This window comes from Lagopus muta, chromosome 2, assembly GCF_023343835.1.
Source record: "Lagopus muta isolate bLagMut1 chromosome 2, bLagMut1 primary, whole genome shotgun sequence".
NCBI lineage: Eukaryota > Metazoa > Chordata > Aves > Galliformes > Phasianidae > Lagopus > Lagopus muta.
The window spans coordinates 89,098,651-89,372,829 of NC_064434.1; the positions used below are offsets into that span (position 1 = coordinate 89,098,651).

The following is a 274,179-nucleotide window of genomic DNA, read 5'->3' on the forward strand; positions in this document are numbered from 1 at the left end:
ACTGTATCTCAACTGCCTCTAGCTTGAGTGAATATTTCACTTCCCCCAGAAAGAAGACTGCACACCAGAAATAAAAATTTACTCAAAGTTAGAGGAAAATTTGGGTGTGGTGTTTTCGGGAGGAATGATCTCATGGCCTGAGGCCAGTTCTAGGAAAACGCTTTTATAACCATAGGGCATAAGTATAGAAGTATCTAGTCAGAAACATTTTTATTTGGTGGAAAGCATAAAGCAGAAAATGGCCTGGCCTTTGAGACACAGGAGGATGCAAGAAAGTTGCTTGAGCTAACATAATCAAAGCACCCAGACTCTGCCAGAAGCCTTGGACATCACCTGTTTTTAACTGTGCAGGCCAGAAGGTCAGATATAAATTGCAATAACTGCTTTCAGAAATGAGAGCAGTAGTGACGTGAACTTCTCATGGAACAGGAGTCTGATTCTGCAGATCATGATGTGGAGATAATGATAAGAAGAAATCCTTTCAAGGCTTTGTGCAGGCACTACCACGGATTCCCCCAGCCACCAGCTCTCTCACTGTTATGCGTTAATTGATTGCTCATCCCTGTTTGGTGGCCCACTTGCAGTGGGATCCTCTCCCACAGACTGTCTTCTCTAACAATCCCACTCCTCTCCCCAGAGGCACCTTCTGAAACCTGCAGCAGACAATAGCTTGCTAGTAATTTCTATAATGATATGCCAGTGGTACTAAGATACTTGCCTTCTTGCTGGAAGCACTTGGATAACTTGTCAGTCTCTGTTATATTACCATGTCATGTCATATTCTATGTGACACTGCCTACAGGGTTGCATATATGGAGTTTCACGAGCCCTTTCCAGTGGTCATGCACAGAAGATTGGAGCAGTAATATTTCTTACAACTTTTGAGGTAATAAAAACCATTCCTGGACTTAAAGTAATAAAACTGACCTAAAAAAAAGGGACTTTGCTGTTGGCCCGACGTGTGGTTCATCACAGAAAGGACACAAACTGTTCCTGCTGTCCTTCATGGCAAACTATCACAAGGATCCAGCAGCCACATACAATTGGATTCTGGCACAGTGATCAACCCATTTGTACTCATCTTTCCTGTCATTTACCTTGTGATCTGCTTAACAATGTCCTCTTGGTGAACCTGACATTGCATCTTAAATCTACAGGTTTTTTGCTGTTTTTTTTTTTTTGCAGCATTACTGCTCTCACAATGCTGCAAACTAAGCACTGATAGTGAAAGTATCAGGTAGGAAAAAAACACATTAATAGCAATTAATAACAATGAGACTTCATCATAAAAAGCAGTAAATTGAAGGAGAATCATTGTAATAGATTTTTTTCCAAGTAGGCAATGTTTTGGATTCACAGTACAGTAGAACAATAGCAACTGCATCTTTCTTCCTGTTGGAGATGGACAGAGAGGAAGAGAGGATGAGAGAGGAAGGAAGGACATCTGAAATTGTTGGCTTTCTATTTTGATGTATCTGGCTGATATATCTTGTTCAAGGAAACCTTAAATACCAATAAGGATCAGAGAGAAACGACCAAAGCTGTGGGAGAGTCTGAGCTGCATTCAAACTCAACATAGAAATCTATAAAATACCTTTCATGGATTGGTATTAGTTTAACTACATTTCTAAGAAAACTAATTACTGTGACATCCTTAGAGATGTGAGGATAACCTAAAATACACTGTCTGTGACAGCAATGAGGGCAAAGATGGAACCAGGGGGCTACAAATCCCAAATCCTAGCTCTGACAAATACTTAATACTTTCCCTCAAATGTGAAGAATGCATTTTCCTGGGTTACACTGCCACTCTAGGCTACATAGGCTTTTAGTGGCCAAAAATGAGGTGTTCAAGCTCTAAGCTAAATAACAGCTAAATAACAATATGCAGAATGGCACACACTAGTGAAAAGTGTAGATATTGTGTACAGTTGTCTGCGATAGCCTCCACTTCCAAAGAAAAATGCTCATTTAAAAAATGATCTTATTATATTACAAAAATAACAGAAAAGGGCTTTCTTAAATGAAGTTGTAAAATGATTTTTACCACATCCTTCCGCATCTCCTTTTTCTATGGATCAGAACGACAGGAACCAGATGCTAAGCCAGAAAGGACATTGTTCCACCTGCAACATCTGGCTCTTTGGCAAGCCATACGGGAAGCTTCAAAGTTGCACCTCTGCCTCTCACATGGTAAGGCTGCTGGTCTATTGCTTTATCTTCCTGGATGTAATTTTCCTTTGATTCACCTATAATTCTGAGGAACTGATGCATTTGTATCCATTTTGAATAAGGTTCTGTACAAATGCCACATTTGATCTCTAGGCAGATCCTTTTATTTCCTTTTATATGTTCTCTACTTTAATTCATGCACTAGCCTTACTGCTGCTCAGCTATATCGCGGCTGATACTTGCACACATGCCGCAGCCTTTTTTCCCTACATGAAGTTAAATATCCAGGCTCTCAGCCATGTAAAACCTAGTCAAAATTAAAATACTTTTCAGAGTGTTTCTCCCTTCTGCAGTGAGGCATTTTTAGAGGCAAGTAGTCTCCTGTTACTTACAAACATTTCTGAATCACTCCTTAACTTCTCTGTCCTCTTCCATCAGATTTTTTTTTCCACCTCTCTGTTTCTTGTAAGCATTAAATCAAGTAAGTTAAACAATAAAGTAACTTTGACATGAACCAGTAAAAGCAAGAAAGCTGTAAGCTAAGACTGGGCACCACCCTCCTCAGAAACAGCTGGTCTAGCAAGGTATCAACGAATTTCAGCTGTTTCCAAGTACTTTGATGTCTAAGCAGCAAAAAGCTCTTATCCATACAAAATAGGGAGATAATTCCATAGTGGAGATAGTGGAGAGCTATACAAACCCTGTATAGCACAACAGTGTTCTTACTAGGCTCTCTAGAGGGTGCCGTGAAACACTGTTAATTAATAGGAGGGGAGTAATCATTCATTAGCATTGATTCTTTTCGGATTTAAATCCTGATTAGAAATGTATCCTGCCCTACAGCTAGCACTATCTTTTTAATTCTGTGCTGGAATCTGTAACAAACAACATGATTTCCCCTTTACTCTGCTATTTTCATCCTCTGCCTGTATTGCCACCAGTCTGACACTCATTTTCCTAAATACAGCATTCCTACTCTGAGGTAGGTAACATGCAGACCAACTTAATGTGGGATAAGGTGTGGCCTAAGAAAATTTTTCCTTAAAGAGCCTTTTTTTTCCAGGTTCTTTGCCTGCAGCCAACCAAACCCAGCAGCTACTTCAGAACAACACAACCATGACAGCAGGGCAAGTTGTCAGTCCACAGAAAGTACTTAGTCCTTTCCAGAAAGTGGTCCAGGATTACTTGCATCATCTATTTGCGTAAAATGTACCACATCAGGCCCAGTTTCTTGATGGAGGAACAGACCTACTTCTTAGCATGCAAATCACAAGGAAGAGAGACTTGCAGATTCTACTATGTCTAATTACCATATTCAAGGGAAAATGTTGCAATCTATGGGCAAAGCCACGAAATTAGTAGAGCTGAAATCACTACGGATCACCAGAGTAGCGGGCAGAAATGCATGACCCACTGCATTCCAGCTGCACAAAAATCTGCAGGCAGAAAGGGGCCCATAGCTTTTCTCTGAATTTTAGAGAGAAGTTGTGTTTCATTCACCCTTCAGCAATTTGTGAAGGTGAAAGTTTCCAGGTGTGGCTACTACATTCACTGGCAAAGGAAGTACTACTGTGTGAGCACTACCTAGGAGTATGTCTCTTATCCAAAGGACCAGCAACAAAACTAGAGAAGACATAAAGAAAATGGCAATGGAAAGAAAAGCATAGAGGTGAAGTGACTTCGTAAGGTTATAGCACAGAGCTAAGAGCAGAATGCAACTCTATTCTTGAGTTCAGTACCCACTGGAAGAGGCCATAGACAACTTTGAGTGTTCTTAGGCAGAACCTCAGTATTTTTTACGCTTCTCTGGATGCCTTCAATTGGTCTATTATGAAAGAAAGAAACAACAACAAAACAGCCCTTGGTCTGTACTGCTCAATATTGCTACAGTGGTTACAACTATAAGCAGCAACAGGTGAGCTTGAGCTCACTCACCGCTTTTATTTCCTTCATTTTGCACATCTCTGTCACTGGCTGTATAGGAATACACATACATGCTGTGTGGGACATGTTTCTCCTGCAGCCTATACAAAGCACTTTCTGCAGCTGACACTACAGCACCCAACACCAAAGGAGCACATGTGGAGAACCACAGCCCTAGGCCAGCATGCTGTCTGGACAATCAGAAGAGACAAGACAAAGCACTGCTCAAATGGTGTCTTGCAGCATGCCAAAATGACTACAGAGTTACCATTTTAATACAGAAATACTGCTGAAATGCCCCAGACAACAGTGATGTAGGGCTGCTGGTAGTTGATTGTCCCTGTTAGGATGCAGCCAAGGACACTTTGTGGAGAAAGTAGTCTGTCAGCAGTGCATACCTGACTCATAAAGAAAAGAAGAGCCAAATGCAATCTGACAGCAGTAGCATTCATGGGAATCTACATTTCTCTCAGCAGCAGAGGAGCCAACCAGAGGTCCAACTTCTCAGACAGATAGGCAAGAGGAACCTGATTCCACTTAGTCATCTAAGAAGAGTCAGTGTTTATATAAACGATTTTATGATTCTTCCAACCTTATGGTGACGTTGTAGTTCTTCAGCAGTCAGAATCCCAGGGCCAGTTTTCAGGTGTCAAGGACCACAAGAAAATTGTCCCATGTGAGGTGAACAGGATCAGTGCATGTGATCAGCACCTCTGCAAATCAGACTCCCTTGTGCCTAGCTATCAAAATGACTGACAGCAGGCATGTTCCTAGACAATGTCATAGAGATAGAAGTATTCCTCCTTCAAAACCTTGTCACTAATTCCAAATCACATTTCTTCAAAACCTTGTCAAAAATATATTAAATTTCTACATAGCCCGTCCAGCTTCTCTACAGGAGAACAATTTGATCCACCCTGTTCAACATGGTTGGCTATTCATATTCTCTATTCAATTAGTCCAGCCCTATTTCTGATCACACAGCACCAGAACAAACATCATTTCTCAGGCGCAGTCTCAGGATGTTCACTTTTTACAGTCTCCACTCAAACTGTTCTATCTTGATGATTTTTCTTCTGTTTCCCAGCCCATTCTTATCACTTTCAAACAATTTCTTTCTATGTTGCCTTTTGAGACTTTCCTCAACCATCTTCTTGAGTGCCTCAGAATTGAGAGGCGATTCCCTTTCTCTTCAGCTATTATCCTTATGTATACATTTGCAAAATCAACTGCATCCTGTTTATGAAGGCAGCTGCACTGTTCTATCATAAACCACTGTTAATATTTCTTTTGTCTCTGTAGTCATTCCCAGAAAAAATGGGATGACATAAGGAGTGCAAACAGTGGTAGGGAAATTCTCCTCATTTCTGTAGTGTGTGCTTACATTGCATGTGTACACCCACACATATGTGTTTTTATAACAAATGTAGTCCATTTAGTAGATGGAGATCAAAGGGGCTGCAGTGCCCTGTCATACATCTACCAAGTACCCGGGAGAAACACTTGGCATTAACCTTCAGTAAATGAATGGATTATATCGCAAATAATAAGATGGCTAAATATAGGCACAGTCTATGAATTAAACATTGCCTAACTTTGCATGATGCTAATTTATTTCGGCATATCTTGATTGTGCTGTGGCTGTGTCCTTCTGAATGCTTTTTAATTGTCCAGTGGTTGCCCTTTACTATCCAGCTGCTAGCTACAGTAAAATGTACAGTAATCCATGTCAACACTACCTATGCAACTGCACACACACAGCACATGCTGGATGTGGATTACGGTTTGTATGGTACAGGTAAGCAGACAAACTTGAGCACCCAAGTGCTCATTAATTTCAATAAAGATATAGTAAAACTCAGTCTACTGGGCTGATTGGAAATACTTTCAGTAGAGTACCTGTGTGTGTATAACAGGTGCAAAAATGAAGTTTTATTTGCATTTCCTAGCAATAAAACACTAATATTCTCTGTACAGAGAAATGCAATCATATTCTCAGGTGTAAATCTCTGTACTTGGCCTTCTGTAAAAACTGGAAGCTTCAGCCAAGATAAAAGCAACATTTATTGAATGCACAACAGAAAAAGAGTAAGCCACTGAAACAGAGGCAGTCTAACCTAGAAAATAAACAGCAACAGGTAGAAAGCAGACGCAGAGAAGACACTTGCCAAAGTCCCAGGCATACAGCTGTTGCCCAGGTTTCTGCCTGAAAACAGAACAGGGTGAACACTCAACAAGCCACAGGACAGCTGTGGGAGAGCCCAAGCACCTTGTTACAGGCTACAGAGCGCCTGAGCTGAGCCAGGGAGACATGCTGAACCACATGGCAGGGACACCCTGACAAGGCACTTGCTGCATAGCAGGGACATCCTGGAGTATGGGGCGCATATTCACCCACATGACTCTTGGCTTTATGAGCACCTTGGTGCATACACAGCACAGCCAGCACTGTATGGCATGTGACTTTGTCCGCACGTGTTCATTTCAAACACAGGCGCACTGTAAGCTCCATGCTACTTTGAGCCAGAAAGGCTGTTTGATCCACAAACATGCTTTTTACTCTTTTACTATTCTTAGAAGGCCATCTATGCCTCAGAACTAATTCTTGAGCGGGACTTCCAAATACTCCAAGGGTGCTCGTTCCTCTCTCTGTTCCCAGAGGCTTACCAACCTGTTCTTCTCCAGATTAAAAAATGCACTTAAGGAAAACGTGCCAACACTTTTCTACCTTTTGCACATCACCAATGTGAAGCCAACTGTTCTGCTAAGACACAAAAATTCAGCATCTCCTGCCCTCCCTGTGTTCTAAATGGACAGTCACCTGGAAGGAATCTGCAAAACCAAGCAAACAACATGTGTACCATTGGTCACTGTTAGAGGACACCAGTACCCAAGCCATAACAGCCTAGGAAACCTACTGGCCCGAACCAAGCACAATATACTCTTGTTTTTTGTGCCTCTCTCTAAATTCATTTTTACAAACCCTGTTCCAGTTTCCCAGGCATGAATATCAATGGATTGAGTCATATAACTCAAAGCCAGAGAGGGGCTTTGGCCCTTCAGTTGAAATCTTTCTTTGGCTCTAACATTATTACTGTGCTTTTCTTGTTATTTTCTTTCCAATTCTAAACATGGAATATGTATCTGCAGGTAAGAAGATTAGCCAGCTTTGGAACACGAAAATGTGTTTTAGTAAACATGATCTCAAACACACAGCCCTGAAAGATGCGCTCGGTAAATGCATACAAATTTCTTTTAATAAAGAGCTTCCTATTGCTCTCTCTAGTGGAAGGCTCATTATAGAAGGCAGTTTCACCGGTTCACCCCCATGTTTACCAAACCTACACACTGAAAGCTCAGAGAAATAAAAAAAGAAACCACTGAAGAGTACAAAATAATAAATATCGTAAATTGTATGTTTAATTCATGCAGCAAATTACCGGAGATTACTCGTACAAGTAGCCTGCAATGTCCTTAAAAATATTCTTTAACTGAGGAAAAGTTTTCTGACCTTTGGAGGAAATGCTTGCTTCTAGCTATGACTAAAAAGAGATTTCCTTCTTTCTCTGTTGTGTTAAGAATCTTTTCTTCTTATAAAGAAGGCACCACAGTGGTTTATAACTGTCATAAAAGCCTGCAATCCTTTTGAGGTTAAGCTACTCAGCTATTCAACTTTTACTACAGAAACTTTGAAATTCAAAAAGAAAAAATAATGTAAGTTTTTGAAGGACATGTGTTGCTGTAGGTGATCCTGTTAATTAAAAGTGATTGCCTGCTAGGAAATCATACTTTAAAAAGTTTCATGAATTTATTAGAACCCTGAAGGTATCTTTGTATGCACAGGGCTTTACATGCCATTTATGCAATTTTGTTTCAGATCTGTTTAAAGCTTCACTGACGCTCCCAGAGCAGGGAACAGCACTGCCAGCATTTGTATGTATTTTGGCTAATTGAATTATGTGAAAATACATACTAATGAAGCTTTACCAGTGATGTTTGCTAGGATAGTTTAAGTCTCATTTTCTTCTATATTAGCAGTATCTTTCTGCTGCAGATTTGCCTTTTTGAAAAGCAGATCCCTACAGCTTTTTGTGCAGAAACTAAGTCCCAATTTTTTGGTAGCGTTAATCAGAAAGTAGTTCTGTGAAATGTGTATGTCAGTGCATGTGAATATATATACAGCTTTTCATAGGGATGAAAAGAAGATAAACAACAAACTACAGCTTGATATTATAGTATAAAAGTTCATTATTAAGAAGGAACAATTTAAAATGCAAAATTAATGAATGAACATCTATTCTAACAATTTATTTTCCTGTTCCTAGATTTACAGATTGTATTTTAATTGGTCATTACTTAATTATCCATTTCTGTGCAAATCCATCTGGCAGTATTCTTATACAGACTTTTCCTCAGCAATGCTTTGCTACCTCTTGACAATGGTGTTAGAGAAATAAATGATTGAGATGGAACAGTTGTTTGTTGTATGTGGGATTTTTTTTTAAAGTTGAACCATGGGGATTATCAAAGCTGAGGTATATGAATCTCTTTGCACTTGAAATGGGCTGGGATCCAAATCCCCACACTCACCAGCTAACTGCAGGTATCTTGAGTTTGTCCCTACTTCACAAAAGCAATCAGCTAATTGCCTAATAAAAATTGCAATCGAGTATTTGCTGCTCAATTTTTCTTTTTCAGGTCACAGACATTAGAAAACTCTTTTTTTTTTCCTCATCTGTCATGTCGTTTTTGTACTTTATAGCATACTGCATAAACTACCCCAACGTGTAGGCAGCACCCTACCTTGGTATACTATCAAATACTGAAACGTTAAAAGGAAAAAAATCCTCTGCATCTCTTACCAGCCAAGAGAAAAAGAGCCGACAGAAGGTAACAAGAGATTTGTGAAAGTTCACTATACACTTTGATGACTGTGAGGGCAGGTACTTTCGCACATGCTTTGGAATATGTTGTCTGTTACGGAGAAATGTAGGCTCCTCAGGCTTGCTTTGGAATGATCAGTGCCAGGGAGCTGCTGAGACTTGATGGGGCACTCAGCAGCATGAGTGCTCACCTGCACCACTGCTCCCCTCTTCTATTTTTTTAATAGAGTGATACAATTTTAAAAAACGTCCAAGTGTAGCTACAGAAAATATGCATAATTTCAAGGAAGAAAAAATGATATATATTCATATCAGGCAGAGAAAGCTATCATTTAGTATAATTTAATATTCTTCTTAACTCATGAGTTCTCTTAAACTCTTGTTCTTTGTTTTGTAAAACTCATTTAATTTTTTCAACCTGGGCTTTCTAGACTATTCATTAAATTTACTAGCAGGCCCTTTGAAAAATTACCTGTTTAGGGTCTGCATGTGTGTATGCATGTCCGTGCACAGAGTCAAAGTTACAGGCCTGAGAGTTCTGACTGTATTTTAATTGTTGAAAGTCAGACACTGCATTGATCTGACACATCTACCAGCTGCAGCCTGAGCAGTTTGTTTTGCAGTGCATGAATAAGAGATGGATGCATTTGTGAATAACAAAACCAAGACTTAATACTTTAGAGAATATAAAGTACAGTAAGAAAAGCAAATACACTATTTTTCACAGCCTTCCACTAATACTGGTACTGTCAATCTAGACTGTAATGTCTTGAAGGATTAAATAAATGTGTCAGTTCATCTGAATGACTGAGTGAATAATGTATTAATGTGCATTTGATGTGCACATTTACAAATCTGTATCTGCCAAGCCCAGTAAAAACATCTCTTTTACAGAGATTCTCTTTTTTTTTTTTTTTTTTTTTGAGAAATGATTCCTCTTGAGGCATTAGAAACAAACAGGGCTTTTCCCTCAAGCTCTTACAGTCCCTCCTCACCCTCCAAAGTAATCAGATAAACATTGTTGACACGACAGTGAATTCATCTTTAAATAATTTCTAACTCCCATCGCTAAAATAGCAAGGTGTTTCAGAGAACTTAAATGAAAGAAGCCTGCAGGTTAAGGAGAAGATTTTGTTCAGTCATGCAAGATATACGTAACGTGGAAGAAAGCATCTGAAAAGACGCCAAGCCTTTTGAAATATCGCTAACATCTGATCAGCTGGAAATAAGCATATTTTACATTTGTCCTATTTATCTGTCACATCTCTCTGCTCAGTGCTTGTATCTTGTAACTGTTTCTACAGCAGGCGTCGTGGCCAGTTCTACTACAAGTTCTCTGCCGCCAGTATGCACTCAAATACTCACCAGCTGTTTTGCTCTGAACAGAAAAAAAAAAAAAAAAAGACAACCTGGTGTTGCTACCAAATGCCAAGACCCTAGTTGAGATGCAGACGATGTCTCCAGGCTCCCATTATGTTGCTTCAGCCCTGAGCTCTGAAGAGTATTGATAAGGGGCACAAAATATAACAGGGAAATCAAGAGACGCTGAGTAATAGACCTTTGAGTCTTTGTTATTGTTAGATTTACAAATAACACAAACTGGTTTGGGTAGGGAAGAAAACCCACTTTGTAATTCAGCATTGGCCTTGATACAATATCATTTCTCATATGAAGGAAAAAGCATATTTGAACACAGAGAGTCATCCTGATACAATGAAAGTGAAATCATGGCTGCTATATTAAAGAATCAGCCTCTCCATAGCCATATAAAAGGGCTAGAAGCATTTGTGCCAAAGTAAAAGTTCTCCACCTGCATGCACTGTGTACATTGAAACATATACATACATATGTATGTTGAAAGAGAATAATTTTAGGTCCTGAGCATAACTATTTTCCATCCTATAAGTTCCTCTTTCCTCTGTATCAGGTATTTTCATCTCTTTGTATTTTGCTTGCAGCCAGTGAAAACTTTTGCTTTTGAACAAAAATGAAGATTTTCATAGAAATTCTGGATTTAGAACAGAAACTCCAGAAGCTGAAAGCCTATTTGTGCGTGCCAGTTTGTGCCTGAGTGCATGCAATTGTTCTGCTTTCTAGAAAGAACGCATAGTTACTTGCTTTAGAAAGTCATCAAAACAACAACAACAACAACAACAAAAATTTAACAAAGCATACCATGATTTAACAAAATGCAAAAAGATTTCGTCCTAAAGGCTTAAAATTGAAATCATTTTGTAGAAGAGATGCCTGGCACTCGTCCAGCTGCACGGCTTGGCAGCCTTTGTCCCTAGGTACTGCCTGTCTCAGAGGCACGTCTGGGATGGCTGTGCCTTTTCCTAAGTCCTTGCTATGTCGCTGCTCTTTGCCCATTCCAGCATAACTGTGGCAGCATGGCAGTCTCACCTCCCTGTCCCGCTGGTACTAGCTACTGTTGTCTCCAGAGCAGCAGGCTTCAAAATGCAAAATAACTGCAATAATCATGCGGTGAGTTTAGGGCAATTGTTAAAGATGGGCTGTAGATTCAGAAGGATATAACTACTTTGTATAGTTTGTATCAAATTTGCAGTATCTCTGTATGATAATGAAAGCTGGAAACAATGCATTCAAGGAAAAGCTGTGGTTTTGCTATCTTTGCATGGTTCTGCAAATACATGGGCTTATTGTGCCACTACTGAACCTCGAACTCAGTCTCCCAAACACATCCTTGGCTTCAGGTAGGGTTTTTATCTTCCTGCTTTCCAATCACACTGCCCAGTTTGGCCGCACATTGACTGATCTGTGCCTGCACATCAGCCCTTTGTCTGAAGTGACTTGGGTTCTGTATTTCCAAGGTAGCAACCCTAGATGGAACAATAAATACTGTGTTCTGGAAATGGTTTTCTCCTTAAGATAGCAGCTTGTAGCCTGTTGTTCTTAAGGTAGTCCACTGAAGAGGATATTGCTTTGAGGCAAAGTCACAAGGAAGCCTGTAGTCTCTACCTATTCTTGGGGTAAAATGCCATAATTTCCCACCAGGCTGATATTGCAGTAAAGATCTAATCCTTTCCCAAAAGATCCACCTTTCTTGAGCATCAGTTCCAACCAGTAAAATAAAAGATAGGTCATCCAGAATTGAGGGGGAGAAAAAAAAAAAAAGAAAGAAATCAGACATGGCTTTTTGCGGCTTGCTGTACTGATATAACAGCCTTCTCAGCCTCTAGGGGATCAGGTAACAATGGGGTTTGATAATACTGACGGAGTTTATTTGAGGGATGTTGACAAGCCTAATTACTTGGCAGCTCTGAGCAGCTGTAGGGCCCCTGGCTGGTCTGGGGGGGGGGCATTAACTCTTGGCTTGCCTGTGGGGTTCCTGTCACAGCTGAAACACAGCATGAGGGAGGGGTCTGTGACGCAGAACTGTGAGAAATGCCTCTTGAAAGCATGCAAGCTCTGAAAATATGGGAAGTAGACAAGATACTGATCGGATGCAATGGTACTGCAAGAATGAATGGTTTTTAAATGGATAGCAGGTCTAGAAATGGTCTTTCTGCATGAGTTCTCTGCACATGTGAAGCAATGTGCAGCACTGTCAGTTCTTGCCATAGGAGATTTCTCCTGTGTTACTCAGATAGCTAGCTGCTTGAAAAGAAAGACCAACCAAGGCAAAAATGCCGTTACAATTCACTTATCTAACAGTGAGTCAGTTTCCATCAGCAGTCTCTCCAGCATTTGTTTCTACTTTTCACTGAATGTCAACTTTTAAAGAAAATGGGGAAAGTATATTTAATATTGTACTGAGAAATGTAAGTGAATGGAGAAATGTATCCTAACACCAGCATTGCAGATTGTGATATAGAACTTTGCAGATGTTAGAATCTGTATCATTTCCACTTTGTGTGTTTCATCCTAGTGGAAATGGGTCATTTGCAAGTCTAACAGCAGGGATATAGCTATAACATAGCAGGGTAGAGCTGCTGTGGGAGTTTCAACTGTGTATTTCTGGATTATTTTAGTGAAAATGAAATCTTCTTTTTGCATTACAACAGCGTTTTTGCAAATAATGTAGTTATCTGTAGCTTTCTGTTGTGGAAAATAAAATACACAACCCTACAATTGTTTTGGAACACGAAAAACCTGCCATTTTCATTACACAGTGATTGCTTAATACAGAGATCCCTGAGTTATCTCTTAAAATTTTTGGTTAGTATTTGGCATTTCACCATTTCATGTCTTGTGCTAGCAGAAGCCTGAGTAGCCATAGTTCTAGTGAAAACTAACCTACAACTCTTCACCACTGCTGCCAAAAGGTCTGCCTTGCTTTTCTGAATTCTGTGCCAGTTGGGAAACAATTTTTAAAATTTGGCATGCAAAGGCAGTTCTAAGACAGCCCACTTAGCACAGCTCTGCCAGGCCCAAAGGATTACTAGGATTGCCATCTCTCAAAGAGACCCCAGCTGTGGCATACAATGTTATGACTGCTCCCTGCTGTGTACATGTGTTATCCACTTTTTTACCTGGCCAAAAACATGCATGTCTTCTTCTGGCTACTGTCAACAGGAAATACATTCCTTTCTGTAACTATGAATCTCTTCTTTTCCCTGACTTTATCCTTGCTTTAGCATTTAGAATAATGTTTCAGACACATTCCTTCACCTTTTCATCATGAAATCGGGAGCTTCAAATCTGCATCATATGTAAGTTCTGCATATAAGATTTTTCTTTACATCTTTTAACTGATATTGGGCCTTTGTTGTAGGGATTTCCAGTGTGTGAACTATGAACCCGAGGGGATCTGGGAGCCTTTTCTAAGGAATGCCTATGAAAAGCAAGATCGTTGCAGATAGTTACATTTCCTTTGCAAGTGCCTAAATGTTCACTGCAAAAATTTTCAAGGGTTACAAATCACAAAAGGTTGAGAGCCTTTCTGTATTCTTTCTGGGAAAGTAATTCAGATGTTCTTGCCCAAAGGATGACTCCCTCAGCTCTGAGAGCACTGAAAGCTTCCTTTGCACAACTCATGTGATTTCTTTGTGTTTGTCATTTGGCTTGGATCAGCGAGTCCCACACAGTGCATCATTTCTGATAGGAATGGCCAGAAGTGCTTATATATCAATCCACACCGTCTGCTATTCAGGGAATATTTTGGCCAGACCTTTGGATTTTCTCTTTTGTGATTTGCAATGCTGACTTCTATTTTCTTGGCAATGCATTAGCACTGAATATGACAGAGCTATTTTTAGCTGTACATCAACACATTAAAAACAAAGAAATTATTACCTATGTATGTGCTAATATACATAGAGAAGATAAAATTTTGGATGGCTAGGAAACTGCTTTTACAGGCTCTCATGGCTGACAAGCTAGCTGGTTGTTCTATACTCAGGAAAGTAAAAAATACCTTCCTATCTGTTTTAAATAGTCCATCCTTTCATCACTTCTGTGAGACAAGAATACTTTGTCTTTGTTTACTAGTGTCTTGTCCTCTTAAAGTGCTGAGAGGATTGATAAAAGCTAATCAGTTCCAGCATTAAGATACAGTAAATGGCACAATTACCATCTGTTTATTAATGTATATCAAGGTGATAAATTTCATTTTCTTCCAGATCAATGAAAAGGAGCACAGTAAGGTAAAAGGGAAATTGGATTCCCAGTGAGTATTTTCTCCCACATCAATATATATATATATATATTTTTTTTTATTTTTTTTTTAACCTGTGCTTTTTTTCTCATTTTGATTAATTTTTTTGAATGCAGCTCTTTATTACAGGTAATTCCACAACACAAGTTACCCAATATCACTTTTATGCCAAGACAGGGGAGGGTCACAAAACTCAATCCACCAACAACGTCCATGTGATTTCTAGCACATAGTGAAAACATAACACTCCTAGGATGCAGATACATACTGCCCACTAAAAGTAATGCCTATTACAAATAAGCGCATGAAACATTTCCAGGTAAATATTTTGCGGCAAAACTAATTTGGAATGTAAGAGATCTGCTCAAGATTATCTGAACACTGCTATAGAAAGAGTCCGCTCATCCCTTTTTCCTTAGGTGACTCAGAATCAGTTATTCCATAGAATGACAGAATCATTTAGGTTGGAAAAGACCTCCAAGATCATCCAGTCCAGCTGTCCACCTTCCACCAATATTTCCCCACTAAACTATGTATCTTAGTGCCAAATCTAAACATTTCTTGAACACTTGCAGGGACAGTGACACCACCACCTTCCTGGGCAGCCTGTTCCAGTGCCTCACCACTCTTCTCTTTCTGAGAAGTTTTTCTTGATAACCAACCTCAGCCTTTCCTGGCACAACTCAAATCCATTCCCTCTCAATCTATTTGCAATTCTTCCTATCAGTAGATCCATCTAAAAGATAGGGATAGTTACAGTAACTCTTGTAAAAGCCAAGGATAACCTTAGATTCCATTTGCTGATGCTTTACGAAGTACTTTAAAGCACAAAAGAACTGGAATTATATTATGTTGTTAACTCACTCATTGGCCATGAGGAAGTTATTCAAGGTCTTTGTCTTTTCATCAAATCGGTCGACACAAGGGGCTTCTGATGGAGGCACTGGCCATGATCATCATGTGAAAACATGGACCCCTTCCACAGCAGTGAGTCTTATAATTTCCATCCGCAAACATGGGAAAAAAGTTAGTGCGTGGACATGGTGAGGCCAAGCAACCCCACAGCTTGCCTGTAATCCTCCCATTCGCCAGTATGAAAAAAAATGGCATAGGTTCTCTTTAAGTATGTTAAATCAATTAAATATTTTAACAGGTTACTTGACATTGCTGGCAAAGGCTGCTCAGAGAAGCTGTGGATGCCCTGTCCCTAAAGGTGTTCAACACCAGGTTGGATGGGGCTCTGACCAGCCTGAGCTGGGGGGTGCAGCCCTGCCCTTGGCAGGGGATTGGGGCTGGGCAGCCTTTAAGATCCCTTCCAACCCAAACCATTTATGATTCTATGATTCTGTGACAAGCTGCCCACAGGCTGCAGCCTAAGGAGGGCTCTCCAAACAATACACCATCAGCCTGAGCTTGATTGACATGCCTCTTTGTGTTCCCACCACTACCACCACCTGCCTTCACTACATATCCTGCACACTCAACTAAGGGTCTTTCCATAAAAAACAGAGCAAAATGAGGAATCTTGCAAATAAAGAGCACCGTGCCCTCTCATGCAGTCGGTACATGCAGCAGTGCATGCCTAGACCTGGTGTGTCTCTACCTGAGAAAGCCTCCCCCAGCCAGGCCTGCTCCTTGTCCCCACTCAGTGGCCCTCTGAAATAATTCATACCGTAGCCAGTAGATGTCAGCAAGCGATAATAAAATGCAGTGCAAGAATCACTGTGCTGCCAGTTTGGACCTGGCCGTCCCCTGTGTGTATGGAGGCCTTGGGGTGCACTACAGGGAGAAGCAGGTCCCCCCTAAACACATAATCAGCACCCATGGAGAAAGGTGCCTCTTAACACAGCATCCCAGTAATCTCCACATACAGGCACTTACATCCTTGCAGCATACTTTCTTGTAGGTTTAGACTTTGTATATCTGCAGGCAGAAGTGGAAACGACATTGCGTTCGACTTAGTAATTTACTGGGTTTTGCAAAATGTCAAAAATATCTGCCAACACTTTTCAGAAACAGTACTTAGCATAAGCAGAAAATTTCTTATCAGGACTTTGTACCTACTGCTGAATACAAGAATAGTTTATTCCTTATTGTGGCTTTCATGCCCCAGGCAGTAAATGTAAGCAGGGTGGGAGGACATCATCCTAGCTGAGATTTGCTGATGGCTAAATCTGTTCTGACCTCACAAGCGGAAAGAAGCAAATTTTAATTCTGTATTTATTGCATTCTGGATGCACAGTTCATCCCATCATCAAGGAAACAGAACCACTTGTGAGAATTAAGAAGGCACATGGAAAATTACTGTACATTTGCTAGGATTTTGAAGACAAGCCTCACAACTAAGCTTTGAGAAATCCATGCTTGTACTGGGCTCTGCAGGACACCAGGAAAGTAAACTAAAATCTAATGAGCTGAAGCCTGCAGCTAACTTTGGTGTAAACCCCTGAGTGAGAGCATCCTGGAGGCAGTGTGTTATCCTGGTATAAAAATTGGAGATTATTAACAGAAAAATTCAGTAACTCTGATTGCCAAGACTGTAGACTGCTATAAGGTTTGAAAGTTGTATATTCTCATATATGTATATATATATATATATATAAACATAAAACATAAATCTTTTCATATATTTTCCTTGCTAACAATAGCACCTCCAATGATTGAGAATCTTAAGAGGGTTTGGTCTAACAACATTAAAATTATCTAGCTTGTTTTCTTCAAACTGGGCTTGCTTTTCAATTATCCACAAAGAAATCTTTCTTGAGTAGCTCACCACTCTGATTCTACCACACCTGTGTGCACAAGCCAGTTTTTGGCTCCAGTTTGAAACTTCCCATTTTAGGTGGTTTGGAATTATCTGCCTCTGAAAATGTGGATTGGAACTTATGCAGAAAAATGGTATTTTTCATATAAGGAAGGCTTTGCCAGTTCCACCCTTGCTGTCCAAATTGTCAGCAACCACAAAAAATATGAGCCCCAAAGGAATCGCTCTCTGACATTTATGGGCTACCAAAGTGAGGTAAGACCCAAACCTTCTGCTCTGCTCCTCTGAGGAAATTGTCCAGGCACTTAATCTGTGCTTAAACAGATAAAGAAGGTGTACATGGATGAAAATAAGGAAAGGAGGTCACCTAGCAATCTCTACTGCACTGTTTAAGTCCATGAAGATTAATAATAAACCCCAAATCTCAGGCAGGGTAAAGAAGCTCTAGAAGAATCTAGAATTTCTGCTGGAGAGTATGTAAAAATACTGTGGAATAAAATTTACAAAATAAAAGCTGGAAATCAATAAGAGTAGGTTTAAATACCAACTTATGGTATTTAAACAATCTCATTTTTTTCACAGTAAATTGTAAATTTTGTAGTAAACTGTGGTACCTGTAAATTAGGCTCCCACATGTCCATGGTACACTAACAAAAAAATTATTTAAAATCACAGAACATCAGTGACATTAACACTTATCTCAGTAAAAAGAGGCAGAGTAGGTTCCCACGGAGGCTGTTACATAACCTGGTGTTTTCTTTTATGAATTATTATTGCTACAGTAACCCCAAGAAAACAAAACCAAGGCTGTTTGCTCAGGTGCAGATGTGTTTGTTGTTGCAGTGCCTTTCCTGAGGCTGCAGGGCCCAGAGGTGCAAGCAGGGAGGGAGAGAGGGGTGGCAAGGCTCACATTTGGCTCCCGTAGCCATACAGACCCCTTCTCTCTTTGACCCTCGCCTTGTTCTGAAAAGAGCTCTGTATGATGCTGGCCTATTTATGACAAAAGTTAGCAGGGGGCTAATTGGCTTCCTTGTTTGGGAGTGAGGTTTCCCATAGGTTTTCCACAGGGCTCATACCTAGTTCTCAGATCCTTGTTCACCCATCCAGCTTGTTTGTTGTAAACCTCAGCATGCACTGGCAGGATTGAAGCAGGTGTTTTCATTGCTTTTAAATCATTTGAAGGACAGAGATCTGGAAAAAACCCAGTTTCTCCTCAGTGTGAAAGAAGAATGCAAAAACTGCATGCAAACTTAGTCACGGAGTTCAGAGAATCACCTTTCTCTCCCTGAAAGGAAATGTAGGGAAGAGGAAAGTGAAAAAAAGAACAAGAAGAAACGAAAAACAAACCCCAAACTCTCCTCTAGCACTTCACTTCTGCTGAAAATGTCCCCAGTTTCCAGAAGAGTTTAATCTGTTTTCCAGTATCCGCCACAATAATAACCTTTCTCAAAACATCAGCACAGATGCACCATCAGACATGATGTTCTGACAAAGCAGGAAACAACATTTACAGCTCAGCAGGAAGGAGGTCAGCTCATCTTGCCCCTCTTTCTGCTTGGAAAACTCAACAATTCTGTAAGAACTCTGCTCAGATGTAAAAATACTCCTTGTTCCACAGCTGCTCTTCTGTTAGCATATGGAGTCGGGCCTACTTCAGCCAGCAAAGCAGAATCCACTGAGCACATGGCATCACATTGCAGAACATCCACTATAATCTTTCTACACATTACATTCTTACCAATCTCCCTTTCTTTTGTCTTAAATGTCATCTTCCTCCCCCTATAATTAAAGATATAACCCCAAACCATCAGTTATTTCTCTAGTCCTGGATGCATTAAATTTCCATTTCTCTTAGTAGTGAGGTGCTTCACAACAAGAAGAGCAGCACTGTTCTCCAAAGGCAGACTGCATTTTACAATTCTTTCTAACTTACTATTCTATGATCACGCTATATAGGTCTTTCAGTGGTAACTTTCTTTGTGCTGTCAGATTTCTATTTGGAAATCTGCTGTTTCATTACTTCTGCTCTCATTTTTCCCCCAAACAAAACAAGGGTACCTCTTATCTATTAATGCACAGATGTTTGCTATATCCAAAAAAGCAGTCATTTTGGCAATCTCTCTTCATTTGTGAAAACATGGTTTTCTCCCGTGGTTTTCTTTGAATTCTTCCAAGGAGTCCCAGAAATCCATCATGGTTTCTATCATTGTCACCTTCTTCTGACCACATTGAGGTCATCTTGAGCCCAAATGTCTGTTCAGGAAGGGTGAACACAGTTCCTTCAGGAATCACCAGCTGACATCAGTTTCCGCCAGTACTCATCAACTACTGTTTGAAAATGACTCTGTATGCCACAAAGCATGAAATATTTTATGATTGAAGGCAAATTTTAGTGGGAATACTCCAGAAATATGAATGGGGAAAGGCTATCTTGGATGCCGTCTTGTAGTAGGCAATGTGACACAGTCTTGTCTTCCATCAGCACTAAATGCTGCATCATTAAAGATCTGCTGTTTCCCTGGGTTTATGCCTCACTTGGGAATGCACAAATGGATGAAGTATTAGGGTTGCTATTTCAGTCTTGACACTATGCAATCCTCTTAAATCATGCTTGAACTAAGCAGCAATCCAAATATCATTTTGGCTACATTTAGGAGGTATACAGATACACATTTTTGCTATAAGAAAACAGTAAGAACAGTAAGAAAAATTGGGCATAGATACCTGTATTCCCAGTGCAAGGGAATGCTTGAGGAATCCTGATATTTAGCAGGAGGATAAGATTTCTAAAGAGCTGGCAATGTGGCAAGATCAAAGCAGGATCAAAGGGTAAAATACTTTCACACTCTTTGAAACACTGAGGCTTATATCCTAAGCCTGAGATAAACTGGAATTTACCTAAAGGTCTGAATAAAACCCAAATAACTCTTAGAGCACATCTGTCTGTACTCTTTATTTCATGTCAAGCCTAGTGAGTTTGGTGATCCCAGAGCAGCTATTTTACCTGAATTTCTGAAAAATCATTGTTTATAATGTTTTTATAACACACTAACATTCAAAATTCTGAAGGAGGGACACATTTTTCAATGATAGTGTTAGTTGAAGAAGCTCAGACAACTTTAAAATGGCCAAAGTTGGAGAGAACCGTAAATAGCTACATCAAGCCATTACCATCTCTAAAGGTTACAAGTTAAGTAGAACACATCCAGAAAAATACAAAAATATGTATTACAGACTCATTCTTGTAGAGAACACTCTCAGCTTCTATAAATTTCATTAAGGGCTTGATTGTGATATTCTTTCGCATGTCAAGTGATATCTTCAATACTTCATTCCAACAGGATAACTCAAAGAATCAGGTATTATTCAACTTGAGAAAGGTATCACAATCTAACCTTAAAAGCTGAGTGCTCTTAATGCACAATAGCACCAGGCTCACTGTGGAAAAAATTAATGTTAGACTTTTTAGGTGAATAATATTCATTGTTTTGCATAAATGATATTTTCTACCGAAATCATCCAGGAAATTACTTAACTTGTATGCTAAATCCTCTCAGGGAAGAGGAAGATAGCTCCAGTTTCACTGCCTAAGTGTCTGTTCCATTTAAAGGATATTAGTAGCCAGATGAAAAATGCATGAATCAATCAGCAACAAGGACCTTGATCTCCAAATGAGACAATGCTGAGCTTTGAGATTTATGGTCTTGCTTCCAGAATTCCATTATTTGGAGGAACAACAACAATAACAATGGGAGATGACATCAGAATAGTGAGTGTTCTTCTTTTTCTTTCTTTTCCTGTTGATCACAAGATGCTGACTTCTGTGTCATTCACCCCTGTCAAATGAGTAAATGTTCAGTGCATGCCCAGTTCAGAATAAAATGAGAATGCCTTGAATAGAAGGGCATTGTCGCTGCTTGCATTTTGCACTGACAATTAGTTTATACACCAAGCAATTACCTATTGCTTACTTTTCTCCTGTATTTGTTCTGCAGGCAGAACTCATTTTGATTTTTGCACAAAGAAAATGTATTGTTGGGAGCCATAATGCACTAATACTGACTAGACAGGGGTTTGTTTCTAACTGCTTGTGATTCTTGTTTCCCATTTCCTTTGCATTATGATCCCCACAGTGTCTGAAGTTCCTTCAGACTATCTACCCCAAAAGACCTGTGTACCAGGCTTAAACTCTTCTGTCACATTGCATGTAACATCACTAGACTTCTGGTTACATGTATATAGACAAATAGATAGGGATAGATACAGGAAGAGTTGATGAAAATACTAAGAGTATGGCAAGTTCAAGATAATTAGTAGCTATATATAGCACTAGATGTAACATTCCTTTCAGTATGTAACCACATGTACAAGTAGGATAAGTAGGCAAAAGTAGCTTACTTTAACAATGTGTCTACATATGAAAATTGTAGGAAACATCAGATGCAAATCTGGCCAAAAAAGTCTCTCTAGATTAGGAGATATTTGGATTTAGGGCTTTTTTTTTCAGTGCTTTGTCTTAATGGAATGGCTCCTGTCTGGGGCTGTGTCTCTTCTGCAAACACCACAGCACAGCTCAGCCAGTGAGGCAGGAGGGAAGGGTAAAGGATATCTCAGAGAAGGTGATATGCTCTTTATTTTTACCCCCTCACTCCCTTACTTCAGCAAGAACAGGCTATCCAAACCCTTGACACAAGCTTAAGAGGCTTCAAGATAAACAGCTAAACCCCTTTCACACGTGACATGGTCCTCATTTGGGATGTCAGTGAGTTTAAGACAGAATAGATTGTTAGAGAAGTGTAGCAAGAAATATACGACTTGAAGCCTCCCACATTTCATGAGTGACTCAGTAATTGGTTATCTGCAATGAAAACGGCACCCAAAGTGAAGCCACAGCTCTGTATATCAAGAGAGCATAGAAAAAAGAAATTCCAAACTGTAAAAAACAGCATCCTCATAGGCACAGAATCTCTTCTCAGCACCTTTCTACCTCTTGTGAATAAATCAGCGCAGAATGCAAGTCATTTATCCTAGCACCATAAGAAAAACATTCCCAGAGAAATTGGTATATAACAGATAAACACACAGTTTCTTTCTTTGGATGCCAAATTTAGTAATGGGAACAAAAAATACCCATAGCTTTTAGACCTGAGAAAAATGTAGCAATAGACCTCTTGATAAATCTGTTACTTCTATGCTACTAGTTTAAATGTTTTTTGTGAAAAATGCTGAAGTGCTGATTACTAACTTGTAGTAGCAATGCTGCTTGGAGCTATGAATATTTACTGAGGTATTGCTTCATCTGCTTGGTGTCCTTAGGAGACAATACAGTGTGCAACAGAGGACACACAGCTTACCACACAGCTCATTGTAAAAAATCCATGTGTCACTGCAGGAACGTGCAGGAACCACAGGAAGGTGGATTTCTCCCAGATTACTTAAGCACATGTATCTTAATCCCTTCTCAGCCTGAATATTTATAAAACATTAAATTTTCATTTTACTTATTGCTTTCCTAGAAAAACTTTTGGTTGCCACATCAGGCTACATTTTATAGAACATATCATAAAGACCCATGGGCAGACTTGTTTTGCATCAATATTTCTATCTTGGTGTGAAAGCCACTGGAGTCACTATGAGTTTCTTAATATTTTCAGTGAGTTTGGAATTAGACCATTTAAAACACATACATTGCCTAATGGAAAAATCTGCAAATGCTCCAGATAATAAACTATTTTCCTTGGAAAAAAAAAAAAAATAGATTGAATAATGAGATATTCATATATTGTCCATTTTATATACTATGTATAAATTATTATTATTTATTAGCATTACTGGGTACGTTTGCTTAACAAGAAATTCATATGTTTTCAGAGTTCACTTGCTCCTGCTGTTTACAGGAGCAATTTGCTGAGAGCAGCAGTCCTCCAGCTTTTCAGGTCATTTATTTCAGACAAACCAACCTTTCCCCATCTGGCTACCACTGCTGCCTTGAGTGATGTGGCCATACAGAAGGCACTTCAATGTAGGACATCATGGCATTGTCTGGTAGTGCTGAAGTGATAACTCAATGCCATTTTTAGGAAAAGCAACTTTAGAACTTCCAGAAAACTCAAGAGTATCTCAGACTGGCAGATAAAACTCAACAGTGTATCTCATACACACTCAAGTGCTTTGACAAGTTTACAGAATGGAGGTGCAATGGACTGCACATGAGCTCTCAATGAATCTGTAACCTTAAAGAAAAAGGTAACTGTGCTAATGAGCCTTGAAGAATTAGAAGGTTTGTTCAGCTTTGGGAAGGAAGGGAAACAGTAAAGATAGATAGGATCTATAGTTGTCATTTTGCAGAAAATTCTACCTTTTTGAATGTGTTTTTCTAAAACAGAATGAAATTCTTCCCAAGTTTTCCTTGAAAGAAAATGCTAACAGATAAGAAGTATCTGAGATTTATCTAAGTGCTTTGATTTGACATTGAAAATTTTAGAACATCTGAATTAAAATATATAATAAAAATCAAAATGTAAATTTTATCTCAATTGGTATTTTTTATAGTTTTTTTCTTTTAAATTGCCTATCAAAGAGTTAACATCTTCCATATGCAATTCTTTATTTGTCCTGAAATTTTACAGAGAGATATGGAAAATGACCGAAAACAGTTACCACGGAGCTATTAAAATATGCCTCACTGCAGCAGGTAGCTACATATGCAATAAATATTTGCCAGTGCCGTTCTATCCTGTAATAAACAAGAAGTTTCTTTTCTTGCTTTCATTCCTCCAAACATTCTTCCAGACAGGTAATGTGAAGGTAGGCTCCATATGGTCCTGTTGATGGCACTCTCTTATTTATCAATAGACTCCTACTGCACAAAAAAGTGATGATGTGACTCCTGTGGATGGAGAAATCTGGAGACCTAAAGTTAGATTTCCATTTTAGTGAGATATTGTACTAAGTTATGATGACTTTTCCTTCAGCTAAGAACATCACCCATTCCAGCATGGTTACAGCTGCAGGAGAAGATTGGCAGCTAACAGGATAATGAGTCAGTATCTATTGACTCATTACTATTAATTTTCCTTTGCTTCCAACTGATTCAGGAACTACTTATGGAAATTCTTCTTCTCTCTTACTGAAATCTAGCTCTGCTGCTGTCAAACCTGCCAACAGGCGCAGCAATGCTACTGTGATAAAATAAGTCCAATTCTATCCCAATCTTGCTTTCCTAGGGAAGAACAGAACTCATTAAATAATTATCAACTGTGACAAGAAAGTAGCTGGCCAAACACTTGCTGCTAATCTAGGCATGACAGCAGGACTATACCTTTCAAAGCAGTAATTAGCTAGATGAACAACAACATAAGTACCAGACAATGACATGGAAAGGACTGTCCCTAAAGGACAGATTCATTATACATAGGGTTTAGCGTTTGTGTGACTTACAATTTTTATTTTGCAGTATACAATTACACTTCTCTTCTCTTGCCTTTCTCTTTGTTTTATGCACAGGTTATGGAAGGGGACAGGGAGAAAATCTGGAGCTGAAGCCACAAGAGAACAGGTGACAGAGGCTCTGCAAGACCTTCCTTACATTAATGAAATAAGAGTGGCTGCATATATCACCTGGCACTACAGTACCATCAGCCCACACTTGCACTCTGTGGGAATAAGGAATTTGGTACAGGCACTCTATTCTCATTTTATGCTTGATATTTCAAAATGATGCTCCACTATGTTTCTAGATCGGGTATATTAATCCTTACAAACTTCTCTTTGTCAACAGTGCAAAGTTTCAGTTGATGTAAATTGGAGTAAAGCTATTGAAGCCTGTGCAATAACACGGATTTATCTATGACATACACCGAGCCAGCAGTCAGCATCAGTGCTAGAGCAATGATCCCACCAGCTTAAAGAAATCAAAAGGCAAAACCACTGTCACTGAATGTAGAAGGGATGACTGCGATCCCACCTAGAGCTGATGCTGGAATTACATGCAGTTGAATTTGTTTACAGCCAGACTGTTCAAGTGCTGTACGTTAAGCACACACATAAGTATTTGCAGAATCAAAGCCTTCGTTTGCAATGATAGAATAAATCCAAATGGAGATGGATTAGCTGGCAGGGGGCAAGTGAGGTGGTCAAAGGCACACGCAGTTTATCATATGGCTCTGTAATTTACTACATTATTATCACAACTACATATTTGGTGTGGGGATATAGATATACATGCACACATGTACACACAGAGCCAAACTTTTTTGGCATGGGGGCCACACAGTCATTTCAAATTGAAGCTCTGGGCTGCACTTGTTCCAGGACTGCTTGTCTGTTGCCAACACACTGAAGCGCCTCAGGCTTCAGTCTGATTCTTTGTTTGCTTGCCCATTAAAGTTCTTATCCCACACTCCCTTTTGGCAGAAAATTTTGTTATTTCTGCTTTATGCTGGCCTAGGCCCTTCTCTTGCCTCTGTTCCTATTAACCTATAGCAACGACAGCCAGGAGCAAACTGAAGCAGCTGGTTGGAGACGCTACTATCAGACTGTGAAACAGCTGTTGTGCAGAGGGGCCACCCTGAAAAACTTCTATTACAGCACTGCTGGGCCATATTTTGGCCATTGCAGACAGGGAATTGGGGAAAGAAAGCACTTTCATTTGCAGATATTTAATTGCTGAAAAATGTAGGGGTGTGTGTGTGGCATCTTTATTGGATGTCACACAGAAGTAATGCTTTCCAGGTATTTCTTTGGCTTAGTGTCATTATCCTCTGACTGCCAGCATGCAGTGGCCCCATGTCACAACTCAGCGTGAAAATGATTTCCAATTTTTCTGTTTAAATTAATATTTACCAGTTGGTTATTTTTGGCAGACATTTACTGATAACAAATGATTCAAAACAAATAGCCAAATTCAGTTCTTGGTTACAGCAGCATGACATCTGGTGTTAACTCCACTTTTACCAGTGTAACCAATAGCAGACATGATCCTTTTTTGTCTTCTTATAATGTGACATTTGCTTTGACCTTACCTATTGGTAAGAGTTGGACTGTAATTTTAACTTTGGAGAAATTGGAATACAGCATTGAACACAGCTCTGAAATTTATTGATTGAGCACTTCTCTAAGATACTTAACAGCACCTGCATCTTAACCTTCAGGAAACTAGTCACTTCAGAATACCATTATATATGTGCAGAAATAGCCCTCATGAAAGCAGTATAAATTAAACCTTTGTTATCAGCTGAAAGAAAATTTCCTTGAGTACTTTTGTATCCATTATCAATCAGTTGGATTAATCACTTCAGAATTATTTTAGCTATTTCTAAACTAAAGATGAAGCCAAATCATTGATGAGGGCATATGACTTACATTTTAATCAGAATGGAGTTTCTGCAAGCAAGATGCTTTGAGGTTTGTGGTGGGCTTCTTAACTGCATGTCAATCTAGATGTACAAGAAACCATCCTGCCTAGACAGAGTCCACTTTGTTGGATGTTAGCCCAAGCATATCTTTCAGTTATGTCTACAGAAAACCTACACAATTTTATGACAGTGTATAAGTAATTGGCATGCAGGCTTAAGCACTCTTGTTTTCAACCTAAACTAAGAGCTGTATTTAGAACTACATTCCAGTTTGTCATCTTAAGGGTGGGGAATCACTAAAAGAACTAAGTCAGCCAACAAGGCTGCCAAGCTAAGTTTGTTGTGACATTGATAAATATTCAGGCCAATGTCTTTCAAATGTTATTGTGAATTACCTTTCCCTCCTTCCTTCCCCTGCTTCAGTCATCTTGCTGGCTCAGAATATTCACCTTTGTCTCAGGCGTCAGCTGCCTTCTCTTTATTGCACAGGATTGCTATTGTCTTTGTTTCTTTTATCCGCTTCACTGTGTCTCATTTTCCTAAAGTACCTGGCACCCACTTTTCCATAATAGTGTTCCTTTGTTTCAGGAAAACATAATTTCAGAAGGCAGCAAAAATGCAGTTCCAAAGGCCACAGGGTGACATCCTCTCTCACCTGATCTTTATTCATATCAGGGTTTAATGGCATTTTTTTTTTTTTCCATTTCTCAAGCACCCTGCAACTCCCTTCCTCCCTGACAGGAAGGCACATTTTATTTCTCATAAAAATGCTTTCCTACTGATCTTCTGTTCTTCAGAAGTTTCAGAGGCCCTTCTGTTGCATGTTGGTGTTCTCATGTGGATTGATCCATTGACCTGGTTGTGGTTTATTACTGTTTTGACATTTTTTCTCCTTCCTACATCAGGAGGAGCTTGCACCCTTTTTGTCATTTCTCATCTCTGTTGGTTTGCCTTCAGCAGAAATCTCTCCAAACTCTGTTTTCAATTTCATGGTATGAACAACTGGTGAGCTTCAATATCTGAATAGGTTGGCTTTTTAAAAGCACTATTTTAACATACAGCTAATCTTGTGTTTGTTTCGTACATAATCTGCCAGCTTTGGATCTCACTGGAAAAAAAAATAAAAAATAGGTCCTTCTCTTATTTCTACCAAGTCAGAAAAGGATGCTGTTATACAGTCCTTTGTGTACACTTTCCCAGCTCCCTGATGCACTGAAAAAGGGGCCTCGATCCATTGAAATAATACAAAACCTCAGTTTGCTGATGGAAGTCATCTGCAATTTTCTGTGTACATTTTACACCAGAAGATACAGCGCCTATTGTACATCCCCATTTAAAACTCAAACACAATGGCTCATGCAGCTGGATGGTGACCTGCCAATAAAGTTTAAGACAGCACAGACTTCCACACGAACCTGCCGATTAATGAGAGAACTGTCTTCTTTTCTACCCACAAAAGCCTACTCACACACTCAGAATGTGATGCAGACTAAAACCAAAGTTCAGCTCGCCACAGGAGTAAAGAAGAAACACACACAGGATACATCTTAGAAGCAGTTCAGCCCTTATGGAAAATTCCTGTAGAACTTAACACAAAATGATGAGCTTTCTGTAGTTTTTTTTTTTTTTTTCCTGTACCTCAGATACCTCTGCTATTAAATTCAATACAATGGTTCAAAAAATCATATAAAAGATGTGATGCTCCATAGGTTTTAGAGTAATTTCTAATTTCTGCAGTGTCCTGTTACATTTCTGTAGGACTCCCTTGTTTCTATTCCAATTATGTTATATGGAGCTTTTCCTAACAGACCTGTATCTCTTACAACAGATCCCTTCCCTCTCTGTCCATTTTCCTTGAAATACAGCAAAACGACTGTTTTGATACACATCACAATGCTTACCTCTTACCACTCCTTCATTTTAAGTGTGCTGCCACATTTGGCAAAGGTGTTACTGTTTGGACTAGTAAACTAAGTAGAATAGTAAGCAAACTGCCAAAAACAGACAGTGCAAATAGCAACTGCTCTCATTTCAAATAGCCCATGGAAGAAACACTAGTGTGAAGGGAGGAAAAATTATTTTTTGAGCTTTTTATTATAATTTTGAAGCAAGGCTCAAATCATAAATGTTTGCAGGAACCTTCATTTATGACCTTCCAGGAAATAGCATTGCAAGATGGAATAAGTCATGCAAAAGACAATTTCTTTCCACAAATAAACAAACAAGAAAAAGTCTTTATAAAGTGTTTGTCACATCATAATCCTACAATTCTGATGTAATTCATGGCTGTAACCCTCTGCAGTGATAGTTGTCTTCACTGTTAATTTAAACAGTGAGATGAGAATGGGCTACTTAGTATTTGTAGTGACAGTAGACACAAAGACACCAGGTATTTCAGGGCTGACTGATAAGCTTTTAAGGTATTTTCATTGTCTTCTCTTTGTTCCTCTCCCACTGGTCGAATTTTTCACCATTTTCTCCTACCCAACATCTAACTCATCAAAAGGCTCAGACAGCAGAACTCTTCACATCTCCGCATCTCCTGTTCCCCATACTAAGGCTCAACAGGGAGCACAGAAGTAGAAGATTAATATGATCCCATACTCTTATAACCAGAAACTGATCATTCACCACTGATAGATAGTTCTAACTACTGTACAGCTAATAATCAGAGGCCAAGTTCATTTAAAACGCATTGGAACAGCGGCACCTAACTAACTGTGTTAAAACAGCATCAAATTCACTAGTCCCTGCTAATCATGGTTACAAATTCAAAAGTGAAATTACCTTCAAATATGTTGCTCAGAATGAAATGGGCTGCAAGAAATTCCATATGGCCTCATGACAAGCAATACAGATTGCAGTGACTGAAGAACCACTGGTTAAGAAATAGCTTCAAATAATTCATAAAATTATACATATATATTTAATATATATTTAATTTTTGTATTTACTGTAGCAGTAATTGAAATAGGCGACCTGAATACCTATAAAGTATACTGAGAAACCAGTGAAGGTCCTACAGTCTATTGTTTCTTTTTCCCTCTCCTATGAATTTTATAGAGTAGCAAAGTTTAAATCTTAAGAAGAGACAGGAGATGGAAGCATTAAACAACGTGGGAGGAGTTACCAATTTCAGCTAAACGTTTTCAATCATTGATTCTTGACAGAAGGACTGTACGTAGCAGCTGTTGTGGACTGAGGACAAGTGGCCCCAAGGAGGTTAGCTGAAGTCAAGATGTCTTTAAAATGACTCGTTAAAAAAGTGCAAGATGCAGCCACCCTCCTTGAGAACACTAACTTCATTTAACAAGCAACTAATTTGTGTCAATTTTGACTCAAGAGCTTTTTTTGTTTATGAGGATACCTTTGATGGTGTAAAAGGAGCTCTGAATACATGAATCACAATTCAATACCATCCAAAGGATCTGTTTTCTCAGGAAATATTTCATCAGATGTTATATAAAGGGATAAGTTCAAACTGTCAAAGTTTTTATGTGGATAATGTATCCATTTAGTTTTATTATCAAATCTTTATTTCATTCCTGAGACTACAATGGTATCTTGTCTTAAGTCTTTCATGACTGCTTCAATTCATCTAGTTTCTGCATATTTTTGAGTATTTACTTTTCATTTTTTTTATGTAACTCCCATGAGAAGCAGCTTTGAAATGACTTATTTTTTTTCTTTCCTTTAAGAAAGTTCTGCCTCTGTGGATTTTCTCTGACGGTGTTTGGAACTGATGAGCTGTGACTTCAACACTGTTTCCCACACCGCTTTGAGCAGTTGATTCTCATCCATGTTGCAATCGTGTTTGCTGAAGTTGGAACTTCGGGTCCAGCTAAACATAATTTTCAAGTGTTAATTCCATAGTCTTGATGCAACGTCTCTTCTTTGTCATTTCTTCAATTTGTTAAGGTATTTCTTGAAATGCAAGGATGTAATTTACAGTTTATATATTTATCTATGCGCTCTTTATATATTTATCTATTGCTCTCAGGAAACAGATTAAGAGAAATAGAAAGAATATATTTTTATTTTCACTGTATATTTGCACCAAATACTAAACTGTTATATTAACCAGATTTGTTGCTAAGACGTCTGGTTTCCTCTGTCTCATACTGAGATTTTCCCAACTGTTGTCTTAAAGAACATCTGCTTTTCCATCTGGCCGTTCATGTCTACTCTTCAGGTCCTTTCTACATGTTTGGGCACTACAGTCCATTTATTCTATGCAGTCCAGATGCCCCATCCATACATATGGAGTCTGTCAAATTCCATTCACAAGTAGCCTTACTATCTCACCGCATTCACAGATTTCTCAGTGACAAAAGTCAGCAAACCTGCCACTGTTTGAAGGTAAAAGCTCCCCTGGTTTGAGCACCATAATTATTATTGTCATTGCCATTCTCTTAGCTCTAAAAGCTAATACATATTGAAAACAGGCAAAGAAGTGAGCTCTTCTCTGAAATGCAGTTGCTCTGCATCTAAAGTATACTCCTGGTGTATGCCTCCACAGTGTTAAACAGCATAATTCCCTGGCTTAGCTATGGATGGCACCAAGTACCTCCCCCCAAAAAAGTCCTGGCATTTTGTCAGACAGTTTGCTTCAGAAAGCATCCCCAAGGCAGCATGGATGAGACCATATCATGTTACTCCCCATTCCCTATCGAAGCAACGTCAAAGCACTCCATATGCCTTCCTAGGCTTTCTGCATTTTGATCTGTAGAAATGGCACCTAAGGAGCTGCAATGCAGGTGCCACACATTGAACAAACCCTACAGGCTAGGAGTGGTCTCCTAACCCAAATGCACAGGGGACACTGCAAAGGGGATTAGTCCTGCACAGTGGGAATGCGAGCCCAGCAAAGCCCTGCACCTCAAGGTTAGGGCTACATCTGGTCTTCTCCTAGCAGCAATGCAGACATGGCTAGCAGCATTTAAACACATTTTGAAGGATTTAAACACATGGCTGAGATGCAGTCTTTTCTTTTACATAGCTATTTCCGTAAGTCTAAATGTAACATAGTACCTGCCCTAGTAGCTACATTTCTCTTATCCTAAAATAGGCACAGACCTACTTTCATTCAAAGTAAAGCTCCCAGCCTTTGACTATACTTTTTTTCCCTTCCCTGCTAAGCAGAAAGGATCCCAAACAAGACCATCACCAAAAATATTCTTGCAAGGAATCAGAATTCCCCAGGTTATTGATTGTAATAGAAACACTCTGCCTTTGGCTTCCCTTTGAAATGCCATACCCATGGCTTGTGCTGGTACTAAAAGCACAGCTGGGAGTCCACTGTATTCCCATATAAGCACATCTGGAGGTATTCAAACTCTTGTCATAAAATAGAATTATAGAATCATTCAGGTTGGAAAAGACCACTAAGATCATCTAGTCCAACACCAATAACCCATGTCCCTCAGTGCTACATCTACACATTTCTTGAACACCTGTAGGGATGGTGTTTCCACCACCTCCACAGGCAGCCTGTGCCAGTGCCTCACCACTCTTTCTGAGAAGAAAACCCTTCCTGGCACAAGCTAAGGCCCTTACCACTCCTATCACTAGTTACCTGCAAGAAAAGGCCAACCTCCACCAGAAGAGGCTGATCCCCCCATATCATTGGTGTAATACCTCTCAGAATGGGGTAATTTACAGACCAGATTTAGTCTTCCAAGAAATAAAAGTGCCTAGCATCTGACGATGGATGGAAGCACTTTGTAAAACTATGTTCATTTTGCTGCTTTCCTCCATGTAGAAAAGTGATTGTAGAAGGAAAGGGAAGTTGACAGACAAGAAAGGGAAGTTGACACTAACTGCATGAATGGACATGAATTAGCCTCCCAGAAGATGGGCCCTTTGGTCAACAGAGAACAGCAGAAAGGGGAGTAAGAGGAAACTGGTATTATCTGTTTTTAAAGACTCTTCAATTTGCAGAAATGATCCACTCAAGGCCATTTAGAACATTAGGCACAGTCAAATCAGTCATGAAGTTAAACTGATGACAATAAGAAGGTAAGAATAATATTAACTAAAAGTAAAGACATTTGAAGATAGCAGAAGGACGAACTCTTTCCTTCCCTTCTCTCTCCTCCAAGGCATTACTTCATTTTGTGAGAGGCAGAGATTAGAACAGCAGCTTGCAGAAAAGGGAAGAAAGAGGAGAATTGTGCCAAATACAAAATTGAATCTTAAGATATCTGCATACCCAACAGGACGGAAAAAGGACACACACACACAGAGTATTTGGAATGCATTATACACAGAGGAAGTAACAAGGAATGAAGTCAGCCAGTTACTAGATGAAGGAGGTAAAATCATTAATAATGAAGAAAGCCATATTCAATAAACACGTCCATCTTCTGTTTGGAGAAAGTAGGATGACAGCAGTATCATATCAAGCAGCTGAAGCCTTTTTCAGTCCATTAGTAACCAAATAGGATGTTAAACATCTATTTGTGATAAAAACCTGTAATTCATCAGGCCCAGATAACTTGCACCTGAGGAGTCTCAAATAGTTGGTGAAGGAGATTCTTGCTTCCATGCGTTAATTTTTAATGGGTCTTGAAATAGTATGGAAATTCCAGAAGAGTGGAAGAAGACTGATGTTTTGCTAGTATTCAGCAAGGACGAACATGATGACCTTGGTAAATAAATGCCAGCTAACCTAACATCAAACCAGAGGGGAAGTGAGGAGGGAATAATAGAATATGGGATTTAACTGATAAAGAATGAAAGGACAGGAAGTAATTAATGCCAGCCAGCACGGCTTTATGGAAAATAGGTCTTGTCAGACAAACCTGATTAGATTACAAATTTGGCTGAAAAGGTAATTGCTTCAGTGCAATATAGCGAGACATTTGTAAAGCATTTGATTTAATTTTGAAAAAACAATCTGATTTTTTAAAAAAATCACATCTCGTGCAGTCCTAGTGAAATATCTGCTAGTGGATCAGTGTTCTTGTTAAGCAGCAAATCTCAGAAATGTCTTATCCTTGGGAAGCTACTGCTGAATAAAAACATCTTTAAGAAAACTGCAGAAGAGTCAGTCTTAACTCTGGCACCTTGAACTTTCTGTTGTTGAGGTAAATATAAATCTCTGCTGATTGTACTGTAAACGCAATCTTTGGACATTTAAATATAAAAGTAATGCGTATATGGAAGTGATGTTATATGCTTACATTGCATTGGTGTGATTATTGAAACACTGCACTTTTCAGTGATCATATGTTTTAATGAAGTTGGAAAAAAAATAATCAGAGATTTGGAAAACATGTAGAACTGAAGAAAATGCCTTGTCATAAGTGCTTTTGTGAATACTGAGAGATATCTTGATCAAGCTGTGTAAATATCTTGGTGTAAGTAGAAAAGCAGCTTGTTCTCTCTGCTTTTCCAGCACACCCAATAAGTTGGGACAAAAGCAGTAAGTTGCTCTGTATGAGGGCCCAGGGCTCTCCAAAGGGCTTCTGCTAGCACATCAGTCACAGGACAGCTTAAGTGACAGGATATCCCTCATGTAAGGAGGGGAGCCTGACCTACTGCGCATGGCAGCTCTTGTGTAGGGTATCTGCATCTGTAAAGGCTCCAAGACTTTTCCCTTGCCTGTAATCTCTCTCCAAGTGAAAGGGCAGATACGATGACCCCGGATAACTCAGGAAATGTCTTGGCCAATTATCTTGGGGACAGAGGGAGTCTCAAGGAATTATCAGAGGATCAAAGACCCTATTTCAGTCTTCAGCACAGGAAAGTTGCAGTTAGACGGCAAAAGGAGACACGGGGGAAGAATGTGACAACTTAATGATGCTTGGGGTAAGATCCTCAGCTTGAGAGAGCAGGTGTCACTCCTTCAAAGTCAGCAGCAAGAAGCTGATTTACACCAGTGGAGAATCTGACATGATATATTTTTTTATTTGCTTGAGTCCTGCCGTGGCTCCATAAGCAAAGGTTAATGCAGGTCTGCCAGGGGCAGGCTGGAGTTAACGCACAATGGCAGTTGTGAGGTTGCTGATTCTGATAAAAGCAAATTGTGAACTGCAAGCATCTGAGTGTTGAGTGTCACATTCACACCTAACAACTGCCCTTGCCTGTTCCCCACAGTCATCCAGTTCTGTCAGCATGATATGTTCCCTAAACCACATTTGTGCTGCTGTCACTTTGGAAATTTGTGTACAGGCTTTCTCTAATGACATACTGAAAATGCCTGTAAACTTCAAATGAGTGAATTGAAATATACTTAACCCAGGCAAAATCCTATACTTGAATCTTTACTTCTCCTAGGTCCGTGCCCTCCTCTGTAAAGTATTGACTTGCAATAGGCATATTAATATTTATAAAGTTGCAGGAGACTTGAGAAGAGTTTTTTCCCTTCATGATAAAAAAAAAACTGAAGTAACACTTTCTAGACCACTGGCTCTTTCACTAACATAAATGTCTCTAAAGGGAAGATGTGGACACTTCTAAGGGGTTCCCCTGCTCATCCACTTCCACCAGCCCTTTTTTCTTGAGGACTGACTGCCAGCAGAGCCAGGGCATATCTAGGATATTATGTCTGTGCATCAATACTGAGCAATGTCAATTCTGTGAATTTGTCAACTTACCATGGCACGGAAGTGGGATACAACAGCAGGACAGGTTTCCAATGTCACACTCAGGCCCCTCGAGAGCAGGAAGCCACACCAGTGATATGCCATGCTAGCAGTCCTACCAAACACGAGCTCACTTTCACCTCCGATCTCCCACCTTGTAGGTTATTTCATAAAAGTGATTAACTGCACTTTTCCTCTATTGAAAGGCAGCGCTTCCCAGCTCCTGCTGAGTTTTTACCTTCACACTTAAATCTCTGCTTTGCAAAGAATAATACAGACCTGTACTCACCTACTGAAAAGGTGCAGTTCCCTGACCCCAAACCACCCTTAAATTGCCAAGAGTCGAGGAGTAGCTGCCTACCTGCAGCAGGACAGAGTTTGGAGTGAGCCATAAAGCCTACTAAAGCAGCTGAGGCTGATTTTATTGCTCAGCCAGCAACATGGGACAGGTTTTAGCTGCCCCAACTGCTGTCAGAACCTGGACTAGCTGGCTGAGAGTACCAGCAGGTTTCAGGGAAGAAAATAAAGACAAGGTTAGTAAACCAGATCTCTCTGGAAACAATTGCATTAAATATAGAACAGTGTGCATTTTCCTTTGTCCTTTTTCTCCCCATAAGCTGATGGCCTATGCCATTCCTTGCACCAGCCCCGCAGCTGATTTCAGTGTTTGCTCTGCACTCACCCCGCAGTTTGCTGGGGGCCCTGCGTCTGCAGCATAGACTCCCTGTTCTGTTCCCAAGTTCAAAACCTCTCTGGCTAAAGCCTGTGATGACACATAACGCGAAAAGACAGCTTTCAGCACAGAAGTGGGCAGAACGTCCTGGAGAATGCCATTTGCGGGTAAGCAGTCCCATTTCTGGAAGACTAAATGTTAAATCTAACTAAAAGTGACTAATGGGAATAGATCTTTGCCTATCAAATGCTCACAGTTTTCCATAGAGCAGTTCCAAGGTTGTGAGTGAAGGTGAACAGCTCTGCTTCTAAAGACTCCTTAATTTTAAGAAATTCAAAGACCAGATACGACACTTTGTTCTTGACTTTCTTAAACCCATACCCTACTTCGTATCCTTTTGTGAGCTGTCATCTTTCATATTTAAAGCACACGAAATGTAAGCTAAAAAAAGGTGGAGGGGGTAAGGAGTTTAAGTCTCTGCAGATGTGAGGTATTATTTAGTAATACATCATTTCATCACCCAGTCCTACCAGGGTGCAGGATCCTCCCTGAGTGCTGTAGTGACAGTGGGAACTGAGAGCACTCCACTCGTCTTTTGGCTAATTAAATCTTGCTCTATTGGCTCTTTATTCTGCAGTTGCATGCGCAGTTAATGTGAAGAAAGCCATGAGAATCTTCATAAACTGATTAACAACTCCGTGGTTTATAATGCACGGTGTTTATTTAGGCACCCAAATGGATTCATAAAAATCTGTATTCAGATTCTCTGATGAACACACACACAAATAAAATATCTAGAGCCAGCAGACTATGTTTTATTTAAAGTTTTTGTATAAGTATAGAAAATTACATTACCAAAGTAGTTACAAAACTGTTTCCATTAATAACTTATCAAACTAGTTTTATTTCTTGAAAACCTCCAAAGTAAGTTAAAAGCTGTGCCGGCAGCTGGTTGAATTTCTCCTGGAGGGTTTGGATGGAGCTACGGGCTGCTGGTGAATGTCCCTCTTGTGGATTCAATCCTACATTATCTCCTAGAAAGCTATCTTTTTCAGAGTGGAGTAAAGCCTATTTAGTAAATTATTATTTTTGTTTTTAAAACTAAATGACTGTTTATTAAAATAGAAAGTGACTGAAATTCAAATTTTTCCTCATTACCTGAGGCGTAATCACATTTTCAGCTGTTCAACAAGGGTGATAATGTGGAACAGGAGCATGATAACATTTGCCATCATTCCAGCTGGTTCTCCCAGAAAGAAATCTCCTCACAAGCTTCCAATCAGTGAACCCACTGATTTTTGAGAAGTCTATGATTTAGAACAAGGTATGGTATAGAAGTAATCTGTGTATGAACATTTAGACCTCTTTTATTTGGACATGATGTTATTTGAAACAGAAATTAAACCCTGATTTTATTCAAGGAGGTGGGAATTTGACATCAGTGTGACCAGGATTTCATTAGTTGAGAGCATAATGCTATAATTTCAGAACCAGATAATGGATCCTTTCATTTTACCAGTGGTTACAAATATTAAAGTAGAGAGAAAACACTGAACTTTTCAAAATAGTTTTCAATGTTATTATAAGATTCATCAGCTGAAAAGGAAACTGGGCACATTTGCAGAAGTAAGGCAAATGTGTTTCAGAAAAAAAACATGTATTATGTAATAATACAACATGTGTCTTCAAAATCAAGACTGGTGTTTCCTACAAGTTTTGGTCTACTTCGAGCAGGAATTAATTCAAGGAATTCAATGGCATGTGCAGTACAAGAAGTCAGAGTAGATGGCTTCGTAAGCTGTGACACTACTTGTCTATCTATAATTGAGCCATCCATTAATCAAGCTGGATTGAACACAAGGGCAGTTTCCCTGTTAATGCTTATTCATTCATAAAGTGAATACATTATTGATTATTATTTTTAAATACACTTACTTGTAGAAGTGCCTATAATTAAGAGTCCAGACCTTTGAGCTAGAGAACCATGAGATAAACTGAGCTGGGATACTAGGTGTAAATAGCAGCCCTTGCTCACACAATGTGGTTGTTGGTTAGTCAGTTAGGTGCTGCTGTTATTACTCCAACTGCAAACACTATTCCATGCCTGACATCCATAAATATGCAATGGGTTGTGATTAATATTTAGCCCAGTGGGAGAGGATGATGGACTATCCTTCAGTTATTGAACCCATCTTCATTGCTCACTCTTTTCCTTGTAAAAAGGTGATGTTTTAACTAACACACATAATACTGCACCATAAGAATGCATCGATTTTGCAATGGCTCTGATTGTTTTGCTACGTTGTATTTTATCCCTTACACCACAGCATTTCCAGATCCTGATTCTCTGGGTGACCTTACAAGTTGCTGAGCTCATGCACTGGGCAAGATGCCTCCCAGACAAAACTGTGAGTGGGCTAGGGCAGATATGGCTACACCTGCCTAGGGAGTTTGTCAGAGCACTTTTGCAAGAAAATTTCTTATTACAAATTTGCTTCTTCAGCATTCCTCTTTTCTTTCCATTTCACTGCTTTACTTTCTTGTGGAAATATTGCAACTCAAGTTCCAGTGTGTGTGTTTAGTCAAAAAGGAGCTTGCCAAAGATTTACCGTACAAATAATTTAACACAAAACTAAATAAACAGATACTAATAGCAGAGATCACATCCTTTGGAGGCTTACATTACTCTACACTGCTCATGAATGGCAAGTGGCACTAGAAATCTTTTCACTCACTTCAATGCTTTACTCATAACTTTGACAGGAATGTTTTCTTGATGCTATATCCAAGGTCCAAGGTGTAGTACAACTGATAATTGTAAGCAAAACACTTGTGCACAAAACTGTGATTACAGAATCATAGAATTATGGAATCATAGAATGGTTTGGGTTGGAAGGTACCTGAAAGATCATCCAATTCAAACCTCCCACCCATCACCTCAGGCTGCCCACAGCCCCATCCAACCTGACCTTGAGCACTTCCAGGGATGTCACATCCACAACCTCTCTGGGCAGCTGTGTCAATTCCTTACCATCACCTCAGTGATAGATCTTCCCCTGACATCCAATCTAAATTTCCTCTCTTTTAGTTTGAAACTATTTATAGAATCACAGAATTGCTCAGGTTGGAAAAGGCTTTAAAGATCATCAAGTCCAAACACAACCTAACCATACTACCTTAACTATAGCAACCCTCCGCTAAATCGTCTCTGAGCACGACATCCAAAAGGATTTTAAACACATCCAGGGATGGTGACTCAACCACCTCCCTGCGGAGCCTATTCCAGTGCTTAACAACCCTTTCTGTAAAGATGTTTTTGCTGATAGCCAACCTAAACCTCCCCTGGTGCAACTTGAGCTCCCCTCGCCCTGTCACCTGTCACCAATGAGAAGAGACCAACCCAGCTCTTGCTGTTATCACTTTTCAGGTATTAGAAGAGAGCAATAAGGTCTCCCCTCAGCCTCCTCTTCCCCAGACTAAACAGCTGCCGTTCCTCCTTCCCAGTTGCTCCTCATATTCTCCAAGCCCTTCACACGCCTTGTTGCCCTACTTTGGACCTGCTCCAGCACCTCAGTGTCCTTCTCGTATTGAGGTTTCCAAAACTGAACACAGTACTCAAGATGAGGCCTCACCAGTGCTGAGTACAGGGCCAGGTTTACTTCTCTAGTCCTGCTCACCACACCATTCCTGATGCAAGCCAGGATGCCACTGGCCTTCTTGGCCACCTGGGCACACCTCTGGCTCATATTCAGCTGACTGTCCATCAGTACACCAAGGTCCCTTTCCATCAGGCAGCTTTCTAGCCACTCCTCCCCAAGCCTGTAGGGTTGTCGAGGTTGTTGTGACCAAAATGTAGGACCTCACTCTCAGTCCTATTGAAACTCATACAGTTTACTTTGGCCCACTGATTTAGTCTACCCAGATCCCTCTGTAATGACTTTCTCCACTCAGATCTCCATGGCAGATCGACACTCCCTCCCAACTTGATGTAATCGGCAAACTTGAGGGTGCACTCAGTCCCCTCATCAAGATTGTTAATAAAAATTTTAAATAGAAGTGGCCCCAGTACCGAGCCCTGGGAGACACCACTTGTGACCAGCTGCCAACTGGATTTAACTCGATTGACCACAACTCTTTGGGCCCAACCATCCAGTCAGTGTTTCACCCAGCAGAGCCCATCCACACCCATCCAAACCATGGGCAGCCAGCTTCTCCATGAGAATGTGGGGGACAGTGTCAAAGGCTTTACTGCAGTCCAGGTATACCACATCAACAGCCTTACCTTCATTCATAGAATCATAGAATCATAGAATCATGAGGTTGGAACCGACCTATAAGATCATCTAGTCCCACCATCTTCTCATTACCACTGCTACCACAAGCTACTAAACCATATCTCGCAGCTCCTCTTGAACACTGCCAGGGACAGCGACTCCATCCTCCTGGGCAACCATTCCAGTGCCTGACCACTCTCTGAGAGAAAATGTTTTTCCTCATGTCTAACCTAAACCTCCTCTGGTACAACTTGCAGCAATTTCCCCGGTCCAGGCCACAGGCAGCCAGTTTCCCCAGAAGAAGCCTGTGAGAGACCGTGTCAAAGGTTTTGCTGAAGTCTAGATAGACTACATCAACAGCCTTTCCCTCATCTACCAGTCTGGTCACCCAGTCATAGAAGGAGATGAGGTTGGTCAAGCACGACCTGCTTTCATGAACCTGTGCTGGCTGGGCCTGATCCCCTGGACACCTTGCATGTGCCGTGTGATCTCACCCGAAATCATTTGCTCCATTACTTTCCCTGGTACCAAGGTCAGGCTAACTGGCCTATAGTTCCCCGGATCCTCATTATGGCCCTTCTTGAAGATGGGAGTCACATCAGCAAGCCTCCAATTCTCTGGGACCTCTCCAGTTAACTAGGTGTGCTGATAGATGGCCGAGAGCGGCTCAGCAATCACCCCCGCCAGCTCCCTCAGCACCCGAGGGTGTAGCCCATAAGCCCACTAAGCAGGTCACCTTGTCACAGAATGAAATCAGGTTTGTCAAACAAGATCATAAACCAACCCATGCTTACAGGGCCTGATCCCCTGGTTTACATAAATTGATCCCCTGGTTTACCTTTAATTGATCCATGATGGCTCCTGAGAATATCTTCTCCGTGGCCTTCCCCGGCACTGAGGTGAGACTGATAGGTCTGTAGCTACCAGGATCACCTTTCTGTCCCTTTCTGAAGATAAGTGTCACATTTGCCAGTCTCCAGTCCAACAAGACATCTCCGGTTAGCCATGACTGTTGAAGGATGATGGAAAGTGGCTTGGCAACCACATCCACCAACTCCCTCAGCTCTCTAGGGTGCAATCCATCTGTGAGTGTCCAGCTTTCGGAGCAGGTCCAAAATCATCTCATCTTCATCCCTGTCCTATTACTTATCTATCCATGTAGAAAGTTGATTTCTCTCCTAGTTTTAAGCTCCCTTTAAGTACTGGAAGGCGACAATGAGGCTATCCCTCAGAACTGTCTTCATAGGAGAGCTGTAGACAGCACTACAATACTGCATTAGTACAGACTGTTTCTTGTCCCGCTGTTTTTTAATAATTTTAATAATAGGCTTAGTCTTTATAATTCTAAAACAGTAATTTTTTTGAATAAATTTAGAGGTTGTTTTTATTATTATTATTTTTCTTTGTTTACTGTTAGAAGCTTTGTTATAATTTCAACATGGTTGTCGATGTAATATTCAGACTGTAGGACAGCAACAGGAACTTTTACTTGCTGCTTGATTTCTTCGTTATTGAGAGAATCCTAACACTTTATGTGCCTGATTATAACAGTTTTCCATCAGTTCTGTGGGATTTTTTTGCTCATACCACAGGAAATTACCCTAAAGCCTTCAGAGGTGACGGCCAGCTGTCCAGCCTCCAGAACATAACCTAACCTGGGTGCCACAAACCACAGGTGACAGTGCTGGACAGGCCAAGGCCCCAACACGACTCTGAGGCCACACCTCTGGCCGTTGACCTTCTGCCCGTCCGACCAGGTGGCCTTGCTACCTCACACCACCAGCCCCTCTGCCATTTCCCAACCAGGATGGGCGCAGGATGGAACGCAGACAGCACCTTAGCGCCCTACTTAGGAAGAAGCCTTCTGCGAAATGAGCGGCAGCTTCCCTTGGCTTTGTGTCTGCAGGCTGTGCCTTTGTGCCTTTCGCAGTCCCGCTGTCGCTCTAGATAGGGGCTGCGTTACCCATTTCTCACGGGCGCTCCCCGCTCGCGCGGTCGAGCGCTTCCACTGCGCGCGCGAGTGGACGTGACCCCCTTCCCGCCGCCAGCACGCAGCGGAGCTCCGGGCCGGCTCTCCCAGCGCCCAGCCCGGCCGCTCCTCCGCAGCGCGAGGGCGGCTTCCCGGGTGCCCCTCCCGGCGCCAATCCCCCGCCGGCCGGAGGAGGCGCTCCCCTGGCGCCCGCTGCCGGTGTTAGGTGGGCCGAGCCCCGCCGGCGAACCCGGGGCCCCGCCGGCGTTGCCCCTTCGCCTGCAGAGGGATGCGCTCGGAGGCGGCGCCGCAGCCCGGCGGCCTGGAGAGGTTCGCCAGTCCCGGCAAGGGCCGGGGCCTGCGGGCTCTGAGGCGCTACGCCGTGGGAGAGCTGCTCTTCAGCTGCCCGGCCTACACCGCCGTGCTGACCGTCAGCGAGCGCGGCGGCCACTGCGACGGCTGCTTCGCCAGGTGGGGCTGCGGGCCGGGCCGGGGAGCGGGGTCTGGGAGCAGGGGTTCTGCGGGTGCGGGCCCCGCGAGTGGCGGCTGCGGGAGGAGCCCTGCGGGCAGCGCTGAGTCGGGAAAGCTGCCCGCACCGTGCGTTCGTCGGCTGCGGGGAGGTTGCGGCGTGGAATTGGGTTCCCTCGCTTGAGAGCCCGGGAAATTGAGGGGGAAAAAGGTTCGGCTGTTTTTGCAGTCGCTTAAATGCGCGCGCGACTTCTTGCGAGAGGTTTAATTGCATCCGTGTCGGTTTGTAGCGCTGAAGTATTCACCCCTTTTCATGAGGTTGTGACAGGGGAGGAAGGGCCCGTGGTTGCCAGACAACTACGTTGCATTTCCGTGGTGCACACGGCCTGTCTGGATACTACTTCTTCAACCAAAGCCTCGGTCTTCCTGTGTTGTGAGGAAGGCTGAGGGCAGGCAGCGCGAGCAGGGCTCCTTCCGCAGGGCGCTTCCAGAGCGGCACGCCCTGACCGCAGGCCTCGTGCCTGGCATCCCACAGCTCATCGCTCTGGCAGTTGCAGAATCACAGAATCGTAGGAGCTGGAAGGGACCTGTGCTGATCGTCGAGTCCAGCCCCCCTGTTGTGTGCCAGCCGCCCTCCTGCCTCTCTGCGAGGCTGCTGAGGCACTTTAGAGTTATTATTAGAAAGTTATCATCCCTGGAGTTTTGTGTGTGGTTTTTTTTTTTGTTTGTTTGTTTTTCTTCTTGTGCATAACCATAAATTGCCTTCTGTTGAAGAATCTGTCTATCACACCCAGATTTCTCTCTGTATGGGATCACAGAATCATAGGGGTTGGGAGGGGCATCTGGAGATCATCCAGTTCAACTCCCTTGCCAAAGCAAGCTCCCCAGAGTAGGTTACACAGGAAGGCATCCAGGCGGGTCTTGTATATCTCCAGAGAAGGAGACTCCACAGCCTCCCTGGGATACTTTCCATTCTCTGTTGTCATCAAGTAATATTGTAGTGATAATAGTGACCTAAAAATATTTGGGTCTCTCTCATAGAATAACTTATAACAGTCGGCGGGATCAGCCTATTTAAATGCTGCTTTTTCTCCATGCTGCCTTCTGCTATGGAGTTCTAGGGCTGCACAGTGATCGAGGGAAATACACTGAATGTGCCATAGTAGTTACCATGCAGGAGACCAAAAGCTATTTCACACCAGAGTGATGGGGTTTTGCTAGAAGGGAAAAAATCTCACTGAAGTACCTGGATCTGCCATTTCTCAGAAAACATTTTGTATGTGCTCCCCATTTCAGCAACACTGAACTAGAAACAAAACTAGTACATACTACAAAAAAGGGCTTGATTTGCAACTATATTTGCTTAAACTGCAGTGTTTGGAAGGTTGTGGGTAAAGTCTTAGTAAGAGAAACTTAGGCGTGCCATCGTAAAAATGAGACTAGAAAGACACATTTGCATCTGATGATATTTGTTACTTTAAATATGCAGCTGTACTCAAGGGGCATGCTGTCAGCAAGCAGAATGCTGTTGGTAGCCTGACACACTCGTGTTTCACCGTCAGCTTTGCAAGAGCGATCAGGGGATGTTGACACTCTCAAGGCCTTATGGACCCCCAGTGCCAGAGACCTCTGCAAAATGCCCCTCATTGTTGTATTCTGTGCAGACAGTCACTCTTGGTTTACTCCAGTGTACATCTTATAATTATTACCACACTTTTAGACAAATTTTGTTGCAACTTGTACTGGGGAAAGTGTGTAGGTGTTTTAAAGCATTTGGTACCACCGAGGGATCCCTATTGCTGTCACCAAAATGTCATGTTGAGTAACATATGCTGTTTTGGTGATAGGACCTGCTACAACACACGCACCTTGAAGCAGAAAAGGATCTTCATTTTGTCAGATCCCTCTGTTGGGATATATACAGATTAAACAGAGAGTGCAAGCCTTAGGTAAGCTTAGGATACACAGCTATCCAGCAGATGCTGGACAGCAGGACAGAAAGAGGCTGTGTGGTGACAGGAGGTGGAAGAGTATTTAGTAATTTGGTGTTGGGAGATGATTACTCACAAAACAATGATCACGTTTACTGAAGCAGACAGAGAAGCAATGGAACTGGAAGAGCAGAAGCAAAAGGCTAGGAATGGTGAGCAGGTATATAGAGCAACGGGGAAGTTCTGAAAGCAAGGAGAAGTTAGCAATCAGCATGCAGCTTGTAGTGCCAAAAAATGAAATTGTCTGTCAAGCAGCATAGAATAAAACATTCCCAAACCCTGTAATTTAGGACAACAGAGTGCTTTTGCATAATAACGGTTGTTAAGAAAAACTTCCTTTTCAAACTCTAAACAAATCAGAATAGCATCTGCCATCTGAAGTCGGGGTTCAAGCTGTACTTACAGTGTTCTGAGGAAACATGAAATGCTGTGCAATGCTCTTCTCAGATGAGCTGTAGGGTTACTAGATTAGCCCCCCTTAAGAGATTCATACCTATTAGTGATAAAGGATATATTTGTATTGCGTTGAGCTTTATAGAATAGAATAACTGCCTGTTTTCTTTTAAAGGAAAGAAGGACTGTCCAAGTGTGGAAGATGTAAGCAGGCCTTTTACTGCAATGTGGAATGTCAGGTACGGTAATACAGTATGTGTGGGGGATGCTCACATCCATTTATTGCTTGTCATTGATAGCCTCTAATTTTAACTGTGGTTAATGGTAGCCCAGTCAATTTCAGCATCCTGCAGATGCTGACCATGAAATCATGCATTGAACAATTACAGGATTTGGACATGGTCTGCACAAGTCTTTCAAGATCGGTAGCTCCAGGGCTTGGTACCACTGAGACTTTGATTAGAGCTGCCTGTCAGCCCACTAATTATGTCTGTATTACTTCTTTTTTAGAGCACAAACCAGATAAATTGACATTATCTCACTAAACTGTTAGAAGAGTTTGTGTCTAAGGAAAAAGTTAAATAATTAAAAAACTATTTTAAGTGCTTTTCTTGCTTTTTTTTTTCTTCATATACTATTGTTCTTTTAAAGCCTCCTAGAATAGAATATAAACAAATCTACAACAAAGTAGAGCAGTATGAAGGCATCCAAAACATTTGCATGCAGTTTTAATTACAGTTTTCATCTCAATATTGCAATAGGCATCTTTAAAAAAAAAAAAATTTAAAAATCCCAAATCTAGTATCTAAGGTGCTTTTATTTCAAGCATGCATCTTATTCTTCTACTGGGCTAGAGGCAAACTTTAGCCTATCCTCCTCTAGCTCTTCTGCTGCTTCCACTGGCTTTCAGCTTTCCTGCAACATCATGGAGAATTGTGGGTGAATTGCATGGCTTTTTGGCTTGGCAGTTGGACTCAAAATGCTTAGAAGATTTAATTTTTCAATGATATTTTCAGTACAGAGAATATTGAGACACTGATAGCAGTTGCACTGGGAAGAAATAAAATGCCATATAAGCATCTTTAAAGCTCTTGAGAGAAGTCTGAAAGAGTTTTAATGACAGTGTTGTGAAAACCCAGGATTCATTCATGAGAAATGCTTATTTGGAAGAAGTGCTTCCACATGTCATTATTTCTTAATAAGCCCTTAACTATGTGAGGAAAGGAAATACCTGAACAAAGCAATTTGTTGGTTGATCAGCACTTTCTATCTGAGATTCTAAGTTTCTTGTCTTTCTTTATGAAGCTCACAATGGTTTATATAGCATATAACTGTCATTGCAAGGCTTACTGAAGTTGGAAATCTCCCAGTTTGTGCCAGGAAAAACAGCAAGTTGATAACCAGGGTGGGTGGAAGTAGTAGGACTTAGTTCTGCTGGCCTGCAGTCCTTCGCTTTTACCTCCAAGCCCCTCCTTCAGTCCTTCCCTCAGCAGCTTTTGCTGATAAGTTTACACAGTAAGAACAAAGAGGCTTCTTTCCTCTCTCCCCCCTGTATAGTCTTGTCCATGTTTTGCTTTCTTACCTTTCTTTTTCTTTGTGGTCAGAAAACTATTTTTATAGTAGAACATCTTCCAGGGAGATAAAACTGAACTGAAACTGGCCATCCTTAAAACTACAGGTCAAGATGCTCAGCTGAAGTCTGTCTGATAAGTTAATGAATTAAAAGCTTTTCTGTCTGTTGGTGTATATTATGATGCTCCAGATACAAAGACATCTAGTGATGTCCAGCATTGAAATGTAGTGCTGAGGTGTGAGTGGCAGACAAAGTTTTGCAGTGCTGTAGAGGCTGATTTTTTTAGGCCTCACTTCATATGTTCTCACACTGGGCCTGCTGCAGTTGCCGTACGTGTCTGTCGATTTATTTGGTCTTGCTTTCCTTTCCAGCCCCTGATCCAGTTTCCCTTTTAAAAGGGTTTGAGAGTTGCAGCTGATTCGTACCAATTCTGCTCTTCGCTGTTGGCTACTCGAAGCACAGGCCTGTTATTATAGTAGTGGCTTTCAGACCCCATCTGCAGCTGTTCAGGTCTTGACTTCTTAAATTATAATAATTTTAGTCAAACAGCAGGAGACCTGTGCTTATCTTTTCTCTTCAGAAATTAGCTGCTGAAACACTCTAAAGGGAAATATTTTAAGGGGGTTATGTGGGTGCAACTGTGGAACCGGTGAACTTGAACCAGCTACTAGAGCTCCTCTCTCTGTTGCTACACAGAGCTATTATTTATCCCAGACAGAGTGGAGATCAGCTAGCCAAAGTGCAGAAAGAGATGTTTTTGTCAGGACTTTCCATATTTGAAATATACTTTATGCAAAATATTTAGGGGTTATTCTTGACATGTCATGCTAAAAAGTGTTGTAGTTGGTATTTCTAGAATAAGGGAAACATATTTTTAGTTGTAGATCTGGAGTTAGCATCAAGCAGATGTGCTTTAAATGGGACCGTGCAGAAATTTTCCAATCTGCTTTGCTTCTAAACTGTGGAAGAAATAGGAAATTCTTGCTGTAACAGTTCTGTGCAAGAAGAATCTGATGCTAGAAGACCCTGTTTAAGCCTTTGGAAAGAGTCCATTTCCCTACCCAAGAACTTTCTGTGTTATCTCTTTGATAAATGTCTCTTGTCAACATTTGAACATTATCCCGTGGAAGTCCAATACCCTCTCTGGCTCAGCATTCAGTGAACTGTAGTAGTGAAGGATGTGTGAAGTTCCTGCTTTTGCTGCTTGATGAAGGGCTGTGTCTGAGAACTTTACTGGATAATGCAGGCATCAGAAGATGCTTCACTGAAGTTCAGTTAGGGACTTGAATAATATTTGAGCATAACTGGGTCCGAAGAAGTGGGCTTTTCTCTTCTGATGGTTTGTCAAGCATTTCTGTCTACTGTTTGTGTTTTGTTTTGACCAAATGAAATATAACAAAGTTTACATCCTGCAGAGAAATCCTGTGTTTGGAAGAAAGGAAGTTTGGACATGGTTAGTGGGCATGGTGGTGGTGGAGTTGTGGTTGGAGTTGATCTTAGTGGTCTTTTCCAGCATTAATGATTCTATGATTCCAAGTGCCAGGATGCTTTTCTGGGTTTGAGTCTTATTCTGGGTATGAGGTGTATTTATTTATTTTTAATGCTGAGCTATATGTCAGTGTCCTGGACAGTGAAACTGCTTTGAAGGACTTGATGGAGAAGACCATTTCCATGCTTTGATGTGAAAAGCACGAGCTTTAAAGGACTTCCGTTCCAAAAATGTTGTCACACACTCCTAAATGAAGGGAAAAGTACTGTGAATGTATGGAAAATAGGAAGAAAATATTATTAATGTAACATCAGGGATTCAGCTAGAACAATGCTACCTGTTATAATTCAAACTGCTTAGAAAAAAAGCATGGAGAAGAATGCAAAACACAGTCCTGCTGAGATCGCAGGGGAAACTGCTGTCCCAGTGTTTCCATCCCAGATATTACTCAGTCATCAGTGCTCTCTCTCCTTGTAGCATTTCAGGCTTTTATCTCATTTCACACTATTCAGCCATATCTTGTCCCTTTAACCTCCTTACTAGTTCATATAACCCAGTGTGATTCTGCCTGGGGAAAGATTTTAATTAGCAGTGTGTAAAGAATAAAGAGAGCAAACGGACTTTTAAAAACACTGCTTTGAGACATGCATGTGATTTTGCATTTGATTTTTGTTTTTTCAGGTAATCTCTTGTTTATTTACCCTGGTGTATGAAAGCTGTCATACAAAACTCTAGGCTCTGTTTTCTTTGCTTATTGCACCCCAGAAGCAAGTCTGAAGCATGAATATGCAAGAAAAGAATGGAAGTGAAATGAGGTCCCACCTTTGTACATCTTTATGGTATTGGTCTTTGTTTAGGAATCCACTGGGTATCAGGAATTTTCCAGAGAGAGGTCTTGGGGCACACATAGGAAATAAGCCTCTACGGGGGATGCACTTCATAGTGTGACAGCTGTAGGACAGTTGAGAGCATAATTTCACATGACATGATTACAGTGTAATATCCTATTTTAGTTTGCCTGGTCTGTATGGCCATGTCCTCTTAGAACAGCCACACTTGAGCTTATTTCAGGGAGCTTGCATGCTGTTATTGGTTTGTTTCTTTTTTTGAGGTGGGGAATATATTGAGATATGAAGGACATTGAAGCTGACCTTGTGAGGGGTTGAATCATCTTGCAGTGTCGTATGGCTTGAAGTCCTACATGAGGCTAGGGCAGGCATTCACCTACTTGTCCTAATACAATGAATTCCAAAAGCTCCACACATTCAGGGCAATTAAATTACACATTTCAGTAGAAGAATGTTTTGGTGGACCAACTCTGGAATTAGAGGTATCAGCTTTTGTTCTGATCTGCATAAACTTTATGCAAGTGGGACAGCCAAGGCAGGATGCACTGCTCTGCACTTTTTAGGTTATCGTAAGTGGCTTCTGGCTATTACTTCCCCTAATAAATTAATCTTTCTGTAGTTCTGCTGCTTGCACGTGAGTGTTTTAGATAACCTAGGATGCCTCAAACAGCTCTTAATATCTGTGTTTAGGCAGCTGAGTGAAATCCAGTCTTTCTTCTGCTGCTCAGCCTCTCTGATAGGTTATTGTTTGTTTATATTTTTTATTTTTTCTGAATGACTAAGTGAGCTAACACGACGTATCTGTCACTGTGCAAGTCACAGTGAAGGGACATTACAAGTTTACTGGAGGCTGCAAGAAGCTTTTAAAGTTTTCATTTTCAGTCAATTATATGTTTGTTGTGGTTTCTTTCTTCAGCTTTCTTCAGTTTTCCACTAGTTTAAATCTGGTCTGAAACGAAAAATGGGTGCTCCCTATGCAAGCAGAGGACTACAAGACTGTTCTAATGCACTATACATGTGTCTGGGGGGGAGATACGTAAATAAATAATTGTGCACTGCATGAATATGGAAGAATATTTCCATACCTGATGAAAGAAATGAAGTGTGATGTAGTTTGGGAACAGCCCATGCCAGGCTCTGTATGCCATTGCACAGCATTAATTTGATTCTGTGCTAATCTTTGAAAGTTTCTGTTGGTTTGGAGAAGCCTGTAGACTGCAAAAAGCCAGTAGCTTGTGCCATCCCTCCCTGGTTTCATTGTATGCTGAACTAGGAGTATGATGTATGTTCTGAGATGTATTTGTCTTTATTAGTGTGTTTTTGTTGCCTAGCTGTAGTCTTATCCCACAACAAATAAGGAAAAAATCTGATGATTCTCTTCAGCAAGCCTGGTTCTGACCTTACATATAGTCATTCTTGGTGATTGTGAATCCATTGACTTCAGACATTACTCCTGATTACACCAGGGTCATGTCATAATGAGGGGCCAAGGTATTAAATGGAAATGAACCCAATAAAGCCATCAAGCTTAGACCTACTCTGTCCTCACGTGCTTCATCTGAACAATAAGAACTGGTGGTTTATAAATCATGTTGTCTGTTTGCTTCTTCACCATTTAGTTCTTTTTTTTTTTTTTTCCATTGAATAAATGAAGATGTTCTGACCTTAACTTATCCCTTGTGAATTTGTTTTAAAAAAGCAGGATAGCTGCAGCCCTCCAATGTGACTCAAGCTTTTGTTCAGAATTAGTGAGCGTCATCTTATTTTTTTAAAGGAAACACATTTCACTTGACCTCTAGGGTCTGCCTGGACTTGTTGTATCCTCATTTTCATCAGTTTATCTTCACGGCTAATTTTTAAAAATATTTTTCTACATTTGCAGAAGGAAGACTGGCCAATGCATAAGCTAGAATGTTCCGCCATGTGTGCTTTTGGGCAGAGCTGGAATCCCTCGGAGACAGTGAGGCTAACGGCAAGGATCCTTGCCAAACAGGTGAGCAGAAAACTGGACTTGGGAGGTATGTTCCTATGCTGTGTGCCAGGGAGGACAGGAAAGTGAGAATTGACCTGCAGTAACTGTCCTAGCAAAGCACAAGCATTCTGGCTTCCTGTGAACAGATGGGTGTAATGCAATGTGTGAACAGCTGAATGAATGGATCATCAAACCTCTGTAGTAGCGTCAGCAGCATCGTGGTAGTCTAGCTGAAGACTTAGGGGAAGACAGTAAAATTATAGTGAGTCTTTAAGCTGTCTAGCTGTATCTTGTGGCCCAGGTAGTGTTGAATGGAGTCTGGAGAAGTTTACCAATAAGACTGACAATGTATGCAGTGTTTCAGAGTCTGTTCTGGTAGATTTGAACTCGTTACACGTGTGGGCTAGCACCATGCCTATGCTATTGTTAGAGAAAAGAGAATGAGACCTTATGTGTACGGTTAAATTCTGAGGGATGCTTCTAGTTGCCTGCTGTACTGTTTTTTTCAGCTTATAACTGTGTAGCACTGCCCAGAGTCAAGAACACCTCTGGGGTACTCACATATTGGTGTTTACGATTACTGGAGTTAGCTGGTGAAAAACAGATTGAAAGAACCTTGATCTTTGGTGAGAAGGAATGTCAGTAGTGAGGACGTAAGATTGCAATGTCAACCACGTTTCAGTGTTCCTTACCATATGGAAACTGAGGGCAACACACATGCTAACAGAGACAGGAAAGGTTATTACGCTGTGTCTCTTTGCAGAGCTCTAAACTCTCTGCAAAAACAAATCCTCTTTTAAGCATATTTGTGTGATTGAGGTCTGCTTATGTGGCAAGGGCAACCTGGATACCGTATGGAGTGAGGATTTTAGTGGCCCGCTGGGAAGGTAGCTGCTATAGTTGCTGTGTGTGTGAATGTATGTGTGTGACTTAATTAAAGTACGGCTTGGTGCTGATCCACAAACAAATTCGGATGTTTAATGACAAAAAGTCATTGGAATAAATTTGTGCTTTTATTGCTTACGAGGAGGGGGGAGAACCCTCCATGTCATATAAAAGCTAAATATGCAAACCATGGTCCCTGAACCTCAGCTGCTGGGCCACCTGCAAAGCCATATTTAATGGCCAAGATTACAAAGAAGTGGCCTTAGGCCAACAATGGAGCATTGCTTTTGAACTCTGTCAACAGTCAGTTTATTCACTTTCCTCAAAGCGGAGCCCGGCTCCTGCCTGCTTGCTATTGTTAGCAGCTTTCTGGGTGTCTAGAACAAAGCAAATGACATATTTAAAATACCGTTCAGTTTATGTATATAAATTTGATAAAAGTTAATGTTTGGTTGCCTAATTTGATGCAGAGAAAATATTTCTATGGTTTAACTAAGCGCAGTCAATTTAACTCATTGCTGTTTGACTTTTATAAATTTCATATGCATGCTTTTATTTGATTTACAGGTGAGAGTCCTCAGCTTATAACAGCATAAACAAAACAGCCTACTTTTAAACACTAAAATATTTTCTTCTTGTTTCTCTTTTCCCCCCTTATTGCTAGAAAATTTACCCTGAGAGAACACAGTCAGAGAAGCTGCTTGCTGTGAAAGAATTTGAATCACGTAAGTAAAAACAGGGGAGTTGTTTGTGTTTGCTTTACACCTTGCTCCCCTCCATCAACACTTTTTGGAGTGTCTTTTTGTTTTTTTCTTTTTGAATAAGGAATAAAGAGAGAAAGCTGTGGTACCTAGCATTTTGAAAGTCTAGTGCTATTATTTCTTTTTTTTTTTTCTTTTTTCCTGGTTGCTTATAGGGTTGTGAAACAAGGGTGAAAACCTAGACAGAATTAATGATGTAGCATACATCCATCTCATGGCTTTTCTGGTACTCTGCTGTCTTTTGAGAATTGTAATGTTGTAAAATTAAAATAGCTGGTATTCGTTACCAGAGGCATAAAATCAGAGACAGCATAGTTGCTTGATGGTGACAGTGACTAAGGGGCTAATTGCAGAACCCTCTGGACTGTGCTTCACTATCTGTCACTGCCAGTCAAATCTGACATGTTATATGTGATTGTGTTGAAATTCCATGTCCTAAATGCTCCAAAATAATCCGAGGAAGGATATGAGGCAATGGCTTGCGTTTAACTGCAAGGCTACTCTTTACATCCTGTGAGGCAGAGTTAGAAATTGAGCAACTAGGGGACTAATATCTGTCCTGGCATTTCCACTGGTCTGTCATTTCTCTTTCTTGGTGCTGGAGGCAATATACAAGGAGACAATAGGTTTATATATTCACATTTCTCACTGATTGGAAACTGAAGTTTCCAAAACCCTTTATAAAATGCTGAATAAATGCAGCCAGTGCTAGAAGTTGAGGTAGCAAGGTAACCAAAACCATCAGAATTAGGATTTAATTTACTTCCTGGATGAAAGCTATCACAGGTCTTTGGACAACTGGAGAAGTAAAGGGGAAAAATGCCAACATTTGACCTTTTGTAAGGCAAGGCTAATTTTTGAAGATAGGTTATAAGTTTGAGGTCAGGGAAGACAGATAAGTGCTGAAATAATTTCTGTATATTCTTCTATTTGCAATGTGTTTTCAACAATGTATTACTTTGGGAGCTGAAAGGCAGATGTGTTTTGGGTTTTTTTTTCCAGTTGCAATGTCTCCCTGATCCTCTAGGAGCCCTTATTTTGTTTCTTCTTTGGTAGTAAGATTCTCTCCTACTATTTCTGCCTTGTTGATTCTCCTCTTACCACACCTTCATCGTGCTCACCGGTAGCCTTGCTCTTTGTAACAACTTACACAGGAGAGGAAAAGGCACCTGAATTCTAGCTCAAAGTTGAAAATCTATTTCTGGCTTGTCCTAATTATCATCAAATTATTGCATTTCATTTCTCCCAATGTTTTTGTGAGTCTCCTGTCACTCACATCTGCTCTGACAAATGCTTATTCCATTGTTGTGCATTCTTTTTCAGAATGTTTTTCTCTACTGTGATTTTGTAGAGGGGAAACTGATGAGTTGCTGTCACTCTCTTAGAACAGGAAAGAGCAGATGGCATTGCTACAGTGAGAAAGAGGATTAGGAAAAACTTTGCAGAATTCTGCTCCTGAAGACTGAAAGGGCTTAAGGGAGGGAAAGAATCAAGAGTATAGTGTCGGTGATCCAGCTCAGTTTGCGTGGATCAAGCACCTGAAGGTCCTGTGGGCCACAGCTTCTCCTACTACTTGTCAAGGCCCTGAGGGTACATCTCTGAGCAAACCCTGAGGGGAGTACAGTTGGCAGGTGAGGCCAGGACACTTCACCTGATGTTCTTGCCATCTCTTGTTATCCTCATGTACCAGCAGATGAAATGCACCTCTGTGAATTGCTCTGTAGCTCCCAGAGATGTGGGTGTTTCCAGGCACTGCTGCATGCCAAAGCTGGTCCCTGCAGTAGGTCAAAGTGTGTTGCTTCCCAGGCAACCTTATGCTATGCTCCTCTAACTGCAAAGGGAGCCATGGTGACTAGCCCCAGTGTTAACATCAGACTTTGTGAAGTCACTGTCACACATGGCTGCAAGTAGTCAGGGCCTCTGCTGGGAAAGACCGTGTATTTTGAGAGCAATAATTTTGAGAGCAAAAATAAGTAGTATTCCTTATCTGACTGGTTGATACTGATGAAGATTAGGTCTGTATGAGGGACTTACACACTGTAAAGCATATTTGAAGAAATGTTTTATCTAAAAGCATTTTGTACTACAGCAGACAGAACCAGATAGCTCATAAAGTCATCTTAAACAGCTGAGGACAGTTAGCTGCAGTAGATACGCTTCTAGAGAGATGGCTTGTCTGCTTGCTAGAGCTAACAAATGCCTATTAAACAGTGTAACCTTTCTCCCAGCAAAGATAATTTTTTGTCCGTTTACCACTTGACGTAAAGATGTTTAGAAAGTGATTTTTAATCCTGCATGTTCTTGTAGTATAAGCGTGGCCTTGGCAGAAGAAGCATTATCTTTATGGAAGAGCAGACGCTTTTGTGCTACTTCCGAGTAGCTGTTCCATGAGGGGTTTCTGTTTAAGTCCAGGCTTGTTTAACTTAAGCCTAACTGAAGTTCACTGAGGAGTGTTCCTCTTACTGAAATGGAATGTATTCTTTGTCCACAGACCTTGACAAACTAGACAATGAAAAGAGAGAGCTGATTCAGAACGACATTGCTGCTCTTCATCACTTTTATTCAAAGCACATGGAGTACCCTGACAATGCTGCTCTTGTAGTTCTCTTTGCACAAGTAAGTTGGTTAGAATGTAGTCTGCTTAGGTGGATGGTACTGTAGGAGGAGTTCAGCCTTTGTGAAAGGGGCAAAATCTTACTGGTGATGGAAGTGATAGCTCTTTGCTTATCTTGAGGAGAGCTGAGTGTGCTTGATGGCAAAGGTGCACTTCCTTGGCCAGAAGTGGCTGGACGCTCTCCATTTCAGTAGTGAGGGAGAGATACTTATCTTCAGATTTTTTGCAAAGTACTTCTCAAACACTGAAGAAAATGGGAAACAGCCTATAATAGACTCTGTCCAAGTTAGGCCTTGGGCCAAGCATTAGTGCAGCTGTTGGTGGACATACAAAGAGAGCTACTTGCCTTCAAAGGATCTCAACAGTAGAGAATAGGAAAGAGCAGCCTGATATTTTTATCTGACCTATGGCTTTTAAATGCAATCAATTAGTTTTGTCATCTGGAGAGATGAAGGCAAGGCAGGATCTCTTGTTAGATCATTTCTAGAATATGTCACCTCTCTTCTCTCACCTGATTTTCATACACATCAAATGTGTTGTCATGAGTGAAATAATGCAGAAATGGAATGCTGAAAGAACCCTTATGGTTTTTTTTCTTCTTTTTCTCCTGTACTTCAAAACAAGCTAGTTTTAAACTTCTGAGTAAAAAGTTTGATTTTGAGCTATGAATAAATGTCTGATGCAGTGAAAGCTGAAATGGCACCTCCCTCTTCATGTAGCCAGTAGTGTATCAGTAAGGAGACACTGTTACTATTGCCTTAATACAGGCACTGTTACATTGTAGAGGAATGATTCTTCAGCGTATGTGGCATCTGTTCTTCATTCAGGTGTTCCTAACTGTGCATTTCCCTTCAGTAAAAAGTTTTTCTATTTTAAAGACTTGACAATATGACTTGTTGGAGGGATATTTTAAAGAAATCTGTACATCTAGTTTCTTGCATTGTTTCTGTATAGTTTTACTGGAGTGTAGCTAGAATCCCCCAAAGAAAGTTATTTTGTATAATAATTTTTTTTTCATGCCCTTTCCTGAATGCTTCAGATGACTACTGTGAGCACTTGACTCCATGAATTGCTATTCTATCCAATCTTCCCTCTGGATGCCTAATGTCACCTGTAGGTGTCAAATGAATTCATCTTAATTGTAAGACAGTTATCTTCAACTGTAAACATTGGTATTTTTGTAATCGAAAACTCCAGAGATCATCTGGAAGTTCCAGAAGGGTATTTTACAGGATACAACTTTTTGAGGTTTTGGCTCCATTATGCATCATTCTGGAAAAAGCAGAGGTCGGTCTTTACTTGATGCACACTTTCTAATGATTAGTTAACCTGAGCTAAAAGCTAAAAGATATGGTGCTGTGCCTTTGTTTTGCTTCAGTAGTTTCTCTGGTTTTGCGTTTTTACTTTGCTTCTCCATTTGTTCTTTCTCCCTGTAGCTGAGGGCAGCTGTTTGGCAATAGAATACCTCAGACTACTTGCTCAGTGCTTTTTGGGGTTTGGCCTGGTGTAGCTCCTTTCCACCTCAGATAAGGCACAATTATCTTTAAGAGTGGAGCAAAGATTTTTGTTCAAAGCATCCTAGTCCTTCAACGCTTTCTTCCCCAGCTGTAGGTATCATTCTACTCTCTTTTGTCCCTCTGGAGCATAACTGTTGAGACTATCACTCTACCTCCTCAGTCTCATCTCATTGTACTCCTCAGTTTCTCTCTTCTTTCAAGTTCTGGTGTCCCATCCTTTCCTGTGCCTTACTTTGCACCTTCTCTGTTCCACCATTGGGAACAACTTTGGTGTCTCCTTTTCTTGCTCAAGTCTCTTTACTCTCTCCTTGTTTCCTTTTTTAGTCATGCACTCCTCTGGGAAAACAGTGCTATCTCATCCCTTCTATTTGCTCCTCGTGTGTCATTTGTGGTATGATGCATTCAAGAAGTGGGTTGTCTCTGGCTTAGTGCAGGGGAATTGATGATAACTCACTACATATTTTTAAATATTTTCCTGTGATTCAGATCCATCAAGCTGTTCTCTATGTCAGCCTTTGTAGCCTTATGTTCTTACTTGCTGTTGATATAATCTTTCTCTTCTATTGCTTTTGTATTTAGCAATTACATTTTGGTTTTGGTTCAGGTATGCTCATATGTTGGCTATTGCTCATCAGAGAGCCTTTGGATGCTAACTTGCTAAAACAGAGAAATAAAGAACAAATAAATTCACCAAAAATACTGGAAAGTGAATCAGAGATGCAAGACACTTAGCTGTGAACTCATCCTGAACAATTCATAACTGAGGGGTGGCTTTGGAAACCATTTGTGCATTTCTGAAATCCAGTCCAAGCTGCATTCCAGCCTGTGGGGCATCAGTAGTGTTTGTTGTCGCCTCCTGCCCTTCCAGAGCACGCACTTACACTGTGCTTGATTGAATGCTCTTGTGCCCATTATAGCTTCAGCTGGACTTCGTTATGTGACTGTAGTTCTTTCAGTGTTTTTCTGGCACTTCTGTGAGGATTTTAAGAATTTTAGGGGAGAGGCTGGTGAGTGAGGCTAGGATTCTCTGGGCTGGCATGTATGTGACTTGCAGTAAAAATGGAATAAAGTATTCGTTTGAGGTACAGCTAGGTCACTTAAGTCAGACAGAGTTGAAAGTCTGGAAACATTCCTTTGAGCTTAGTGAGAATAAAACAGGAGAACGTTTTAAAACCTGTTTGAAACTATAAGAAATATATCTGAATAAGCTTTTTAGTCTCTGATTAAATCACTATTATGCTTCCTCAAGCATTCTGTTCTTTTTCTGTCCTCTTCTATGCCTATATGAGGTTCTAGTCTATTCCTATGTTCTTCATGTCTGCTTCAGCTGTAGCTCATACTTGCAGCCTTTGACCAGCTGACATCCTCAGTGTGCCACATTTCAGTAACACATGCTCCTTCAAAGCTCTGCAGTGCCCCAGCCTGGCTGAGTTTGCTGCTACTCATCCCTGTGTTGTTCCTTGCATGCAAGTTCTGTTTCAGCCCGTTGTTGGCAATGACCAATTGAGATCTCCTTGTCCTGTTGTTGTTACACGTGATGTTTGCAGTGGTCTGCTTTGTTGGACACTCTTTGTGGTGCTTTGTTCAAGCCTCGTTTCCCTTGATTGGCATTTTGAGGTGTAATCCCTTTGGTGCTGTGTCCTGAGCAGAAGCAAGTATTGGAATGACAGTTCTTTGTAGTCCTGCACGTTCCTTTGGAGATGGATTTTGTCCTCACTTCACTGTTTGAGATGTCATGTAATTTCTCCATGAATACTGCTGAGATGTAAAGAAAACTGTAAGCAAATGGTGGCTGTTAACTTTTAAGTATGGGAATGTGATGTAAGTTGACCAGAATGTGAGTTAATCTCTTTCTCTTTTTTCTTAGGTTAACTGCAATGGTTTCACGATTGAAGATGAAGAACTGTCTCATTTGGGATCAGCCATATTTCCTGAGTAGGTTAAGTTTAATATTTAAAAAAAAAAATAAGAACAACTTATTTAAAAACAAACGAAGGCTCTTTCGCATGTTTAGAAGTAGGCCTGTATTGAAAGAAATTAAATCAAAGAGTTAGTATTAATTTGTCATGTTTAAAATATGTTAACTAATTCAATCTGCCAGTGATTTGCAGCAGTTCTGCTTATAAATCTAGTAAACTTGGTAAAATTGTACTTGGAATCTGTTTTGAAGTCCTGTAGTTCTGGCTGTGAACTATACACAGGTTGGTAGGAGACAGACTTACTTGGCTAGCAGGTTCTGGACGGAGACATCAAGTAATGATCAAAGCTAAATGAAAAGGATTTTAAGTGACTTGCTTTATCCACAGGTTTCTGCACTGCTTGGGTATAATGCTTCACCTGATGCTAGCAAAAAACCATCCCTTCTACCTTTGTTCCTCTGCAAAGCATAAATCTTTTTCATAACTTCTTTCAGCCTCCTCAGATGTTTTATAAACTGCCATGCTTTATGTTGCTTCAACAGTGGGAAAAAATATGTGCAACCTCCTCAGCTTTACAAACAAACTGCAGATGTTAGTCATTAACTGCAGTTTGTGGATTGGGAGGTACAGCTCTCTGTGAGGCTGTGTAACTTTTTTCCCTTTAAGTCTGTACTTCCCATTCTGCCTCTGTTCTTTGCAAACTCCACACTGCAAGTGCTATCAGCTCTACTTACATCAGCTTCCCTGTGAGGTGTGGATTAGTAGTAATTATGTCAAAGCAATTTCAAATGTCCTGGTGCCCTGTTAGAGAAGGGTTTGATTGCTGTATACAGATCCATGCTTCAGGAGGGCTGGAGTGTTTATTTCTTATCCCTGGAGGCCATGAAATCTTGGCCAGGAACAGGGTCATGGTGGGAAGAGAATAATATGAAACCAGGATCACTTGGAATCAAGTGCAACACCATTCTTTGTTTGTCAATGATTATTATTTCAATAGCTCTGAAGAGAAAGAATTAAAATTCAACATTTTATCTTAAATAAGCAGCAAATTGCACTTCCTGGCTTAGTATGAGAGGAAAGTATTTTTCAATAGCAGTCTTGAGCTTTTTTGTGTAACTTGTGTGCTGGTATATCAAACAGAGATCTCCTTCTTCCCACTTTAAGCATGGAAGCTGTTTATCTTTGCAAGAAGTGAGATAAAATTTTAACACTGATCTTAAATGTGTCTAGCAACTGCATTTGTTTGTTTCCTTGTAGCTAAGTGGGTTTCTCTTTCTTTCTTCTCAGAGGAAAATGGTCTGTTTCTTACAAATAGCTAAATAGGTTGTTGGAAGTTAAGGTGTGCAAATACCCTGTCAGCTGTACTGTTGCACAAGAATGGGAAAATAATAACTTGCCTAGTCTGGCTATAATAAGATACTACAGTGATTCATTAAAATGGCCATTTTCCATATTGATAGGATAAATTAAAACACAACAGATTTTCCCCAGGTTACCTTCATATTAAGCCTCACTAAGAGCAGTTTGTAGAGGAAGACTGACTTGGTCTTTTCAGGCTTGTTTGTTGTGTGAAGTTTTGCTTAACTTTCTGCCTGTTGCTTTTGGTGGAGAGGGAAAAATGTTCACTTTTGTGCTTTTACAGTGTTGCACTGATGAACCATAGCTGTTGCCCAAATGTGATCGTAACTTACAAAGGGACAGTGGCTGAAGTAAGAGCTGTGAAAGAGATTGAACCTGGAGAAGAGGTAGGTATACTGCTTGAATGTATCCCACTTTCAGACTTTGTTCCAGTTAGATGACAGTTTAATAAGAAGGGGGGAAGGATCTCTTGTTTCTCAGAGAAGCCTGAGATGTGGTTTTATGGTGGTGCAGGAAGGCTGAAGTGATTCTAGGAGGCGGTATCCTATTTTGTGTTAAAACAAGGGATGGGCACCTGCATCAGTCGCTGCATGTCTGCTGGCCTCTGTCTCAATTTATCCATCTGTAAAAGGAGGCTTAATTTGCTGATGTTTGGCTGGTGCTTTGAAATTCCAAGATCAAAGAAAATTATTACTGCTGTAATAGCTCCCAGTATAATAGTAATGGAAGTGAAGCCAGAATAAACAAGGTAAATGGGAACAGATAAGTTCTCTTACTTCTGTTTCAGTCCCATGTGTTGTGGATGCTCTGTCCAGTCATATCACTCAGCAGAGTTTAGCTGTGTAATCACAAAAGAGCTAGAATATGTTTTTAGTTGGAGCAAAGCCGAACAGTGATGGATAAACTAAGGCCCTGGTAAACTTTCTCAGTCAAGTAATGAACTTGGCAGCAAATCTTCAGCTGCAGAGCTTATTTTTACTTTAATAAAATTAATATTATTATTTTTTTTATTTTAAAATTAAGAATATGTAAGTTAGGCAGACTTGGGGAAATTGTTCCTGTATCTACAGGGGATGAGAATACTCCGGGGATGGAGTTTGTGTGGAGGTTCATTGTGGGTCATTTGCCCACAAGGTTAATTTAGCCTTCAAAGCTAATGCTGATCAAAACAAATTCAGATTTGACTTTGACAACTCCAGCTGATTTCTGAAGTGTGTAATAGTAATTTTGGAGAAGGTGATAGGGGTGGTTTTCCTGGATTGCAGCTGTTCACCATTGTGGACTGAGTGACTTCAGTTGCTGGGACAGAGGTAATGCAGGTGAGCAACTTCTCAGTGTGCTGTTTATTATGATTTCACTGTGGTGGTGTTGGCAGTCACTACAGATGCCCTGTGGTAACGGACAGAATAATCAGTTTTGGAATTTTCCCATGGAGTCTCAGGCATTTTGGAGAGCAATAAGAGGTGGAAGTGAGGAGCATTCTACCTTGCTGACATCTTCTTTTGGTTAAACAGTGTTTTCGAAGCTGCATCGCTTCTATAGGACCTTACTGCTTTTGTGCAGTCAGTCTCTCTTCTGACATTTAAGAATTTTACAGAAGTGGACCAGTGATTTTATTTGGGCCCAGCACAGTCTTACGGCCTATGTCTCCACCTTCAGATTCAATATAGGCATTGCATCAGAAATCCAAGTGGTTGCTGTAAATGCTGTTCCTGCGTTTTGCATGCTTGAAAGGGAGGAGGGGAGTGTGGGAGAAGCTGTGAGATAACAGAGAAAGATTGGGAGCGTATGTAACATCAAATTACATGTGCATCTTACTTTGAAATAACTGAAGATGAGGAAATGAAACTAAAAGTCTTTCTTGGTCTGCAGAGTTATCAACTGCATCCCCTATGGCATATTTCTTGAGGGAGATGTCATTTAAAAAAACAACACTACAGCCAGTTGAAGGGTTTCTTTTCTGGTGATCATTGAAATAAAGGGAAACTTTAGAACAGTGCATGTGAAAGGCTTTTAAAGTGATCAAAAGTAGGTTTTCTTTAAGTGTTGCCACTGAAGTAAATTTGATGTTCATCTTCCTAGAACTGGAGCACTGGGCCTTCTTTTCAGAGATCTAAAGGTCTTCTCCTAAGTTTCTAAAGTGGCTGTTGTTGCCCCAATTTTACTCAGTTTTCAGAAGGAAAAATTTGAGACTCCAGCCTCCAAAAAACCAGGCCACTGTGATTTATACCAGGCTGGATACCTGAAGTCATTATTTTACTTCTGAAAAGTCGGCATCTCTTTGTAGTCTTGACAGGAGTCTGATATTTATGGTGTTGCAGTTTCCTTATCCACACCTGAATCTTCCTCTCCTGGATCTAAGCCAGCGTAATATGTGAGGGAAATTCCATACTGAATAGGAAAGGAAACACTTCTTTGTCAGGTTGTGTTCACAAAAGACAACTCCCAATGCTTCTGAGAGGTTTGGAATGTGAGGGGAGAGGCAGTTGATATGGCTGCAGGGATTCACGAATTGGGTCAGTCATACTAAATATGATTTCCAGAACTGGTAGCAATAAATACATGTATTTGTACTGCTTTTCATTGACTATTCTGTTTTTGCTGCCTAGGTTTTTACCAGCTATATTGACCTGTTGTATCCCACAGAAGACAGGAATGACAGGTTAAGAGACTCCTATTTTTTCACTTGTGATTGCAGGGAGTGCACTATGAAGGAAAAGGTAATAACGGGATTAAATTGGCATGAAATGATTCTGAGTGTCAGGGCACTTACCCAGCTCCCTAGATGTGATATTCTATCTGATTTAATTAAATGTTGGAAAGTAGGGTAATAGAGAGAGGGCTTGTTTTTTGTTTTTCTGCCTGTAAGACTTTCTTATACTCATTCTTTCCTGGCGTTTCAATTATGACGCATCACAAAATTTCCAGGTGGATGCTCATTTAAAGTTGATCTACAAAGTGAAGACAAAAACTCTGTTAGAAGTAGGTAATTATGCTGTGTCTACGCTACCTGGCCAAAAGAATTTAGATCAGAACTGAGTTTTGTAACTGCGTGTTTTCTGACTCAGTGAGCCTTGGTTGGGGCATTTTTGGGGGCCCTGTTCTGGCATGGAGTTCTGCCATAGTCCCTGGTTAGGACATCTCTGTCAATTCTACGTGTATGATTTTGCTGGATTATTTGGAGACCCAGCAGAATTTGTGAAATGGGATTTCCTGCAAACAGCATCATATCATTCTTGTCACTGACAGGACAGTGTTGGGTCACAGGCCAGATTTACTTTCGTTGGACATCACTTGGTGCCTTTCAAAGGACAAAGGCAAATGTGCAGACAGTGTTCCTTAAAACAGGGTGTTAGTTACTCTGAACAAAAGCATTTGTCATGGGAGGGAAAGGCAGCTGAACTCAGCAAATATCAACAACAGCTGTTCCTGTTCTGCCAGTTGGTTGATTGTCCTTCAGTGTAGGTCCTAGGAGAACTAAGCTTCTTGCAGCAATTCTGTCATTCTAGTCAAGGTAGATCTGACTGGCATAATTCATGATCCTCAAGTTCTAGATCATTTCCTCTCTGCATTTTCACAGAAGTGCCCATTTAAGAGCTGCTACCCAAAGTGACCAGCCATCTCCTTTCCTCTACATAGTGTGTTTTGTAATTTTTTTCAAAATACTACTCAATATTCTCATTTGAGACCATTTTGTTGACACTGAAGTTGTGTTTTCTCCCACAGTTACCTCAATCATTTTGCCACTGAATTAGTAGTAGCCAGGATTTCACTGTGATTTCTAGTAACTTGCTGCTCATGGAATCACCTGTCACTCAGCCTCCTTCACTGCTGGGAAGACTTCTCTGTATTTAGCTGACAGTTGAAATCATGAGGGTTAAAAGAAATCTAGCAACAGTGTGAGGTTTAAACAGTAAAAGATTATCTCCAGATTGCAGCTGACTCTTCATGAAGTAATAAGTTAGATAAAAAGATAAGAATAAAGGGAGCTGTCCAGCAGAAAGCCATTTTGTTGTATATAACAAAACATGTGGAAATACATTTTTGTTTGTAATTATGAAGGCTACTTTTCTCATTTAATATCATTCTGTTTTCCACTGAGCTATCACATGGAGGAAAGCCTAAGGTATTTGGGCTTTTCTAGCCTTAAAGCTAAATATATTTTAATCCCTAATCTCTCAAAAAGCAGTAAAATTTTCTATGTAAAGCTGCTTTCATCACAAAATTGAAAAGCTCTTGGATCTTTCAGAAGAAGGGACCTCGTGTAAGTAGAGGGTGGCAGATGAACTGGGAGGCAGAGGATTCTAGGATTCCCAGCCATGGTTTTAGAGAAAGTTGCAGGTGCACATTCTACCCTTGTTTCTGCATTCTTCGACAAGCTTAAGTCTCCATCTGTGTCTTTTTATTAATTTTGTGCAGCAGATGCACCTTTTTTTGTAGGGCTTGGAACCCACGTTCATGACATCCATTGTGTTTCCTTCAGGATAAAGAGAAACTGAAAATCCGCAAGCTGAATGATCCTCCATCAGCAGAGGCGGTACGAGACATGATCAAATATGCCAGGAACGTGATAGAGGAATTCAGACGAGCCAAACACTACAAATATATCCTTTGTCTCACCTTGTCTCCACTGGCTTGGTCCACAGCCTAAAGCTTACGTGCTGACTTGCTTCAGAAGTACCTGGAGGAGAAGTACTATGACCTAGAAGTTAAACATACCTCTGTCCTTGTCATGCCTGGAGAGTTCTCTTGTCTCTTCTGGAGATGAGAGGCAGTTTGGCATTGCAAGTGTGGGGCTGTGGGACCCTGTGTTTGTTGGTTCCTTGCAGTTGTCAGTTTCTAATAGCACGCCATACATTCTCTGCACAGAACAAGCCAGAGCCTGGAATGAGCACAACGTTGTGTTTTTTAGTGTGCAGTAATGTTCCCTGGTTTTGAGGGACTGCATGTGAGGCTGCAGCTATTGTTTGTGGTCACTAGCCTACCTGTCCTGACTGGTGGGATGGGACAAAAATGAAAGATGCACTGGGCCAGAAGCAGACCTGATTGAGTAACCACCGCACAGGGAATCTCACTGCTCCTTCATCTGACAGATCACTGGAGCAGCAGTGGCTCAGGAAAGCAAATTTCTTTGTTGCTTTTTTAAATGCGAAGGTTACATTTGTAGAAAATCTGGGTAGGAGGGGGAATAATCTCATGAGCAGTGCCTCTGAGCATGGAATACCTCACAAAGTAGCACAGAAGCATTGATGCCCTTCGAGAGAAAAAAGACTTTTCAGAGCCATTCTGAATAAGGTTAGGGCATTTTTTTTCCCTGAGATTATCTGGTAGCTGTCTGATCAGAAACTGTGCATTGGGTTCCTTGACTTCTGCATACCTCCCAGTGAATTACTGGAGATCTGTGAGCTCAGCTTGGATAAGATGGGTGCAGTGTTTGAAGACAGCAATGTCTACATGTTACATATGATGTACCAGGCCATGGGTGTCTGTCTGTATGTGCAGGATTGGGAAGGTGCACTGCGTTATGGGCAAAAAATTATCAGACCATACAGGTAAATGTGAGACCTTTTTTTTTTTTCCCCTTAATGCTCCAATTCAGTAATCTGAATAACTAAAACAAGTCTGAGCAGAGATTGCTTCTCTGAGTACTTAATGTACAAACGCACTACCTGTGACATCACTGCTTGAAATGGAGTGCTTGCATTCAGCAGTTTGTTACTATCAGAGTGTGACATACAGTACACAGCTTCAGTCTGAAGTTCATGCTTTGAGTTTTAAAATGCATTTATCCTACCACGGGTACTGTGCTAATTCTGGTTGGTTTTGTTTTTAATATTCTCCTACTAAGAAGACTTCACTAAAACAGAGCTTTAAAGTGTGCCTGCAGTCCATTTGTGTGTAAAGTCATGGAGGCAAAACCGGGTATTACTGCCAGCTTCCCACCCCCTCCTAGCTCCTTCTCTCAGCAGCAACTGCAGGAGCAGGGCAGGGCCCAGGGCTGGCGCTGAGCAGCAGAGGGAGCTGGAGCTGAGCTTAAAGGTGCCCCACGATCCTGCTCTCCACACCGCCCTAGAGCTTGAGGCAGGGGAGAGCGGGCAGACTGCAGCCCTGTGTGGAGCAAGTCAGCACATAACCTCTGTAGGAAACAATTAGTATTTTCCCCAATACTTTTTTTGTATTTTTACAGCAGTGGTCTTATTCTCCAGAGCCAGCCAGTTACACACTGCATGTGATCCTGCCAGTGGGTCTCCCAAGCAGATTCTCATCTTTGAGCCTTGACTCTCCTGCCAGCTGGGAGGAGCATGAGTGGAGCTCTCCCTGTGGAGCAGATGCCAACGTCAAGTCACAGATCGCTTGGCAGAGAGCAGTGATACAGAGAACGAGCCAGTGCTTTCTCCCTGGGGACTCTGTACTATTTATCTTCCCTGGGACTTGCCCGGCTCTTCTGGCTCCAAGCCTGGCATTCCAGGTCAGCTCTGCTGAACTGAGCTCCGTCAGCTCAGTGAGAAGCAAGTGTGGGGCTGATAAGTGCTGCATACCTTGTTGAGGGACCCCAGCTTTCCATTAAAGACTGACCGTTATGGGATAAGCAGAGTTATTTCTGCAGAGGGTGAAAAATGGTAACAACGCAGTCATTTTCTGTAGCTGGAGAGATGAAAACCAGTGACAGAAAGTCACTGCCATCTGACAGCTGTTCAGAGGCATACGGTAGCTTCAGTTCAGTTCCCAATGCCAGGCAGCGCCATCCTAGAAAAAAACTGGCACTGGCTCTTGGCAGTACAGCACAGGGGCTGAGCAGTAAATGGGCAGGGGCAGGAGAGGCAGAGCAGGGGGCAGGGGGGAGCTCTGGGTCTGCTATGTTTGAAAAAGTCTATTTTCTTTCTCCTTTGCAGTAAGCATTATCCCTCCTACTCGCTGAACGTTGCCTCCATGTGGCTGAAATTAGGGAGACTGTACGTGGCACTGGAGAACAGACCAGCTGGAGAGAAAGCCCTGAAGAAGGTATTTCCTGATTTCTTCATTAATAATAACAATTCAGGCATAGAGTCATTGGAACGTGACATGCTACTGTTGGTAAGCCTGGCTTGGTGAAAAAGGCAGCATTTGTTAAGATGTTTGGTTACAGGAATTTTGGCTTAGTTGCACTCTGGGTCTGTTCTGTATTAAAAGGAGCCTTATTTTTTCACAGTGGACTTCCACTGTTACACATCTTCACTGAGCTGGAGCTGTGCTAGTGCAATTGGAGCAGAACTTCAGCTTCTCCTTACTTGCAGGGTAAGGACAGAAAAAAACACTTGGTTCTTATGAAAGGCACACAGTGCTTCACTGATGCCTGTGATTTCTGTATCCAAGTTAAACTAGGTATGCTTTTGGTGGTTATTTGTTCTGGATCCGATTGATTTTTAAATAGCTGAAGGGAATTCAATGCATATGGTAATGCTCAAATTGGCAAATACAGCATTAGATTTTACATTTTTCTTTGCCCTTTTTTATAAGTCTGTTCCTTGTTCTTTTTTTATTCCTTTATTTTTTTTACTATTCTGTTTCATGCTTCTTGACTTTCTTCCCCTACTGTCGTTGGACAAGTGTTTATTTTTGTTTCCTAAGTATCAGTAATTACTGCAGTATATAACAGCTCGGTGTGGAATGTCACGGATTTTTTTTTGGTTCTTTTACATTTTTGGATGCTGGCAATTTTTTAGCCAGCAACAGCAAATCTGTACAGCCATGGTGGAGGATGGTACAGGAATGTATATATAATACTCTCAAATGTATCCATCAGCTGATTCAAAATTAGCGTAGGTTTTTCTTCATAGAATGGCCTGGGTTGAAAAGGACCACAATGATCATCTACTTTCAACCCCCCTGCTATGTGCAGGGTCTTCACTGCGGTGCTTCTGCTCTGACTAAAACTGGGGTTGGTGCCACTGTGAACACAGGCTGGGGAGTGAGGGAGCTGTAGGTAGGGTGGTTGGCATAGTTAGCTTCCTAACACAAACATTTTCTTATGACTCATTTCCAAAAGCTGCCTGCAGGGACTGCCCAAAGTTATCCCAGCCCCTGAGGTTTAGAATTCAGTGGAAAAACAAAACCATTGTTCTCTGTCACTTTCCAGAAGCTCATCCAGAAGGCTGTCACTTCTTTAGGGGCAGGAGGGGGATGGAGTCATTTCTCACTGCAGCTGAGATAGAGCCTAAGGCTCCCGTTGTATCAACTTAACTAATAGAAGAGCATAATTCCACAGAATTTCCTGAGGGGAAAATGACTAAATGTTGTTACTGTCAGGGTGCTGCAGTTCTTTGCTTCATCTTACCACTGTGGTCTTTAAATATTCTCAGATGCTCCAAATTTACTCTTTTCAGTCCTGTCTGCTGTTGTGTCATCTTACACATGCCTGGGGCACTGCTATCCTTTTCTCAAGTGGAAATCTTCCTCCTGTAAGCCACTCTGTAGTGCAATGTGGATATTGGCAGGAGGTTGCAGGGCATTGGGTTTGGCTGTCCAGAATGTTCAATGGTAGGAACAGAGCCATCTGTAGGTGAAGTGGCAGGGAGTCTGGCACAGCAGAGCCTCAAGCTGAAGAGATCTGGTTTTCACTTCAAAAGCTGCTTCCTTCCTAAAGCATTGGTGGCCCTGGAACCAGGGAAGGGTTTACAGAATCAGGTCTGATATACCTTTTATCAACTTCTGCACTAGCCTAGCCACTAACTTGTGGCTCTGGCAGCTGAAGGATGAATTGGTAGGAATAGAGCTTCCGTCTGATACTGGTTAAGTATACTGCCAGAATATTACCCACCCCACATGCAGTTCTCTGTCCTGGAGCTGGTTGCATTCAAAGTAATTTTGTCAGGAATATAATTTTGAAAGGTGCTTTGGGATCCTGTAGGATGAAAGAAGTATTACATGAATGTAAAAACCTTTATTACTTAGTTTTGAATTTCATTTCGTTTCCTACTGGGTTTGTGACTACAAGGGGACAGAATGTAGCTAGAGGTGTCAGACTGCTTCAAACCTCTAAAGAGAGTATTTATAGCCTAGTGTTATATATGAATCAATTGTGTGAATACTGTTTTTTTTTCTCTCTTCATAGGCAATTGCCATCATGGAAGTAGCACACGGGAAAGATCATCCATACATTTCAGAGATCAAAAAGGAATTAGAGGACCACTGAGCCTTTGAATCTATGCAATCCTTCAAACCTTTATTTAAAAAGCCTTGTTATGGAAACCTTCAGGAGCGCTTTGAAAAGCGGTAGAGTATGAACACAGTTCTGTCCTATAATTGGAATGACAAACACACGTAGGGTTTGCAAAATGTTTCTAGCCTCTACAAATCTACAGTTGCCTTTTTTGTTGTTTGTTTTTGAAGGAAACAGCCATGATTACTTAGAGGATATGCCTCTCGACTGCTCGTGCAAAAATGGCCAATTTTTCTTTAAGGATTTTAATGTGCATCTTATTAGTGTAAAATAAAGTGGTCTTGACCTCTCTTGATTCCATTTGTACACTTCCACGACTGCAAATAGTTTGACGCTTTCTCCTAAGTGGTCTCCTTTAATCTGTCCAATTATGAGCAAAACTCATATGGTTTTTATTGTTATTGTGGTTTAGTATCCAGTTTCTCTTTTCACAAATCATTTTTGCTTGCAGTGACTTAGCTGAGAGAAAGGAGAAAAAGGGCCGATGAATTCTGTGCGTCGTATAGGAAAGCCACCACCTTTCCCTCAGCAGTTCAGCTGCAGGTCCATCACAGCTCCTAGCAGGTAGGAATTTGTCACTGTAAGTACCTGGAGCTCAGCATGCGATGCACAGAGCCTGCTGGCACCCGTCTCAGAGCTCAGAAGCGTTGCACAAGATATGAATTGTGCAACTTCTGGTATTTCAATCCCCCTTATGAGTTAAGATAAACTTATTACAGTGGGTTAAAGCTATTCTACTAGCTGTTACTCTTAGTGGAGGGACAAGACCCTTTTCTGAGGAAATAATCCAGAGGACATCTGCTTTCCTTACACATCTGTAAGGCTCTGGAGTTTTTTTCCCCTCTCTTTAGATTGATGGCAGGAGATTTTTTTTTTAAAGGAGGAAGGGAGGAAGAGGAGGAAGAGAGAGTGGCTCGGTACTTCCAGTACCATTCAGAGTTATGTATATTGCACAGTAAAACTAGATGACTGTTCTTTACTGCTTTCACGGCTTAGAAAGTACAGTGAGAGCTAGCACGTCACTCCTGTTTAAAAGTATCTTATTTTCTTACTTGTAAGTGTTCCTCTGAAAATAAAACACCTACAGAGCAATGGTTCACCAGATCGTTTTGCTGAAAGCTGTCAGTGCTCTTTAGCAAGCACTTGGTAGTGGAATACATAAAACTGCACCAGATCTTACGATTCCAGAGATTCAGGACCGTTTAACCACAGACAAGCCTAGAAAGGATGTACCAGCTGCCTATTTCAAAAGCCTACCTTAACCTTGTCATGCAGACCCTTGTGTAGGGAAATAGCACCTTCACGTCAGAGGTGAGAAGTCCAGGCTCTGATCAGAGCTATACCTCAACATTAGAGAATGAAGAGCAGCTTAATTTAAGCACAAGTAGCTTTCCCTTGAGACACTGGTGTGCCATTTATAGAAGGTTCTTCAGATCTCAGTGTAGCTTCAGTTATGCCAATCAGGCTAACATGGAAAACTAACACAGGCACAGAAGGTGCAAATACAGACCATGCTTAACCAGCAGAGGAAAGAACTCAAGCACTGTTTTCCTTGAAAAAAATGGTTTATTGTATATTGTGAATATGAAGGACAGCCTTACCAAAAAAAAAACAACTTAGTGATGGAAAACATTTTCATATTTGAAAAGGCTCTATTTACATAAAGGCAGTGAAGGGTAAAAAAAATATTGCAGTCAATTAATGCCGAATAGAACTTTATAAAAAGAGAAAGAGAAGAAACAGTGCAAAAATACTGTCAAAAGTAATCAGTTCTATACATAAGATAAAACTGACAAGCATAAGCTTATGTACTGATAAGAATAATACATTAAGATATAAAATAGCATGCATAGATTTATTTTTTTTAAAAAAAGGCTTTCAATATCATAGCATAGTTCTGCCATTCATCCCTAACAGGAGATGGGGGGACAGCAGGGGCATGTAATTGATACCCCATTTCTCTACAAAATGTATACATACAGTGAGGGTGTGAGATTCAGGTTACTGTTTGAGCTAAACTGTCATGTACAGAATTACAGAACAAATACAACCAAAGCATAAAAATACTGAAGTAAAACAGGACAGTAAAATCCAGTGACATAAAACTTATTTAAACATGTTATTTCATTTAACATGACCCACACAATTGTATGTGGGAATATTACAGTCATCTGCATGTGTAAACTCTTCTCCTTTGTAAAATATCAAAAGAAAGGTACTTAACCAATGAGGAAAACGTGTTTTCCATATGGAGCAATCTCAACAGGGTAAACAACTAACAAACTATTAACAATGTTTCTGGCACTAAAAAGCTTTTTCTTTTTAATTAAAGATTCCGAGTAGCAGCAAGAAAATACTTTTAACACACACAAAAAGGAAGTTCTTACATATTTATGTATAATTAAGTTGTGGGACTCACCAACATAGGATGTTGTGAGGGCCAGAGGAATAAATGGGTTTAAAAACAATTCATTGAAGATGGAGCTATCAGTGATTTTTAAACACAAAAACTGGGACACATATAAAACTTGGGAAGCCCCTAAATCACTGATTGCCAGCTGTGCTATTGGGACTGAACCCTGTGCTACCTTCAGTTATCTTTCTTCCTTTAGCATCAAATACCAGCCTGTCCTGGAAGAATTTTATAGGAAGCCTTCCTCACTCTCGCCTGCCTGATCAGGGACTGCTTCCACTGAAGTGTCTGAGTACAGAGACTCAATCCAAAACACTGACCGTCTTTAAGTACATGATCTAGAAGAAGAAAAACAAAACTATTAAGCACTAATACTTGAGCAGATCCCTGAAATGAATATAGGTTGTTTGATTTTTGGAGGGTTTTTTCACTGTTAAAGAGTACTGGGATTCTCCAATGAGAGCTTCTACCCATGACTTCCAGGCCACTCTCCAAAGGCAAAGTCCCACTACTGCAGCAGGGAAACTCTCAGCTAAGGTGTGCGCAGCTCAAAAGTATCAACACTTCAACAATGACAAAATCATCAGCTGAAAAATGGCTGAGAGGAACCAAGTGAATTTCACTGGTTTTAGAATATCTAACAAAATCTATTCACTTTTAAATATTTATATAAACACTGCTATTTTTAAGCTGCACAGTATTGTTTTGTTTCACAATCTAACAGGAATCTAACAGGAATTTATCTGTGGCTAAGAACTCAGCCTTCTCTTGTTGGCCCAAAAGCCCAAATAACCAACTGTTCCCTTCCTCAAATCACAGTCCTTGCAAGTCAAGGCTACACATGGCTGCATGCTTGATGTCCTCCTCTCTTCTCTCACATGGCAAGAGCTTCCTCAGTTCTGTGAGGAAAATGTTTACAAAAGGCTAAGAATGAGCTGGGGACAGCTGCCTTCAGGATTTTGGCCCTGTAGCCCTTCTGTTGTTGACATCAAAATCCATACTCCACAACTGAACCATACATACAGCAGCAGAACTGTGTACGTTTTTATGGAGTACTTTTATGGAGATTAAGTTTTCATGCAGTGTTTTACCTTGCAAGATCAGTTATGAATATTTGCTCCTTCAGTACGATACACCCTTTATTTCATGAAATGTGTGCCACCCTCGAGTTCCACGTATATTCTTTCCCCTAAAAACAGCAGCACAATTTAACCTCTCAGTGAGGTATGAGAGCTGCTACAGCAGGGATCAGCCATACTGACACTTCTGCTTTTTGAGTGCACAACTCCTAGACTGTCAGCAAGACTGACAGCAGCTAATTCAGTCTTCATGTCATCTCAGAAAACTGCTGGGAAGTTGGCTGCTGTGAGCAGCACTGTATGGTTTATAACTGCTGAATTTTCCCCACAGATGCCTGCTACCCACAGGTGAGTCTCCTTTCATTCGAACCACTAATTCAAGGAAAAACTACTTCCAGTAAGGCTGAGCATTTGGGGTCGCTGTACACCTATATAATACAAGTTTGTGGGATCAAGCTCTGTCTTACCTCAGCTGACCGAGGACAAGAGGTGCCAAGGCAGGCCTGGGCAGCAGCTGGAGCAAGTAGGACCTGAGCAGCTGATGTACAGCTCCACTGTTCTCCAGCGCAGCCCATGGAGGACAGAAACTGGATGTCAGCAGTGCTGGGCAGACTGCTGGTGAGCAACTCAACTGTGAGCTCCCATCCTCAAACTCAGACAACGTTAAGCATGAAATGCTCTGACCGTAACATTAAGCAAAAATGTGATGCCATCAACCTCAACGCAAACACTGTTATGAGTTTAAAGAAAAAGAAGCTGTTAAATATTGTGAATGAAAATATAGATTAAAAGTGCATGAAAAGGAGAAGACAGAATGAATTCCCAAGTAAGGGTCATCCACTCTGAGCTTTCTCCTAGAAAATAATCCAAGGAGCATAGGCTAAATGTGCCAGACTGCAACATGGGAACCTTGGAGAAGACTGCTGGTTTCCAATCCAAATGTGATTCCATTTTCTTTGAATTGGTGCTTTTTTTTCTTTTTCAAATAGGATTTTCAATCCAAACTTCACTCAAAATGGATGAAACTGTTCTACTGTAACCTACTCACTGTCACGTTTTAGGGTTAAAAAATATGTGATGCTGCAACCCAAAATTTTCTTCCCCTTGTGCTGAAGAATTCTGCTGTTATGTCTGCGGGCCAGAAACTGAACAGAACTGCTGCTTTAAGTCTGATGGTTTCTCTCCTACAATGACCAATGAAACTGGATACAATACACGTTTTCCTGTCACTCCCTAAAGGGTCAGGAAATTTGCCCAAGTGGTTTGGGGCTGATAAAGCTACAACAGGTTAAAGTCAGGAGGTTTGGTTTTTCCCCTACAAAAGTGTAACCCGTTTCAGTAATAAATCATTGGCGTGCTGAGATTCATTTGCAAGCTGGGGTAGGAAGGAACCTCTAAAGACACACACCACCCCAATTCACTGATGATATTAGCAAGCAGATCAAGTCAAGATAAAATACGTCAGGAAAAAATAGACAAGTCAGATGAAAGGGAAAGTTCAAAATTACCGTTCTTTGACAATGAAAGGGAAAAAATGAGTCACGTTGGCTTCTATCTACCACACCAGTCTCAGGAGTTAATTGGAAATGACTGTTTACTATGTGGCCATTTATTTGGCTCATTAATGAGTACTGACTTAATTTGGAAAGGATTTTTGGTGCCATTTCATAATTAATATTTTTCTAAGGCACTTATAATGTGAGGCTTGCTTAATTTTCCTTTTAAACACAACTATTTACATTCTCTTATGAAGTAACTTTTTTGTACTGACTGTAGAAACAGTAGGGTGCGTTTCAGCCAAGAATAACTGAGTAATAAGACACAGGGGCAGATTATTTTCCCTCCTGATTTTCTACTTCTCAAATTCCAAGTGGAGCAATGGGACTTGACAGCTCTGAGTTCAAACTTAATTCATCATTAGGAAATTATTCAAAAAGCTAAAATGAGATAACTAATTTAATACACTTTGCTTCAAGGTTTATTCTTTGGCTTGTTTCCCAGATATAAAGCATCTCTGTGCAATTATCTTGCAGATGCTGCTGAAAAGACTTGAAAATGGTTGCTGCTAATGTAACAGGAGATACGTTGGCATTAGCAGGAGGAATTAGAGAAAACTGAAGTTGACTGAAAACTCAACTGATCCCTAAAAGGAACATGGTCAAGATATTACAGCTAAAGAACTCATGGCCATTTGTTGGTTGCTGAAAATCTCTACTAGAATTCCTGTCACACTGTTACACCCATATTGCATAGCAGCAAAAAAAGCAGAGTTTTACATGCATTTCAGAAGGACTCTGGTACAGAGCAGCATTTAGGGAAAAGCAGGAGTGTAGGTCTCCTTAGTGATCCTGAACTCAGAGGACTTGGCTTAGGCCTTTATACACTGACTTAAAGCTAGTTATGGCTTGGCCGTATGCATTTAAAACAAGAACAGGAGAACAACCAGTTTTCTTTGTTGCCACACAATAGTAGGGACATTTCAGAAAAGCAGCAGTGTGAGATGCTCTCAGATGAGTGCAGTAACTGTGACTGCAAAACATAAATGCCTTTCTGGATGGCAGTCTGTTCTAGGATGCACCTGAATCGTTTGGGAGCTGGGAATCTATGTCCCATGGCCTTTAACAATGTCAACCTGACCTGTCCCATCTGCTGCTGCTGATTTTCTGTTCTTAGCAGAAAGGCAAACAACTGCTTTCACATAATGCCATGTAGCAGCTGTATCCTCAGAAGAAATGAAGAGCCGTTTAGGAAGGAAAAACAGTAGGAAATAGGGAGAAAAAAAAACAGGACACCAGCTTGTGCTGGGGATGCAAAACTGCAGGCAGAGGGAGGACAAAGTGAGCATGAGAGGAACGCGGATTCTGGAAAGGGAGGAGAGTGACCTTGGAGTGGGGGTGAAAATGGAACCAGAAGGGAGTCAAAGATAAGGATGGGGCCACGAATTCGGAGGTATGGGTAAGGAGGAAAAGCAGCGAAGGACTAAAAGATGAAATTCATCTGGGAAATGATTACCAAGAATTTAACTGAGAGTAACTACATTGCATCTGGTTATTCAGGGAGGTTGCAACACCACCGCTCTTGGAAATTTCTGAAATTTTACTGTATGTGCCCCTGGGCAAGCATGTCCAACACTGTGCTGAGCAGGGAGTCTGCATGGGCTCCCTTCCAGCCTGATCCATCCTCCAGCAGGTCCAAGCAGAGCACTGGCAGGAGGTTGTAGCAAGGAAAGGAGAAAGGAGTCAGCACGATGAGGGGAGCAACCTCAGTGCAGGAACTTCTCTGTCTGTCTCATGCACCATAAGTAACAAGGTGGGAATTACGTCATGACTTGTTAAGGCTATTTTTTTTTTTTTAATACAGTTCCTGTCGCTTCTAAATAACTGTTAAGTACTTGCTACCATGCATACGCTGCAAGGTAATTCATAATGTGATTTGCTCCAATGAAATAAACAGTCTGGAGAAAGGATCGTGCACAAAGTTGTGCAACACAGCTGGTGAATACTGAGGGACAGAAGAGGAGAAAGAGCAGAGGACAGGCCTGGCCAGTGAAATACTTGCAGGACGTGAATTTTTTTCTTAGCTCTACCATAAACTTCACTTTTGGGCCAGGGCAAGCCATTTAAGAACCTGTAATCTAGCTGTGAAGTAGATGAGTACATTTGTTTCCCTTTTCTGTTCTGAACTTCAGGCAAGGACTGTTAGTCCATTATGTACTCATGTAATGTCTGGTACAACAGACTCCTAATCTTAACTGGAAACCCTGAACACTACCAGGATAAAAGAGTAATAATAAATAGAAGGGAGAACCCAAATGACAAGCAGTGTTGAAACAGCAGCCTGAGAAGAGAGATGGTTTGTGCAATTTAATACAAAAAACACCCTAACAATACCAAAAAACTGCTTGGTACATGCACAAATCACAAGATGGTGATGGGGAAACAATCAAGGCAGACTCTAACTTAAAGCCCTCAACAATCACTGCTGGACAGAATAAAAACAGTATTGATCATTTTTACAAAGATCAGTGGACTAGAAAATACAACAACTACAGCAAGGAAAACACAGGAAACAAAGACAGGTGACTGGAGATGTCCAATTTGAATTTGATTCCTTTTCCACACAAGGTGACCATCAAGGCAATAAAAGTTTCTGTGCAATTCATAAAAGATGCTTCATCTGATACATATATATTTTTTTTTTCAGCTGCATGTAGTTGAAACCCCTCTACTGCTCAACCCATATCTACAGGAAAGATGCAAGAGTCTCACCCTGCTCTTGGTCAGTTTTCTAATACTGCTTCAACTCTTACACAAATCCCTTCAAGGACCACAAATAGCAAAGGCTTAATTTAAAAAATCCAATATTGCTTTTTTAAGGACTGATCTAAAACTCTCAAATTCTCATGGAATTTGAACAGTTCAGCACCCAAATTCTCTGCCCTCACAACAGCCTGTGCTTGAGCCCTCTGTAATGTGCCCTGCATGTGCAGAGGCTTAGGTCTCCCTGTCCCAGGACAGCGTGTCCTCCGCTTCCATTCGTATAGAACTGTACTTGACATCTAGCAGGTCTGTCCTTTTTCTTTTTAAATCACAGAAGCTACACATCTGGGTCAGAATGTTCTTAGGTAAGAAGACGCCTGCTGCCAAATAACTGTTCATTTCAGAAATTGTGTAGTAAAATAAAGCCAGTATTCTACATTTATGAAGGATTGCTTTCCCTACGGACATGTTACAATGCAGACCAGTCATGTCAAATATAGTTCAATTCAAATCTCACCATAAGTTTTAAAAGTTACTAAAGTAATTCACAAATTATTCTAAGAAAAATAAATTATATCTTCTATAAAATAATCCATGGGAGACTCTAGTAAAGAACAAATTCCTTACTTTCAAGACAGCTTTAAAAAGTGCAACATGGATTGCACACTGTGTTGTCAAGGCAGTTCCCCTCATTCATCAGAAAGGTTCAGTCAGATCCACAAAGCTGGCTCTGAGATGTTTGAAGAGATTAAATAAGTCTCGAGTTTTGCAGGAACTGGATGAGCACTTGATAGACAAATTTGTACTGGGCTATGGTCTGGATCATAAACATTCTCTGCTCCCGCAGGTGTCTCAGCATCACAGGGACATCCACTTTCTGTAAAGTCAAGGAAAAAAGTCATAAAGATGTAGGTTTGTTATATCAAACAGTCATTGCATCAAGTTTCAGTTATAATGTAATGAATTTTAACCAATCATAGTGAACTATTACAATTTTTTGTCACCAATTTTTGAATAATTTAAGGATTAAATTATTAGCGCACAAAAGGTTACTGTGCACTTGGTGCTTTCCCAGCTACAGCTTATGTGAAGTTCTGGACCAATCTAAACTTGCAGATGACCACATACTCTCATCCTCCAATGGTGTACCACTTATTACCTCTCATGAATTGAACATAAAGAGTTTCTTCTCTTTGAAAGTTTCTAATTCAATATAGCTATTTTCAACTCAGTAAAACGTACTGTATTACCTCAGGCTAAGACCTAAATATATCAGTAAGGTCTAACACTAAATTGGAACAGCTAACATTGTATAGTCCAGTTGAACTCCACCACTCAGTGCCTACTGCTCTGATCCATGCTCAAGTACATTCACTGAGGGAGGATCTGAGAGAGTTTTCAAATGAAAGCAGGTATGTGATTTGAAGAGTAAAAGTTCCTCAGACAAAATTGAAGTGCAGGCAAATATACTGATCTTTCCACTGCAAGAAGGAAAATGACTGTTACCAAAAGATCCAAGAACACTGACAGCTCACCTCCCACAGCTAAGTCTGTGCTACTGCATAACACTCTGTAAGACATAGTCCATAAAGTGAAACAGTTGGCCCTGAAGACCCTAAATCCACCATATTTATTTTGCAGACTTCAGGCCAGTGTTTATTGCCATGTACTCAATGTCCATTAGCAGCTGGAAAACATTAGATGCCTTCCAAACAGGCATCTTCCAGCTTTGTTTCATCCAAATGAAATTCATTTGTGTGCCCTGAAAATGCTCTGCAACAGGAACTAAAGTACAGTAAGTGGGGACAGATTGGAAGATCCACTGTAGGAGGATCTAATCCTAATGAGCACATGGATGCACATGCATTCTGTAATGGTCTGATTCAGAAAACGAATGACCTGGGTGAAGCAGAGATTTTTCTGAAGTAAAACATTATGATTTGCTGGAAAATTCACTTGGCATTACCATCATATCTCCAGAATTTAGAGAGAAAAAGAGCTATGATGTTACCATGTTTCAGCTATTAAAACAAGTACACAAGGAACCATTTGAAAGTCACTGAGCCATGAAACTGAGCCATGAAACTGAGCCTGAGGCTCAAATTCAAAGAAAGTCTATGTAGCACATCCCAAGATGAGGGATTTTCTGTTTTCTATTGCAGCAGTAAACATAAACACAAGGATACATGCTCCTGTTGAGTGAAGTTCTTAAGTACTGCAAGATACAAAACCTTATCAGGCAACACAAGTGCTCTCTGTAACATTAGTTGCCATTCCCAAAATACACAAAAGAACATGGCAAATTTTTTGGCTGCAATGAGAAATATTTCAATTACAATGCCTGAGCAAAAGAACAGAGACAAATTAAGACTTCTGCTAGTCACTGGAGGCCCAACTGAGCATGCACACACAGTGGAAATTTTCTGGAAAGTTTAAAATAATAATCACCCTCCATATCCATTTCTGTCTGCTTGCATAAAGCTCAGAGTCTCCATTCTGTGTAAACAAGCTCCAACCCATATACCATTGCTTTCTGAAAACAAGGCTAGCTATTCTGCCACATCCCCAAACAAGCTGTTACAGGACAATTCTAGAGAGTCAACAAGCGTAAAGATCTGTACACTGGGATGAGTAATGTTATATTATCTTTGGTGGGTAATAAGGAAAACATAAGCTCTTTTCAGTTAACTTGGCTAACTTGGAGAAAGCCTTCCTGTGGAACTGATTGCTTACAAAAGCCATTTGGTCCTTCCTGAGCAAAGTCACGCGGAACTCAATCACCCCTGAATCACTACAACAAAATGCGGGCCAGCTTCAACCTGCACAGCCACGTTTATCTTCGTGGTTTGGTGCATGACAGTTCACTCATTTGTATTTGGCCTCAGTGACTCTGTGCATCTCTGTGCATCACACAATACTTTCATTTATTCTCAGGAAAGAAAAGCCCATCCTACCTATTTGACTTCACTCTCTGTTGTCAACCTATTTTTTTACTCCAGGTAAGCAGAACCTTCAATACACCTTCAACAAAAGTCACGTAGTGCTTTGCTAAGGTGTCTTTTGCAAAAGGAAGAAAAAAAGAAAAAACATGACTCAATTTCTGACTCTCAAACTAAAGATCTCCCCTATGAAGATGCACTGAACCTATGATCATGAGTTCATGTTCCAGCCACTACAGCAGTAAGGACTTAATGATGTGAGTTAGCACATTTCTTACTGTATGGCAGTCTACTGAAAATATATCCCTGCAATGGGATACAGAGCTTTAGACTCAAGCAGCAAGTGCCTGCAAGCTGCAGTGAGTGAAGCTGTACAGCAGCCGATTCAAAATGATTCTCAACTAAAGCTGAAAACTCAAAATCAAGCAGAATTCCCAGCATTGCTGCAGACTTCCCAGGATGGTCTTTATTAGCATTTTCAACCCCTTTCTTCCATGTTAACATCAGTACATCTACTTATAATGACACTTCTGAAGAAATCAACCAATTCCTAAGAATTAAAGCTTTTTAAGTGACAACCCATTTTATTTCAGAAAGAAACACAAACAATCCTAATTCAAAATAAACAACTGTGATTCCTGCATGAAATGAAACCTCTTTGTAGAGAATGCAGTATCTGTCGCAAGCTGAAAAAAGCTCTGCTTAACTAATAAATACATTTTAAATCTTTTTTTAATTAGGTTTTAACAAACAAAAAATGTTAACTTACTACAATCTAGAGCAACAAAAGCCTTAAGGAAATTGTATTTAATATTAATGATTTCCACTGTTAATCAAGATGTATGGTTTAAGAGACATCAGAGAAATCCTTTATTACTGAGCATTACCACCTGCTCCTACTGAAGTTGATGGGAATTCTTTTCAATGTCAAGGCTCATCCACATGCTTAGAAGTCAAAGTGTCTCCTTTATCTTCACTTGCTATTCAGCCACTCATGACCAAAATAAGCCCATGATCCCTAGGTGATCTTGTAACTACAGAATAACGAACTGCTGGAGGGCAAAAGAGGACAGAGAAGAACACAACTTCTTGCATCACTTTTTTAAAAATAGTGAAGAGGAAAGTGTAACTTTTCAAAACTAGTGATGAAGCACCAACTTGTCTCCTCTAGGACTCACACTGAATGAGCCAGGAAACTGCACTTTACCTAGCACCACGCACAGAAAGGTTCAAACCTGTAACTGTATGGGCACAAAGAGTGGGTGAGCATTTCAGGCACATTACTGGGGGAGAGAGGGGGGGGCAGCTGATGTGTGCCAATGTGTCACTCTTACCATATTCTCATGTCTATGAGAGGTTTTGTCTTAGAGCAGTTCCTTTGGCAGTAGAAATCCCCTGTTTAAATAGCTGTTTTGCATGTGTTGAAATTGTGTGGCATGTAGTTATTCAAGATGTGATGTTTTTTCTGGACATGTCTCCATCAACATAGTACAGGTGAAAAGCAAGTACCTGCACATGGTTACTCCCCTGGGGCTCTTACCCCAGGTATATACCCCAGGTATTATCATTGCTCCAGACTACATTACTTGTTTTGTAATATTAGCTGCTATTCTTAAACATCCATTCCCCAACATACACACAGCTTTCCTTACGAGACAGCCAAGTTTAGTTCCAGATGAAATTAGAGGAAATACAAGAGATGGAAAAGTCTGAAGTGTGAGTTTACAGAGCAGTAAATGTTACTTAGAAGCACATGGAAATTGACATTATTCTTTAGACTCCCTGTCACTGTGCCCTTGTGAGCATGCTGTCTCTAAACTGTTAATTAAATAGAGGTACAAATTCTTAAAAGACAGAAAAAAAAACCCTTAATTTTGAATGTGTTAAAATAATGTTCATGAAAACACATAAGATCAACCCAAAAACAAACTACAGTAAGTAGTTTCTGCTCTGGGAAATCTCTTCCTATCATGTTTAATACCCATATTTCTCAAAGGTAATAGAACAGAAGCATTTTACTGCCTTTTAGTTTTAACCTCAGAAATGTAGCTGGTTATTGAAGGAATGAGTTCAGGGTTTGCCCTGAGATAAAAGCTTACTTACTTCATTATGCTCCAAGCACCCAATCATCAGCTCTGTTAGGATAACCACTCCAGTCCTTCCTACCCCTGCACTGCAGTGAACCACGATAGGAGGGTTGCAGTTGTTGCTGCTGTCCAGCACGCTGTTGGTGTGGCGACGCACTGACTGTATCTCCTCTAAGTAAGCTGCAGTGTAAAACACAAAGTTGTAAACATCTGTATGTCTGAAAGTTGAAATTAAAAAAAAAAAAGTCATTCTTTGTCAAAAAGAATTTATATTTTCTACAACATACATTTTTTTGGCCAGTATGTACTGAACAATCCCAAATCCAGCAAGTGCCAGCTGGTTGTCAGTTATTACATAGGAATCTGCTCCTTTAAATTAAATTGCGGCTTTTAAAAATTAAATTCCATTTTCCCCTCTGCAAACCTCCAGGTCCCTTAAGCATATGATTCTAGATATTACTTACAGCAGTTTCTGCTATTAACAGGCTAGGATCAAAACCCTTGAAACTACTCCCTGTCAAAGCAAGTATCTGATGGGATGTGGGCAACCATCTGCCCTTTTAGCCACCCTCCCTTCTTAGCAAGGCTGAGTCTTACCCACCTCTCTGCGTAGGGGTTGTTTCTCAACAGTTAGCTCTTCTAAGAGCTGTCTTTTTTCTCCCAGTCATTTCTTGAAAGTACACAAATCAAGAACAGTTGGTGCAGCTGTCCTAGCATTGTTAAAAGCAATCTACTGTCAAGCTACACCATCTTAATATATTGGAAGCTCACTTGGCTGGATGAACACTCTATACACTATAACTCAAGATCTTACACACTTGGCATCACAGCTTTGCAGCCCAAGCTGTCCTTTCAATACAGACAGACAGGCTGTGGCTGGAGGCTTACCAGAATCAGAAAAGCTGCATTTTAAAGCACAACATGAAATGGGACTGTATGTAGTGGCAAACAATGGGGCAGAGGAAACAGGAACAATCCGTTTCCAATTACTGCCATGCCTAACCACAGCTACAGGGGCTGGCAGGAGGAGCACAGTACAAAACAAGCCAGGAATTGGGCAGTGAGAGCAAACTCAGTATGTTTGCCTTCAAGCCAGAGCCCATGACTCTCCTTTGTCAAAGCCAGAATGGCTTTTCTATGATTCTTTCCTGGTGACAGAACTGGGAAAATAACCTACACCATGCAAAGGAGAGAAGATCACTAAAGTACCGTAGCTGTGTGAAGACCCAAGTAGAACTCATGAGCCTTGCTGACAAAGGGTTCAGCTTCAACAGGGCCATGCTGCAGAGGCTGCAGAGCTAGTACGCCGTATATATACTTCTTGAGTGAGAACTTAAAAAGCTCTGCATCACATTCCATTGTAGTGCCAGAGAAGTGATTTTAGTTACATTATGTTTGAATTCATATTACTTACTGTAATTGTGTTTACTACTTGGTAAGAAGTACAAAATCTTATAAACTCATTACAGATGAACACAGTGGCTACATTTGTCAGAAATGCATGAGCTCGGACTGTATTTAATTGTGAAGACTCTTTGCATTGTGTGAGTACATGTGGTTAGAAGAGTGGCAGTGTGTTCAGACTAACTGCATTTGGAATAGAGCTTTTTGCTCTTCTGAAGCAAGTCCAACACCTCTGGACTACCAAATACTGGCTGTCAGCAGTCAGAGCCTCCTACAGAACTGGAGGAATTGCGCTGTATTTCACTAACATCTGAGCCTCTCTCACCCAGACTTTTCTAATCACATTTCCATGCAGCCTAATGTCTCATGCACTCATTAGAGCTAGGCAGTGGCAGTAATTTACGCTGACAGATCAGCCAGCTGGGACATCCTTTTATTTGAAATTATCTGTCTTTAGCACTACTGTTGCCTCTGATTTTTCCTCCTGTTACATTCTTCCAGAATGAGACCCTCACCATAGGTCCTACCTCTTGAATCCTACTTCTTTCATCAAATCACAGGACAGTCTAACCTAGTTGAGGCATCTCTATACCGCAGTAGTAAACATTTAAAGTCAATTACAGCTCTGACCAGGGGCAGTGAACTGAATCCAGTGTGAATAACCTTTTGTTTGATATCTTTTATCATGCAAGTTCAAGAATGCTTACATAAAAAGCCTTGAACTTCATCTGGACATCCATGGTCTGGCCAATCAGTATACTGCAAATGCCACACTGTCTTCTCATCTCCAGAGAGCAGATGCTTGACCTTCAGACCAGTGGTTGCATAGCAGCCGGAGTCTGTGCGGAACTTGGTTGTCACCTTGAACTTCCCATAAGTGGCTGAGCTGTGCTTAGAGCCCAGTTTAGGCCAATAACGATGACTCTTACTTCTTCCTCCCTCCTTAATATCACACAGACACACACACACACACACACAAAGAAGAACAACAGTAGTTAGTTGCTGCAAACAGAGAGAATAGAACTCTGCAGATAAGCTAAGTTTTCATATTCTGAACTACCAGAATAGCAGGGAGCACCCCATAAATAAAGTATCCATTAAAATTCTCAGTCATGTATCATATCTGAATGTAGAAGAACAGGAATCAGAAAATGTTTACATAGGTAGAGCAGACACATTAGAAATGTTTGAAGAACAAACTTGCCTTGGAGCAAAAGCCAGCTATTGTCTACAACATCTCAGGAAATTTTCTCCTCCTAGGCAAGTCTTTCCTTTCAATAGAAAGGGATTCTCTACAGCAACTTCTAAGTATCTGTTTTCATCAGCCTTGGGAACTGGACAGTGACTTGATGTGGTATGGCACTCCCTCTGTTTGTTAAAAGCAATCAGGCATAAAGTTGAATGCAGTGTTAGTTAGCAAAATGTGCCAGTTTTTATAACGTAGCACATAGTTCTTGGATTACAATAGAAATAACTGTTTTGCTTGGCATAAGAAGAAAAGGATTTTTTATTTTTTTTACGTGGACACTTATACAGAAACAACAGCTTCTAGTGTCTTTTCAGCTGATAAGAGTGGTGGTATGCAGAACTGGCCTTGGACAGGGTGGAAGCCTGTGTCGTTTTAACCAGCAGCAGTTTAGCACTCTCACATTCCAATGGAAACATCTTTGTTTTGTTTGGCCAGACTGGAGTGAAGCAGGGAGAAACGGGTGTTCTGCTAGCTTCACTTTAGTACTTGCCAAAACAAATGTTAGAAAGTTACAAAATACAGTACTAGAGCAGTCCAGGCGTATGTTCAAAGAGAGTAAGAGGAAAAAGGACTGTTGATGGAAAAACAGGTTAATGGAATGGGAAGCCATGATAATGGAAGACTGACTCACATCAGAAAGATCCATGTTCTGTGATTTTACATACCTCTTCAGCTGTGACCATGGCTATAACATTCACCCCCTGTTCCCATACCATCTGCCAGAAGTCATGGCACGTGTGTGGCAGAGGTCCTTGGGTAGCAATGTAGTGCCACTCCTCTCCGCCTACAGTAACCTGGGATGAAGAAAAAAGAAAGAAAGCAAAAAAAAAGTCAGTGCCCAAGTTCTCAGCAGCACTTGTGCCAGAACTGCCCTTTAAACAAAAGAGACCATAAGAAACCTTTGCTTTTTTCTTCCTCTACTGTTTTTCAGAATTCTGAACATGAACCATCCTTTTGATAAGAGCAAATCTGACAAAACACAATCTTTTGTGTTTCCACGTCCTTTCTTGATGCTCATAAACATGAAGCTTTCAGCAAAATGTCATCCATTCTTCTTGCCATTGCATCTGGATTATTCAGACGAAAGTATTTTGAGGCCCTGTTTCAGAGATGGCTTAAATACAAATAAGCAGCTGACTGACTTCCCTGGGCTTTGTGACAAACCCATGATGAACAAGAACTGAGCACCAGGAAGTATCTGCATACGTTTAAAAGACATTACATTGCTGGAAACGAACTCACAGTAGTATAGAAAACCTGAATGGAAATAATAGTTTGCACTAGGGCAGCTAAGGGCCTCCACTGTTCAGGGTCTCCCTCAACTATTTTCCACTCAAGCAAAAAATAGTTTCTTAAACAGACTCTTACTACACTGATCCCTGTTGAAGATATGGCCAAAAACGCTGCAGTTATGCCCACACACACAACAAAACAGACAGGTCCAGCTAGAGGTGAAATCAAGACAGGCTTCATTTCATGTTTCCATTCCTCACTTACCTCAAGTTTTTCCAGTTTAGAAACTGCCATCTACTTATATAGTAAATCCAGCTGGAGTCATGTAAGTCTATTTCCCCAATACATAACTGGATTAAAATCTTATGGAAATATTTATATGCATGACAGCATGCAATGAAATCATTTTTGGAGCACATAAATCACTTCTATGTGTAAAATATATATATGACTGATTATTTGCTATATACACATCAGAAAAACTTACAGAAACTGTTTTTTTAACCAAAGGTGAAAATAACCAAACCACTCTGACACCTACTAGATATCAAAAGTAAAAGGAACAGTTAAAAAAAAAAAAAAAGAAAAAAAAAGCAGTAAAAAAAAACCAAAAAACTCAAAACAGATGAACTAATTAGTTTGAAAAGCTAAAACATTTTTCCTTTGCAGACTAAGAACTTCTAATTGTATGTCAGTCCAGAGCCACTTCTCACAACGAAGTTGTAAGTCCTGAGAAGATTTATAACAACAGTGTTGACATATCCATAGATATCAAGGTGCAGGTGGACAATGCCACCAGCAGAGAGAGGGAGAGCTCAATCATTCTGACAGGTTGAAGCATATACTACATTTACAGTACAAACGTTTGAATAGCTTTTCAGAAAGAGAATCAAAATTGTTATTCCAATAGCTGTTCTTGAAGCTGAGTTCCTCGGGTGTTTGCACCTATAGCTAGCACAGTGTTTGTATGGTAACAAATCTCTCACTGCACTGGAAACAGTATTCAATCCTGTACACTTAGTTCTTCCATTTCATACTCTGCATCAGTCCCCTCTGGGACAGAGGGTTAAACACTACAAGCCCAATGCAAGTAAGCTCCTCAAGCTCTTGCACTAGATGTAAATAAAATCACTACAGCATCAATGTACACCTTGCACTGCCATATTGGTTCACAGTCACATGCGGTATGGTATTACTGAGCTTTTCCAGTTAATGCTGGTCTGACTCAAACAGTCAGATGAAGTGGTCTTAAGAACTTAATCCACTAGTTTAATTATGATATGCATCTCAGGTGTAGGTGAGTTCCTTGAGTCTTCACTGCAAAGGTCAGTGGTAAATAAGCAGAGAAATACTGAAAAACTGTACAGCTCGCAGGTCGTGCGATGTGAGCTGGAATCCTGCAGGCATGGATCTTATCAGGATGATATAGGAGTTTGTCTGCTGACTTCTGGTCCAAATATCCAGCCTCCTGGCACACGATATGAAAGACCCATAAATAGTCTGAAGGGAATGTGATGCCTGGAATGTTTACTGCATTCTAATGCCCTGACTGCAGGATATTAAAAATTGAACATTGGGCTGCAAACACACTGTGACACTGAGGTAAATTTTGCAGATGCAATTTCACCTTCTTAGCAAAAGAACATCTGCTTGGCTTCAGTAAGCACCACTTGGAGTGCAAGAGAAAAACACTGGCAAGGACTGCTGTCATGTGCTGAACTATTTGTGCGTGTTCCTGGTTGCTCTGTGAATGTGAAATGAGTACACATCCAACACTGACACTCAAGGTGAAATGTGGACTCAGAACTGGCCAAGAAAAATTCTTTTCAGGCTAGTACAGGCTTGTGGGAATAATTTATGTTAGGAATCTCAGGATTTTATCCTCCCACAAAGTAGATGAAACATTATGGGCTCTGAAATCCATCATCGTACCAATCCCTGATTATGCAAAAACTCAGTATCTGCTACCTACCAGGCTATGGGAGAGAAAGGATAGCCAGCCAGGATTCTGGTTCAGAAACTGTTTTGCTTCAACAGGATTTAGTACTGTAAACTACAACCAAAGAGGCCAGCTATTCTCTTTAAATTTTAAGAGGCTTTTACTCCAGTAAAATGTAATGTTTTGTTTATTATTAATTTCTTTTTAATTTGGGTTCTGACAAAGATAAAAAGCAGAGAGCCCTCTCTGACAACAAGAGTATATATCAGCTGAAGGAAAGGTGTTAATTCTCCCAGGATAGAGCAAAAACCAGCAAAGAACTTTGTGAATTGTTACTGGAAACTTAAAGAAAAGCAAGCATCTGCAGCCACCGCAAGATAGTTAAAACTGTTAAAATTGGCCATGTTCATAGAGTAACAGAGTCATCTCATATCTCAAGTTATTTCTACATTCAATTAACTAGGAGAAATCTGGCTGTCTTGATAAAAACTTATTTTGAAACACTGAAGTCTAATGCAGTACCCAAGCAGGAATACAGAGATTTCATTACCATATACCAAATATTGCAATATTTATGTGCACATCCTGAAATATTTATGCAAACATCCATATACCTATTACTCATAACAGCACATGTTTTCTTTGGACACTGTAAATATTAGGGCAGATTTAACTCATGTTCATGAGGTTTATGGAATGCAGCATCTCTTTCTACATGAGCCATCAGAGACCAAGTTGGCAGAGACACACGTAAAAAAAGTAAGAATTCTTCTCTAAAATGAATTCCAAGTCTCTAGAAAATAAATCAACTCATGCGTGTTAATTGACGTGGGACTTTACAGGTGCCTATGCTGATGTAGGTGTACAATGATGCACCCTGTTTTAAGTTACCTTTTTTAAGTTCCCAAATTACAGAAAATACTACTGTACACCCAGAAATGCAAACAGAATTCTAACATACCTTCATTTGCAATACAAAACCCAAGAAAGCTTTTACCTTTATATGTGAAGCATTGATATAGCCTGTGTTATTTTCTTTGGTCGGCACCAGCTCCACTCGGTTCTCCTCATAAGGAACAACTTCCCTGATGCGGTTGCGCTCAGTGTTTTCAGGCAGGACAGCAGTGGTGAAGATCCCATCTGCCTTTTTCTTTGGAATCTGCTCATATTCTGTAAACACCATCCCCTCTTCCAACTTCCTCTTCAAGATTTTGCACTTGGATTTAACAGAAAGTAACACCAATTGATTAGCTCTTCTTGACAGAATGCCCCATCCATCAGTTCTTTGGATTTCAACATATAACCATAATGTTCTCTCTCTCTCTCTCTCTCCTCTTTTTGGTCACAGTTATCTGAGAAAACACAACTTTCTCTATTTCTACTGAATGAAACAAATAAATTTTACATTTGCTATTTTTAAGATGCATACCATACAAAGGAAAAGCACAATATGGATTCAGTATGAATTTGTATGTAATTTCTCCACAATAGATATTTGTAAAAATATTTAAAATTTATCTTTTATGAAGATCACACCAAAAGACATGAAGGAATAAGCCAGTTTCAAAATACTGTGCAACTTGCATGTATGCAGTTTCTGTGATTGAACAAAACCTCACCTACATGCAAACCGAGGCTGAGTTCTGTCATATGCATAACAGACAAGATAAGGCTGGAAAATTCTGCTCAAAAAGCCAGAAATATTCGTAGCAAATATCTTTCAAATCTTAACAGCAGAAACTGTTTTTAATTTCTGAAGTTCCAGATACGTGTGCATACCCAGATTGCAAACATTAGGAGACAGACAATTTTTTTTCTTCAATTCACCTAGAGACATTATCTGAACTCGTTAGTTGTATCAGAACATGAAACATTCCAAGGATGGTATTTTTAGGTACTCCCTGATCAAACAAAAAATGTGCAAGATTGAATTTACAGCTTGATCTTATGTGATGCTGACAGACGTGAAATGGTGAACAGCCCCAACTCTCACTGACTTCTATGAACACTGAAGAGATTTAAAACACTTAGCATCAGAAGATGTGCAAGTGTTAATTGCAGACCTTTGACATTTATGACTCTGAAAATGGTTATGAGAAATTGTTTCATATGCTAAATCAAATGTTAATATTTTAGAAACTTCGTACTGGGAACAAAGGAAATGAACAACATTTCATAAGCCTCCATCTTACCCTCTCATCCATTGGCACCTTGGCTACTTCATCCTGGCTGTCCTCCGGCACTGGAACCCTAGCAACCGAAAGTCCATTCAGTGCTGCCAACATCAAGGGCCTCTTCTGGGCCTCCAGGCCTGCCATCTTCTGCTTTTCTAGATTCTTTTGGCAAGAAAAGGCACGTTTTCATCTCTGTGTGATTATTTATAATGCCAGTAAAATGCTGGAATGTTTTTTTAATCTCCAAAATCTGCAACTTTCTGGCCAAGGAATGCAGATGATCACCATTAGCATCGTAAATTCAAATACAACCTCTATTCTTCCTGTTATTCCTCAAAGGCCTGCTCCTACACGAGCACAGAATTTTAATTTCAAAGGAGCAATCCCAGCTTATAATACAGTTTACGTGCCATCAGAAGACATACAAATACAATCTCGAGCATTTTTCTGCAAATGCTGCTCTGAACGTAGGACACAAAACACATTACCCTGTACATTTAAAGTAGCTCTACTGCAGCCAAGACACCTGGGGCATCTTTTAAAAAGCAATAATTTCAATCTATTCCAACATAGCAATGTATTACAGAGAAGAAAAACTATCCTGTGTTAATACTTAAAATGAAGTCTTTTGATGCACTCGGTTATCATGGTGATTCAAGTAGTACCCATGATGTGCTTTGCACTAAAAACTGAGGTAGGGAGTGGTACTGTTTCTCACATTCCTGCTTTGTAATATGCTGCAATATGGCAAACCCGAGTACAGATTTTCAGCTCACCCTGCTGCCTTCCTAATGCCTCCGGGAGACTGAGAAAAGAGACAGAATCTCCAGAATGAGCAAAATTATGAATATTTTACTCTGTTCCTTTCATAGTTCTTTCTCTTAGATTTGGAGGAAGAGATGAGCACTAGGGAAGCCTGGTTCTCAGCATGCATACAAAAGCTGTGGTCACCACATGGGCCAAATTCAGCTCCTGGAAATACAATACTGAACCTGAAGACCCTCAGACACAGCATGTTTTTTCAAAAGCTTGAGAAGTTTTTCACCACCAGTGCTTTCCTCCAGAACACTGAGTAAAAAGAAACAAAAAGGCAAAACAAAAATCCAAAAACTCTTTGCTTTCTTTTCTTATTAGACTTTCACGAAGGAGGAAAATGCAAGTCTTTTTCCTTTCTTTTTTTCTTTTTATGACTCTTTACAAGCTAAAGCCTGTGTTTGAAAGATTAAGGTTTTCAAACCATCACTGTGTATGTATGTGTAGTATGGGGTTCATACAATAAGGGAACATTTGCATGCCTTAAGACACCTGAACTAAGCTGAAACCACCTTAAAAGTCTAATGCTAAGGCAACTAATTTACTTTAAAAAAAAAAAAATAATTAACAACTAAAACATATTTTAACCAAAGGCTGATCTGCATCTTTATTCAAAGGAGCACTTAAGCACCTCTAACCTCTCAGCTCACCTTCATTCACATTTTTGATTCCTTTTGATTTCTGCAGCTCAGCAGGTTTTTTTTGTTTTCTTCCCCAGAAGTTCAAAAGAGCCTGTACACTTCTTGTTCACCATATCTGCCGTATTCACCCATGAAATATTATGTTTTATATTTGGGTATCTATTTTATTTTTGAAGGTTAAGATGCTGCATGGAGTAAACTCAGTTTCCACGATACAGCGTAGAGGCCCAAGTTTAACTGCTAACTATTCCATAAGTGTAAGAATCACTAATGAATGAGAAGCACTAAAAACAATTTTTCTAAATTTCTTTGAATATACAGTAGTATGTAAATGTAAGCATATTCCAAACTCCTTCCTTCTGTGACCCACTTGGACACTTCATTAATTTCCTTCAGAAATTGCTTAGGAGCCAAATTCCAAAACAAAGAACAAACACCCTGTTTTCTGTGACTGCAGTTGTACTTCCCAGAGCATAACTTCAAGCCACAAGTCACATAAATAGCTTCAAAATACAAGTCACTGAAATGCAAGCACACCTCATTTCTCCCATTGCCTCCAGTGGCACTGAAGCCTTTAAATACACAGTTTTTATTCTAAATTCATCCATAGTTTATGTCATAGGTGTGTACAATACTGTCATACCTGAGTACAATAAAAAAATAAAAATCCAGATCCATGTAATTGTAGCTGACCCACTGGGTCAGCTTTAAGCAAATCAATGTTTTCCCACCTGTGTGTTCCCCACAGTTCACATGCCAAAAGGCTGTTAGGTCAGTAAACGGACCTACATGATTACCAATTCTCAAGATGCCCCCGCAACAAAGGAAGACACTTACCCTCATCATGATTTCTCTCTCTATAATGCTGTCCTCAATAGAGAACATTTCAGACACAGGTCTTTCCTTGACAGGTTCTTTCTTCACCCTCTCCTTTACACTTGTGAGGTCAGGCTCTGAGATAGAGGGCCCGAGCGAGGACCCATTTATTGCCACTTGATCTGTCCGAGACACACTGATGGCCTTGGAAGGCCCTGGCCTCATGGCCTTGGCCCTGGCTACGGCCACGGAAGCACTAATATGGTCCTGCCTCAAGGCTCCGTTGCTGACGCTTTTACGAGGCCCGGGATATTCTGGAGGAGGTTTATTTGGTATTCTAGCCAAGGCAGCTTGCAACTGAGCACTGTACTTCATGTTCTCATGGAGGGCTCTTATCTGTGACACAGACTTTGCGGTTTCTTCTTCCTCTTCACTTTCGCTGCTGTGTATCAGCATTGTGGCATCAGAGAAGGTCTTTTTGTGATGGTAATGAAGAACCTGTTGAACTTCATGCCCCATCTGAACCGACTCTTCCGGCTGCACCTGCTCCCGCAAGGTGTTCCTGCGTGGCAGAGGAGCATTTAAAGTTTTTAAGGCCATGGCTTCTATACCACGTACCATATTGCTGATGACTTCCAAGCTGTGGCGCTTGTTCACAGCCGCATGGTGCTTCACTGCAAGGAGGGGTTCGCTGACCTCCTGCAGCGACTGGCGGACGACCGGCGAGCTGTCCTCTTGGAACGTCTTTACCGAGAGCTGGACTTTACGCGTGACCAAGTCCGGACTGCTCCCGCTGACATACTTGTGCCGGTGGCTTGCAAGGTCAGGTGTGCTGGTGGCAGGACGTGGGCGCGGGTACGGAGGCGGGGGTCTGAAGAGATAGTTCTTTAACATATGAGCAGTATTGTAATTCTGGCTGCTCTGCAGCTGCATGTTAGCCAGTTCCGGTGTGCTGACCGTGTGTGATATGGCACTGGCTGCTGTCTTATTCTGCACAGCACTGTTAGGGTTCATTTGGTCAGAGGGCGTAACAGGCTTGTTGTAGCTACCACCCTGAGGCCCGTAAGTGACCGTATAAGGATGCCTCTCTCGAATCTCAGGTTGACTGTAAACTAGGTCTTCTGGCTGGTTGTAAGCATGCGTGTTTCCAATATTGAGATTCCTCAAAGACTGACTTTGGCTATCAATCTGGATCACTCCTCTCTTCATTTGCCTCATGACAGTTTCATAATCTGGAGTCGGTCGGTAAGACGGGACTATGATTGCACTATGTCTGTGGCTGGGGATATAGTCTGCTCTCATGATGTCACTTCCAGGGATGCTCAGGTTTGAGGACATTGGAGATGCCTGAATGAAGTTCTGTGAGCGATTCAGGGAGTTCATGCTGTGTGCGCTGCATACGCTCCCATTGGGTCCATTACCATTCAAGTAGCTGAAGTCCACTGGACACCTGTCCAAGCTGGTCTGAGACCTACAGTAGAAGGTTTCTTCATTTCCATGAAAAATGCTGTCTGTGTAGAGCAGAAATAAAACATTCAAAGTTTAACATACAAGGACTTGTTATCAAAGCTGCAAATGCAGTCTGCACCAATGATTAGAGAGACAGCTTAGCGTACAGCTGCAGGGAACATCTGGTCTTGGGAGCATCCTTGAGTCATAGAACTAAGACGAAATGACTTCCATAAACACTCCCAACAGTTAGCAAAATACTGTAGCTCAGATGCTTGTGGGAGGCATGAAAAGGGAAAAAAGGAAATGTTTTTGCCTGGCAAGGAAGAACAGCATCTCTCTTAGCACCTTGGAAGGATTCACTGATGCTATTTTTTTTTTAGGAATTCAGTGCTGCTAACCTATGCCAATCCTGAAAATGTTATTTTTTGTTGTTGTTGATACACTGCTCTCCGTTACCCAGAGTAGTAGATGATTGTGAACTTGTAGATTCTTCTTCAAACCAGTCAACAGTTTTAAGGATTGGAAGTACAGGGGTATCAAGACCAAGGAGGAAAAAAAAAAAGGAAAAACAACAAAAAAAGCCCCACCCTACAGATGTGTTAAAAATATTAGTTCAGCAAAGGCTACATAAGGTGGAATGAAGACATTAAAGATGATGTCAGGAGTCATAACTTTACTGCAAGACAGTCCATGTCAAAAAACTTGTAAGAAACAAGTAGCATCTCCCAAGCCTCTGAAACTAACTCAGTTCTTCAATAATTTCAAGAAATTTGCAGCAAGACTGAATTAAAAAAAATTAAAAATCACCTAAAATTAAAAATATCCCCCTCCAAGATGCTGTACTTAATAGTAAAATAGTAGTGCCTACTAAGACAAATTCATATATATATATGTAGTTCTTCAGGTAACTATATTGATTAGCTCATTTCAAAACATACCAAATTCTTTCTTGAAACTAGTCAGACAGCCATAACTTCAGAATACTATCAGGTATGACTAAGAGCTCCTCTACCAGTGAGAGCACTTCAACTCTAGTTCTCAGGAACTGCAGAGAACGTAGCCAAACAGACCTGGCTGCATGTATTCCAAAAGGCAGCATGGGTGTGGTTAAGGGTGTGAAACTGAACGTGTTTAGAGGCTGGGCTCTATTCCCAGCCTTGATCAAAGTAACCTGGTGCAACCTCTCAGAGGATTTATTTGTTAAACATGGGGGTAAAAGTGGTTAACTCTACTTCAATCTGTAAGTATAATGTAGGCAGACATACACTGAGTTCTGTCACCATGGCACACAGATTACTCCTGCAACAAAAGATGCTCTGCTGTTTCATTTTCCTTCACTTCATTTCTCTCCCCACCCCCAGCTGGCATTGCCTTTGAGTTCAACCATCAGATTTCCTTTAGAAATTATTTTTCAGCTTGCTGAACTGGAATGCCAAGTTTAAGGTCCATGTAATCATGCAGAAGTATTTTAGAACTGAAATTTGACTTTAAACACAAGATTTACTGTAGTAGTAGCTTCAAGAACTGCTAGCTGTCCTCCAACATGATCACAGCAGTACTAGAAATCTAGATACAAGGAGTAGGAGTTTGTCTGCATGCACATACAATTAAGGTCCATCTGAGGTAACACATATGCTCTAAGTACCTTGTGAATTATGTGTTTCAGTGTAGTGATCTCCACACTGGACATGCATAGGAGGCAGTATAAATGGATGTTGTCTAGGCTGAAATAAAAGCACAAGATAGAAAAGGATTAGGAACTCGGTTTGCTACAGTTTTTGCAAATGAAATGTAGTAAAAGTAATTCTCTGCCCTCCCCACCAATTATTTCCTACCCAGCCAAACACACATGCTCAACATGTGTAAATTCTTAAACTAAAGTCCAAAACTGACCAGCTAGATGCATTTATAGCAAACCACTTCAGAAAACAACATTCAGATTCCCATCTCACTTAGAAGATTTGAGAAATTTATAGAAAGTCCCAGTCCTTGAAGAATTAAAACAAGCAAAAACCAACACCCAAAAACCTAATTGGGTCAAAAGCTGAAGATGGAACAAGCTCAGGGACCTAGAACACTGTTATATAAGCAGCATCAGCACAGATGGACTTAGAATCTAACTGCAGGTAACTTGAATACTGGATTCAATAAATAAAAGCCTTTTTAACAGAAAAGGATCCCAGAACTCAGCATTAAATCAGGAGAGTTATTTACAGAGAAATAAGTCACAGTTGATGCCATATTCTACTTTGTCCAACAGTAAAGTGATACATTGTGCAATTGCACTTCACCACCTGCACTGTAATGTCCTGTCTGGAGCTGCTGAGCAGTTTATGAAAGCGTGCTTTGATATACAAGGAGAGCAGGGAGAGAAGGAAGATGCTCTTCTCTGTTCCTTAACAACAGAACAAGGGATTGTCATCTAAGCTGATTTAACTAGTTCAAACTATTAAGGAATTCTTTGGATGCCCAAGGTCAAAAAGAAACACCAAATGATTTAGTTTTGCATGCACATGCACAAAATGAACACCAAGCAAAAGTTTGCCAATGAAGAGGGGGTGGGGAAGGGGTTAAATTTACATTTCCTATGTAAATGGGGAGAGAGAATGAGAATCAAAGAAACTGAGTGCACATATGAATTCTTGCATATGAAATGGCTGTTAAGACAGGGCTGGAAGATAACAGGAAATATTTCTGCTACATGAATTACTTTTAAGGGTATAAAGCCCTATTCTCACTGAACATTTTGGGCAAAGGAGACTAATCCTGACAACCCATATAGGAGAGATTAGCTGGGAACAAATCAAGATGTTTGAAAGCCTAGAAAATGGAAAAATGGTGGGTGGAAGAAACATGGCAGGAGAGAGTTACTTCTACTGGAAATTTATAGATCTGGATCAGATAGTTGCCTTTGTTACACAACCAGACAGTACTGAAGCTGCCTGCATATATGCATATGGTCTGGGCTTTTTTTTTTTCTCTCCCTTTCTTTCTTTTACATTTTTCTTTTGTCTTAACAGTATTGAAAGCTTTCAGGCATGGAGAACTTCAATACCCAACTTATGGATCACTTGGATTAAAAAACAACAACAACAAATATATGACACATATGGAGGAGGATTTGCTGTGAAAAGAAAGTGTGAAGTGCCTTAAAATAATAGTTAATAGGATCACCACAATGTCAAAACCATATGAAAGGTCTTACTGTGAAAATAACAAACATGATTCTCAGTCAAGCAGTACAGCCTCACTCCAAAGATTCCACTTCAATTACCATTCATGCCTACTGATTTATTACTACACAAGACAAGTGAATATGCAGGCGTATAAAAGTGCATAGAGAGCAGAAAACAGCCAGGAGGGCTTTCTTTTCTCTTTTTTTTCCTTTTTCTCCTCAAAGAGAATGGCTCAGACAAGTTAGCAGAACAATTATGAACACATTAAAGTTCAACACAAATGGTCAGCAGCCCCGTTCAAGTTTTAACAGACAAGCCCAATTTTGATCCTCCTTTTTTTATTTTTTATTTTTAAATTTGTTGCCCACTTCAAAATAATCAAGCAGTGGGATTTGGTTTTCCTCCTAACAAGTAGATTACCTTTATCTGTATCTAATAGAAGGCTCTCTCGTTCCCTTTGTGATATATCTGAGGTTGTAGCATAAGAACACACAGCACATTTCATTTCTTCACTTTAATTTTTTTGTTGCCACCTCCAGGGGCCAGATTAGCAGATACTGAAAATACTTTAGGAGTGCTTAAGAGAACGTAATACACAACCACTGTGTATTGTATTAAAACACCCCAGAAACAAGCTGAGAATGAAAGGATAAAGAAAGCTGAAGCCAGCAACAACAGGTTTCCTGCAAATGGCTGGGAAACACGAAATGCAACTTTTACAGCTAACAGGCTATGGCAATGCATGTGCACTCAGAAAAATAGTCTGCACTGAAATCTGCAAAGATGAAACTATCCTAATATCAGTACTGCTTAGTCTTAGTTTTGGAACATTTTTGCTAGCAGTTATCACATCCTGAGGACATCAAGAAAACATTCCTGCCCTTATAAGCTTTCTGCTCACTACGTACCAGTGCTCTAAGGGATCAACAGTGTTGCTACTCAACGGGGTTCTGAATTACTGTGTAAGAAATAACGACATACTGGATGTTTAAATTAGATTCAAAAAAGCATCCTTAGAACTGACCAGGCCACGGGGGAAATATTCCCACGCAAATACTCTTTTTTGTCAAGATTTCAGGAAAAAAAGTTTTTTGTGTTGTTTTTTTTTTTTCTTTGGTCAGAATTATAGTATTTATCATTTCAAATGGAAATGAGCAGACTGAAAAAAAATCTCCAAAACAGTCTCAGATTGTTGATAAAAATTTTACTTAAAATACCACTGACTTCATAGAGAGAATAGGCACTCAAGTCTAGAAACAGAGTAAACTGAGTTAAACTAAACTAGATTTTGTACAAAAATCAAATCATTGAGAAAAACAGAAGAAGCTGTAAAATTAATGCAGCAAATGGATCTCAACATATTCAGCAAAAGATGGCTCACAGTATTTCTAGGTGTAGAGGACTGCTTTCTTTAGAATACAGTGTCAATCCAGTAGAAAAGACTCTTAGTTTCTGCAGGGCAAGTAAAAATATAGTTCCTTGAAGACTGTAATTTTAAGAAAGTCAGTGATGATATTATCCAGTTAAACTAATCAACGTGGGCAGCCACACCCCTGAAATTCATTCCAATCACATTGCCTACAACAAATGATTTTATGTTCTTATTTGAAATTTAGAAAGTATTCCATCTTACACCATGTCCCATCTCATCAGAAGAGGTACAGACACTCATAAAGGCTGCACCACAGTACGTACCAAAGATGATCTACTCCAAGTGGGCCGTCGTCGGATAGGGGGAGGAGAACTTGATTGTCTGTGGAAGAAAAAGTAAAGAGAAATGCTAGTCTACACTATTTCAATTCTAATTATGGAATGAAGGGGAAGAATGAGAGATGAAGGATCTGTAAATACTGCTCATTTATGAGATTAAATGAATGCAAATAAGATGAACATATTTTAGATCTCTCTTTAAATACAGTATTCCAATTCCAAAACATACATGCCTTCTATTGATTATTCTATTTAGCTTATTTGAAAACACAAGAAAAAAACAACTGAATCAAACAAAAAAGTCTCTTAAGCAATAAAAACTGAACATGTCATACAGGCACAGTCTTAGATGACTTAATGTGAATACTAAAAAAATACAATTTCATGAAATTCATAGCAATCACTCCAAAGCAATGCACACAGATCAGGAGGAAAAAAGCAACTGGTTAATACCAGCAGGACCAAATACAGTGTTAGAATAGCTACGTGAAGTGGAAGGAAGGAGGAATGTGGAAGAAAGAAAATGAAAAAAGAAAAGAAATACTTTGAAGGAGGCAGAAATATAGTGCTTACGTGAAGAGAGGAAAGGTGGAATTTCTCCTCCTACAGTTTCTGATCTGGTGAATGATGTTATGTGCAATTAGAGGAAATGCTCACAGGAAAGCAAACAACTACAATTTTAACATAGAGGTCAGGAAAATTACTTGGCTAGAAAACACACAATGCCATATGCAGTCATCAATATCTGTGGCCCTAACAAGAAGCTGATACCACATGAGACCGAGGTAGGAAGGAAAGCAGTTCTAGTGGCAGAAATACATTCAAACACCAGTTATTTCTTCCACTGATCTCTTGATGTTCCCTATCTTTATTAATTCAAATATCTGGAAGCTGTATGCAAACCTGATACACCCTGTTCATACTGATACTCACATACTTATGTCTCAGTGTTCAGAAATAACCATGAGTAAAAGCTATTGCTTCTACAGTTTAGATGATTAACTGGAATGGAATAGTGCTCTCTGCTGACCCCAATAAACAGCTTTAAAGGGGAAATAATTCTCAGACAACGAATAATGGCATTTTGTTTTCTTTTCTGACTGTCACAGCAGAGATAAATGAGAACTTCCTCTGAATTCAATTCTTCCCAAAGTATTAACTTTAACACTGGGCTATTAAAATGCATTGTACTCTGCTAATAAAGACCTTTTCTGGTCTTCTGCTCAACTTCCAAGGGCAAGCATTATCTGCAATCTAATCAACATCTTTTTCTGTATGCAAAGGTATCACCATGTGTAGTTTACCTCATCAGTCTCTCCAATACTTGCAATTCACCATATGTTTATATATTACGTGCACATGTAATACTAGAAAGTTAGACCTTCCAATCATCCCTTCATCACTGGCTTAATTTTCCAACACAGTATTACCCAGCTGAATAGATTGGATGTCCACCTCTAACTAGAACTTTTGATGAGATTTCTTCATAGCCTCCTCACTGTCTAAACTTAAGTTTTGCAAAGGATTCATGATCCCACTGCTATACAAATCTGGCCTATTTTGAAATACTCACAAAACACTCGACTTATTAAAGCTAAATTTGTCTCAAACTAAAATTGGCCATGTGCTGGTATAAAAGAAGCATTCTCAGCTGATAAACTTAGTTTTGACTTACAACTAGAGTCTTATGAATTCCTCCTTCAGTTTGAGTGAATACACCTGTGAGAGAGAATGAGCTCATGACCAGTTTTTTAGTAAGTGCTCAAAACAGAGCCTATAAAAGACTCTGGGTTCAGATTTAGTCTCTGCTGAGTTGTGTTTGTATGGCTATGTAAATGAACTTCCACAGGTCTTCCCCCTGCTTGGTGCACATAAGAAGCAGATTAATTACGCTACCCAAATTAGAAGAGGATATCCTGTGTTTTCCACCAACCTTACTTGTTAGATACATAGCACATCCTTAAAATGCTACTGTAATTCATATTTTGGCATATTAACATAAGTCACCTTTCAATCCATTTTATACTAGCACTCTGGGTTGTTATGAACAGCACAGACTAAAGGCTTCAGTTCATTATTCTGTCTGATTTGGTTGTTTAGGGAGCAGTACCCAACAGAGCTCATACATCCAGCCTCTGCGGGCTCAGAATTAAATTTTTACTTCATTCTTCTGTTCTAGGTAATGGTTAAAACAAGAAAGAAAAAACAGCAAAGTAGAGCAGGATAACTGACACAAGTGACTAGGAAAAAACAACAAAGCCAGACACACCAAAACTCCGAGCACTTCCAAAGCAGGGTGTCAGAATACAATTCTGAGGAAATACTCACTCTGTGCAGATTTTGTTCTGTTTGTAAAACTTATGTCTTGCTGCAAACAATCGTGAGATATATTTAGCATTTTCAAGATCATCCTTTGAATGCAAGGGAAACAAAAGAAAAAAAGAAAAAATGCATATAATCATTCATTTTGTTATTCTTACTAAGAAATAGCAAGGGTTCTACAAATCCAATCATAGTAATGCTTAGTAAGGTCTGTCATGTACAGAATATGCCTGCCAAGAACATGTCTAGTGCCCTCAAGAATGTTTAAGGCATTGAATTACTGAAGTAGTGCGGCATGCCTTCGCATGCTGCCTCTTCACTGCGGGGTCACGATGGAAGGAGAAAAGGACAACAGAAAAAATGGCTGCAAGTTGCTGGCTCAGTCTCTACACTGGCTTGGTTCAGTGAGACGTAGATGATTTTAAGTGCAGAGCAACACTGCACTCCTTGAGTCCCAGCGCATGCACGTGTGGGAGCTTGTCTGCTGCTCCTACAGCTTCTTATGCTGCTATTGACATGCCAGTATGACAGGCAGTGTGGCACCATGGATGTTTCACTGAACAAGCACTTCAGTTTTTTTGCAGAGTTCCCAGCATATTATTACTTAAGTGTGTTTAGAACTAGAATTTGAAAGGTTTTTAATAAATATGCTTTATATAAGCAGATTTCTTGATAACGCTGATTAGATCTTTTTCTTACTGTGTGAAAGAGCACATTCTCCTCTTTGTTGATCAGCTCTAGAATAATTGAAGACTTGTTATGTGCAATATTCCCAATGTCATTCCACCTGTGGAGTAAAAAAAATGTGGTAGAGTTTGCCAACACATACATTCAAGCATTTCACAAATGCATTAAGTATCCCTCAGTCAACATTAGTCTTGCTTTATGGGAAAGCTTTTTCAGTAGCTGTTTGGTGAAGAAACATGGCCAGGATAACAAGGAAATCAAGCTCCGATTCAAGGAGAAATAGATTTTTTCAGTTCTTAACCTGAAGCAGGAAATTTAAAAGCTCTCTTTAAAAACACTGTCTTCAGGAATTGCAACAGAATGTACACTGAAAACGCATTAGCAATAAATACCCTGAACTCTAGCATTTTTGTATTGCTTGACTGCAACCAGATGGAATTTTTTGTTTCCTGCAGTGCCATTCCTGCTGTTTTCAACTTTCCTACAGAGACAGTTCTTTCTAAAAAAGGGTACCTTGTCCACATGGTTACATAGGCTGTGCATACCATGTTAATGCTCTGCTTAACGTTCACACATTTTTTTTTTTCCAAGTAATTGTCAGGTTACCCAAGATTGGAGTTGTAATCTTCTTACAAATAGCTGACAGACAGACACAACAGACACACTGGCACACATTGCATGCAATCCATGGGGATGGAAAGGACTTGTTTGTTCTGTTTGCAGCGTGCATTCCTCTTCATGTCATGGCAGGATGCTTGGAGTGCGTATTTGCAAGAGTAAGGATCCCAGCACCAGCTACCATTTCTACATTTAAGAAACTTCTTGGTTTTGACACTATGTTTTAAGATGCCCTCAGAATGGCACAATTAAAAGAATTATCTAACTTCTTCACGGAATTACACATGTAAAACATCAGCCATATGGGAAAGAGAGACTTGACAATCTCAAAAATAATCATTTAATGCCCTTTTTAGGTGAAAACAAAACAAACAAAGCTAAGCAAAACAACAACAAATAAAAACCAACACCCTTCTTGTTCAAGTCTGCTACAAGCCTTAGTTTATGACTAAAAATGAGTGTACCTCATAAATTAATGTTCAGGTTCACATCCTAACAGCAACAAGGATAGGAAAAATCCACTCCACATTAACACCAACATTAATGGAAACACTCAACAGTAGCAGAGATCTTGCAACACTTTCATACATAACAATTTTTTTTTTGAGTTACAAAACCCACAAGAGAAGGTCAATAAAAGGCTTTAGTAATTATTAAAAAATCAAAACAGTTGTACAAACATGTAAATGACAGGCACACAGATTTCAAAACTGCAGTGAGAAAGTTCAGATTTTTTAGTGGGATATCTAAATATGGAAACCAGATTTTCAGAAACATTGAGTGCCTAGACTGCCAGCAGTGAGGTTTAACAGATTTGCATTCAGATGCATCAAAGAAGCAGACACAAAGGCAAGAGAAGAAAAAGCATCAAAGCCTTGTAAGTAGAACATGATACATGACAGACAACTACATCTTTCTTGCCATCAAACCTATTCAGGGACATCAGAAATTATTCTTTACCACATCTCTTACGGCCAAGAGGCCAATGCTGAAAACAGTGAGGTGACTACTCCTTAGTGAGAGGATTGGGACTATTGAAGTCACATATTTAAGTAAGGAAGAAAAAAAAAAACACACACAGAGCTCTGAAAAGAAGATCACTTTAAATGCTGAAGTCCCTGGCTTTTACCTATAGATCACAGTTGTCCTTCCAATTCTGTTTTTTATGAAGATTCCCATGAAGAAAATACCGAGGTGTATGTCATTTCCATGATTATCCTGCACAAAAAAAGGTATATATTTAGATTAATCAAGAAACTGGCATAGGCATGCGCAAGAACATGTGCTGAGCTACCAAACAGAAGCCATTCTTAAGGATGAATGTGGGACTAACCTTTGACTAACCTACAGTTTGCTGCTTTACAGGACTCTGATTTTCATTATTTCAAAGCACCTAACACTTAGGTGGATTCATTATGTTGATAAGTGAGAATAGATTAAGGCTAAATGAGCCCAAAGTTCTCCTGTAGGAAACAACAAAGGCACCACAAACAGGCATTTGTTATGTAACAGCTCACATACCCTATAACTGTGAGTATAATTATCTAGAATCCTTATGACTCTCAAAAGCAACAGTCCTCATTCACACTCATTATTTCTCCAGTCACCTGATAAAACAGAGAGATTTCAGAATCCAGACCATACCTGGAGATGGAATCCATCTCAAAAACTTTACCCATCACACTTCCTCATTCAAAGTATTCTGTGCATGTCACCCTAAGACGTACTTGTATCTTTATACAGACACAGCCTGCATTGCTTTGCAATTATTGCTTAAATATTCATCTGTATGCATCGTATACCGTCCACTGTTCGTGCAATGCTTTTCAAAAACCATTGACTTTCTGTGTCTACCCATACTTCCTTGCAGGATCCCATATGTGCTTCTGTTGCATTTTACAGTTCTTCTCTTTAAAATGCTTTTTTCTTACTGCTAGAAGAGCTTAATGATGTTGACAAGTTTTTCTACATTTAATCGACAAAACCAACTCTTCGCTAGCTTCACATACAGCAATGGAGTCAAATTGCACATGGCAGAAAGAAGCTTCCAGTAAAGGGGAACTGACCACAGTGCAAATTAAACCTTGAACGACCCCCTCAGTTTTAAATGTGTGGAGGACTTGTGTGTAGGTGTAAGAAATTAAGGAAAGGGTAAAGTTAAGGCTTAATAAATAGCAACTTAGAAAGATAGGAAAGAGGTCTTAGCCTCCTATCCTGTGAAATAAGACCAGAACTGAGGTTTATTTGCCACAGCCATTTTCCCTCAGGAACATCTCAGCTTCCCAAAGGAGCATGCATGGTAGACAGACCCTGGCACATACAGTCTTTTGTGTCAAAAGGATTTTGGTGGAGGGGAAGTGACAGCAGTAGGATACCCTCATGCTGCAGTCTCCATTCAAACTACCAGAAACCATTTAATCTTCTAGAACGGTGAAACAACTCCCAGGTCTTCCGGATGAACAACGCACATGTGTTACAAAGCTCACTGTAGGGGTTTCTTTCTTATATATGCTAACATACCTTCACAGGGAACAGTTCCTGTCCAAACCCATCAAGGCGTTCCACTTCATTGATGTACATTAGCTCAGCCTCTGCTGCTGTAATGCCACTGCAATTGGAGTAACAACAGCAAATGTTTCAATATCACATAAACATACATAAAATACATTAGTAAAAAGAATGGCAGATTCATAGACCACTTCAGAGGATGTTTTGGAGATGCTGCCTAGCAATGTGCAACAAATTCAACTTTCAGTGATAGGATCACAAACAGTAAGGGGTGGAATTTTACTGTACATTGCTAAGGTAAGGTATAAAACATAGTTCAAACTATAGGAGGAATATACTGAACTGATCCATTGTTCACTGCATCAAATGTTTTTCCAGGCTTTATTAAACATCAGGTTGTTGCATTAGACTGTGCCTTTGTGTCTAGTCTTGGATGGCCAATTTGAGCCATCAGAGACCTAATTTGCATTAACAGCATATAAACTCACTGAAGTTGCTTAAAATGACTTAAAAGTGAAGACCTACATTTTCATATTGGCTGCAACCTAGGCAATAATCGAAGTTTTGAGAAGGTTCTCTTTCGTAACAGAAAACAAACCATCTGAAAACTTCTACACACGTGTCTGCACATGCTCCTGTCACAGCTCAGGAATTCAGACAGACTTCAGTTCTCAAAAGCAGGTCAGAATAGATTGCAGGTTGTTCCAAAAGAAGGTCACAATTAATGTTTCTCCTCTTTGCTCCTCCTTAGTACAGCTTACAAACAGAAATATAGGAACTAGACACTTAAGAGAAACAGGGACAGAAAGCAGGTGGAATTTGATCTGCCTGCTGAAGTAAGGATAAGTGTTTGTCCTTTGTGAAGCTGAAATGACTCTAAAGAGCACAGCAGGGGATGGAAATCTTACTTTTCAAATCTGTGAGTTAACCAAGATTGCACAAGCAGCCCTGAGCAAAGACTGAAGAACAAAATGAGGTCTATTCATGGTCAGCTTGGAAGCTAACCCTTTGGTTTGCATCAAAGGCCCAAGCTTACATTGAAACTCAGACTGAGAATGGCCTTCCACTCAGATATTGGTACTTGTACCTTTAGAACCTTTTTTTTTGTTGTTGTTGTGTAATCAGGAATGTTGCATCTTTCATATAGTATTCCAACTACATTTCATATAGATAGATAGAATAGAGCTTTAAATGTAGATTATCAACAAAATATAGATTATTTCCAGTAACACACAGTGTCATTTTTCTAGAGGTTTGAATACCTTTACCATCAGGACACAAAACGATGACACAAAAGAAGTCTATTTACAAAGGAAGACTTCAGGATAACATGGAGATTATTGATTAGTGACTGTGTATTTAAATTTTTCTACAAGGAGACTTAAAACTCAACAAGATAAGGTGCATTTTGTCATTTTCATTTACATTATCTTGGGAGGGTATGTATCCCTCCTTCTCTCGAATGAGAGAAAACCTTGAAGAGACCCCCTTGGACCACCCTGTTCAAGTCATGGGGGTCACAGCCCAGATTTAAATGAAACCAAAAAGAAAAAGAAGTCTAGTACATAACAAGTAGCTTTACACATGTTCCTTTAACCTGATGGTGGAAATGTTCATTTATTTGGGATGGAATTCCATGATAAATTTGTGTGCCCAACAGGCAAACACTAATTAAAAATCCAGCTAGATGTAGCATAACAGTAACATGGAGAAAAGTTAGTTACCACTGCAAGGAAAAGGTGGGGAAGAAGGAGAGTACAGGAAGGAGAAGGGCAATTGAAAAAAAAAGAAGGAAAGGTGAATCTTCACATATCAAGTTCACCTGTGTGTTCGGTGTTCCTGTGCAACCTTTTGAGTCAGTTCCTCCAGGACAGCTTCATCCTGGGTCCAGTCCTATAAAAATATTAAGTACCATTAAAAACTACTCATCCAAAGAGACAGCATAATGCAGGACAGGAATTCCGATGGCATGCTTTAGGGTTGTTTCCTGTTTGTGCTCTTGGAGGCAGTTACAGAGAAGGAGCTTAACACCAACTGCACTGCAAATCCAGGGCACATGTTTGAGCAGGGGTTGCTGAAGACATGCAAGAAAAATATCATGGTCTGAGATGGGTTATTTTGGAGGTAAAATGATACTGTTAAAAAGAGTGCTAAGGTGGGTTTTTTTACTGCAAAAATCAGAACAGACTGCAGAGCATGGATAAGAAATCTTTTCCTGGATAGGGACCAAACAAGCCTTGAAAAGCACTTGGAAGTCTACAAATGAATATATACCTTTCAGAACAGTCCAAAATAATTCACACACCACGCAAACTGAACTTATGGGTATTTCCTGTCCTGCAGGTACTGCCTTCCCAGTGTTAACAGGGATCAAAAACTTTGCTATCTCTTCTACTATGTAACAGAATTCACTTCAAAGTTGTGACACATTTCTGAGTAGAGTTTTTTTCTTCCAAAAATGAGATTATATATAGGGTAGAAAAAAATCTGAAATAATTGGGAGAATCTTAATAAAGGAAGTCTGTTCATAAATTCAAGACAACAAAAAGGAAGCTAAAACATTTTCTTGCAAAATGCCTAAGTTCTAATTTTTACTTTTAAAAGCCTTAAGACTGCATGTAATGTACTTAAGTACACTGCTTGTTTCTTGCGTAGCGAGGCCCTCCCTCTGATATTTGCTTCTGTCACAAAACTATGTGAGAGTGGTAGCGTGCTAATGAAAAATGGCACTGTACATGCCTATGCACAGCTACACACCTGTGGGGTGTACTGTGTACATAACTTTGTTCTTTTCACTACTGAAGAAATGCCATTTGACACACATTGTAGCCTCACAAGATCAAACAGTAAAAAGGTGGCTGCCCCTCCCTCACGCACCATCTCTCCTCACTAATGAATTTATGGCAATGTTCTTGTTGGAGGCTCTTAGTGTGCCTGAGATTTGCTGAAATACTCCCACTTGCTTCAGGACTAGTTTATATCTATAGCACTCAGCAACTGTCACTGAATTTGTGGTGAAGTGTTTACTGCTGTATTACTCACTCCTCCCCAGCAGGGCAGAGACCAGAAATTAAAGAAGGGAAAGAGATGTCTAGAGAAACAGCTGATTTAAGAGTAGTCTCCTGAAGGCTAAGGAAGCCAATACTTTGCTATTCTTGTCAAATTTGTTAGTAGTAGCATGGATGAATGGCTAGATACCACAAAGTAGTAAGAAGAAAGCTTACCACCATACAGACCACAACAACACAGCAAAGGCAGTTGACTCACAACAGAAGTTCTAGGATATTAGCCTGAAAAGTAACTGCTGAACTACATTGAAATGTGTCTTGAAATCTCATTTGGAGGCTTAAACTCTCCCCTATATATATATATATATTTTTTTTAAATAAAAACACCACCAGTATATTGAAAGAACTTTGTAGGTGTAATTTATGAGGTGACAGCTTGACTACACCTTTCTGTCTGTACTTGCAGTCATCATCTTTCCCACTTAAACTACCATACATGCCTTCGTAAGCCATCGACTATATACAAAATCATCAATTACCAATTACTAACAGGAATTCTTGTTGTAACAAGAACAGATGAATAACACCTATTCCTAACAAAGAAGTCTTGCTCCACTAGTCAGGTTAACAGAGGATCCTCAGTGAAAGGTCAATACCAAAGCCCTGATCTAGGTATAAAAGATTCAGATCTCTGCATATTCGTTAATTTCTCCTCTTCTTGCTGATCTTCTTTTCCAGGTGACAATCAACTCTGCCTGCTAGCTTGAAATTGCACTTTCACATCGAGATACTGTGTACACATCACCTCTTTGGACTTGAGAATTGACTACCAGCTTACAGCTTACTGCAGTTCCCACGCAGTCAAAAAGTGAAGGTAAATGGGATGAAATGCTTTAACCATTCTCCTTCTGTCTTTCCACTTACTGAAGGAAACCAGCTGCTTAATTTTTAGGCAGTAACAATTCAGGCAGGGGAAGCCCATCTCACTTCCAGATTTTGTTTCTAGCCTGACAGAATTTCAATTTCTTTTATTTTGTGAAGTTTATGCTCAAGCTCTGTGCTCATGGAGTTTCTGAACTAAAACAGCCTTAATCTAAGGTGGTGGTGTTTTGTTTCTTTTCTCCTTTTTTTTCTCTTTTTTCCTCCATTTCTTTTAATCCATTCTCCCAGATGGACTCATTGTCATGGGTTACAAGTAGTTGGCCTTTATCACCATAGTTCCCAATGCCATCAGTGACTTAAAACACTTCCCTCAGCATTCAAATCATTTGCTTGTTTCCCATTTAAATTTAAAACAATTTCACAGCACAGTCCCTGGAGAACATTTTGAGAATAGATTCACAGTTCACTTCAGTCTAACAGTCAATTGATGTAAAATCACATTCTCTTGGGCAAAGATTGCATGATTTGTCCTGTGGCACAACCTTATTACATCAGCAGTTTTTATATTCCATTGTTTGGCCATGTCACTAATGCTGCAGTACAGTTAATATACAACGTTCTAAACAGCTGCAAATTGTTTTTTGATTCAAGAAAGTACACTTTTTTGTTGATATCTACTCTCAGTGGAGACTTAGCAGGAACTGAAAAAGAGCTAAATTTCTATAGCACTTACTCATCCAGCTGCAATCGAGTATATTGCAGAGCAAGGTTTATTTCCGCTATTAATAATTCAGTGCTGGTGCTTTTATTCTGTTATCAACAAAGCCATCTCTGAGGCATGGAGAAATTAGTCATAAAAGACCACAAGACAGGAGGATAAGGAACTCACCATAGGAAACAAGACATACTCTCGGAGGAAGTCATGAGATTCAAACTGATGATAGTCTCCAAAATCCGCTGGAAAAAACAAGACAATTACTCATTTTAGCACTTTCTACACATATTGAGACCACACTCAGTCTTTGCGCAGATGCTTAACTTCAAGTGGGTGAGTTGTCTGTGAAGCCACAACCCAGAACAAAGATTTCTGTTTGTACTTTAGCTTTTAACACGGAGGTCTGAAAATAAAAGTGCTATTACAAGAGATCAAATAACAGCCAACAAGCAATTTCTCTCTTTTGATCCTTTATATTGTGACCATTTGCAGTGCTTAAACATCAGGAGTGCAAGAGGTTCTTTTCTTACTGTAACCTCAATGAATTAATACTACCATCTGGCAAGACCGCGATACCCCTGTCTCTTTAAAATGGTACTTAATTTTGCTTCTCCAATAACCCCAGCCCTAACCAGGCAAAAAGAATTTAGCCTGCCTCTGCTACAATTCTACATAATTGTATGAAAAAATGCTTAATTTTACAGCCTAGGAAGTGAAGATCAGCAAGTCAATTATATTGAAAAAATAATTTAACAGAGTTTCAAAATTGTAGAAAATGCTTCCAAAAGGCTCAGCTACTTAAAAAAAAAAAAGAAGAAGAAGAAAAAAGAAAATGAATATATATCTGTTAAATACACAACAACTTATATCAAAAGAATATCTTGCCGGGAGGTTTCTATTTTATATTAACTGAAGTGGATCAAACGCCATCTACAAGATTCTTATATTATAGAAGGTGGAAATCCCCACCATAAATCATATTAACTAAACATTCTTTCAAAGCTTCCAGACAACTTCATGTATTGCAGGATGCCAAAAATGCAGTTTCATTTTGTTTTCACCTCAGAGTTATGTTTTAACATAAACAGAAAGAAATCAAAATAGACATGAAACAGACTCTGCAAGTTTGAAGAAGTATTTCAAATATCTTTGGTTGCATCACACAAAAAGGACAAAGGGAGTAATACAAGGTCACGAATAAAGCAAATAAGATTAAGTGCAAGATCTTGATGCAATGGCCTTCGAAATATTGTAGATTACATTGAAAATTCAGGATAACTACTGCAAAATGTTACAGATTAGCTCCCAAAGTCAGCAAAACCTTCAAGAAACACAGGACCAGGCAAACATATTTGGTGCCTATTTATCATTAACTTACATGTTGGCAAAGTTTAGTTTTCTCATATTACAAGATTTAGAGTAGAATCTTATATTCATCTTTTCCATTATTCACAGAACACATCAAGATATAACAGGAAACATTTTTCCTTCAAGCTTTAACCAAGCAATAAAATACTACAACAGAACAACTGCCCTATAAAAATCATATTAATATTATTCTGAATCATAATTGGCATTATTTTTAAGGCACTGCTATTTGACAGTACAATTTCAGAGTACTTAAAAAGAAAAGCGGTTGCTGATACCTTTCTCAAACACATTCAAGGAAGCTGGTACAGACAGAACCCAGAGACCTGGGTTTTCATTTTTATCTGCTGTTCTCTCCATGCCAGAAAAGTGCATGATGATTAACACCTTTGATAACCAATTCTTCAAGACAGTTGCAAAGCATCTTAAAAACTACCAACAGCAGCAAGAAGCAGATCATGGCTGCTCTGGCGCTCCTGCAACTAGAAAGCTTACTCAAAATGGAAAAATGAAGATTCTTAGCTTTCATTTAGAACTTTCTGAAAGTTCTGTATTTTCAGCAACTCTATTTTGAGAGTCAGATTCTCACATACAAAAATTTTACTAGGGCATGATGCACCACAGAACCTGTAAGTTTCAAGAATCAGACCTTCTCATTTGTTATTATATATATGTACTTGTCCCTGTTCCCTGAGAGGTGCAGTGTTGAGCGCATGATTGTTGGAATTTACTTTGAATTCTCATAGTCATGGATAGATTGAAATATATTTTCTACAAATACAGGGCTTCCTTCTTTACCCATGTACATGCATGATCTTACTTTTATTGATGTCCTTAGGAGGCTTAGAATAAAAAGCAGTTTATTAATTTATAATTCATGTAAAAATTATGGTCATGTGTTCTTTCATATTGCAGATAGTGCTACACAGCAAAATGAGTTTTTAATTAAAGGTAAAATTAAAATTGCTCCTGTGCTCTTTGATGTAATTCCACTTTAAACCAGAGAATGCGAAGCAAATTCATTACTGTAAAGCACTTTGTGGCTGGAACTAGAACTGGAGTCTAGTTCAAATTCACCAACATGGCTTTCAGAAAAAAGGAAAGCTGCAGATTGTGATGTGGTCCACCATCCCCTCCCTGAGGGTACAAGCATTTCATCAACACCAGTCCACCCACGCATTTTTAAATATGTAAAAAAAAAACCCTGGCTGTTGTGAATAGGAGTCATACACGGCCCTAGTCAGTACCAGTCAACATCTAGAACAACCCAAAATATCCCAGTTGGAAAATGGCAAGCAGATCACGTCATCTTACCTTGCACTGCTAAAGCAGCTAGTCGAATTCCCTGCTCCAGTGAAGAACGCAATCGGCCATCAAGAATGTCCTTTTTCACTTGTAGGTAATACTGATATCTACAAAGCAGAAAAGAAAACAAACCAGAAGGGCAGTATGTATATACAACTTCTACAGAACAACAGACTACTTAAAGCAAGAAAAACTCGCTACAAACATGTCAGGCAGCTAAACTGCAGTCAGTGTGTGGTTTAAGAAGTTCCACATCAACTGTAAAGTACACAGATGTCAGCAAAATAAATCAAAATGATCCCTACATGTGCAATGTTTCTAGGTGTATGAAAAGGAAAATAAGATGTTCTAGTTTGATTTAAATGTTCTAAACCACACAGATGCGGGATATCTGCTGGGACAACCTCTGCTATAAATTCTGTGCAAGTTACAGAAGACCACGCATTCTACAACTGACACAGAGGCTGTTGCATCTCTGTGCTGTTTTTTACTCAACTATCACCATTTTGATAGGAAAAAAGGAATGTCAGCAATATATTTTGGTCGACCAGTGTAACTTTGTGGCCCATATAGAAGTGTGTGTGGTTTGTTTTTTTTTTAATTGGAATCTTCATCTGTAACGTTGACCTAGACACAGTAAAGCAAAACCAATTTCTAATATCACAAATGTGATCAACAACTAATCACAAGGTAAACTACATTTAGGCACCACTCCAATAAGACCAGTCTGCATGTCCATTCAGTCTCATGCACCCCACCCCTGGACCTGCTGACAGTAACTGATGTGCCTTGCTAACCACAGTCCAGAAAACCCAAAAGTCATCAAATGAAGAAGTGAAGAGGTTTCTTGAGCTGTGACCATACACATCAGTCTGATCCACCCTAACCAGGTTACAAGGCTAGGATGTCCTTTACAGGTCACCGCCCTCTGGTGCAGGCCCTGTCCCTCACCCCCAGCTGCCCTCCCCTGACACAGCTCCATGCCGTTCCCTCAGCCCTGTCGCTGTCACACAGAGCAGAGCTCAGCGCTGCCCTCCGCTCCCTGTGAGGAGCTGCAGCCACCACGAGGCCCCCCCTCGATCACTCTGTCAGAACTGGATTAAGAAAGAAGTCATACACAAGGATGCTAACCAGCCTCAGAGCCTCTGACCATGGCAAAGGAATAGCAGTCAAGAAGACTCAGGACAGTAAATGCCTAACTGGCATTAGCAATGTGAGATGCAGTAACTTGCCACTAGACAGCACCAACGCTCTGAACAGACCTGTACTTCAGGTAGCAGCACCATTGGCAGCTACAAGCAGTGCAACTCTCTCAGTGAAAGGCCTGTGGATATATTTTAATGTCTGAAAAGCTCCCCTTTGAGTTCACGGATTTTATGTGCACTTAATAAATAATTGTTGGGTTACTCATTTTTAGGTTTCCTCTTCCCTCTCACTTCCCCCAGAGAGGAGTAAGAATAACATTGTCAAAGAGGAAAGAAAATATTCATCAGAAGTGCTTAGACATGACTTTCACAGAGCCATGAAGGTTAAATCTTCGGCCAACTTTGAAATTTGATGGAGAGAGGCAATATAAAATCATACTGCTTCTCAGCATGACACCTGTGCTTCAGCCCCAGGCTTCACACTTGCCAAGCCCAAGAGACAAGTCAGCTTGTTTGCAATTCTTTGCAATGACTAACTCTAAATTCTGAAAACACATGCTTTCATGCAAGCCTGATGTAAACTGCTTCGTCAAGTATATAGGTGAGTAAGTGTTTGCTGAATCTGATCTTAAAGACTGTAATCCTGAAGCATGCTATTTATGGCACTGGTACATATATATGCATGAGTTGCACATTCTAGTCTGGCAGAACAAAAGGAAAATCCTCCATCTTCCTTAAAGCTCTACATAGTTAGAACAATTGCTAAAGCAGACACAAAGTTAAGAGACCACACAAAAATGAAAATAATGTAGAATCCTACGACATCCTGGCTCTATAGAAGTCAAGAGTATCACCAGCTTTCATGAAGCCATGATTCCAATCGCAGTACCCCAAAACCATAGAGAAACCATAGTTTGGATTATCTAAGTAAGCATCATGAAAAATAGGATGTCAACGCAACTACTGTAGTACCAAATACTGTGACCACAGCTTTCAAAAGGCAAAGTGATGTGCTATACCTGCAATTTTAGACAGTACTTTAGAAAAATGTTTTAAGAAATCACTTAGCACTTTATGGAAAAGATGCCCATTTGAAGGTGTGCAAACTTGTATCTGATACCAGGTCATGCTCAAAAAATCTTAACAGCATTATTCTACAATATTATGGTACAGCACTGCATTTACTAACACTGTAGTAGAACAAAACACAAGGATTTGTTACTAATAGACTGGAGTCACATAAGGCATGAACTGGAGTCACTAATTCCAATGTCCAGGAAGAGGTGGAGCTGAGCTGTCACTGAATGCCCTGAAGGAAGCTCTGCTCAAAGGCTATAATAGCTCGAGGAGCTGCAGATTCATGGCTCAGTTGTTCTGCAAAACTGTGGTCAGGCTTTCTGCCCAGTCAACAGGGAACAGAAATTGGCCCATATTCTATCTAGGATTCGAGGCTCTTTCATCTGAAATTATGTTAAACATTGTTATTATGTCACTCTGCTATAGCTGAGAATGCTCTTTGTTTAGGTTGCTAAAGTATATCTATAATTTGAAGGCAATTAAACATTTTAAAAATGATTCGGCTATACATTCACTGAGGAAAGCTGTTCCAGAACAGCACATAAAAACATGCATTTCATAAGCCTCTTATTAAGTGGTTTAGCAAGGAAAGCACATGGAAACTGAACAAAAGAAAAGTTTGCAAACTTTATCCCCAAATAATAAAAAGCAAGAAATTCAAAACTAAAACTTACAAAGCTTTACACACAAAATCAGTCTGAGATGCTAGGGGAGCACAGAGAAGAAGAGAGACCACCACAGCCAAGTGGACTGACAGCTGAAATCTCTCACCCTCATTTTTGGGTTAGCAGTTTTTAGCAGAGCCTTTGGGTGCTCAGTACAATGAAGGCTACTACAGTTTGCCAGCCTGTAGCTATTTCCAAAGGGAATGGGAGTGGACAACAAGTCTGAACAAAGCCATAATTATAAGGGTATCATTTCCCACAACTCTATTTAACCATCATAGAATACATGAAGAGTACATTTGCATCTATTGCACTGAAAAGCACACTTTTTCTGAAGTAAACTGGACAGTTATGAGAACATTTGTATTCCAGAATCAACATCTGCGTTTTAGCAATACATAATACGTCAGAGGGTTAAAAACCCTAGAAGCAGGAGATAAGGGTAACGTTTTGAAATGTAATTACAATACCCACATTCTGACTCAGCTGCAGCTGTGTAAACCTATGGAAACTCCATCTGCCCATACAATTCCGCATAGACCTCCCAAGACCAAGTTTCCTGTTCTGCTCTCACTTAAAAAAGAACATGGGTATCCATAGAGTGTCACTGACTTTTCCCTGTACTGCTCAATCACAACTGATTACCCAATATATCCTGTCTGCTGCTCTTCTAAATATGGTGAAAGTAACTCAGCTTTTTTGATTTACACTCTCTTCAATAAGGAATATTTCTCAATACAGTCAGTCATGCAGAACCTGGCCCAATCAACACTGGAAGTCAGATCTGCATGGAGATATTTAAGGGTGGTCTAAAAAAGCAAGAGCATGGGTTAATTTTGCAGAGTCACTGTTGGTGCACTTCATCTTCAGTTTTCCTATTATTAACTTCTACAAAGAACCACCAGGTAAATATTCCATCAATAACTACCCATTATCACACCTACCAAGCAATATCCAACTCTGACAGAAAACACACAAAAACAGGATGAAAAATGCTTATTGGCCAAGGGTTTTAAAATCCACCTACTTCATACACATACATATATTTATATAAAAAGATGACAGGCTAGAGACAAGAAGGATTAGTACTGTTCAAATGCTGTACTGATCAGTCTAGATCTTTGCTATCATTCTCTGCTTTTGTTTTCTATACCTCAGGGACAGGAAGGATTTGGGAAATGCACAATGCCTCTCGAACAGCATCAAAGACTTTTCAAATTTTGCTTTTAATCAGTCAGTATGTTTCCCTGGAAGCTTCAAGTCAGCATGAACAAATGTGTTTGTTTCAATACCAGTAGCTCGTTATCATGAGTACATGTTCAAATGCACACAAGCACCAGAAAACATTAGTTATCCAAGGGGTACAATTCCTTTAAAATTGTTTCTAATGATGCAATTACTGGCTTGACTTTTTTTTTAATAACTCATTAGGTACCATTTAGGCACCAAGCCTATCTCTTGGATAACTGCACAGCTATGTAACTCAACTTCAATTCTGGAAAAAAGAGAGAACTGCTTTACTGTTTCATATGTCCAAAATAAAGTCTTCAAGACTCAAAGGAGAGCTAGATTGGCCTGCAAGTGATTCAGCTCTCTTTGAACTTTAAAAATAAAATAAAATGGAAATAATAAAAAAACCACTATTAGAGTACAAGATGATCTTCAAGAATTAGGGACACAATACAATTCTCATTGAATCACAACAACAGCCTGACACAGGTTATTTAGGTTTACCTCAGAATGGTAATATTCTTCTGAACAGAGACTATGTGTACAGTTATGCAATTATCTGCCCACAGGGGAAGCAATTTCTCATGAACAGAGGACTTTTATCAGGAACTAGAATTATTTTAAGCATTAGCTTTGATATTTGTGAGTTTCTTATTCTTTTTACTCCTTAAAACGTGCCATGATCTTGGCTTAAGTAGCAACAGGATTCCATAGAAAAGTACATGCTACATTTTTAAAGAAATTCATTATTTTAAGCATGTGGTCTTTCAAACTTTCTCAGCCTTTGAGCTGGATGAGTCAGATTACAGCTATTCAATGTGGGAGCAAAGGAACTATTTGATAAAGACAAAAAATATTGTTTTTATTTATTACACGTTTGAGAAAATGATAATATTTAACTCTTCCTGGTTGCTTATCTGAGAAAAACATGCTTTAAATAGAATTATCCTTATTTCATGAATAGAATCTGAAACACGTGGCTGGTGAAGTAACTCAGACAGGAAACCAAGGAAGATTTGGCAGAGTTAGATTTTGTTCCTGAGTCGCAGTCGAGAATGCTGCTTACTGGATATTGCTTATTTGATGCGAGCCGCTTGATATTGCAATAAAATTTGCTCCAAAATCGAGCTGCATTTTTAATGGCAATAAAGAAAGGTAGGTAGATAAGGTTGGTCTCTTCAGATACAATCTTTAGAATATTGGCAAAGTTGGTGTTTTGATTTCTGGGCTTGAGCATGCTGAAACACATTTGGAAGTAAAGATTCCATCAGCACATCTTAATCTCAAGGCATTTTAGAAAAAGTTGTACATACATTGATGATGTCATTGACAGTAATGCAGTGCTACCGTCTTGTCTTTGCCTTTCTAAAAAACTTAGATGATGCTGATAAACACCATCCCTAGCTTGCTCCTCTGCAATTTCATCCGTTTATCTCCCAGCGGAAGCCTGATATTTCGCAGCACTAGACAATAGCCATTTATCTGGGATTTATGAAAGAATATTCAAAAATAGGGCTGTGCTCCACTACCAAAGAACAATATTTTTCGAAAGATATCACTGAAAACAAGTCTGCCACACCCTGCAGCAGATCTTCAGAAAGATCAGTAGCCTTGCCAGAAAGAAGGAGACAAAAGAGTCTTTGTCACACATGCAGAAGGATATTCCTTCAGAAGTGCAAACTATCAATGCCAACAGTAAAAACAGTCATAACAGTTTTTAGGATAGGAATTCCTTCATCAAACAACCCTAGAAGGTAGGTAAAGGTTTGCTCCAGGTACGTGAGAAATGAGATTGTTCAAAAACAGCATCCACCTCTCCTACATCCTGGTTTCCTTAGCAGCTGAGTGGAAAAGATGACGGAAACTAAAAATTAAACGTATGGAAAGATTGGTGTCATTCCTTTTCCCCTTCCAATTAAGTTAGAACAATGCTGGGTTAGCATCATTTTTTATGTCTTTGCACAACTGAAAAAGGAGATCAAAACACAATTCGTACCTATCCCCTCATCTCGATCAAAAGACAGTTCATATCTACCCCCTCATCTCTCAGTCTCTCTCATTTTAGAAGCAAGAGTTTACAGCTAAATGGCAGAAAAGAGAATTTGGATAAAACAGGCTAATTTCACAATGACAGGCATTTCCATTTGTTTTGACATGCAATTTGCAAGCAAAGAGACAAATAATAAACTTGCTTGCTCTGAGAGCAGAGTGGCTGAGGATACTGGGATTACTCAGTCTGGAGAAGAGGAGGCTCAGGGGAGGCTACTGCTGTCTACAATGGCCTGAAAGGAAGTTGTAATGAGTTGAAGATTGGCCTCTTCTCCCAGGAGCAGTGATAGAACAAGAGGATTGCTCCAGGGAGGTTGAATATTAGGAAACATATCTTGGAAAGAGCAGTGAGGCAGCAGCACAGGCTGCCCAGGGAAGTGGTGGAATCACTGTCCCTGGAGGTGTTCAGGAAATGCAGAGATGTGGCACGTGGGTTACTATCCTATTCAGCATTCTTACTGGCAGCACAAGACAGAAGAAATTTGGAGGTTTGTGCAGTGCTGGAGTTTCCCTCTCCCCATGCTGGAGCTGGGGGATGAAGCAGAACCACAGTGTACCATGCTGCTGCTTGCAGGCCCTGCCTTTCTGCAGACACCTTTTGTCTCTAGCCACCAGCGCCATGTCCTGACCCATTGATAAGACCATTGTGAGAAGGGAGGTTAGATTTTAAAGAAATGTTTTGTGAGCACTTTGTTTATCCTGCCTTTTTTTTTTAAAGACCACAAGCACTTACATGCACCCAGTCCCCGTTGAGGCCTGCAGACATGACACGCGCCTTCCAAAACACGTACTGCTTCCTTGAAAGGCTTAGCCAGCAGATGCAACTTTTTGGTATCCACCAATTTCTTTATATTTAAAAAGGAACCCCCAACCACAACAGATCCATCCTCTGTCCTAGGATCTACTCTGTTTTTAAAAACAGTGTATTATACTTTTTGGATACTCTGAGTTCAAATAAACCCACAAATATGAAGCCAAACCTTAAATCAGAAGGCTAGTAATAGCATGCTTTAGCAAGAAAGGGAGGCATGCCACAACCTGATCCTGATTTTCTGCCCTTGAACTCTTGAATTAATTATAACAAATTACAGGGAGCCCCACTACAATTTATAAGCACAATAAACTCCCTCACAACCACCTATAATTTTATCAGGGTTAATCCAAATACCTACAGAATTATACAGTACAAAACTCCAACACACCGTTTAGAGTAAAAAATGTGGGAAGCCATATTCTCTTGCTTTACAAGCCTCATCTCTAAGCAAAGGCTAAGTATGCTCCCTTCAAGTTAGAGTCCAGCAAAGCCAGACCTGGTGACACCACCAGATCGTTAGCAGTTATAAAGGCCAGAGGAGAACTACAAAAATTGCAAAATTTTCAGCTGAAAAATAACATTCAATATAAGCATAAATATCACATGGAAACACTAGACTAGAATATCTGGGATTGAAGAGTTCATTAGCCATGTTTCTTTAAAAGTAGTATGCTGCACAATCCATCTGTTTTGGATTTTTTAGCACACGCTACAATAGTTTTATTGTTCAACACGGCAGTCCCACTGACTTCAGAGTCCTCACGTACTTAACTACATGTTTGCGCCTCCTGAACTGAGACAGACACATCTGGCTACAGAGGTTACAGTATGGGAGAAGCTTGCTCTCTTAACAATTTTTTTCTTAAATGATCAAAAAACAAAATGGAACCAATTCAGTCAGCTGAATTATTCAGCAGACCAACTGTAGCAATGCCATATACTGCTTTTTTTATATAGCTCTTAAAGGCTACGCATGATGATCAGTATTTTCATTCTTGCAGTCCAGTTCACTTCAAACAAACAAACAAAAAGAAACTAAAAACTCAACACAGTGAGGGTGTTGGAGGTAAGGGAAAGATGCAACTTTCCCTAACAGCGATACCACTGGAACTAAACCCAGATCTCTTCTCCATCAATTGGCTCCACAGCTAGAGTGATTATCAAAGCCTACTAGAAAAATCAACTCATGCTAAACTTCCTTCACCTTTTCTTGTGCAGTCTGAAAGAAAGAAAAAAACAAAACAACAAAGCACAACCCACAGTACTTTACAGTTTTTGTTTTGTTTATTGGTCCAAAAACTGCTGGCTCCACCCTCACCTCCTTACGAACACAGTCTCCTCCATTTCCACACAGGATCCTCATGAGGAAACAGAGCGCACACACAAAGAAAACCCTCTTGTTTTTTTCCTATTTTGAAACCCAGCAAAATTTCAGCAAAAATGAGATTAGACAGTAATGTGAATAATAGCTTTGATTTATTTCCTTTACTCACATGTGTTGACTCAGTTCAAAATATGCTGTTCTCTAACCTGAAGAGTATACGCAGCTGACCTTCAAGCTGTCTCCACTATGGGAAAAGGTGGTTTAAGTTGCATGTGGAAGCAATATGAGTCAACAGTTTGAAAATTCTCCTGGTAGCCAGCCAGGTTAATGGCCAAGCAGGTTAGACTATCACGCAAAAAAAATGTGGTGAGTTAACTAAACATCTGCATACTCTAGCTCATATTCTGCAATACTGGAAATAAGTAGATAAGTTTATTAAAAATTGGTTTAAGTAGAAGCATAACTCTACTAAATTATTCTCTAGACATACACAAAAAAAACTTTTAAATAAAGGTTCTGGAGGAAAACTTTGTGTATTTATGAAACTCAAACAAACAACAACAAAAATTAATAAAACCTTCACGTATTCCTGTCTCATGTAATCAACATTCAAATAAAGCTCTACTATATTTAGATATATAAATATAATATATGTAGGAGAATTTTACTTTGTATGGAGCTAAAATCCAGTTCACTCATTACATTTTTATACATCTCCGGTGGTAAGAAAACAGTGAAATGAGAGATAATGAAGTTGGTGCCTATGTGTTGGGCCTACAGTACAGTAGATCATTCCTGTGAAACTATTACTGAAGCACCTAAACTTTGCAGAAAACATGAAAACTCAGGCTGTTTCCCTTTCCCAAAGACTGATGAATATAGGATTTTCACAGAAATAGTTGAACATTCACTCTGCACATCAGCGAACCATGCAATAAAACTATGGCCCAAGAAGATGTTAGAACTTCCTTCTAACAGGAGTGGATGCAATCCTGCAAAAGCAAACGCAGCTCTGATAACAATGGGCAATGTTGCCAAAGAAGTATATGAATCACTGCCCAGTTGGGTGGGTAAAGTAGAATCATTTCATGAAACGAATAATTATTCTTTGTAAAAGCTTCAAAACAGCTGAAGATATCAAATGCAAAAGCAGCTGCCAAAGATAAAACAGGGAACCAGTAAACATTTCACTGTACAGGAATGTGCCATCTTCTGACACCAAGACTTCTGCCAAATTCTTTTTGAGATTTTCAGCTGCACAGGGGCCTCCACACAAATGCTTCTTTTAAACACACTCAGAGACTTCAGGATTGTACTGACATCCAATTGCAGCTTTCAGCTTTCTACTCTGTCAGTAAGGGAAAAAAATATTAAAGCTATTCAGCTCCCTGAAAAAGGGTGTATTTCAAACATGTTGCACCTCAGCAATAAGGATAGAACATAATGTTTGCTCCAGCCTGTAGGATGGCCATCAAAATTCAATAAATTTGACTGAAGACTTGCAGCACTACTATAACCAAGATTTCCAATGCCTACAGAAGTCTTGAATTAAAAAAAAAATAACCCCAATCAAAAGCAAAGGTCTGTTTGCTCAAAGTTGCTGGCCCAAATGACTCTTTCTGACGCTGTAGCCAAATTTCAGACATCTACCTGAGGCTCCTTAACAGAAGACCAGTGAGCCGCAGTTCCCTTTTTGACACAAGCAGCAGAGAAAGGATGAATCACCTGAGGAAAGCGATCCATAACAGAAGAATCCTGAATCACGCTCTGGAAATGCCCTTCTCTTCCCTCTGATTACACAGGAAGTCTGGAGCAACCTTTACTCCTGAGACTCATCAAGAGAAGATGCGTGACTACAAAAGGACCAGCCTGCATCACAGAGACTCACATGCAGACCTCCAGCAGTCTGCACTTCGCTAAAGACAGCACTACTCACTGCTACTGCAGTATGTAGAAAGACAAAATAGGGATGTTAGCCCCAGTCTAGGTAACATGTTCATCTGTCTAAACTAGCGCCTTAAGTACCCTGGGAGACAAGTGAAAAGCAGCACACCATCCTGTAAGGTACACTATGATACGCACTGTGTACTGTGCTACTTAATGAATGGGCAGACTCATTTCACAATGATATGCACTGCTACTACACCTTAAGGGGGAAAAAAGCACTCACACACTTTCCGATAGTTTAAATGACAAAGGCAGTGAACTGCACAGTTCGTGGATTAGAAGAGGATGTTTCCTTTCATCTTTATTTGAGGACATACATAAAGGCTTATGGGCACATCCCTGACTCAAGTATCTGGGGATGACAAGTGTTTTCCATTTTTACACTTCTCTTATCCAATCTCTCATAAAACAATGGATTAAATAGAATCCCTCTTACTTTTCTTTTTCTTAAAGGGGGAGAAGCAAAACTGCTCCATTACAGTAGATATCCCAGCCATTCTCAGTATAACTCTGAAGATTCTCACTGTAAGCTGCAACTGAGAAATTAAAAACAGCTATTCATTGAAGTAACACATTCCTGTCTTCTGACCAGCAATGACGAATTGGTTAAAAACAAGCCATTCTTTTCTGGGATATGATATTATGTGTATGTCATTAATGCAGAGGTCAGAACCAGGCTCAGAAAAGTTGGGCAGGGCCTTGGTAGGGCAATCACAAGTGAAATGGATGATAAGCTGTACTTTTTAATAAGTAACCGTGGATCATTTGGCCTTTATTTTAAAGCTGTTTCATTTCATGCAAATGCTCTTTCTACTTTATGAGCAATAAGAACATCATTTTCTCTTTCTTCTCCACCATTAAGGAAGCAAAAGGAAACAGTTCTAGTACCAGCATGTCACTTGTTTGATTCTAGAACTCCACAGGCTTGTTTACTTTCATAAAAGTGTATTAAAATATATACTATTTTTTGACTAGCCAATTAATTCTTGCTTTTATTGCTACGACAAACCATGTCCTCTGTGTTGTGCTAAATGCCAGTTCAGATGTATGCCTGTATATAAGACATTTACACTGATGTAACATAACGACACACCCACAACACTGAACTGCATCCTCTTGCCTATTGCTTCCAGGCCCTAAATATGCTTGCTGCAGCCAGGACCAGTGGCAGACATGACTAAAAACACCACCTAGCAACTCAGAATCAAGCCCTTGGATGTAGTTTGAGAATGAAAACACTGAAAAGACAATATAACGGGGCCTGAAATGCCATGTTTTCCTGAAGCCTTTCCATTTGAAAACAACACTGTCCTCAGACATCTTTAACTCTCCTAACCACTGCATAGCAAAGCCAAGGAACGACATTTATCCCACCTTTGTTGCTATTTTATTTCTTAAGATATAAGGAAATCAAATTACATCTTCTTTTCCTACAGCACAAAAAGTATAAACCTAAAGGAGCAATTCTGTATTACAGGAAATAAGCCCCCCAACAACCCCACTTGCTTTTATAGTTGTATCTACCTGTTTTAATGAATGTGAAAAACACAACCTTCAGGGAATAAAACAGATCAAAAATCACCCTGTTAAAAGTCATTCCAACGATGACTACAGCAGAAGCTTTTTCACTAAATTTTACAGAAACTTCTTGGCCTTTGCTTCAGACGGAATGAATCCCACATCCATCATGGAGATGGTGGTGTGCTTTTGTCTATTAGGAAACATTAGATGTGAATTTCAAGTCTCTGGAACATTATTTCTGTTTAGAAATTCCAATAACATTTGCTTTTTGTTTGCCCACACCTCTACATCTTAAACCTGGCATAGCCCTTGAGAGTTAATACCTAGCCAGAGCTTGCTTATCAAGTGTTTTGTATGTGAGTAAATCCAGCTTGGCCACCTTGCTAAACTCAACTTGTCAAATCCTTCAGTTATGTAAGAAGAAGGTTACTATCCATAAGCTTCAAAGAAAGCAAGATCCAATTTCTCACTTCATATCAAAAAGAAAATCAGTTGCAGTTTTCCTGAAGTTTTCTACTGCAGATTATAGCAAGATGTAAAAATCACGTTTTAAATAGAAAATAGTAAAAATCACATTTGAAATAGCCTGCTATGAGCACAAAATGAGAACAGCAGACACATTCAGATCTTACAAGCAGACTTTCGAGTGGTTTTCCACAAGTATACACACAAAATAAGTATGCTGTTAATACTACAGCCACAATTTGTGTGTGTGTGTGCATGACACTGGAAGATCTACCAGGGAAAAGCAAAAGGCCAAGAAAGATAACGATTCAAGGCAAGGAGAAGAGCAGAAATTTAAGTAAAAGAGAATTTACAAATGAAGTTCTGGCAGGTTTCAGGGGCTGTGCATGAACCCCCTCAAAGGCATGCCACTATTTTAAAATGACACATCTAGATATGCTTTTCCTTTCGTTTATTGAAAGCTATGGAATACTTGGAGTCATACCTCTCATGTCTTTACTTCCTTGCTGCATTACAGAGCTGGTTGGAGTTTTGTTTTGAACACATAAAGGAATCCCTAAATGAAATTCATATACACTAACATAATTTCAAGAGCAGTAAATTTTAAGGAAAAATCCAAACAAACTCAAAGAAATATACACAGAAAATACTTGTCACAAGTACTGACAATAAAATTATACATCATTCTATGTAAGTGCAGAATTTTTTCCTGAAGTCTAAATAATTTCTGGTTCCCAACTGTGGGAACCTCATTCTTCAGCAAGAGCTGCTCAGCATTCAGTACAAGCTGTGTGAATACTTCCACCACCCCAACTGGCATGGGTGAATTCAAGCTGGTCTACACTAGACCAATGAGGAAGCCCCAGCAATCTGTAAATGCTGTCATTTAAGAATTAGACACTCAAACATAATTTGCTGTCATTTAAATGGCCCAATACATAGCCTAGAGTACTTTAACAGTGTCAGATCTACTGAAATTTAATACAAGCAGTTTCCATCATGGGAGAATATGTAAGAATACGTGACTAAGCCCAAGAACATAAAATAAGTATTATTTCCTCATGATAGATGAAAATGTGATACTGTTTAATGCCAAGATATTCCCGTTACAACATTTCTAACCATCACTGCCACTGCCTTCAAAACACACTAAAGCAAAAATGCAAGCTGAAGTATCCAAAACTGTTTTTATAGTTATGCAATGCTTTTTTAGAATTGCTACACATGTACTGCACAACCACAGACATGAAAACACATTCACTTTCTGGTCTAAAAGCACCATATAATGTAATAGATTAGATCTAAGCATCAACAGCTTCTTAAAATATCTGGCACAAAGAGCTCAGCTTTCAATAATCAACATACAGAGAACAAGCTCCCCATTCACTGAAGAAAGTCAGCAGGGAGAAGGGTTTGCCCTCCTCAGCAAATTATTTTATAAACAGGGAATTAATGTTGAATCTTGAAGGAGTTCTTATTTTTTATGTTAGACCTTAAACATTCACTGAAATACAAAGCCAAAAGAAAAACCCCAAATCCCCTCAAACAAGAATATTACCGAAAAGCAAAACAACACACAACGATATGAATGCAAGAAGAGACCAAGCAAGCACTGCACATTTTTTGTTGCTGTTGTCCTTCAAAAGCATAATTAAGGCTTATTAAGTATCAGGTTGTTTACAAAGTTTACTACAAGCTTAATGTGTGTTTTTTTATGCTGCAGTAGCCACTAATATTTAAAAAGTCCAATAATTAAAACAATAAAACCATCAAAGGAGCACCAAAATGGAAATGTTCCAGACTGTCTAAGCCTGGGTGGCCAACCAGAGCTCTTACGACTCATCCAGCCTGCAAGCAGTTGAAAAGCAGCACATCTGGCCGCATGAGCTCTCCAACCAGAAGCTGAGATGTACAAGGGCTGCTGTCAACACAAACAGAATAGCCCGAGTTCGAAGGCAGCCACAAGGATCTTCAAGTTCACCTTCAAGCCTCCACACAGCACCAGCCAACATTCAAACTCGATGTCTGAGAGTGCTGTCCAAATGCTTCTTGAACTCCTGTAGCTCAGGGCCACGCTCACTGCCTGGGGCAGTCCGTGCCATGCCCACCGCCCTCTGGTGTGACAGAGCTGGAAATGCTATTAGAAGAAACTTATACTGGCTTATGCTACGGTAAAAACACAAAACGGTTCTGATCATTACTATCATATCAGTGTTGAAGTGCACAGCCCTCTTGGTGAGGAGATGCTTCCTCTTTCTCACTGGGCAGGCCACAAAGCACTTTACTGTGGCAAGTAAGGGCTATATGTCACGTTCCACGTGATGTGACCAGAACTGCCCCATAAGCATGGCACAGCTGATCAGCACCTGCACAGGAATTAGGACTTTTCCTAGAAGAGGGCGATGGAAATTGCTTATATTTGCTTCCCTGGAAGCTACACAGCCTGCTCCTGGACACGGTCTTCTTAAAGGAGCAAGCATACTCTTAAACCATAACTGGATAAAGTGCGCTGTAAACTTGAAGCAACAAGTATTTTTTGGAAGAGAAAAATTTGGGCAAAGAAGTAGGGCTTCCTCTGTTGGAAAACCAAACTTTAAAAGTAGTTACAGCATTAACATTGAATTGCTAAACTCAGATTCAACTCTCCAGGTGCAAGAGACCATTTATCTGGCCTTTGTTCTTAAACAGTCCACACTCCCACTTCTCACTCATTCGCTTAACCATCCAACTTAATCACACACCTCTGTACTGCCATCCTGTACGATATTACTCTCTCTCTCTCTATATATATACATATATTTTAATTGTTGCTGAATTTTTAAGAACAACTGCCATTAAAAAATCCTAAGGGTCTACCAAAGGTGTATGAACAAGTGGGTTACATAACCCATCCCAGCCCATCACTTCAGGACAGCAAAGTCAGTGCTGTCCCAAACAAACTGTATGGTATACATTGTGCTTACACACCGTGATATACAAAAATACTTATTTCAGACAATGGAGTCACCACAGTGCTAAATCAACTACTGTGAACAGGGGGGTACACAGAGAGACTTCTCAGACTGCCAGAAGCTGGAGGTGTGACCAAGCGTGGAAAGAAAAGCGGTTTAATGTACCTTATAACCCTAGCAGTCAAAAGAGTTCCACATCACCGAGCTTGCCACAAAAGCAGATGGGCACAGGAGGATGTGTTATCCAACCTTAACAAGCAATTAAAAGCACCATTTAAAAATAGAATCAACCGGTGCAAAAACTGAACTGAATGCACTTGTATTAAAAGCTAGCAACATAGGAAGATGTGCAGCTTTTGTTTGTTCAAAAAAAGTCACATAAACACAAGCTCAAGTAGGTGAGACATTTGAGGAGGTTTTTTTGAACTGAGGTAGGGTGAACTCTGAAGAAGAAAGGAAGGAAAAGAAGTCCAGAGTTCAATTAAAAATAAAAATGGATTTGCCAGAATCCTTTTCCCCTGTAAATAAAAAGTGGTCCCAAACCACATATTTTCCTCTCCGTTTCATACTGCAGGGATGTAAAAACCCACACCATCATAAAGGTCTGTAGCTATATATATATATATCTAAGAAAATACTTGTTTTCAAAGTCATCACTGAGCAGCTGCAGAAAGATAAAGGGGGGGACTGTGAAAAAATATTTCTTTAAAAGATAAACATGAGAAAAAAAAGCAAACAGCTAGAAATGGTGAAGAGCGAGCTAAGATAATAAAACAAGACAAAATAGACATTTATTTAGTTAAAGGAGGATAAGTTTAAGGCTGATTTTTCCATAGACCCTCCAAAAAACAGGCCTGGCAGCCACTGACTCCAATTCTCCACCTGCAAACATTTCTATGCAGGTGCAGGCATCTCTTTCCAAATATTCAGGGCTTTCTTTCACTGAAAAGCTGTGCAGCAGGCTCTTTGGGAACAATGCAGAGCCCAGAGCTGAACTCAGGGCAAGCACCCAATGCAGCACAGCATACGTTCTGCAGGATTCTGCTCCTACACAAACAAATCAAACCTAACTATCGCACACAGTACCATGGATATCCTACTCATCCACGTCACTGCTTCCTTTTTGCAGCAGCATACTCCAATCTGCAGCAGTGCAAGCCTCATTTGCACAGACATTACTAGCTATGAGACTGGAAGCTCCTTCCAAAAAAGACAAACACATAGACCAAAGCACACATCCATTATTTCACAGGAGGCACGATCAGTATCACATGTGAAAAAAGAGATACTGTGAGAACTAGAATGCAATTTCAGTTTTCCCTTGGAAATGTAAGGAAAAAAAGATAACCCACCATAACTGGACATGGATCGTCTGACACTGATACAGAAAGCAGCACTGCACCCACATTTTCAGAAAGCCGTAAGTGTGTGGGTTCTCTGTTTTTGGAACAAGAGCACATTTGTTTACTCTAGACACTGTACAAAGACTTTAAAAAAAAATGGTTGAAAGGATGCCTCCCCTCTGAGGAGCTAGCAGAAAATAAAAGGCAGATTTATATTTCTAATCTATGCAAACATCTACTCTACAAAGCATCACAAAGACTGCTTTATATCAGATAGTATGCAAATCCCTGGTGCCTTAAATATGCCAAAAACATGTGCAGCATCTCCACCTGCAATGGCTACTCACTCTGAGAACAGCTGGATGACTAAAAAGAGGTTATCTAAGCAGCCCATAGAGCTTTCTATGAAAAATTCCTTCTGCTAATGTGCCAACTCCCATAGTCCCACCCAAATGGCATCTGCTGTAGCTTCCATCAAGACTGAAGAGCTTTTTAAATTGATCTCATCTGCTTTTAAAAAAATATTTTATTAAATTTTATTATATTATTAAATATTTATATTTATATTATATTATTAAATATTATTAAATATTTCAATATTTTTTCAAATTATAGTAATTACAAAATGGCCAAACTTTTACTGATGCCTTAGGAAATGATCATGTGGCTATAATTCATAATTCCCATTGGAAGATGTCTCTGGGGCTGGGTGCATGTGAGACTGCATGTGAATACAGGCAGAAGAGATGCTGGAGTGACTGGGATCTCAGAAGAGACAGCACTAAGATCAGAAGTTACCTACAAGTAAGAATCTCAACACAAGACAAAACAGAAAGAGCAGACAGAATAGGAAAAAAGTAGTAGGGACTGAAAAAAGCTCTGTTAAGGAGAATGCAAAACATCAAGAGTACAACACTGTTACACTGAGAGAAATGCACAGCAGCAATGTTTAATTATTTTTACCAGGAAGAACGAAGAAACAGGTGTTTGTTTCTTGTACATTTCCCTTGGATACCTGCAGGGAATTTCCATCGCAGGTCAGGAAACACAGCTGTCCCAAAAAGCCTCACCATTTGCACTCAAATATCATTAGCCAAATAAGAGTGACTGTATCCTATTCCTTCTTCTTACCCTGTTCCAGTGCTCTATTTCACTTTTTCTGAGTAGGAAAAACAAAACAAAACAAAACAAAAACCCACACAACTAGTATGTGCATCTTTAAGCACGTGTCACATTTATAAACACACCATGGAGTCAGATCTGATCTACTAAAATGAACTGTGTCCCCCTCAGTACTCTTTGCCTCATCTTTTCTCATAAGTCTCAGAGGTTGACCGTCAGACTCGTGTTTTCTCTTTCCTTCCCAAGGATCCCACATGCCCTATCCTCTCACATCACAAATATCTCTTATGGCCAAACATAAGGCATCCCACACTGAGCCGTGGCTGTGCTTGTGCTTATGTGATGGGCACCTGCAGCTCTGAAGCTCCTCAATAGGCAACCTGGGGAATATTCACACACTCTCTCACTCCATACCTATCCACACTTTTGAAACAATGAAATCACCTGGACACAAACTAAAATCCAAACAATTCCATCTGAACATTAAAAAAATAATTTAAAAAAAAAAAAGACAAAAACCCCATACTCTGCTATTGTGAGGGTGATTGAGAATTTGTGGGGTCTCCTTCCATGAAGTTCAAAATTCCATGGAACCCAGCCCTAAGCAATGCCCTCCAGCTGGCCCAGCTCTGAGCACATGGGTTGGGCAGGATGAGCTCAAGAGATTTCTTCCAAACTCAGCCACTCTGTGGTTAGCACTGCTATTTGTGTTGTGCTTCAGCATGTCAGCTGACATTCTCACACTGTATTTCAGAAGGACAGTACTGACTACTTATTAGATTACTAGTAAATCTCTCTCCCAGCATGTCACATATGGCCAGGTGTTCATTGCATCTCTACCACTGGGGGACACAGTGGTCAGACCAGTGTTACCTTCATTTCTGCATCATACATTTGGCTTGTAATATACAGCAAGTTATCAGCAAAACCACAAAAAGCTCCTGACCACTGTGAGAGGAACTGCTCAAGCAGAGCTCCTCTCTCTCGGCAAAACCCAAAAGCCTTGGGTCATTTCCTCTCTATTCAACAACTGTACAAGGTCCCTGGCAGAATATTCAACCTGGGACAAATCTCTCATAACCAGCTGTCACAGAATCACAGAATTGTAGGGGTTGGAAGGGACCTCCAGAGTCTATAAAGCTACAAATCAGAAGTGGAGTAAACCAACTCAGTCAGCCAGTCACAATCAAGCCTAACCCCAAATGCATATATACTAAGTTTCAAAACAAGTGTTTAATCAGTTTACCAAGTACAATCAAATTAAAAACAAACAAAAAACCAAACAAACTAAAAAAAAGCCCTATTTGTCCATCTAATCAGACTTCAGACTAAGCCTTCCTCTGGCATTTGTTTCAAAGGAGTTCTCCATGTATTCACCACTAAATGCTCTGAACCTAAAATTTACTGAATCTAATTAGAATTGCACAGTTGAAGGTTTCCCACCTTTACATCACCCTCACAGAAGAGATTCTGCTTCAGAAGAGAATAAAACCTGATCTTACAGGCCATTCTGCTTCTGAGATCCATTACTAATCTGCTAGTTTTGATGGAGGGATTAAAAAAAATAATATCAATGTGAGACACTTAGAAGTCTCTACAGCATATGTTATCAATCATATGAGAAGGAAAAAAAAAAAGCAGCTGCTCAAATTGAGAGTTCTGTGAGGTTCAATTGTCATTGAAGTGTTTTGTTATTACCAACCTGGGCAAAATGAGCAAATATACCTCCACAGGTGAGATAAGAATGAGCAATCAGCACTGCAGGCTGCATCTTAAACAGGCAATAGCATCCAAGTATCTACCTACAGTTCATCCAAGCACACAATTAGGCTAGGATTAGGCCAACAACCACGAGCAACAGAAAGAAAAAAAAAATAAAAAAAATCAGACATTCTGACTGCACATTAATTAATTTTGAAGGAAATATTCTGAGGTTTCCTTCTTCCAAAGCACACAAGACAGGAATGCACAGATACAGACAAGTGTCAATGTTTAGTTTCAAGTCTATTCACAGGGAAGTAAGATTTGTTTTCTTTAGGCTTTCAACTCCCTGTTTGACAAGAATTCTGCATACACAGTCATGACGCTGCTTGACAGCTGTCATTTAATAAAATCAAATATTTTGCATCCTACCCAAATTAGTTCCTATGTTCAATCTTAAGATCCTTTAAAATACACCATATGCAAATCCTCAGCATACTTCATATCTTGCACACCTAGAATTAATCTACTGTTTCTCAACTACTCTTACACAACTTTTAGATACTATGACCATAAGGTGAATTTCACATTTGCAGTATCAAGGCTAGCACAGAAAGCTTCTGCCAGCCTGCACCTCTCATCCACTTATTCCAGTATTGACCTTACAACAGCTGTGCTAATGCAACCATGTCTAAACCAGATAAATTAAATAATTTTGGCTAAAAAGAAAACAAGCCCATCCCTTTTTGGGTGAGGTGGGCTATTTTTTAATTTATTTTTATTTTTTTTTTAATACAACACAGATGTGCACAAACCACAGTGATGTGGTTTACAAGGGCAGCCCCTCAAAAAAGCTGTATTGTTACAAATGCAGCACAGGGCTCTGAGTAAGAGAGTAACTCCCATAGAAGTTGTTTGCAAAGGTGCAGCCTGATCATAATTAAAGGACTAATACCCTCTAACAATTTAAATCCTTTTGTGAACTACAAGGAGAAAGATCAAGAATGGGATGGGCAAAATCCAGAAAGAAACCAAAGTTCACTTTCAGCAAAACACAGATGTAAGAATAATAACCTGAAACTGTATGTGAAAGTCATCTGTATATAGCTTTCTCCTAATCAGTTGAAGGTTAAAGGAGTATTGTCACGGCAATCTCTTTCAAAATTTATTTCAGATTCTTAAATACGTATTTATCATTCCTTTTTCGTTTCTGCAGTTGGCCATGTATAATCAATCATTCACCAACATTGCAATCTTTTTTTCCCCAAACAGATATAACTTAGTGATGATTGCCTTTCCCCTTTTGGGCAGCAGGCAGGAAAGGAAAGAACCAGGTGATTCCTGAGTGAGTGCTGAATATCAGAAACAAAGTAATTGTCCGTTCCCTCACAGCTATCACACAGAAGTGTGAACAGAGGGAATTCACATACCTTGTTACCTCCTGTTGCAGTCTGGAAACGCTGGGCACATAGAACATTACCCCGAAGAAAAGCAAAGGCTCATTGGCAAATTTGTCCAGCTGCTTCTTCAGAGGCTTTTCCAGTTCAACCCAGCGGGCTTGCTGGCTCTTGCTGAGAAACCAAAGGCCAAAGTAGTGTGTCTAGATAAAGAAACAAAATAGTGTCAGTTTACCCTTTTCAGCTAGACCACACACCAAAAACCAACGACACCAATGCAGACAAGAACAGATGGCACTGTGTCAAATCTGCCATTTCCATATATAAAAAAACAGAGGTGTTTTGTTGTTGTTGTTGTTTGGTTTGCTTCTTTTTTTACTGTCATTCTGTGATTTTTAGAACATCCTTGAAGACAAATTAACACTGCTGTACAATGTACTTCACATGCAGTACTATCAATCCTCTTATCTCTCCAAATACACTACGGGGTTCTGTCTGAGATTATGGCATAGATAACTAACTGATTTGCAGAAAATGTCTGGTTCAATTTTATTATTTGACATGCTTACACCTGTACCTTGTGAACAGACAGCAAACAGCAAATATTAAGTCTTAAAGCGCAGAGCGTCATGAGATCACACCCATTGCAAACAAAAGGACAAGGCAACGCTTCCAATTCTTCCTATTCAATGTAAACTTTCAAGTAGCTTCCATTAGTTTAAAAACCAAAAACAAATGAAATGCTTATTTTGTTGTTACAGCTTAACTTAACTGGACAATCCTTCCACATGCAGTCACAATACTTTGTACATAGCACCACCTTTCCAATAAAGATACTGGAGAGAAACCCACACACATCTGCCAACATGTATTTACCAACGCCAGAACCATTTTCCTGACACACTATACATAATATTTGCATTCTAAAATAAAAATCATTCACAAGGTTTTATGACGTGCAAGAAAGTACTGCAGAAGACAAGTTGTTTCCTCTAGGCTCTTGAAAAATAACCGTGTTTAAAGCTTCAGCTATTTCATATACTGCATCAGTCTCAATCGTTGTCGTGCATCCCTTAAAAGGGACAAAAAACTGTTCCTGGTGGGGAGTAATTGACAAGGAGCAGTGTTCAGAAATAGAACTTTAAGTTCTATAAACTGGTAGTAAGAAGCTGAAGGCACGTCTGATTCATCATGAAAGGTTCTATCAAAAAGCCCCTAAACCACCTTCGCACTGTGCCAGTACTGTCCATAAATGCATGTTACAATTAACACTTAGTACTACAACTACAGATCTGAAGGAGTAAAAAAGCACTTGTGCTTATTGAAGGAAATAAGCCATCCCTTCCATTAGTTCAGATTAGCCCTAAATGAAATAAAATACTTATTTTGTTGTTACAGCTTAACTGGACAACAATCCTTCCACAGGCAGTCACAAGCTTTTATACACAGCACCACCTCTTAATTAAAAATACTGGAGAAAGGGTAAGAAAAAAAAACACACCTTATTTCCTGTTTTGTAAAGTGTTCATTTGAAATTACTTTTAATACATTCCAAAAGTTTGGCCTAGAAATCAACCATCAAGATTTCTCCAACCAAATTTTCCAGATACTCTCATTTTCAAAAATCTGTTATCAAAAATAGAGACAAATTGCAACGTGGCATTTTGCAAAAGCAGTCATTACAAGTCTGTTTCACTTCAGAAACAGAAAGGATACTTCCCTAAAAAACACTCTATCTACCATGACTTAGCATCCAAGACACACATAACTAATGCAATACTGAAACTTTAAAATACTTAGAAATTACAACAACGCATCATAAGCAACACTGCTCTAATCTTTTGATTGCTGATAAACATGCAAGAAAATCATATGCAAAAATGCTGAACAGTAGCATAGGTGTATTTACTTTAGGGTCTCATTGTGCACATAGTTCATATCCATATCATTCATATAATTTTCCAGAATGTCCAGATTAGCATTTAGCAAAGGTAACGAATTCAACTTGATTCCTCAGTTAACTCTGTCAAATCTGCAGTACGTCTTGCAAATGCCTCGTTCTTTCTCTTTAACAGTAGCTTGGGTACAGCATAGCAAGCTGGTTCCTTTTTTGAAGAAAATCAGTGCAGTGTTTCCTTCTAGAATTTGAAGTCAGTCAGTCCGGGAGACAAAAAAATCCAAACAGATCAGCATAGGGTAACCTTAAAACAAAAATTCACTAACCAATTAGCTGATAGATGCCTATTCTCTCTCCAGAGTCATCACTGAATTAAGAAGTTCTTTTTGACCAGCTCAGTGTGATAGGAATTAAAGTAAACTAGCAACTAAGACGACTTGCAGCCTGAAGTCTAAAATAATTATTCAAGGGATTGAGGGCATTAGAATTAAACAGCTTGAATGAGCACGTTGCCTACTGAACAGCTGGGCAATGAACAACAAAAATTTGGTTTTGTTACAGTAGAAGTTTCTTCAAGTATCAAATCCAGGAAAGAAAAAAAAGGAAAATAATACAATCTGAATCACTTCTAAGCAATATGAAGAGAATGCTGCTTCTAAGCTTCTGGAGTAGAGCAGATACAGCAGACCACCCCTTGGGAAGCATGCATTTCACAGCGCCAAAAGATGACCATTTTTCCTGGAAAGCAGCCTGGAAAGGATCAAGCAATTGCAGACAAAACACAAGAACTGCAGAATGGAGTCACAAATGCATGCCCTCGGAAGAGAAGACCAACACAGTTATCTGAATATCAGCTTCCAGTAGCCAGGAATTTTTCTTCTTGAAAATGTTAGAATTTTCTAACAACTCTCTGTGCAGAAGGACTTCCACATCCACTACCACAAATGCCTGAAGAGCTTCTACCCCAAGAAACATCAGTACTTCTGATCAGGAACAAAGGAACACAGGACTGGAAATGGCTGAACCTCCAAGTTCAGCACACTGTGACCTGTCACATGATAGTACAGAAAGCCTTACCAAATCTGAGTCAGGTGCTGCCATACTCTAGCCTACAGAGCATTTTTACAACACAGAGAAATGACAGGTTGGATGGTAGGATGATTAAAAACAAACAAACAAAAAACCCCTTCATCTATAAGCAGCTGGCAAATTGCAAAAGCTGATCTACTTGTCCATCTCAAAAGTAAACCATTGGAAAAAAAAAAAAAAAAAAAAAAAAAAAAAGTACACCTACTTGTGGCAGGCCCCAAATTAACACAGGTTGTACTACTAAGTAAGAACAGCAAAGTGACACTGAAAATAAATGATGCCTTCACTTCTGAAAAAACATACATCTTCTACTCAGGATTGGCGGATGGGCAAAAATATACTTATTATAACAGTAAACATATGCATACACATTCAGTTGATGGACAAAGAGCTCCAGTTGCTCGTGCTTTTGGTCTGTCTAATCCAGAAATGAATGAAGAGCTCTGTATGAAAATAGTCTGCAAGAGTTTTTTCGCAAGGCTTGGGCATTATCCTTGCCTATCAGGCATCACTTCATCAGTGTACAAGGTACCCATGCAGATGCTGTGGTATGAATCTGTGAATCCAAAGTGCACTATGTGAAAAGGTGATCTTTGAAACATGGTAATACAAAAAACTGGACACAAAAACTGTGTGAATAATTTCTTTTTTTTTTAAAAAAAAAAAAAAAGAGATGTTTTTCCTGCTAGGTCAGTCAATGATGCAGTCATTTTATACTTAGACTTAGCCACAGTCCTAAGTCCAGAGCTACACTTGTCTTTTTGTCAGGCAAAACCAGCAGAACTGTCAACACCACCAGACTACTTGCACTCACTAAACCAGCAAATCTCACTCACAAGAATCCAGTGAGACAGGCTCAGTGTTTATTAAAGCATCTGGTTAAGTGGCCAACTAAATATTTATCCTCAGGGAAGAGGCAGAGTTCCAGCTCCTCCGGGTGAAAGCATTAAGCTCTGCTGTCCTGGGGTTCTCACTCAGCCAGCTGTTCCTAGAAGGTCTCTGATCTAAGCACTGCCTGAACTCAGCCCTAGCAGGGTTGGAGAGAAAAGTCCAACCAAGTCAACTGTGGAGGCAAACTGGATGCTGAGCAAGAGTCTCCAGTAGTATCGAACAAGGAAGGAGCATCTTCTAGGAAAAAAAGAAAGAAAAAGAAAGGCAGAAAATTGCCACCCCTGTGGAGCAGCTCACCACTCTTTCTTCAGCTGGGTTTTGGAACACCACAGTGCTGGAGGTACCACTATGGAGTTGAGCTTTAGTAAGTTTGGTTAGAAAGAACCTTGCCCAACACCCTTTGCCGATCCCACTTCCCCTCAAAACAAAACCTCCACAAAACAATACAAATTACTACCAAAACATTCTAAGATCTGTAAACTTATTTTTTAAAGTTAATAAAGAGAACAACAGGAAGAAACAGAAGGGAAATCTCACAACTCTCAGAGTTGTACAGATTACTTTGCTATTTGAAGTAAGTTCACGTAGTCTCACTTGAAAGGAAAATGGTATTGTACTGAAAAAAACTTTTTATAATCTATGCAGATCTGTGCAAAATTATAAGAGGATGCTTCTGACTTCATCCTCCTCCTCTTTGCCCTTCCTCCCCAGTCATCTTATTCATTTTTACATAATGTTAAGCTTATAAGCTCAGTCCACTGGGACTGGTAACTGTTCATCTACACGGACTGATGCTTTGTCAAGAACTTTGCTGAAAGGGATAAAAACAGATTTTACAGTAGTTACATGGCTACACTTTCTATTGACCTATTCCTGAACCCTGACTCAGTCAGGGAGTGAGCTGCATTCCCCAGAGATCAAACAGAAATATGCATAATCCATTAGATACTGTTTTTCAGTTGTGTGCAGTGTAATGATTGACGGTTCTTTGCAACAATATATATACAGTTATATCAAACAGTTTTGCTTTCTGGCAGAAGCTTCAAACAGTTTTTTTTTGTTTGTTTGTTTGTTTGTTTCTAAAAAACAGCTTGAGAGAAACATGTATACATTCCTAGCACTAAGGTAAATGTTGGGGTACACCTGGGATCTATTTAAACATAAGAACAAATGAAGGTATTGAACAAAAGTTGTACTTTATTTTTAAAAGAACAGGCATTTTCACCTGGGACTGCATGGAGACTTGAAACAGGATGTTAGCTGTTCTGTGCACGTGGGATTTAATGAAGTTTGGTTTTTCTTGTACATCACAGAAGTCTTTTGCTTCATTTTGGAGAATTCATGAAGCCTCTCTCCAACACGGATTCTTGCAAAACTGCTTTACTTCCTCAACCAATACATTCAGTGTGGCCTCTCCATTCTACTCAGCTATCAAGTTGTGAGAATCTCATAGATTAAGTTTTGTCAAAATATCTTTGACCTTTCTGTGACATTTGATTGGTCAGTGACTGCAAACTTATGAAAACTCTAAGGAGGGAAGAGGACTGTCACAGAATGATTGCATTAGCCTTCTCTCCTCTGTCAGCCATGTCATGAAGACTAGAGGGTCCAAATAAGAATTGAATTTATGGTCAGAAAGTTCAGCACACATTAACAAGCATCTCAGAGCTTGCTAGTTCCAAAGATTTCTTACATGAGGGGCAAAGAGGATGAAGGCACACCTAAGGGTTTGAAGATGCAAGTAATTCTCTTCCCTCCTAAACAAGCAGCAGTGGATGCTTCTAGAATCAATCAGAAGGGGAAAAAATAGAAAAGAGACTCAAGAACACTTCTGTTAAAATATGCTGTACTGTTGAAATCTGAACTTTACAAAATTGGTTCAATACTGCCAAAACTTTGTTTAGAAAAAAAAGTGGAGAGGGTGATGAAAGAAGGGGAAAGTGTTCCAACAACATCAAAGCATTCTCTCCTGTGTTGTTAAAATATTTTTTCATCTTAAAACACAAACTCTTTGTGCTGACATTTCTTTTTGCATGACACAAACAATTTTGAAAATGAAAGAAAACACCAAAGCAATACAAAGCCCCCATGAAACTGAACACTGCCCAAAACAACTTCCTTTGCTACTATACTGTCTGATCTCTTTTTCTGGAAAATTTTGAAACTTCAGGCTTCATTCCAAAGTGGAACAAAACATATTCTGAAATCACAATATGCTTTGTGAAGAAGAATGCTAACCCACTGATAGAGCTATTGTTCACAGGGGCAGGTGCATTTGTACAGAAAGAATCTTCAGGCCCCACACTGCGCCAACTTGATAAACCACAAGGAATACAAGGAGAATCACTTCATTCTTTTCACTCCTCTCTGCACTGGAAGGAAAAGGAAACACCTAGCCTCTGTACAGACACTCCAAAGTGTCCCCAACAACAAAAAGAAACAATTTTCAATTACTGGGAACTCCTCATATCTAAAAGACTGGGGTAGTAGAGATGCTCCTATATGTTTAAAAACACGATTATAAAAAAACACCATACCATCTTCTGACTCTGTCCTACTCCTGCTGGCACATTCCTCTGCCTATTCCACAGAAAGACAAGTGAGATTCTTCTCTCACTCGTTATCATTGCAGATCTGCAAAATGAGTGTTTGTTTAGCTCTCATCTGCATTAGCTATTTGTATGCTACCTTCCAGTTGCCACCATTACAAAGGGCCCTAAATGTAAGACACTGCAAGATCCAGCAGGACAGTCAGACAATATGGAGCAGTTCCCAGGCAATGATTTTCAATCTGTGGTTTGCAAAAGCCCGTAAGCATGCAGGATACTTAAGGAGTCCATGGAGTTTAAGATAAGACAGTTCATTTGTGCCACACATTGGAGGGAGCTTTCTCAACACTTAACAGACAAACTCTACAGCAAGAACTAGAAAATAAATGATTTTGGTCTTTAATAAGATAAGTCTGGGTCTCTTCTGTAGTAAGTATTGCAAATGAAAGAAACCTTTTGTTGTTTTAGATACTACGTATTTCAGTTAAACAAAAGAAAGAAAAAAACACCCTCCAATTTTACTAGCTGTTCAGTTTACTAGAACAATTGTTGCCTGTTGTAGTAAGTTAGTAATAAGAATATATTTGTATCAAGGCATACATTTGAAAGCCCGAGGGCTCATTCTCACTGATATAACTCAACCTACCATGTCAATGAAATCAGGGTTTCACTCAGACAAACATGACTGCAACTTGGCGTATCAGCATCTTGATTCAGAAAGTAACACCCATCATTTTCTAAGAAAAGAAGAACTTTTTCCTCATACTTCAAAGAGCTCTCAAAGCTACAATGAAAGAGCAATAGCACAGCACTCTGGGTGTTGCTCTATCTTCAGTTTTCACGCAACCAGAAGATGTTCAAGCTCCAGCTGTTGGTCATACCTGGCCAGCTCTAAAAGTAACAGGACTCATAGGAACAAGGACTGCCTGAACTAAATGACATAATTAGGTTGGAAGGACCTTGAAGATCACCCAGTTCCAGCCCCCCCTACAACAGGCAGGGCTGCCACCCACCAGATCAGGCTGCCCTGGGTCAAGCTAGCCTTGAAACTCCAGGGATGGGACATCCACAGCTCCTCTGTGCCAGTGCCTCACCACACTCTGAGTAAAAAATTTTCACCTAATATCTAACCTAAATCTCCCCTCTTTTAGTTTAAAACCATTTCCCCTTGTCCTATCACTATCAGACTGTGCAAGAAGTTGGTCTTCCTCCTGTTTATATAAGCTCTTCTCAAGTACTGGAAGGCCACAATGAGGTCTCCCTAGAGTCTTCTCTTTTCCAGGATGAACACACCCAGTTCCCTCAGCCTGTCTTCATAGGAGAGGTGCTCTAGCCCTCTGATCATCTTCACGGCCCTCCTCCAGACCTGTTCCAACAATTCCACATCTGTCTTGTGCTGGAGGCCCCCAGGCCTGGACACAGTACTCCAGATGGGGCCTTACCATGGCAAAGCAGAGGGGTACAATCCCTTCCCTCATTCTGCATCTTGTGATGCAGCCACGATACAGCCGGCCTTCTGGGCTGCAAGTGCACACTGCTGGCTCATGTCCACTAAAAACGTGTCAAGTTATAAAGTGACAGATGGCCTTTCCTGATTACTCTTACCTCACGTAATTCCAGCCTCTGAGCAACAGCTTCCAAGCACTCCTGCCCTGTGCTCTCCACAGAGAGAGTGCACTCGATGACATTGCTGTCCAGCAGACGGATCCGTGTCACAAAGCAGTTCTTGCTCAAGACATTGTAGCGTCTGGTCCGTCGTAGTTTCAGCCCGAAAGGCATGGCTGTTGGCCTAGAAGATTGTCTCTTCCCTTTACTCTTCTAAGAGTATCAGCACACTTTTTGACTTGCCTTAAAGGCCTCTTCAATTGGTACTACTCTCCTCCAAAAATGGAGGTGGCTGTCCATTCCCAGGGCAGGCTCCAAGGAATTCCTGTGAAATACATACAAATAAATAGAGTTAGGTGTGAAATACGATGTTCCCAAAGATCAGAGGAACAAAAGACTGCTGAAGGGAAAACAGTCACATTCAAACCCTTAAACAAACACCTCTACACATATGACTGTCAGGCAATCACGACATCTCCCAAAAGAACACATTCTACAGCAAATCTTTCAAAAATTCTATCTTGGCACTGAATTTAAGGCATAAACTTAATTGCAAAGTCACTCTACTGGGCAAACATACAAAGGTGCTAACTTTCCCACCATTACCCCACCACAGGGGTCTATAACATAATCTTCAAGTTAGGTTTTTGGTGTCCTCAGGCAAGCTTTGAAAGCTAGCTAAAGTAGCTAAGGAAGAAAGGAATTTAAAAGAGGCGAGAGTTTGAAAGAAGAAAGTCTGCCTGTAGTCAACAGGAAATGCATGTGCTCAGTACTTAAGAAATATCAGACCTGAAGCATGCATGTGAAAGGCAAGAAGGATCCAAGACTTTACAGAAAAGGTTCTTCTGAAGCAACTACTGACATTTTGTTCCCTTCCAGCTGCAATACAATTCTGCATTTCACCCTTTCAGGTGGAATGAGTAACTGTCAGATGTCAGAGAGCAGAATAAAACCAAGTGGGAGAAAGAGAACACCAATTCTGGACATCTCTCCGACTACTCCTAAAATTTATCAAGGAGGCACACAGCTGTTAAACCAAAATACAAAGCAGACAAAAGAACTAAAGATACAGATTAATGACATCTGAAACACTGTGATCCTTTTTATTTATTCTTCTCTTCATTTTAGAAAGGATCAGATTCCATTTAAATCAAAACAAAGCATATGTACTGGCACAGCCAGACTCATAGTGTCATTTTCTACATGCAGGCAGGAATTAAATAAATGAAAAAAGAAAAAAAACAACCACAGGAATTGCTTGTTACCAAACCTTCCTAGTTTAGTTTGAATATTCTGGAGAAAGAGATAGAGGAACGCTAACAATGGCACTTAGAAGTCCACTTCCCTTAAATAATACTGAAAATAAAAACTAGCTCCCATTTCTTCGTAAGGGACACAACAGAAAGCACTGCCAGCAGAGTATGCATCATTTAGCTGAATGTGACATTTCAAATGGATAGTACACTGCCCACATGTATTGTTTGGCATAGAACTGGATGAATCTGTCTTTAACGAATGTAGTTGCTATGGGGATTATTAGAAGCAGCCCAATTGACTACAGTGATTATTGTTATACTCAAAACATAACTATCACATATTTGATCAAGAATATTTTCTAAAGCCAATATAACTTGTCATTTTATCCAACAATCCAAACCAAAGTCACATACTGAGAAACACACGCAACTCCTCATTATTTGGGTGTGCAAATTACTCTGGTAATTTGCTTTACCATAGAAACACCTACAGACTCGGAGAAAGGACATGCACCATTTGACAGAGGTGCAAACAAATCAGTCAGCTTAGCTGCTGTACTTTCTCATTTCTAACTTTTGTGAGTACTGTTTGTACTCACTGTTTATTTCTATATCTTCAGGATTGCATGAAAGAATTTCTATACCTTGCATCACTGCAATATCAGAAGCTATCAAACATTAATGAATTCATCCTCAAAACAATCTGATGAGGCAGGGACATATTAACTATGATTCAGAGAAGAGGAATTGAAACAAACATCACCAGCTTGTCACTGGAAGAACAGAGCAGAACCATATATAAAAAGCAGGTCAGTCTATGCTTTAACCCCTAGCTAACTATTTGGCAGTTATTTTTCCCATGAATCTATCCAAAACCACAACATGAAGTTGAACAGTGGGAAGAATGAAAGGAAATTACAAAGAATTAAGGGTGTGGAGGACTATATATATCTTATCAAGAACAGTATTTTTGTTCAGTCTCTGGCTTTGCAGATAATTTTAAGTGGGACACAGAGGGTTTTAGCTAGTCTTTTAAAAAAAGTAATATCATACTCCATAAACATTAAACTATCCAACTCTTTAATGATCCACTGTCCCAGAAGACTTGCATACACACAATCTGTTCTGGAATAAAACCACCAATTCCCACACAGTGAGAATGTTAACGGGACTACAAATTAATTGTTCTATCATCTGGTTTGCTTATGTAAATAAGGGCAATATTTCCTTCACTTTTCTAGAAGCGGAAAAGTAAGAGGAATTTTTTCTCAAGTCTATCAAGGGCCAACGGCTGGCCTCACTTTCTCTGGATGCAGACATACAAATGGGTTAATGTCTTTGAGTTACACTTTGTATAACATGGTTTGGGTTACCTTTTTATTTCACACAAATATACAAGAGAGCACATAATCTGCAATATGAAACATCACACTTGAGATGATGAGGCTGAGACTACATCAACTGGCTCAAATCAGACCACCCTTTAACAATTGTTAATTCTGAATTTAATGCACATGTCTAACTTTCCCATTTACACACTTTCTGGATTTTGGACCACCTTTACACTTTGGTTTTCTATTAGGCTGTCACTTTTAATTTTTCTGTTAAGCCCTCTAAGTAAGATCTTAAAGGTCCAGATCATTTACAGATTCCTAAATCAGAGTACTATGCTTCCTTATGTTTGTATAATTTTAAAAGCATCAGGACTCTCAATTTTCAGTTGTAGAATTTTGTAGACAACTGAAAAAGGAGAAGGCTGGAAACAGAAGGGTTCTGGTCTACTACAAGGAATGCTGAGTTTTTCCACAAATAGAGCTCTTCACCTGAAGACTTGACAGAAAGTTAAGCAAAAACCCATCACTTTTCTGAATGCAAAAGGGAGACAACTGTGCCTACTGAATTAACATCTCTACTATAGTCAAGTTTCCAGGCTCCACAGAGAATCAGTGCCTTGTTCTCAGACGTCCAGTGAAAATATGTCTCTTGCTCTAAATCTTGTGTGTTGATGGTAGGCAGCACTCTGGCAAGCAAGTAGGCCCATGAAGACAGCAGACATGAGACCTGCGCCTGCCCATGGCAGAAGGTGAATTTTCAGACAAAACATGGGTTCAGGAATTCAGTGACACACCTTTGCTTCATACGCACTTGCACGTCAGGCGCCATTTTGTCAGACTGCTCCTGTGCTGCCGTCTGTCGTGCAGCAGCAAAGCGCAATGGAATATTGGCGAGAAGGTTTAACCTCTACTGTCGCACCATCAACATATGGCTCTGATGGCACGGGCCAACATATTACAAGAGGCATTACTTTCAGAGCAGCCCTCATATGAGTATTATCCTGTTTGAGCAAAATAAGAAATAAAATGAAAAACGGGCCAGTCCATCTGCTAGTATAAACACTTAAATCCTATTTCCTATACTGTACGTTTGAAAAGGCCACATGGACAAAGCTAATGGCTAACACAGCAAAGATAAAGAATGAAAACAGACTTGACACAGAATAAAAATCCAACTTTTAACCCACAATCACATTCCAAACATAACCTAAGTTCTCTTAACAACTTTCACTAGAAAACAGCTCAAAGAGGGAGTCTCAGTTAAACCTCTGTTAAGACCACATGAAACAATGAGTACACAAAAATCAAGCCAACATTTTACACCCTTTCCAAATCTGAAAAAAATCAAACTAAACAGAACTACAAAAAACAACTCCTCCTCTGCTCTACCAACAACATCTGGAGCTGGCTGGAGTTTCTTAGTAGTAGTTTTTGCAAGGCAGACTGAAGGGACAAAGGAGAACAGCTCAGTATTTCATGAGGAAGAGGTCATGTGGCAGAAGCTCCTTTGTGTGATGAAGGACACTGCTCCATTAGCACAGCATTCACTTGCTTCCTTAGATTTATTTAAAGCCAAGAGAAAAGAAAGGCCAATAAATAATTATAGGCCAATACAACTCTCAGCACATTTGCAAGCATGTGACTTGCTCCTCTATTCCAGACTTCACATATAGGAGTTGAATGCAATGATCCTTATAGGTCCATTTCAACTTGCATTATTCACTGATTCTATATACTACTGTGTGACATTATTGTATGAAAGTTTAAAAAATAATAATGAAAAGGCATCTGATACAAAATGCACTTAAAGTAGAATGCATTCTCTCTCTTCACTGGCTTCTGTATGCAATTTTTGAAACTCCAGGAAAAAAGCAATTACTGTCAAACAGCAGCCTGTATTTACCAACAGCATCTGGCTCCCTTCCAGCATTCCTGGCCCAGCAGGAGCAGCAGCACACCTCACACAGCTATGTAACCCTGGGCTGGGCATGAAACCGCAGCACTTGGTGTGCACTCATGTGGGGTGCAGCCTACGGTTTGAGGGAAGAATAAAAATAACAGTGTTAGGGAGACAGGAAGTGCAGCACAATCCATCTACGTTTCACTGAGTTCCACATAAGAGAGGACATCTCTACCTGTGAAACAGCCTCCTCTCATAGAGGGGCTTCTAGGCATCTAGCAATCACCTACATGTACGCAGGGTGGCCAAGAACTCCCCGAGGACATTTAAAGCAGAAGACAACAGCTATTGTTAATATCACTGTGCATCGCCAGATGCATCACACAACACCAATACACGGCGAGCAAAGATGATCTCAGCATTTCTACTTTCCCAGCTCCATTCCAAATTTCCCTTCCCAGTTTTCCATCAGATCCATCTACTGTAACAGATTCTTTGTATTTAAGTTACACTGCATTTTCCCTGTGTCCTATGAGTCAGATTCTACTGTAACTACTACACTACCTACAGTAGTTCAACTCTTGTTCAAGTAAAAAGAATAATTCTGATTCTGACCAAAGTTCTACCCTTGTTTTCTTCACTTTTGATGACATACCTGCATAAATGTCATTAGAGACATTCTTTTCATCCTATTCTCCTCTACTAGAGCAACTCTTCTGGTGTAAAAGCATCTTTCTTATGCAACCACCGGGCAGCTCCCTGGAAATTCAGTGGATCAAAGTCCGTTAGGCAGACACATAATAACTCTTGTGTGTCTAGGGGAAGAAATATCAAGCATTTTTGTGGACCTCACTATACCAGTGTCCAACAAATGGTTCCTATCACAGAAATGACATGAGCTTCCCAAACTGCAATCTACTGCTTTACCCATTACCTTCTCACTTTTTCCTCCAGAATACTCTCAACAAACAGGTCTTCCTAATGCAATTATTGATGATGGACACTTTATGAGTTACTTTAAGGAGGCAAGGCAGTAGCTGAAATGCATAAATGATCTAAATAAGACATGGCTTGCCACTCCAGTAAGTGTTAGTCTATAAGAATGCTTGTAATGAAGCTGGAGCTTTTGCCACTCGCAGATATGTCTTGTAGAACTTTGTTCATTAAAACAAAAGCAACAAAGTCCAACCCAAGCACACACCAACCACTCCAGCTGCAGTTAATGTCACACTACACCTCTGTGCTATGGCGGGGTGCAGCTCCACAGGGCACAGCACTGAGCCACTCAGAAGAACAGGATAGTTTTCAGCTTGGTCAGTCAACTGAAATAGCTTGTGGCTGAGTGCAGCACGAGAAGGAATGTTATTTTATGCGCAATAGTGAGTTGATTCAAAGTGCACCACTTTTTTTTTTTTTTTTAATACTTTTTCCTCCAACCTAAGCAATTTACTCTAGAATTAAATTCCTGTTAGAACAGTGAGGATTGCAAAATGTAGATGAAACACATTTACTATACAGACAGGCCACTCAGAGGAATTGCTGTATTTTGATGCACCTTTCTAGCAGACTGGGTATGACTGCTGCTGTCCCTGAAGTACCACTTTTCAGAAAAAGCTCCTTAACTCTTTCTAGCTACATCCTAGCAATCAACGATCAGGAAAACTAACTACTGCTGGCAGAGTAAATTTAAATTGTTGTCAACTGACTTGAAACTTATCAGAAACTTTGATTCTTGTCCATATTTTACTGCAGTGGTTACATTTGGTAGCAATGTTTATGGCCACCACTCAGTTCTTTCCAGCAGTCATCCTCATGAAGAGCTTTCCACTCCTATGGGTTGACTAGAGGTACAGTGGTTATGAGAGATTACGTTTCCTGCCAAATGTGATTGATAGGCATGCAAAAACATTATAAAAACAGCAAAGGATATGCTTAATAAAAAACAGGAAAATTTCCTAGTGTGTTTCCATTATTATCTCATGTTACAAAGACAGAAGTAAAACCACAAATAAAAGTTTTAAATATACAATAAGACAAAGAACAGAAGCAGTAATTCCAGCAGAGCCAAGTAACTGAATCAGAACGGAGCAAAATTACCCACGTTGGTATATTCACACTAGCGAAACGTGTACTAGTTCAAACTGGGGCCAGGAGTTCAGTAACTTCAAACGACGCAATAAAACTTTGTTTGAACTAACAAGCTAACTAAGGGACTAAGCAAACTAACAAACACTTCAGATATCACTGGACTTGACAATCCAAGCGAGTCCCTCCCAGCTGAAGATATTCTGTGATTTTACAATCACCTATCCTTTTTGCTGAACACCAGTCAAAAAAACCTACATCGAAGAGCTGTCTCTGGAGCCATGCAGGCTTCTTGTGCTACCAGCATGCCTCTGCACGCTGTGGCCTCCAGCATCCCCAGCTGTGGGATGAGCTCAGGGTTCACTGTTCCCAGTACACCAGCAGTAAAGTGCGGGCATCAACTCAGCACCCTACTGACTCCCCATTTCTTCATCACATCATGGCCTGACTCTAAAGAAAGACAAAATAAGGTCCTCTGCATGCAAGTATTACCAGTGTGATAATTCCTCTTCTTCTTTTCAACTGCTTTACACAAGCTGAGTTTCTACGACTTATAATCAAGCAAAAGAAAAAGCAGCAGTAATGCCTGCATACTTCCCATTCTGTTTTGTTTTCCTTAGTATAAAAACTTGGAAAGTTACAGTCTTTCAACTGGGACAACTTGGGTTATAATTACGATTTTCCAAAAACGCATCAGACTACCTCCAAGTTTTAAGAATACTAAAGTCAAAAAGGCGCCTATCTAATATACTGAGATCACAACATATCAGGCTCTTTGGCTCACGAGAAAAGAAAATATTTTCTTAAAAACCTACACTGTAAAACCTAAAGGATCACATGTACAAACAGGGAGAGGGGAAAGATCAGCAAGAAACTCTCAACTTGCAACAAATCCAATGTAAACAGTGCAGTGGCCCCTCCAAACCACAAATCTGCACTTTCCTTGAGAGAAAGAGAACCAAAGCTCTGACATCAAGTTATCTGCAAGCTTACAGTAAGCATAAAGCTTTGTCCAGTTTCTTGAAGTTCGGAGTAGTCGTTTACTTCCAGAGAGAGGATCAGCAAATCCCATTCCAGTGAGGAACTGGAATAATGTGAGGGGAGAAATGTGGCTGCAGATTTAGCAGCAAGAGCCAAGGGGTGGGGGAGTAAGAGGAAAGGGAGGAGAGGGACAGAGAAAGAGGAAAAATAATAATAATCAAAAAATCATGTGCACTGTACATCCTAAGCCACAAATAGGCACGTTTAGTTACATAAGCAGATATTTGATGTCAGATCATAACATGAACTTTTGAACTTGCAAAGAAAAAAGCATCTCCACTACTCAATTTATTAAAATGTCAATGCTACAAAATGCTGAAAAAATTCCTTCAAGTTCTGTCAAAAAGGGATTATACTGGGGGCACATGCATGAAGAAATTAAATCTTATCTTCGCTGAATACAGGTCTTGATATAAATCATGCAGCCAGAGCCTATGAATAACAGCATTTGTTTCAACAGCAGAACAGAAAAACACCTCATCTGAAACACAGAGTCGCTGGCGGAAATGAGCTAACGGTATTTTTCTTTCTGTATTAAAGGATTATTTTCCAGTGCCCACTGCGTGGGCTTTAACACTGGCCTGAAACAGACAAAACACTTAGGAGTAAGATTTATGGTCAAAATGGGAACTTTCTTTGAAATGACTGACTTTTCTGAGCAGCATCTCAGAATTTGAAGCCTCCAATGGAACCAGCACTCCGAGCAGCTCTCTGTGCTCCTCCTTCATCTCTGCTGAACATTACATTGACAAACAATTACCTGGGTATCACCGTGTTAGATGGCACACAGTAACTAAAAGATTAACAATAGATGTCCCAAGTTTTTTTCCCTACTAATTTGAAACAGGGAACCTCATACACTTCAAATACCAGGCAAGCCCACCAATATGAGCCCTTCACCATGTGTATGTTTTGCAAAAGCTTTCAAAGCACCCTGGGAGGAAGACTATGACTTTACTTTCACAGTAGTTCAGTAGGCTGCTAACTGCATTTACAGCAGTAGGAATTGTACAAACAGTAATCTCATATTGTTTCATCATTCAAAAGTGTATTTTTGTTGTCATAAACATTATAATAGATATATTTAGATTATTTCTTGTAACTTCCCTTTCATCATTAATTCTACTTAACACAACAGCTTTGCACAAAAAGTAAAATTTTATCATCTTTAGAAAACAAAATACAATTGCAGCTTTATGTAAAAAAATATGAAGTAAGTTTTAAAAACAATGGCTCAGCTTTTTGAAGCACAGCAACAGTGCTTCAAAATTACTTCACCATCCTTCATAAGTCTGTTTGGGCTAAGTATTTGCCTTTTACATATGATGATAACTTTATTTGGAATCATACCTGAAGTTTACATACTTGAAGCTTTTAATGAGATTAAAGCCTGTTTAACTTACCCTATAAAAAAAGGTAGTTGCTTTCAAACACACAAGGGAAAAACGTTCCATAGAAACCTTTACTGGGTTATGAGCTGCAAATAAATACTTAACATCTAATGTCACTTCATTTTGCTGCTCTTTTCAAGCAACTCAGAATTAAGACTAATTAGCCTGACTTTTGGTTCTCTGATGAAAAATAGCAAAGTTACTCAAATTTAAGCTGTATGCTGTATGAACAGCTTGGATCAAAACGCAACTTCACAAAATCAAACCATTTTCTGTATCAGTACAGGTGGGTGCACTTGTACATACATATTCAAGTGGCACAAATAGGCCTTTGATCCACTGTAGCAGTCACTGAAGTGCTACTGAATGCAAGCAAAGAAAAATACTGCATTATTATGCAATTTTATTTTGCTGTAAGTAGGTATGAGAACTAACCAGCAGAAAAGAAGAAGGTGAAATCAATGAGGAAAAAAAAATGGTTAAGCAAGCTTTCCGTACACACCCTGCTCTTGCTTGGCATCACATACTTGGACTTGCAGAAGCCTAGTAAGCCAAGGCATCCTGTCATTTACACTTGGCATTGACTGGAACTGTGGGAGAAGCATGAGTCGAACACCCACCACCAAAACAAGTGGAGAAAGCCCATGAGATTACAGTCCTTCCTGTAACTCTGTCTCTGATTAGTGAATTGGAAGCACCTCATTTCTTTAACTTAAAACCTGACACCCACATTCCTCTGCAGCTTAATGAAGAAGAAAGGAGACAAGCACATCCCACTGATGCCCAGTGAGCTGGCATTTCACCTGAGGTTCCATTTTCTATCACTAGTCTCTGAGACAAATTTGCTGAGAATTAAATGGCCTTTTAAAAAACGTATATATATTTATATTTTTAAGAAATTATTAGCTGTGCTTTCAAAAGAGTTACTAGAACCAAATGGTCATGGGGTAATAATTCACAGAATTCATGCCAGGGATAAAGTGACAGAATAAAGCCACCACAAAGACCATGCAGAGCAAGGAATGAGAAACTTCCGCAAACTGCTGACAATCCCCACGAAGTATGATTTAGCTGAGAGACAGCAGCTCTGCTCTTCTCTCTAGATACCTACAGACAATGAAAACAGGAAATCTGACTCACAGAATGGTTTGGGACCCTTAAAGAATGGAAGAGTCCTTAAAGACTACCTAGTCCAACCTCTCTGACACAGGAAGGGCTGCCGCTCATCAGATCACATTGTCCCACAGCCCCTATTCAATCTGGCCTTGAATGCTTCCAGAGATTGGGCATCCACATCTTCTCTGGGCAGCCTGTTCCAGCACTTCAAGTAGCCTTGAAGAGAATATTTTCTCCCTCACTTTTAATAAAAGCTGCATTTACCCACCTTAGTTTAAAAGTGTTACCATTTGTTCTACCAAGACTTTCAGTTCTCCAATTCCAAATTCACACTAGATCTACCTAGGAAAAAAAAGAACAAGATTCCTCCTCCATCGTGACAATGTTAGAGCATTCCCCTTTGGCTAATGTAGGCCAGCCTACAGCACAGATGCTGTCCAGCCTACAGCGTAAGGACCATCTGCACAAGACTGATGTGGGAGGCAGAAGAGCAGCAAAGCTCTGCTGCAGCTGGCACTGAGGGCAGAGGATTGCTGGAAAGAGACTGAAGTGGCCACGAAAGAAAGCACAGCTTGTGTTTCCCCAGCCACCCCCGCAGTGTTGAATGCAGGGTAGTCAGTCCAAAAGTATTTTCAGTGCCTAAATATAACACAGGCATTCACAGAGCATAAATAGGAGAATCCCGGTGAAGGGCTATCTTCAAAACAACATCCACTTCTAAGTCAGACTCAAGTTCCAAGTCGTATACTGGCATGGTGAATTCAGGACATCCTTGCAAGAAAATAATGAGTTTATTGTTATTGTACCCATCTATTTTTTATAAGGTTTCTGGAAGCAAAGAACATGAAGTGTCCTTAAAGAACTACGCATATATCCTTATGCTTCTCATCAGTCCCAATGCGATTCAATGCAACACTGTCACATTCTTATAGGACACCATAACACCAGCTTTCATTGGTTTAGGGGTATGCACTTAATGGCTGCCAAGCTGCTACGTTTCCGCAATCTTTCTTCTAAAATTTGATATATAAACTTGTCAGTGTAAAATACATCTGGCCCTTAATAATACAGTCTATGCCAAAAATAACATAAATCGGTTAAAAGCACAAAGCCTAGAATTGGAATGTTTATTAAAAAATAATTACACCTTCAAGAAAGAAGGAGGAAAAAAACACAGAGTTTTGAAGAAAAGTTAGCAGATTTAATAAAAAAAAAAGGCAGTAACAAAACTAACCAATTAAGCAAAAACAAACAGAAAAGCCACACACAGAAGACTACAAAGTAATCCCACAAGAAAATTTAAAAGACATCACAAAAATCCTGTTTCTTATCTTGACCTTCCTACTCCATCAGGTGTTATGATAAAGGAAACCCAAAATTACTGATTTCCAAATAGAGCATTTCTGAGGAGCATCAAACACTGTGCTATGAAAGGTCGGGTTCCTTTTTCTATCCCCTTTATCCCATTAGAACAGTCTGCTCCTGCAGGACACAAACTGAACTCTTAAAAAAAGCAGGCATTTTGAATCCTTCCTGAAGCGAGTCTGTGCCAGCCTGGAAGATGCAGCATCCCTCACTAGCCACTTATGACAGATGAATTGCAAAATCCTGCATTCCTGGCTCTAAGCACTTGAGTAAAGCAGTCAGGAAGTGGTAGCGTGATTTAGGCACTGGAAGATGCACGTTCTGACACAGACAAGGGCAGCACAAATCTTTTACCATATTCTCACAAATGGAAATAAATAAAGGCAGCCACAAGACCAAATCCACATTGCACAATCCTTCCTCAGGCCACCAGGCTAAGTAATTGTTTGCTGCTTAGTAGGACTCAAACAGCAACCCTATCCTTGCCATGAAAGGATATGGAAGTATTTTATGAAAGTATTCAGTCTTAAAAGAAAAGCTTTTTTTCCCCCTGTGAATCACAGCAGATATTGTTTGCTGAGGAGGAAAAATACCCACGACTTTGCCTGGCATAATGTAGGCAAGGAGCAAGGAAAAAGAAAACTGGATGTCAGAGATAACCAAACAACTCAGAGATAGGAATTTCTTCTGCACAGATAGGAAAGAGCACAAAACTTTCAAATATCTCCTTTGTACTCTGAAGAAGTAAAGTAGTGAATAGCATGAATTGCATGCCAGATTTTTCTTCTTAACTCCTTTGCCTATTCAAGCTGCATTTTTTCCTCACTCACCGTTTCTTTTTATTTCTTTTTTTTTTTTTTTTACAGTACAATTAATAAAAAGAAGCCTCAATTCATCCAATTTGTCTTCTAATAATAAAAAACCAAGAATGCCCAAAATCTGAGGCTTGTATCACCAATACAAAAACAAAGCCACACCTCAATCTAAGTTATCTTCTGGCTCCTTAAAAACAGAGGTCAAACATAACTCATTATCCATTTTCAAGAGTTAGACAAATCCATTTACATAGGCTATTATTCAGAGACTCAGTGCAATTATGCCATTCTATGACAATAACTTTACATTAGCATACTGCTACTATCACCTCCTTCAGGTTCAGTTCTGTTCCTCCAGTACCTCACAAGAGGTGAGAATGATGTATTTATGTAGAGATGGGAAAAATATTACAGTATTTTCAATAAGTTCACACAGTAAAGAAGTTGAAATCAAGTCCTCCTGCCACAGTTGATGCCAAATAGTCTCCTGATTTCTCATTTGTTTCTCCATGGAACAGTTTCATGCATCTTGGGTATTTTAGAAAACAAAGGGAACTCTTTTTATAGCCAAAAAAACAGTAGTATATTACACAGCTTCATACCAATACAGCATTTTCAATGGTCATAGTCCCCATATTAGTGGGGTCTTAAACATAAGAACAGATTGTGTGGGATCTTGAGAATTGAAGAGAGATTTTCAGGCAAGGACACCTATGTTAAAAAGCAGTCCACATAATTAAGAAGGTTTGAATACTCTCTTTCAGCTGGAGAAAAAAAAGACAAGAATGACAATAAAGATTTCTCAAATGGTATTAAAATTACGTGCCCTTGCAGCATTCCATATATAGCTAGCTAACCTGGATAGGGTGGTACCCTGAATACTGCACAATGAAAACAGAGGAAAAGGCTGGTTATAGACATAAGTATAAACCCACTTTTATAAGTAGTGTTTTCCTTCTACAGAAGGAAGAGTGAAATTCTCCATGTAACATTTTATTCTGTAAATGAAGAATACTGCTTACAGGCTTCCTGTAGTGGAATGCACGTTTCTTTTCCATAAGCAATTTAAACTGCCAAGTTTAAACAGAGAAAAATATTACATGTAACCATGGATATCTAAATATAGAAAGACAAACAGTTCTCCTGCTGTGAAGGGGGGGTAGGATGGTAAGAAAAGAATTGTTATTACAAATCATACAGAAAGGAACTGTGGCAGTACATGACGTGCACAGGAGGTAAGGACTAAGTCGGACAAGTGCCCATGAGGGAGACTAGGCTTCTGTAAGTGCTCCATCTGAAATACAACTAACTACAAAAACATCGCGTCTTATGGTCAGCTTCATTTTCTTTCCAGCTGAAAAGCTTTGAGAAGGATAAAACCACCACCAGAGTCTTTGTAGCCACTTTCAAGTTCAGTGCCATAAGCACAGACTGGCATTATTATAATGTCTGCATATAAGTTAGATATCTATTTTCCCAGAGACACTCTGGTTTTGGCTAGAAGTCTTCACAGACTTAGCTGGGAGTTTCTTTTATCTAGAATCTGAAGCAGAGAGCATCTAGATAGTTGTACTGCATGCAAAGACACCTTCATCAGGTATTGTTCCACTTCTTGCAACCCCGAAAAGGAATAAAATCCAATATCTGAAATGTACTATGAACATTCCAAGATAAAAACACAAAAAAAGAAAAAAAAAAAAAAAACACAAGTGAATTGTTTCTTTTCTAAGGTCTCAAAAGAAATACCTGGACAAAAATGTAGATAGCATGGGACACTATAATCAGCCAACGGATCTGCTTGAGGAAGCAATCCCTCCAGGAAACAAAGGACATCCTATTGTCAGCTACCATGGAAAACAAATTAGTTCCTTCATGAATCCACTAGAGAAGAAAGTCATAGCTGTATGTGTATCAAGGTACATCTTAAGACGCAAGAACTCGTCTTCTCAAACTGAAACAGTTAAGTCAATCTACATATTCAAGTAATATTGTAGTATTCAAGTAATTTTCAAGTAATTATTGTATTCAAGTAATATTCAAGAATGCAACCTATAAAACTATTTCATTCTTAAAAGGCATTATCAATTACATCCTTGAAAACAAGAATTGCTCTCTCCCCTTTGAACCAAAATCTGCTATGCATTTCTGATCACTTGTCCAGAATCAGCAGACGTACTAATCCTAAAGTCATCTAGACTTAAAAATCACATTTGTTTTGTTTTCCCATGTCTTACACACATAGAAATTCCTCACAGGATTATACCAATCACAACTACTTGTAATGATAAATCAAATCTGTGATCTTAAAATGATCTTAAACGCTTGTTTTTATTTCTTGACAACATCATGAATAGAAGATATCCAGAAAGTAAAATAAAATAAAATAAAATAATATTATCATAGCATCCAAATTAAGACAGGGCATATAATTTTTTAAGGGTGGACACTGGAAATGTATCTTCCAAACTAGAAAGCTGCTAATTCTAAATTAAAAGAAATAACTAAAATTAACTTCCTTGCTCATTAATATTAGATTATTTAAGTGGATGGTCTGAGGACAAAGAAACCACCCAAGCCCACCAAGGCACAAAAGGCCTCTACAAAGCCTAATTGAAAAGATGAGCAGTTTTGAAATTTGCTATTGTAAAAATTGTTACTGAACAACTGGAATTATGAATTCAGCTTGCTGAAGGGTAACTGTGTTATACAATACACAAGGATGTCATGGAGTTAGCAGGATCCCACACAGGGCACTAACGTCCCCATCTCAAAGTGTCACCAGGACTGTACAAACTGCAGTCCAGCTGACCTTCCTCCCCTAACTCCCTCTGTGGCTCTTTGTTATGGCCTGGCTCAGTCTGCTGTCTCCATGTTTTTATTGTGCATCAGAACACAGGAATATTTTGACTAGATATCCGGAGTGTTCAAAATGTTTTTGAATGAAAACAGTCAAGAGAATCTAAATAAAATTAATGAGGTGCAAGAGAGGTACACAACACTCATTTCTCTCCACTAAAATCTTGGTATTTAACCTCAATTTCATCTGTTAAAAGTTTAACAGCCTATTTCCGCCACTGCTCTAACCATGCTTAAGAGGCTGAACCTATCTTCCAGCCAGCCACGAATTCCCAAACTTATGGACCATGCAGTGAATCAGGCTGGAGCTGGACAATCAAGTAACCCTTGTTTCCCCAACTGTCTGTGCAGAACAAATCTTGACACAAAGTGTTTTTTTGTTTGTTTGTTTGCTTTATTTTGCAAACAATACTACTTTAAAATGAACCAAATACTGTCTCCTAAATATCCCTATCCTTGGCACTTGGCACATGTCTGCAAACATAAAGAGAGCGTTAAACCAACCATAACCCTGCTCCAGGCACCTGAACCCCAGTCACAAGCATGTGTTCGAAATCCTACAGGCACAGTAGTTTGAAATGCAATTCACTCTTTGATACAGCTCAGTAGTTTAAAAGCAGAGGGGCCGTATCCTATTAAAAATAACAGGAAATCAACCATAGCAATAAATCTAAAGCTTTGGCTGCTGCAGTTTCTTATCTTCCATGAGCAGTTGGTGGTATGCAAAAAGCATACAACTTTTTCTTTAAAAAAACAGATCAAAATAAACAAATAACAACAACAACAAAAAAATCACTCCAAAACTGAAGGTTCCACTTGAGAATAGCTTACATCAGTCAGTCACAGCTTTGGGAGACCCGAATCCGTAAGACCTTCTCCTTGGACGGCAGGATATCCTGTTATATTTTGATGGTTTACTGCTGCCTCCAGGCAAAAACATGTCACTGAGAAAACAGAACTGGTGCAAAAAACCGACAAGTCCCAAGGAATCTCAGAGGTTTTGGCATTTCTGACACAACTTGCGTTATTTTTCTCATGCAATTTTTACACCCAAATGATATCTTCATCTCCTCTGATAGTGCTTTTCTTGTTATCTACTGAAACAAATTGAGATCTATGATGATGGCAGTTTCTTCTAATGGCTTACCAATACTTGAATGGGGCTGCAGCAGTGCAGTCTCACTTGTGGAGCTGCAGGTTATGCAGGGCTGGAGAAGACAGCACAGGGCAGGGAAGGGGTAGCCAAGCCTCTTCCCTGAGCATAATACAAGATATAAGCCAAAGGCTTTCATTAAACTGACAGATACTACACTGAGCTTTTTGCCAGAATAACTGTGTATATTGTGGGTATGACTTGTTTTCCACTCTTAAAAGGCAGAGCTTTGCCAACAAAACTTTAAAGACTAGCAACAACAGCATGGGTGAGTGTTTGCATCAGTTTGTTTGCAGCACACGAGTGAAGTTAACCATGGTCCAGTTTCTTGCCAATCTAATCCGCACATCATTTAAAACTAGTACTAGATATTTCTTACTCTGATTAGGTCATACAGGCATTTCTGAAGCAGACTGCTCAGGCAGGCAGCCCTGCTACAAATCTTATTTATTTATCTTTAAATCAGTGGAAGATTGCAAAGGTTGGAAAAGTACCAGGGACAAGCGCTTCAATACAAGAGATAGATACCTACTTTAAGAGCTAAAAACATTTCTAAAACACATATATTTTGCTTACGTTCAGACAACTAGGCACGCAAGTTGTACGAGATATTTACTATGGAAAGATCAAACCACTGCACCTAAAAACAAACAAAAATGAAAACCAAAACAAATAGACCAACATAACTAAACCCTTCCAGACCTAAAAAAAACCCAACAAAACAAATAAATAAATAAATAAACCCAACACAGAGACTGAACCTCCTTGCCTAGACCTAATTACAGCAGAGTAGTTACAACATGTTCGGAGAGCACCTCACCTATAAATGAGTGCTAGAAACAGGGCTCCATCTTTCCTATTATCCTGAAGGAAGGTGGAAGGGAAGGAAGTTCCATTTTGTACCCCAAAGAACCCCGAAACTGTCTTACATTAATATACGTAGGGAACTGAATCAAAAGATTATTCTCCTTTGCATATATTATTTTTGCAAAGCTGTTTCCCTGACTGCAAAACCTACACTATAGCTGTGACTGTAACTTTCATTTTCTCATTTCAATTGCCTGATTCTGAATCTCAATCAGTTCCTGATTTCAAGAACAAGGGAGACATAAAGTGTTTTTCAGATCATCTGCCTCCAAAAGCAAAACCATGTTAGCCAAAAAGTTCCACTTCTTGATACTACTTTTGGGTATCCCCTTCTCTGGTATCAAAAGGCCTAACAAAAAGCTGCAAAATGCATGGTGACCACACTGGCAGGAAAACATCAGGAAAGTAATAATCACCAGGCTACCAAAATGACATCCCACTGAGATATTACAAGGCAGAATTTAGAACTAAGGAATTTCTTCACGCTTGAGGGCTAACTTTCAACCAACACCAACCCATCTGTCATACATCATTTTATGTCTACTTTTATTTCTTTTTGCTACAGAAAAAAAGGGGATGTACTTCAGAAATGTTACGGATCACCAGATCTGTTTCATATATTATCAAAGCAAAACATTCAAGCATTTTATGGAGTTTAAGATACTAGAGTCCAGAAGTGCTTTTTTTCCTTCTGTAAGCAAGGCTCTCTCTTTCAGTCAAATTAAAAAGTAAAGTTCAAGGTATGTTGTTAATTCCCTGGGGGAAATGATACACAATCCACATGCACAAAGAAGTTGGCTTGAGTGTGGTTGTTTTTACAGCATGGAATCTGTTTCAATCTGTGTTTGTTCAACAAGATACAAGTCTAACAATGGCAATTTGCTAAAAGCTTGTGCATTAAGGACATAAAATAACAAAACAAAAAAAAAAAGTCATAACTCCTTTCAAAGATACAAGGGTACAAAATGACCAAAACATAAGCACTGCACTTGATTGGTTGTTACAAAACCCCATGTTCCTGTGAGCTTCATAACTTCAATAATCCATCTGTAAACACTAAAATTTCACATTTTGTGTACTCATTTCTTTATTTTTATTTCATAAAATAACCTAAGTTAGAATGGACCCACAATGCCCACTGTCCTCTGTTGCAGACCCTGTCCCTAACCCCTAGCTGCCGCACTCCTAACACAGCTCCATGCCGTTCCCTCGGGCCCTGACACAGCAGAGCTCAGCGCTGCCCTCCACTCCCTGTGAGGAGCTGCAGCCGCCATCAGGCCTCCCCTCAGCTCCTCTCCAACTGGCCTCTTTGTCAGTGTTCGGACTTGACTTAAATACAGGATTGCAGCCATGATGGCATTCTAAAATGATGAATCATTTCTAACAGTTGTTTGAGGCTTATTAGGTGGTTTCTTGTTCTCTCTTCACAGCTGATATAACTAAATGACACTGTTGTTGTTCAAGAACAGCAACTTCTGCCTTTTGCTATTTCACAGAATAGGTTAAAACGTCTCCAGTCCCTGGCCCATGTTCCTAACACACGTTACAGAACATATCTTACCATGATGTATGCTTATACCTTACCTACAAAGCATTTGCACAAGAGAACTGAACTTCTCTTAGGCTATTCAGCACATGGATCGTAAGAAAAACGTTGGCTCAACATCTGCATTTTGTTCTTACCACAGAGACCCAAAGCAACCTTTAGGCAAGACTGCATGGGGATTTCAGAATGGGCAAGTGATTTCACCAGATGGGAATCAACCAGAAGACAAACACAGCAAATATCACTGAATTATCAACATTAGAAATAAAATAACATTTTTAAAAGTACATTAAAATGTTAGAGATATGAGCAACAAACACACATACTTAGTGTACGAGCTTGTTATTGTGGCCAGTTTTTTTTGCAGACGGTTACACTGTAGTATGGCCTATAAATTGGGGGGGTCACAGCGCACTTCCTACTGTTTTCAAAAATAGAGCATTTCACAGTTAAGATATATTTTGTCTTCATCAGCTGCAGAAACCAGTTAACCATCATTTAATCACACATATTTGGAGAGTGACTCATCAGATGTCAGGTGCTTAACGTGCTCCTCAAGTAACCATCTAGCTGCCGACATCCTTCCTCCTCCATCTCCAGGGCACTGTGCATAAATGATCACAGCAGTGGAAAGTTTGTGTCAGAGGATTAATATTGTTAGTTATCATGGTTAGGATTTATATCATTGAGAGAGATCTGCAATGCTATAACTCTTGTACCATTAGGTACAGGCTGTCTCGTAAAGCAAATAATTAAGAATGGTATTTCCTATATGATTTGGAAATCTCTTTTTTTTTTTCTGGTAATGTTCTACTTATCTATTCTTCAGCCAGCACAGTGTGGGCTTTTTATTTATTTATTATTATTTTTAAATATAAATTCAGTTATGCTACCTATTGAAGTCAGTCTGTCACTTTAATTCAGCAAGTTTCAAAAAAGTAGCAACCCATAATTCATTACTGCTCCGCATTACTGACAGCAGCCACACGACATCTGGTTAGCGAGATGTGGCAGCCTTCAGCTTCAGGAGCTCCTTTTGGTGTTTGTCTGAAGGAAAATTATTTTGATCCCTAAATTGGTCCAGATAGTAACTCAAGAGTTATCCCACTCTTCCTGCCAACGTGGCTGCCAATACTGTACCAGAGCAAATACACTTTTCAAAGCAATGCATCAGCACTAGACATGAACTATCCAAGGAAGCTCCTAACATCTAAACCCTGTAATAAGCACTAGAAGCAGAGTTTTTGTAAATGAGAACTGTTTCTTGAGTGTGTCAGATGAGAGCTTTGAATTTTCACACAGCTGCTGGGTTGGCAATACCAGGAAGTGGATTTCCTCGGGATTCTTTTGAGTGCTGACGTTTAAAATCACAACAAATGCCTGGGTGGTTGGCTTAGACTGGAGGACCTGTTCTAACAGCTGGTGGAACATCGAAGCACAAACAGAAAATAAACGGGCTTAAAGCACCTAACAGCAACACAAGAAGGCAGAAAAAGTGATCCGCTAAAAGAAAATAGCAAAGAAAAGATAATTCCCATAACTAAAGTATCTTGCACAATGCCTCATAACCAACAGTCCCTTTCCAGGCTCAACAACACAAAGCAACAAAAAAAAACCTACAGAATCACTCTCTGTAGGAACATTTAACTATAAAAAGCACAGCAATACAGAAAATCGCTGCACAAACAAAAACGCAGAGGGTAAATCATTCCCACTGAGATTATACAACCTGCTGAGAACTGGGGAGGCTACAGCTAGCTTCTTCCGTTTTAGTAGCAACTGTTGTCTCTAGCAATGTTGCCATTAAAATACTTTGCAGGCCAACCAAAGCCAAAACTTTTCTTTTGTCTACTTTGCTTACACAGCAACTTAAAGCAATCCATCATGGAACCAAACAAATTGAATAATTTTTTGATCTTCCAACAGGAAAAAGCATTTGTAGATGCATATCCATAGAGAGCCAAGGATAAATGAAAGCGCTGCAGACTTGCGCCAGGCTTAACGTACCAAAACATGGACAAGTTAATTACAAGGGTGTCCTTGACCTCCTGCAACATAAGGCCAACCGTTTTTGTTTTTTTTTTTGGAAACTGTGCACAAAACAATGACACTAAATGCATCAGTAACACTTCTTTTCTGCAGATTTTACAAATAGGAGCGATTTTTAGCAGATTAACAAAGTGAGGGAAGAAACGTCAATAGATGCCTCAATCTTTACAACTTCATTCAAGTCACTTGAACTGCTTAGTGGGCAAGGTGATGGTGGGTTGATGGCCAGACTAGATGATCTTAGTGGTCTTTTCTAACTTTAATGATTGTATGATTTTATGATTCTATACATTTTCATCGGGACAGCTATTGGAATCCCCATTTTGCAGCTACTAAATCAGGTTCAGAATAAAATAGGAAAGTGTTTATTTGTACACTTTGGATGGAGGCATTGTAAAGAAAGAGTTAATGAGTGTAACTTCAATAACATCCACTCCTGGCTGTATTTTTTCCACCACAGTGGTAGAGCACATGGGAGAAGGGAAGAGTGGGGGTATTATTACTCACCCTGTATTACAGATTGTATGGGAACTGCTGAATCATGGCCTGAACCTCTGATTGACCACCTGAGGCAAGCAATGAGTCAGCCATGGGAGAACAGGTGAAGGCAATTCACCTGTGCTGCCGGAAGGGGTGGAGCCTGGCTTCACCTCTCCTAGACCCCATTTAAGTGCTGACCGCTACTGAGGAAGGGCCTCTTTTTGGACATTGCTCTTTGTGGAGAATATTGTAAGCCTACAAAATTGGTAAGTATTTTCCTTTTATTATCTTCCTGTTGCAATACTCTTACTTAGCCTAACTTTCCTGGATATTTCTTAATTATAACATCAGTATATTCCTTGATTACACACAGATGAATCAATCAAAATAGAAAAGGGTAGAAGGAGGGACTCAACTTTTCTTATTAACCCTAACCAACCAGAGGAATCAATAGTCTTCAAAACTTTGGAGAATTCCTTTGTCTCATCCCAACTGGAAGTGCATTTATCCTTATGGAAATGCAGAAAAAAGCTCTGTAGAGAGAAAGTGGCTGCATCAGTACGATTAAGGAAATCCTCTTCCTCCAAATTGGTTCCTCCCCACAATGCTGTAAATTCAACAAACCACATTCAGTCTGAGAATGTAATAGCTATACATGCTTCTGGATCTCTTTCAGTTAGCAAATACAACAAAGATATTAAGCAACCAAGGCATGAGAGCTGCCATTCCAAGAAATGCTCCAAAAATAAGTAGCAAAAAAAATGATGACTCAGAAGTCACTTGTTCTCCACAATTATCAGACTCCAACACCCCATCTGGAAAAATGCAGCAAGTTCTCAAATAAGTCTAAAAGACTTCAATATATAAGAGTTATGAAAACAGCCAATTTCTGTAACTGTTTATTATAGTTCCATATATCTATATTTTATATATAATTATAATCCCATACATCTAGATGTGTAAACACAATAAAAAGCTACGAAAAATGTCAAAAAATACTTCCAGAGAACCAGATGTTAGTTTCACCAAAGGGATACAGAATACATACATGTGGTTGATATATCCTGATTTTTTTCATTGGAAGGACTCATTTTTGCCAGTACTCATTAACTGTTTTTGAAAGATATGTTTTGCTTTCACACACACACACACACACAATAAGCAATTTTCACAGAATCACAGAATTGCAGAGGTTAAAAGGGACCTCAAGAGATCATCCTGTCATACACTGCAAATCCTACAGTTCTAGGGTTTTTCTGTGTGCTCTGAACTTCCAATGGAATATATTTACTAAGTGTATTTCTTTTTAATTAAATACCAAGTTAAAACTGTTTCCACACTAGCAACTGATAAAAAAGAAGTCAATTCCCCTGTAAGTGTCACAAGTATTGCCTTGCATTATCCTTCAGCATAAAAGCATTTTGCCAGGATTTGCTGCAATTAACACCTTTACTGACCATAGAAATCAAAGCCAAAAAAACATTAAAAGTGCCTTTTCTTCTTTCTTAAGACTGACTATATGTAAAGCTTATTTAATGAAATGCTGCTACCATTTCCATCAGCCTTAATCTGGAGAGTAGAAGTGGGCCAATCTTCTGTCAAGGTGCTGCTGTGTCGAGGCCAGTTATTTCTGCATTACTAATAACTGTTCTGCCTCCTTATTGCTACTCCAAAATCATATTTCTGCTGAACTTAAAGTAAGAATTTCTGAGTGTGGCAGCACAGGCAAATGCAACCACTCGTCTGGAGAACCCTTTTCTTTCCTTTTCACCAGGGGCTCTCTGAAATCACTCTGCCATGATGCCCAACCATTTTCAGAACCAATATTGGCCTTTCCTGGTCACAGGGTCCCTCTCCCAGCTGTGTAGCTCTATGGCATTTCTTTGACATCACAGGTCTGGAAGGCTACAAGCACAACCCCATGTTTCTTGTGTTTGCACATATGTTGGCCTACCATACACACAGCAACAACAAGAAGTATTTTTTGGAGTAGAGGAGTAAGCAGCTCTGGCTCACTTAGACACAGAATGTGAAATATGGTTTAATAAAGCTAACTAGATCTCAGCTTCATGCTATCTCTTTAAAGTCTCCCATAACTAAAATACTATTTCATGCAGTAAATCCAAAAAGCAGACGTAACTGAGAAAAGTAGACTTAGAAGCCTCTTATCTGGTGAAAAATCTTGCATCATCCAGCAAGAGGCAAAGAGGCCGCTCTGAAAGAATAGCTTTTTTTCAATCTCTTCTACCAAGACATGTAAAATTCACATGCTCTGATGTGCTTCAAGTCCAACCCTCACTGATAAATGCTCTCATACAGCAAAATACACAAGCAATCTATAGATCTACATATGCACATACAGTATAGACAGGATCTTAAACTCATAGTGGTGTCTGGTTCCATAACATATGCCCTTCTTATCAAATGTCATTTGTGTTGCCGTGCCTGCATCTGTCTGCACAGATGTCATCCCATGTAAAGAAGCATATGGGCTTAAGCTGACATTGTTAGCAAACAGGAAGAGCTTTTGGCAAAAGAAACTGCACATAAAGTGTTCTCTCTTAACCTATCTTTGGTTGGCTCGTCTGCTCAGCTAAAACTGGTAGGTTACTTTCTGAAAGGGCATAGTGCCAACCTAACAGATGGGCAGAAGTAAAGTCATGCCAAAGAAACAGAATGTGCATCTAATTTGATAATTAGGGGCTGAATTTCCCCTTAGAAATATTGCAGTGGCAATGCACACTAAGTTTCCAAGCTTAAGGGCAAAAAAAATATGCTTCAGCCTATCCAGTTGCAGGTTAATTATGAATATGGAAGAAACAAACAAACAAAAAAAGCCATGGAGAAGGGAGGAGACCAACCAAAGACTCCTATCATTCAGGATTAGCGTTCTTCAAGGAGAGATGAAAGAGAAAAAGGGGATGAAAGTAGCAGTAAGATTAAGCCTTTATCCTGAAATAGCTCTCCACAAGGGACACCTGCAAATCTTGGCCAAAACAGTTCTGTGGCCTCACTGAAAATAATTTATGCTGAACAGAGATAAAAGTAAGGAATTGATGGCTACTTTACAAAGCATTAAACACAGCTTTCCTGTCCACAAGGAACAGCCAAGCTGATAGCTAGTAAAAGGCAAAGGACAAAGTGTTTATGGCTCTGTGGAAATCCTATATAATGATGTATAGGAGCGCTTGAAACTGCTGAAAATTATCTTGGTTTTGATATACAGTGATACATACTAGTGGCTGCTAAAAGAAAACATGAACAGCAAAGGACAGAAAGCAGAGGACCCAACTGAAAATCTACCTCTAACACTTTACAAGTATTCATGCAATAATGCAGTAGTCCCACAAATACTCTAAAAAGATCTGTTAAAGCAGGCTCTTCTCGTGAACTGTTTTTCTCAAGTGTCTTCCCCTTTACCTGCCTTTTTAAAGTCACTTTCTTCAACAGGACAAATGCCAAGAGCCATGCAAGCCACAGTTTGGGAAAAAAACATTGCTCTAATTCATTCTCCCCACTCCTAAAGTGACTCTTTACAGATTTACAGCTTCTAAAACAAGAGTATTAAGAGTAATAACAATGACAGCATCAGTTAAGTGGGATTTGCAGACCAAATATATATGTATGTGTATATATATATATATATATACACACACACACACACATATATATTTGCTGACCAAATATTTATTGGGATAAATGAGAATTTTAATCCTGCCTTTTTATCACATAGAGCTGCATTGAAGTATTCCAAGAATCACAGAATCACAGAATTGTAGGGGTTGGAAGGGACCTCCAGAGATCATGGAGTCCAACCCCCCTGCCAAAGCAGGTTCCCTACACCAGGTCGCACAGGTAGGCATCCAGGCAGGTCTTGAACGTCTCCAGAGAAGGAGACTCCACCACCTCCCTGGGCAGCCTGTTCCAGTGCTCTGTCACCCTCACTGTAAAGAAGTTCTTGCGCATGTTTGTGCGGAACTTCCTATGCTGCAGTTTCTGGCCGTTTCCCCTTGTCCTGTCTCCACTCACCACTGAAAAGAGTCCGGCCTCGCCATTCTGCCCCCCACACCTTAGATATTTATAGGCCTGGATCAGGTCCCCTCTCAGTCTCCTTTTCTCAAGGCTGAACAGACCCAGTTCACTCAGCCTTTCCTCATAGGGGAGATGCTCCAGGCCCTTCACCATCTTCGTGGCCCTCCGCTGGACTCTTTCCAAGAGATCCCTGTCTTTTTTGTACTGGGGAGCCCAGAACTGGATGCAGTACTCCAGATGAGGTCTTACCAGGGCAGAGTAGAGGGGGAGGATCACCTCCTTTGACCTGCTGGCCACGCTCTTTTTAATGCACCCCAGTAAGCCATTGGCCTTTTTGGCCACAAGGGCACACTGCTGGCTCATGGCCAACCTGTCGTCCACCAGGACACCCAGGTCCCTTTCCACAGAGCTCCCCTCCAGCAGGTCATCCCCCAACCTGTACTGGTGCATGCAATTATTCCTCCCCAGATGCAAGACTCTACACTTGCTTTTGTTAAACCTCATCCGGTTTCTTTCTGCCCAGCTCTCCAGCCTATCCAGGTCTTGCTGAATGGCAGCACAGCCTTCAGGCGTGTCAGCCAATCCTCCCAACTTCGTATCATCGGCAAACTTGCTGAGGGTGGCCATTATCCCCTCATCAAGGTCATTGATGAAGATGTTGAACAAGACCGGACCCAGCACAGACCCCTGAGGAACACCGCTAGTTATAGGCCTCCAACTGGACTCTGCACCACCACCAACGACCCTCTGTGCTCTGCCAGTCAGCCAGTTCTCAACCCACCTCACTGTCCACTCATCTATCCCACACTTCCTCAGCTTTGTTATAAGGACGTCATGGGGGACAGTATCAAATGCCCTGCTGAAATCAAGGTAGACTACATCCACTGCTCTCCCCCTATCCACCCAGCCAGAGACAACATCATAGAAGGCTACCAGGTTGGTCAAGCACGACCTCCCCCTTGTGAACCCGTGCTGACTACTCCTGATAACCTCCTTTTCTTCCAGTTGTCTGGAGATGACATCCAGTACAAGCTGTTCCATCACCTTTCCAGGGACAGAGGTGAGGCTGACTGGCCTATAATTGCCTGGGTCTTCCTTCTTGCCTTTTTTGAAGACCGGGGTGACGTTGGCTATCTTCCAGTCTTCAGGCACCTTCCCCGTCTTCCAAGACTTCTCAAAGATGACAGAAAGCGGTTCAGCAATCACCTGTGTTCGCTTACTCTCTCATGTTTCCTACTTTGGGAAGCTGAACCTCAGAGAGGCATTTATACCACTGCCAGAATGGAAATTAGCTCTCCAGCTCTGATTCACATCTTTACAGCAGAGCAGAAGACTTAGCCACAGATCTAAAATAATATGAAAGGGATAGCTGCTAAGTGTCTCAAATTGCATGCTCTGCTTTACAGACCTCCATTGAGACATCTTCCTCTGAAGAAATTTGTCAATTAAAATCCCTTTGTTCAGCTGTCAAACTCTGGTGAGTTACTTCCTGGGTATAGCATGAGACTTAATTGAGCTTTTGTTTAATTACGATCAAGACAATGATGCTCAAATGAAGAACATAACATAAGCAACTGAGTGAAAGCAATCAATTAGGATGACCCTCAAACTGGGCGTTTAAGGGAGAAAAAGAGGCCAGTCAAATTGGCCATATGCTAAAATGCAAAATATAAACCTGTTACTTCCTAAAATAACACATGGCTCTAAAAAGCAAATAAATTAAATGACATGAAGTGCAAAAGAGATAAACTGTGAAATAAGATGAAGATTTTATACCTCAGTGCAGCTGCCATAGCTTTGGAAAATGTAGAATTAAGTTAGTGGATTAACATGAGTGCTTGTGACAAAATAGTAAAGTAAAAAATAAAATACAAAAAAAAAAAAAAGCTCCACAAATCTAAAGATTTGATCCTGAAAACTCCCAAATTCAGGACTAAAAGAACACAAGGGGTGCTAATTCAAGATCTATGACAATAACACAAGAACACAAAGAAGCATCAATTGGCAGGGCAGCAGCTGCATTTGCCAGACCGAGCAAATTTAATCAGAGGGGTAAAACCTAAGAACAAGTTTAAAGACCTCCATATTCAAGCATTAGTTCAATCTTTACATACGCTAAGAGTTTCAAACTCACTGACATTATAGGCAAACACACACCTTGATAGAAATGGCATTTTACATATACAGAGGCTCATTAGAAATCAAGATCACTTAATCTCCAAAGTTTTCTGAAAAAGAAGAAAAAGTATTCTACTCCACTGCTATGGAAATTCAACAAAGCTTTTTGCTTTGAAGTCTCCTATCTGGATTTATTTTTTACTTACTTTGAAAAGTACATGTCTATGTCTGAAATCCAGCACATGTCCCAGACCTGTGTCTTATAAATGGTAAGAGAATATGTTAGCATGCATATATTCCAAGATTCAGAAATGCTCAGCCAGCCTCCTATTTTTTTTTCCCATCACCTGCAGAGAGATACTAAAAATGTAATTATATAATAAATAAATTCTCACCTTTGAAAATCAGGTCTTCTCCTTTCTCAGTAGCCAACAAAAATCTTCTATTCATTTTACTAAGAGAAGCCAGAAAGGCTCCACCAAACATGACACCGTGCCTCTCATACACTTACTTTTTCAGCCAAAGTTGATGGCTGAAGGGTTATTAATCAGACAAAAGCATTTCCCCCATGAAACATCGAGAAAAGTAGCATCATGGTTGGTTAGAGCAAGTAAACACCAGTATTCACACAATTTCTGTAGTCCAACCTGAGCTATCACCCAGGTGACTTTACCTTTCTTCCTGATAAACAGACACATAACAAACCAAAAGCAACCAAAATAACCCACACCATGAGGCCACACATTGAGTACCAGCTCTCCTTTGGTCTCTAGAAACTGAAATCACCAATCTGACACAGTATGCTGCTCTTACAGAACAGACACCACACTGAAAACATTATCTGAAAGCAGAGGTTCACATCCATGAATAAGAAGTTATACAGCTAAGCAGTCTGCTTAGCTTGTTGTACAAATTATCCAAGTGTATCAGCTCCCATCAGAAGTTATACTATTTTTCTTTGCCTGCATGTTATTACAATAGCATATGGCATTAAATTAAATAAAATCTGAGAAAGTATCAGCTAGAAAGATATTTTAGACAAAGTAGAGAGGAAGAAAAAAAGAATCACCACAAAAGGATAAGAAAAAATAGAAAAGTAAAGCCTTTATTACAGAAATGATACTAGTACATTCTGAAAGAGATTGTAAAATTAATGGAAAAAACCCAGTGAGACAGGAAGCTTAAACACAGCTAATCTAATGATGCCTTTCATAACACAGGAAACAAGCACACTACCAAAGAGATGACAAAACCAGAGATTATTTGAGGCGTTTACTTATTCCCAGACCTAGCTAAAAAGTGTGTTAAAGGGACTCCAGCTAAGCACATCAACCTTACTACTACAGCTTTTTGCTGTAGAAGTCAGAGTGATTCATTTTGAAAGCCATGATCCTGTATGCTTAATGCAACAGCACGTCACATCACAAGCATCAAGAGTTACTGTCACTTTCACGTGTTCACATTGGAAACACTATTTCCTCTTACTCAAATTTCTGCTCACATGAATGCTGCAGTTTGGTCTGCAGAGCTGCAGGATGCAGCCAGAGGCTTTGGGATGGAATGTTTGCCAGTTGGCCTTCCGTACCTCCAGCATGAGGTACCAAATAGATTGACTAGTCGTGAAACACTGAGTTGTAATTCTCCTTCTCCCAGAACATGATGTAAAGATGAGATCTGTACTACAGTGCCAACATCTCCATATACAACTGCAATGCTAAACCCTTCATACATCAGCATTGGTCTGGATTACACTGGCTTCTCTTTCACAAGACTCTGAGCCCCTTTTATCTAATTATGTCTCTCCACAGCTATCTCCAGATCTGAATTTAAACTAACCAACCCTCAGTAACTATGCCTTATGGCCTTCCTCACAAGAGGAAAAATCACTGGTGAGTTATCACCATGATCTTGAGAGGACAAGGAGAGAACAGCGCTCAGTGCTACCAGACACAGCAGTCGGGCGTCCTTTCTGTTTCTCATTTCCTTTGACCTTACAGTTAGTCCTTGTGAAGTTCCCACAGTTGGCAAGGTAATGCATTCATGTTTAAATACACTTAGCACAAAATGTACGCATGAGCTCGATGATGCCTTCTGTGCACGCTGCCACCGGCTTCTCAGAGCTACTTCTTCAGCCAAGAAGAGAAGGAAGCACACAAATCACTGAACACATGACATGAAAAGTTTCACACATACTCTGTAAAGATATACACAAATACTGCAAATAAATTTAACATTTTTGTGCCTCCTATAAGCAACCATTTCATGGACATATCTTGAACACCTGAGAGAGAGAAGCTGCAGAGAAGGAACAGAGTTTACATTCGAGTCAAGGCATCACTTTTCCAATGTCAAATGCAGCAACAGGCATGGTGATAGCAGCACACAACGCAATCACACGTAACAAGAAGTAAGACAGCCTTTTTTCTTCAGTTGACAGAAACTACAGTTTCTAAGTCAGTGTGTTACACATTTTCCTGTATTTCTCTACATGACTATGAGAGTAAGAGATCTGTTGTTTAAAAACAAAACAAAAGGTTCAAGTTCTCCCGAAGCTCTCTTCTTAACAGGCAGAATACTCAACACCTGACATCAACACCGTTATACAAAATAGATTCCTCACTGTTTGTTGCTTTGCACATCCCTCAGGTTGCACGGAGGCTTGGCACTAGCACTGTCCTATTATTATACAGGTCAAATTCTTTCAGGTTTGAGTTGTGCACATGGAGATAGCTATGCATGCCAGAGAAATAACTTCCCAAGACACCAATGGAGGAATCTCTACACACAAGTCATCACACAAATGGCCCCTATGTGTGCTGGTTCTCCACAGGACAGACTGGGCAACTTTTTTCAGATCTGCTTTCTTATACACAACAGATGAAATCACAAGACAGGTGTGAATATAGCCTGCACATCACACCGCAACACAGTTCTAGCTGGGGCAGGAATGTCAGTGTGCAGGTAGATATATGGTCTGTCAAATGCTTCAGTATAAAGGAAATGAAGTGCATACCAAAGTACTGGTACAGAAGTACAAGGTATTGCAAAGCAGATCATTTTCATTGATTGTGAAAATCCCAAAAGATTGTATTGCCGCCACTATTTACTTAAAAGATCTCTGGACTGTTTTTACAGTGCTATCTTATGAGATTCTCTGCTAAATAATGTGTATTAAGTACATAAGCAAAAAGAAAAGAAAAAAAAAATAGTCCAGTAACCCAACTCATCTTCACCCTTTCAGCTGCATAAAGAGCCAATAATTAGTGGAACAAATATCAAATGTTTTTTATTTCAAATATGTGAATGTACACATATATTTAGAATACATACACATGTATTTTAAATTTCAAATCACTATGGAGAAAGGGACCTAACTGATCACAAAGTCAGAGCCTTGTCCAGTTTCCTGACAGATGCTTAAACCCTTCACTGAATGCTCTAGAGGACTGCCTAGGTTATTTTAACTTGGTCCCTACAGCAATGCTATGATTCTTGAGAAACTGGTACAGTAAATCATAAAGCTCATTAACGGAAGGTTTTTTTCCTGGTAAGCAGTTTGGATTCTGTCTTAATCTCAAATAATCTTCATATTATCAAAGGGTCTCTTCAACACTGACATTTTAAACATTTTATTTTCATTTCCATTTTTTTAGACTTCTTTTAAAGGTACTTAACAAAACTAACACCTCTTGCATTCTTGAACCACGCGCTCAAGCTGTGGTGGGCTCTGTCTTCAAGACAGCTATTTACAATGTCATTTTTCCATTCCAAGAAAATATCTGAATAAATGAGGATTTCCTTCATTGCTATATCCTCTATCACTGTGTTTGACATGCAACATGGAGGGAAGAAGAAGTGTATGTATACATCTATAGTGTATATAAGATGTATACATCCCATTCCTGGAGTCATTCAAGGCCAGCCTGCCATAGGGCCTTGGGTAACCTGGTCTAGTGGGAGGTGCTCCTGCCCATGTCAGGGGATTGGAACCACCTGGACTTTAAGGTTCCTTCCAATCCAAACCGTTCTGTGATTCTATGAACAAAAGTATGAGAACAGAGTAATCAAAATTAAGACATATTTAACAGTAGACATTGCTTTTTGAAGTCAGCTTTATTAGCATGGAAGTTACTGTATTAAGTGAGCTCTGGAAAGCTTGCCGCCTTGCCCTCATGAATATCTCAACATATTACTCTGGAGGGGGTGAAAAAGGAAGTGCAAAATTTCACAGCAGCATGCAGTGTGTTAGCAGTACTTGTCAGCTACACTAAACATACACTGCTAACATGAAAGCTAAGCTCCGTGTTAACAAACTTGTATTGGAACACAAGCTGAATATACAGAACTAGGAAAGAAACCTTATATAATATCAACAGAGGTTAACAATGCTGACTAATGTAGCAAAACGCCTAATTGTCTGGAAAGGGATGGCTGCACGTTGCAGATGTTTTGACAGATTAATTAGCACATGGATGACGATCTTCATGTCTAAATCAGGTTATAGGAAAGCTGTAAGAATATATTAATATATCTGGGGAAAAAAAACACTTGTGCATCATAAGGAATATCTCAGCCATCATCAGGCAAGGCTTAATGTTTTCTGAAATCGCATCCTACTCAGATCAATCCTTTGTGAAGGATTGAAGTGAAGAGATGCACATGGAAGTGTATTACAAAAGCAAAGAGATGTTCTGTGAGTAACAGTTTTAGACTGCTACAACAGCAACAAAGACCAAGAAGTAAGACCAAGTAGAGAGAGACTCTCGCTTCAGGCTATGACATTCTCCTTCAAGGTGCCTCCAGCGAAATACTCATCACTTCACAAGGTCAGACCCTGAGGTAGGATCAGTAATTCCCTTTTGAAAAGAACAGTCTCTTAATTATCTAGCTTTAAGTTTGCAAGAAATGCGTATTCCTAAATCTGCATATTTAAATGTACAGGTTTATGAAAATTTACCAATTAAATGCAGAAATTAAAAACGTGTACATGAGCTATTTTACTCAGAAGCAGAACCTTGTGCCCTGCTTTCCATTCTGAGCTCTGAAGCTCTGCTAATACTTCTGTCTATCAGCAAAACACTGCATTCGCCTTCCTCTTAAGTTAGCAGCCAACGTCTTTCCCAGTAACTTAATAAAAAAATTTTTGAAAGCAGACTGAATCTTCACAAAAGAATGAAAACAGAAACTCATCCTAACTAGTAGCTTCAATTCCCTTAAAGTGTGCCAGACAGGAAAGTTGAAAATAAATATAAAACAGTTCTGATCATTTCAAATGCCTCCTTTCCAGGACTTCTGAAATAAACCCCCATCACCCCCAAAGCTCACAAAGGTTTTTCCTGTGGCAGTTCTGCTCCCACTGAGCACTCAAAAATCTCTTAAGAGAGGTGAGGGATTTTCTCAGAAATTTGTATTTTCTGTATTTGGGGTAGGAGTTTAAAGGTCTGTTCCCACTGAAGGCATCAGAAAACAAACTTGATTTCAACACGTGATAAATTAGGCCACTGGATATTTAACTTTTCCTTCTTCTCTCCCTCTATCTTGGAGAACAGGCCCAAAGTTCTGTGTAGAAACTCCTTTACACAATGTCTCACCTTTAAAGGACCTGAGATAAGCAAAGCATATCACACACACAGGAACTGCAGGGCTTCTACTAACAGTAGGATAGTTTTGGTTTGGAAGAATAAATGAAAGTGCTGAGGGAAGGGCTCTCTACGAAAACATCATGTAGTGGTAGCTGTCAAACATGGGATCTGGCCCCTATGAGTTGAATCTCTGATTGGCAAAGCCCTCTGATTTTGCCCAGGCTTGTCCAAAAGCCTAGCTTAATTATCATCATCAATAAAAAGCTAAAGGCATTTTATCTACAAGGTAGTGAATGCCTCCTCTCAAAGGAGGGAGTTCTATGATAAGAGCTAATCTAAAAAACCCAAGGAATGCAAACTATTTTCTCAGTTGTAAAAACATGAAAGAATTGCACAAACACAAGTTAAAGCAACTGCTGGTAACCTCACGCTTCTCCTACACATCCAGCTAAGCCAAGGCGAGTGCTCTGACTCAAGGAAGTCCCAAAGAAAGGCATCACTTTGATGTACGTGCATGAAAACACGGACATTTCCATTCACTTCATTTTCTAAGCTCAGAAAAGCAGTGCAATGCCGTCTTCAAAGAAGCTTTGGCCCTTTCAGTGGGGAAGTCAGAAAATCAATTTGTAATAAATAAACTTTCTGTGAAGCCTGAGCATATATAAAACCACAATATTTCAATTCCACCTGCATTAAATAGAACCACTGCAGTGGGTTACAGGAACTGTTACAGTCGGCCCGATCACCATCTGCTGCCCTGCTTCTAACAGCAGCTTACCCTACATCCCCTCAAGAAAACATAACAAGCATCACAGCAGACACTTGTAGCATGATCTGTTATAAGGGAAATTCCTTAATACCTGTCAGATTGTGCTTGATTTATGGCCTAGAGCACCGTGGTTAGCATCCCTTCAGCTGACAGCTGGAACCATTCCTTTTATCCCCATAACCAGGTCACTTTCCTTTTTCATCCTACCAGGCTGCTGGTTTGTATGATTTCCTTTGACAGCAAGTATTACCATTATTTGCTTTAAAAAATAAATTAAAAAAATAGTGATTTAGCAGCATTATATATGTTGCCTTGCAAACTACTCCCTACATCTAGAGAGCGTACTAAACCAAAGGGTACTCAGCACTTACTAATAGACAATCATTATTTTGCACATGTATTATCCTACCTTCTCTTATTGATCCCTCCAAAATGAAACTATGCTAACATTTTCAGTTCAACTTCATATGAGCATTTTCCAATCTCTCTTCTTTGATAGGGGATCACAAATTTAGTATTCCAGGCGGATTTGAGCATGTTTAATAATCTCCTCTGTGTTACTGCAACAGCATTTCACAACACTGTTTTCTTCTCCCTGATGCTAAGCATTAAGAAGGTGCACAGGTGCACAAATGAAACACTGCTGAAGTCTCCCCACCTTAATACAGTTAGTTTACAATCCAGTAACATGAACGAGTAATGTGATTATTCCCTCCAACATGCATATTCTTGAATTTATCAACATCATCTGCTATGCTTCCCTTTTACCCAGCTTTCTTGGATTCCCTTTACAATTTCTCAGTCTTCTTCAACCTTGTCTAATCCAAATACTTTTGCATCATTAGCAAGTTTTGGCACAGCATCATTCACCCAGTTTATTAGATCACCAACATACACATTCACCACCCCCTGTTGTTTCTACATCACCTGGTAATTTAAGGTTTACAGACAAAAAAAAAGTTAAAAAAAAAAAAAGTTCTTAGTCATAAATGGCATCATTTCAGCAAGGTACTGGTGAAATAAACAGGAAAGGAGCAGTCTTTGAGAACTAGGAAGCGAGGTTGCACTTTCCAAAAGCCTGGCACTGAACAAAGGTCAGTCTCTAAACTTTTGATTAGCAACACCCCATGCTACAAAACATCACAGTGGGCTGTAGGACAGCATTCTCCCGAGGATATCACACATTCAACACTTCCCACACCTGATTCCCTCAAAAAAAAATCTTCTGTTTAGAAACTCTTCTTAGCGCTAGTTAAATTTATGCTTCATCAGTGATAAATTTGTAGTCATGACTTTTGAAAAAGTTGTTCATCTGTAGTTGATTATAATACATATGACTGCTAACTAACAACGACAGTAGAAAATACATTTTAAAACAAATATGCACATTCCTTTTATGTACACACTTTGCACCGCATCAGTCTTGAGCACATCGTTCCAGGTGACACTTTCATTATTGATAGATCTGACCTTGGGAAATACTTTGAAGAGCAATCTTGAAGCCTTTTTTTTTTACTCTTCTTTGTATCTAAAGCCAAAAATACCAATCAGTATTGCTGAGGAGGTAAGCCACTGCATCTGCATAGTGGCAGCACCTTCAGTTTGAGCACCATCTCCACCAGCTCCCTAAGATGAAGCCAAATTTCATTATAGTATACACTGACAATTGAAGAAATTAAAATATTTCTACTCCTTTGATTCTTATCATAAAACCACCCTTGAATTCATAAAGTTTACTTAAAAAATGTTCCACTGTCAACAAACAAAATAACAGCAGATTTAGTGAAAATCATTCTCATTGATTGAAAAGGAAAGTAACTCAGCCACAATAATGTGCAAAAACTAAAAGGCATCATATTAACCCATCAGAATCAGACTATTTCATGAAAGAGATGAAGACCAATCAGGAAAACTCCCATAACCTTACTAAAACCTAATGCCAACCTTCTGACACTTTAATACACAACTTAAATCTTTCACACTCCAGAGTCCTCCTCAAACCCCCCATGCTGGCCAAGGCAAAGGGGACAGGGGGAGAGTGATGGGGGACAGCTCCTGCCTTAAGGCCTGTTCCTATATCTGTAGGTAACCTTATAAGCTCAGAGCATGCTGGAAAACAGCAGGCTGTGCAGCAGCCCTGTGCGGAATCTGGGCATCTGCAGCATGGGTGGACAAATGATGCTTGCTCTGGGCACACATAGAAGCACAGACATAGGCAGCCAAAAGCACCCCATGAGTTTTGAGGGCTCCAGCATTAGGCAGAGAAGGGCAAACACACCATGATGGAACAGAGCTTTTCCAGACAAAGTTTCAGAGCACCTCAAGCATGGATTCCTCACACGAGGAGCAATAACTACAGTGCCACCACATGAAACCAAGGTCTCCTCTTCTGGAGTTCCAAAAGGAATTAGGCCAAGGTGTGTTGTACTTGCGGTGGACCTGGACATCAAAGAGACTTTTTGGCATGAAAATTAAGCCTTTATCAAAATTGTATAATTGAACTGAACACACAGGCACAAATATATTGTGTACTAAATATTATAGCCTAATTCTTGCAAACATTTGTAACTATTAATAATAAAGAAATTCCACAGTTTCTAAAGCAGTATTCATGAATATGAATTTAAGCACGTGGGTGAGTCTCTGAAGGACCAAGACCTGTGACGGACTGAGAACTTGCTACAAACTGTGCACCAACAGCAGTTACATCAGAAACACAGAATCAAACACAGCCTTACTGAGTACGAGGAGAAACAAGTGAAGACTAACCCCTTTCGCTATAGTGGTATCAAACAGACTTAGAACAAAGAAACAGCATAGTTACCAGAAGTATGTAAGCAAATATTTTTTAAAAAATATCAAATACTTTCTTCAAGATTGGAGGAGCCACTGGCAGCCAAAGCAATCTGCTAAGTGCATGGGAGCAGATCCACTTGACAGGAAGCCAATCCACTGTTACACTGTGCTAAGTAACTGACAGTCTGGACAAGGATGGCCAGGAGAGCAGTCAAGGCAATCAACATGAATTGCTAATTAACTCTGCTCCAAAACTATTTCTTTTGCTATCACCGAAATGGTTATCAGACCCGCTTAAAACCATTCACTAACGTAGACAGAGCAGCTTAGAGAGTAGCCCTGCGGTCCCAGCCTGCACCATGACACCCTCAGGCCAAACAGCCATGCCCTCAAGCCCAGCGCACACAGGTGCCACAGAGGAACAGATGGCCACAGGCCTGGGAAGCACTTTCCGGCTGATGGGGCCAAGCAGGCAGCACTCTCAATGTTCCTACTGCCACCCATTGCATACACACAAGTGCCCTCTGCCTGCGAGCAGCTCTGGCACAGCCTCACACAAAAAGTTCAGAGAAGTGCTGTCAGGAACAGAGCAGGGCCTACAGCTTATTCGCATTGCTCTGATACCAACATGCAGAATGTTACACCATATAAAGAGCGCTGCTTGCCGGTGACTGACCTTCCGGAGGGTGCAAGCTGTGTGATCCCTGCGGACTGAACTTCATAGCCTGACAAGTGGTCCCCAAAGCGCCTTCCCCGCGATGGAGAAGCTGCAGGTGGCACTCAGGGGTAGGGGGAGCCATCTGCCATTTCACTGGCAGATTTCCCCAGCTCCGAGGAACTTTCAGCATGTAACAGTGTTTCTGGAATAGCCGGAGCCAGCAGTAGTTAAGAACTCGAAGGAAAAGAAAGCAGCAGCTTCTCGCAGAACTATTTCTTTCAGCCATGGTTTCAGGCAACCAGCCAGAAATCCCAGAAAACTTTCTGGGAAGCAGCGCGTTGGCGCGTTGAATCAGAGCCTCTACCGACCTCTGTTTGCTTCCACCTCGGTAAAGTTACAAACAGCCGAAGAGATGCTCACGATAGAACCGTGTGGTAACGTGATGCAAATCGCAGATAAAGCCTCGTCGATAGGAAGACGCCAGCACAGGGTCCGTCCACACGCCACTCGTACATTATGTAAGCCCGTCCCAAACACGCGAGCCCGGAACCCTCCCGTGCACCGCCGCTGTGTCACTGCCCCCCGCCCGGGCACACCGCGGTGCAGCAGCAACAAAGGCGAAGGTACCGGGGCGGGGAGAGGCGCGGGCACGGCGACAGACCCCGGCGATCTGCGAGCACCCACCAGCGCCGCGCGTCCCGCAGATCGCACCCCGCGGCCGGCCGGGCTGTCCGAGCCGGCTCATGGCAGCTGGCCGACCGGCGCTCCCGGCCCGAGCTGAGCTATTTTAGTCGGTTACGAACGGCGACGAGCTGCAAGAGCAGCGCGCGGCTAGCGACGAACCCCGCGGAAGCGCCTCCCGCAGCACGGAGCGGAACGTGCTCCCGGGACGGCTCGGAAGGCGGCGGGACCCAAGCGCGGCCAACTCGGCGGCGGCTCCTTACCTGCTGGGCGGCGGCTCCGGCTTCGTGCGCTCCCGCGGGAGGCGGCTCTCCCGGCCCGGAAGGCGGCCGCCTTCCTCCCTGCGGGGAGACCCGCTCCCGCCGCCCCGGCCCGGCCACGGCGAGGAACTTCGGCGGGGCGGGCGCAGCTGGGGCCGCCGGCGGCAGCGCGGGGAGCCGGGACGCCCGGAGCTGCTGTCGTCGCCCGCGGGCTGCGGGCAGGAGGAGGCCGGGCGGGAGGGAGGGGACTGCCGTCCCGCGGGGGCGAGCGAGCGAGCGAGCCGGAGGCGGCGGGGCCGGGGCCGGGCTGGGGCGGCGCGGGGAGTCACGGCCCAGGAATGCCAGGAATGTGGGGCGGCCGCTGCGGCCGCGGGGCCCGGAGACGTCGGGACGCGACTTGGGATTTCTTTTTTTTCTTTTTCTTTTTTTTTTCCTTTTAAATCTTTAAAAAAATAAAATTTTCCCCCGCCCTAACGAAAGAGGAGGGCTGAAACCCACCCAGAGGAGGAGAAGGGAAGAGGAGGGAGGAAGAGGAGGGCGCAGGCCGCTGCCAATGGGGGCGGCCGCCCGCAACAGCCCTCGCAAGGAGGGCAGCTCTGCCAAGTTTGGGGCAGAGCCGCCGCGCCTTCCCGCCCCTTTCCCGCCTCCCGCCGCGCGTGGCGGAGAGGGGACGGCCCGGCCGCGGCCTCCGCGCACGTGTCTCGGCCCGCGGCGGCGGCGGGGCCCCAGCGGGGCGAGGCTGAGGCCGAGGCCGAGGAAGGGGTGAGGACACGGCGAGGCACGAGGCGAGCACCTTCGGAGGGACGATGGGCCGAAGGAGGCCGGGCGGGAGTGGACGAGGGAGCTCCTGAGCTCCCCTCTGCCTTCCTCTCATAACTCCCTGTTAATACCTCATGGTCTGGCTTTAATAACATCACCTCTTGCCACCCCCTGCTCCCCACACACACACATTCAGTCACAGCAGTTTTTTTTATTTTTTATTTTTCACAGAATGGCCAGGATTCGAAGGGACCTCAAGGATCATGAATCTCCAGCCCCCTTGCCACATGCAGGGCCACCAACCTCCACATTCAATACTAGAGCAGGCTGCCCAGGGCCCCATCCAATCTGGCCTTGAACACCTCCAGGGACAGGGCATCCACAACCTCTCTGGGTGGCCTGTGACAGCACCTCACCAATGTCTGAACTTCCTGCTGACATCCAACCTAAATCTTCCCTCCCTCAACTTAAAACCATTTCCCCTTGTCCTGCAGTTACCTACCCTTTCAAAGAGTTGATTCCCTTTCTGTTTGTAGGCTCCCTTTAGGTACTGAAAGGCTGCAATGAGGTCACCCCGCAGCCTTCTTTTCTCCAGACTGAACAAGCCCAGCTCCCTCAGCCTGTCCTCATAGGGGAGGTGCTCCAGTCCCCCATCATCTTCGTGGCCCTCCTCTGGGCCCTCTCCAACAACTCCCTGTCTTTCTTGTACTGGGGGCTCCAGACGTGGATGCAGTACTCCAGATGGCGCTTCACAAGAGCAGAGTAGAGGAGGACAATCACCTCCCTGTCCCTGCTGGCCACCAGTCCTTTCTCCATTGTAGCACTTTCAGCCTCTTGCTCACTGCGTGACTTTTGCCTTCCACAGGGGGGGCTATTCCTCACCCAACAGCGCAGAGCGAGAAACAGCGCTGGGGCCGTTCCACTCTTGTGGCATTGCACACTGCTGGAGAACAAGCAGTGTACAAAGCTGTTTTGAAACTGCATGAAGCATCCAGGATGCTCGGCAGGTGTAGGAAAGCCCTTCCCGTAACTGCTGCAATGAGAAGGGACAGAGTGCAGCAGGTTGTAGGAAGCAAGGAGCACCATCACTGCCCTGGGCAGATCACACCAGCCCAGAACACTTAAGACTGGTGTATTAGAAATTACATGTGACCTCCCTTGCTTGTCATAGCTGATGGTCAATTTGCAATTCCTTTTGCATTGTATTACATTTTTTTAATGTTACCCACATTCCAAAAAGCGTATCCAAATACAAGTGGGACACCTGTGTAAATGTCAAGTTTACACTTGACATATCCCTCTAAAACTGTGACAACAGGACTTGTACAGACTGGAAAACTATGAAAAATAGTACAAACTGAGGGCTGAAACTATGAGTTGTTGAGTATTTTTGCTGCTTCTACAGCTTTACTGAAGGAGTACATGAGTAGATTCAAAGGAGTCAGTATTAATTGGATTAATAATGATAAGCAGATCAAGAGCTGAGAGAGGGCGAAATAGCACGGATTCTTGATTTTCATAGGTAAGTAATTGTGTTTAAATACTGTATACTGAAACATGGGCCTATGCTTTACCTCTGCCATAATATAATTACATTTTGCAAGGAAAGTCCTTTTCATCTAAGACTTTCAAATGTTTTATAAGTGCCAGACCTTAATGAAGAAAGTAATGATCCCCATTTTACATAGGGCTACACTGAGGCATTAAGAAGTGACACCATTTAAGATTGTTACTTGAATTAGATTAGACCGCATATAGATACAGAGCTTTCAGTGGCAACCTGGAAGCATCATCAGATGTCAGATGATAAAATGGAGCTCAGGGCTGCTGTGCTCTGAAGTTACACAGTTCAACTTCATGCCAGTAAACAGCTTCCCCCTCCCAAGTGGAAAGTTGCATGAGAGAGCAGCATGCATTAGAACTCAAACTGAACTTGTTAGATTCCTGTCGTGTTCTCTGCACAGTGAGAGGTGTAAATTCTTTGTTTTTAAGATGGTAAGGATTGACTTTTGCAGCTGTGCCTCAATGTGAGCTTTAGCAGCTGGCCATTTTTAGGTTTAGCAGCTGGCCACTTTTACTTTCACAGGTTGCATTTGAAGAAAACTTATTCAGTGACCTCAATTGCAAATGAAGTTGCAAATTGCTCACAAATTCTGAAAGGGAGGTTTTATGTATTGCCCAGCTGCAGCACAATTCCCTAGAAGAAATAAAAACAGACAGCATAAATGTAGTTGGACTATTTGTCAGCAAGAGCTGCTACTCGTGTCATTAGTGATAGGACCAGAGGGAATGGCTTCAAGCTACAGCAGGGAAGATTCAGGCTGGACATCAGGAAGTATTACTTTTCAGAAAGGGTGGTCAGGCACTGGAATGGACTGCCCAGGGAGGTGGTGGAGTCACTGAGCCTGGGGGTGTTCAAGGAAAGGCTGGATGTTGTGTTGAGGGACATGGTTTAGTGGGAGCTATTGGTGATAGGTGAACGGTTGGACTGGATGATCTTTTAGGTCTTTTCCAACCTTGGTGATTCTATGATTCTATGATACTCAACAAACTCTGCAAAACTAAATGTGTTTCAAAGTTATCCAAACAAGAGAAGATTCTGAGACTGGGAATTGTGAAGACCACTACTTTTTTCATGAGATTACTTAATGCAATGTCTATATTGTACTCTCAGTGACTGTAGCTGGAGACACTTTAGAAGCACATAGCTTCAGTGAGATTATAGCCAGTTATTGCAAGGAGTCTTCCATAAGCAGTTCTGTGTTGTTAGTGCTACTATCCCTTTCTAAGGCTGTTGAATCTTTACGTACAGTTTTGTTACCCCAAGAGCTGCTAGGAGTACATGACTCTGGGATTAAAGCAGAGTTCTTACTACTTAGTGGAAGGTGTTCAAAAGTTTCATATCAAATTGATACAAATCATTTATTTGGTTCTAAACCTCTATGCTGGTTCAAATTTGCCCAGAAAACTGACAGGTTAATCTTCTATCAGTCACATACAGGCTGGGCTGTATATTATCTTTCTGTGCCACTGAGAATCATGCTACAGCATTGTATTGTTTTGGCTGAAAAGGTGACAATTCTAAATAATATTTAGAGACTTTATTGACTCAGCATAATAATTTATGGAATTTACCTCCAAAATATTATCTCAGCTCTGGTATATCAGGTATATCTGATATATCTTTACTATCAGTTTCTTCTACAACTTCATCAAGGTTATTATACTAAGATGTTCCATGGAACAGTAGAGTAGATGGGAAAAATTACTGACAGAGGACTATGCCCTAGCTACTAGACTTCTGTGTGATCTGGGGCATGTAACAGCACATCCCTGTACCTTACTTTTCTTCTCTGAAAATTGACATAATGATAGCAATCTCAAGAAGGTGTATTTTGATTTGCAGATGAAAGCAGTGCATAGGACATATGTGTTATTTAAAAGAAAAAAATAAGTCCAAATAATGGATGTGAGGGGCTTGAATGTTGTCTCAAAACCCAACACTGTTCAGCTTAACCAAACATTTAACTATCAGCAGAGGAAAATTGATTTTATCTGGATCAAAATTCAGTAAATGTTTATGTCAGTGTTATCTGAAGAGTCATGTGCAATTAATTTTTGGATATCTTAGCACCTTGAGAGCAAGACCTGTATTAAACATATTTTGAATGTATTTAAACCGAGGCTCAAGCAATTCCTGAGTCTTGTTATAACATGGAAAAATCTCAGTCCTTGTTGGTTGGTGAAACCATGTCATAACCTGTTTTGTATAAAAATGTTTTTAAGCTGTGCTTAAGCAACAGCTGGTGGTTTCTCCTGTGAACGGTAGATGATGTTTAATTAGCCTTACCATCATCTACATTACAATCAAAGAATGCAGTTGCAACACATTCCCGATTTGTATTGTAAATGTGACCCTAACTGTGTTCCTAAAATCTCTGTCATGTGCTACAGCTGGGTACACTGACCTGATTGTAATGTAAGCAGAAACTTAGTGCACTAATATAAATTCCTTTTCCTAAAATCAAATTCATTCTTGTTAAATTGATACTTTCAATCTTTGAAGCTTACCACAAGCAAAAAAAAAGTTTAGTTCTCTAGTATTCTCTGCTCATTAATTATTCCAATTAATGGTGCTTCTCAAAGTCATCTCTTAGAAAAGGAATTTGGATTACACAATCTTGGAAAACAAACCTGTTGCCACCAAGCATGAGCTAACATGTTATAGTACTCTACAGCTTATCACAGGCAAGCCAGCACCCAGTTTTGTAGACCAGAAAAAGCCTTGGTTGATTATCTGTGCAAATAAACTATGCTTGTTGAATATTCTAGTTTGCTTATAGTCCGCCTGAGGACTTACTGAGTACCTGTGCCTCTTTTTAGCTCTCCAGTAAGAGTTGCAAAATGAAAAACATTTCAGCATTTGTGAGTAAAATAATGAACTTTAGATTTCATGGTTGTAAGCACTGTCAATGGAACCAACATGAGCGATATACCTCTCTGTGCATCTATAACTGCTGTTCAAGTTAAAATAGTGCTATGTTCAGGACAGAATGTTTTTCCATTTTCATAGATTAACAGTTTGGTTACTTTTGAAAGTATCATCTACAATAGTCATAAGATCTTCAGATTTCTGAGACACAGCAGTCTCCTGGGGAAATTCACTAGCTTTTAATAGAAGTTAACTAATCTAGCATTATGATGATAAACCTAAATGCATAAATTTCTGCCCCATTATGTAACATACTCTATGTGTATAACACCTGGCTGAATAGCAGCACAGTATTTATACATAGCAGGTATAAATGAAAGCAACTCAACAATCAAAAATTATCAGCTTGTAGCTTTAGGACCCAATTTGTCAATGCAGCTTAGCACAAGCATACCTTGCAATTCAGTTTCTCCATAAATCCATGGGATTTAGCAGCACACCTAGCAGCACACAACTGATTTGTAGATATTTTAGTTGCTGCTCACTTCTGATAGTCATAATCTTTATTATGCATGTCGGCATTGATTTAGATGTCAGATTGTGAGCACCCAGGTTTGAAAACATCTAAATGCCACTGCAAGATAAATTGTTTCTTGAGAAAGCAAAGGGTTTATGTCATAATCTGATGTCTGTATTGGGGGCTGTCATAAACTTGTGTAACTTGAATTGAGCTGTTGATGTTTGGGTGCAAGAGTATGTTTGAATAGGAGAGTTCTGTAAAACTTAAAGACTTTCTAAAATCAGCCTTGAAGGGCACTGCAAAAGACCAGTGTTTCAGCCATATAGACCTCACCTTTTTGAAATCTCTATATTGTTTCTAACAGAGTCCTGATTCTCATTTTACTTTGAGTCCAAATTCACTCAGAACAAGTTTTGTGGTTAATAATTTTGGAATGTTGAGAGTGCATAAATATTATTTTGTATGCTACCATTTCATGCACCTTAGAAGGTTTTAAAACACACGCAAACATTTCCCTGGAAAGTATTAATACAAAAATGGTGTAAGAAATATCAACATGACTGTTGGAATGGGAGGAAGGTAAGGAGATCAAATGGTAACCAAAGTCATTAAAATGTAGAATGCAGTCATCTTCTCCTTGCATAGAATAAATAAAATTCTACTGGATCATTTCATGGCTCATAAACTGCAATGTTTGAGATGTGTTTCCCACTGCAATTAGTTGAATGAGATTTCAGTTACCCTAGGATTTGCCTGTAAATATGGTAGAAGTAATGTTGAGATGATTAAGATGTGTGTAAGATTGAGATGTACTTTTGCCTTATCTAGTCAGCCTTTTAACAGGAATGTTAAAAGGAATGTTAAGTGGAAGATTTTAGAGAGAGAATCTTAATAAGCAAAGGCTAAGGAGTGCTTTGATTAGTTTGTCAACATACATAGGGTGACATTGTTAATTACCAACTGATAAAAGGTTTCAGCAGTATATGTACAAAATAGGAAACAAGTACAGATTTTCAGATAATAACTATGTAACAGTAATATAAAACTGTTAGATACAAAGTCTCTATATAGCATTTTTTATTTAAAAATATATAAATCAAAAGGGAAACAAAGTGAAGGTTTTTAGTTTAGATACTTCATGGGAATGGGATATTCAATTGTAGATCCAGCAAGGACAGGTAAGACAAATGCTCAAGAATTTGGAAGAACAGAGAAGTCAGTGAAGAAGTAAAACTCACACTTCTGAAGGCAATCATACAGATAAAAGTCTTTAAGAAAAACAGAAATTAGTAATAAGTAAAAGAGTTAAAGATGACAAAGTGAGGAAATTACTGAAGATTAACAAAAGATAAAGCTTTTCTAGAGAGCCAAAGAGGTAACATAATTGCCAGCAGGCACTTTCTAAATGACTCACTTTAAAAAGTCAGGGATAAAGATGGAAGGCAGAGATGGCTGTAAAAGGCAGATGGCTTTTAGTTTCTACACAGTGCACTTTTTTCATAACTGCTTTTCTCTCACTTGAGCAGGATGATACTTTGAGTAGACGTACCATTAATCCTAATAAAAATGGTGGCAAAAGAACATGCAACCTATGGATCCATGAAAGTCAAGGAAGAGTAGGCCATAAAGGAAATAGGCTCCTATCTTACCAAATGCCTGCTGAAACCTGATTACTCCTTGTCTGTAAGATATTGCACCATTTGATAGTACAATGAATTTATTTTTAGTATAAGTACCTGGAGAGTGAAAAATGTGCTTGTTATGGCTGTTTCCAGCAGGCAGCAGAACTGTAAAAAGAGGGGATTCGCCATTAAGAAGAAAAGAATTCCAATTTTATTTACGGCTGGTAATTAGAAGGCCCAGACAATATAGATATGATGTGTCATATCATAATGTAATTGCTGCAATTATTTATCGTTTTCTTTACATATGTGCACATTAGTTCTGTAAATGTTACGCTAATGGCTGCATTCACCATCTCTTGCACAGAATGGTTTTAGAACAGGGAGAGGCATAAATATCTTTTCACTACTATTTGCTATGGCTGTTCTTCAGGTCAAGACAGCAGCTGCACACTTAAATAATAAACACTTTTTGCTTGCATTCTTCTGTTCCTCTGCCCTTCCAATATACTAACAAGCATTAAACAATGAATCCTTATTTTTAATTCTTTATATTTTTAAACAGTTTTACTGTTGTTTGCATTAATTATTTTTTTTCCTTATAACAGCTCAGTAGCTTTAAATTCAAAGGTTAAAGTTTACAAATGCATTTACTATGGAAAAAATTCTAACTGTCACTTATGATAGACAAGAGTTAGGCATTAGAGCATGGGAAGGCAGTGTCTTGACGCATAATATTTTGTCTGATTTAAGCTGGTGTCACCACTGTCTGAGATTTAGTTCTTCCTGCTCAAGCCTGAATATTTCTACTGAGTTGAGCTGTGTCATGTGCTTGCCTGACCCCATACTGCAACAGTTTGGAAGCCCAAGCTGCATACAAGGCTGATGCTACTGGAAAATCTTTGGCTAGCATTGCACTCTTTGCCAGTTTAAGCACCTTGCCTGGCAGTTGAGCTGAGCACCAAGGCTGGCATAAGGGAGAAGGTGGCAGTGTGCAGGTGGGGAACAGGAGGGAACACATGAGTGTGGCAACATTGCCTTGAGGTGTTTTAAACTTCCACAGAGCCACACCCATGGGTTCCTGTCCAGCACCTGCATGTGATTCACTGTGTCACCTCAGACAAGCCAGCTAACCTCAGACACCTTTTTGGTACTAGGAAACCTACCAGGTGCTCAGTAGGTGATGTGATCACCAAACAATAGGGCAGCTGTGGGTGTTTTATCTGCTAATATGCTCATCCTGTTGACCCTAGGACTGGTGTCAATATGAGCACTTCAGTAATGGTTTTCCTCTTAGTAGATAAGTACTGTAGTTCTCACAACAGAAATGCCCTGTATCCTCTGTGAACAAAGTTATGGTTTATCATTTGTGACATGCTGTTATCTCTGATTTTCTTAATTAACTAACTAACAAAAAAAAAAAAAAAAAAAAAAAAAGTGCAGGACAGTTCAATTCAATCTTTTTTAAGAGCTTAAGACTAGATACTTAAAAATGTAATGTGTGAGGCTATGCATCGTAACGGTGCCTTTACATTCACTGTGATCACTGAACAGGGTGTGGGTTTTGTGGAGAAACATAATCAAATGAAGAAGGATAATGTCAAACTAAGGGTATATGAACAATCAAGCACTGCATTTCACAGCAGTAGCTCACCGGGCTGTATTAATGCAGATCTAACTTTGTAACTCCCATGCTAACACCTAAACTGCTAACTTCTTAGTTACCTACTCACACTGGCAGAGAAAGAGAATTGCATTTTCCGGAGGCAAGAGGCATCATCTCTTCATGCAGGGTGGGGCTTGGGTGAGGCTGAAGGAAGCGATACAGCTTTCTTCTCTTTCCCCTCCAACCTGGCAGAGCTTTTGCCTCCCCTGTGCCTGATAGGAGAGCTGGAAGACTACAACCACGTCAAATACTGAGGGCCCGGCCCATTTCTCTGCCTGTGCGGAGGAGAATGCTCCAGCTCTTCAGGTGCTCTTTGATGTGTGTGTATACATAAACACACACGTATACATATGTATGTATACACACATGAAATAGACTTTACCTGACAGGTTCCACATCTGGCAAGGTGAGGGAAAAGCTCTACCTGGTTTCTGCTCCTTGTAGTGTAGCCTCCCAAGTAGGCTGGGATTTTCCCATCAGAAGATCATTCTTTTCCATTTTTGCTCCTTCATGCGCTCTGACATAAGCTATAGTAATATAAGTCTAACCTTTAGTGGTTTTTGTATTCTACATACTATTTTGGAATTTTACCAAAATTATAGGAAGGAATGCATGCAACAAAAGGTAAATGGTGATTTCTAACATTTGGTAAGATGTTACTGCAATTTCAAGAATAAGGAAAAGCCACTTCACAAGGCTGAGGTAGTTCTCTCCCTCCTCAAAATTAGGGAATTAGAAAGACCTTTAGAAAGACTTCAAGAATTCCAGCTAATGGAGAGTAGTAAACATAATTAAAAGTAATAAGTGAGCTAATGGTTGCTGTTAACACCCTTCATAACTTGCTATTATTTGTTCATAGTACTTGGCTTAGTCTTGGTATCTGAATACTTTAATATTACATTTCCTAGTATTTTTGTATCTTTGTGGTTATTAATATACACACTACTCACGAGCCTATTGTGCAAAATAAGGTTGATATACAAAAGAAAGGCAAGTTTCTGTACTCTCCGTGAGTCCTTTAAACTTTCATGATAATTAATTAATTTCTGTAATTGTGAGGTATAGAAGAACTCATTTTCTAATTCATTATCAACAGAACAATTCGGACCCTTCTTAGAAATATGCTTCAGAACAACTCTCATCTTTAAGTTTATAGCAGCAGTCAGGCTTCTTAATTTAGCTTCAGATATTCAGAAATTCATCAAACTTCAACTTAAAAGCTCTGCATGCATCGACACATCTGTTTTTTGTGTTTTGTAAGAACCCTGAAGGCTGCCTTTACTCTTTTGCACCCATTCTTAAAAATACACCACTGATCCTTAGAAGTCAAAGTAGTTTCAGTGAAGCCTCCCCTGTTGAATGAAAAACAATACATGTAAGCATGATGAGTGTTTTTCTTCCGAAAAGATGCTTTTGGACAACAAGCTTTCCACCCCTTGTCCCCTCCCAGCGCCAACCGCCGCTCTCCCGGCGGCGCACAACCCCCGATGCGGTTTGAACGCAGCCAAAGCAACCAATCTCCGCAGCCGCCCGCCCGGCGCCGCGCGCTCATTGCTGGCGGGGCGGTCCCGGCGTGAGGCAGCGGCCAATCAGCGCGCTCCGGCTGAGCCGCCGCCTGGGCGTGCACAACGGCCGCCGGTGCAGCGGCTGCTTCGAATAACGGCGGTGAGCGGCGGGACCGGCAGCTGCGGCTCCTTGCGGGGTCTGCTGGCGGTGAGGGGTTGGGGCCGGAGGGTGGGTCAGACTGAGCTGCGTGTCCTTGTGTCTGTCAGCAAGGAGCGACTTGAGCGCTGAGCTCTGCGCTATCGGTCTGTAAGGCGCGTGCAGGGGCGAAGCGTTGCTGCAGCCTGAAATTGTACCGTTGCTTTGCACGGGGCTCTGAGGAGCAGCACTGCAGAAGTACAGCGCGATTGAGCGGCGCGTTTTTAAACCTTCTCTTAACTGGGTAGAAATGTGTTACAATAGGACCTAATGTTAGAAGCTAGCAGCTAGCTCGGGAAGCTTGCAAGGTTGTAAAATACTTCACTATAACCACTGCTACGTTAAAAAGTAGGTGTACTGAAAAAGTAAACGTGACAGAGTCAAATAATCCTCTAGAAGTCTAATTGTAGTTGCCTTTGTTTTCCAGGCGCTGTTACACCTGTTTTGTAAAGGGAAAAGCCTGCTCAGTATGAGCTGGGTTGTGGAGGAGTGGAAAGAGGGCCTGTCCCCACGGGTCCTTCAGAAGATCCACGAGCTGGAGAGTCAGGTAGACAAGCTGAAAAAAGAGCGTCAGCAAAGACAGTTCCAGTTAGAGTCTCTGGAGGCAGCTTTGCAAAAGCAGAAACAGAAGGTAATGTGGGTACTGTGGTAACTTCCCTAAAATGCTGTTCTGTAAGCCTGATGTGATTGTGTGAAGCTTTGTCATCCGAGTGTTGTTAGAAGATGAATGGTTTTTCTGTTTTTCATGCTGACTGACTGGGAAGGTACCATGGAAATATAAACTGCTTATCTTCATTGCTTTCTCATAGCTGTTCATCACATCCCTCTCTTTGTCAAGTTTTGATTGTGTTTGTCTTTTATCAGTGTTTGAAATGGTCATCCACATCCAAATGTGTGCTTACTTTGAGCCTTTCTTCCAGGCTTTATGTTTAAGAAAACATTACATTATTACGCCTGTTAAAAATCTAGGCATCCTACACGAGAGCAGCACGACTGAGGACCTCTTACTGTTTCATATTGCCTCTGTATGCTTATTTGTCTCATTTGTTACTTTAATTTACATGCATCTCAGATTTCTGTTTGTATATCTGAACTTTGGGATTTATTTATTTATTTATTGCTATAGGGATGGGATGTTGTCTCATCTGGCTTTAGGCTGTCAGCCCTCTGGCCTAGAAGCTAGAAACTCCTAACCTGCATTCTGCCTTGCAACATTTGAATACAGCTTAGATACAGTTGCAGAAGTTTGCCTATTATTCCTGTTTGGCTGATACAATTTTCTAGCAAAACTCAGGTTTAGTAGTTTTCCTGGGTTATTGTTATTTATTCCTTCCTGAGTTTTCAGATAGGTTCTCAGCTGATGTGTTCTCTAAATTTTGGGGTGAGGAAGGGGAATACTGAAAAGATTCAAATAGATGTGTTTTAAATGTCAGAAGCAGCAGCAAATACTTAGTACTTTTCAGCTGGAGGCAAAGGTGAGAGGAGCTCTGGTGTCCTACTTCCCAGTAGTTACTGCTGAGCAGCAGGTGGCTATAGTTTGACTCAGGCTAGAGGAGAGGAGAAGGAGATCTGCCAGGGTCTATTTCCAACACAAAGCTGCAACCCTTTATAATAATAACACGTTTTTTCTTTAGGTAGTAAAAGTATTCCGATTGCTAAGGCTTAGAGGATAGAAAGAGAAATAAGACAATCACTGAAGACTGCAAACTGGTATAGACCACTGTTTAAGAGCTAATGAGTTTTTGATGTGATTATGTCTATTCAGTAAATTGGGTATTAATGTGACTGAGCTGAATTTCAAGGATGTGTTTTTGTTTAAACCCAAGGATGTCTGGAAAGTATTTCTGTCTGAGGTTTTTGACGCTGTTATAATTTGGAATATTGGGAAGAAAAAAAAAAACAGTATGAAATCTGTGTAATTGATATTTTAAGTGAAGATATGAAGATTAGATATTAAGCCTTTTTGAAATATTCTTTATTCCAACTAGGTTGAAAACGAAAAAAATGAAACTGCAAGTCTGAAGAGAGAGAACCAGAGCTTGATGGAATTGTGTGATAGTCTTGACAAAGCAAAGCAGAAAAATTCACATGATCTTCAAGTAAAAGAATCTCAAGTCAACATTCTGTCAGGGCAGCTGAGTTCCAGCAAAAAGGAAATCGAAAGATTAGAACAAGAACTGAAAAGGTAGGTTAGGAGAAACAAAGCAAGTTCTCACTTTACAATCAGTTATTTTCTCCTGTTTTTCAATTTTCACGTGACGTTTATGGTCTTTCAGTTTCTCTTCATCTTACATGTTCAAATCTTGTGAGCAAAATTTCAAAACTTCATCCTGTTTTTACGTATGTATATGTGAGCTCTTATGTAGTTCCGTCTGCAGCTTGAAGCAGTGATTGCTTATGGTTTGCCCTTAATTAAGGGGGGGATTCTGCAACGTCTTATAAGGAAAGGAAACATCCATTCTGCATTAGCAAATAATGAGTTAGTACAGCTGAGTTACTTTGCAAAAGTATGCTTTGCAAAGGGCTTGGAGTTGTAAGGGAAGTGCATGGATTACTGAAGATCAAGTCTACTTAAAACTATGACAGCAGGAAGAAGAAGGGATGAGCACTTCTTGGAGTGGAAGAAGAAACTTCTAAAAGCAGGTGCTGTGACCAAATAACCACATCTATTTAATGAAATAAAGTGATTCCTGCTGCACTATTTACTGAAATAGAGGTTTGTTGGAGAGCTAGACATCTCTGCTCTGTGAAAACATGCTTTTTTTTATTATAGGGAAAACACTGCCTTAGTACTGATAGGTGCCTATCCAATGGTACTCTTCTGTAGTTGTGGTTCCAGATAATTGTTTTTGTTAGTCCTTTGCCTTCTGTGTTACAGTGAAGTTGATGGAAAAACACCTCAATTTGTAAATATTATATTTATGGCACAGAGGCTATGTGACTGTGCTGTCTAGAAAGAAACACAGAACATCCTGAGCTGTAGGGTCCCATGAGGATTAATGCCAAATCCTTGCTTTATGTAAGACCACTCAAAATGCAAATCCTGTGTCTGATAGCATTGTCCAAATGTTTCTTGAACTCCAGCAGTCTCGGGGCTGTGACTACTGCTCTGGGCAACCTCTGAAGAAAAACCTTTTCTTCAGACCCTACCAGGCTATTTTCTTATCTCCTGTTTCTGTCACTGGGGAGAAGAGATCAGTACCTGCTCCTGTGCTTCCCTGGTGAGGGAGCTGTCAGCCGTCTGAAGCCTCCTCTCGGTCTGCTCTTCTCTGGACTGAATAAATCATGCACGTTGCCCTCTAAGCCCTTCTCCATCTCTGTAGCCTTCCTTTGGATGCTTGCTTGATAGCTTTGTCTTTATAAGGACACAAATATAATGTGGTGCCCAGAACTACACACACTATCTGAGGAAAGACTTCACCAAAGCAGACAATCCTTTCCCTCACCTGGCTGGCAGCATTGAGCCTGGTGCACCCTAGTGTATGATAGGCCCTTTTGGCTGCCAGAGTTCACTGCTGACTCATGTTCAACTCACTGTCATTCAGAATCCCCAGATCCCTTTCCATGGGGCTGCTCTCTAACCTCTTGTTCCCCCCAGTGAAGTTAATATCATCATCTGTTAAACTTTTTCTCATACTAGAGATATGCTCTGTTCTTAAATAAAAGCATTTCTGAAACGTGTGTCAATGAAGTTGAGTATCCTCTGCACAGAAGAAAGTGTTGTGCTGATAATAGTAATGTAGAATTATCATCTCAGAGGGGTAAGCCTGTGATGCCAACTTTTGTTTAATGCTTGTCATCGTGGCCTGAGTTATGTTTACTTCCCTCAACTGTTGGAAGGTGTACTTCTTACTGTCCTTATAGAGGCAAATGAAGAGAGAGTTGTTGGAGGCTTCTTTCTGTTTCTCCTTTTGCCTTTTTTTTTTCCTTTCATTTTTCCCCATCTTTCCCCATCCTGAGAAAACAAGGGAAACTTGAGGTATTTCACTGTTGTGAATTACATTCACAAGAAGATTCTAAATTTTGGCAACAATTTATGATATGTAGAAACACCAACCTTATGCCAGGGATTGCTGAGATTCTTTGAAAAAGAATCCAGTGTGGTTGGCAGGGTTGGTATGGCCACACTGATGACATATAGAACAAATCTGCTGCTGTTACAACTTAAGGGTACATCTCATCCATTTTGAAAGCTGTAAAGAGATGACTTTATCGAGTTCTTTAATTTCCTTTATGGTTTACATAGTTGTCTACTGTGGTACTACAAGTGTTATGTACAGCTCAACTGGCTGTCAGTTTTGATTTTGCATTTAGTTCTGTTTTATACTGACTGATTGTGTAATGTTATTTGCCACCTCATAGCAACTGATAACTTCCTGGGAGAAGAATTCTTTGTTATAAAACAGTAGGAGAAAATGATTAGGAAGCTGTGGAGCCACTACTGTTATAGATGCAACCTGAAGCTGTTGTCTTGTCAACCTGTGCTTGCTAGGCAGGACTGAGATTGCTATTCCATTACAACAATTACTATATAACTTCTAAACTAGTTATAAAGTTTCCAGGAATCAGCTTCAACTTTTCATGCTCACAAAAATCAGTTCTTGTTCAGAATTGATTTTTAAATTTGGTACTTGAATAGTATAATTTCTTTATGCGTTTCAGGCTCTTAGAAATAGATAACTGACTTCTAGTTTTCTACTTTCTATTAGTAACTACTCCTTCTGCTTCTTTCCTAAACAGATACAAATGTGAGCTTGAGAGAAGTCAGCAGTCACTGATTGCAGCAGACTTGTCATTCAGTGGTACTCCACAGAAAAGTTTCACTGCTCCTTTAACACCAGTTCAAAGTCACAATGGTAAATGATTTTTTTCTTCATATAGCACTGCCAATTTTCTTAGAAGGTGGGAGAGCTGTTTTAAACAGCACAGGTGTCCTGTCTTGCCTAGTCCATATTATGTAGGGTCCATATTATGGTGAGGGTACCTGGTTCTTAACACCATAAACTCCAACTTTAAAAATTATTAGTGCAGATTGAACTCTTACAGCAAATACTAAACCTTTTAAACACTACCCTTATGGGCATGAAATAGTAATGGGAGTATTTATCAACAAACTGCAATGGTTTTTTGAATGTTTTTTCATAGTGTCAGCTGTTTCAAAGAACAAATTTCTTGTCTTTCACCTAGTATATGTGCTTCAACTAAAATTGTCAACAGTCATTTGTGTTCTTTATAAGACTGTTTTTGACTTAGGCTACTATTGTACATAATAATCTGAACGCTTATAACAAAACCTCTGTATCCACATCAAAGCATCTTTATCTTCTTATACCTTCAAATTAGTGACATTAGTAACACCTGTGTATTAAGTTACGTTTTAAAGAAGTATTCTTCATTTCTTTGTAGATGCTAAGTTTGAAGAATTAGAAGAAAAATATAAGAAAGAAGTACAAGAAAGAAAGAAGCTAGAGTTAGAACTGAGAACCATCCAGGCTAAGGTAAGTATGTTTTGAAAAGGGCATGTGTGGTATCTAAGACAGTTACTACTGATTAAACTTGGAAAATTGAGTGAAAACCAAGTGAAATGTATTTTTCATCACTTAAAAAATAATTAGAATATATATTTCTTAAAAAAGCTACTTATTATCATGTAAAAGTAATCTAAAGCCAGCATAATTGAATAGCAAAACAATGAACGTTAAAAAGGAGAGCACATCCTTCAAAATCAGTGAAGCATAGACAATGAAGCACAAGTGAAAGTTGTGCCAGTTTGGGCATCTTAAATGTGATAGGATAATAAAATAGTCTTGAAAAGGTTACGAGCAATAATTTACCCACCAAACAAAAATCAGTACAGTTTTTAATGTCTGAAAAGGAGGAAGTATCTTAGAGGATCTCTGAAGCCAGCAAATGACTAAGATGTAAAAGCCCTCAAAAATGAAGCAAATATATAGTTTTTACTAGATAGTAAATCTAAAGGCTTAAAAAGCTTCCTGTGTTAAAGTTGTTCTTTGTGGCAGCTGTGAATCTCTAGCATAACCTTAAACTGAGGTCAGAACAAGTCTTAAAAGCACTTGATAAAAAGAATAGTGCTATAAAGATAATCAGATACAGATAGTATCTCTCCAGCAAAGTGATCACAGCACCAGGCGATTGGAAATCAAGAAGTGTTTGGACAATGCTCTTAGACAGGAGGTTTGAATGTTGGGCAGTCCTGTGTGGAGCCCTGAGTTGGATTTAATTTGTTGTGGGTCCATTCCAACTTGGGTTATTCTATGATTCTAACATATGCCAGTGAATTCATAGGGCACTCCGAAGTGAACTGGCTGAATCATTGTGATGACATCTAAATTCAGTCTCCCATTGTCTCTAAAAGGTGAAAATATATGGCTTATTGTGGTGGCTATGTTGAAAAACCGTGCTTTGTAACTGAGAAGTTGTTCTATTAAATAGTGTTATTGTGCTCTTTTAACTGCTGTAGCTTCTGTAGAGATAAATAGGAGGCATTACTTTCAGAGTGACCTAATTGGTCTCCTTGTTTTGGAGATCCTGATCTGTGTTGATAAGTACCTGGTATGCTTCAATTACAGTAATTGAATTTACATAGTATAAAAAGTGGTGATATCAATGAGTAATTTGCACTGATGGATGATGTGTTGTCACAACAATGTGAAATAATCACAACCCATTATTTGGTTATTAATAAGTGGATTATTTTTTTATATGTCAGCTGTATGATGTTAGATCTCCTTTTTTTTGTTCTTGGTCATAGAAAATAAATCAGCCTTATCTTCAACAAAGCTCTTTGAGTCACAGGGATATTGCTCGACATCAGGCTTCTTCATCTGTGTTTTCATGGCAACAAGAAAAAACGCCATCTAGAAATCAAGGAACGCCTGCAAAAAGAACTTCTTCAACACCTTATTTTCCATGGGAAAAAGAAGCCAATTCGAGTACAATATCAGAGAAGAGCAAGTTTGACAACAGCTTTTCTGAAGATGGTAACTCTTCGCTCATCATCCAGCTAAGAGCTCAGAACCAAGGTATCTGATATATTTATTTAAAACTCCGAGGCTCATGGTTTCATGCCATTTCATGCCATGTGGATAGAAGGGAGTTATTGGAATTGGTCTCTTACTGAGGGAAGGGTACCTGTTGTTTCTTTTGACATCTAGCCCAGCTGGCTACTTGTGTGTGTATTCACCCAGACCAGGCAGATGAGATTATCCATAAGCTGTGGTATCTTTTACATAAGGGCTGTAAGAGTTGGAAGGAGATTTTTGGGTGAGCAGGGGACATCACATAAAAATTAAAGAAGGATAGCCTTCTCTAATGATTCCGTTGTTTTTGGAACAATTCTCTTAGAGTTAAAACATTTCAGGATTTAATTACAACTCACTGTTGAATTTGATCATATTGTTTCCTTAATTTTGTATGATTATTGACTTTTATGGCTGAGCAGTATCTGTGTTTAAAAATTCACTGATTAAACATTCTTAATACACAACTAAATTTGTCTGTGAAGAACACTACAGGAGTAAAAAGTCTCTTTGAATCAGAAGCTCGCAGTTGTCCCAAGCAAATGTTTGTAGTGGGTGCCTTTCCTTTAAAAATAAACAGAATTGAACTGAAAGTATTTATCCAGAGATACATTTCTGTATTTTTAAAAACAAAGAAGGAAAAACCAATAGCAAGAGAACAAATAATCTTTTGCCTTTGCAGCATTTGGCCTGACTTTTTCTTTGCTCCTCTTGTTACAAAGTGGAACTTGTCAATTTAGTCAACTATTCTATTCCCATGTTCTGCTTGCTGAACATTTTGCAGTGTCTGTTTTCGTCAGGCATTAGATTGGTTTCAGATGTTCTCAATATTTTAGAATTTATAGACCCTTGGAAGTCATAGAGGAAGCATCCTTAATCTTGACTGTTTTTAAAATTCAGAGCTAAATTCCAGTGTCAAAGACCTAGAACAACAACTGCAAGCTCTAGAAAAAGAGAAGAAATCCCATATGAATAAGCATCAAGAGATTGAACTTCAGCTGGATAGAACAAAGCTGGAATTAACAGAGAAGAGTAAAGTCTTGAACAAAACCAGAGATAAACTGACTCAGATGAAGACACAATTTGATCAGGCTACTGCACAGGTGAGATACTTCATCACACATCTTCTGAGTGTCCTTAAAGTTCAGTCCCAGTATTAATGTATGTCAGCTTTCAGCTGTTTTGGTAAAAATCAGGACACCCTGACAAATTTCTTGAGCTTTTGCTGAGGATCCAGTTTTGACAAGAAAATGCTAGTTTACTTATTACCTATAAGTACTCATAAGCAGACATAACTGGCTATTCTTAAGCTGATGTCCATTTTCTGAAAGGTTCTTACTCTACTTGAAGAAATACTTTCCATTCTTTACTTGTAGCCTTCAGGCAAGTTTGGCTGAAATTCTGAAAAATATTTTTAGATTAAATTGTGTAGAGCAACAATGACATCTGGTGGCAAGTTTTAACCGTAAAGGATCTGTCCACAGCTTTGGCTGAAAATCAGTGTGTGCTGCCTGAACTGTGGTGTGTTGTGATGGCATAGTCTTTGCATTTTAAATGACTTGTGTGAACCAAAAGATGGGTTAAAATGTCATGCAAGATGATGTTGAGAAAATATGTAATCTTAAAATGTGATTTCATGACCTAATTCTAAGCAATTTCCATTCATAGGCATACTAAGCATAGTTTAAAAAAAATCAACAGCGTAGAACAACTTGGTGAACTTATTTAGTCAATAATTTTGAGTTGATTTAAATATAAAATACATAAAAGCCAAATCAGAGTTTTGCAGATAATCATGCAAAATAGAGCATATTTCTTCTTAAAATCTTGGATTTCAAACTGTAGAAGTTAACCAGTGTGAAGTTTTCTTCTTACTGATTATTGGAGTTGCAGTACCTTCCTGAAGTCTCTTTTCGCAGCATTTGACAAATAGGAAAATAGGGCAGAAGTCATAATTACTTGAATCTGTGATTTAATGTCAGATGCAGCATGTTTCTGTGGGCTGTCAAGCAAACTGTAGACAGTTCTGGGGCAAAAGACTGCTATAAATAGAATGATCTTTAATAAATTACTCTCTTTATCCTCAAACTTTATAACAAAGTTGTGTTTTTTTCTGAAGATGATGTTATTGTGAGAAGATATATATTCTCTCCTATTTTTTTCCACTGATATATAATATCATTTTTAAGAAATATGCATATACATACATATTATCACCAACATAAGCAAGTATGTGTTTAGTACCTTGGATTACTAAGAATTTCTGATACCATGCAGGGTTACACTGGAGTTTATTTGGATGCTAGAACAATTGCATGAAGTGAAATTAGTCTTTTTATTTGAATGGAGGTGAACTACAATAAAACTTCACTTGTACTTTTAATGCTTGGTGTGTAATCAGTGAATATACAGATGTTATAATTAAGAAATGCACAAGAAAGGCTAAACAGGTTATCACGCTAAAGAAGAATGGACAGAAAGCTTAGCCTTGTCCTGGGCTTACTGAGAAGACTCCAAGAGGAGTGATCTCTGAAAAGAGATCCTTTCTCAGTGGCAGTCAGCACTTAAATGGGGTCTAGGAGAGGTGGAGCCTGGCTCCACCCCTTCCCGTAGCACAGGTGAATTGCCTTCACCTGTTCTCCCATGGCTGACTCATTGCTTGCCTCAGGTGGTCAATCAGAGGTTCAGGCCGTGATTCAGCAGTTCCCATACACTTGGGCTTGATTATTTTAGGTCCAAGCAATGGAGCAAAAGATGAAAAGATTGTCAGAAGAACTGAATTGTCAAAGACAAAATGCTGAGAGTGCTCGTCAGTCCTTGGAACAGAAATTAAAAGCAAAGGAAAAGGAATATCAAGAGGTAAGACAAGAAGAACTTTTCTAACTTTTGATTGTTGAGGAGATGAAAACACATGGCTTGTGTTTGTGTTTTTCCAGTTAACTGCAATCACACTGCCAGAGAGATGCAGAATTATTTGTTACTGTTTATTAAGTATTAGTCTGTTTGAGAGGTTTGGTTGAAATGCAGATATGCAAGAGATTAGGTTACACTGACCACAAACTTGCTATATATGTGACTTCAAACAAAGTAATAACCCAGTTATTTGTTTGTTTGGAATCTTAGTTAGCTTTTCCTGTGTCTCACACATAACAAACAAATTTCTTTAGGATTGTTTCTGTCTTCTAACCTTGGTTTGTGCTCAGAATATGGTAAGACATGAGATTAGTGTATCTGTCCTTAGCTTTCTCTTCTTGCCAGCTAGTGCAGAGAGAAAAAAATCTAGCGGTATCCCAGGAAAATTAGTGAAGTTTGTTTTGATGTTTGTTTAGTTGAACACTGATTCAGATGAGATCTAAACTTAATCAGTGCTGGAAAATCCAAAAGATGACTCAGTTTTCGTAGTGATAATGATACTTTGGATAGGTATTTTAAGTTTTCTTTAGGGACTGGGAAGGAAGCTGTCCTGAGGACAACTGCTGTTGTGTCAAATGTTTGTCCTGAAAGTTTTTCTCAGAGGTATCATTAGGAAGACTAAATCACTGGTAGCAATTCTGCTGGAGTAGCTGATGAACAATACTGCTAATGATGCTGGAGTGAAAAACCAGTTTCACAAAATCTAACCTAGGATCTCAAAGACAAACAGTACCTTGTCTAGAAGAAGTCGTAAGAATTGATCTTTGAATAATTGTTGAACAGAAAATATTGGAAATTCTCCTCTGTATATTTTACTTGGTTGGGATTTTTTCATTCTGTGAAAGCTAAATCCTGGTCCTACTAGATTCTGTCCCGTAAAAGCTCACTTGTAGGTTTCTTATTCCATTTCAGTTTCTACAAGGCAGGTGAGTTTTCAATATGTGTTTAATTAACTTCCATAATGGGAAATGCCTGGGGCTTCTAAAGCCTTTTTCTTAGCTGGTAACATAACCTGGTTTCAGAGTTGCACTTGCATTGGTACATAGTTTCAAATGTTTTCTGTCCATTTTCATTTGAAAGCTTACATCCAGTTTCCAAACTGAAAAGGTGGAATTTATATCTTCCCTTTCTTCTGGCATTTGAATTTTAGATGTCCTAATCTAAATCCTAAGCTAATCATTTAGGCCTCTGCTTTACCTTGTGTTATCAGAGGCACCTCCAGAAGGCAGGTTATTCCTGCCATTTAGATGTTTGTCTTCACAGTTTCTCTGAATTTTTGCTGAGAATGGAAGAGAGCCTCCCCTGTAAGCTTAGAAGTATGTAGCTAACTTTTGGACATCTAAAAGTAAAGGAACTACTTTTTTGTTGTTTTGAGTGTTTGTCTAACAAAAGGTTTTTTGCAGTTTCTCTCTTGTAGTCTTACGGTTTAAAAGACAAGGTCTTTTCAGTCCCTCAGCTTTAGAAATAATTATTGTATTGGTATGGGATGTAAAGACATTGAATTAATCTCTTCATTAATAAGTTCACTAGGGTCCAAAGGGCCTCCTTGCATGCACTCAAGAAGTGCTTCTGGCCAGAGGTTTGCAGAAGAGCTCTTTACATCTAATATGTACTCTATTCAGTGTTAGTCACTAGCATTAACTAAAGTGACATTGAGCTGTTGTCACATCTTTTCCCTCCAAATTACACAGTGCTTCTGTCACCTTCTTGTGTGGGAATATAATTACAGGTTTATCTGTATCAGTTCTATGCAGAAGAATAGTGTGTAACAAATGCATATTTTTAGCAAAGTTTAGCGAAGATTGATGCTGCAATTTATACAGAATTATAACTGTAATATCCAAAGGCATAAGAACAGACCAAATGAAAATTGCTATCATGATTGTTTTTCTTAATTGATGCCTACTTGTGTTGTAAGAGCCACATGAAATGTATTGTTCTTCTGTAGGTTTCACAAAATCTTTTTTGTGCCATTTTCATGAAAGACTGCCTTTGTTAGTCTCTTGTTGATTAGTTCCCATGCTGGATATTATTTTATAAATAAGGATGAATTTCCCGGGGGGGAAAAATATCACACCTACAGTGTGGTATATAAGTAATGATAAAGAAGAGTTGATTTTGTCCACTTGTAGCATAAAGTGAATCTTATTTGAAACACGTCTGTAAGATAACAAATGTTAATATTTACTTTTACTAGATCTAGGTATTTTTTCCCCCCTTTTCATGATATGACTTTTGCTATCATGGAGTTTTTCAGTAGATGACACAAACTGAATTAGAATCATGTTCGTCCACATGAAACTTGCAGCACACACCAAAGTTGTATTTAAATTATTTATTGCGTAAGAGGAGTGTTTCTGAGCTGGCAGTATCTGCAAATCAGTATTCTTTTGTTATAGCTACAGGTCTCCATTTTTGTTCCTGGAACTGTTTTATGTACTTATTTCTTTGCTACTTTACCACTGTCTTCTAGGAACTCTCTTGTCAGCAACGTTCCTTGCAAAAGCTGGATCAGCAGAACAGTGATGTAAGAAACAAACTGAATCAGGAGCTACAGCAAGCCAAAAATGACTTCAATGCTTTGCAGGCAGAATTTGACAAAGTAGGTTTTTATATTAAAAGCTTCTACTACTGCTAGAATTTAGTAGTCTTGACGGTACTACACAAAGTAAATAATAATAATCAATGTGGGGATTTACATTAATATTTTGTGCAGTTTGCATTAGCTGCTTTGTATTTACCATTTCTCACTTCAACGCTACATATTTAAATGTGAATTACAGAATTCAAAAGGTTTGGGATTAGTCCACTTTTCATAGGGAAGGAGAGCAGCGCCACTAAAATAAGTCTGTTGAATGAGACAAGAATAACTATGGCTGTTCACAAGAGACACCTCGTACAGGAAACCTGCAGAGGTGCAGCCTGATGGTAGAGCTAAGCTGATCTACAGGTAGTCAGCTGATTCTTGGAACTACAGCTGTATTTCATATACTCTTGGTCATGCGCTGCTGTTACTTCCTTTATAGCTGCACCTGCACACATTTGAACCTGCAGAAAACTGATAGTAGATCTGAAAAAGCAAAATAAACAGAAAGTCCATGTGTACACGGGCATAAGAGTTTTCCATAAATATGACTGAACTGACTCTCCCCAAAAATCCAGATTATTGTCAGGGCTTGTGTGAGGGGTGCTTTGAATGTTAGGGAGATCTTCCCCAGTTTTGGCAGCAAGTAGCCATTAGGTCATATTAGTTATGATGGAGCCACAATTTTAAGGTAGTTACAATGCAGCAGAAGCCTAGAAGAAGGGAAGACTAAAAACCGTATGTATTTAGGGGTCAGAACGCTTCTGGTAGCAGCTATAAAGCAGCAGAGCTAGCTGAACTAGTAAGAAAAAAAAAGTCACGAGTCTGAAAGTTGTGTTGAGAAGACCCATTAGGTGGGAGGCTGAACTAGGACAGTATTTCTGGAAGTGAATACATTGTGAAATGTTTTAGTGTAGGTTTTTAATATACATTTTTCTTGAGCATATGCTACTAAAGAAATTGGTTTCGTATTGAAAGATAGGTACTTCATACAAGTACCTTTCTACAAGAAAGCCAATTTATTATCCCATGACCTCAGAATTATTATATTATAAATATGACTATATGTTTTTCTTGCTTTCTTGTTTTGACTTGCTAATCGTATTTCCTTTCTTTTAAATCTGGAGCATTATAGGACTATTTTGAAAGAGAGAATGTCTGTTCAGTTTCTCTAAAACACTGTCCATGGAGCGAGAAGTGCAGTTGTGGTGCTTAATTTCTGATTTCATAGCTTAGCAAAAAGGCTGTTATGCCTCCAGTCTCATTTATACTCTACAGTCCTATCATCTACATTGTGCTGATGTATCTGCTAATTGAATATACTCATTTGTCTCAGAAAATCTGTATTTATTTTAGAGATATGCCATCTTTCTGGAGGTAAAAAGGCAGAAAGGCAATAAGAAGTTGTTTTCTAAACCACAGTGCAGCAACCCTAGGTCCAAGATGGAACAAAGGAATGTAGTTTTATTTTTCTTTGTAATGGATTAGAATTTAAAGTTTTATGCATGGGAGTTTTAAAGGAAAAAGTAAATTTTCAATACTCTTACAGATAATGGCAGTGAAACAACGCTTGGAACATGATACCAGTGATCTTACCCAGAAGCTGTGCAGAGCAGAACAGGCTTTGTTAGCAGCCCAGGCTAAGGAAACGGATCTCACAAGAACCTTTGAGGTAACCAACGCAGAAGGGTAACAGAGTTATTATCATAAATTACCAATCTGTAAACATTAGGACTGTCTATAAAGTATCTTTGGACACTTCTTATGAATTATCTTAATAACACAAAAATTAAGTCTTCACTAAGTTTCCATACACTAATTCAGCTTGTGCAATTGGCTGATGGACTGGGATACAATGTTATAATTCTATTCAACACTCTTCAAGTTCACATTAGACTTCTTTTACCAAATGTGGGCTTTTGTTTTAAGATATTCCTGCTTTTAGTCCTAAAATAAAAATACATGTTTGTTTGACTTTAGAAGTACATTCTACAACCATTAGTGCATACTACTGAACTGAAAATCATATGCAAATGCTCACTATGTTGTCTTGAAACAACTGCATTTTTCTAAAAGGGAACAGAATCCAACATTTTTACACCACTCTAAACACTTCCCTCAAAACGAAGATAAATTCAGAAAGATCTTTATCTTTTAACATGCAACCTCATATTTATAGGGGCAGAAATCTTTTCCTGTCTTACCTGCCTTTGTCTTTTCAGTTCCACTGTTTTGCTTATGTAGCAGAGAATCTACGATTAAAACTATTACAGGTGCACTACTATGTGAACCACTAGGTGACAGAATGTTTGTTTTCTGCTTCCAGTTAAAGGAAAGAAAGCCTATGGAATCTATGTCAAAGATTTGTTTTACTTAAATACTCTCATCTGGCTTGTTGCCTGTTGTTACGAGCAGATATAAAATCTGATATAATTTCTGCCAAAAATTCAGTGAGCAAATTTGAAGTAACATAGGTGGTTGTTTTTTTTGTTTTTTTTTTCCCCACTAGTGCTCTCAGTGATACAGCTTTAGTATATTGTGAAACTTTGGTTTAGGTACATTCATGCTGGTAGACTACAATGTCTGGAAATGTTCCCAGTTATTGGAATGTGGCTATTTAAGCTGTTAATTGTTAGAACACTATTTCACATGGCTTTGGCCCAGCTGACTAGCACTCTTGTACAATTCCCAGGCACAGTTTGAGAGTTCAGATGAGCCAAGGGCCATTCCCAGCAAGCAGTTTGGTTACAGCCACCTGCTTTGTAAAATACAAGATTTTAATGGTACAGATATGGACTGTCCCATGTCACTTGGCCTCAGTGCTGGATAGTCCTCCTTGGCACATGTGGCACATGTTTATTTAGTAAATAAACATAAGCAGTGCCTTCTAGTGGAAATGCTGATCAAGAACACTTTTGTTCTTCCCACGTATAACAAAAGAGAAAAGCCTCTAGTAAGCTTCTGTGCAATCCCAGTGTAACCTTTCATATTGATAAAAGAATGGGGAAAAAAAAATCATGTACAGCAAGTATTACAGGCATATATTACATGCCTTTTCCTGTTTTGAAATTATAAAGTGAGGCTTGATACAGGATGCTTGTTTTGTGTTTTTTTTTTTCTTTGGGATCCTGCTGACAGAGAACATCTTAGTTTGTGGAGATACTCTCTTTACTGCAAGTTCTTGTAGTGCTGGTTTTTATCTACTGATCTTTTATCCATCTTATTGGTCTGTAGCTGCAATCATGCTTTTCTTTGTATTTGTTTGTCATGGGCAGACAATTAAACAGCTGGTGACAGTGATATTGTTTTAGAACATGAGCGATACATTTAGAAAGAACCTGAATCTTGGGATGTAGTAATACTTGAAGAAATCAGTAATGCTGCAGTTTTCTCTCTGTCTTGACTTGCATATGATATTATGGTGCATGCCGCAAACCTTAAGACATGGCTTGTCATCCTCAATCATAATTAAGTGTAATGCAAAAAAAAAACCAAAACCATCAAATTGTTTTGAAGTCCTGGAGGTTCTGTTGACTGTAGATCTTGTTTATAGCAGTAGAAAATGACAATGAGATTGTGTTGTCTTTGGATTTACTGCAGAGAGAGGAATAGAATCTTGCAATAATGTTCTAGCTTCTGTTTGGAGAATACCATTGTTTTGTGATGGTTAATCCACTGCTGTATTTACTCCTTACTGTGTAAGACTGACATTTCAAAATATTGCAAAATAGATGCACTTGTGAGACAGACTAGGTATGTTTAATTTAAGGACCAGTAAGCTTTGCAATCATGATATCTCTGTGGTACAGCAGTTATGGCATATTAAGATATAGTTTACATTTTGATGGTTCTAGCAAGCCTGTGCTGTTAATGGAAAAAGTTGATCAGTCTGTCCCTGTACTGCTCAGTCTGCCCACTGAAGAGTTTCTCCTGATCAGTAGTACTGTGTGTATATTTTCTGGAGCTTAGTGTAGTTCTCTGATTTTTATTTTCAAATCATGGTTGCAGAATGGAAAAAGTTAGTAAAACATCATAGAAGTAGAGTCATTAACTGGATCAAAACCAAATTGATTTTATTTCTTATAGCTTTGGAAAATGCAAATGGAAAGTTGTTATCATATGCTTTGATAAATCGTGGCTTCTTGGGCTTTGCTGAATGCTGTTAATTGGAAATGTTTTGCACTAAATCAAAATAATTGGACTTCTCAGCTGTTTTAATTTCTTAAACTTATCCGTTCTTCTGTAAATAGATCACTCCAGGTTTTCGAATAAACAGGCATGTTTAGTTCCTGTACTTGTATTTTCATGCAGCACTTGGAATGCAGGGTGTTTTGGCAACTTGTAACTTGAGAAATTATTGTTGGGATAACTAGAAAACTTTGTTCCTTGAAAATTTAGTGACTTTTTTTTTTTTTTAACTCTGAGTAGGGAGGGCTATGAGTAAAAGGAAAGTTAACTGTTTATGACAGTGACAATTTTAATCATGTTCTGAGGGTGGTTTATTTATGTTGCTTCAAAAACAAGCCTGCCATGCCAGCAAGCATTTAATATTTTTCATCCAGACGTTTCTGTTTCTTGAGCTTGGCTTTTGTGAATTGCTGTCCATCTGCTAGTAGTAAATGGATGAATAATAGACGACCTGTTTCCAATTGGGCCCTGGCAGTGCCATGCCATCTGTTGTCCAGCAGTACAGGAGTTTGGAGAAAAAGGATTCATTTCCCTACAAGAACTTTTGTTTCATTTCCCACGTGCAATGGCATTGTACAGATGATTACATATATATTTTTAAACAGTTTATTTGGAAGAAAGTACTCCTAATGGCAAAACAACCCTCTGAAAGTGTAAGCACTTCTAAATAAAATCTGAGCTTTGTTGCTATGGTGATGGGTTTTTTTGTTGTTTAATGAGAAGTTGCCTCTATGTGAGATAAGTGAAATTTAATCTGCAATTTTCTTTCTGATTTTGATACCATTTTAGGGGGTTTGTTTCTTCAGGTAGAGCAGCCTTACTTAATCAACTCTGATTTTGTAGGTTATGTTCCATCCTGTCTGCTTGAGCAGTTATGTGGAGCTGTTTGCTGTATGTAAACAGTGGGTACCTAACAATGTCAACTGGCAGCATCCCTGAGAGGCTGGCAACTAGTTAAGCTCTCATTCAATAAATGTTCTCAGGCAGCTCTTAGGAACCCAAGACCAGCTGCCTGGAGACGACTTAGTGGAATAGTTTCCTTCTGACTTAAATGAGTAAAGTTCTTTGAACTTCTTAAAGTATATGAAATGTGTTCATTATTGATATTGTTTTAGGAAACGAAGAAGGAGAAAAACCTTCTTGATGCACAGTATGAAAAAAAACTGCGAGAAATCCACCAGCTTGAAGAAGAACTGGGAGCAGTCAAGCAATCTCTGAAGCAGAGCCAGAATTTTGCAGAAGAGGTGAAAAGTGAGTTATGTTTTTAAATTTGCATGTCCCTTGTTACTTTCTCAACAATGCATGTTTTCTGCAATACTGTAGGTTTGATTGTGACTTAAGAAAAAAGATTTCTACCATGGGATATGATTATGATGATATTCTTAACCTTGACTAATGTGAAAATGAATTTTTTTGTCTAAACATATGCAATTTCTGAAGATATATAATTTTGAAAATAGCTGAAGCACACTGACCTTAGCAGCAGGATGAATTTCATAGAGTATATTTAAACCAGGAAACTTTATTTTCTTATTATGTGTTTGAATTCTTTAATGAAAAAAACCCATTATCTAAGCACTGATATTTGGGTGTTCCTTGCAGTGATTGTTCCTAATCAAGAACAAATTTTTACAGAAACTAAGTTGAAATACAAAATATACTTCATAGTTCTGCAGAATCAGGTGAAAGGCTATGGATTCCCACTTCTTTCTGTGCAGATTCAAACTTCGTGTGAGATTTCAAAGGAAGGCTTTTGAAGTTGATTCTTTTCTCCTGAGAATTAATCACCAAATTTATCACCTGCAAGGCAATGATGCTTCTGACTGGCAATTTGCATCTTTTATCAGCTGTCTAGTAGAATGTAGTGTCCTTTTCATTGTTCTCTGCTATTCTGTATTCCTTATCAAAGCAGTGTACCCACGACGGCAATCTAAAAAATGACTGTAAAATTAATTTTTTTTTGTCAGAAAAGGAGTAGGAGCCTGATCCATGAGAATGGGTCTGGATCCATGAGAATGTATCTGGAATGTTACAGGTATTTAAAAAAAATGGTGAAAATGAGGCACAGAAACAACAGATAATAACCTGACAAGTACGTAACTGACTAGACTGTAGCACAGACTTGTATCAGGCTGTAGAACTGGAAGTGGACAAAGTCTATGAGTATACAGTGTCTGTCTGAAGAGATATGGATAATCTTTTTTTTTTTCCAGTGAGGCAATATAACAGTAATACACTACACTAGAATAATTAAAAACAGTAAGTGGTCATTTTTCAGTTACAAAACTATTAAATTGGCCAATAGTGTCTAGCAAAGTTCTGACAGTGTTCTCTGTTGCAGGTAAGAATGCTTCTCAGGAAGCAGAGCTGAAGTTACTAGAAGAGAAAATTATGGAGCAAGAGAGCACTCTTTCCTTGGAGAAACTGAAACTAGCCTTAGCTGACATGGAAAAGCAGCAATATTCTACTGAAAATCTGCTCAAGGAGAAAGAAAATCATATTAAAGAACAAAACTGTAAAATAAGTAAAATGGAGGAGGAGTTGGAAGCTTTGCAGAGACTCCTTGCATTTAAGCAGAAAGAATGTGAAGAATTAAAGAAAGAAACAAATGCTTTTTCTGAATGGAGAAATGAAAATGATCATGTTATAAATAAACTTAAGTTGGAAAAGGAAGATATGCTGATTCATATTAGTGACTTGGAGAGTTCCCTTCAAAGCCAGCAAATTGAAAATCGTGAACACAGTGAGAAATTCAAAATAATGGAAACTGACAGAGACAGGAAGAACACAGAAATCAAAGAGCTCAGAGACATGCTAGGATGTAGAAGTGCAGAATTAGAAGAACAGAAAAAAGTTTGTGATGAACTTCGACAAGAAGCAGAATGTTCTGATAAAAAGTACTGTAAAGACATAGAGAATATGTCCTGTAAAATATTACAGCTTACCAACCAGGTTAGTGAACTAGAAGAAAAGATACAACTACTAACAAGTGAAGGATTGCAAAGGGAGCAATATTATCATGAACTGCTTGGTGAATATGAAAAAATTTGCTGTCTTGTGAAAGCAAAAGATACTTCAGAAATGACAGAAAATAGAGAAGGTGACTTACACGGTGGTCAGGAAGAAACTGCTTTAGATAATAAGCAACTAGCAGCAAATAAGCCTGTTGCCAAGGATCATGGATGTGCAAGAGCAATGCTAGGAACAGAAAAAATGAAAGATCTGATGGTCTTACAGGATCAGATCTCTTCTCTTGAGATTTCCCCAGTGGCTCAAAAGCAGCCGAATTCAGATCAACAGCACCAGGATGAAGACTTACTGCAAACTGAGAATGAAACAGATGAAAGATTATGTGATGTAAAACAGAGGCATGAAAGCTTTGTAACAGAAACTAACCAGTACTTTAGTAACTCTAAAGCAGATATTTCGGCACATCAGAAATCTATTAGAAAAACAGTCACTATTATTGAGGAAAAGGACATGGAACTTCAATCTCTGAGAGGAAGACTGAAAAACCAACAAACAGAGCTTCAGGATTTAAAGGTCAATAATAAACTCCTTGAGGATTCGGTGAGACAGCTGACACTGATGTCTGAGACATGGGGTTCAGAGAAGAAGGACATGTCTTCACTGATTTGTTCATATAGCAAAGAAATTGAGGAACTTACTGAAGAAAATGCAACCCTTAAGGATTTAAGGAGAGATTTAGAACAAAGCCAAATAACTTTACTGGAAGAAAATAGAAATATTTCTAATAGTTTAAAGGAAAAAGAAGAAATAATTTCTGAAATGTCCAGAAAACACAAGGAGGAAAAACAATGTATGGAAGCAAGAGCTGAAGAAATCTCAAGAGAGCTGAAGGCTTTGCAAGCACGGTATAAACTGGTGGAAGAAGAAAATGTAAATGTGATGAGCATTCTGAGAGAACAGACTGTTGTATTTGAGGAAAAGAAAGCAGAATTAGAACAAGAAGAGAAATTGGTACTTAATGAAAATAAAGATATATTATATAAGCTAATAGCCTCAGAAGAAATAAAAAAGAATCTGATTCAAGAACTTCAGCAACTGCAGTCAGGTTTTTCTGACACTGAACAAGTGCCCTCTTCTGAGCTTGACTGTTTAAATCAGGAAATGTCAAATGTCAAGGCAACACAAAATGCAATTCAAGAGCAACATAGTACTATGTGTATCCAAGACAGGGAACAATTGGTGGAGGAACTAGAAACAAAAAGTGAACCTCTAGCGTATGACTCTACTTGTGAAAGAAGGCTCTGTTCAGGCCAGTTGAGGAAGACCATGGAAGAGAAGGATATAGAATTGAATAAATACCAATTTAATCTTGAGCTTCTTCAAATGGACTTGGAGGACAGAGGGATCTCCCTGGAGAACTACAGGTTAGAAGTGATGCAACTGAAGACTGCTTTAAAAAAGATGGAAACAGAACTTGAGAAAAGTGCGAGGGAGAAAGAGACACTGCAGCAAGAGCTGCTGTCTATTAAAGAATTGAAAGCTTCATATTCTCAGCTGAGATTCCCGAGTGAAGATAGCCGGTTGGAGGATAATGATGATGATGTTTCTCACAATTGTGGCATAAGAGAAATGGATGAGTTGGTCTTGTCATCCTCTTTGCAGGTAATAACAAACAAACTGAGTGAACTGGAGAAAATCTGTGAGAGATTGCAGAATGAGAACACAGCATTTGTTTCCGCATTTAAAGATTCAAAAACTGATGGCACCACAGATATTAATAAAGTGGCAGAGGAGAAAGAGAACATAATCAATACAAATTTACGAACTGAGAAAGCTGCTTTTCAAGATGAACTTATGAATGAAAGTGAGAACAGCGATTTGAAAATGGATTGTGGCAATAAGGAAATATTTGGATTTAAAGAACGTAGTACTGGATCCAGTTCTGACTATGAAGACTTGAAATTGTCCAGTGAAGAAGTTAAAATTTGCTTTGCGGAAATAAAAGAGAAGCTTTTCTCTTTCCAGAGCGAGCATGTAAGATTGTATGAACAACACTGTAGTATGGCATCAAAGATAACGGAGCTACAGTCTTGTGTTAAAATACTGAAGGCAGAAAATTCTGCATTGTCAGCGAGTATGAGCAGTTTTCATATAGATTCTCTGAAAATGCCACTGTCTTCTAGCCAAAATGAGACACAGTCTAAGTTAGATGAAACTAAGTCTACAGACTCTTTATTGGATGTCACTTTCTCAGAAGTAAGTAAGGTTGATAATTCTTGTAATGGTGGTGTGTGCATATGGACAGAGGAAATTAATCATCTGAAAAGTTCTGTGGAAGGAATTTCAGAAGATGCAGCTAAAGTTTTGAATGAAAGTGGTCGTAGTGGCCACATATTGAACTCTGTTAAAGAGTTCAGGAGTAGTACTCCTAACAAATCTAATCCTGAGGGCAGAATCAAAGAACTTGAAATGTTATGTCAGGTATATGAGAAGGTCATCAAGGTGCTCCAAAATCAACTTCATATTCAAGAAAATATGAAAACTGAGGAAATACAGGAGATGAAAAATATTATGCTTTCTGAGAGAAAAGAAATAGATAAACTACAAAATCTGTCTGATAAGAGAGAATGGCAGCAGGAACTGAATTACCTGACTACAGAGATGGAGTGCAAATTGGCAGAAGAAGGAAAAACTGAGAATCTGTCTTTTGACCTTAAAACAGCAAGTCTCCAACTACAAGTCCTCAATTCAGGTTCTCTCTCACTGCTGTGCATTGATACTGAAAACGTAAGTAATTACAAGGCTTTTTGTAAACCTTCATTTGTGGTAAAGCCAAATTTGGATTTTACATATTAAAAATGAAATATGTTTGAAGTTGTATCCACAGAAGTGGTACTGTTTAGAGAAAGTAGAACAATAATCTGTGTCTTCAGTTTTGTCTTGCATCACAGGTAATCATGAGAAACGACAAAATCAGCAGCTCTTGTCTGTTAGCATTGTGTAGTACATTGTGCTTCTTTCTTCAAGCCCACGTCAGTGTGGATTCTGCAGCGCTAGCTGATGCGAGTGTGCTGTATGCATCTGTACCATCTGTTTACAAGTGTAGATCTTTCCTGATTTAATACATCCTGTTGAAGATGCCTGTACTTTTCATGTTCTTCCATGTGACCATATCAAGCAAAGTAGGACTGCTTTCGCACCTCTAGTTCCCTTTAATAACCTCAACAGCCAACCAGAACTAGCTGGTAGCAGAACAGATATTTTTCCATTCAACTTCCTTCAATATAAGTAAGAGAATGAGAATTTTGGAAGTCAGTGCTGTCCCTTCTTTCAGTACATCTTTCAGAAGATGGCATGAAACCAATGAGCTAGATTTTACTGGTCTTTGTAAAGAGTCTTGTGTGTGGCAGAACATTCAGAATGGAGGAGAACCATTTCAATTTGTGCACACAACTGTATTTTGCTAATTCACCCTAAAAGTAGGTCTAAAAAGTACATCTCCTGCCTGGGAGAATTCTAGTTTGGCTGTTAAATCCTGTACGAATAGCCTCCAGCAACTAACCAATGCGGGCCTGGAACTGGCAGTTTAACACTACTCTCACAGTCAGAGCATTTTGAAGATTTCCATTTTGGCCAGCTGTACAACACTGAGTAACTGTTCCTTACAAAAAAAAAAATATTTCAGTTGTATGTGTCGCTCATGAGTAGCAGTTAGAGTATCTACACTGATACACAGCCACCTAAAGAAAGAGATACAGCTCTTCAACGTACACAGCTGGAGCTCTTTCAAGATGGAATACCTGGTGTACAGATCATTCAAGTCCTCCCTTCTGTTACAATTTTTTTTCAAGTCCTCAGTTTTCAGAGTCAATCATTTTTATTTTTCAAATGAGAATATGAGATAGCACCAAATGTAAACCCATCTCTGGTAACTGAGAGATTATTTGATTTGGGCCTTGTCCCTCTTAAAGTTTTTCTGGTGTCTAATAGATGGTGAATGTGAAACAATTCTCCCATAAGTGATACTAATTTTTACTGTGTCAGCTGGATATTTGTTTTCCAAAATATTGAGGAATGTTTGCATTTTTGTTGACATCTTTGCATTTCGTTCTTCATTAAACTAGGGTGAAGTTTCCTCCTCAAAACCACTAAAACTTTTCAGCCAAATATATGTATATTCATAAGTGTAAATTTGTAAATTCTTCCCATAGGAAAGCAGATTCTCAGTTTTCTTATGGCTTAAGAAAATTTTTAAGACTCACTTTCCCTTTTTTTTTTTTTGGTTACATGCATACTTTTTTTTTTTTTTTAATATGATTCTTTAATTTTGCAGGCCACTCAGCAAGAAAACAATGGTCTTTATCAACTGGGAGTGCCTGTTGGAACTCCAGCACTGGGAAACAACAAACCAAAACTCATTCCCTTGGAGAAAATGGCTGTAGGAGAGACGGCTGTGCATGAAAATACTACTGAGACCACTGAAGCAAAACTAGTAGAAGCTTATTCTGACAAGTTTCACAGAGGAGAAGAATGTACAAATATGTCAAGTAAAAATGCCAGCTCTTCATATCACGACAGCGCACTGTCATTTTCTAATAGTAGAATATTTTTAAGTTCAGAGGATTTCTTTGAAAATGAAATAAGCACTGAAAATCATCAAGAAGAGATAAAACAAAAAACTGTTGAAGATTCAAAACTGGTCTGTGCAACAGAAGGCCATAAAAATGTTGATTTTCTCATGGAAGTCAAGGAATTAAACTCACAGGAGGGCCTTCAGAATGCACAGTTAACTCTGGAGAGCTCAGCTCTGGCAGAATTGAAAGAAACTGCTGTAGAAAAGGAAGAAAACAGTGGCACAAAGGAAAACCTGGAATCAGTTTCTGTCAATAAACAGCAATTATCTCATGGAGTAGTGTCTTCAGAAAAAGAACCTGAGAAAATAAGTTCTAAGCACAATATAAATAAAATTAGTTTGTCTAATACAATCAACGCACTGGATGATATTGAAGTGATCAAGGGAGACTGTCATGATCTATTTCTTGGAGCTGAAAATGAGCAGAGGCAAACAAAATCTGAGCAAGTTAATATGGAGATGCATGCTTTGTTTGTAGAGGGTAATGCTGAAATTCTTTGGGCAAAGTGTCAGCAGTTAGAAGAGGACAGGGAAGTTAACCTGAAAACTATTCCTAGCCTTCAAGAACAGCATGTTCCAGTCGCAGCTGAGAGAAATCATATTGGTCAAGTACATTGTGTTCTGTCTGGAAACAAAAAAGAACTAGATCAAGAATATCAGAAATTAAAAGAGTTAGAAATAAATAAGGAGGATTCTGCCGAAATCATTAGAAGATTAGAGAGTGAAGTAAAGATACAAACAAATCTGCTTGAGACTGAGAAGTCTGATACAGGTGAACTATCAGATGAGAAGGATCACCTTCTACAAAAGCTGCAGAGTTTAGAAAAGGATGCATTGTCTTTCAGGTTGGAAGAAGAAAAACTCCAAAACCAAGTGGCAGATTTGAACAAGGAGAAAACAGTGCTTATGAGAGACTCTGAAATGATGCAGACTAAACTGAGTGCATTGGAAATTGAAAATTCAAAGCTTTCCAGGTATTTGGATGGCTTGATAACAGAAAAACGTGAACTTGCTGCTGGACTGAACTCAGCACAGAAAGAAGTAAATCAAATGCGAGAAGGAATGGAGAAGCTGAAAATAAAAATTGAATCTGATGAGAGAAAAAAACACTACATTGCTGAAAAGCTGAAAGAGAACGAAAGGAAATCTGATGCTCTTTTGGATAAAGTAGAGAGGCTTGAAAGAGAATTGGAGATGTCAGAGGAAAATCTAGAAGATGCAGTTGTTCGACTGGAGACTGCAAAAGCAGAGGCAGAGACATTAACAGCAGAGAAGGAAGAGATGGCTGAAAAGTTGAAATGTCTTCAGTCACAAATCAATGATCTCACCTCACAAAAAGAGTGTTTGGCTAAAGATTCAAAAGATAAGCAAGAAAGGATCCTTGAACTGGAGTCTTCAAATTTGACTGCAGCAAAACTTATAGAAGAGAAGGAGAAAGAAAAGATGCAAATCAAGGATGAGTTTGAAAATGCTGTGTTACTGTTGAAAACTGAACTCAGAGGTATGAGTGAGAAATTAGAGTTTGTTTCCAAGGAGGAAGCAGTTGCTAGAGCGAAAGAACAAGTTTTGATTAATCAGGTGGCTTGTCTTGAGCAAGATAAAACAATGCTATTACAGGAGTGTCAGGAATTAAAAAATGAAAATATAGAGTTGGGTCACACAAGGGAATTACTTGCTCAAGAAGTTATGGAATATAAACAGAAGCTTGAAGAAAACATACAGGAAAATCATGCTTTTCAACAGCAGATAAAAGAATCAGAGGAACTGTCTTCACAGTTGACACGCATGGAACATGAGCATGAACGCTGGCACCAGGAAAAACAAAAGATGCTGGATTTAATTGTTGAGTTGAAGCTGAAGGCACAACCTTTTTCTGATAATGGAACCTTTCCGGATATCCTGCATATTCTAAAAGTGTCCTATAATGACCTTGAGAAGGAGCTGGAATCTGCACTTTGTGAAAAGACTGCTTTATGTAAAAAGGTAATACCATTTCTAGGAGGGTTGAGTTCCCTTTTAAAGAACAAAAGGATAAAGTGTCCTCTGGGCTTACCACTTCCTTAATAAATTGTATGTTAAAATAACATTAACTTCAGACTTTTACAGGAAGCAGCCTATTTTTGAAGTTATGTTCTCAATGCAATCACACATTTGCACTGTAGTTAGAGCTGGAAAGCAGGATGATTTTTTGTGTGCAGTGAATGAAAAGATTGCTTGAAAGTAGACATAGAAGTTCAGGTTCAAGTAATCTAATAATGCAGGATGTTTTCCTCTTTCCTGTAGAAGAAAAGGAGGAAAGGCAAATTTTAGGTGAATGAGGTTTTTATATTAAGAATAAGTACCTGAAGAGCTCAATGGAAAGTGAAACACCAGTTGGACAAATGCTGTGTCAGGATGGCATTAGCCTGTAGTAACTCGTGCTTGGAGTTGGGCCAGCGAGGGGAGTAAATTAACTCATCTTTAGAATTGCTTATATTTATGCAAGAAAATTCTTCAGAGATCATAGCACTTAATACAAATAATGATGGAAAATTTAATTTCAGGTGAATGAGCAGACTGAAAATTGTATCGAGCTGGAAGTCAAGCTAAGTGATGCTGAACAGGCAATTTCCAAATTACAGGAAGAATTTACTACGGAGAGGAAGAAGCTTGCTGAACAAATACAACTCCTTCAAGAACATTCAGAACAGAACAAAGTTAGTTACTGCATGTGTAGTATATCTGTGTTCAAGGCCAGGCTTACTATCATTAAGAATGCATGGAGGTTGTTCAAGGGACTCTGCTAATGACCTATTATTTCAGGTTCTTGCTTCCAAGTTCTGTATATATAAGGTTCCATTCTGAAATGGAATGATGATTAGTTAAAACTTTTCCCCCTTTTCTTTCTGTTAAAGGAATTGAATTGTTTTCGTAGTGTAAATGCCACAATTGGCTATCTGAAAATCTTTTGCTGCTAAGAGTTCTCTACTGCAGGCATTCAATCATTAGGCTGAGGATGTTAGATTAAAAATTGTCACATTTCTCAAGCTTGTTTTAAAGAACAAATTATTTTCAAGGAAGAGTCAAGGGAGAAGCAGATTATGAGTGTTTAAGATGTTCCTATTTAATACTCAGGCTGTTTTTTTACCAGGGTGATGACTAAGTCTTGTTTATTTGTGAACAATATTACATGTTTATAAATGAGCTTAAGTGACCTTCTGACCTACTAATGATATGGACAAAATTTTATAACCAAGGACTTAGTTCTGTTCTGGTGCTGAGGGTGTTGGATGGAAGAAGAACTGAAATTTCTGCAACTTTCAGTAACCCTGTATGGAAACAAATTTTCCTTTAGGACAGGTGTCCAAAAAGTACTGCCATGAAAGTAAATCAACATGAAAATACTTAGAAAGCTTTGTTAACTTTGATAGGGTGAGAGATGACCCTTAGTGTTTCAAGTCACTCTGGAGAAGCAGTCATATGTTTATGTCTTAAGCAGAGGTTAAGCTTTGGTTTTGGCTGTGCTGCTTAATTTAAGTGTTGGCAGTTACACGTAGTGTACCTACCCCTCAGGCTGTAGTTTTTATTTTGTAAAGACTTTCCTTTGCCTTCCATCTTGTCTCTTTGTGCTCAGATTTTTCTCTTCTTTGGTTACAGTGTGTTTAGCCGCTGTAAAATTTGTCTTAGTAAGTTGTCTTTGGAAGTTTCAGATACAAAGTCAAATAATTTAACGCGTTAACTGATCCTCCAATTATAAAATTCTAAACACTAATAGTGTGCTTTTGCTGTTTTTAGATTGAGCTGCATTTAGTTGTGTCAGAAAAACATGAACTGACAAAGAGTTTGGTGGCAGTCCAGAAAGAACTACAAGAAAAAGAAAATATAATGAAAAGAGAAATATCAGAGTACCAAGACAAACTGCTTCAAACAGAGAGAGAGCACCAGAATGCTTTAAGGGAAGCAAACAGAAAGGTAAATCAGGAAACGGGAAGATAGATGCTATAAGGCTTTTAATTAAAATTTTTAATTAAATTATAGATGTTTTACAAATTTTTCCTGATTGTATTGCAAAAGAACTATGGTAACAGTATTTCCAAACTATATACGCTTACCTCAGAGCTCATTAAGTTTTTTTTTTTTTCCATTTATTTTACCTTTTTGTTTCATATAGAAAACTGTAAAAGGTGATCTTTACCTCAAAATTCAGTAACTGTTAAGTGTGTGTGTGTGTGTGTCTGTGTAGACATACATGTAACTTAGCTGGGACAGTGCTCTTGAAGAAGGGAGAAGAGCAGTGTATTTTAGTCTGGGAAATCATTTGTTTTGGCAGGTATGGTGAGGAAAAGTTATCTCCTGGAGACTATAATGACACATTTGTTGGAAATGCAGTAGATTTAGCTATGTTGTATACTAAGAGGCATCTTTTTTCTATGGAGGAGACAAACGTCTAAGCCCTATATAAGGGCTTTCAAACTGCAGACTTCTTAAAGGCAAGACGCAGGTATACAAAATGTATTTATACTTGAGACAAATTAGCCTTCCAGTTTTAAACTCCTCAAAGTGCACCAAGCAAACTTGCTATGAAATTCCTGTTGACAATGATATGCTTTTATGTGTCTCTTCAAAATATAACTGGATGTCCTTTTTAGCATCATGGTAATTAGGCATGTTTTTTTTCCTCTAGAATGAAATACAAATTGAGGCCTGTCAAGAAAAGATGAATTCATTAGAACACTTCATCAGCTCACAAAAATTGGAGATTGAGCATCTGAAGTCAACTAAAGAAGAATTAAATAATTCTCTTAAAGAAGCCAATCAGACCTTAGGAGAGCTCCTAAAACTTAAGGTAAGAAAAAATATGCAAGCAGTGCTGACTATGTGAGACGAAAGGCACAGTGCGCTAAAGGGAATGTGGAACTGGAGCCACTGCTGCAGACCTTTGGTTTGTCTTTGATACAACCTTTGTTTCTCTAATGAGAACACAGGGCATGGAGAAAATATTGTTACTATTGATCTACGTTAGAAAAATTGAGTTACTCATACTACACCTACAATTGCTTTGTGATGCTAAACACAGCTGTCTGTTATTTACTTTAAAAATTTCGACTGGTTATAACATGGTCAGAATACGGTCAGAGTGACTTTGCAGTGCATCTGTTTTCTGTTTGTGGATGGTGTTAAGGATAGGATATTCTGTTTTAAGCATTAGTCTTTAATTCTTGAGGGTTTATCAATTCTCATTAAAATTAGGAGCTCTGTTTACTGTGTGCAATTGATAATTTGGTAATAGTTTTGGTTGGCTTTCTACTAGCACAGGTGAAGTTTAACTGTCCATGTAACTGAATGCCTGTTTATTAGTTTCCTCTGCATATTTCTCATCTTCATTTCTTATCCTGCTTCTGTCTGTGATTGATTGCTGGCTCCAAATTCCTGCTTCTACTTCTGAAATGAGATTCTCTCTCTAGAAGGCTCTTGAAGATTCATAATCTATTCAGCATCCTTGCAATTAAGTGTTGAATTGCAACACATTCACCTTGCTCGAAATTTATTTCCTCCACTGTAGTGTTGATTGTCAATTAATTTGTTTAACACCAGCAGTGTGATGATTTAATACTGCAGGATATGTACCAGTGACAAAACATAGTACCCAGGGCAGTGTAACTGTGTGATACAAAGCTGCCAGCTGTGCTTACTGTGTGGTGCCAGACCAGATGAGCAAGGAGCAGCACAGGAGAGTGGAAGATGATGGAAAGGAAGATCTGATGCTGCTCAAAGTAGTATATCTGAAAGACAGAGTGCAAACCAGGTCTGTGTTATCTTGCCTCTGGTCAACGAGATACATTAGAGGCAAAAAAGACCAACTAGGAGAATGCTGTAAACTTTAGCATTTAGAATATTGGTTTGAAATGTATCACTTGGGAATGCAGCGCTTTATTATGCGAGGTCATTAGATGATATTAGTCGGAGAGTTTTCTGCAGAGTTAATCTCATAAATGTATCTGTTCAGAAGAGTGCTTCCCACTTTCTTGTGATAAAAGAGCTGCTATAAGGAGACTGTACAGAAACAAGCAAGCAAATCTATGTTACAGCCATAGTCCATAACTAATAGCACGTAACACTTGAGGTTAATAGTGTAATATTTAAACAGAAGAGTTATGTTTCAGGTGCAATAACTATTTTTTATTTGTAGGCTGACAATATTAATGCTATAGTTCAACTAAATAAGGAAAAAGAATTTGTCCAGAGTGAAGTGCAGCTGTGGATTAAATCCTGTAAGCAGATGGAACAGGAAAAGGAAGTGTTGCAGAAACAATTAGCTGACTATGAAGAACTACTGAAGAAGAAAGATCTAAGTGTGTCAGAAAAAGAAGGTAATTAAAGCTAGATGTAGTCTTAATGCTTTTATAGTTGTGTTAATTTGTAAACTTTTTCCCTAAAGTGCTAATTTGCATATGCAGCACTGATATAGAACATGATTTTTAAACTTAAATTTAAAAGTTGTGTTCTGAAGTTACAAAAGGACAGAAAAAATGTTTGCCTATGCACTGATCTAGGTTTCTTTTGGAATTTTTGTTTGTTTTCTCTTCAGCAAATATTCTACTACGCGTAAAATATGACTGATTTTGTTATATACTGTCACTTATTTCTTGTGGTTGCACAGTTGTAGAATATATGTAATTAATCAAAAGATGTGGGACAATTGTATTATACATTCTTGTATCTGCTTTTTTAAAAAAAAACTTCATTTATATGAACAAAGACACTTTATTTTGAAAGGTACTGATGAGAATGCCGTTACAGAAGTAATTAAATTAGAACTGGAAGAATTACAGGAAGCTGTGGAAGTGAAAACCAGAGAGGCAAATGAGAACTTGGAGAAATACTGCTCTCTAATTGTTAAATACTATAAACTTGAGGAAGCAAATGAGATGCTAAAAATGCAAGTCACTTTGTTGAATGGTCAGCTGAAACAGCAAACAAGTGATGCTGTCAGCAGCTCTTTGCTGAATTCAGGTAACTCATCAACAGTGTGCAGTCAGTCTGACAAAGAGATGAGATCGGATGAAGATACCACTAAGCCTTCTACTAAAAGACAAAGATGTGAAGACACCAGGAAGGAAAGTGGAGAACCAAGATCTCCTTTGCCAGAGACTAGTTCAAAAAAAAAGAGGAAGGATGATATCTGTCAAAACTTGGAGAATCAGGAGAACTCAGACTATGAGCCAGATGGGCTTCCAGAAGTAGTTAAAAGAGGTATTTATAACTTTTTTTTATATACAGTCAAATATTCTCTGAACATGATGGGTGTTCTTTGCTCTTTTTGTTTTTCTGAATTGGTTTTGCTCTTTGGTAACAAGGTGATAGTGCTAAACATTTTTGACTACTTTCATCTTCCATTAGCGTCACCAATGGAAGTTGTGACAGTTTAATGCAGATTTAGCATTTGTAGAACTCTTGTTTTTAGACCATCATAATACATTTACATTGGTTTTATAAATGACAAATTAATTATAGAGTTAACTAATCTGACAGTTGCAATTTTGTACTCTCTGGTGATATGTGTTAGATGGTAAACATCATATATTAACAGCAGCAAGATTTTGCAGGAACATGGCTTGCTCTAGTCATTTAAAAATGTTCTTTGAAGTAATCAAAACTTACAGAGGAATAGATGTAGAATGAATCTAATCTTAAAAGGCTATAAAGAGGGAATCCTAGAATATGTGCTGGGATGGAGTCACATTTGTTCCCTTTGTAGCTTCTTCTCTATTACTCCTTTGGTGGAGTTAATAGCTTTGGAGGTGGTTAATAGCTGCATGGGATTTGGCTGGCAGGCATTTGGTGGTGGGGCTGTGGGTTGCTGCTGCCCCATGCGGGGCACAGCAGATTCCACCTGGCTCTGCAGTGAATGATTTAAAATCTCTCAAGTCAAAACTGTTGCCAACTTTCAGCAGTGGTACCTTAACAACTTCCTGAGGATTCTGTTTCATTCTACTATTAACAAGGTGGAATTAGGTGGCCTGATATTTATATAATGGTTTGCATTATCAAACCATTACCTGAGTAGAATGCACAAATTAGGGATTAAAAAATATATTGTATGTTGAACTGCTTATTAAGTACCTTTTTCTAAGAAATGCAATGGTAATCATAAGACAAACTGTAAAGTCACCTCAGCTTCGGTAGTCACTCCCGGAAATCAGGACTTCTAAGCTGATACAGTATTTGCAATTCATTTTCTTACCAGCATTATTATTTTTATGTAAATATACCTGCTCTGAGGACACATGCATCAGTTAATGTATGACTTTTAGGCTGGATAGCAAGATAACAGAGAATGTGTAATAATATAGTTCTAAAATAAAGAATTTATAACTGTATACCATAAAAATAAAGAATGTTGTGATACAGTGTGTTCTGACTAAATGCTGGTAAAAACAGTACATGTGTTTTCGGGATGAAACTCATCTCCAGATGATGACGTGCCTATTTAGAGGGGGGGAAAAAAAAAAGACCCAATACTTTTCTGAAAAGCTTTGCTGTAGAATTACTTTTGTATCTTGCCTATTGTTTTCAGGACTTGTGTATGAAATTTGGAATACAGAAGAGCAATTCAGTAATCTTCTGGATTTTCAATAGGACAAATTATTTATTTTCATCAGCTGCTTTAATTCCCATGGTGGGGAAAAAGAAAGATCCATTCATTTGAGGAAAAAGTGTAGGTTATTTAGCTAACCTATATTTAATGTAAAACATGTATTTAATAGAAACTCTCTTTATTCCAGGTTTTGCTGATATCCCCACTGAAAGGGTTAGCCCTTATATTTTACGTAGAACCACCCTCAATCTATGGACCAGTCCTCATCTGGCTTCCCAAAGTGAGAACTTGCCCATTCCTACACAAGATGTACAAACAGGAAGATGGGATCATCTTGGTGAGCACTCCTATTCGACACCTGGTGGCAGCAAATCACAAAAGGTAACTTTTAAAAAATGTATCTGTGCATGAAAGCCATTATGTTCACTAAGCTTATTCATCTTGCTGAAATCTCTTTGAGTGTATCTAATTATTTAAATTTCTCAGCAGGGAAGTGAAGGTGAGATCATAAATACTGATTAGCTAAAACATAGGCTAGACCACATTAGTAACCTGCAAGTTGTTCCCATGATGTAATTTGTGACTTCATAGGGAAATCTACTTGGAAATGTAAATGAAATACAGATAGATTTTTTTTATTTCTTTTGTTTAGTATTAAAGAACAGATAATCTTTGGAGTACAGTTTTTTAGGTTTCAGAAAAAAAAGTGAACAGCATAACAACCTCTACAAGTCAGGGCTGAGGATTAAATTTTTCTGCTAACTTTTCTTGAAATTCCACTTTCTAAAAAGTTATAAAGTAATTGCAGATATTTGAGAGTGTGTTAAACGTGTAAATAGAGAACACTTAAATGATAAGAAACGAATTTCATGTTAGCGATTACCAGAGTTTGAGGTTACCAAAATAAATAATACTGAGTTACATTCTGAAGGATGATTTCATTAGTGAAAGAGAAGGTTTAGTAAAGTTTAAATTAACTTAGAAGTGTTTTCAGTAACGTGGCACACTGCTACATGTTTCACAGCACATCAGAATAAGGCATTCTTTCCAAGCTAATGCAAATGCTTTGCAGATTACAGAAAACGTTCCAGCTTCGGAATAGAAGTAAATCTTCTGTTGTCTGATATTTCCTCCATATTGTTAACCACACTATCTTAAAACTGAGCAACCAGAATTTGAGAGTACATATACATATTGATACTTATTTTACCTGACACCTGCATAAACTTCTTCCAATTTGCCACATTTGTAAAACAAACAAAAACCCCATTCTCATGGCAATCAGGGGAGTCTGCCATACAACTAAATATGAAATCATAAAGTATGACTATTATTTTGTTGTATTTAAAAAAAAAAAAGCTATTATTTTTTTGTTACTGTGTTGGCAAGATACCAGAAGAAAGTAAAGGCAAGAGCCTCAGAGATGGTGGGATTTTGAGCAACCTCATCTAGTGAAAGATGTCCCATACAAAGGGAGTTGGACTAGATGATCTTCCTAGCTCCTTCCAACCCAAAGTATTCCATTCTATAGATTAGATTAGTGGATGTATAGCCTTTGAGCTTATGAGAATGATCAGCCAGATGAGAACTGCAATTTGTTTTGAGCTATAGCACTATGAAATCCCTATAGTATTGTGAGAGTATATCTGTGGCATTTATTCATGTTTTTTCAGTGTCAGTTATTCTACTTGCTGCTGCTTACAAGAATTGCCTGGAGGTCTCTTATTATTGTTTTATTAAGTGATCCCAATGAATTTATTATTTATTCACAGTCACTTATCTGTGTTTTTCTATAAGTTTAGAAGTAAATGAAGGATGTTTGTTGGAGGAAAAAACAAGTGAACATAAAATGAAACAGCTCAATAGTACAAAAAGAAAGGAAATCATGGCTCCAAGAAGTTACATACTAATCACCTGCCAGCATTGCATAAGCCTGTTGTATGCTCTCATTGGCCACAGTCAAGGTTACAGCAAATAAGAAGCAATCACTAATAATCTGATTTTATCTTACGTGAGGGAATTATTTCCCAGTCAGTCCTCCTCTTTGCCAAAGCACGTATTTTTTTGTTAATATGTATGCACTTTTTTTTCCAAATTCCCAACAGTTTTCTTTTGCTGTGAGACTTCTGACCAACTGCAGGAAGCTAACAGTTTACCATTGCCAGTAAAATAGAACATTTATTTGTGTTACAGATAAACGAAGAACAGCATTCCCAAGCAAGAACAGCTTTTTCACCAATGAAATCTTCTTCAAGGTCACCTCTTTGGCCATATAAGCAATCCACAAATATTGTCTCTGACAATATTAGGGAGACTCATATGATTCATAAAGCCAGAAATTCCCAAAATGAACAAGCACTACACAAGCAAGATCAACAGCAAGAAAATTGTAAGGTGCAGTAAACCTGTGTGAATTTAATTGCAGCTCAGCACAACTGATAATGAAAAAATAGTTTTTCAAGTTTTTCAAGTAAATACCAGAACTACATTGGGGAGCAACATTTTTCTTTCTGATCAAATAGTTAGCAATATCCTTCAGATCTTCTTCTTGAATATGTACTAATAGTTGTGGAGTGATAATGGAACATGGAACTGAAATTTGTGGAATGATTATGAAAGAACAGATCTTCTGTGGAGTCTTCTGTAAATAATGCTATACAAACTTGTAAAAAGAAATTAAACCACTAAACCAAAAAATGGACTGCATGTTGCCTTGTAATTCATTGTTCCTGTTCATCCTGTGTACAAAAGGGTGATTAACAAATGGTAATTAAGATCACTTGAACATCTCTAAAACTATTAGATTTCAGGAAAAATGAGGCAAGCACTGTCTTATGATTCAAAATGAGGCAGCAATTTCATTTGCAACTGCAAATGCATGTATAATAACTAGATAGAAGCTGAATCCAGTGCACAGTGGTTTTTGTGCAACTTCTTCCACATGGAAAAATTGTGCAAAGAAGAAACTTGGTCCAAAAAAATCCAGAAAGGATTGTCCATTTTCCTTTATTAACTGTCATCTGCTAACCCATTTCTCTGTACTTCCTGATATATGCTGGCTTTGACTGTAGCTGGGAGATGTTATTGTTAATCATCATCTCTGAAAAATGGACACTGTGGCAACACATAGAGCTCACTCTACCAATAATGGCTGGCTGCTGGTTCTCTACAGGAAGTCATTCTTCAACCTTGCGATGCTCAGCCTTAAATGAGACATTTTATATGAAAATCATTGCAGATAATTGACTTGTAACTGTTGTAATAAATGGATTTAAAAAAAGAAAAAGTGGGGACAGCAATAACTCAGCCAGAAAAAACATCTAAAATAGAGCAGTTCTGTGCAAGAGGAAAGGGTCCCATCAACTCAACCAATCTTTATTCAACTGAAGAGAAATTACTTTTCCAATAATTCATATTGATTATGCTCATCTACCCAAGTATCAGGAAAATCAAGCACCAGTACACGAGAAATAGTGCTCTATGACTCCAAGCTACATGGCAGGGGGACATTATCATGTTCTTCCATCAGAAAGATGTCATTTCTTCCTTCTAAATCAGTAGATAGTAATATTTTCTATTGCCTGAGAAAGAGTTCTTGGAGAAATAGCATTTTCTTTTAAATTAAGCTGAACTTCAAAGTATAACAAGTGCTTCTCCAATGACACAAAGATAAGGTTCTACTTAGGTTGTTCTACTGGTTTTATGCTTGGACTATTTTTCTCTCTCAAAAATACAGAAGAAATGTTACCCTGCCTTACTGACAGCACTGTCAGTTAGAATGCTCTATCTGAGAAGACACTGATCTACTCATTGGTCTAACTGGAAGATCATTGAAGAATTTCAGCATTTGTAACTACAGGGCTACTACTTCAGTAACTACATACACCTACTGGTGGCATCAGGATCAGCACAACTTGTGGCTTTTTCTTAACCTTCTCTAGTTGTCTGTTCACTCAGATATTGGGTAATCAAAACAATCCTTGTGGCACTATGCCTAGAGGCAACTTTCAGGGAGAGAGAAAGAGCCCCATCTTAAAGAATGCACATGGACTGCCTCAGCTTCTGTCGGTGTTCCAACAGGGCAGCTCATAAAAGTTAAATTATTTCAGATAAATAAATCTTATCTTCAAATTATATAGAGCTTTTCTATGGAACTGTAGCTTTTTCTTTTTTTTTAATTAACACTCATTACAAAGAAGATCTTCAGATAGAAACATGAGTGAGAAAATAGCGGTAACAGTAGAAAAAACAGCACTGGATTGTTTATTTATCCTCATCTTTTTGGAGTGACCTACGTATGTATCCAGTGGTAGAGGGTAGGTATGTCTTTGTTACCTGTATATTTTCAGAGAAAAATGTGCACAACTAAACATTTTGTTGCAGAGTTCAGAAATTATGTGGAACGTATAAAACCACGATGTAGCTAAAAAATGGCTACATCTGTTTGGCTTTTTGCATTTCTGTTGTTGTTGTTGTTCCTGAAAGAAGTAAACAAATTAGGTACTCTTCACTTTTCAGCTACTGAAATACTTAGGTGAATGCAGTGATGATTTATGAGTGCACAGAAAAGTCAGAATCTTTCAGTGTTTTGCTTTTCTGTGACCGAATTTTATAAATTAGATGAAAACTTAGTGAGAATCTGCTCTTGACACTGGGGGTGTTCCACGTTTCTCTTGTTAGAAGGCCTGCTGAATACCACATGAAATGCAGCATAAGTGCCTCTGCTATTGTGAAGGAAGATAGACTTTTTTGTGAAGTCTGTATATCCACATCAGATTACTGCATTCTTCCGGAGGCAAAATAGGGGAGTGGGAAATTATTATTTTTCGCCGGAGAGTGCTTCAATTTTTTTCACTATACACAACGATAAATGTAATTTTGACCCTATTCTGAAAATCAGTTCTCTTGTTAATTTTTAAATGTGTGTGGCTTAAGTCGTTGTCTGGCACTGACTGAACACTTTAATTCTTCTAAGAAGCACAGTTGGAATCTTTTTTAATTAACTGAGGTTCAGATCATGGGTTAGAAGTAGCAATGGAGATGACCAATACCCCATCTCTGCAGATTTTTTTTCTTGCCATATTCTTATGAGCAATTACAGAAGGCAAGAGTATGTTTTGTGATTCTGAGATCTTAATATCTCATGCTTACTTAGCTCCTTGTTTAACTTGGGTTACCTGATCTTGTACTTTTTTTATTTAAGTTTCTGGCTCCTGGTACTATCTTCAGGTCAGTAAATCTAGTGAGGCAGCTGTTACACCTGACAGTATAAGTTTATATCAGAGAATCTAAACAGCAATCTCACATTAACTGCACATGCTCTAAATAGTGTTCTTTATACGAATTTGAAGGTTACCAAATGATTAGTCCATTTAGGTGTCTCAGTCCCAATTACTGGCTTCTTTGACACAACAGTATGCTGCCTGTGTTGTACATAGAAAAAATGTATGGTTAGTGAATCAATGGCAGCAAATAGAACATTGCTGTGAAAGTGGTGCCAAAGCTTCTAAAACGTTAAGGACATGGATAGAGATGATGCTGTGTTTGGCTACAGCGCTGAAGGATGGGAGATCTGATTGAAGTCTTGTCTTTGCTCTGATACTGACACTGAAGACAGTCAGCTTAACCTGCTACAGGACTGGCAGAGGAATAGCCACGCTCCCTCACATAGGAACTGGTAAAGAGCTTTGAAGAGCTCTAGCAAAGACTGTTGTCAACAGAGCAAACTTCAAGAAGATTTCTTCCTCACTTATTTTTTATTTCTTCTCTTGCTGAACAAAGTGTATGCTTGAAGTCATTTTAAAGGCAAGCTTCTCAGTTTCAGACAACTCAGTTGGTATTTCTGCATTGCTACCTAGGGTACAATGTAAAACTGTTGATGGGAATGTAAGAGATCGCTGGCTTGCTATAGCAATCAGGAGGATTCCACAAATTTGTATAATCCCTGTGATGTACTGGGGAATACCTTCTATAAGTTCAGTAATGCATCTGTGATTATTCTTCTCCTTGCCTCTCAATTAACCAGTACTGCACACACTGTTCCCTGTCAAATATCTTATTTTGTCAGGTGCCAGAGAGCAGACTAGTACTCTTTGTAAATTGCTGGTTTGATTTCTGGCAGTACTTGATTGCTTTAAAATGTGCTTTCTACATCCATTTTCCTCAATACTTAATTAACTGCAGAAAAAGTCTGAAATGAGGTTTCATTTAAGTAGATGTTTCACTTTTGTTGCCTCTAATCCATTCATTTATTTCCTGTATCTCACTAAAGTAGTCTCAGAGATGTTATCTTTCATTTGCAAGAAATTTTGCACTCAGGTTTAACTCTCTTTAGCTAAATCCCCCTGCAGAATGCATCCGGTGTTGGGACGAAGCGCAGAAGCAAGGCCACAGCAGAAGCGATTAAAAGCCAAACAAAATCAAACCATCTCATTTTGGTCAGTGGAAGGCGACTATGGGAATTCGTGACGCAAAAGGGAGTCTAAGAGCTGTCACTTAGAAGGGAAAAAGGATGGGTGGAATTAGAAGCTCAGCAAATTCTGAGTAAGTTATTGGGAAAATCTTAAAACTGAAGCTCACTTTGAAGGTCGATATAGTGATCACTGAATATTAAGCCCTTTAATAGAAAACTAACTCTTCTGTTGAAGCACACTAGGGACAATAGATAATCCACTCCGTGAGCTCTAAGCACATAATGTCCAGTGCTTCAAAACTGACTCACTCTTCTAGCTTAGATTTTAGCTCTGGCACAAGAAAATATGGGGCAGTTCCCATGCTGGAACTGCTGTGGATCCAATACATTTCTGCACAGGTGCTTTTTTGATGTTTGCAGTCTTCAATATCCAAGGGATTTTTTCTTTTGAGGCGTTTATGGTCTTGATGTAGACATGAAGAAATACTCAAGAATAGTGAAAAGAAAAACTTTAGCCCCTGTCCTTCATGGCTTTAAATCAATACATGCTGTATTTTTGGAAATAATCTAAAATTTATTAAAACCTGTCCAGAAGGCCAATCTTTGTAGATGTTAAAAGGCAATTTTGTATTTGTATTCTGATTTTTCAAGTGAACTGCTAAAGTGAACCTTCAACAAAAGGGAAGAATCAGTGCAATGTCCAAAGCTATGGAAGGCTGAAGACCATCAGAACTTGCTGTCAGATCTGTGCAGTGCTAAGTCAGCAGCTTTGATCCAATGTATTCACTTTGTGAATGTCCCTTTTTTTCTTTTCCACTCTAGATCTTATCTGGAAGCTTGCTGACCCAGAACTAAAATGTGACCTGGAGAACAGATTGTGCTTGATTTCAGTGACTAATCAAAGTTGTCAGCTATACAGATGTGAAGGTATGCACATGTCCTGTGGCTGTGAGACAGGCCAAGTTTAGTGATGGTCATCTATTTACATTCTCTCCACATTTTTCCTCGTCTCCATATGTGAAAACCCTGATTTATGTAGACAAGTACCTTTGTTCTTGAAGAGATGAATATTTGCCACTGCACACACACAAATTAAAGAGGAAGAAGAACAACATGTCAGTATACCTTATATGCTACCAGAGCATATATGTCCAGTTATGAATGAATATGTCCAGTTAAAACTTCAGAAGAAGTTTAAGAAGTTGAAATGAAACTTTAGAAATTTCAGTGAGAATAAATACTAACCATGCTGCTGTGGCAAAGTACAAAATGCCTACTTTAGGTTCTATGCAGAAGAGGATCTGCTTTATGAGACATTTTCTCTTCTGTCTGTCATGGGGTCAGTACTGGTTTGGGGGGAAGATTCTACACATGAGATCAATGACGTTATTTATTGTGGGAAGAATAAGCTTGATTCCTGTGCTCGTCTCACAGCAGTCATTTTTATTTTTATTGGTTTACATTTGAAACTTTCTCACGTGCAACATCCAATTATGGTATATTGCAAAAACCTGTATTTAAATGGTAACAGTGCACAATGCTTGAAAGTGACTGTTGGTAAATTGCTTGTTCACTTTGATGACTAAGCCAGTAATTATCACATTAGCATCCTAAGCCACACTTGTCTGCTGATACATCTCCTTCTAAGGTAATCCCATAAGACATGATGGGCTAAGTATGGAGGGTACAGCACTAGGAGAAGGGAAGAGCAAAGAATGTGTAAGAGATAAGGCTAGGAATTAAGAAGAGGTTTCTTCTGTGTCTGCTTCAGTGTGACTCAGGATACTGCTGGGACCTGGCACATCAAAAGAGATTTTTATTTCTGTTTTGCATAAGAACGTGATTTCTCCTGAGCACGATTTGAGCACTGAGCACTGCTGTTTTCGAGGCAAAGAGAATTGCTCTTCACACATACCTTGATGAAACAGGTGGAAAGCTGTCTCAGGTTGGAGTCCAGAGAAAAAGCTGCCCTCTTCCCCCTCTTTACATGAATAATTATACCACGTAGGTAATTAGAGAAGAACAGCTGGAAGAGGGTGCTAAGGAGTCATTAAAAAGGCTTTTGTCTTTGAGGCACTGTTCTTACTTCCCTGTATGTATTTACTGCAGTCTTTTCTTCACTCTCTACCTCCTCACTGCAGTTACTTTCTGTCTTTCCTAACAGTATAAGGCCATCGATTGCTTCTTCTTTCCCTCAGTCCAATTATCACATCCCATACAAGTGTGTAACCTTGTTCCTGAAAGACAGATGATGCTACTATTCCCTTTTTCTGGGGGATAGGCTATGGGTGCAACAGCCATGAGTTTTCTCTAAGAGGTGGGGATTGCTTGGTTGATGCATGGCCAAGCACAAGCAAACTGAAGAGGCACTGAGTCAGGCAGTGCAGTCAGATGGGTTTAAGCATCCTTGTGATGTGCAAACTAGCAGCACTCTGGAGTGGAGTTCTTTTAGGGAACAGTCTCTGATGTTATGCTACGGTAAGGGCCAGAAGGAACTTGCAGAGGGGTGCTGGTTTTAGGTAGAAATGACACAGAAGAGCAGAGCCCAGGGAAACAAGAGCCTAAACAATAAGTTGGCAAACATCCAACATGAATCAAATAAACACTGCAAAGTCCTTGACACATGTTTCTATCTTCCTATTTTGTCTACCTGGTCCACAAAACAGCAACAGTGAATAGAAAGAGTTTGGCTTCAAGACAACAAAAACTAAAAGATACAAAAATATTTTTGTAGGATAAAAGGTCCAGTCTGGAACTCCTTTCCATCCACTGGTCAATCTTTCAAAAGTCTCAAAACAATTCAGCTTCCATTATTTCTCCTATGGGAACTGTGCCCCTTCTAATAGATCCCACTGCCTACAAACTTCTCTGGGTGTAGGTTATGCTTTCACTTCTCGTTTAACCATCCTAAAGAACCGTTCTTCTTCCTGCTCACTGTACATCCTTCTAACATGTAGAGAAATTTTGGGTCCTGTTACTTTCATCACTGCATGACTAAACATGCTACTGTGTGGTTTAAAAAAGTCCTTTAATTCTGTTCTCTGCCACTTAGTTTTATTCTTCCTTTCTGATATTTTTTCAAAGTCCTGTTTTTGCAGGAGAATACACAAGATATCACACTTTGATAGGATGTAGTTAAAATCCACTGCTGTGTGCAAACTCATCCTTCTGGAAGGAATGAGTTCCTTCAATCTCCTATTAAACTATTCTCAGCTCTACCTGTAAGGCAATCAGTCTTGCAGGTGTTGACCTTAAAAATAAGCTCAGCATCCTTTTGTCAGATGAAAATTACGAATCTTCTCAAATAGAGGTTCTATTACTGATTTTTTTTTCCCACAAAGCTCACTTAAAATTAGCTAAATTTCTGTTCAGATTTTTTCTCACTTTTGCTACCTTCTGACTGTCAGCCGGATCAACATCTAAACAGATACCAAAACGTTGCTTATTTCCTAATCACAGCACTGTGAAAGACAAAATAACCTTCCATGTTCTAATTATTTTATAATGCCTTTGATTATTATTTATTCAGTGTGCAAAATGTATGTGTAACTCCCACATGCCTGCTATCGGAGAAAGCACAATGCTAAAAGTCAGCTCTGCAAACTTACAAGAACAAATAAGCAAAGGTAGCCCATTTAAATGCTACGCAATTGACAGTTTCTTAAAATGCTCCCACCTCAATCTGCTGTGTCAGCGTGAGTTTTAGAAGGCAACGTCCATACCCTGACTATAAACTCTTCTTGATTGTAAGAATAGTTGAAATACCTTCTTAAAATCAGAACCAAGGCAATGAGTCACTGGAACAGGTTTCCCAAAGGAGTTGTGGATGCCCTGGAGTTATCCAAGGTCAGGTTGGATAGAGCCCTGGGCAGCCTGATCTGGTGAGAGGTAGCTCTGCACATCAGGGGATTGGAACTGGAGTACTCAAGCACACAAAATCCCTCTCAGGGCTGGAATTAGCAGTCTCACTCCCTGCATGGTGAGAAGCGTGGGATGAGTGCTTTGTAAATGAGTGCTGCAACCTCAGTGTATAGTGTCTCCACTTTCAGTCCCTCTTATTACCTGTGCTGAGAAACAAATTCAAAACCTAGAGAGCAAAACGCTTTTGTTCACAAGGTGTGGTGTTGGATTGGGGCCTCCCCAGTCTGGGGCAGGCATCAGAATCTGTGTCTCTCCTATTTCATGGGGATCGCTTCAACCACTCTGGTATGATAGCAAAGACCCCAGTAATATCATCCTCTTTGTGAATGACTTTAAAAGGAACACAGCGTATTTCCAGGCTTTTCAAAGAGTGCATTCTTGGTTGAGGGCTCTAAGTTCCAGGTTAAAGCAGGTAGAGGTTATTTTGTTCGTCTTAAATGCCAGAGAGGACTGTGAATGCATGTGCATGTCTGCCATTTTGTGTTGTCTCTACACAGATCACTTCATTCTCAGCATGTGAGATTTTCAGATAAGCACTTTGAGGTGATTGATTCTTAGCAGGAACCATGTGGGGAGCCTTAATTTTGAACTCTGGAGTTTTATTCTGCTCTGAAGACCAAAATCCTGAAAGGAAACAATTAAAAAAAGTTTTCTTACTGGTTTTATTCACATCCTATAAGTCTCTCTTGCTGTTCTTTTACAGAAAGTTGCAGTTGCAGCAAAAAAAAGTGCTGCAAGAAGCATTCTTCATAAACAGGTTTTATATAATTACAGCCATTCTGCACACTAAGTATATTATCTACCTCTTAGAAACCTTGTTAGAATAATGTACAAAGTCTTATAGAAATACCTGTTTACCAGTCCTCCATGGAAAGCACCTTCTTGCTGATTTTGTAGAATTAGTTTCTCCTTGCCTTGTATTTAAATTGTGTAGCAGTCAATTTGCCATAAAGTGTTGCTCAGCATTGATATACAGCACTTCTGCTGGAGGTGACAGTGTATTTATTAATAGATATTTTTTGCTTACCTCATCAAAGTTATGCCTCTTACTTTTAATATGCATTTGAAATACATCTTCTAATGCCCTTAAAAATAATAAAAAATATCATCAGTCCAAAAAAAAGAAAAAAAAAGAAAATAAAACGAAAATGAAAAAAAAACCCAAGCTGTTCAAACGTCATATACTTCCAAATGAAAAATACCACTCAGGCTGTCTTTCAGATCATTTAGAATATATCCCAACTTTTCAGTGCTGCTCCACTCCCTTCCTCCTTCTGTATCATAGCTGTAAACTGATTTAAAAAAATGAAGTCTTAAACCTCTGTAAGGTTCCATGCAGCTTGGCAAGGGCTCTGACAGGAACAGTCTTTCATGTCTATAGCTCCAATTCCTTCTTCCGCATTTAATGAAGACTACTGGTGCTCTCCACGGCAATGTAGTATTTCCCTTCTGTATTTTGTTGGGGTCTGCATCTCTCTGTGGCTACTGTGAAGCACTGTCCCATCACATTAACTGGGTGAGACTGGGGAAGATTCTGTAAGCAGTTTTCTAAATTCAGTTATAGTTGTAATCCCTTTGTCCAGGATACTGCATTACTAGAAGGTAGTTTCTGAATTGCCTTTAGCCATAGCACTTTAGACCATTTGCACGGTCTCCTTCTGAGGCCTCCTTTTAAATAACTTCTAAGGGAAACACCAGGAGTTCAACTTCCATGGTTATAGTTTTGTTAACTAAGTGGACTAGGGCAAGAGCAATGCTTTCAAAAAACATTCAGAATATTTTTCTTGATGGTCTGACCAGCTGCAAGCAAAAGGTGTGCCTACAGTGATGTTGTGAACACCTGTAAAAATTAAATCTAACTGACTGAGAGATTAGGTCTCCAAGTTCTGCAGTTGTAATTTAGTTGAACCCAACCCAGAGTTTGGGTTTTCAAACAGTCAAAATATATATACACATATATACGCAATGAACCAGAGGTGTTAGAAGGGCTGTTTTGTTGTATACTACTTATCTGAATTGCAAGAGCATTAATCATTTTATCTGTAGAGAAACTTGCCCAAATAAATGGAGATTTTAAAGTATATGCCTATCGTATTCAACCTGCAGCAGGTTCGCTAAGGCCAACTGTTGTTTTTTTTTTCTAGTCCGTTTCTGCAGAGAAATTAAGTTTTGCTACTAGAGAATGACCCAAGAAAATAACAGATGATCATTCATATATTTTAGTAACCTTTATTTTCGAGGGAAGAGAACACAGCATCTAAAAACCTCTACCTGAACTCAAGAGGTTGGTCCTTTCACCCTACAAGTCTAAGCACACACAGCTTCAGCCTTGCAACACTGAGCTGGGCATAGCATGGAGCATGCATACAACCCCTTGCTGCTGTCACAGCATGTAGTTACAAGTCTGTGTTATTTCGTTTGGTTTTTACTACTGAGAAAACACTTGTTTTCTGAAGGATACCAATCTTCCTGGTAATTTGGAGGCTGACACACAGCAGCTTAAGTCTTTATTTTATTTTAATGTTATCATCTTTTTAACACTGTGTACGGGGCAGGCGAGAAGCTCAGCAACCTCTTCAATGTTTGTTGACACTGTGATGTCCAAGGCTTCTACTGTTCCTCACAGTGTAATCAAAAAACTCAAATGGAAACCTGCATTTCTAATTCAGGCAACAAAGGTAGTCTAAAAACTGCTACTCTTAGAAGGAAAAAAGAAAGCTCTTACCTTCAACTGCTAGCTCAGAAGACAAATAAAACATCCATATGAATGGTTGCTAAAAACAATTTTAAAAGAGCCGATTATCAGTAGAGAATCTTGGTGTGGTAACAGACTGAGTTTGATTCACACCAGTAGGTTAGCACCTCTCCAGCATCAAAGCACAGCACTTAACCAAGACAAAAGTTGTCTTGGGTTAAATTGAACACTTGGGTTAAATTCTCAACCAAAGGGCCTCTTATTGCCAGGCAATGGCATAGAAAAAGGGGACACAGTGTTGTAGCTTTGAGCAGACCTTCAAATAGACCCGTGGTTAGAAGACTTTTCTGGTAGAAATGTGATAAGTGACATGGGAGCACATACAGATCGTGAAACCAGAAAAGGATGCTGCATTGGACAGCAGCACTACTGAGTACATTTGGCTCTAGTCTTTATGCGTGCATCATTAATTGATAGAGCACGCATCCTAAAGGAAGCAGTTATTGCATTAATTCATTTTGCTCTTCTGTAAGGGAGAAAGAACTCTAAACACAAAATCTTTTGCTAAAGAAGAATCACTGTAACTCCGTGATTTGTTAGATCAGGATTGACTTGAAACTGGAATCAAAGTGTTGTAACAATAACACTTGTTGCCTTACTATGTACAGGAATGAGACTGAGAACAGCGTCAGAAAATACAATATTTCCATGTTTCCACTAGATGTTACTGGGAAATACAAGGATGATTACAAGTATTTTCTGTTCAGTTTGAATAGTCTTCTGCTCAGTTTAAATCAGGAGTCCTATAAAATGCAGTCATAAGAATACGCACCAAGCTAAACTGGCTTCAAATTTCATTTTAATCTCATTAAAAACAGTGGTCATCAATTGAGTAACTGGTCGGTATTTTCTAGCTAAAATGAAAAATAAGAAATGCAAAGCACTTACTCTGCATGGTAATGACTTCTACTCAAAATGTCATTTGTAAGATCTTGAAGAAAAAGAAGAGACTCTTCTCTGCACAAATACATAAGCTGTCAGCACCTTTCATTAAAATACAAAAAGCACAAATAAAGTTTACAATACAACCCACAGCAGCAGCAGTTTCAAAATTGATGAACCTTACTAGGATGCATTTTTTACTGTCTGGGTTCATGCTCTTTTAAAAGAGTGCTCTTTGGTCAGCTTCCTAATTATATTAATTCATTAACTTAATTTACTACATTGATTTCATTAACTAAAAGTATCTATACCTTTCATAGAAATCAATGCATGAAAAAGTGTCCCAATGGACATATAGATATCACAAAAAATTACTTAGTTATTAGTTTAGTTATTATATATTTTGCCTACAGAAAGAGGGAAATGAGTAGCATGACTCAGCTTTTCCAATTTTCTTCCCAAGGAAGAAGAAGAAGAAGGCTGAACCTTGTATCCATAAAAGTAACTTCCACTCACCACATGTAGGTGTTGGTAAATGACTCTTGTGCCCTATTTTCAATTTTCCATCAGATTTCTACTTCTAACGTTTTGTTCTAAACTTAGAAACTGTTAAAAGGAACAAAAAATATTTGACTGACTTCTCTTGTGGTCCTGGAAAAAGTGGCATTTCAGAATTGGGAATCCATAATTCACAGTTCTGCCACAAACAGGTAAAGGAAAAAAGTAGATTTTCAATTATATTAACATTTTATATTTCTATTCAGAGCACTGGGGGAAATGACTCGATTCTATAATACATAAAAATCACTACAACCCTATACAAAAGTGACAGGTCTGCTCATGTGAAATTAATGTCCAGAGTGTCAATCACTCATGTGAATAAAGAAAGAATATTTCTACTAGTTAGGTTCACATCAGCAGAAATTGAAAAGAGAAAAAACTGTGCAAATACTATGTAGGAAAGCAGAAGTTTTGGCAAAATGGGAAATATTTAGAGAGCTCATTTAAATGTGGTACCTTTTCCTTTAAAAGGATGTGCTAAATATCTATAAAAAATCAGACGGAAGACTTACAAAGAGATTGATACTGAAATTATCCTTGCTTATCAAATAGGAATGTGATTGAATTTAGGACCTTTTTTTCTGATGTTTTAAAGTGAAAGTCTGGTGGTTGGAATATGGTATGGAATAATCCAAGCTAGCAGAGCGCTAGCTCACATCAGGCCTGTATGGCATACTGCAGTCTGACTGTAGGCTGAGTGCTTAGCCCTTTGCCTGGGTGTTTCTGGGCCCTAAAGTATTAGATCAATGAACTGAAAAGGCTGTAAATGAAGCAAAAGGTGAAATGACTGCAAAAACTGAGATACTGTCCTGGAATAGCTGTTCTAAGCAGATGTCAAATGTAGGTGACCATTTTCCTACAGCAAACACCTCACCTGCAAGTTAAAGAACAAAATGCCCCCCAGAAAATCACAAAAGCAATCTGGTGATGTCAGTGCCTCCTACAAACAGATTTAATAAGAAGGAAGTTCAAGTTCAAGTTCCAACTGCTTGAAGTGGTCTAACTGAGGTGCAGTTAGAAGTAAAGCAACACTGTCACTGCGTTACAGCTACTTAGTAACACGCTCCTTTTCGAGTTTCCTTTTCCTTCCTTCTCTGTGCTAAATTGAGGTTTCTCGTGACAAGTATTCTTAGGAAATTACAGAAATACCTCTTTCCTTGCCAGGCCTCACAGAGAGAGAAGTGATCTTTCCTTCCTTGGACATTATCATTCTCACGGCAATCCTCTTTCGGAGCAGTGGGGTGGCACCTTCTACTCACTCTCCTTGAAGGACTGTTCAGGTATGAGCTCCATCTTGAGAGTCTGAATTCCAGCAGAACCACTGTTATCCTCATAAATGCCATCAGTGAAATTATGGTCCACCATTTTCTTAATTATCTCAGTGGAACCAAGGTTTTACAAATAAAAATAATACAGTTTGAATTTGGATGACCTACTTTATAAACAGCGTCACTGGTAATCTAGTGGGAAACACATCATAATTCTCAACAAATAGAAAGTTTTACAATCTAAATATAGTCTCCTGAGGGACTTTCACCCCCAGAGAGACTCAGTACTATGGCAGAACAAAGTGTTTTGGATAACTTTGCCTATTGCACTGAGGTCCATAGGTAGAATTTGGTAAAGAAGTGGTCTACACACGCTACCACAAGGTTGTACAGTCTCTGATACCTGCCAGAATGTGGAGAATTAGGATTGATTACTTCAGTATCTTGCTTTTACCAATGAATACCATTCTAAAATTCAGAGGACACAGTCGAACAATATGATGTTATTGCATTTTGTTCAGAGGGAATTTGGTAAAAATCATAGGGATTTACTTATTCATTTAATATTGTGTACAGCAATTTTCCTAACAAGAATGTTGTCATATATCCCATCAAATTATTTCAGTAAATTCACTCAGTTTCAGTTTTCCAGACACCCATGTAATACTTCATTAAAAATTCTGCTTCAAGATGAAATTGAATCTTATTTGTTAAAGGAACAAAGAGATGACTTGTGGGTTTTTGAATGCTGTGTGTACAGGGACACATTCTAGTCATGTACTTGTGCATGACATACACACGTCATTGTAGATCTACAGTATAGACCAAGTATGCGTAAGAACAGATGAGAGTATAGCTTCTGAGTCTAGCAAAAAACATGTTTAAGTCATTGCAGCTTAGGTGAAAACTCAGTGGATCATAAAGGCACATACATTCATTAGTTTTAAGACAGTGAAACTACATGTTTTTTGGTATCTTCCCAGGCAAAACTGAGAATCAAATATTATTTCTGCTTGCCCAGACTATAAAAAGTCACAGTGCACAAGCCTGAGGTGTTACAGGCACTTCCCGGCACTACGAACTGCAGCTGACTATGAAGAAGTTGGTCTCTGTCAGGTGACCTGATGTTACCTGTGTGACAAGTAGTCACACGCTGTCAGAATATCACATACCTTCTGCTGGCCTAGAGAAACATTTCTGAAGTTGACGGATGTGGCATGAAGACCATGAATGAAATCTTTCTTGTATTTCTCAAAGGCTTGCATCAGTTTGTCTCTTTTCTGCTGATCACTGCCTGTACAAATACAAATGTAAACACAACTCTTTCAAGTTAAATCAATGTTCAAGTCACATATTATTACTCTTTGCTCTTCTTTTTCCCACTAAAGACTGTTCTCTCTCCTCCTCTTGATGCCAGGTAGTATACAAAGCAGACAACCACTCCTCTTTATGGTTGGTTCTTGATGCTTCGAAAGCACACATCCGTATTTGAAATAAATGCAACCCAGGGCTTCATTTTGTCACCCACATGGTAAGTAACAAATTGTGGAGGCATAACAGAGCACGATATTTTGTTCCAATCTCCTGCCCACTCTTTTTTCCCCTGTCCTAGAGAAGAGCTGGTACAAGTCAAAGTAGAAGAAAAGATGATATAATTAAGTCTCTGAGATTCAAGGCTGACTGGCCAAAGGCTGCCACTGTGGTCTGTGCAGTCTGTACTATTAAAATAGTGTGATTTCTGCGTTAGTCAAACAAAAAAAGTTCGGAACAGACCCAGACCTTTGGATCTTTGATTATTACAAGAATTCTTGCAAGAACACTTAGAATAAACATTACTATAGAGTCATAGAATCACAGAACATTCCAAGTTGGAAGAGGAAAGGATCATGGAATGGAGTCCAACTCCCAGCTCCACACAGCAGCACACAACACTCCAACCCTGTGTCTGAGAGCGTTGTCTAAGCACTACCTGAACTCTGGCAGCTCTGGGCCGTGCCCACTGCCCTGAGCAGCCCGTTCCATGCCCACTGCCCTCTTGTGCAGAACCTTTCCCTAACCCCCTTGCCATTCCCTTGGGTCTCGTGCTGTTACCAGGGAACAGAGCTCAGCACCTGCATCTCCATTCCCCTCTTGAGGTAGTTCTTTTAGTACCCTGGGACGAAACCTGTCTCAGTGTAAATGGTGTTAGGCCTATCGTAAGCAGTATTTCTGTGTGTGTGTGAGTAAGCACCTCCTCCATCTCACTAGTACTGAGACAGAATAATCCTTGTAACCCAGCAAAGCAGTATATGGTTGCAGGTTTTCTTTGGAGGGGGAGATGTATTGCCAGGAGTTTAGCATTGCACATTTCTGAATTAGCAGAAGAGTTACAGGGTTTTAGTAAGTCTTAATGAAAGTAATATTTCATTCAGAGAATGAATAATTGAGTCTTTTTTTAAAAGCAATTAGGTGTTGCTCTAAATTGTTGGCTCCTCAGAAGTTTGTGACAGCTCTTGTATGTGGCACAACACCTTGTAAAATTGAAAAAAAAACCATATATTTCACAAATAGCTAAAATGAAATATATAATCTCCTGAGGCATATCATCTGGCTTTCCACTCTTGCATGGACATGAATTCATATCTTCATCCTATTAAGAAAAAGCATGTTGACAATGCAAAATCCTATTTGGATGACTGAGAAGCAGGATTATACTACTCACTGGAACAAATAACAGAATGTACTTGCTCAATCACATTCGTGGAGTGATTAGTACCTTTCCTCTTTATCTAGGTTTGCTCAGGGCCCAACCAAACTTCTCCCTCCCCCCTCCCAAATTTTGATTAAAGACTTTGCATTGTGCAGTCCTGTTAAAAATAACAGACAAGGAGCTTGATGTAGTGTCTACACAGTGGTACTGCCAGTCAGGATACCCGGCTTTTTTTGTAATGCTGTCAACAAATTGCTGTGAGGACTTGGGAAAAATTGTATTGGTGCCTCCCTGCTCCTCTGCATGTGCTGTCTGCTTGCCTGCAGGTGAGGCAAAACAACAGCCTCTATCCCAGGCAAGGCTGAGCCTTCACCAAGCCATGCCAAGGGCAAGAAAATAAAATGTTCCAGGTCGGAGAACCGCGGGTTTTAAACAGACATCGTCTAGTATTTCACTGATATTTTTACTACAAATATGGGTTATAAATATGCCACATGGCATTAAGCCTATTTAAACAAGTCCCATTCCACTGCATTATAGTTATATGTTTTGAGTAGTCAGCAAAAACTCCTTGGCCAGAATGTCATGCAGCAACTTTCCCTTCCTTTTCCTAAGAGACACCAGGTTTCATTTCCCCTCAGACAGTCATGATTTGTATGAGCCTCACCCACGTGAGTCAGACTGAGGGGTCCTACACAACAGCCTAGTTTATTCAGAAACTTGTCTGCTAAAGGAATTATGTGCCTTCTCCCCTTCTAGCTCCACTCTCTCCAGTTTCTCTTTCCTCATTATTGGTTTCTCCTATTCATGTTTTCCCTGTGCCCCTTCTTGGGTTTGCAGGGCTTCTGCATCGTGACCACTTCCAACACCAGCTATGCTTCCTTTTCAAGCCTCTCCTCTCCTGCACGTGTCTTCCTAAAATGACCTTGCTCTATGCTAACCAGGCATGTTCTCCAGACACACGAACAAAAAGACTAGGAGTGGAAGACATTCTCAGTTTTTCAGGTAACACTGTTGTTTCTATCGCAAATGATAAGCGTATTTTTTTTCTTTTTGTAAGAACAAAAATTAGGCATCCCATGCCTTCTGTATCCTTGCTGACCTGTTTCAGAATTGGCTGTATTTTATAGGTGAAACCAGAATTGGACACATTAACTGGAGATGTTGCAGGAGGGTTTCAGTTCTCAAAGTATGTTGTGATTCAGTGTTTTTCCTGAATCTGATTACAGGATACAACTGGTTTTTTTTAGGCTACCTATTTGCTGCTTCCCAGGCAATGTGATCACATGGCATGGCCAGTGCAGCAGTTATTTAGGCAAATGTATTCACCAACCTTCCTGTTAAGCTCATTTATTTGCTAATTTATCATGCTTCCTACTGTGGCAAATGTTAATTGTCAATGCTATTGTGCAGTTTTATTGGTGCTTTTACTGGTACCTCGTACTGGTCAATGCAAAATAAAGTATGGTAAATAAAAGGGATTTGGTTGAAAGCTGGGCCTTTTAAAAATATAGCCCCCACACTGTTTTCCTGGTATTCCTTGCTTTTTTCCAGCTAATAAAAGATCTCGTCTCTCTTTTGCTGTTGCGTAAACGGCCCACATTTGTACTGAGCAGGCACAAATTTACTCAGTGGAAATGCTGTAACTGGTCAATCAGAACACAACAAATCAAAACTTCTTTTTTGTTTTAAAGAAAAACCTCGTGTGTTTTAGTTCCACTTATATTTGTCCTAAATACTATGACGAGGCAGCTAACACCTTAGACTGATTCCACAGCTACTTTATTAAAGAGCAGGTTATTTTCAGGTCTGAAATAGAACACGGTGATCCAAGTACGAGGATGGGATACATAGCCAGAACAGTCTTCCACTGAATTGTTTACCAGATGTTACAAAACTCAGTGATTATAGTTAGAAACAGAATCAACACCTTGGCTCATGCCTTCATTTTTGACTCTCAGTGGGAGTTCTGGTTTACTTCCTACCAAGTGTTTTTAAAAAAATTGGCTGATGTTTAACCTCTGATGAGTTTTGAAACAACAAGAAAGTTTCAAAGGACTATGGGGAAAAAGAACAGAAAAAGTGGTAAATGAACGCCAGGACTGTCAGACTGACAACAGTCCCAAGCATAACAACTGAAACAGCTATTACAACGCTCAGTTGAAGTCAAAAATGATCACCCAAAGATCATCATACCAGCTTGACAAGTGATTTTAATTATGGTTGAGTGATAAAAATATGTTTGTTTAAAAGACTCCTATTAGCTCCTTGGCTTTGTTCTGCAAGATATTTGGATGAAGAATTACAAGACAGCAAAACTACAAGTGTTTACAAAATGGCTAACTGGCAGATCTGAAAATGCCATTAGAAGCAAGGGCTCCTTCCAAGCCAGGTATTTATAACACAAGGATCACTTTTGATGTGTTATTAGATTATTTCTTTCATTTATCTGTAAAAACATAAACTCTTTCCTCATGAAGGTTGAACAGTTACAGCTGGTGAACTTGTGAGTTCCCTGGGAAAGGAAGTTATTCAAGGACAAAGAGAACAGGAGTCATTTACTGTAAAAAAGTGATCTGCAGCATTCAATGAAGTATATGTAGGCAAGCAGTATGCTTTTCAGCATGATAACTAAACATCTCAATCCAAGAAATGCAGGCTTTTACATAAAGTCTAACCAGGAAATGAGTGTTGCTGAAAAGCACTCCTATCTTTTGCTAGATAAACAGATTCCTGTGTTTTTTCATGGTGACAGTAGCCAAAACTAGTGTAATATCACTGTCTATAAAGAGTGGGAATCTGGAGCATAAGTACAGTCTCTTGACAGACAAGTGACTGCTGCTGAAGTTACGAATCCTGCTCCGAAACTTTATGACTTAAACAGCACATATAATTATCAAGGTTGGACAAATTCATCCTGAAAGAAAGGTGTATGTCCTTCCTAGTGAGGTAAATTATGCTTTGTAACTGTTTAATGAAAGGTGGCATGTAAATAAATGAGGTTGGACATATTTCTAGCTCTTCTGCCCCGCTAACTCGGCAGACAGCAATGTGATGAAGAAAGTCCTAGGGAAAAAATCAGACTGGATAACTGCAACAGTTTATTCTTTATCTACCTTGGATCACTTTTATTTGAAATTTTATTTTTCTCAGTTTTGGCTGCCATTTTAATTTATGTAATCTCTGATTTTAGAGCAGTGTGATACAAAGAGACACAAGAACAGTTACAGTATTCAGATCCATGGGCCAAATGCTGCAGACTGCACTAATAACACTTAGTCTGGTGTGGGGATTGCTTATTTTGGCAGTTAGAGCAAACGATACCATTCCTTCAACAGAAAGCAGCGACAGAGAAGGCTCCAATGCTTAGATTTGATTTCAGATGCTCTTTGCCTTACTAGCTATCATTGTGAAACGCCTATGTTGGCACATTAATCTACAGTGTGTGGGTGGTTTTTAAGCCCCAAGCTCTAGTTCAGCATTATTTGTTTTCACCAATAGTTAAACTCTGTAATAGTATCAACTGAGAGAATAAAAAATTGTCTTCTAGAGGAAGAAAAGCCTCTAAAATGCCAGATGTACTCACAAAACTCTGCTGACACTGCCCCTTGCTGTTTGCCGTGTCATTTTCAACCCATGCCAAATTCTGCTCATTTTGCTAAAATAAGTGCTCACACTAACATTAGCAGAAATTTCTCCATGAGGAAGGCAAGAAGGAATCATCTCTCTGTACATACCATCCAATCTGAGTATTAGCACACTTGGAACTTTTGGCTGTAACCCACATCTGCTGTGTGTGACTGGTTGTGCTTTATGAGCAAATTCATGGACATTAGTGGAGCTGACAGCATTTGACACCATTAATTTGTAGACTGCATCAAAATAAAGAAAGAACTTCCTCTTTTCTCTTGTGTGAGGAAACAATGACAAGATTTGGCATTTATTTTACTTGTAATGGGAAAATAATCCATTTCTTTTAGGCAGTATAAATAAGACATAATCAACAAGTGAAATTCCCAGCTCTGTAAGTACAACCTGTTCTTAACCACTAACTATTCACCATTTCCTTCATAAGCAAAGGAGATCCAACTCCTACACTTGGAGCATCTCAGCCCGTTTCTCATCTAAGCACATTGCTGTTATGAAAGGCCAGAACTCCCTCCCTCCCTCGTGAGTCAATAAAAACTGACATGGTAATTTACACCTGTGAAAACATGGCCCAACAAAAGGATAAATCTAGCAGCATTTCTCTTGATTTTTTTAAGGTTCTAAGTTACTAAAGCCCCTTTAGCCAAGACAGACTTTTGTCTCTTACCTGAAACCAAAAAGCAGCAAGTGAAGGGATGCTGAATTGCTAATTCTGCTTGACGCTGTGAAGCGATCAAGAACTTACTCTGGCAAACAAAATTTCGTACAGCTTACATGAATGCAAGTGACTCCATATTTTGCGATTGAAAGACATTGTTGGTAAGCTGGAAAAACAGAAGCAGAAGACTCACAGCTATTTGCAAATCACTGACAGGGATTATAAGAACCTCTGGAGAGGTATGGGCAGGTTTTTTTTTAACATTGAAGTTGTACAACAGTATTTAGGGAGGAAGGGAAGCTGGAGTAAAAGAGAAACAAGATGCTTTATCCCTGTTTAAGTATTGCTTGCTGAAGCGTTCTGCTTTCCCCTTTGGCAGTGGAATAGGAATGCAAAGTTAAAATAGAGTCAGTGCACAATGGTTATGACAAACTCCTGCTCCCTGCATCCTCCAGTAGTTCCCACTAGTTCTGTCCTCCCCTTTTACAAATGCTGCTTTCAACAGCATTGATTCTGAAATCATTGGGAAGGATGCTTTTGTGATGAAGTGACTGCAGTAGAACTTAGAACACTATTCCTTAATTCCTAGCTCTGAAACAGGCTCCAGTGTGACCACAGGTATGATAATTAATTTCTGGTGTCTTAATTTCCTCACTGTAGAAGAGGTGATAGCATATTTACTCTGTTCTAGCTGGTGCATCTTTTTGGGCAGAAATCCCTGGAAGATGATCTTTGGGCCATACGGTGTCTGCCACAAAGGAACTCAGATCCCAGACAGAGCTGCCAGCTGCACAGGATTGGAAAGAGGGAGAAGAAAAATTTGTGAACCATGCTGCCCAGTAAATCACTGAAAGCTGTAGCCACACATTTGATATTTCCTTCATTGTGGCTCCCCTGGAATGCTGATATGCATGTTTCTTTTCTACAGACTGAAAAATGCATTATTAAAACCATCTCTCTAGCACTCCATAAACTCGCAATGATAGAAAGTTGATGTTTGCATATATAAACACATTAATTTTCACTGATTGCTAAATGATCCATTCAATTGCCCAAGATTAGCAACAACTGGCATTTCTACATCTGTGAGGATGAAATTATGTATTTATATAATTGACTGTATATATTATTCACACAAACTCCAATCATCCTGAGATAAAATGCTGCAATTTTTTATGCAGTTGAGCTGTTTGGAGAAACAACTTGTTCTTATTCTCAGATGTTGTGTTCCTGAAAGTCACAAAGAAATTTCATTCTAAACTGGCTAAAAACCCAAACAGAAATTACTATTTTGACTAATATCTGTCTCATGCAGAAAATTACATGAAGAAGAACACAAGTTATAAAAAGACCACTGTGTACCATAAAGCACTTAGGTACTCTGTTGACAGATAGAGGTTTGGGTTTGGTTTTTTTTTTGTTAGTTTTTTTAAAGAAAGATACCATTCCTTTTTCCTAAAACATGTGACTCCCTGTTAAAAGGCACTGAGGCTTCTTTCTGCCTGCCAGACAGGGAATTCTGAGAAGGAGCCAAAATGCGGGACATTGCCAGAGAATGCCACAATTTGTCATGAGCATGGATTGCTATCCATTATTGCTCTTTCATGTAGGCATGAAAAACACTGGAAGCTGAAACACAGGCAGAGTCAAAGAAGGCTATAAGGCTCTGGGAACTCTAGTGCCCAAGCTATCTTCTCTCAATTTTGGATTAAAGAGGGAATACAGAAATAGACACGATGCATATCAGCTCCTGGCTATGTGGCTGGTGCTGGCATGAGGGTTCTAGTTTTTATGATAATGGGACTTTCTATGAAGTTTATAACCTGTTAGAAATGGAAGGGGTCCACCTGTCCAGCACAGGTAAGGCAATTTTCGGCAGCAGGCTGGCCAACCTCACGAGGCAGACTTTAAACTAAATGACTTTGGGGTGGCTTCCAAACTGGCAATGCTTGTGCTATTGCAACCAACTGGGGAATATGCCAGGCCAACCACAACAGTGACAGATGTTCTTTAGCTGCCTCCCATGAGATAAGTCAGAAGTTCAACCTCCACAATTATGCGTACAGCTATTGGGAACTTCTTGCATCCCTCAAGAGAAGCCAACATCCCCTGCTCCCTTTTCTTCTCTGATGTGCCTGTATACCAAAGGATGCAGCATGGGAAATAAACAGGAAGAGTAAGAGATACATGTGTGGTCACAGAGCCATGATCTCATTGTGATCATGGAGACATGAGACAGCTTACATGACTGACACGGATAGCTGTACTCTTTTTAGGAAAGACAGAGCATCGAGGTGAGATAGTGGAGTTGCTCTTTATTTGAGAGAACAACTGGAATGTATTAATCTCTGCCTAGGGGGAAATGATCAATGAAAGGAGAGCTAATGGGTGAGAATGAAGGGGCAGACTAAAATGTGTGACACCATTGTGGGTGTTTACTACAGGCACCCACAGGTGCCTGTGATCAGGAGGAAGAAGCTGATAAGACCTTCCACAGACAGCTGAAAGTAGTTTTGTGAACATTGGTTCTCATGAAGGGAGAGAACTTCAAGTACCCTGCTATTTGCTGAGAAACCAACGCTAGTAGATATACACAGTCCATGAAGTTCCTGTAGTATGTGAAGGATAACTTTCTGATACAGGTGGTGGTAGAGACTATGAGTAGAGATTTGCTGCTGCACCTTTTCCTTATGAGTAAGGGAGGTACTGGAATCAGTCTGGTTCAACATTTTCATGAGAAGGGACGGAGTACGCTCTCAGTAAGTTTGCTGATGATGCAAAGGTGGGAGGAGTGGCTGAAACACGAGATGGTTGTGTTACTACTCAGTGAGACCTGGGCAGGTTGCTTGTGTGCATCAGTACAGGTTAGGGGCTGACCTGCTAGAAAGAAGGCCTAGGTGCCCTGGTAGACAGCAGATAGGCCATGAGGCAGTAGTGTGCCATTGTGACTAAGAAGGGGTAGATTAAAAAGAGTGTGGTTAGCAGGTTTAGGGAGGTGATCCTCCCCCTCTACTCTGACCTGGTGAAGCCGCATCTGGAGTTCTGTGTCCAGTTCTGGATTCCTCAGTTGAAATGAGAGACAGGAAGAGCTTTAGAACTGGATGGGCTGGTCCAGTGTGCTTCCCTGGAATGGTGGACTGAGGCTGTGATGGAGCCATAGAGATGAGCTTTAGTTAGGGTTTTTCAGAATTGCAGAACTTGCCAACTAATGATTTGGGTGGCTCATTTTCTTGCATAAAGTGTGGGTTACATTTCTGGGTTCCCTCAGTTAGGGCTGGTTTTGATCAATCTTTCACAAGTGTTAAGTTTTTCCCAGTTTCCTACCAGTTCATTTGGGACAGTTTCATGTGCGTATCAGCCAAGGTTTCTGCTTCTCTACTGAGCTGATCAGCCACAGGAGATCTGACTCAAACATCACAATATCATAGAAATATTGTTTGGGAGAGAATTCTGGAACTTACAGGCTATGGAAACACTGTCTCATGCTTCCAGGCTTCCAAGAAATCTAATTCAGCTGTAGCTCTTAATCCCTCATAACTGAAGAATTTGGAGGACTTTCTAGATTCAACAGATAAGTTTGACTCTCAAACTCAAATGTATAAATAAGTTTGTTTTTTTTTCTTTTTTTGTTCATTGGTATAAAAATGGATTATAATGGATTTATTTATTTTTTTTTCCAGAATTTTCACATTTCCTTTGGAGTAGAAATTTTTCTTTTTTATTACGAAGACACTTCTTGAAACCTGGCCTCTGGTGGTTTCTGCAGCATAACTTGAGCTTTTTCCGTACTCGTTAGATGCTCTTTCTAGTAAACATGGCTTCTACCGAGAATAAGAAATGTGAGCATTCTCCTAGTCAGACATATTCAGTGTTGGGGTGGTCATGGAATTACTGCTTTCACAGTAGTTTCATACGTCATGCTGCTCTCACAAATGTAAGGAAGGTAGCATTTCCAATGCTTTATATACCATATGTAAAAGTCACGAGAAGAGCTTCTCATGTGAAGTTAATCAAGGATGCTCTTACCAACTGCGACATTAAGAACTTCATGAGATTCAAAGCAGCAAAACGTTCAGTGAACCACTAAATTTAAACTCCTACTCTTTTAAACCCTAGCATTGAAAATCTAAATAACACATGAAGGCATTCAGGAGGTAGCCCTACACTTTGCGTGTTTCCTTAATGTTAATGTTTCATTCATGCAGTTTTTAACCTAAACAACAACAGCACAGACAGCTTGAAAAATGAAAAATTTTAATACTGTCAAAAAAGTGTGTTAATTAATTACATTTTTACATTTTATTCAGTGTGTTTTATCTGCAGTGTATTTATTCCTAAAATGAAACAAAGCACTATGCATGGTATTTTGTTCTGCCTTTTCAGGATTAATCTCTGCAGGTGTTTGAGGCTTTGTCTTTATTTTAACAGGTTTGTGTACATCTGCACCATGTGACCTGGGTTTTCTTCTTGCAGCTGACTGGAGAACTAAGTGCTTGCTGTGCAACACAGATTGCATATTTGGAAAACAAGCCCATATCTACATGACTGTATGGATTGAGAACAGGTAAGATATTATATCTCATCAGAATGTGTGGCTGTCAAAACTACTGTGCATGCTGATAAATTTCAAGGTTTTAAAAGCACACTGTAAACAGCAGCTAGTAATAACAAAAGTAGAAATGGTTGTGGGAGGGAATTCTACATGTAAAGAAAAAAAAAGTGCAATCTTCAACTGAGCAGAAAATTAGTTTTGTCCTCATGTTATTCTAGCAGAGTGGCAAAACAGCCTTCATTCATTTTGTCTTTTAATATGCAAATGATAAACAGAAGCCTATATTTGTGGACATAAAATCATTTTATACTGCACAAAAGATTGCACATTAACCCCATTAGCAGTGACTGTACATCCACTATTGTTCTGCTCAACACTTCAGAAGACATAAATTCTTATCTATCCACTGTGACTTCTAAATTTTGAGTTTTTCAGGGACAAAATTTCTTTTGTCAAGACAGACATTTCTGGAGCTAACCTATCCTTCTGTGGAGATAAACATTAAACAACAAAAGTGAGTTGTCTTTCCTTAGCAGAATACTGGTATATAAAAGATACAAATGATGCTGAATCCTCAATTCCTCATGTTATGGCTTCTATGTGCAGGAGCCTTGTATTCATGTGGGCTTTTAAATTAACACAAACCACACACAACAATACATTCCTGATGAGCTGTACAAGAGAAATGATAAGCAACTATTATAAAGAACATAGATAATGTCCTCTTGATCTTCTCCAATAAATGAGTTTCTGTGCCTTGTGCACTTCTGTGAGAAGATCACTTTCTTTTAAAATATTAAAATCAATCAAAAATACTAAGTTTAAAATGCTTATGTGAAAACCAGCATTGAGGAAAGGCTAATGTGATATGGAGCATGAAGTTTTAGAAAACAAGCAAAATTCTTATTATGTGATGTGGTTCTGGACTTATTCTCTTGCTTCTCTTCTCTGTAGATCTTCTGTGATCCAATTTTCTGAATCTTTAAAGGAAAGAGTTACCTTTTCCTTCTTGGATGGTATGCATCTTCCTTAAACAATTGCATCTTAGTGTCTTCTTTGAGCTATCTTTGTTTTCAACTGCATTATATGTATTATACCGCAGTAACAGTGACAACCTACTGCAGATCTCTGATAACTGATATCCATTCTACACGCATTCTTAAAAAGCAGCAACTTTCAGTTTTCTTGCTTTAAAGACTTGATTTTAAATTGTGGGTTTTCTGTGCAGAAATGGTGAATAGTCCCATATATATAATTTTCCAACAGAGAATCAGGATATGCCTTAAAACCAGGTGAATGAAGAAATCTGAACACATTCCACAGTGCTTTCAAGGAAAGGGACAAATGTCTCGCTGTTCAACCATCTTTGCTTCCTTTCAGAAAACAAAGGATATCAGAGACTCTGCTTAAATGTTGGGTACTGCAGGCTTCAGCCAAGAGGTGGCGTTAAGATGCAATGCAATGTTGTCTTAGCAATAAAATATTACCTGTTTTAACAGTAGTATGCCTGATGCTTAGAGGTACACAAACCAGTTAAGGAAATAGAAAATACACTGTAGGTGAGCAAAGGAATTCGACAGGAATTCAATTGGTCTGAGTTGGGACTGAAAAACTAGAGTAACTTATGCCTTAAGTAACCACTTGTAAGGTATACCAAAGATTCTTACACTTTGTAAATTAGAATGCAGCCGTGCAAATGTGAACCAGCAGCTGGATACAGCTGCTATTTTAGATGTTAGGTAAGATACTTAGACGCTTGAGGGATTAGGACTAGATGATCTTTAAGGTTCCTTCCAACCCAAGCCATCCTATGATTCTTATATTATTCTTAACCGTACTTGGAATGATGAATTTTTTTAGGCATGCCTCCTCATCATAAAAAAAGACAAGTATTTACAAACCAAACAAATGAAGCCAGACCTAATTTGAAAACAAAACTATACTCCCATTTAACACTGGAATGCAAACTCTTTGATGCAGATGAGTCAACAGCAGCTGTATTAACAAATGAAGGTTCAGTCCATTGAAACACTACTATTCCAAATAATCTTACAAAAAAAGGGGTTATAGATGAAACTGGTGATACCAAGGTGTTGAATTCCTCATAGAAATACGGTACTGGTATGCATAATGTTAGCAGGTCTGCAAGCCATCACATCCTTTTTTTTTTTTTTTTTTGTTCCCCTAGTCATTTATACTGTTTTCTGTCTGTTTCCTGTTATTATCTCACCCAACAGTGAGCTTTCAAAACCTAGAGTAGATGAAATATAATCAAATCAGTTGAGTTACACTATATTAAACTAACTGAGGGTTTGACTCCTTGTCCTCATCTGAGTGAAAGTGCCTCAGAAGTGCTATTGTTGATTCAGTATTAAACCTGGGTCTGAATTTTGTGGTTGTAGACCATGCTTACTTTGGTATAGAAATAAGAATTAGTGCAGATAAAGTTATTAACATTCTTTTTAGTTTATAAGTAAAAAAAAGCTGTGTACATCTTATTTCAACATCAGTTGTTAGTCAGAAAATACTTCAGGAATGACTAGCATGGCTGCTATCAGTCATCAGAAACCTTCAAGTGATGGTATAACAAGGAGATTCAGGTTATTCCTAGACTGAAGGGTATCAGTTCTTGATCATCTGTCTATCGGTAGAAGTTATTTGATTACATGATTACATAGGCATTTTTGTACACTATGTTTTCTGTTATTTGGTCACTCGATTTTTCTATGCAAATGGTGAAATCAAGTGAATTTCAAGGAACAAAGCCATGTCACTGTACTGCTGCATACTCTTCAGTAAGCCATGTGTCTGTATGGGAGATGGTATGAATACTGATGAAAGTGTATGTCTCATGTGCTATACCTAGAGATAACTACAATATATGGACAAAAACTATTTTTGACTGTGAAGGAAGAAGTAATCACTCAGAAGCACAGTACTCCAGTTGCATTTGAAGGACACTGACTCCATCTTCATCCAAAACACTTTAGTGATTACTGCTACATGTCACAGCAAATCAGAGCTTGTACAAGTGCTCCAAACAATGTTTCAGACATGCAGGACTAGCTGCTGATTGGAGTGAGGCCAAATAGACTGCATTCAAAAAGCAGCTCTACTTTAAAAAAAAAAAAAGTGAATATTTATAAGGGCACTGGAGAAAGCCTCTAAGCAACCCTGATCAGATTTTGCAGAGGCATGAAACCCTGTCATTTGCTACAAGGATATGGAGCAAGTGACAACTCAGCACTTCAGCACAAGGTATGTATAGACCTTGATCTCCTTGCAGAATCACAGTTTTTAGTATCTATGAAAGTTCAACTCTGCAAAGAGAACCTGGCTGGAACGATGAAGCATTATAATAAGGCAAAAGTTTTTTTTTAATATTAGAGGTTCCTGCTCTCGTATGCTCTAAAGCTAACTTTTGAAACTATAATTTCAGATGGTAAAACATAAGAAATAGAAATTTTAGCCACTGGAAATTTTGACTGGCATCTGTGCTGAGAAGGCCTTTCCAGCTTAACTGAACTGTGCTAGAGACATGTAAGACTGACCTGCGAAAAAAAACAACCAAAAACTAAAAAACAAACCCAACTGAAATCTGTTTTGGAACAAAGCACTTGGCTTCTTTTATGCCAAGAATATCTTCTGTGTATTTTCTTTTGAGCTTTAAGAATGTAATAAACAACTGAAGAAGCATCTTTGAGTTGTTTTCTTTCTTTTATTTTTCAATCTTCACTCTTGTTTTAGGATTCATCAGTCAAAAATGACGAAAATTTCAATTATACACAACAATCTTTGCTTTTTTTGTTCCTGATGCTTTATGTTTATGAGAAATGCACTACGATTTGAGTTCTGCATTCCTTAGAGTTTGCTATTTCTGTGATGTTAGCAAAGCAAGAGTGAAAGTCACTTAAGAACAAGAGTACACAGCAGCAGTCCAGCCTCCAAACCATGATATGAGTGGTAAGGTGATGAACAGGACCAAGGTGAATGTACTGCAACTTCAAAATGATGATTCTGATACAGTGATAAAATAGTTCACTGGATTTGTGTTAGTTAGCCTAAGATTGCTGAAAATGACCAGTCTCTTGGCAGAAATAGCAGCAGCAGTCTGATCTAGTGTTCCACAGCTATATGTTTCTGCAAAGTTCACTGTGTGTTTTTAAGTGAATTGTTTGGTTAAAATGGCTGGGAGTCTAAAGACTGGAAGTCTTGCAATAACCTAACTACAGATACAACCATTCACTTCACTTGTTTTCATCTGCACTTCAAACACCAGGAACTTTACACAGTTCCAAGTTTAAATTCCAAGTTCTCCTTAAAGCTTGAAGCTATTTGCAGAAGAGAGGGTGTCTGAAAAGCTCTCTCAATTACAAATGTAAACTACAGGAACTTCCTTCTAGGTTCTCAGGACTGATGCTTTAATTTTCTAAGCCTCTAAAGCTGTAACCTCTCTGTTATTCTTCTGGGGGCTATCTCAATTAAATAACTACCTGCCCTAGCTCTCGTTTTACCTTTCCTATTATTTCAACTGACATATACACCTAAAGAGAAACTACTATTAATATACATGCAGAGAATTAAATAATTTTTCTCTTGCTGAAATTGTCATTTTGTAGAATGATTTGACTATGTATACTTCACACCTCTCAGCAGCGGGGATTTGCTTCTCTTAAAGCAGTTCCAGTCAAGAGGTCTACGTATCTCCTCTTTTACAGCATGCCGTGTTGTGTCTCAGCTTTAAATTCTGCTACGTCTCCTGAGTTAATGAAGGTGGGAGTGAGCAAAGAAGGAGGAAGAGATTCATCAGCCAGTCAAAAGTCAATCAGACAACCAACATACCCTGGAATGTGATTTCATCTTTCAGTGACGTGGATAGCATCATCACTGAAGAGTGAACATACCTTTGGCAGACATCAGTTTCTTGTAGTAAGCAGCCACGTGATCTCAAACGATGTGCTGATTGGAGAGCTTGCAGGAAGATCCAGGAGAAAAAACTGCAAAAGGAAAAGTCTTAGTTCATTCGATGGGGCAAGAAACGTCTTTTAAATTGTTTTTAAAACGTTAATAGCTTAAAAAATATTTTATCACCTTTTGATTGCAACAAGATCAAGTCAATATTCTTTAATTTCTTTCAGGAAGTAAGGGTAACACAAAATATAACATAAAAAGTGGTAAATTATTGTCATTTTGCATATTTTTGAATACTTGAGAACTATTACTTTCAGAAAATAATACACAAGCTTCAGATCTTACAGAACTCTGGAGAAGAATAGAGGATCTCACTATTTATTATCTGATATAATGAGAGTCGTTTATATTTTGAATGGTATAAGAGTGGAAACATGCACACACAAAAAACCAACCACATAATAACATCTTGCTTCTTGCTAAAACCAGCCCTTACTCTTCCAGTCTGTAGTGAGGAAAATGGACTGGATGTACACAAAGACAGAATTAGGTTCAGCAAACAAAGCAGAATGTAGAACAGCAATATGTTATGCACTAACTGACCATAACCCTCCTCTGAATCTCTGACTCAGTTTCTCCAGTCAGGATGAATTTGTCTCTGCATCTGACAGAAGTTCATTTGCCCAGGAAGAAAGTCAAGGAATGGGTAAGTATTTGTTTTTAGTTTTAACTCTGTAGGGTGGCTGAGAAAGATTGTTGAATTTCAAGATGTTTCAGAATAAAGCATCATTTCTGGAGTCCTTCTCAAACCACCGGGTGGGATTTATGGATAGAAAGTTGCTAGCAGATAATTTAAAAAAAAAAACCAGAATAGTTGAGACTAGAAAGCTAAGGTGCCTTTCACCTTTGATTCACAGATGCAGAGTAGCTCTTACTGAGGTAATCAGCCTATCCAATCTATTCAGATTTGGCTTTCTGACACAATGAACTAAATGTCTGTTTTATCCTTCGCATCCATAATGTACAATTTCAGTTAATGACTTAGCTTCAAAGTATGTATTTTATTTTGAAAAAAAGAGGTGATTTTGTGCTGAGAGTCTGGAATTCAATCTTTCCAACCTTGATTTGCCTGCTTTCTTACTGTGTTGCATTTACTTGCCTAAATCACTTGCCTACCAAGTGAGACAGCACTACAAAATGTTTTTCACAGCCAGAGAGTTCAACTGCCTCCAATTTACTTTGTCATCTTTTGGACAAGCACCAGAACATGGAACAGGACAGAACACCTAATGCCTTATGTATTGCTTCATTTAGTATTATTTAGTAATGTGCTCTGACAAGGGACTGGGATGGAGCCCAGCTTTCAGCAGCCTATCCAGCTGCAGTCTCACATCCCACCACAACCAGGCATGGAAAGGTGATGTTACTTCCACTCCAGAACCTCCTATTCTGGTTGTTCGTCAAGCATGTGCACTCAGTCTGAATGCTTACACCATGACACAGTGCAGTGACACGAAGAGAAACAGTGACTACACGTTTGCTATAAACAATGGACAACTTGGTGGAAAATGCTGACCAAATCACATTGATATCTTTGTTACAACAAAATTCAGCAGGAGATTTGATACTCAAAGCAGAAAAACGTAAAGCTTGCAGTGTTTCCAAACATGGGCCTGATGATAGTATCAGACTAAAGTAATCAAATGCTTTTCTGTACCTGATAGCAACAGTTCTTCACTATCCAAACTTCAAAGATGTAATTTTTACATGAGTTTTACCTAAGGTGCTGCAACCTCCTGGTGACAGAAGTATCTGGAACAAACTCTTCAGTAATAACCAGTGACATTTCTAGGTGGTGTGAAGTGGGACAGTTCTGCTGAATTCAAGAAATGCCAATATCCTAAGTCACAGCAATGAGAGGCTCTTGTCACTAAGGAAAAGAAAATAATATTTTGGGAAACATCCCAAGTAATTCCTTGATTGGCAGTGACAGCCTGTATTCAATATATGCAGTGAAAAAGACAACATGGCAGAAGAACTGTGTGGTGATCCAAACAATATCCAAGGATTAAAAAGGGATGGAAAATCCATTTATAAAAGAACATTACAACTCCAAATTTAAAATGCAGAAGATGTACAAGGCACCAGTAGTTTAATCTAATTTTTTGTCTTTCATATAATCTAACTTGATAACTTTCATATAATCTAACTTAAATCCAGACAATTACTAACATTGTGCAATAAGTGGTATTGTGGTTATTCCTATGTAAGAAAAAAAGAAAAGCAAGTTCTTTTATTTGCCAGAGACATTCTGTTGAACTTTGGCAAACCGTTTTGTCTTCTTGTGTTTCAATTTCTCCTATGAAAAGAGGACATAAAAAGCACATCTGTATCTCAAAGGACACAGTTTTAAGGATAAGCACAATAAAATGGGAGATACAGTTCTCATCAAAATACCCCTAACCTCCTAGAAAGGGCGCTTTTATATGAGCTCACTGGAAAATTCAAACTTGCAAACAGATTCTTTTTCTTTTGTTTTCTTTTTCATCTTTGTATAACTTTAATTTGAGGGAAGTGTTAAATAGAATTACTCCAGGAATTTTAGTAACCTTTTATGAGGCTATGCTGATGTCTGCATGGGTAAAACATGTCAGGTCAAAGTGAAGCAGTCCTTCTGAGTGCTGTAAAGGCAGGCAGAGTGCACAAGCCTATGTTTGAACAGAGTCATTTTCAGTATTTACTGTTGTCTTATGTGGAACTGATCCACATGCAATCCAAACTTTCACAAATTTCAACTTTTTCTATATATGAGCACAGATCTGTGCACAGAAAGTTGCCTGCTTTTGAAAATCTTCCTTTAACTGAGCACCACTGTGTCTTAAAGACATTTGCATCTTGCTTCTCCATGAGGAAAGATTTCCAGGAAACACGAGTCCAAAAATGAGATACAAAGAACAGTGATAAGTGTCTCAACACTGACTCTTATTATTTCCTACTTTTTAATGACTTCCCTAGTAATTTATTATCATCCTGAATATGTAGTTGTATGATGACTAATTGACTTAGGTTGCACTGATTGAACTGCAACAGATTACTTCTGCAAATCATGTGTGGAGAATATATCATGTCCAGAGGTATAATGTCATACCATAAATCCACTTGTAGCAGTATTAAAGTTTGACTGATACACAATGACAGTGATAAAACATGTCCTTTCTATGTAGCTGAAAATCAAAAATATGCTTAAGAAAAACACAATAGGTGACTTTGTTAGACCAGCACACTGCTATTTGAAAGCCTCTACTTTTTGATTTTTATAGGAGGAAAAGCATGTTCTCAAGAACACGTACACTGCTTTACTCTTTAAAAAGCTAACATGACTGCATTGCTGCTGTGCTGCTGATAGATTATCTTTATCCCACGGCTAGCTGCTAATTCTCAGAATCAGAAATCTCCTATGCAGGGGACAAAGCCACATGTAAGTAAAATAAAAAAATAAAAACAGTGATAATTAAAGCCGCTCCTTAAAAACCTTGGAAAAGTTTTGAAAATACCAAATTCTTAGTCACGTATTTATATTAGACATCTCTGAATCATCCTTGGCTTTGCTTTTGTAAACTGACAGAAGTATCCTCTAGCACTGCAAGAACTGTCCAGTACCATAAACCGTAGTTCAGTGTTGAGATCCTGCATTTGTTTGTATCTGCCTCCTGCCTAATTCTGAATTTAGAGGAGAGGAGAGGGACCACCTTTTTGCTGTGTTTATTCAGGAAGCTGATATGACACTGCAGTGGTGGGGGCACAAGATGGTGCCCCAAAATGCAGCAGCCCCTAGGTGTAGAATGGCGTGCAGAATGGTGTGCGTCTGGCTGCAGCTGGGCTTTGTCAAGGAAGAGACAAAGAACAAAATAGGGGCGAGCAGTGTGCCAGCATCTAAATAAGGCCATATGGATCGTGACAAGGTGCAGCAGAACACCATTTCTGAGAAGAGAAGCTTCAGGCAGCTGGACAACTTTCTAGTGAGTCTTGGCAAAGATACTGAACACAAAAGTTGCTCACCTGAATTCAGAAGATGGGATTTCTGTAGTAACAAGTGTTAGAAGCACTTTTCTTCAAACACAGTCGGTTCTGTAATAAGATGTTTATCTTTAAGAATCTCAAAACATTCAAACTCTTATTCCAAACTTGCAGCAGTTGGACACCTATCAAGTAATAATTTGAATATTTATGGCTACTTTTGAGACTCAGCTATCCTCTGAAACTCTCCATCATGGAGTACATAGGCACTGTGATAACCATGGGATCTTGACAGGAAAGGACAGTGTATTGGTTACATCTGAAGTAAGCAGTTAGAAGTATGATCATCTACTGGCAGGCCCCATGGGGATTACAGAAAAGTCACCTTGTGGACAGAATTCTTCACTACAACTGAGGCAGATACCATGTGGCTGGAACATTTGAGTCTACTTTCCCTGCCAGATAAATTTTGTTTGTTTTAATTCTTATCAAGTAGTCTGACCCTCTTGACCAGATACTCTGAGCAGATACTCTCTGTTACAACAGCATCTGCGTGGCAATTTTCTGCAGGCCACAAAAATGAACCATGGCATTGCGCAAATGTCACATATTTTGCAACATGAAACATTGCCTTTCCTAAACATAAATCTTCCAAGCAAAAGAAGAAGCAGAGCAGGATGCTACTGTGCTGCTTGTGCCCAAGGGAAGAAGTGGAGACAAAAGCACAATGTAAAAAGATTTTCTGAAGATACGCTATAAAATAGTATAGGGTAACACAGCACAGAATTGAGACCTAGAAAAGTCAGGCCCAAGACAGCAAAGCACACAAGCTTCCCCTCGCTGCAAAGAAAGGGTAAGCTGCAAGTATACAAATTACACACTCACTGAATCCCATCAGTTTTACAAAAATGTATCCCAATGCTGACAGATGAACGCATCCCAGCTTAATTACAGAGTAAATTTAATGTATGCCTTAAGAAATGATGGAGCCAAACCTCTGTTTCAAAAGTCCCTTAGATTCACAGGAGCCAGACAGTCAGTCACAGGTTCATAGGAAATCCAGATTTCCGTACCTACCACCAGTGGTATGGTTTTCAAAAGCAATCCCTAACTCCCACTGAAATCAAGGGGGATCTGGTACCTTAATTTTCAAGTCTGATCACAGAGACTAAACTTGAGTCCTCATATTTATCCTAGTGAAATGATTTAGGATTTGTCTATGTGCGGAAGTTCCAGTAATCATTTTATTTATAGTTGAAACAGATTTGTTCCAGTTTAAAAACTTATTTTTGCTTAGTTTCAGCCTGTTGCTTGTTAACTTGAATTAAGTCAGCCACCAGTGCAATGTGCAGGCACAATCTCACCCAGATATATTCAAACACTTTAAATCTATGCTCCTTAAGCAGCTGCAAAGAACTCCACAGAGTTGGCTACCAATGGAAATAGCTTAATGGAGAGCCTGTATTTGCCTGATAAGATTTGTGAGTAGTAAAGGAAACATCTCCTTAGAGATGATCCCAGATGTCAAAGGACAGGCTAGAGGCCAACAGAACAAGAAAAATCAATACAATTCTTCCTTTGGTTTCAAGACAGCATTGTAATTTGAGGGAGGGGCCAGGAGCATCTCACTCCTAAATAAAGGAAGCTTCACTTGTGCTCTCACCTACACATTTCAGGATAATTTTTTGCTTCAAAGTCACTGCCCTAACTTTGATTGTGTTCATACAGCTGTAGCCAAAACCCAAGAACAGAAAGTTCAGAGCGTGACTACAGGTTGATTTGGTGACGACTGACAAAGAATTTTTTTTGCAGAGGACACACTCTCAATGTTTTCCAAAATTTGTAACTCACCATCAGTAGCTCAATTTTTGGCAAAATCCCTTGTCTGGGGTAAACTTCTTCAAGAGATACAGATGCAGGTGGCCATAAGTATCATTAACAGTGCTCTCATAGAAGAATCTGTGAGTGAGCCTTTTTGAGGGGATCAAATTCTGTCACCTTAGATCACTGGCTTAAAATAAACATGGTATGAAATAAATGGGGGTTACCTGAGTAAATGTTATTGCTTTTCCTCTGTGCTCATATTTCTAATTGTCATGTGTCCCTAAGTTAATAGAATCATCAAAAGGTCAGCACTCCTTTTTAATCTTTTGAAAACATCTCTCTATAGTCATAACAGGATATGGACAAAGGAAGTTACCTCTCTCAAATCCAAGGGAACGTATCAAAACATTAAATTTTTTTTTTAATTATATCTTCAGCATTTTAATTCATTTTTTAAAACTAGTGAACTTATTCATAACTTCACACATACTGGCTGGAGACTTAAGCAGAATAGTTTAGTTTAATCTCACCGTAAATTACTCAAAATGATTTCAATGTTTTAATTTCTTTTGAAATGTGAATTATCTCGTCTAAACCTCTGCTTCTAAGCCCTTTTTCTTTTTATGTCAGACATCTGTGAAAGGCATGGCAGATAGAAGGACAATCCTACGGTACGTTACAACAAAAGGAAATTTAATACACGCTTGTATCCAGTCCTACCACCTTTGCCCAAAAATTACTTCGCTACCATTTCAGTGGGAAACTGCTCTGAGTGAGCACTAGATAAAAATGAAACATCAGTATATCAGAAATGTAACTGCTTGGCCCAAACATATTTAATTAGTACATGCATACTATTTGTAACATGGTGTAACTGAACAATTGTTATGATGGAACACAAGAGGGGCAGGACTTTAAGCACCTGCTCAACCATGTGTGCAATTACAAAAGGCAATGCATACAGTAGTGTTGCTGCTGTTGTTTGAATGCTGGTGACTTCCTCTGGATCTATTCACTGTCCCAGGCTCTGCAGAAATAGTCAGTCACTCATACCCACAGAATTTGCTGCTGAAATTTGTAAACCAGATAAACAGCATGCAGGGAAAAAAAGTATTATCTTAATTTCAGAGTCTGAAAAAGAATAATTGATTTGCTCATAGTAACAAGATGAAGAGATGTAGTGGCAGAAAAATGAAATCTAATTTTCTGAGTACCAGGGCAGTGTCTAAACCTCAGGACTTCTATTTTCATCTTTATCTAAATATATACAGTATTTTCTTTCTCATGGGAAGAAACACTGCAGTTTTGGAAGCTGTAACCATTTTTTACTTATTGATACCTAAAAGCTTCCAGTAATGGTGCATTTCCCTTTAGAAGACCTTACAGAAAGGAAATGATTTTGTCAAGAGGGATTCTTGAAAACCAATGATAGATATGGATTGATACTGCATTGCAGTTATTATGGCCCATTGTGGTGATCCAGTACCACACACAGAGCCAGAGGCTAACTGGTGATACCACTGCAATACACCAGTTAACTTCCAGATCAGGCCTCAAACAAAATACACCCTTTTTCATGGGGAGGCATCTGACAGTGGAACAATGGAAATGTCTGATGCATGCTATTAAATCTGAAAGGTAATCCCTTCAAGGCAGTAGTTTGACAGTGCACCTTAACACAAACTTGTTGACTTTATACACACGCTGTAAAACAATACTTCAGTACTACTGCTAAAATAATTCATTAATTATACATGTTCTATTAATTTTATCTTTTCTTAGTATGGAAAAACGAATACAATGGCCTTTGAAAGAATGCTTATTTTTGTCAAGCTTTTTATTTCAGCTGTAGCAAGCAGAGAGCACAGAGTTTCTGCCTTATTTTTGCTTAAGCTCAAGTACAGTAACAGAAGTTGCTGTATTTTGGGATAATTTCGGAAAGGATAGTTTCCTAAATCTGCCATAATGTAAGCTTACCTCTGTTAGATCTGTATAAGGCACACTAGGGAATCTGTTCTGAACACTCAGTAGTTACCCATCCATTTGTAGATGAAACCCAAATCTTTACAGTCTTTAGGTAAGGGAACAAGTCCCAGATCTATCAAAGGCTCATTTCTATTTAGTGATGTGTTTTCTTGTCAGTGCAATCTCTTCAGTTTCTTCGTATTGCCTGTGTTTCTGTAACACTTGAATCTGTCTCCTTACCCAAACACTGTAGCAGTGTCTTATATCTGTGCCAAATGACTTTAATTTTATTGGATTATAATAAAATGATTCCATCAGTATAGAGGATATTTTGCTATTTCACATCAATATGTAGTTCTTTATCAAAAGACGCAGGCTAACTATGTAAAAGAAAAATTAGATCTTTCTCACAGCGACAGATACTAAAATGCTACACTGGGAATAGTTCCTATTGCATATAAAACACAATCAAACCTAAAAGAGTGACAGAAAAAGCACTGAACGCAAGTTACAGAAAAGACAGGCACTTCTTTAAATCCTAGCTAGTAATAATGCACAGGTACAACATGACATTGCCAATGGCATTCACTGAAGATGTAAGGCGGACTCTTTTTGAATATTTGAATGATGTGCAATGGAACAGATTAAAGCATCTGGCAAAGGAGTTGTTGCTGTGACAAAATCACTCTTGGAAGATGACGGGTTTTAATTCTCTGGCTTTGTATATGCCTCATAAAAGCTGCTGAGCTGCATCAGATCTTACATTTGCAGGGCTTTGTGTGTTGCAAGATTTGGTTCTCAGAGCAGAAATTAATGGTAAATACTATTTTGAAGGTTTCAGTTTAGTCCATGGGTGTCCAACCTTTTGGCTTGCCTAGGCTGCACTGAGTGAAGAGGAATTGTCTTGGGCTGGATATACGTAAGTCACTCCAAAAGTAACATATTTTATTTATTTCCACAGAAATGACAACAAAGAGTACAATAACATTGTTTGATTGAGCAAATTCTCAGCTACTAAATGCTATTTTTCCAGTCACCACCATTAACTATGCATTTTTGCCACTGATGAACAAGAGCCTTAATGCAGTGCTTGTAAAAATCTGTACCAGCAGAGATGACACACTGTTGCTGTTACTGTCTTTGTTGAAATGCACCACCGCCTCACTGTGCTCACATACTCTGCTGAGTCTCCATAAACATTCAGCAAGCATCAATGAATATCGACGTCTGCCATTTTTTCCCCATGAAAGAATTCAGTGACACACCTTTGCTTCATACACACTCCCATGTCAGACACCATTGTGTCAGACTGCCCATCTGCTGCAATCTTTCACACAGCAACAACACGTAATGGAACACTGTTGGGAAAGTTCAACCTCTACTGCCATACCACCACCATCTGCCTCTGACATTGTAGGCCAATATAACAAAATATAAGGCATTACTCTTTGGATCAGCCCTCACTAAATATATACTATAGTTAATATATGTAAGTAACTAAACTTATTTTAAAGTTTTTTTCTTTTTAAATTAAAACATATAAAAAAGAGAGCTACAAAACCATAAAATTAGTGGGCTATGTGACCCAGTTTATCTGACAGTAGTGCACCAGGCTGGTCTGATGGCAGAGGCTGCAATGCTCAGTGAGCTCTCAAGGGGCTTGTCATAGATTTTTGGTGAAATTTCATTCTTTCTGTACTTCATTCTAGGCAATAATTGTCCACAGATGTATGTACCGCCCCAGTGTAGTGACAAGAATAAGGTGGAATGAGGTGTGACTGTGAGGTGAGGGGTATTACTCTCTAATTAAAGAGGACTTATAAAAGTCTGGCAAAAAAAGACATGACCAGATTTTTAACTATACATTCCACTTGAAAATTCACAGCTAATGCATTTAGGTTAGCTGAAACTGGAGTCACAAATAAACCAAAAAATTGATGATTTTCAGTCTTGAAACCTATTCTCAAATTCCTTTATCAAAATGAAAAGCATGGCTTCATATTCTTCTCTGTTCACAGACCTATGTTTAGCCGGTATATCAAAATGCATGAAATTATTTGCCATAACTTGAGTTAACATTGCCCTCCCCATGCCCTTGTTTCAGGCAGATACGATTAATAGTGCACTGATGTTTGGTTGGTTCTGAGCGGCTGGGCTGCTTGGCAGGAAGAGCTGCTGCCACGATGCAGTGGGGCAAGGGGCAGCTGCACAGCAAACTGGGCTGGGCTGCATGCGGCCAGCAGGTTGGAAATGCCTGGACTCTAGTCTCTTTCATTAATTCACTACTGATACACTATGCTGTTTCACATATCCATACATTAAGATTTATCAGTGAATACTACAGTATGGTTAACAACTAGTCAGTCACACATGAGGTTATTCCCCCTTGATGGCGATGTGGAAAGTTTAGTATAGCTTTCAAACAGAAACAGATCTGATAAAACATATTTAACATGGGAATTTATGTTTGAAAATGTTTCCAGGTGTTTCCTATTGATAGAATATGTTTGGGTGAAACAGAATGGACCTTTATCCACAGGAATACAACACTAAGGTGTTTGAGATATCTATACAGTATTTAGTGCTCAGAACTGATTATTTGATACACGTTATTTCCCAGAATAAATCATAGAATGGCTTAGATTGGAAGGAACTTTAAAGCCCACCCAGCCCCAATGTCCTGCCAAGGGGAGGGTTGCCTCCCCCAGCTCAGGCTTCACAAGGCCCCATCCAACCCGGCCCCAGTGCCTGCAGGGATGGGGCACCACATCTTCCCTGTGCAGCTGTGCCAGGGCCTCACTACATTCATCATGAAGACTTTCTTCTTTATATCTAACCTAAATCTATTCTCTTTTCGTTCAAAGCTGTTACCTCGTGTTCTGATAAAGCACTCCTTGACAAACAGCCCCTTCCCATCTTTCCCATCTTTCCCCCTTTAGGTAGTAGGAAGACCACAATGAGGTCTCACCATATGTCTTGACTCTCTGTAGGGGTCTGCGACAACTCTAACACTTGCCATTTGCCTGCTTGATGGAAATAGCATTTTCTCTATCTCACGAACTTGAAAGCTACATCTCACATTTTGCCTTCCAATTGAGCAGCAGAAAACTTTTGAGAACTTAGGAGCTGGACACACTGAGTCCTGGACCCCTAGGAGAGCCGGCTCTGTATTTGTCTGGACTTACTCTGGTATTGAAGATTAAAAATGTAAAAGCCCTGGGAAAAGACTGGGGAACCAGAAAGACAAAGCTTGCAAATTCCATGTATTAAAAAAATAGAAGGCACTATTCTGATGATTTCAATCCTTTTTCCCACCTCATTTACTACAGCAGAGGGGTAATACGCATTCAAATATCATTTATTTTTCTTAATTTCGGATCTTCCTGTGGAACTTGATTACAGTTGCCAAAACCTACCATGCTTGTGCAGCACGAAGACACAAACATTTCCACTTTGTGGTATTTAGTTATCTGATATCTTAAGCCATATAGTTAGCTATTAAGAACTTGTGGAAAATCAAGCAGCAGTTGCAGGTACACAAGTGACACCCTAGAGAGCTGCTATGAAGATACACACGTACCCATACCCAGGCCACACTCCCACTGATCAGGGTGATCCAGTTTTGGCAACGTGCTCCCAGCTCTACAGTCTCTTTATGGAGCAAGGAGACTTCATTTCAAATGCCCTTGCAGTCACTGGGTGATACCCACCTGTAGCTACAAAAAAAGCCCACACCACACAGAGAAGCAAGGAGAGGCAGATGAAAGGATGAAAGAACAGGGCAGCTCTTTATCAAATCCCTTTGATGTAAAAGGGAGATGTTATAGTTTAGGTACCTGTAGAGACAGAAAAATAAGAACAGAAGACAATAAGAAAACTATCCACTATGTGGAAAAATTAACTGTAGTGGCTGATTCTGATCTTTATTCTACATTTCTTTGCATTAACAGAACAGAATATGGTTTAAGAAATATATCTTATAAGACTGTCTTTCTTTTTATAACAGCTCAGACATTTTCAACTCATGTATGCACGTCATTTTTTGGCAGCTACAGATGTATCAATTACTTTTCATCCAGAACAAACTCGTATTTTCCTAGTAAAACTTTAAAGAATCTTAAATGAAGAGAAAGAGCACCATAATTGTATCTGCCCTTTTATCCAAATTAAATAGCTGAGGACTGCTCAAGTAATGATCAGTCTATACTCATGCCCTGCAGGATGGACAGTCACCCTCGCTGGGCTTTCCTGTGGAACATGGGCCAATGCTCATCTGAAAATTCCTGCCCTTTATGCAGTACCCGAACAAGAGAACTTCTTACCAACAGGGAGTCTGTTCATTAATATATAAACTTTAATTGAGTGAGGAAGAACAAATCGCTTGATTGCCTGAGAAAGCCATGCTGTGGTAGCTCAGTGAATTTCAGTGGGCAATGATCAAGCAGCTCTTTCAACAAAGGCAGGAACCCTTTTATGACTTTCTAAAACAAGCATATTGTAAATGAAGCACTTCAAACCTCATTCATCAACAAGAATTATGGCCCCATCCCAGGCAAGTAAAAGCAAGATATAAATAAATCCATGTTTTCCTTCTGATGGATACGAACCTGCTGCTGGCACATTATTCAAATTATTTTAGACTCCTTAAAAAATTAAGCCTTAAAATCACTTCTACCCCATGGCCCTTCCAAAATTCTATTTCTTTTCTTCTCAGTGGGGAGAAGTCTGACTTTGTCAGGATGGATACAAGTATGGTATCCATCAGTATGGTTTCCCTCTTTTCCCAGTGTCGAAGAATTGCTGTGGACATGCTCTACGGAAGTATTCCTTTCTCTGGTAAGAAGGAGGTCTGTGGCAGCATCCAGATAGTGATATGCATCCCACTCAGCCAGGATGCACAGCCCCCTCCCTGAGAAAGCAAATGCTTTCTCTCTATTCCCTGGGAAGAAGATTGAGTGCTGTGGCAGTGGAAATTTCCTTGAGCTTCAAATTGCTATGAAGGGTACTGCTGCCGTGGCTCTGTAGCAGTGCTCTATCTACCAGCCTGGGAATGACTTCAAGAATATGTTTATAATTAGTACATAATGTAGAGTATCAAAGACTGTCTTGTGTACCTTCTGCCTTTCCAACTGTCTTGTCTAGTTAAACTAGTGATTTAAAGTTTCCCAGGGCAATAGCTGTCTTTTTCTCTGCATAGATTGGTGCCTCAGACAATGAGTCTTGATCTGCAAGATTTGAACACCAACACACCACAATCGGCAAGTCACAAGAAATAATTGAAGTGCAAATAAGCACTGAAACATGAGAGGGTGCTGTTAGAAAACCTTGAGGTTTATGTGTCCATCACAATGGTTAGCCAAAGATGAAAGGCCATTTCCCCCAAAGGGCTGAGAAAGGAAAAATGGAGGGATAGTATAAGGGCAAAGTATTGCGCTGTTGCCCTGTTCTTAAAGTTTCCCAGATGTCTACTTATGGCCAGTGTTGCAGACATATTTAACTAGATTAACTTCTTGTCATATGCAGGGCAGAAATATCTCATAAAATATTTCCCTATTTTAGATACTTTTATGTCAGTGACTGCAAAATATATATATATATATAAAATATTTGGACTTGGTTTCTTTAGTCTGTGTAGCTGGGCTGATAACTCATCTCCCATGCTTTGAGCCAGGAAAAGCTGCAGAATGCATGAGAGCTGCTGACCTCCACCCAGTAGCAATGCAGGCTCTACCAGTGTTTCATGTTTTATTTACTATTTGAGCTCTTGTCTACTGAGGCTGAAACTGCAAGTAATGCCAAGTAAAACTCACAATTAACAGTACTTCACACAGCAATGTTCTTGATGTTAATGTTATCCATGTGTCTAGCTGACAGAGAATGGCAGGTTACATTTGAACTGCATTTATTTAAAAATAGCAATGTACTTTAAATAAGAAATAAAACAGTGAAAAAGAGTACAGAAAAGTATATTCAACCTGAGCAGCTGCTGATTGATGTCTCTTCCCCCCTAATTTTAGATACTTTCTCTTCTAACCAATTGGTTTCCATCTGCTTATGCACACACTTCTACATCTAAGGTGACATGACAATGACGTGTTATTGCTTGACAAAGCAAGAAATTTTAAAGCCAGTTTGTGCCATATAGCAAGTTGTCCCATATACAGAGTTTCCCCCCTTTTTGTCAAGTATAATGGATTGCCCAGTGAATGCAGATTCAGTACAGTTGTTAGAACTACAATATTACATGAATGAACTAGAAGAAGATAGTAATTTCATCCAATTAAATTATTGTACTATTTATTATTATTCTATTACTGCTTTCCATTTTTAAACCCACAGGAGTGAAAATCACCACTGATCGGCCATGTGGTAGGTCAAAGGTGCTCATCCTGAGAATAACATCTTCACAAAGAACTATGGTTCACATTTGAAACCTGCTGGCTCACAGCAGTTAGCTATGAGTTTCAGCAGTTCACAAAGTTAACACAGCCCCTTTCTTGTAGCAGCTGCAGCAGATAGAAATAACAGATTAATGGTTGAAGGGGAGGAGAAAAACGTGAGAACGTTTCTTTATGTCTCTTCAGGGGTATGCTGTGTACTGGTGAAGCCCACGTCAGTACCTTTGGCACCAGTGGGGAGTAATGCATGTCAGGTGTCAGAGCAAACTCAAGATTGGATGCAAGTATGGCTAATTCTACACTGTAACAAGTGACAAGAGAGGGTGAAACACTGGATGCTAACAAATTGGAAATTCCTCCAGAGCAGGAAAACAGCTCACAGTGGCCAAAAGCCAATAAGCAGCTCTGCTCCATCTAGTCACAAAGCCTCTAACATAAGGACAGTGGGAACAGCAATGTATCTGTTCCTACGTGCCAAAGAACCCACAGGAGGGGGTAGGAAGCGTAACTGAGGCAGTAAAGACAGAGCCAGTATAAATAAACTAGTTCAGAAACTGAGCTTTCTCTAACTTCTTCTGACATACATCAAAGAAATGATTGCTGTTTGTGTCACAACCGCAGTCCATCTAGTTCTGCTTTCTGCCACCAGGATCCAGCCTTTCAGGTACCTGAGAAAGACTTTTGAAAGAAATATAGATGTATATTAATTTATTCTTGTTCTCATATTAGGTCTTTTACTTCTAAAACTCAGAAGTTAGCTTCTGAATAAAGAAAAATCCTTATTATTCTTCATAATAAATCTATTAGCGTTCAGTATAGTTGATATGTATCAGTTTGTGTCTTCTCTAAGCAATTAGAAAGATGAGAAAAAAGATGTTGGTCTTCTCAATACTTTGTAGTATCAGCAATTATTTCAGCAGCTCCCATGAATTACTTTAAAAGTTATGTTAACCCTTGCAGATTTTTCACATATTCCTCCTTTTAGCTGTATGCCATGGAACTTCAAGTAATAAGTCCAAATCAACAACTTCCAAGTTTTAAATTAAATAAAGGCAGCTGCTGTAGCAGAAATGCTAAGTCATGGCTTGAAGCAGTGATTGAGCACCTGGTAGGAAGGTGGGGCTAAGCCAGGGGAGCTCAGGTGCATGTGATGTACTTGAATGACTGCACCTGGTGGAGCCAGGATCCAACCCTTCCCAGACTTCCTTTAAAGGTTGGCAGTGAAGGTAAGGGTATCTTGTTGGAGATCCCTGCATATCTGAAGCCTTCTGAAGATAAGCACTTTTTCTTCTTTTATCTTTGTGCCTACAACTGTTGTGTTTGAGTAAATCCTCTCTTGTTGTAGCCTAGGATCTTGCTACTCTGCTGTCATTGCTGTGCTTTCTGTTCTGTTATAGCTACTGATACTTAAATCTACTGAAAGTCAGTGAGGTATTGAAGGACAGGAAAAAAATATGTCTTTGGTTATTAAGGAAAAACTCAGACAAGACTGAGACCAATAAGCTTTTGTGAGAGGAAAATTCTAAGTTGTGAAGTTAGTGTGATTGTTTTGTGTGTTATTGGGTAACAGGTATTTTAAGGTGTAAATAATGGTGTTACAATGCTTCTTTCTTGAGTGACAGGCATAAAAACTTTCTGTGAGAATCCACATCACAGGCAGAAAGGGGGCAACCAGATACAAAGAGCTGCAAAAGCATTAAGAGTTTTCATTATCTTCCTGGGTCAGGATGCTAACACTGATCAGATCTTTATGATCTTATTTGCTTAAATGCAATTTCTTATACCACTGTGCTTTTCAGAGAAAGTCTTAGGTCTTCACATTTCTGGACAACCAACAGCTCTTATGTGAATGAGTCTGTTCAAATATGTAACCGCTTTGTTTATTTAGAGGACAATCTTTATTTTGTTTTTCAAATTAATTAGTCAAGAAATCATCAGGAAACCTTTCTGTGTATTTTTTTTCTTCTTCTTTTTTTTTTTTTTTCCCTCAAATTCATAAAAAAAGGAAAGATAGGGGGAAAAAATGCTTTTTTCCATTTGCATCCCTGACAAAATTTCTTGGGGGGGAAAAAAGTATATGTGAACTAATTAACAAGTTTAAAATGACTAACATGGAAATACGCTTTACTTTTGATTTTTCAATCACCATTTTAAGTTGCTTGTTCAAGCTCCCACTGAAGTCCTTAATGATTTTGACACTGACTTTAATGAAGTCACAGTTTGATCCTCTGGGAGCTCATGGTTGTTTCCGGGCACAAGGTATGAAGAAACACGAGGGCAAGTACATGTGTATTTGTGAGAGCAGGTGGGCCACACCTCTGTTCTTCGTCCAAAAGCTACATAGTCAGTAAGATTATTTAGATTCCATCAGGGCTGGGTGGAAAGAGGGCTTTGACAACTGAAGACTTTATAAAAATGAATCCTCTAAAATGTTCACCAGACCACTGCAGTGACAACTTCTATCTTCTGGAAACAGCTATTTTCTACTAGCAGTACGAAAAAATACACCTGATTATAGTGAATCTCTTTGTAGTGGGATTGAGAATAATCAGATGCATGAGCATTTGCTGTATACTATTGGTTTCATCATGTATACTTGCTTTTTTTTTTTTTCCTCTCCTCAGAAACAAAATGGTCTACAGTGAAGTAGGAAAGCTTCCTAACTTTTATTTATTTGCTTTTTCTTCTTTTAGTCTAATGACACAAGCCACATGTTAGATCAAAAATGAAGCAGAGCGTGCTGTAGGACAAAACAACACTGTTTAAAATTACAGCACTGTTAAACTACTAGGCTTCACAGGCACATGATTTTTTTATTTATTTATTTTTTTTTAACTGAGCAAGCAAAAGCATTCCTTTTACAAGGAGAAATTAGTTATCAGAGCAAGATCATACAGCGTAGTAGGGGAGCCTGCTGTTACTTGCTGAAATAACGTCAGAACTGAAAGGAGGAGGTATTAAATGTAATTCCCTGCTGGTTGCTCTCTTAAGGCACAGGCAGCTCTCAACTGGAGTCCTGCTAGTTGCAATCAAAGTTTGCCTTAAGAGACCTTTTCCACCATAAACCCATTCGCAGCTGCAGCAGCAAACCACAAAGCTCTTACTAAATTTAGGTGCAATCCTGGAAGTCTTTGCAAGGGAGGACCTTGAGTTCCATTGCTTCTACAGTATGTATGCATGGTCAGCAGGTACAGGGTGGTGATTCTACTGCTCTGCTGAGACCTCGCTGGGACTATTGCCTACAGATGTGGGGTCCTCAGGACAGGAGAGACATGGACCTGTTGGAGCGCACCCAGAGGAGGGCTAAAAAAAATGATCTGAGGGGTAGAAAACCTCTCCTACAGGCTGAGAGAGTGGGGGCTGTTCAGTCTGGACAGAAAAAGGCTCTGGGGAGACCTGATAGCAGCCTTTCAGTATCTAAAGGGGGACTGTAAGAATGAGGGGGACAGTGTCTGTTGTGTTAGGGCGAAATGAAATGATTTCAAACTACAAGATGGGATATTTAGACTGGATATAGGGAATAAGTTGTTGTTGTTTTTTTTCTTGTTTGTTTGTTTTTTTACAACCAGGGTAGTGAGGCACTGGTGCAGGTTGCCAGGTGATGGATACCCCATCCCAGGAGACATTCAAGATCAAGTAGTTGGGGCTCTGTGTAATCTAATATGCTGAGGTGTCCGTGTTCATTGAAGGGCAGTTGGACTAGGATGGCCTTTCAGTTGGAAGGGATGATTAAATGATTCTATGGCTGTAATTTCTGCTTCACAGCATTGCAGGCTGGCTGAGGTTGGCAGGGACCTGGGGGTCCCAACCCCTGCTCCAGCACTGCCCAGAACAGGCTGCCCAGGGCCACATCCAGGATGCTTTTGAAGACCTCTGTCTTCCTTGCACCCTCTTTCCAGGTGCAACTGATGATGCACTGATGAACGCCTCCCGAACCTGCTCCTCTCCCAGCTGCTCGCTCTCAGGAGAGGTGCCGCGACTCCAGCTCTCCTTTCTCCTCTTGTTTAACCTCCCTCCCGCGCGCAGGCTCCAGCTGCGGGCATTGTTTTACCTCACGGATGGCGGGAGCCCGCTGAAGCCCCCCCAAATCAGTGCCCCAGCCCGCGCAGCAGCAACGGGGCTCTGCTTGGCAACGGCGGCCTCCCGGGGCGGAGCCCTGCGAGCATAGCTGCCCGCCTTCCCCTCGGGGCTACCGGTGAAGACGCTCTCCCCCTCACAGCGTTTATAGGGCATTTTGAAAGCTCTTTCAACGGCTTCTATTTATAGCTCGCCTGTGTTAATTTTAGCTCTCAGCCGGCTCTCTGCAGCGGTAAAGGTTGTCGGAGTGCGTGTGGGGAGCCAGAAAGCTGCTCACCCTCCCCAGGCACATCTCGGAACAAGAGCTGCGAGCGCTTTCAGAAGGTTGATGAGGGATGAAGGAGCGATAAAATGTGTCAGCCCATCAGATTAAATATTTAGATCTGCTGGGGCTGCTGACAAACATCGTGCTTCTGCAGACGAGCCTCTGTGAATGATGTGGTGGGGAAGCCTGGATGGAACAAACAGAGCGGCGATGTTCACTCAGGAAATGGGCAGCAGAATGCGTCCAGGGCGATATTTCTCTTGGAAGGTGCTATAAAAAAAAAAAAGTAAGATTTAGGAAGCAGTAATGCACCCTGTGTGTTCAGTGCTAAGGTTATTGATTGGTAAGGAGCCAGTAGGAAAGCAAATTGCTGTGCTGTAGGAATAAAATTCTAGCAGGGGAGTTGGACTTGATGATCTCCAGAGGTCACTTCCAACACCCACAGTTTGGTGATTCTGTGAACAGCTGAAGCACAGGTGTCAGTCATAAAAGTGTGCTCAGCAATCAATATCTGATCTTTAACATCTTAGAAATGGGCATTAGGAGGAGGAGCTTTTCTTTTTTTTTTTTTTTTTTTTTTTTTTGAGAATGCGTGCATATCCTGAAGAATGTCCTCCCTCTCCTTGGGTAATTGAATTCACATTGTGCCTAAAGGGAGCTGCGTGTGTGTAATGAACCAGTGTACAGCCCAGAGCGTGGCCATTCCATCACCAAGTCCGTTATGTGCTTTAAGTGACCAAAAGATGGACTAGATTTTGTGTGAGATCTACTCTGAAATTTTCTGCATTTCTTAAAGTGGTTATTCAGATCTGCTTTTTGGATGAATTTATATCC

General features: G+C 39.5%; 3 protein-coding genes and 1 long non-coding RNA gene across 9 annotated transcripts; 3 read left to right on the plus strand and 1 right to left on the minus strand.

Annotated features, from left to right (window-relative positions):
* Window positions 1-42,277: 42,277 nt before the first annotated feature.
* SMYD2 (SET and MYND domain containing 2) lies at window positions 42,278-70,826 on the plus strand. 3 transcript variants are annotated; one of them, XR_007375110.1, is made up of 13 exons: window positions 42,278-42,690; window positions 45,247-45,310; window positions 50,864-50,974; window positions 52,503-52,563; window positions 55,091-55,215; window positions 58,598-58,665; window positions 60,292-60,394; window positions 62,618-62,728; window positions 64,492-64,612; window positions 65,386-65,560; window positions 66,902-67,010; window positions 69,100-69,260; window positions 69,659-70,826. XR_007375110.1 is itself a non-coding variant. In XM_048936070.1 (12 exons), exons 1-12 carry the CDS (start codon window positions 42,509-42,511, stop codon window positions 69,178-69,180), a joined length of 1,311 nt encoding a protein of 436 aa, XP_048792027.1. In that variant the 5' UTR covers window positions 42,279-42,508; the 3' UTR covers window positions 69,181-69,502. The 3 variants fall into 3 exon arrangements, 1 of the variants encoding a protein (XP_048792027.1); XR_007375109.1 differs by lacking the exon at window positions 69,659-70,826 and adding an exon at window positions 69,378-69,502; XM_048936070.1 differs by lacking the exon at window positions 69,659-70,826 and having other exon boundaries at window positions 42,279-42,690; window positions 69,100-69,502.
* Window positions 70,827-76,008: 5,182 nt separating this feature from the next.
* On the minus strand, window positions 76,009-179,149 carry PTPN14 (protein tyrosine phosphatase non-receptor type 14). The gene is made up of 19 exons (XM_048936055.1): window positions 178,940-179,149; window positions 140,787-141,111; window positions 132,789-132,958; window positions 112,014-112,111; window positions 109,506-109,573; window positions 106,549-106,619; window positions 104,739-104,826; window positions 103,348-103,436; window positions 101,613-101,700; window positions 100,920-101,002; window positions 98,577-98,634; window positions 95,351-95,429; window positions 92,275-93,764; window positions 90,002-90,145; window positions 88,807-89,025; window positions 85,303-85,431; window positions 84,096-84,330; window positions 82,001-82,164; window positions 76,009-77,835 (listed from the first exon to the last, which is right to left on the minus strand). The coding sequence occupies exons 2-19, from the start codon at window positions 140,958-140,960 to the stop codon at window positions 77,707-77,709; spliced, it is 3,576 nt and encodes a 1,191-aa protein (XP_048792012.1). The 5' UTR covers window positions 140,961-141,111; window positions 178,940-179,149; the 3' UTR covers window positions 76,009-77,706.
* A 10,352-nt stretch (window positions 179,150-189,501) lies between these two features.
* Window positions 189,502-226,269, plus strand: CENPF (centromere protein F). Of its 4 annotated transcripts, none has more exons than XM_048936374.1 (20): window positions 189,502-189,600; window positions 190,064-190,267; window positions 191,625-191,821; window positions 194,377-194,492; window positions 195,043-195,134; window positions 196,409-196,679; window positions 197,577-197,779; window positions 199,410-199,535; window positions 202,063-202,191; window positions 203,723-203,845; window positions 207,477-207,612; window positions 208,703-212,118; window positions 213,665-215,947; window positions 216,508-216,660; window positions 217,739-217,915; window positions 218,628-218,789; window positions 220,134-220,314; window positions 220,721-221,197; window positions 222,730-222,923; window positions 224,736-226,269. In XM_048936374.1, exons 2-20 carry the CDS (start codon window positions 190,106-190,108, stop codon window positions 224,943-224,945), a joined length of 8,808 nt encoding a protein of 2,935 aa, XP_048792331.1. In that variant the 5' UTR covers window positions 189,502-189,600; window positions 190,064-190,105; the 3' UTR covers window positions 224,946-226,269. The 4 variants fall into 4 exon arrangements, with proteins under 4 accessions (XP_048792331.1, XP_048792332.1, XP_048792330.1 ...); XM_048936375.1 differs by having other exon boundaries at window positions 189,555-189,637; XM_048936373.1 differs by having other exon boundaries at window positions 189,567-189,648.
* Window positions 226,270-228,955: 2,686 nt separating this feature from the next.
* LOC125689368 (uncharacterized) lies at window positions 228,956-253,496 on the plus strand. Its single transcript, XR_007375223.1, has 9 exons — window positions 228,956-229,085; window positions 229,777-229,881; window positions 238,238-238,353; window positions 239,759-239,872; window positions 241,871-242,035; window positions 245,011-245,054; window positions 249,765-250,402; window positions 250,843-250,904; window positions 251,155-253,496. It is a non-coding gene; the product is annotated as an uncharacterized LOC125689368 (long non-coding RNA).
* The last annotated feature ends 20,683 nt before the right edge of the window (window positions 253,497-274,179 follow it).

What these genes read in the sequence shown, in the direction of transcription:
- SMYD2 (XM_048936070.1), top strand. Translation starts at nt 42,509, where the DNA reads ATGCGCTCGGAGGCGGCGCCGCAGCCCGGCGGCCTGGAGAGGTTCGCC. An exon ending in TTGTAGTTCTCTTTGCACAA is followed by an intron (nt 55,216 to 58,597) that starts GTAAGTTGGTTA and finishes CTTTTTTCTTAG; the next exon opens with GTTAACTGCAATGGTTTCAC. An exon ending in GGATCAGCCATATTTCCTGA is followed by an intron (nt 58,666 to 60,291) that starts GTAGGTTAAGTT and finishes GTGCTTTTACAG; the next exon opens with TGTTGCACTGATGAACCATA.
- PTPN14 (XM_048936055.1), bottom strand. Translation starts at nt 140,960, where the DNA reads ATGCCTTTCGGGCTGAAACTACGACGGACCAGACGCTACAATGTCTTG. An exon ending in AGCTGCTTTAGCAGTGCAAG is followed by an intron (nt 109,574 to 112,013) that starts GTAAGATGACGT and finishes TGTTTTTTCCAG; the next exon opens with CGGATTTTGGAGACTATCAT. An exon ending in CAGAACAAAATCTGCACAGA is followed by an intron (nt 98,635 to 100,919) that starts GTGAGTATTTCC and finishes TTTCTTCCACAG; the next exon opens with ACAATCAAGTTCTCCTCCCC.
- CENPF (XM_048936374.1), top strand. Translation starts at nt 190,106, where the DNA reads ATGAGCTGGGTTGTGGAGGAGTGGAAAGAGGGCCTGTCCCCACGGGTC. An exon ending in ATCTCACAAGAACCTTTGAG is followed by an intron (nt 203,846 to 207,476) that starts GTAACCAACGCA and finishes ATATTGTTTTAG; the next exon opens with GAAACGAAGAAGGAGAAAAA. An exon ending in AACATTCAGAACAGAACAAA is followed by an intron (nt 216,661 to 217,738) that starts GTTAGTTACTGC and finishes TGCTGTTTTTAG; the next exon opens with ATTGAGCTGCATTTAGTTGT.